Source organism: Corvus hawaiiensis, chromosome 13 (assembly GCF_020740725.1).
Source record: "Corvus hawaiiensis isolate bCorHaw1 chromosome 13, bCorHaw1.pri.cur, whole genome shotgun sequence".
NCBI classification, from domain to species: domain Eukaryota; kingdom Metazoa; phylum Chordata; class Aves; order Passeriformes; family Corvidae; genus Corvus; species Corvus hawaiiensis.
Genome location: NC_063225.1, coordinates 1 through 236,973, shown reverse-complemented (window position 1 = coordinate 236,973; position 236,973 = coordinate 1). Strand labels below are relative to the sequence as shown.

Genomic DNA, 236,973 nt, shown 5'->3' with positions numbered 1-236,973 from the left:
GGAGTTTGGGGGCATAAAAGAAATCAACTCTGTCATTCAGGCTCCCTAAAACAAAACTACAACCCTGTCATTACAAACTTCTTTCCTGGTTGCTGGACCACTGACACATTGTCAGACCATGTCTAGACATCCAAAACTTACCAAGGCCTGATTCTTCCATGTTCTGAACTCTAAAAACAGTATGAAAAAGCTGTAAGAGAATAATTTAAATTTCTACATCTCTTTTGTACTCTTCTGTGCTGGTATGGATAACTGTTTTGGTCCAAAGCAACAGGGAATTGTATCCACTTCATGCTTACGTCAGAAGACAAAGGTGACTTTCCAACCTGGACTCAGCTGTCACCTGTCAGCATATCTGTCAGTCATGTCCAGTTTACTGCATTTTGAACAAGTACTCTCTTACCCTGCACTGTGCAAATGGAACTTTATCTTTCCACAGACTCAAGGGATGTTACTTCCTCATTGAATGTGCCACTGATAGAGTTTCACTCCCCATAACCCTGTAGATGCCTTCATCAGGGAACAACTCCACAAGCTAAGCCAAAACCAGTGTGTTCACAGTCCTGGTTATCATCAGGTAAAGTGGGTGCACCCTTCAGATGAAAACATGGGGCACTCCAATTACTGACAGAGGCCAAGGTCACATTCTGCCTACAATAATATAATTTGAAAGACAATAGGAATCTGAGTTCAAGTAATTAAACCACCTGAAGATGAAAGGGTCTCCTATAGGTTTCAAAGCAGTGATCTTTGTCTGGTTGAACCAATTTCAAGACATTTTTCATCCACCCGTCCTTGATTGTCTCCCTATTTGTCGCTGAAGTTTCCCATTAGAAAACAGAATGAATTTCAGTCCTGAGATGAAAACACATTCTGAGACTGCAATTTCAGACTACAAATGCTTCGCTGTGAATGCTGTTGTGGAGTTCCTCATTGGGAAAAGAAGGGACTGTGTGATTGAGGAGAGAAAGTGCAAGCATCTTGCTTTCTATGAGCCACTCAGATCCATTCTGAGCCCATACAATTCAGTCTTGTCTTTTCATAACCAGTCCCATATCACTTCAGAACAGCCCTGAAATGCTGCACAATGCTTCTAGATTCAATCAGCCACCAGAAACTGAATGTGCAGTCACTGCCTTAGCTTCCTATCCTCAAACAGCCACTATTTCAGGAAAATTAGGACACATTTCTCTGCAGTGCACTAGAAACACTGTGCAGTTATAAACAAGGTAATAACGCAGAGATGATGGAGTCGGACATCATTGAGGAGATTAGCTGTAGTACTGATGACAAGAGTAATATACAGAAAACATTGCTGTGTTGCAATGTGAAGTCCCTACAAAAAGCAAGCTGTATTCTGGCACATCAGTGAAAAAGCATTCATGATCAGTGCTTAGGTTTGGGTTTTTATGATGCTGAACAATAACATAACGTGTTTCATTACCATTCATTGCTGTGTAATTGCCCTAATTTTCACCGAAAGTCTGGGGATGAGCAGCAGACATACTCATATCATCTGACTCTGTTTCCCCTCACTTTCTGATACAGTTCTCTCTTTTAAGCCCTAAAAAGCAGCTCCGGTCATTTACTGTACAGACAATTTGTTACTTACTTCTGTGACAATAAATAATCCTTATCCTCCACAGACCCAATTTGCTGTGGTAACAGAACATTCATTTGCAGAAGACGGATTTCTGAACGGCATCAGTCAGAGAATCTCCCCAGAAAAGACACCTGCAAGTCTTCCAAGGTTTGTGATTCTCCTTGATGAAACAGTGGCTCAGGAATATAGCAGGATGAGCTATCCTGTGCCTTTTGAGATTTCTCATTACAATGTTTTAGATCTCAAGGACGATCAAAACTTATGCAAGAAGTTTTATTGTGCATTTTCCAACTCTAAATAAGACAGCACAAACACGGGGGGAAAAAAGAAAATCAAACCCAAGAAAGCAAGAACTGAAATTTGGTAGATGCAGTCCCAAGGCCTGAACCTCTGAGTCAAGGCAAATAAAAGCCAGATTCAGCTGGATGCAGGAGTCTATTATTAAAGATTCCATCAACAAATTTGCTTTACAATTAGATCCTCCAGGGAAGTCGAAGATTAGGAGCTTAGGACTATCCTTCTGTTTGTACTTTATATCATTCAATTTATGATCTAACCAATTCTGACAAATATTTGTCATTAGAGGTTATATTAGTTGATCTAGATGTCCCATTAATAGAACCAGTTCTTAATTAGGCTCACTGCAACTTAAAAGTTTCACTATCATTTGATATTCTTTAAGTTTGCCCACAAAGAACAAGATTTTAAGCATCAGGTAATGCCACCTGCTTGGAAAAGACCCAGAACATGCAGTACCACTTTTTTTTCTTTTCTCCTTTCTTTCAATCTAATTTTACATGATTAATCAGATTCACGATGCCTGGCTTTCTGCAAACTGCAAAGCAAAGACATTGCTATCATAAAAGGTACTTTTGAATAATCAGATAAGATTTAGCATGTAATTCATCTTCATTATACAGCTGATAAGCAATTCCCAAGTTGCATGGTTTACTTCTCCTGCATGCTGATTGGCTGTTGTAAAAATAAACATGTTTTGGAGCATCCAAATATGATGATATAAACAAACATTTGTTGAAATATAAGAAGGGTGGTATATAACTATTAAAGTACAGTATATACCCTGGAAACATATCTATGTCAGAAGCAGAAGTTGTTTTCTTTTTTCCCCCAAAATATACCTTTTTTTGAACTTCCCCTCAACCTATACACAGTGCAGTTCATCTGACTAATGGGCATTTTAAAAGATGAAACATGACAGACAAACTTCACATACTTCCTGGAAAGATGGGGGGGGGGGGGGGGGGAATCACAGATTTCACCATAAATATCTATAGAAAAAGGCAACCTCAATATCCTGAAACATCTTGATCCCAACTCCTCTCCAAACTCTGTTTCAAAGGTAAAGAGGGAAGAATAAAACTAAGCATTTCTGATAAACAGAACTTTATATATTAATGATTATGCAATCTATTCAATTCAAAGTTACAATATCTGCTCTAGATACAGACAACATAAAGCTGGATATTGATAACTCAAGATAAACCACAGCAATATTCAGTGTAGCAACACTGAATGTAGCAGAGTTAGCAGAGTAGTAGAGTCAGACCCTGCAACAGTGTAGCAGAGGTAATCATTGCTGTTCATGTAACTTTGCACAAACTACCACACACAAAATTATTTCATTTTTTTCATACACATAAACTGTATAACAAGATAACTTATACTCAAACAAACAATATATAAATAGCACTTCCAAGACTATAATTTAAAAAAAAAACAACAACCCAAAGTACCACTAACAAGCAATTGCCTCTATCAGCTTCAGCAAATACTCCTTTATCAGATTGTGAAATATTTACTACTGATGGCTGCCTTTTCTGGGGCTCTCTGGAATCATCACCAAAATGATTGCTTAGGTGAAAGGAACTGTGCTGTGTTTAAAAAAACCCCGAAGTTCTGTTTTCAGCATATTAATACTGGTGAATTAATATTTTTCACTCAATTCACACAATACTGAATTACAAGATGCTCCTGGTCAAAACTCTTATCTCAAAGCACTTATGAACATTTATTTCATCTTCCCAGAGACCTGTTACCACCTTCCCAAGCTTTCCTTCCTGGGTTTTATTCTTCTGCAAACTTTGGAATTGAGCCTGAGAAACTAAACAAATTTGGATGCTTTCGCTCTTTTCTCAGTGGCTTTCTGCCTGTAAGTATGTGCTCCAGATAGAAGTTGTTTTTAAACCTCAATTAGTTTGCTGTATTAGCACAAACAAGGATGTGACATAAGGTTGAATGAGCAGAGAAGTGCAGGGAAAACTCATAAACTAGTATTGCTCAAAAGAAATGAAGAAAAAAGAAAAGAAGGGAGGTGTGTGTATATATACACACACACTTCATCCACTTATCCTGTCGTTCTCCTGCAATATCTTTCTTTCTTCCCAGGGTAATTATCTGATCCAGTCTCTGGCTCAGGGACTAACAAAAAGGATCATTGGGCTGCACAAGTACAGGTAAAGACAGAGCAGGATTTCCATGCACTTAAAACATCAGAACATGTTTTCATCCTTCACTGATACCTGTACTTCTTAACCAAGGGCTGTATTTATCTGTACTGTCAAGCCATATTGTATCTATGACCAATGAGGAAATTAAATTTGCTCGCTAGAACACTTATATTCTGTTGCTTATTTTTTATTTGCTTTCTTCCCTAATCGAAGTAGAGCCCATCAAATTTGCCAAACAGATCATCAGAATGAAACAACATACACAAGGTTATTGAAAAATATTTTTTCCTTGTTTCCCTTTCTTCCCACAGCAGCATTTATTCTGACACTGTCCTTCTGAATGATGGCAGATGTCTGTGGCCTTGCAAGTCAGCTTCCTAATGGGAGAGAATCCAGAGATGTCAAGTCCAGGTATAATTTAAGTTCTATTCATGCGGGATCTCGGTTCTAGACTTGACACAGAAATGACCAAATTGCCTCTGAGTGATCTCTTCCTTTAATAACAAGCCAAATAGCAGTGGGCAGTGCTCAAAGAGCAGCTCTGCCTCAAGAATTGAATTTAATCAGAACCCTGGTAAGAGAGTGAATTTTCCTGCTACTCCCATAGTTCCTCTCCAAAAGCCTTGTCACTACAGTGAGACTTGCATAATCAACTCTTACAGCAGCACAACACGTCTTCCCAAGACTGAACAGATGCTCGTGGGCTAAGGAAAAATCCTCCTTGAAGACTGCCTGTAACTACTGTCTGTTGACACCTACACAACCCTGCTCCTCAGCTCTGACTGAGACAGCACCGACGGGTCAAGTTGGAGGCTTTGTTGTGCTAGACTTGCTGCAAACACCACACACACATGATCGTCAACCTCTCTAAACATTCATCCGTATCACAGAAGTACCAGCAATTACTGACCAACCACCTGCAGTATAAGGGCACTTTTACAAGGTTTGCGTGGAGCAGCTCTTCAGATGTGTTTTTTCAAAGTGGGATTTTATGTTTTTAGATACCCAACACACAACATCCATGCTAAAATTTCAGATTTGTGTGAAGTAATAATTTCCCTCGTTTATTTCAAGCTTGTCTGAAGAGGGGGGGTATATTTATAGCCAAGATTACCAGCCAGTAGCTGAGCTGAAACCTTGGCAGGCATCCATTGAAGATGACAGTGCTCCACTGAGCTATGTTAACAACGACAGGACACAGGGGAAAGAAGTGACCAGAGAGGCCGAACAAATCTACTAGATTTTGCTAATCTGATTCTATCAAACAGCACATTGTAATGGTCTCTATTAAAAACTTTAAAATGCATAAAACTATTTCCTCATGATATGCCAAGTCTAGTCAAATAACTCTAGATCAAGTCCAGAAGGGAAAATCCAAGACATTTCTATCTCTCTACAACTTTATTAATTGGATTTCAGATTTTAAAAGCAATTCTATTTGGTACCTAAAATAATCTGTAGACTAAAATGGTCCCTGAAATGTGATCAGTGAATATATTCATGCTTTTAACTGTCCACATGTGTTAAATATTGTTTAACATCCTGCAGTATTATGGAACTAGTAGAGAAAGAGGGGAGCACTGAAAGGTGTAACAGCATGCTAACCTATACAGCTTTAAAAACATTATCAAGAAAGAGGTGGGGAAAACTATCTCCCCAGACATTCCACTGACAATTAGAACTGTGCACTAAAAACAGTAATGCTATAGAGCCAACAGAATCCAGAAATTTATTTTCTAAATTAATTCATTTTCATGTTCACATCCGTAAACATTTGTTATCAACTTGATTGTTATATGAGCCTCCAGTTCCCAGTGATCCTGTATTTCAGTGGAAATACACACACACAAATAACAAGGTCAAATGAGGAGATAGACTAGAATCATGTGCAGAATTCCTCATGAGTAAGTGATCCCTAGGTTTTCAGTTTTTCTAGACACATCTACATTAGAGTTCCCTTCATGGATAAAAAATCCCATATCTACAGAAATACCCAGTTAAAGTAAAACATAATTATTTAATCTGTTATTTTTCATACTTTGCTATAGAACACATAATCCCCACTACTGTTAAAATTATTAACTACTATTCCCAGCTGGTTTAGATTCAAAGCATTCAAATATGTAAAGCATGATCCATTGTCCTTTTACAGATTATTAAACAAAAAATATTTCAAGACCCCTGAAAAAAAAATCCAAACTCAAATTATATTTAGGATTTGACTTAGAACTATTAAAATCTAAATCACTAGGGCTAAAATTTGGAACATTAAAATAACAGCAACATGTTTAAGCATTTCACTCAGTTGTGTTCACTCAGTTTCTGTTTGAGACTCTTCCAAAGAAAACAACCATAGGTTTTACTGAACCAACCGTATGATAGAACCAGGGACAGATGGAGAACAAGACTGTGGCAGCGCACTCACAGATGGAGGAGATCGTAGACGATATAATAAAGATATTTTACACCTCTCTGTATTTTCAGTAAACAGTGAAATAAGATACCAAAAGGCAATCATTGTTGGTGGTAGAAGTGACAGTTCCTATTTGCAAAACCATGCTAAAATCTATACTTGAACCACTTCACTTTAAAGAAGTATTAATTTCTGAACTGCCTTCATTGCTGATTTCCAAGAGATGAGTTTTAGTAACTACTGGGTACAGTGGCTTAATCTAAACCAATACCAGATGAATTAGGGGTATATTCTCAGCAATTATCTAATCTGGTTGCTCTCAAATGTAGGAATGTCAGCAGTACTGGCCAAAAAGTCGGACATTCTCAAGAAGTTACATAAACAAAGAATTACTTCTTTAAATGAAGAGATCATGCGATGCCACGAGATGAATGAAAATGCTAAATTAGTTTGTCTCAGCTACGCAACAAAACTAAATACTTGAGTTGCATCAGTTGTATATTTTAATGTAATATTTTTTCTGCATTATATTCCTAGCCATACCCAAGATATTATTGGGAAAGTGTATGAAGAAGTTCTCTCACTAATCATAACGGAGAAAAAAATTAACAAAAGTGAATGTGGCTCAAATTATGTTAACAGTAATGATTCTTTCCAGAAAAAAAATTGTGATTATTAATTTATTTCTTCATAAAAGAAAGTAGAATATTCATATAAATATGAACACTTATTAGTCTGAGTGAAGCATTAACTTCAAGAAATTGTATTAGCATTCATTCTAGGCACCTCAGCAATCTTCAGATTATGCAGTACTTTTGTTTTAAGGAAAAAAATATCTGTTTTGCTTCCTAACTACAAATACAAAATGCTGTAACCTTGAACTAAGATTCACTAAGCATAATTAATTGAAGAATTGTAATCTACACGTTTACTATATTTAATTTAAAATTAAAACATTGTTACTCAGGTTAATTACATAAATATGTACTTATCAATAGTACAAATTCTGCTGTCCTCTTAATTTCGTCTCCTCTAAGAGAACAGAACCCTACCACCTCTATCACAGAATAGAACCTGCTGCAACAGTAGCAGCTTTTATGCTTCACCTTCCCCTAGAAGGGAATTGTTAATTTGCTGCAGTGTCTCTTGTCCAGCTTTTACCTTTACCAGGCTGCATTATTTAGTATTTAGTCTAATCCCTACCCTCTGTCCTTGATTGCATCAAGGATGAATGTTGGATTTTAAATATTTACAGATGTTTATACCAAGGGTCCAACTCTACTCAAAGAGAAGAGAAACATGAATCCTATGAACTCTGAACCACATTGGATTACATGAGGGATCACATATATTGAGCAAAACTCTGTTGACTATAACGGAAGAAAAAAAGTTATAGCATCTCACGTGGCTTCCAATGATTCTGCTGAAACCCACACATTCTATATATATGCTACATGAAAAGCACAAAGGAGCCAAAAGATACTTGTTTTTCCTCATGCAGTTGTCAAACATCCTTCCCCTTCCTCACAAAACCTGTTAACAGCCAATAGGTATCTACTCCATCTCCTGTGAAATATGGTATCTTAATAACGTTCTTCATTAATACAAGTTTTTCTGAGGAAGAGCATCTCTGGATGGCAACAGTGCTCATGGAACATCATGATTTCAGTTTGATATCAGATTTGATGAAACCTTAGCCCCAACCTTGGTTGTGCCTGCATGCCCAAGCAGCGAGGACCGATAGCAGCAAATTTGTAGAGTAAACCCAAAGCCACTAAGGTCCCAACATCCACAAAATATACTCTTCCTAGAATTTTACTTTGTAGTTGTGCTAGTTTTGACTGGGGTATAGTTAACTTTCTTCCCAGTGGCTGGTATGGGGCTGTGCTTTGGATTTGTGCTGAACACAGTGGTGATAATACAGAGATGTTTTTGTTATTTCTCAGCAGGGCTCACACAGAGCCAAGGCCTTTCCTGCTTTTCACAGGGCCACACTGGTGAGGGCTGAGGGTGCACGGGAGGTTATGAGCAGACACAGCCAGGACAGGTGACCCCAACTGACCACAGAGATGTTCCAGGCCATGTGACATCATGCCCAGTATATAAAATGGGGGGAAGAAGGAAGGAAGGGGTGGACATTTGGAGGGATGCTATTTGTCTTCCCAAGTCACCACTGCACGTGACAGGACTCTGCCCTCCTGGGGAGAGCTGAACACCTGCCTGCCCCTGAGAAGTAGTGAATTAATTCCCTGTGTGCACAGCTTTTCCTACTAAATAATCTCAACCCATGAGTTTTCTAACTTTTAGTCTTCAGTTCTCTCTCCCAATCCCACTGGTGGGGGAGTGAGTGATCAGTGCCTGGGGCTTAGCTGCCAGCTGGGGTAAAGCCACAACAGTAATTTAGACCCATGAACCATCATCCAAAATAATGGAAGTTTATTGTTCCACTTCATGATGTACAGCAAAGAATTGTAGTTTGAGATGATCAGGAGATTAATTTCAAAAGTATGACCCATCCAAATTAAAGGCATACCCTTTGAATTCTTATTCCAAAAAATCTAGGCTTCCCATTCTCTGCACTCTTGATATTTGCCTTCTGCAGAACTTGCATAATAAATATAATTTCAGATTGCCTTTCCTCTTCTTAAAACCCCTTGGCTAGCCAGAGGTCCTCAAGACCTGCTATAATAAATAGAGTGGAATATTTATTTCAATTGTTTCAGATGTGTTTTTTAAAACTCATTGCTTTGTTTTAGGGAACAAAATATAAATCCCTGTCAAAAGACACTCTGTATCTTTTAGTGCAATTGAGTCAAGGCAGTTAATTTTTGGTTCATGTATTGCAATGCTTAAAGTTCTCCAAAGATGCCCATTTTTTCATGAGATGAAATGACAATCTGATACCATGCAATTTTAACTTATTTGTGCTGCAGAGTTAAACAGAATCACCTTCAGTCAAGATTAGACATAAAAGAAACATTAAACAAGTAACTGCAGTGACCCTACCACTCTGACAACTGCTATAATCTCAAGGGACTCTGTTAAATGAGATTAATAACTATCACTGTTAGTAGTACAGTAGAACCATCTTTTGGGAAAGATTAATATTGCAAACTGAAAAAAAGTACCAGTGTGAGGCGGAGGTGCAGAAAAGAGCACAGAACATGGAAAGACTTGTTATTTCTCATTACATATTGAATAACCCGTAACAAAGAAAGCAATGTGAACAGCTGGATAAGTATGCCATTGTTTTGTCCTTTAACTCTAGCCTCAAATAAAGTTGACTCATTTATAAGCCTCCTTTCAGTATCATTTTTTTCAGAGATGTCTGCTCTGCCAGGCACTCTCTACAACAATCTCTTTAGTTCAACTAGTGTAACAGGCTTTACCTACAATTGCATATTCTGCCAGTGTAACGCAAATTAATTTTTATTATTTCTTATTCGAAAGACATAATCCCAGGAGACAGACAGACACTGTTTTTATCACCAATATAAATGGCAAGAATTAAGCTTTCAGTTTGTCTTTATAAAAATATTTGTCCTAGAAATCTTTAAAAATCAACTTTTATTTTAAAATAGGATGTTACTCCTTGATTTATATTATGAAAGCAGTAACTAATTTTGGTAACAATAAACAGACTTAGGTAACGTACAATATGGATCACTATAAGTAGCTAATAAAAATTCACAAATATTCATGAACCAAGTGAAATAGTAAAACCTTGATCAGCTATTCTGCTGAAACCTATACACAGTGATTCTAAAGCTAAACAGGTCATTTTCCAACAAGCAGTGTTGATGCCTATATGTTTTATAGAGACTTCATGGCTTTAAAACATTCTGTATCACATTTTCTGCAACAGAATTTGACTTTTTAGTCCTAGACATCATAAACTATGATTAATCAGCAGCTAAAATTATGGAAAATGCTATATCATTTAGTAAAGCTTCATGTCAGAGAAGGAACCAGTTCTGAAAATAAAAGATAAATGTAATAAACATAATATTAAAATTTACTAGCAATTAGCAATTGAAGGCAATAGACAATACAAGATTAGAGGTACTCCAAGTTCTCCAGCTGAAATGATGGAGCTTAAATAAAGGTAATAAAGGCTAAAAGCAAAACCATCCCAATTGACATTTTACCTTATACACTTGTTTGTGTTACTGTAGAATAATCAAATACCCAACTCTGAGCAGTCATGTTTCTATGTGACAAGTAAAGAGCTTACTCTCATCTTCAGTTTATTCCCCCTGTATAAAACAGCAGCTGTCTCCCAAGACTGAACTCAGTGCAGAACCATTTGCAAGCACTTGGAAGCTAAAACTGATAACATCACACACATCTAATTGTTTAGGGGAACCAAATGTATTTCTCATATTGCTGCATTTCAAATGGATCAATTACCTCACCTAATGTGCCTTTTCAAACTGAAAACTGATCTTGCGTCTTTCCAGGTCCCACATCCATTTGTTTGTGTCATATAATGTTCAGTACTTTGAATGATTTATAGGTAACAAGAGGGAAGCTGCACTATGTTTTGCCAGACTAAAAGAGGAGTTCAGAAAGCAGCAGCTGCTAAGCATTTTCCCATCCTTTTTACTGATGCACAGTAAATGAACTTCATCAAGACTTTAATGTAAAACTTCCAAATTAAACCAATTATTGAGTTCTATACACTTAGAGTTCCCAAATGGCCATCTTCTAAACAATAGCTTTGTAGGTCACATAATTTTGGTAGAAAAACTATTTATTATGGTACCATTCCCTTCTAGTGTGATGTAATTAACTGCAGATCAAATGTATTAACAATGCACCAGGAGTTAGCTACAATATTCATCTTATAATGCCACTCTATCGATAGAACAACTTTTCCTGCTACACTAAAAATTCCAATACTGCACTTAATGAACCTAGGTATAATGTTTAAAGTAAATAAGCCCTTTTACTCTAATAGGAGGGGAAGTATTTACATGTGGATGAGGTACAATAAAGCAACCTGCTCATAGGCTTTTGTGCAATTCCTCCATGCAATTACTTCAGCCTCAGAGCTACAATGTAAAACCCCCAAATTAAATACAATTAGTTCCATGGATTAACTTCACACCAATGACACTTTAGTACTCCCAGACGACTAAAGTCCCCTCTCTTGCTAGTGTTCACATGGTTTTATAAAGCCTTTGGACTAGATCATTCTGTCTTACTCTCCCGTGCTATACACATTTATTCTTGGCACGAGAATATTTCTCTCTATTTGTTTGAATTCTGGGACTCACCTGAGTAGCACTGGGGCTGTAAACTGGTTACTATTGGGTGCATGTAGGAAAGGACAGTGAGTAAATCACTCAGGACCAGACACTCTGTGGGTGTAAGGAGCTCATCTCCTGCTAGGACGACCATATCCCACAAACAGCTGAGAACTCCAAGGGTTAATCTTAAGTATTCAAGTCCCCTACCTCATCCAGTGCATACTCTCCTACCACTATGGGCACACAAAGAGAGGGATAGTATAAAACCACTACCTTATGTTTCTGATTCAGGATGTAAAACACTCCAGGGCATGTCTGAAAGCAGATGGACCTCTGAAGAGAGCCTCTAAATCCAGGGCACCCCCAGGGACCCTCCAAGGATGGCATTGTACCACAAGATATTATTTCCTTGAAAATGTATGGGGCAAAAGAACAAGAGATCTGACAAAGTATTTGCCATAGCGGATCAGGCTGCAATCAAATAAAATTCCATCATACAAATAGGAAAGTGGTCACTTATATATGTGATAAACTCTCAGCTGGATTTCAGATCTGGGGCTATAATAGTTAATTTCATGAAGCCATCAGATTACTATTCACTGGCAGCCAAAAAAGACTAAATTGAATCTCAGGCAGTGTTAAGAAAGAAACAAAGACCAAAACACCATTATGCACTTCATGGCAGACTCATCTTAAACACCATCAACTTTGGGTTTCCCTGCCCTCAAAAAGAATAGAATAGAACAATAGAAAGCACAGAGCAGGCTGACAAAAATGAACAAAGACATTAAACAGTTTCATATTAGACTCAAAGGCTCCTCAGTCAAGATTAAGGAAGAATTTTGATAGAAGTCTATAAAAATCGAGGGTGCCATGGAAAAAAAGCGTAACACATGACAGGCAGATGGCAGGTTACAAACAAAAAAAAATGTGGTCCTCCACAATATTTAGGAATTACACTTAGGATTTAAAAAAATGGACACTTTCTTCTTTTATAGGAATTTCTTTTTGTTCAACATCTTGAGCGAACCTCAGAGAAAACCAAATCAAGTAAAGCATGAGTGAGTTCAACAGGCAATCGTAAATCAGTAAAATGAGGATTCTTTTAAAAATAGGTCAGGATACATCACAATATTAATCCTTCTCTAAGTACAGGTTGCTTTATCTACATTCTTTTTTCTTAAATTGCAAATGCTTTCAAGCACCATATTAGTGTCTAAGCAGTTCAAACAGCACAGAACTCTTGTTCAGCATTGGAAGGTTTTCTCATATTTTCCTAAACAATGGGAAAGGAGATGTATATACACACTACATCAGGAGTTACCAATGAAGCAGAATAAATGGGTCACACAGTGTTTTTAAAAGTCTGTTACTGTGAAAATACATGTCCACTAATGGGATGTAAAACCAGGTTCTCAGTAAGTAGGTCATGCAGCATTTTTATAGACTATTAGAACATACACATGCATACTAATGGAATACAAAACTGGATTCTGTAAAAGTAAGAAGATTAGAGAGAGCAAAAAAATCCTGTGAGAGGGATGGGTCTGAGGAGGTTGCTCTATTAGACAGCTGTATATATTTGTCAGGGATAATCTGTTTCCTGAAATATTTCTGTCTCTTTTCTTACAAAATTGTTTGGAACAGCCTCTAGGGGAACTGTGCTTCTGTTAGCTCAGAGCAATAAAAATATAGCTCACTTCTAAAACTGGACATTAAAAAGTAATTCTGCCTCCAGAGAGCACTACCTTAAGCAGTGCAAAAGTTGAGGAAAGGAAGCTAGAAGATGACAGAAACAAAACCAAGCATAGTTATGTTTAAAGCTATCATTCATTCTCCTATAATTTTGTTGACAGACTAAGCTTACATACAAAAAATAAAAAACACATTGAACTGGCATGATGCATAACTATAAGAAAACTACAGCGGCATAATAGAATGGATTTAAAGCAACATGACTAAAATATAAACACCTGTCTACTTTTGTTTAGGAATACAAAATATTTATCCTTAATGCTCATTTGAGACCAACCAGACAAGTTCATAATTTCTACTCCTAAGAGTGATTTGTCACAGCAAAATCAAGATAGTTGAAGCAAAAGATTTCTGACAAGTGAAAATACAACATCAATTTAAGCAGCACATTATACATCTCAAAAGTGAAAATGCATTGATCTGACTAGTTATAACTTTATGTACCAGATAAAGTCAGCACTGAGCTCTAACTACTCCAGAACCTGAACACATTCACAGTTTAAGTGTGCATTCAATTGTTGAGTATCTTGGCCTTGCAGTAATAGTTAATTTTTTGTGAAAGTAGGCTGCCCTGAATGAAAAGCAAGAATTCATACAGCACATTCTTCATCCTTCAGCACAAGAGGTTTTCTGAGATCCCCTACCTCTCCCTAATTTGAGAAGCACAAGCTCCTTTAACAATGACATCACACCTGTCATTCATGTGATGTTAATGCCAGCAAGATAGCACATCTGTATCTTGCCAGATTCTTGGCAGCCCCACTTCTGATTTGAATCATGTGCCTTGCAAATGCACTCTGCAGAGACTCGAGGGTGTCTGCCTGACTGCGCCGACACGGCCAGGGCAGGACTTTTGATATAGTCAGAGCTGAATGCAAACAGATTTTTTGGAGTTGTCGCTTACAAAAAGCAATCAAATAAGAGCAGCTAAAGTTCCCATCACTGTTGTTCTGGGTTTCTGTTTTTCTTGGATTATTCTCTCATCCCAACACTCTTACACTACCACCAACCAAACAGCACAGCCAATGCAACTGCAGCCTAACAGAGGAATTACTATTCCAGTTACAAATCAGAGTGATGTCAATAAGGGGGACCATCTCAGAGGCAGCAAGAGTAGAAGATAATTAAGTTTTCAATCCCAGAAGCCACTACAGATTTCCAGGGAAAAAAAAAATATTTTAAAAATTAAAGATCAGTTAAAAGCTATGGGGTGATAATTTTTATCACAAGCAGAGAAGGCTGATTCTGTACCAACAGATCAAAACCTTCATTCATTCAGTACCCTTTCACTTCTTCCCTTGGCTAATGGAAACTACAGCTAAGATGCAGCACAAAGCTGACATGGACCCAGCACAAACTGTAACAAAGAAGTCCAATTAAGACCCTCACAGAAAGGATTCAGATGAAACAGGTTGAGAGGATAGAATCTAAGTTTTACTTCTTTTAGGGAAAGTTGAAAAGCGCTGGCACAACCAATTAATTTTATTAATCTATAATGTTTATTGATAAACATAGCCATTAAACTGAGCAGTGGCAGCTTTAGTTTTCCATTGAAATTAATAAATTAGCACACTATCTGAAATTAAGCTGGCAGTTACATTTTTACAGTTAGCTGTTTCAGCTTACAAAGTCACATCTCATTTAAATGGTTGTCCCATATTAAGTGCAATATTTAGACATTATAATGAACTGAAGATTTATTACTATCTTTACCAAACTTATTTCTAGATCAAAACTTAGACTAAAAAAGTTACTCTAACGAGTCTGGTGAGACTTCTGTTCCTGCTATCCCCCAGTTCACAAGAACTTATGGTATTTTATGTCACAAGCTAGGATAAAAGCTGGAAAATGTAGCTCTTTAAATAAATAATTCCATCAGTAAAGTATTGAATCTCAAACAATTCCCTCAATAGGTTTGATTTGTACAGAAACATAAAACTTTTGGTGGGTATGGGATTCATTTTGTTTCATGCCACCCTCTCTCTCTCTGAGGACAAAGGGCTCGGTCTCACCAGATTAACCCCGCAGAGGATGACTCCTACCACAATCCCATTTCCTCTCTCCTAAAACTCTCCTCTCCTACGTGGAAAATAGGAAGGAGGCCATCTGTGGCTTAGCAGAGCCCATGAGGTACAGACTGGGCAGGTGCCTCTTCTCCTCTGCCACCTCCCTCAGCTGCTCACCATCACCCCACAGGCAGCTCCTCCCCAATAGTTTTCCCCTTTTCAGGGCACATCCCAGTTCTACTGAACACATCCCTCTTTTAGGGGACACCCCAAACCAGACCAGGTATGGTGATGGGCCTGCCAACATCTCCTCCTACAGCAAGCCTGTCTTCTTGTTCTGATTTATAGTTTCTCCCTTGTCACATGAAAATCAGCTTTTCTAATTAGCAACATCAACTGGGGAGGTTGCTTTTGTTTTTTTAAGGAAACAAGTGCAAAGAAAGATAACACACTGAAATTGTACAAGCTCAGTGTGCAAAAACAAGCAGAAATCACTGAAAACAAAACAACCCTTAGACAAAACAGAAAGAATTATATGAGGAATAATATGTATACTCTCAAAACTCATCTTGTGATGTAGCTTGCAAGATAATAGTCTGTATATAATATTCTAGAATTAGAAAGCATAGCTTTTAAAAACAAATTTTTTTGGCACCTAGAAGCCCTAAAACAAGTTTTAAAAACCCAATGGACCATTCAGGCACCTGTATGATGGTCACTATAGGTAAGTAATTTCCTGTAATTTAATTTTTTCCCCCAGAAAATAATCCTTTAACAATCAAAGGCCCAGCAGTGTTCAGGCAATAGAGTAAGAACATTTATAGTCTACATTCAAAATGCAACTTGCATTGCCAGAATTTACTGACCTGCACCCAGATCTAAGTTAATTTCAGCTCTTACCACAACCCATGGGGAAGAATTGTAACATACCATCTTGTTAAAAGAAAGAAAAAATGCATTCTGTTCTGTATCTGGATGTTCAGGAGTTGGTTTCACTTACTTCTGGTCAGCTTATGACCCCTACATTTTCCCTGCAGGTTTGATTTCAATCAAATTCCCAAACTAAGCCACTTCACAAGGGTTCTTGACTTTCAGGAGCTATAAAAAAACCAAACACCAACTCCTAGTGTTTGCAGAAACAGAATATTTTCATTTAAAATAAACCTTCTCATTTCTGATGCTTTCACCCTGAGCAGCTTGCCTTAGGAATCAAAGGATACAAGTGTCCATTCAAATACCTCTTTTTATTTTATATTTTGGGTTTGGTCTGACACAAAGTTTTGACATGCCAAGAAACACAAATTTTCGTATTATCTCTAGTTTTTAAAAATCCAGAAATAAAAAGGAAAAAAAAGTTCAAAATTCACTGTAAGCCATCTGCATGGAACTCTTCCACACCACAGCTAAGGCAATAGTGAACAGCATGTCAAACAATGCTAACATTGTAGCAGCTGATCACAAATAGAATTAAGGTGTTCTGAGACCACCACCAAATGTTTTGCATAGTATTCTGCAGTAACATGCGGGTTCCCATTCACTCTGCCAAACTATCTTCCAGGGTGAGTGGTGCTGTAAAAGAGCAATCTGGAAGTGTTCTGGAAGTGTTCCAGATCCTGGATGTACAAATTTTTTTCATGCTAAAGGATTGGAGAAAACTCTTCTAGGAAATAATTTTTATTAAAATCACACTAGATTAATTTTATGGAGTCATATCAGCCATACTCTAGATTGTGTTTCTGAACAATTTAAAGTAGATCGTTATAAAGGGCTTTGTTCCTCCTTCTGAATTGTAGGGTTTCTATCCACCCTTACGCATGGACTGCGTGAAGGTGACCCTGAGGCTCATTGGCAACAGGTGAACAGCCCTTAATTCTCATGGGTGCACTTTGGAAGCAGAGCAGAAACATAGCACGTGTGGAAAACCTCTGTCAGACTCATTAGGCAATTAATGATTTCTCAGAGGAATACAGCAACCTCTCTTGCAGTAGCACCCTTAAAAAGAAGTACTCTGCTTAGAGATGTGCTGCATTGCTCTGAAATTCCCTATTTCATAAGCTGCCTCAAGGGAAGAGTTAACTTTCCACTATGCATTAACTTTTGATCAGGTTCTCTCAGCATCAAGTAGCATTTCCAAGATCTCACTGGGACTTACCATCTATCTCAAAGATCATTTCTTTAAAGACATTTTCATTTTAGCTTTATTTTGCTTTTTTTGGTCTGTCCTGAAAATAATCTTTTTTGGGCAAATACCCTTATTTAAACATACACAATGCTAAAAATGTTGCTAAGAGTAAGATATAAAGTAAACACAAAATAAAATTTCAGTCTGAAAGAAATGACCCTATACAAACACAAAGAGAAAAAAAGCAAGCATTCTCACCCCACACATTTTTTCCAAATTTGCATTCATTGAATAAATACAAACCAAACTTATAAATACTACCACACCAGCTTTGGGTACTGAAAGGGGAGGGGGTGATAGGAACTGGGTTTTGTTTTGAAGGAAGGAGTTGGGGTGTTAGTTGACTTTGACTGAATACCATATGAGAATTACGAAGTCAATTTGCAGGAAATACCCAGTGGGTCTCTGCTAACCTAGAACACTGACCTTGAGTTTTTGCAAAACATGAATTGCAGAAAGTCTCACTGTACCTGGAAAAACAGTCATTTCAACATTAAATCTCTGAAGTTCTTAGCCAAGAACGATTACATTGCTCTTAAACCCAGAATAATTGGTCATAAGAACGTAAAATCATGCAGAGGCCAGTTACTCTCAACAGAAAAATCTCACTGACCTCGCTAATTAAGCTAGCAAGAAATAGTATCCTACCCATGTTATTTTAGACAAAGAAGTATATTCTACTCTGGTGACCACCCATTGGGTTCCTCAGCATGAAAACACTTCCAAAGAGGTCAGCTCACAACAGCCACCCTGTCATAGGAAAATTCCACCCACATTTTGCGAAACAGAAAGATAAAAAGTTTGGAGTGTAACAACTCAAACTCACTTTAATAAGTGCGAATGCAGGGCACAAAACCATTGTACTAACAAAGCAGATTTCATGCTATGTGCAGCATCCAGAGAACATTGGATTTTACACAGAACACTAAGAAATGAATGAAAAAGAGAAGATACAGACTGACTGCGAAGGAATTTGGTCATGACGAGAGTCCTAATGCAGAACTGCATCACTTTTACTCAAATGAAGAATGGAAGTATTTTCTAGCTAACCTGCCTGTAATGAAAGATAATTATATGGAGAAAATTAGTAGGGATAATTGCTTTACTCTTCCAGCTCCTTTTAGCTGAAATGTTTACAGGTGTGTGTGATTAATGGCAATCTGTCTCCATCATTGCCTTTCAGAACAGAAGACCAATGTGCAGCTCTTCTACCAGCATATATTAGATTGTCAGAAGAAAACAGATCATCTAAAGCCAGCCCTACATCTTACAGAGTCAGAAGTGCCAAATACTTGGGCAACTGTCAGAGAGGGCCCAGAAGAAAAGCTGGCTGGTCAAGTGGAAAATACTAGCCAAAAGCAAAACACTTCCAGCAAAATGTGTCTAAACAAGAGTTTCTCTCATTCATTTTCTTATCAAGAATCATGAGGAAGGCAGAGCAGGAAGAAGGCAGAAGGAAAACTTCTCTGAGGACCAGATTGTACTTAAAAGTGTTTTAGTGGATATGTCAAAAACATTTATTTTACTAGGAATAAAAAAAAAAAAAGTAGATTATCTCAAAAATTTGCAAAAAAATTTCAGCATTATTACCATGTTTCCCTCTCCAAAGTGCACATGGGCAACCTCAGGACAGGGGGGTTTTCCCTGCTTTATTCACAAATATGCCAGATTACCTGTTGTTCAGTAAAGTGGAAATTTACTCTGAAAGCACAAGCTTCATTTTAATGTGGTTACTATGAACAATAGATTAAGGTCAATAATCATGCCACATGCAGGGGGGTTTAAGCAAAGAATATAACACTGTGAGATATTCAGATAGGTGATATAGTGCTCCTCACATTTAAATGTCAGTAAGATTGAAGTACAAATCAGTAAGGCCTTACAAGATGTAGTATAACAGCACAGCTCTTGCTGTTGACAGAGACAATCCCAGCAAACTGAATTCAGACACATGCAGCACATTTCTGGAGAACCAGAATTATCTGACACAGCCCTTAGTCACTATTTTTAAATCTAAATACAATTAAGTATAAAGGCATTTAAAGTTTCTGAGTCTTTGGCAGCTTGAATTCTAGGTCTAAAGCAGAATATGAAGAGAATGAGGAACTTAGATATCCTTTGTTGGTTTCCTTGACTCTAAATAAAGTATACAGATTTCAGAAACACAATTAAATCAAATCAAGAAAAATAATAAATTTCAGTATTTCCTCATCTGTGGAGTTTTCATCAGTAATATTTAAGATCCTAACCATTTAAATATAAATGGTTAGGAAGTGGGATGTGCCAAGAAATAGAGCTTTTACTGTTATGCTTTAAGGTCTGGTTAAAAATTAAATTGTAGCTCCTGGATGGATTTAACAGATGGGAGTCTCCAAAGATTTTTCTTCTCGCAGCACAAGGAAAATGTTGAAACAGTTTGTAGAGCTTCATATACTCTCCCAAATAGGCATGCGTATGTTGTTTCTTCTTTTCCACAGATTCAATGAAAATCTTGAAAAATATGTATCCAGAACCTGTTCTTCAGACTTTTTGTTGTTGTTTTCACCAGTTATCAGTAGAAACAGCTAAACCTTTTGTAAGTGTTATGTATTACCCCCTGCAAACACCCTTAAATAGCTTCAAGAATTTTTTCTCCATCTAGCCTGTTATTTTGGTACAGAGATCTGTAAGAGCAGACTCATGGTCTGTTAGTGACAAAACTATCCACTCTCATTCTAATAACCTCATTCTGGAAACTGAAGTATATCAATATATTCCGGACCATTTAGAACCCTTTCCACTTGGACATCTTATATGAATTTCCTTCCTGAGAAGCATGCAAACTCTTTGCAACAAAAAGATAATATAAAAACCACTCTTTGTATATGTTTTAGTTCAGGGAGAAAGTATGTGTTTTAGCTATATAGAAAGATTGTACTGGAAAAAGTCGGTAGTGATACATTCGTCCTTTACACTTCACTTTGTCTTAAAAATCAATCAAAAGAACAACTGTGAGTTATTCAATTTCTTTAAAGTAATTTGAAGAGAGTTAACCCTCAATATAAAAGAAAAAAAAATTTACTACATTGGACCAACGATTCCCACAGCTTAGTAAACCAGCTATATGACAGTTAACATTTATGCAAAAAAGAAATAATAGGCACACACATCTAGCTTAAATAATAAAAAAACTCACCAAAAATCAGATTGCAAAAAGAATAGCTCACTGGAGATAGGTTCCCCATAAACTGCAATGCACACCCCTGTTTTCACCCTTTTTAGCCTAATTCCTTCTCTCAACTTTTACTTAATAAAGCCCTTCAGCTGTGCTAACATGATGAGATTCTGCTGGGATGCAGTTAGAAACTCACAAGTACATCCAATTTACAATAACAAGCATCAGCAGGAGCTGAGGATGTGCTTAATTGTACCACCTGCTGTTTTGTCTTTCAGACCTTACCCTTAGACATTGCATCTTCCTCCTTTGTTTCTAATCTTATATATACACACATCTTAAAAATGTGGTTTGTCTATATTCCACTTTCTGTCTCACTCTTGAGTGTTACAAATAATTTCCAATTCATCTTCACCTTTCCTGTGGAAAGGTGGAGTCCTCATGTAAAAGGACACTTTTACATAAAAACAAGATTCTGCTCTAGTTGATACTTTGATTTGTTGTTTTAGGAGTCCACGAATTTACTCATCTTTACCTGAAGATTCCTGCATCTGTCCTCATTATAAATTTGGATACTTCATTTTACTTCTCCCCTAGTTCATTTTAACATAACAATCTTAACACTGTTGCAATGCTGCTCATTGCTAGGATATTTCCACTTCTTAATAAACAGCAATTAAAAAACCCAAGCAAAACAGAGAAAGGTAAAGAGAAAAGGTTATCTAATAGCTGTACTATCAAAAAATCCAAGTGCATTTCCAGAAGGTAGCCGGGCAGCATAGCAAATATCATTAACTAGAAAGCAAGAGAGAGGCAAGTGCAGTCTTACTAAACACAAATTAACCCCTGTTCCTCCTAAGCAGATTTAGGACTTAATCAAAACTCCCTGCACTGCCTTTCATCTAGGAGGCTGTCCAAAGACAGACTGGAAGGGTGTCTTGAACTTGAAAGCCTTGATATGAAAGATCACAAAATCAGGCCTTCCCTCTGAGCTAGGGAAGGTGATTGCTCCCTGGTGGGAAGAGGCCAGATCAACCAGGACAAGTCCCACTGACATTTCTGCAGAGCAGGAGACTGCATTCATTCAAAAAAATGAATGTAAAAGATTTCAAAAGTGAATTCAGTTCCCTTTTGCAAAGTATTGAAAGGAAAATTTAATCAGATCCTGCCAACTTGGATGTTTAACCCTGAAGTATCTCAAAATATTTGCTTTAGAAGTTTAGATCAATTTGACTATTTCCTTGTTAGCATGAACCCTCATAAATACTGAGGCACTAAAAATTTTTGTAGAAAAAGATATTGGACACTTTTTTCTTCCCTGAATCATAGAATTCATGCTTTTTCTGTTCAGCAGTGGAAATATACTTCCTTTCTTTCCTCCTAGTTCTAGTTCTGTTGCCTGTTACCTTGTGTATCCCTTCTTAATATAAATTCCTAACCAATTTTATCCATACAGATTCGTTCTATTCCTTTGCATTCACCCTTACATACACACTTTCCCCCCCATTTTGAATTAGTTCTATTTGATCTTCAAGTCAGTGACAAGCTCCTGACACAGCCATTATGGTCTGTTTCTATCATTTCTATTTCACCTCCACATTGTATAACGCACAAAAGCGAGCTATATTCTCCCTCAGGAACTGCAGGCTTTTATCCCTTGGCTTATCTTCCCAAGAAATCCTACATAAAAATTCTCTGGATTTGTGGAAGTCAGTTTCTCTGAAATGTGTTATTCTGTTTCTCCAATACATTTTCTCCTTTAAAAAGTGAGTTCTATCATACAAATTTTTTTTAATCTCGTGCTTTCAACTTAGTTTCTTGGTTCCTCCATTAACCAGAAGCCAATCTAAACCATCTGCCACAGTAACATTTCACAGTTTCTGGAACAAATTGCCCAGCCCATTTCAGGACCCTTTTATACTGGTAAAATCTTGCTATCATGTCCAGTTTTGCACAGAGTATTATTAATATATAATGGCAAATAATAATTGAAATTGAATATAAAATGTAATTACTTGTAGTTTAATATCCAACATGTATAATCTTATAATTTAATTTGTAATATACTTAACATTACTATTCAAAAATATGCTAATAGTATAAGTGAATTCATACAAGTGGTTATTAAAGCCACTCAGGAAACATTATTTAGAGTGCCTTCCTTGATTAACCCCACACCCAGTGCTCTCTCCTCTAGGGCAGAGACCACTGTGGCTCACAGTCTTCAGAAAAAGTATATCCAGAATATGAGAACAAAATATACTCGGAAAAATTTCTAAACTCAGTCTTTCCTCAGAGAAACAATTAGGACATTCTATCAAGACTCTAGGATAAAATCATTCTTCTCTAAAAATTGATGAATAATAAAAGTAAGAATTCTCGCTTCATAACAAAATCTTTGCAATTTTGGGAATGTTTCCAGTACTGTGCTTATATAACCATTTCATCAATTACTGTTATTTAAAACATTTATTTTCCTCTGTAATCTTTTTCTATAGCTATTACTTGCAGACGTAACCAAAACATGCTGTAATAAACAATGAAATTTATATTTTACTTCTTTCTAGACAGGGAATTCTAGGAGATGAATTATTTATGCATTATTTTAGATTCGGAACAACTCTATGCCTTCTCTTTATGCAGCTTCAAATACACCAGCTAGAGATTAACAGAAATGAGATAGATCTAGTCAACTCAGAGCTCTAATTCCACTAATCATGATGTGAAATATAAGACGCTCTTTTTATTTGCTACAGAAAACAAGTTGTGCTGATAATGTAGTAGAAGCTTCTCATAGTGTTTGTGGAAAAGAAATCAACATAACTTAATTTTAAAACACTGCTTTAGTTCTCCTGCTCAGGGAAACTTTAAAAGTTTGCTGATTTGGCATAAATGTGCATCTACTTCTCTTGTCACTCCTAGAAATAATGAGAACAGAACCCCAAATAATCCAGATATTTCTGCCCACAATAACCACTTTTCTAGAAGAAAAAAACCTCTCTGTAATACAAGTAACATGCCAATTAACAAAAAAGTACTCTGACAGCAGCCTTAGCAATACTGCTCAAGATTAATGTTGATTTGCAGCTTACAGCTATTTAACTATTACTCAAAATCTGTCCTGGTCTGCAGGTGGGAGATTGGTTTTCCTAAAAACACTATTTTTCATGACTTGAAACACTGCAGGGGGGTGGAAGTTATAGTTCAAAAATCCAGACATTTTAAATTACAGCAAAAATTGACATCACATATCAACATAGCCTCCAGTGAACATTCATTCTCTCAAATTAAAACTCTCCTCTTGAACATATCAGCCAGAAGTTTAGCTGCCTTCAGAACACTGAATTAGGCTAGCAGTGCACTGTCAATACTTTTCTAGAAAAAATTTCTCTCTTCCATTTCCATTACTTTAAAATGAAAAATTAAAACTTGGAATTTATCTGTTTTTTCACTATTTAATGGTACTATGAATTATTTGCTGGTAACTAATTGCAGTTTATGAGCCATTTGAGAAGAGATCACTCTGTGCTTGTGATTTTCTGCTCAGTCATATAGATGGCAATTTTTTATTCTCCAACTGAATAATGTTGGCTTAAAGCTAGGAATGTAATTCTAGACAACAAAAATGTGAAGGTAATATTTTTTTAATATTTAAAAATAATTTTCTCTTTCCTCATATACCTGGCTCTGCATGTTGACCTAATAAATAAGTACTATTAGTTATACTAAAAAAGGACATTACTTGCAATAAAGGAATTACAACACAAATATATAGCAAAATACCTAGGGTGGTACAGGAAAGGAAAGAGTTCTCAATGTAGAAGGGTTTGCTTAAAGTACCATAAACCCCTAAACATTGAGTTTTCCTGGAGAAAACTTGAAGCAAGATAATGTTACAGCTATTGAATTTGCTGTATCTTACTGAAAATTGAAGACTCTTCTCTGCAATCAATGAGGAAAGTAGAGGACAGTAGAATCAAAAAGCCACGTACAGCAGAGTTCTCTGGACATGTCTCTGGACGCAAAACAGTAAATCTTCATCCAGATTCAGACCTTCAGTCTGAAGTGAAAACACCCTCAGGAGATCTGTAAAACATTTTTTGCAGCCATTCCCATTAGCTAAGAAAACACCCCTCAAATCTTCCTACAGAAACATCTCAGTGAGACAAGTAAAGCAAACAAATAAACAGTGATGACGTTATTTTGGGTGAAAATCTCATACTTTGACAACATCATTATGACAAGGTATTTGGTTTGTATGTTTAAAAACATCACAGAGTTTTTTCCTCTTCCCTGAGGAACCGAAACACATAAACCCTGGGGTCAAATAGAATACAAACCTACCTGAACATCCCTCTTTTCTCCAAGTATGGCAAGTTCTGGCAGACTGAACAAGACCTGAAGACAGCCATGGAGAAAACCACATAGGATCAGAGAGAAGTTCAGCAAACAGTAGAGCCAGGTTACCTGGATAGCCTGAACTAACTCTTTTGAGGAGAGTTCTGCTTTGAACTTCTACTGAACTAACCCAGGGATATTTCCCCACAGTGAAAAGAAATTCTGGCCTCAGAGCAAAAATTGCTGTTTTCTCGAATGGGCTCATGACTAAACTCTTGCAGAGCCTGTCCTGTTTACAGTGAGTATGTTCATGCTTTTGCAGAGAATACAGTTCTTGGAAAACTTTTGGCTTAATATCTCACAAGCAGAATGAGCACAACCTCACAGGATGAGCCTGTATTTTGGGAGTTAATACTCAGGGATACTGGAAAATTCTATCACATTGCTGCTCACAACATTAACTGTAAGCAAAATTGAATTTAATCCAAATGTTGTGACCAATCATCCTCTTTAACATTTTACACCAAAGCTGACTTTTGACAACTAATCATGAAGCTTGTATATCCAAATGTTGACTGGAGCAGGGCTGCAGAGTTTGGAGCTTCCCTAGATGAGCAATAAAATCACTGAAGAGTCAGCTACAATGCCACTGCTGCTCATGCAGTCTAGAAAGCCATGCAGAAGAATTTGCAGGAATCTTGAGACAAGTACAATTATGGGACAAGTACAATTATCTCATCAGAAGTAAGTAAAAACAGTGACCCTGAGGTGCTCATGGCTTTGCAGGGCACCTGCCTGTAGCAAGCTCCAAAACCGATAGGGTTTTAAGCTCCAGAAAGACAAATTTCATTGGAATTAAACTAAAAGAGTTGCCATCTTAACCAGAAAAGGCAAAAAAGGGAAACTATAACAGAACACAATAAAAATTAAGTATACACAGTCCTTCCCAGCCTACTGTCCATGTAGGCACATCTTTCATTCTAGAATTGATTTTCCCCATCTTACAAATTTTCTGAGCTGCAAAAAGTCTACCCAGCCTCAGAGTAGGTCCTTCGTACCCCTCTAAGGCCAGGTTGGCTGGTCCCAATTTTAGCATTCTCACTTGTTACCACTGTAGTCTTCATAACCTCCTCTCCAGGCAGGCTTAGTTCCACCCAATTTTCTTAGAGAACTTGATGTCATTACAAGCAGAAAAAATTAAAAATTCAAATAAACAAATACTGCCCATAAGAGACAGAAACAGAAAAAGGTGAAATGGAAGAAACCACTTTGTGAGGTTTTATTTATTTTCACAAATTCAGAATAAACTGTTTTGCCTTCAGAATATTGCATAATTCAAGCACACATTCCCACAAGGGAATTTGTAGTTGAGAGAGAGAGTAAAAAATTGTGCTTTTTTAAGAGAAGGTACATCATCTTAGCTTCTAGAAGAGTTCCAGAGAAGAATAAACAACTGTTTTATTTTGAAGTCCTAGTAGAGGTATTTAACAAAAAAAAGGTATTTCAAGTATTATTTTTTAGAGAAAATAACTCTCTACCATCTCCTCTTTTCTAAGAGGATCATTTAACTATTAGTAACCACTAGAACCTCTAAATAGTAGCAAATAAGGATAGAAAAAAAATCACCAAAGTAGCTCACCTGATGACATCTCAATCAAAAGAAAGCTTATCTAGTAAGAAATATAGAAAATTTTAAAAGTCAGTTTTCTTTTTGACTTTCTTTCAACTCCTTCCTGAAAGGAGGAGTGAGTAAAGGAAGACAAAAAAAGCAAAAGCAAAAGTTGCTTTTTGCAACATCCTAAAAATAAAATAAATGAGTACATACACTGGAATAAACTTAAATGTGCAAAGTTGCAGAATTTGGTTCACTAGAGTTTGTGACTTTGGCTACAGCTTTACAAGAAAATGAATATGTCCAGCAAGATACTGAAAACCTTTTGGATCAAACTGCAAGTGTAAAGCAGATGACCAGAAAGTTTCTCATGTACAATCCTGCATTCTGACTCAGAGGCTCTCCTCCACTTGTCACCCTCACCACAAAAATTGCCACTGTCCAAGAACTGTAAAATCTCTTCTGACACTAGTTACAGCAATTCAAGGGTTGGCTATTTAAATCTGGCATATAATATCTTCTGTCAAAATAATTACAGTCTTTTGGGAAAGGTTTTCCTGTGCTGTCTGGACTTCTTTGTGTAAGGTTGTCCCCCTGCCATTTGCAACCACATCCATAACATTTTAATAGCAATTGCTGGACCTTCCACTCTGCTACTGAGCTGTCTCAAATAATTTCAACATATTTTATTCCCAAGACTAAGCTTGATGAACACTTTGGGCTGAAAAACCATACCAAACAGCCATATCTGTAATTACCAAAAGCAGCTCAATTGTAACTATTAAAGCCACTAAAATGTTTCAAATTCAGAAACTTATTATATAAGTTTCAGGAATCCAACTATATCTCTGAACAAAAACATTACAATTAAAAAAAGAAAAACCTACACAACCGTAAACAGGTATCCTCTTTGGCAGTGAATTTTCCAGTTCTCTTCCGTACTGTTGTTACATTGTTCTCTTCCTGCAACATCTTTGAGTTTTAGACTAAAAATGAGGTACAATAATCTAATGCATTATGAGATTAGACATCACTCTTTGCCTGCATTTATAGATCATCTAAACATCAGTAAATAAAGATAGAGAAAAATCACTAAAGTAGCTCACCTGGTGACATCTCACTCAATTAAAACATATCTAGTAAGGAATACATGTAATGACAAAAAAATCCGTTTTCCTTTTGACTTTCTTTTTACCGTACTTCAGACTACAAATATGGTATAACTGCATTCCAATTGAATTACAAGATACTAGGAGCTGAGTCTTCCCTGTGGTCAGTAAACCTGACTTCAAAGGTTGGATAGAATTTTCATAAAAACACAATTTTATTCTGATTTGGCATCTGTCTCTCTCCATTTTCAATTCATGAAACCAGAAATTCTGAGAAAACTTTGCCCTAAAAACACTAAGGTGCAGTATTCCTGAAACAGAAGATGCTGGGGTGAAGCACAGCAGGCCTTGAGAACTGGCAGAGCTTCTCCCATGCTGCTCCCTGGGCAGAGGGTGAGGCATGACCCAGGCTGGACCCTGAGACCACCAGGAGCCAGGGAGCTCAAACCCCAACCTTATCACAGGCTCACTCGGAGGTAAAGCAAGATTCAGAACAGGCTTGGTCACTTCGTGCCTTGAGGACTGAATTCAACACACTCAGGGCCCACACTCTGGGGCAAAGCTGTTATGGGAAACCGTTATGAGCTGTGACCTGTAACTTTTATTGTCCACAAATGTAACTGGCCCCATACTCTCATCCAGCAAAGGAAATGGCTGGCTTTCCTTATCTTATGGGGATTTTATTTCAGGAGAAAATGTTCTACCAGCTGCTGTTGCCAATTACTTCCTAAGCAAAAGGAAGACCCAAAGAGGAACAACTCAGTGACTGCAAGCAGCTGCAGCACTTCTCGTTAATGCAGAGCCTGTCCCAGCCAGGCACCATCCATTAACTGTGTCTGGGAGCTGCACAAAGGCTGACACAGCTGAAGACCATCCTGAGCCTGCCCCAGGCACAACATCGGGAGATTTCTCTGAGCATAGGATTTCTCTAATCAGCTTTTTGTCAGAAACCAGTGGTGCACCAGGCATGGAAATCAGTAACAGTTTCCTCTGTTGCCCACATGTTTACTATATTTGTATTTTAAATTAAATAGAGCTTTCTCAAAACTGCTGTCTATGACTATGTTTTGGTTATAAAAAGGTGGGGGGAAAGGCTGTTTGCACATAAAAGTTCCTGGTATATCAAACCATTATTTGCACTTTTTCTTGAATCAGGGGAGAACAAGTTGAACTTAATTATCCCTTTCCAAAGGGAGTCTTCAAGTACTTTTAATTAATTAGGAATAGTTTACCAAGATCTTTGCTTAGCCTTCTGCTTCTTGGTGTCTGACTACACAAAAGAGGAAGACAATTGGAATGTCACCAGGAAGAATTACTGAGCCCACTCCTCTTGGCCATTACACTGAGCTGGCAGAATAAAAAGGTTTTCTCTTCCTATCCTCTCATTGCAATTGGGATCAATTTGCATTTAGCACATAAGTCTATGAAAGGCAGATTGTACAAGAGATTGCCTAAGAATAAAAGCTCCTAAGGCATTTTAAAATTTAAAACTACATTTTAAAAGATGTATTTATCTTAAGCTGAAAGACACGCAACATTTGTTTCTGTTAGTCACTCCCATGAAAACACTGGATTTTTTATTTCTCTGGTCTGTGAACATTTCTAGCTAGCAGATTTCAGTTAAAATGGAAAAGGAGTTTTTCCCCAGATTATTTTCTTAGAGACTACTGAAGTATGTCTTCCACAGGTCATGTTTCAAAGGCCTGAATATTGACCCAAGAGACAGAGAGCGATACAAAGATTAATCTGAAGCACACACAGCTTCAGAAGATGTCTTTTTGGTCAAACATTTTAAAACTAACCAAGAATCAACCATTAGTAAGAAAGCATTTCTAACAATTGACAATAACTAGAAGGGGAACAGGTCTTTTGTATAAGATAAACAGCATACTACCACAAAATGCACGCCCTCTATGGCTGGACAGCATCATGTTTATACACAAAAACTGAAGGTAAAAAAGAAATTAACAGCAAGTCTCCCTGTACATCCCGTTCACTTTACCTTCTTTGCATCCATACTTATATACAAAAGCCAGTGGAATATCTGCAAACCAATAATTTATTGGTTTGGGGTCTTATCCACCAGATTAACATCCATGGGCACAAGTTTTACATCTACATTATAAAAATATTTTGAATTCTCAACCCTTCATACATGCATCAAAAATAATGACAGCAATTTTCAGTATCTAACACATACAAACATATTTATTTTATTCTACATTTTGTTTGCAGTGTATGTTCCAATACAATGCTTTCAACATCTTAATAGACTAACACTGATGGTCATAGAAATCTGGAATGAAGCAATAAATGCTCTACAGACTCACCAAAAAGATACAGATCATCAACATTTATGATACAGGTACACAGTAGGGTAGACAACTGAAAGTTGAAATATCTGAGGAAATTAAACTGAGATATAGAGGTAGGGTTTAGATAAGAAAATAATCAGGTGAAAGAATGATGAGAAATTTTCGAGGATTTTTTGTATAATAAAGCCTCTTGGACAATGAGATCATATCACCATCATTCCTATTTGAACGCTGACACATTGAATACTTCTCACTGCAATGCATTAAAAATGTCCGATGGGGAACATTTTTGCGCCAGAGGGAGAAGAGATGAGACAATTTTCCAGCTTGAATCTGTACTTTCAAAATGATGGACATGTTGTTAGTTTAATGTTGAAGACTAGAATTGCACTAAATTCCTCTTCAATTTTCTATATGTGAAGTATTTAGGTGGATCAGCTGAGAAAATACTGTTCTTGCTTTATGAAACACTGAGCTCTGTATGTACCCTCCCAGGCAGGATTATAGAGGATTTAACCACCACACATGTGCCCAGTGCTTTTTAAACTTAAATATCATTTCTCAATTTGGAGCTTCAGTATAGCAGTTAATCACATTTGCAAATTTTACACACAATTTTCTTAATGAAACTCGATACCTGTGTCCCTGTCCTACTGCCATGTGTAGCATAATTAGGAATATATCTATTCCCCATTTGATTGATGAAGAAAGATCTAAACTTTACACAACCATGAGATTAAAAAGGGCTTCATGTCCTTCAATTTTGTATTGTGTCATAAAACTACAGTGCATTTTCTGATATATGAAGTGGATATAAACCAGTCTTGCAGTCTCCCATGACACTCATTACAGAGCTATAGATACCATTCCCTTTCATTTACAGAACTTGAATAAAAGCGTCGTTTCTGCAGCTACAGAAAATATATGTATTTTAACATCTCATGCTTAACATTACAGAATTATACCTGAGCAACTACTAAATATTTCAAGTAAATCCAAAAAAATCTGAAGCGCTTTGCAAAAGAAGAAACATTCAGTAAGTTAGATTTTATTAAATCTCAATGTCCTACTCATTGCAGAACAGATTGTGGAATGATTAGACTGCAGCTGGCATATTCTTAAATGTGTGATATCCAGAAGAAAAGTACTTACTGTTACATTTTTCAGCCACTGACACAGTAAAGTAATTTGAGTTATTTAAAAGGAGACTTTTTAAAAGCACTTTGGGCATATTTAAGTCTTTGCATAAAAGAAATATATTGAAATGTTTTGAAATAAAACCCAAAGAACATTCAGGTTATATTGGTAGAGTTTTGAACAAGTATTTCCTCTATCAACTCACACATCCAAACAATTGTAGTCCTGATGCCATATGGCACATCTGCCACTGAAATTTGATGTCCAGACTGATTCGTATCTGGTCATTGTTTATTAGACATAATTACCATTGCTATTTGATCATTTGTATAGACAAAAACTGGTTGGAAAGATGGTGTTTCAAATGTCTGACAGCTAGGACATGCTAATATTAAGTAGAATAATACAGTAAGAACAATTATTTTAAACCATACAGGTGTCAGTAACTATTGTTATCTTGAAATGCAACTATCCTCAGAAAATCACATCAAATTGAGTCTTTTGTTAAAGTCTCACTCATGCCCTGATTTATATTATTCAACTAACACCTGGGTGCAGGATTTGACCCCCCCAAGAGAGGGGATTCTTTTTCTGAAAGGACAAGTCTCTGAAAGCATGGATATAAAACAAGAAAGAAAATAAAGTCATTTGAATGTGACACATTTGGAGCTACCCAGGCAAAGTTTGAACCAAGAACAATTTTAAATGCATCTATGTAGTAAATACAAGATAGTGTGTCTAATCTAGAGCTACTTCTCATAGAGAAAGTTACTCTGAATAAAACAGACTTAACATATCTAGGGATATCACAAACACTCCTCAATATGGAAAAGAACCTCTGAACACACACCTTTATTTTCCTTTTCAAATAGTACTTTTTTTCAAACAAACAGAAAACAAATAATATAGTACTTAAAGGCCATGATTAAATTTTCAGCTCACAATCACTATAGAAATGCTAAATCTATAATGAAATACACCCATTCTGATCAGTGTAATTGCTATGAAAATAATGAGTCTGATTTTTAAGATGCAACCTTACATGTCCCATCACATTAGGTTTTAAAGCTGAGTGGCTTAAACACCATCACAGTTTCCATTACAATTAATATAAATCCTTCATATTATGAAAGCAAATTTACTTTAGAGCAGAATAAGTAGTTAATAAACTTTTTCAACTAATTAAGACACACTGTGTAGGCAGATGGTAAATTACTGATTACATCGCAACTTAAAATGTTAAAAAATATCTTTCAAGGAATTGAATGTGAATATTTTGAACATGATCTGTTGCTCCTGGGCAGAGAAAAATACAATCATCAAGGGGCTTCATTACACAAACACTAAAGTATATATATATAACATTCTTACATTTAAAAAATGAAATTGCTCAGATATGGATCTATTGAATCATCAAATATTACAGTCATTTTTTCCCATGAAATTTGGTATTTTGCTACCAAATTCGAGCATGCAAACATTTGCAAAGTGAACACAAAAGAAGCATTAGCAGGACTTAAGGGAACTCACATCAAAAGTACAGCGTGTGCAGGTTCTTTCAGACACGGTATTACGCTGTTCACCGGAACCCAACGCTGGAGAGCACATGGACATTCTCCTCTGTGTGCAGAACAAAACCAGCCACTGTCCCAAACACTGCCAAAGCCCACACTAATACATTTACAGCTCTTCACAGGCCCAGGCTGAGTAGTTCACACCCATTGCAGCTTAACATAACTTAAAACAGGTTGTTTTCACCTGTGCCTTGTTGTGCTTTGCACCTGTAGGGGAGACACGGGTGAGAACTATTGAATAAAGAGTGAGATCCTGAATGAACAAAGGATCTGAATATCTGGTAGGACAGAGGGCAGGAACACACACCTCCAGTTTTGTTGCATCCCAAATTTTAATTGCAACATTATTGCTTAACCTGTGATCTTAATGCCAGTGTTGCTATCAGCCTGAATATGACTCTATGGGTAACGTTTCATTCACTAGAACGTATCTTTATGTAAAAAAAGACACATCAGATTAAAGTTCTGTATACAACAACAGTTGATCAAAGTTAATTACTGCTCTTTGAAACAAAATTCCACCAAGATACCCAAACAGAGATTTCTGGAAGCAGCCATATTATAAATGATACTCCAATCACAAAACCACACTATTTCCCATTTCAAGTTTTCTGTCATGGGGTGTAATTTGGGAGGACATTTTAAATCTTCAGCTCTAACATAAATATGTAAATAATAGACCCAGCATTTTGTCACTGTCTGCCACTTCAGAGTCCTTCTAGCTCAGACAGGTGAACTGCCCTGAAATACAATCTCCCTCTGCCACACTGATGGATTTTCATCAGATTTCATCTCCAAGACCATCTTTGTCATTTCCAGTTAAGTTTCAATTTCATTTCTCATCTTGACGGACTGCGGAAACAACATTTTGAGGGGAAGGAGTTGGGGATTGGTATTATGAAGACCAAATTAACAGTGCTTGGTGTGCCAGTTGGTGATTCTTCTGCTTTGTCTCTTGATGTAAATAGACATATAGCTCTTCTCAAATATCAATTTGAAATACAAGTAAAATCTCTTCAAAATTTTTATACTGAATCTATTCATGCAGACAGTGAAGCCATTTTGTAATAGGAGCCACAGAGACTTATCAACTGATTCACATCTTGTTTAGACAAATACATATAACATAAAGAGGCTTTAAAGGAAACAGTGTGAATCTATATCCAAAAGGTATCTAGGCAACAGAAGCAAAAACTGAAATACTCAAAACCCTCAGGTACCTCCAGGGGTACCTGAAGTTCATACATGGGTAACTTTTCAATGTAGAAATTCTGCATTACACAATTCTGCAGAATGCTTCCAGACTGGGCAGAGTGGTGCATACCTTTGCATGAGTCAGCCTCAGCCATCCTCTGGAGTGACAGAATTGTGTCTCTCTTATTGTGCCAACCCACAGGCAATCCAGAGGAGCTGGTTATTTCAGGGCTGAGAATTAGAAAACGTGTTCAGAAAAGTGAAGGGCTAGCACCGCTGTAAGGACCCGTCTCTCAAAAATAATAGGAAGCAACTCACCCCTACACTGCTGGGTGTGGAATTGCTCCCTGGCCTTATGGATCAGGCAGTCTTTCTTGCACCCTGACAAACATTACTAAGTTCCCTCTCCTTCCACTACCATCATGACACATACAAAGTTGCTGACAGACTATTTTACCCTCTATTCAGCTACAAATAATCTCTCTCCACTTTCAAACCTCAATCCTGTAACCCACTGGAGCTTGTGGTGCCTGCAATCAGCATTGGGAGTATACAGATTTTACATTAGATTGCAGTGATGCTTAATACTGACTTCAGAAAAACATTCTCTATAGATACTCTCTATTCCAAGGGATTTAAGGTAATTCTCTATAATCAATGTAGTCCCTGAAATTACAGGTTATACACAATAAACTATACAGAGTAAACTACTCAGAAAACATATTTCCCAATTATTAAGCTTAATCTTCAGAGGACAATTGTGTTGATGTACCTGGTAAATAACAAATATGAATAAGCCCATATGAAAGATATCATAATGGGCCAAATAAATAAAATAAAATAAAATAAAATAAAATAATAAATAAATAAAATAAATAAAATAAATAAAAGGTTAGTTATTCCGATTTTCAATGAACCTGAAAAACACCCACTATATCCCACACAGCAAATCACGAGGGATTTGACTTTGGAGACTCATAGAGAGAGGTAGGAAGTGAATTAAATGGACAATGTTATCCATCAGTGACAATAATAAAGCCTCATGAATATGTAAGCTACTGAGTTTTCAGACTAGTAAAGTTCATAGTTCATTTTGCTTTTTTACAGCCTGCAAGTTCCTAATTGGGTACATTGTGTTTGTATGGAAATGAAAACTAAATATTAAATAATTGCCATTTTCATTCAAAAGTGATTTTCCCAAATAAAAATCAAACACAATAAGAACTATGAGGTTTCAATTGTTACTGATTAATTGAGTCTGACTCTCCTAACGTCTCTGTGGAGTACTTGAATTATTTGCATAATTAACTTTTGATATCCATATTGTTAAGAGATTTTCTATGTAACTTGAGTTCAATTAGAAAGTAAAACTTTATTTTATTAGGAGTGTGGATAAAACAAAATAACAACCTAAAAAATGAAAGAAGAAAATCCGAGAAAATTACATCAGCTGAGAAGATAAAATTCTTGCACAAAACAAAGTATAATCTCTAATTTGTGAATACAGAAGATGTATCTCAAAACAAGGAAACCTTCCTTCTCCAATTCCAGAGCATGGGCAATTTGCATCTTTTGCAGTTATGAAAAATCCTATAAACCTGCTAATTGACATCAAATTAAGATACCATCATCCCAATTTACACACCAGAAAAAGCAAAGTTACATATTATTAACACCTTGAAACACAACTACAAGGCTAATCAAGTTTGCTCACTGAGTCAATGGCAGAGCTGCCTGGAGGGCCCATGCACCACAATACCCAAGGGAAGCCAGCCACCATGGAGTAGGGAATTCTGTGGTAGGTATGTCTTATACAATGTGTTCTTTATAGCTCGTTTCTCAGAAGAGAAATAAACTGACCAGCTGTATATGAAGCTTGTCCATATTCACAGAGATGTAATTGTCATTTTCTTTTGCTCCTTCCCAGAATGTGTTTTAACTTGCAGCTCTTCCTTACAGACACAGACTCCCACAGAACAACCTTACACAGAGAACAGTCTCCTTCCAAGAACTGTTCAAGCAGCACTTGTAGCCCTGAGACTTTAGGCAAGGGCTTCCATGTGTGTAGTTAATTAATAGGAAACACTACTTTTAATATGACAGGAACTCTATATGCTGCGTGAAGTGAGCCATATAAGTCATATATATGACCAAGCAGCAGAGTAAAACCAGATTGTCCTCTTCCTTCACATTTCCATTGCGTCCAATATAGTGCTTAGGAGTGAATGGAATACAAATTAAGTAACAGATTAAACAAACACAATGTAAATGCTAAATTTCATAAAGGACTTTACATAACATTCATAAAAACTAAAAAAAAAAACCAAACAAACAAAAAAAAAAGCCCAAAACTTTATACAATATTACGTTTGATATATTTTTCCACCGTTTTTCATTTTAATAAAAGCCAGTAAATGTCTTGAGCCAAAACAAAATCATAGAACAAGTAAAACCTCTCCTAGTTGCATGCATGGATATTAGGAGAGAAAAATACTTTACAGCATAATAACTAGATATACCCCTTATATAACATTAGTCCTACAGGCTCTAAAAACTCACTACTGAAATCCCAAGAGTTTGTACTAAAGTAGGTGATTTATGACCCTTGCTTTCAGACATGCTTAAACATTGATCTGTTTAGCACAAGCTTCACAGTGAAAAAAAAAATCAATTCTGGGTTTCAGTGAATGAAGCAGTTTGGTAAAGATTCATGAGCTTTATATATAATGATCTAAAAATCAAAGTTGTATGAATGAGGATCCACTCCCTTAACCATCCTTCATACATTGAATGATGCCATTTGATACCTATTTAGTGGTTTTAGCAGAAAAGAGCAGTTACATTGAAAGAATGGAGCTGTGGGAGCAGTGCCCTATAAACCAGCACATCCAGCTGCATTGCCATCCTGGCATGGACCGCACCGAGTCTGAGGGTTTCGTTTAAGGTCCCAGTGCCTCTCTGCACTTTTAGAGTGGAAAATGCATGTGGGTTGGCCAGTGACCTGACCTGCCTTCCCTCCACAGCCACCAAGTGTGCAAGACACTGCCTTGCTTTGAAGGACTTTCTTATGTTAACTATTCCCATTTGGAAATGTGAAAATTTTTTTGTATTCCAATAATAGCACTTTTATGGAAAAAAAACCCAAAACCAAAACCTTAAAAGAAAACCTTGGAATCCAAAAGTATAAATTCAGTATAACAGCTTTTAGATATTTGGTGATTTCCACAGTATTGCTGAAGATAAGAATAGTTTGTTTTATTCTTACTAGCTCACAGACCTCGAGCCACACAGAGTGACAGCCCATTTCTACCCTACTTGTCACATGCAATCAGTACCCAGGTTTGGTTTCCAGCACCTTTCAGTTATAATTTTCAGGCAAAATCTCAAGGCAGTGAGGCTGCACAGATGAAGTGCAAACTTTGCATCAAGACATTGGAGTCAAGGGCCATAACTTGGACTTAAAGATCATCCAGAGTGATTCAAGCCAGGAAGTAAACCAGATTTTTAACCATCTGACTGGTTTGTAATTTTTTTAAATGATTACTTTTGCCCAAAAGACAATAAAATATAGAGTGGGACTCCAGATCTATACAAATTATTCATACAATAACAGATACACCACTGTCAGCATACTAATTATAAAGAAAAATCTTTAAGATTTTTCCAGACTTGAATCTTCTAGGCAAACAACTTCAGTTAATTTTGTCTGTAAAACAGAGACAAGGTTTATCTTGCTATGAAAATGAATCTTCTGTAAACAGGCTTCAGTCTACCTTTCCTCTGACATATAAATGTATCTTTCACCTAAATATTTAGAGATTCATTCCAACCAGAAATGAAGAAAAAATCTTGAAAGTGTCTTTTGTGACGAAGATTTTGAATGAGAAAGATGTGTAAAAGAAAATACATCTCTAAAGCATCAGTATAGCCTGCAAGTATTCACTCTTTTGGTTCTTAATCACCCTACAGAACCTGTTTCACCTGAAGTAATTAGCTACTGCAATTGCTTTGCTGAAGCCTCCTTTAAATTCAGGCCTTCATTCTCCCATCTTTACTACCATTAGACAAGCTTGACTGGCAGTCTAAGCAGAAGGTCCTCTTCAATGGGTTCTGTCATTTGTAATATTTCCTCAATAAGTACTTGTGTTGCAACTGATGTCATCCTTTTGTCCCTTTACTTGGTAACAGAGAGATCTCCTCAGAATAGTTTGCTTTCGTGAGGCTCTTACTCTGCAATTTCTTTTGTTTGGTTTTTTTTCTACTTATAAAATGAAAAGCTCTGTGGAGATTTCACTGCCTAAATTTCCTGCCCAAACTCAGAATAAACTTGCTACACACCAAGAATCACAGACAGAAAAAAGCAATCACCAATCCATCATCACCTTTTTTATAAACTTGAACTTTGAACTGTAGTCCTAAATTAAAAATAAAAATTAAAAGCGCTTTTTTTGTCATCCAAATCAGAAGTAATCCTTAAAAAATTGTAGTGTTATTGTTTAATTCATTCACATCTTATATGGGGGGAGAACAGCTCAACAAGCAAGTCAGGGCAGTCTTCCTGTGATACCCTCTTGTAGCTCTTCCTGCGTTACAAAAATATGGTGTGAATATACCACTATACTTTGTTTAGAAATGCATTTCCAGAACAATCACGTTGTTCTCATTGCTTTCTGGAGGCCCACAGGTTATTAAAAAAGGGAATTGTATTCATGAGTGAAGCTGTTTGGGAGCATTTTCAACTGCCTATAAAATGCAATATTAAAAAAATCTCTGTTTTTTCTAACTGGCACTACCATGATATCTTGGGTCACTTAGAGTGCCTCTCTTTTAACATTATATTGTCCCTGTAATAACTCTGAAATTGTGGAAATACAAAAAATTAGTAACTGCTGTAATACCAGTAAATTTGCTGCTGCTCTGGTTATGTACCTAATTAGGCTTTAAGATGGAAATAGATGGTGCTTGATTTTGATCCAAATATGGATGTAAAATGCAGCATTGTTTTCCCCAGAATATGAATTATAACATTCTATTCCATGATGGACAAATGGGGTCTTTTTTTATGAAATCTTATTAAAATACAGTCTTCTTTTCACAAGCAGTTTCCTTACAGAGAGGCCAAAAGCACAACCACTTAAATGTGTCCCTCTGCTAAAGAGGCTTTCACATCTCCAATTATCATGTCTCTAATTATCTGGTTTGTATCATCAATTATAGTCAGACTTGAAGGGTCCAGCTCCACCACCCCACTGGAGCTCATTTACCCCAACATGCATAAGCAGGGTCAAGCACATAATCTTGCCATTTGTATCTCATTTACAGCACATCTGTTCTCAACAGTGATAGGTTCATGAAGTTTAGTCAGAAATTAATAAACAATGCTTAGATATTGATAATGGAAGAACTACTACATTCACCTACAAACATATGTGGAGGAGGAGGATTATCTTGTATAAACCCAAGGACTCAATATACTAAACATAAATGTACTTGAGACTGTACATAAGAGGGTAAATGTGTGTAAAAATGTCCTGGATATTGCTCTCTTATTGCTGATTTTCCAGGCAATAACATAATGAGTCAAACAGGTAATAAAAAGAAGACAACTATTTCTACTGCTAATTTTTAAAATTTTATTTATGAAAGTATTATACTCTGCTTTCAAACAGAACAAGTGAAATAAATAAATTAGTCAGAACCTTACTTAGAAAAAAATCAAATAGTTTTTAGGTTTGTTTTACCTCTTCTGTCCCTAATCCTATCTTAGAAGTGAAAATTTTTCTCCATGCAGTTTCCTAATATAGCTTGTAAAATTCAGAAATGTGAAATTTAGGCCATTTCAGCCATGAGAAATTTAAACCTGTCAATCAGAAACAATTAATGTCAAAAAACTACATTATTGTGATTTTGAGCTGATACATTACCAAGAATGCAGTACTTCTGAGAGACCTGAGACTGATCAATCAAGAGTATGAAAACCTAATCTTTCATAAGTGGAGTTCCATATAAATTAACTCCATGTAAAAGTTGGCAAAGAATGGGTCACTCTACCTGCAGCACAGGGGCACTGAAGAAAATGCATTGGAAGCTGTCCAGCATTGCACAACAATCTGCCTCCATCTGCAGTTTCCAGCAAAGCATTGTGAGCTGCTCTGGTGCACGGACAAGGTGCCTTTCATTTGTATCATCAAAATCTCCACAAACTTTCAACTGCTGAAGAAACAGAAAGTTTTATTCAAAAACAGACCTGCACAGGCTGGTCAGCTGAACAATGTTACCTTTTTTTTGCAGGCTCACCGCTTCGTCAAAACTCTGGGAGAAAATGATGTAAAATCCAAAGGCTATTTGAGTTTCAAGTTATTTAAATTTCAACACACAAAAGATAACTTTTAAAATGAGAACTCCCTGAATTTAGCAGAGAGTTAAGTTCGTAGCTCCTACAAACCTGAGGCCTGAATGACCAATCTCACACAGAGTTAATTAGACATTGCAGAGGTAAATACAGACCCAGGAATTTACTATTCAATGCAAGTATTCCAATAAGAAGAGGTCAACGTACTTGACAGCCAGCCCAGTAAGTTCACAGCGGGACATTTCTGGACGTACAGTAGATGCTACGTGACAAACATCACAAACATTTTGTAGGGGACAAATATGGGCCTAGAAAAGCTCCCCCCAGAGAGCTCCTATTCTGTGTATTTGATAGAGGCCACTCTGATAACACATATTCCTTGCTTTCTGCACGTGTGCTGATGGATGGGCACGAAAGGATGGAAAAGTGCAGTGTGAGCTAATATCCATCATTTCCACTGGATCCTTTAAGTGGACAGTAGAGATCCCCTAAGGTTGTACTGACAACTATTACAGTCACCAGTATCACTTAACTGCCATGGAGATTGAGTTTCTGCATAGCACCCAACATCTGTGAGATTTAGAGGCGAATCCATTGAGGGGCAACAGAAATTCAGTCTTTCCCTTGACAGAGCAGCGAGAAAAGAGCTCCATGGGGGAAAGGGAATTACCATGGACTTTTACTCTCTGAGTTTTTATAGTGCAATCTGAGAACAGTATTAATGACTTCCTTCCAGTTTCTAACTAAGCTGACAAGCCTCCTCAACATCCAGCTGGGATGGCCATTGTACAGAGGAGGACATTGAAGTGCAGGAAATTAAAAGTCATATTTCCAAAATGTCTCAAATTTCATTACTTGGTTTTCAGAGGGGTTCTTTTTCAAGCCAGATCTAGAGTTTACTTTTAGTAGTAATTAGTAGAAAAAGCAGGTGTTCAATCTTCTTGAATCCAGAAAAAGCAAATGGCTAATATTAGACAGCTGTAAAGCATGGGCAACTATAAATGAAGGTCACACTTGAAAACTTCACTCATTTCCCAGAGTCCAGTGTTAAATTAATGAGTGAGAACAGTTTTGTTTACTTCCCATATTTTCTGTGTGTACAGCTGAAACAGCTGTCAGTAGGGTAAATGGCAGAGAAGGATTAAGTAACACACTTTCCTGGGCACAAATGCATCTCCCAGGTAGGATGAGCAGAATTGGTTTGTTCTCTGTAGTTAAAATTTGTCGCTCGTTTCTGAGGGAGGCAGACACACATTCACCAGGCTAAGTTACAAGCCTTGCATGCTAAAATGATAACTATTTTCTAATCACTTCCAAACCATCCAGGCATTCCTTGTTCACAGCAGAGCAGAAAAGCTTTCCCACAGCTGGAGATGCTCAGTATGGTTATCAGGCTCTGTATCACCTCTTATACAGGTGATGTGACACAAATTCAGTTTGTACAGCTCGTGGTATATGTATTGCTGTCACAGTCAATATTTTGATATCTCCAGAGAAGAGTACAGGGTTCTTCAGGTGCCAAGAGAAACCCCAGGTATCTAAGGAACAGATCACTGAAAATCTGTGGGAGGTGTTACATTTACAGCCGTAGACACACATTTCCATCACAGGAGAGGCTGGGATGGTAGCTCAGCACCAGCTTTGCACTGCTAGGATTTTTGCATCAGATGAAGACCAGGAGCCATTAATGAAACAGGGGAGTTTTGTTCCTCTCACAAGGGAGAATTTTCTAGCTCTAACAAACCCTTCTGTTTGCCATGCTATTTGAAGTGATATCAGTGATATTCATTACACTGCTAAAGGTCAATAGGTTGTATTCTTTGATATTGTAATCATTTTAATGGCTGATTTTCATAGGTCAGATGGCATTCCTTATGATCTTATTTCTCAGAGATAATAGCTACTCCAATCAAAGAGACCAAGTTCTCCTTATTTCAGCCATCCTATAATATCTTTTAAAAAAATTTCTTGTCCTGAGTCTATTGAAAACATGCCATGCTATTTCTGAATTGCATGAAGTTTCTCAGAAATATTACTTCTGGAAAATTTCTAGCAAAAGGGATTATTTTCCTTTGAGAGTTTCTAAAAGTATTTTGAAATGGAAATTTCAGCACTGAAACACAGAAACTGCTATTTGCAATAGCAGAATGAGCAGTGTTTCCATCATACTGGAAACCTTTATGCAACTTAGTAATTGATGGTTTGCAGGTGATTTGTTTCCAAAATTAGGGGAAAAAAATAAACAACCAGAAGAACCAAGTATCCAGCTTTACATACTTTAAGAGTGAAGATGGAGGGTATTTTAGTCACAAAAAGTCACATTTTTCTTTTCCAGGACTATTCATAGCCTTTCCTATGGTATAATTCATTACTGTAAGACTGGTGCCACCACGTATTTTATAACTAGATATTTCATTTGTTTTTTATTAATTGCCTGAGGCTTTTTATACTACTTAGATGTGGGTCTAGTGGCCTTTTAGACCAAAACCAGCGAGCTGGATGAACTCTGGGTAGAAAAACCCAGTGCATTACCCATGCTGCTTTTCATTGCAGTGACCATATGGAGGGCTCCTATAAGGGTCAATTCTTTGAAAAGGAAGAATATGAGAAATTGCATCAGAATTAGGAAAAGAAAATAAATGATAAAAAGGAGGGGGAAAAAGAACCACCAGGACCAGAAAATTTTCCTATAAAAGATGAAAAAAAAAAGGAAATATGAAATTTATCATGAGGATTTCAATGTGTTTCCTGTCAGAACAGCGGAAAGGAGAATGACCAGTGTTAAAATCCAGAGAACACAATTTCAATTCTAGAAAGAGGCAACAGAAGGGAAGTATGGGGCAGAACATGAGGACAGACATTCTGATGCAGAGAGAGGTAAAAACATAGGAGGTTTATAGGGTGTGACTTGCCAAGGCAAGCCAAGTACCTTTCTTTACATGGTGCACAGCTAAGGTGTAAGCAAGTTTAAGTATGGCCAGGTACATTTTAGAGACATAAGACCAAAAGGAATAATTAAATACATGTGTAGGAAATGGGTCCATTAATTGCTTGTACATGCACTAGTCCATATACAACTGTCAACTCAGGAAGATCAAGTTGTTTTCCAGTAGCGTGGGTTACTGTTGGGAACAACAGACTGAGCTTCCAGTGTGAATAATAGATAGCTTGTGTTCTTCATATTGGTAAGTGTATGGTGTTGCCACACGGGCCTCACACATGCAATGAAACCTTGCTGATAGCACAGAATGTAATTCTAACTAAATCTGCTTTTTGTAAAACTTCATCTGATATTTCTGGTAAAAGTATTATTAAATATTTCTTCTCAATCTAAGTTAAGATATATAATTAGCAAGTCCTGCTCTCCACAGACCTTGAAACACAAGACAACAATCCATGTAATAAATCCACTCTGGTGAGCTCCCTATCAGGTGACATTGCCTTAAATGCCTCCAAGCTGAAGCAAAATGCCTTAAATAGAGCAAATAGTTTTAACATCAACTAGAACTTTTTCCAGTGTGAGTTCAGAAACTGAAAAATCCTATTTAATGAACTTGAAAGAGAGTCTATATCAAATAGTTCCTTGAATTCCCTCCTGATTCCAAGACGAGACATAATGTTTCACTTTCAAATTATTCAATTGCTTCACCTTTCCAACTGGATACCAGCAATGCAGTAAATTTGAAAACAAAGGCAAAAAACCAGAATGGCAGTTGTTAATTATTAATTATCAATAAAATGTATTAGCGCTAAAAAAAAGGTACAAAGCAAAAGGTTAATACCCATGTTACAATATTTATAATGCTGGTGGCTGCTAATAGACACTGAAGGAATCAATCAAACAGGCAATTGGGTCACAGATATCAAGAACATGCTCTTAAAAACAAATTGTGATCAAAAAGGAATAGTAAGCAAGGCATATGCCAGGTGCCTTACACAGGTAGTACAAATATCAATTTGTAAAATTAATACATGCCACTAAATTTTTAATGCTACATTTAAATCAGAAATAAAACATATCCATCTGTGAACAAAACAGAATTGCGTGGCCTGTAATGAAAGAAAATGTATGAGAGCACCTAGAAAAACTTAACAATTTCAAGTCAACCGGCACAGAAAATTGGAATACCATCAATTTTTTTACAAGCCCAAAAATCCAAGGAAACCTCAAGTACAAAATGTTCCCAGTGTTACTGCAGTGTTGCAAGCAGTAAAAGTGGTGGCTGGGGCATTGGAAACTGGTCGGCCTTCTGCAAAGCCTAGAACAGATAACTGTAGTGGACAATACAGATTCAAATATCATCAATGCCAGTCAGCAGTCAAAATATAATAATTGATGTTTTCCTAGGAAGTTGGTCCTGTTAAAAGTCAGTGCTCTTTCCAAAAAGTTGCACAGCAGTTTGATAAACACAGATGTGTCAGTGCAGACCACCTGGACTTCTCTGAGCTACCTGACTTAAAACAAAAAGCTTGCACGTGGAGGATTGAAAAGAGTCTATTTCTTAGTTTTTAAACTTTCTGTAGCAACCTCAGACATCAAACACTAATGTCAAGCTGCAAACATTAGGAGACAATCATTCTAAGAGAAATCATCTTACAAAAAGTGTTTGGAAATACACTGCACAAAATGTAGTAATGAAAGAAAGGCAATTGCAGAAGCTGCCTACATGCCCAGGAAATTACTTCTTCTTCAGAAAAAAAAATTTATTGTTTTTCCATTTAACTTGATGTCCTGTCTCATTAATAAAGGCACCCTAAATATTCATTTTCATGGAAACACTCTGCCTGCTGTTGAATATGCAACACACATCATTTTGCCTTGCTAGCTGGAACTGTCTCCATAAACCTCAACTTTCATCTGTTTTATTGACCTCCTTCTGTTATTCAAACACCAAGAGTAAAGATAGTTTAATACTGCCACATAATTTGTGGCATCAGTCTGCAAAAACTATGTTACTATTATAGAACAACCCAGGAACACAGCTATAATGGAAAAATAATAACCCACCAGGCTCAAGAAACAGACACATTCAGCAGATGCTAAGTAATATCATCAGCTTCTAAAAGTCAGCATCTGCATAGAAGCACCAAAAGATCCATGTCCTCTTTTCAATTTCTCAGAATAATATTTTAGGTGCCAGTGATTTATTTCCTTTCACATATTCCAGCTTTTTGCTCTCTCAAATGATATATTAACATTTCATTAAAAATATAATAAAAACTCAGAGGGTCTGAGCTTGATGAATGAGGATGTAAAGAAGGGTGAAAAAGTGAATGTAAATGTGCCTGTGTGCTAATCTGCTGCTGAACTACCAATTTAAAGCGGTATGGTTCAAAATTGTGAAAAGAATTGTATTTCAATATAACTAAGTACCTCTGACACTTTAGAAAATATATTCTTTCATGTGGGAAAAGCAGGTATTTCCTGTGCAATGTAACTGTCCAAAATACACCATTCATTAACACCAACAGAATACGACAGTGGCACATTGAATCTTTATTCAAATGAGATTTGGACGTCTTGTCTTTTTAAAAGTAAATATGTGTTTTGTGCTCTTACAAGCAGAATTTATTCCCAGACCACCAGTATGTTGGAAAATATATTTCCTTCCAGAATCTCTATCATTATTTTAACAGCTTTCAAAAACACTGAATCCATCTCAGACTTGCAGCCCAAGTTCTGCAGCCTTTTACTTTGAATGCATTGAAATTGCAATGATAATCATGTTATTGCTAAATGAAAAACATAGTTACATTGTATTGTTACTACTTTAGTATTCAGACTTTTTGCACTATTTAATGCTTTTAACTTTAGACTTATAATTAAGCAAGTTCAATCTAATTACTCCCTCACACAAAAAGCATAGTAGCATAAAAACTGATGCAAATATATTTAGCCTGAATAGGAAGTTATTCTATGACATCAATAGAACTGATATCTTCAGGTTACTGAAAATTATTGTAACATATATACAAAAATAAAAATGATTTTAACATAACACTGTTATTTTCTTCTGGTCTCTCAAGATGTAAATATGCAATTAACCCGCGCTTCATTTTTTTTTTTTTTAAAAAGATTCCTTCTGTTGGATAAGAGGGCATTTGGGGTCATGTTGGCAACCAGAAAGTGTAATGGAAGGTCTTTAATTCTGCTGCAGCTGCTGTGGACAGAAAGGTGATGCAGAAGAAATTGTCAATAACTGAGTGCTGGCTGTGCGTTTCCAGATTTATATTGATAGGAACAAAGGAACAAAAATATATCTTGACTCCTAATATATTTTTCTATCCCCCAAATTTGAGTCTTTATATATGTCTGTGGTTTAAATGGGATTTATATTGAACAAAGTAGACTGTGTAGAATATTCCAAAAAGACAATCCAAAGAGTTTACATAAAGCTTGAGAAACCAAAGACATCCACAAATCATGGAATTAAGAAACAATGGTTGAACATAGATAGAATGGGATCTGAAACAACAATAATAAGATTATATCAGTTTACTATGCATTTTATTAAATGCAAGTAATGTTAGGACTAACGTGGTATTTTTCTTCTAACTAGGTTTGCTTTGTAGATTTCCTCAGGGATCAGTAAAGCCTGAAGAAAATCAGTTTGCTAAATTTAAGTTAAAAACATTTAAAGCAGCAAATCCTGGGTCTAATGCATGTCACAGTGGATAAATTCAAAGCTAGAGGCTCCAAATCTTCCAGCATGGCTCTAGCTTTGGCTGATTCTAACAGTACACATACACAGAGTGAAAGGGTTGCAGCCTGAACACACTGAGTCATTTCTACTGTTTGGACATCTATTATTCAAAGTACAATATTTGTCAAAAAAGAAAAAGTTAATCTTTCACATAGATAGCTGTTACTTTTTAAAAATAGGTGAGTATTTAAAGCTGTCAAACAAGTCAAGTAGAAGGACAGACAGTAAAACTATATGGTAAAAAAAATAATCCCTGGCTCACACACTGATGATATTATCTTGCTTTCATTAAAAGCAATTATCAAATTAAAGCCAAACTTTTTTTCTCAGTCTAAGCAATACTAATAGTCCTCAGCCTGTCTATTTTTGCAATAGTTTTTCCCAGAAGAAAATGGGTTGGTGGTTTTTTTTTTTCCTAATGAGAAATATATTATTTCACCTCAAATTAATTTAGAATTGATCGATGGGAAAATTAAACCTTGGACAGAAAGAAATTGTGGAGGTTTTTTTAGCCAATAGGTGAACGTGCTACAAAATTATGGTGTGCAGAGACAGCTGTTGCTATGGAAACTGTTTTGCAACCTTAAATGTAACAGCAAGTACCAAGTGTCTGCTGAAATGAGGCTGCAAGGTAATTACGAATTGTAAATAAAGTTTGCTGCCAAACTGATGTAGCAAAAAGGGTAGATTTAAACCAGGTATGCTCTCGAGGCCTAAACGACAAACCTTCTCTGGAGAAGATGCTGGGGAGAAGGCGCAGTTTGCTGGTGGCAAACACAAAGCTCTCAAGCGCTTCCAGCACTGCTGGACAGGTCCCTTCTCCCTGCCCCAGTGCCCAGAGGAAGGATCCAAGCCAGGCTGCACGGCAGGAATTACAGAGCAGGAGTGCATGGCCAGCAAAGGACACACAAGAGCCACCTCCAGGGGAAGAAAGCTGTTGATTGGGGTTTGGTTGCTGGCTGGGGTTAAACCACGATACTGCAACACTGACTTTATCTCTGCCAAGGACATCCCACTCCAGGAAATGAGAATAAAGGGAAGCTCAATCCCACCTGTCTTCAGACACAGCAGCACAACTGGCCCCTGTAACCAGTCTAGGGACTACCTTAAGGGATGACTCATCACATGCCAGCAGTTACAATCTCCTGGGATTGCTCCTTGGCATTTCTAAGCCAACATAACATTAATGATTTGACATGGAAAGAGATCCTTTGTAAAAAACAAACCCACTTAAAACTTCTGCAAGAGAAAATTGTATTCTTCAATACAGATCTTCCCAGCATTCCCACTTGCTATAGGGAGTCTGGTTGCTGATGGAATTTGTTTCTCATTATAGTCACATGAACTCCAAACCCCTCAAATGATTGCATTTATTGAAGTGCACATGACTGCTTTTGGTCGGTTAGCGCATGTTGCTACGAGAAGCCCTGGAAGTCATGCCTTGTATTCCAGACACAACATCAATGAATTTCACTAGACTTTACAACACAGTATCAGAAAGTCAAGTAATGATAACCTTGACAAAGAGCCAACTCTAAAAAAAGCAAAAGCACATTCACATGTCACTTTAGTGCTGGGGGGTTGAAAGGAAGGGAGGAAGAGGTGCAGTGGAGCATAGTCATTTATCTCAATTATTGTCTGCTTTTCCTAAATCAGTTTTGACAAGAATTACATTTCATAATATCCATTATTCTCTTGGCCTTGTTGGGTTTTGTTCTCTCTCTCCATATTAACAAGTTCATTGATATCTCCCTAAAACACTTCTCCTTCTACCACTGCTGAAGAACAAACCCTGGGCTGGGTGGACCATCAACACCCATGGCCATGTTCTCACAAAAGAGCCACAAGCAGTGCCTTTGCCCTTGAACACCAGAGCGCCCCAAAGGGAAGGTGTTTGTTCTCCAGCCAGGAGACCTTATCTGCAAATGATTCATTTGATTTTTACACTGCATAAACGTGCCGCAATAGGAAAAAAAAAAAAGGAGGAATAGCACAGAGGTGATTTCTTCCTAGGGAATTTTCTTGAAAGCGGAAAAAATAGTTATCAAATTGTGCTGTAAGTTGTTAAAAATTTTATCTTACTTCAAATACCTGATGACCCTTTCTTGCTATCTTTGCTCTTAGTGGAGTTATAGGACTCATAAACTAATGCATATTTGATTGCTTTCATATACAAAGAAATAAAACATTTTATGTTTTCAATATTGGTAATTGACAGAGCTCTAACCAATAGAGAAATACATTAATTAGGCTACTTTGCTAAATGAGACAACATACCTTTCTACTGCAATACTGTCAGGAATGCAGCAATAGAGAAACTTTGATCTCACAATGGGGAAAATAGCATTTTAAAAAAAGGTTCTAATTATTTTTCTTTTCTTTTGCAAAAGTAGAAAGATATCCCAGCACACTGTGTATTACAGTACCACCATGAATACTAAACCCTTTGGTTTAATGCAGCTATTAGGTTTGTTCTCTTTCTCCGTCTTTCAATTTCTTACCTTGTGGAGGTCCATCCTGAAATAAAAATACCAACAACAACAATCATTCCACAAATTGTTTTGCATTTAACCTGATATTTTTGAAGACAGAAAAGCTGTATCCTTGTCTTAACATTTCTATACTTTAAATATTCAAGCATTACCATGATCAGAACATCTTCAATGACAAATCATTTTGTTTATTTATTTAACCCCTACAGGGAGGAGCCTTTTTCCTGCCATTGGGTTTTTCCTGTTCAGAGGCTAGAACAGGAGAAGAACATGCATAGCTTTATGTCCAGCTACTGGTAGAAACATCAGTTTCTCCTTAGAACTACATCAGGTATCAAGCTCCAATGGATGAGAGTGAAAAGACTTTTCACTTATTGGACAGTTTTCCATTTGTTTTGTTATCTATTGATATTTCAATAGATCTCCACTGTTTTACTTCCAAAGTATTGTCACTAAAGAAGAACAAATTATGGCTGCTCCTGCCTTTGTTTCAATGCCTTTCAGAGGGAGAAAGAGATTTTTAAATGTTATTTGGTGCATCAAGAGTTTTAGGAGAGAATTATATTGATCAAAATTATTTATATTTCATAATTAAGTTCAGCAATTGATCAAGAATGCACATCACTATTGTCTCTTTAGAATAACCAACATAAACAGTGAGATGGCCACCTGAGAGACCAAAACTGATAGCAAGTAACATATTGGAAGCATTAAATATCATGAAGTTGAAATACATCAGGAAGATTAAAAGGGCTCTACAGAAGGAAGATTATGACCTAATTTTTTTTCCTCTTCACTAGTGAAATGGTAAATATAACAATGAACTACAACAGAGAAGTACCAGAACCTCTGGAAAGAATCTGATGATGTTCTACCCAAAAAATTGCACTTACAAGGACAGAGGTCATCAGCCAGAAAAAGAAATTTTGAGGAGCATTAAGTACAACATTAAGGACAGAAATTTTCCTGGAGCAGAAAACAAACAAAACCATGAACTGTATCTGTGTTGAACATGAGTAACGTGACACCAAAAACATTTTCCTTTATCAGTGTATGAACAATGATACCAAGTAGTTCTGCAAAAGAAACAGCTTTCTTATTTAGAAGACGTCTTCTGTATAGTTCATAGGCCATATTTCAACATTTTCATAGTGCAAATTATACACTCAAAATTATCAAAATCATTGTAAATGGAGAGGACAAATTTCTAAGCTGCTTGCAATCACACTTTCCTATGTCCTCATTAGCTCTTATGAGCCTGTGCATACTTTTGGAAAGATCACATAGTTCAATATCTGATCTTTCCCTTGGGATATTTCTGCCACTTAGTTATGAGGCAATTCTTATACTTAATTAAATTCACCAGAAGACACTCAGATTTGTATGTCTCAACCCATATCAATTAAAAATATAAATAGGAAAACATTGCAGCATTCTGTGTCTCCTCCAGCATCTTATTCCTCTGTACTTCAGAGTTCTTTGCTAGTCTTAAAGGCTCCCACGTGGACTTCAGTTTTCCTCCTAAACATTCCAGCATCAACAAATGTCCTAGAAATTCCCTAGTTCATCAGATGCAGCTTGATTTCTATTTCATTTTAGTACTATATTTTGTAAAACAATTTCCTCAACAGGAACAATTTTTTTCCTATTATTTCCAACAGAGAAAGAAATGTCAGTTCCAGGGAAAACTTGAAAATCACAGTAAGCAAAATCTTTTCAAAATCAGAGCTTCATACAGAACTGCTTTTTGTAGACAACTATGAAACTAAAATCTAAGCCTAAATAAATCTATTCCAGCAGTACTGCACCCTTAACAAGAAACGCGGTATAAAGCATTTCACATATGCCCTTGCCATATTTCCTACCTTATTATGACACAGTACTTAGACTTGCTGAGTGTTGTTATAGAAGAAGAAGGTCCAAAAAGCATATGCATACAGCATCATGAATTTCTCTCACATGAACTATGGTTCTCATGATTATTATTCATGATTCCAGGCAGTCAAACACCAAGATGTGTGTAAAAATCTGTGTCCATATTCATCAATCACAGCAAAAACACCCCAGAAATTATCCTGAATTGGCTTTTACGGGTCAACCTGTTGGTAGCATTTCATGCAGCAGAAAATTCTGGTTCACAGGTTATTGGCACGAGGTTACTGAACTAGGAAGCTGGAAAGAGAATTAAGGGTTATCTGGAAACTCCAGATAAAGCAGACAAATACTTTCAAGTTATATGTTTAACTTCTGGTTTGCTTTCTGTCTCCAGAACTGGAAGCTAATGGATGAAATAGAAGGTGCCTTATATTATTCTACCTGCTAATCTAACACCATTGAAGCCAATTAGTTAAAATAACATGCATTTTCTCCAAGGCTTTTATCACTTCAGCCTTGTCTTTTTTAATAAATCAAACATTATTAAGAAGATAATTCAATAAACTACAGTGGGGTTATTTGGGATATATTAAAAATAAATTCATGTGATACCAACAGAAAAATCAAAGTTGGTCCTTTCACTTACAAAATGCATAACAGCCTCCAAACAATGGAATAAAGCAAAATAAAAATCAAGGAAGGACATTTGAATTTCTAGATTAGCTAAATCTATAAAAGAAGTTTTATGCACATAGTACTACACAGACTGAAAATTCTTGCATTACTTTAATTCACACACAAAAAAAATTTATAAGGTTATGACTCAAAAAAACTTTAAAGTATAACTGAAATACTATTAGCAATTTCTTCTGTTCAGTCAGTTAAAAACTAATCAGGAAGGTATAAACAAAACTATTATTCTCCCATGAATTTGAGAGGAAAATATATACATCTGGAAAAAATCCTAATGAAAAAGACACAGACATTCAAAGAGGTTGAATCTGCAGCAATTATGGCTATCCCAGCCTGTTGGCTGCTGGGCAGAGGTGGCTCCCCTGCAATTACTAATGGTCATGAAAAGATTAAATGCCTTCAACTGCTATTTCTGACTTTCAGTGATATTTCCCAGTTCATCTCTTTTTACCATTCTTAAACTCTAGGAGATCAATGGAAAAAGGAAAACTCAAACACTAGGTCTTTGACCCAAATTGCTTGCAGGTAGTTAGGATATCAGAAGTCTGCAATGATGGGTACAGTACTATTCCTTTCAACGAGCACCTGACAATGAAAGTTTGATGGCACTCACAGCTCTCACAAAATAGTTCTGTGTGAGGACCTCAACAATTCTGCTTTTAAAAGGGCCACAGTCAGCACTATCCCAGGGGCGGTCAGGGAGGGAGAACTTCAGTAAGCTTTGTGTTGTGATGAATAGCAATGAGTGTGGTACCTCCCCCAGACAGACACGCTCCTTAGTCAGAAAAGCTCAGCAAAGCAGCACTGTTTTAAAGTTCAGTGAGTGTGAGCAATGTCAAAACAGTGTGGAATTACCAGAATAAAAAAAAAAAAGATGACCTGATTCAAGCATGCCTAGACAACCTCTCCAAGTTCAGAACCTCCAGTAGCTCATGCCCCTGGACAAGGTAGTTGTTCTGCCAAGTGTCTGAACAGCAGCCAAGGGCAGCAGCCTTTCCTGCAGAGGGGCTGTACTGGGTCTCTGCAGGTCTGAGCATCTTTTCCCAAGCTTTCCTGATAGCTGTTTATCCTGTTTATAGCTGTTATGAGAACAACTGGAAGTTGGATTTGCTTTGCTCTTTAATGTAGAACTTCTAGTAATGCCTTCAATGAGTATCTTTCATTAATAATCATTGTAAGTTTCATTCCCTTAGCCCAGAGCATAAAACTGAGATTTCTTCAGTCATTTTCACTGCTGTATTTTCATTAACGACCTCCACTTGGAACATAGAGTTTTCAGTAATTCTGCTCTGCAAAGAGGGTACAGATCTGCAACACTTTCCTCCTACATATCCAAAACATTTTCATGAAAGACACGAAAAAATATTATTAGAAGCATAGTAATGTATTTATCTGGATACTTTCTATGTTTCCTACAGCTATTTTTTCTAGCTACAAAATGGTTTTCCCACTCCAATAATTTCACAAAGATCCAATTAACTCCATTTAGAAATTTCTATTTCCTTGACCTTTCTTTCTTGCATTAACTTCTCCTGGTTTAGTTTGCATTTTCATAAGCTGAAACACCTAGGAGGTATGCAGTAGTGGCTATAAATAGCCATTTCCAATTATTATTTCTCTGACCTTTTTGTCTCACATTCTTGCCAGTGTTCCCTCTCAGGGGAGCCAAATGACAATTTTGTCAGTTGTTTTTGGATACACTGTCTTTTCTCCTTTATAATCTTCTATTTTTCATGGACAAAAAAATCTCAATTAACTTTTCCAGTTAAATTATACATCCTCCTTTGTTAAGAACAAGTTCTCCCATGCAACTTCCAAATTATAGCTTATATGTATATATTTACTGTACACGACCTCATACAGTTCCCCCATCTTTGCCCTTTTTCCACCCTTCTGCAGTCTTTCTAGCCTTTCTGACCCTGCTTTGTACATACAGAAAGAAATGATAGACTCACCCGCATTACTTGAGTTTCTATTTATAATGACTATTAGTGTATGATGATTTTTTTTAAATGTCCCTTACTTTGTTTTCTAAGAAAAAACATTTTAGATTTCAACATACTAGTGCCTTGGACCTGAAGTGCACAGAGAAATTAGTGAAAATCACTATCCCTCAACTCTTGCAAGAGGATCTTACGTGAGAAAAAGACCTGGAAGCCGTATCTTGCAATTACAAGTTCACTGCTTTAAAAATACATAATATATATAAATCCTTGAAATAAACCAGTGTTTTCAGCTGCTAGCACTACCTAATTTTTCTGACTTCAGCACAATAAAATGTAACAATGCAATATTCTTGAATAAGAGCTTAAAATCAAAGGAGTAAAGTTATTCGCAACTGTTTATACACAGAGTTTTAGAGCATAACTCTTGCAAACTTAAGCATCAAAACATATCCCCACTATAAAACTCCACTACATGCAGTCATTTTTTTTAGTGGAAAGCTTATTCAACATTTGAGGCATAAAGGAGATGTCAGTGTTAAACCATTTAATATGTTTGGAACAGTCTGTGGAAGCAGCAGTCAGAAATAGGCACTGTAGGTGATACTGGGTGGAAATGAGAGAACTGAGGTGAGAATGAGGACACCTACAGGTTTAGCCTGAAAAATTTGAGTGAGAATTTACTTACCTATTCCCTTGTTCTTTTATGACTCCATTAATGCAGGACACACTCACACAAAGAGTTGTAAAACATTTCAGTCCAACCAAGAATGGCATCCATCCAACAGAGGTTTGTGTGTAAACCTGAGGGTTTAGTCTTGTGATCTGTGGACCCCTGGCAGGGGCTCTGCAATATTTATAAACGGTCTGTAATATGTAACTAAGAGTAGAAAGCCCGTTATCAATAGGTTTAAACTTGCAATACAAGAAACCAAATTCAATCAATACAAAACAAATTTAAGTCGTCCATAAGTGAAGAAAAGTTAAAAGTTACCAATACATCAGGCAAGGTTCCTGCAGTAGGTCACAATTGATCAAATACATTACCCTTTTTCCATTAATATCATGGCTGTAGTCTACGAGGAAATGATAGATCAGAATTTGCGTATAAAATTGTCCTGATTTTTGTCAATACGTACTGAGCAGTTCAAGTGACATCAGCTATATCCTAACCTCTATTACATTTATTTAAATTTATAAGCACTCTGCAGGATGAACACATGATGAAATTACCATATTTGCCATGCTGCTGGGGGGGGAAAAAAAAGGGTTAGAGAAAATAAGGTCTATAACATTTTCTTTAAAAGCTCTGCAGCTGACAGTTTAATCTTGACAAAAGTTACAACAAACGTTGGAGATGTTCTGCAGTTTAATTTTATGTCCTCAAACCTCTGATCTAAGTAAAAACCTACACAATTTGGAATTCTTTTCAAATTGCTTCTAGCACTCTTCAAAGAGCAAGTTTTCTTTTAGAACCACACAAACTATAGGATGATGGCCTTTTTTCAGTAAGACTGCACATCAAGTCTATTGATAGAAGATACTACAAGAAATTCAGATTTGACTTCCCACCTCAGCTGATCAACAAATATAGCAGGATGACAGTTTACCAATCCACATTCACTCTAGAGAACACCAGAAAGGATTTAAACTTTCTGCAAAATCAATTTAAGGATACTTTATAATGAAGGCAACTTCTATATTTCTTCAATTTTGCAAGGTTTCTAAATTCACATATATTTATTGTACTTTTTCTTTTTACATTTCTGATTTCAAATCCCATAGCAGTGAAATAATCTGAATGGGAACCTTCCACAAAACCAGAGATGTTGGATGGGTTTATGCTAGTGATTCATAGAAATGTTCCTTTTATTGAGGGAGCAAATAACCCAACAATATCTCCTGGAATACATCAAGAGATGACATTCTGCCTAAGGAGTAAAGTCTGAGTCTTTGACATTTTCTCATCATTAGGATTTCATAGAGCCATTTGTAAAATTCAGGGACACCAGTCCTTGCAGGCTGGCTCAAGTCCAATTTTTGCAATTACTGCCTGACAGCTTAAATTCCCCTATGACTTTGAAATATCTTCCTGTCTCTTGTATAAAATCCCTACCACATTTTTCTTTAAGAGTATCTCTGCTTTTTGTGGTTCAGACTTGTATACCATGACTTCTAGATGAAAAATAAACTTCACTGTTCTGTACCCTTCTCACTAGTGGAAAGGCCACAATGTCTCTTGATGCATAACATGCTCTGGTCTTTCTCTGAACTATGGTCCATGGAATGCCAGCAAAACCAGAACATGCCCTCAGTCAAAATTATTTCCATTAAAGAAATGGGTTAAATTTACTCCTAATAGTTCAGTCCAGGGAAGCAGGACATAAATTGCTGGTCAAAGAAGCCATAAGGAAAGCAAAGACTCTGAAACCTGTGAAGTTTATTTCCTAGAGTGGGAAGGCATAGGGGCAAGTCTGGGTTGTGGATGTGAACTGCAAATACAGTTGTTACAGACTAACTATTTTTTGTTTTTTCCTCAAGCCTTATGCTTTCCTGTTGTTGTTTTGAGATTTTTGTTTCCTCTGTCCATCCTTCCAGTCTCCTTCATACAGTTGCTTTAAAAATCCATGTACAGTGGCGGGCCTTGCCAGAGAACTTTGGAATCAAAACTCTGAATTCTCCCACCCTACAACAAAAACACATGCAAGCTTGGACATAATTATATTTATTAGACTTGTGGTTTTGTTTGGTTTTTAATACTGTACCTAATGAAAACAATACTTGTCACACAGAATTCTGCAAAAGGAAGAGAACCCCAGGAAATACTGTGAAATTCTACTTTACCCTTTGACCCCATCATAGATGAGGCCTGAAAAATCCCCACATGCTGCTGGATATCACTGTAAGATTTTAGTTTGCAGATAGTGAAACTGGAGTTGCTTAGATTTGATGCAAACCACTCTACTGAAATGCTTCTGCTGAGATCTCAAATTCACCTTCTCCACACAGCAGTAACCCACTTTGCTCAAGCAAGAGCCCTTTCACTTATGAGATGTTCAGCTAATCTCTAGCACCTCTGTGAAGGAAATAAATGATTAACGGAAAAAAAGTATGGTAAAAATATTAAAGACCACACTCTACTGTATCTCACAGCATGTGAAGTCTTCTCTGCAGTCATCAGAACTACTCCCAGCACAAGAAAGGGTCTGAGCTTGAGGCAATCCTATACAGCTGGCCAAGGTCATAGAGCACATCTGTGACCAAAATGGGCAGACAGCCCAAACCTCTTCCAACTCCTGCGTCCTATGCCTCCTCTCAAAATGACATTCAAAAACTTCAGAGCTCTTTAAAATATTGATACAGTACATTAATTTCTAAAATATTTGGGATAATGTGTATTGTCCAACGGTATGCATACAAAATAGAAGTCACAGCAAGGAGAAAGGACATTCATAGGGTGCAATGGAGTTAGAAGCAGTACCACTGCTTAGCTAAAAATGGCTCTGTGTCACAGTTGTCTTAATACCAGAGAGCTTGGCAAGGCCATTTGACCAAAAGAAATTAACTCAGAGAGGACAGCATGTACATGGCAGGGAACATGCAGCTCTCCTAGGAGTCTGGGAAACACACCCGCACCAACAGTGGTTGCAGGAGTCTCTCTACAGCCACACATTAAATTGTTCTCCTTGACTCACTATTTTCTCAGATCTATACAGCTACAAAGAGTTATAAAGAAAAATTCTTTTATAATTCTTATAATGCTCCTTCTTGGATGCACGCTTTGGAGCTATCTAATGCTAGAGCCATACTAACTTGTTCACCTTGAAAATGTCACTTTGTATCTATAGCAGTCTGATTTTTTGGCTGATGACCAGATGCTTCTTGCCAGCTGCATCCACTGTTTGCATCGTATTTTTCACCTTTTAACTTCACTTCTTCCTCTGCAACAATAACCTTAAACAATGTTTATCTATGGCATCCAGTGCTGAAGTAATATTGGGACTTCTTGCAACCTTCTCCCTGGTATAAATGTGTCCCACAGCCCCCTGCCTTTGGTGCTTTTAGACAGCCACATCAAGTGAAGAACACTGCAGGCAGAATTGTAACAGCCTAGACACCCTCTTCTGCTAACTGTAGGCAAGAGGGAAAGAGCTTATAAACAATGTGAGGCTGCTAAGCCAGAGTTATTGTGAAAAGGTTTTTATTCCCATTGCTGAAAGATAAGCAATTCTGGCATTCTCTTGAGAATGTTAACAGCTAAAGAGCAACACCAAGAAACATTTCAGAACAGCTGACTAAGACAATTTTTGCAAAACAAGTCCCCCCTATCCACAGTTCCTTGTGCTGGTAGCAAATACTAGGAAGTTTTCACATTTTTGAAAATTAAAGTTGTTACAAAGTAAAATATAAGGAAAATTACTCAACATTTCTCTAAAGGCTGCCATATGGAAGGGCATAGAGATGGCATCTTTCATGGGCTTTCTAGGAGCTTCCATCTTTAATAAGAGATTTGTGGGAGAGGGCATCCCCAGAAAGGAGCACCTGAGAGGACCCGTTACCTGCCAGTAACCTCAGCTGCTCTGAGCATGCTGCTCATGGGATTGTGAGTCCTGTTCCCCCTGCCAGCTCCAAAAGCTAAAGACCACACCATCCACCCCATGACCCAACACCCGCACCTAAGAATTTTTCATATTTTAAGACAGTCTCACTCAAGGACTTTGTTGCCAGAAGATATTTTCTTCTGCAGTTTTACACAGGTGATGAGTTTCTTTCTGAAACACTCTTAAAAGGTACAGTCTGCCCCAGAGATGAGTTTGTTTCTGTCTCTGACACTGCATTCTGCCATATAAACCAGAAAAAAAGACAATATTTCCATGGCATTAACCAGCAGTACTGATGGAATAATGGGTAACTTAAAGAACATTGGTATAGTCTTGTTAATTTGATTTATAAAGGTAATCACTACTAATTAATTATGTAGTGAATTAGATACCTCCACAACGAGGCTCAGTGAAGGCCCCTTTATTATCTTTGGCATTTGCAGCAAACGGCACCAGCACTACGTGTTCCTCTTTCCCATCAGTATAATTTTACATCCTCTTGGCTTTCATAAAAAAAAGCTATCATGTCAGCACCTTTGTGAACCTGTGAACAGCAAAGTGAGATGGCTTGCAGTGCCAGGAGTTAAGAGCAAATCTTCACAAAGACAGTGCAGGCAGAGCTCACATCAGCCACACAGCATCTCACCGGGTGTCTCCCTTGGTTACAGATGGTTTATTTCAGAAAATTGTCAATGGAGATAACCCAGATAACCTTACCTCATGTGTCAAAAGGAAGGGTATCCAAAAAAACCCCAACATAATACTCTTATCTAAGTATGAAACTGAAATAATTGTACCTGTCTTAGCATTATTCAGAACACAAAAGAATCAAAGGTTCACTAAATTAAAATTGAATCTGATTTCATTCTTTCATACGGAATAGCACATTTAGATTCTTAGCTATGTTAAACATCATAATTCAATACATTAATTATTAACTTAATAAATTCAGATTAGCAGTCTCAGAGCAGATAATGGTAAGTAATTTAGCAACTAAATCTGAGCAAAAATTAAGCAAAGAAATAAAATGCCACAGTTCAGACAAAAACTCTCAGTCACTGAACTGAGCTGCACTCCCCGGGCTGTGCCAGGCACTGCATTCTGGAAACGCTGTTATGTAACAATGCAGTTCCTCACCTGCCGGGCAAAAATGCACCAGAGGAAACCTTTGGGGAAAATTCCATCATGATGAATATGCGCAATCATTAATTAGATATTTTCTCTGTTGCGTATTTCTAGACCTTTGGAACATGGCCACTGTTTCTGCAGTACACCACAGCATATAGAAGTGTCAGATGTTGAAACTATTGTTCTAAAATAGGGCTGTTTATATTACTTTCATTTTGTTTTCGAATATTTATAACTATGCCACTAGTGCACTGTAGCGTGCATGAATTATCTGTATTTCATATTGATATTAAGCAACTCAGGAAAGGCCTTCTTTAATCTATAATTAAAAATTAAAACTTTTAGGGGAGCTATTCATCTGACAGTCAGTTTTCTTCTTGCTGCCCTCTGCCAGTAATTAAGTTCTGCTAGCACTTTCAATTTTTTTAAGGACTTGGTTTATGACAATTTTCTTTATATTTGTTGCCACAAAATACCAGAGGCTGATGTGACGCCAACAACTTCTATTTAAAAAAAACCTCCTCATAGTAACATGGAAAATGCATTTGAAGTGCTTGTATTACCAAGCTGTATTCTGTGAAAAACTGTGCTGCATATCTCCCTTCATTACTCTGTACCTATTACAAGTAACAGCTACAGGCTGCAGAATTAAGGATATGTATTTTGCTACGCTGAATTCTATTTTGTTTGTTTAAAACTGCCTGGTTTTACCTAGGAAATACAATCCACCTGATGGATAATCAGAAAGGATTGCTACCACAAAACACCAAGTTATCGCTCAGCAGTCAGAGATGTGCTGATCAAGTCTCAACAGGCTTTGTACAAGAGTATTCCTTCTATGCTGCCCCAGTGGGAGTAATACTGATACTTGTATTAACCACACCACTTCCACCCAAAGAGCTTAGAGCACTTCTCTAGGGTTGAGCACCATTTCCACTTCCCATATGGGCCAAGCACTCCATGACTAGCCTGAGACCCCAATTCTAAAGAAACAAATGTTTCTGTAGATTTTCACCAAACCTTTTCACATTAGACCAGTTAACATGCAGAAATGCCATCAGCAAAATGCCTCAGTAATGTCAAAATGCACGGTATTGAACTACCTTGCTGCCTAAAAAATATTTGACTTTCATCTCTGCTTGTCAAATCAGAAATCGTTAGTTTGCAATAGAGAAATCTGGCACTTGGCACTTTTCTTATTAGAATGGAGGCTTGGGAGGAAAACGTGACAAGAACAGCTCTGCAGCAGCACGCCCCTGTGATTAGGATAGAGGCATGTGGTGCTTGACACTGTGGGTCATGCTGGAGGGAAAACTACAAAGCAGCTACCAGCCTTCCCTAAGCCTGCCAGCAATTGTAACCATAGGACTTAGAACACCAGTAGCAAAGATAGGATCTGAATAGCCTCCTGCTGGGTTACACACTTTCTCCAAAAGGTTGTCGATCACTAGCCTGAAAAATGCTATAGGAGAAATAAAAATGATTTTAGTTAAACAGCCAGGGATCATAGCTAAAAGCAAGCAAATCACTGAGCTGCTGCATTTCAGGGAGCATTTAGAATTTCAGCCCGCACTACTATTTTTTTTCGTCAGTACAGATAAAGAAATATTAAAGAGTTTAGATTTTAACCAGATTTAGAGTGTCAGACCCTGGAACTAAAGTGTTCAATGTCATCAACATTCTTCCCACTTTTATAACATTTATTCAAATGCAAAGCAAAGCTAAAGGCTCTACACTCAAGCAAAATAAAGTCGGTATTTAGATAAAGTAATTGACGTACCTTTTCATGCCATACTAAGAGGTTAAATATAGGTGCACGTGCAGTATGATTGTCTAAACAATTCTGATATGGCGGAGATAAGTATATCTTTGGTATTAATCAGAAGAACATAGATGTTAATGTGTATTATCCAGGAGGAAAGGCTGCAAGTTTAGAATGTGAGTGCACAGAGGTAAAATTGAAATATATGGTGAATCTGATGTCACACTATCCCCAACAGTTACTTGGCTTATCAGTTCCAATTTAAAAACACAGAGCTGTGAAAGTAAATATTTTGAAAGACATTTTAATTTCTTATGAAATTGAATGAGAACATGAAAACAAAGGAGCCAAGTAATCTCAGCACAAACCCAAATCCCATGACATTGGCAGTGCCCTGAGGATCATAGCCATAGCTCAAAAAAAGTAGAATATTTTCTTCTGAGATAGTTTCTGTTTCAATTCATACCCTTGTGTATTTATGAAGCCCAAGAAGGAAGTGAGGAATTTACTTTGTAGGAGGGGAAACAGGATGCTGGGCCTGCTTATTTTACCCAGGATAGGAGGATTACAGGAGGATTTCTGTAATCTGACAGTCTGTGCTCACTGACTCTCTCAGTTACAGTGGTTAGACATATTTAACTTTCAAAATAGAAAATTACGTATGCCAAAACTCTGTTTCAATGATTTTTTCCATCTGCGATCTCTTGCATTGTGCTACTACCTATTTTTCTGAGCTGAAACAATACACTGTCCTAGATCCTCCCACCAGCCTATGCCAGAAAAACAAAATTTAAATGGTATTAGATATTTTGGCTGTTTGGACATTTTACCAGAGGCAGCTTTTCTTCCATTTCCTTCCTTTTTCAAGAGTGAGTTTCTAAATTGCTGGACATATTAGGATATGTATTCTTCTCCTCTGACTGCTATATATTACAAGACCTTACTTGGCCAGTATCTCAGAGCAGAAATCCTTCACCGTTTCAAAAGGCACCAAAGGTTTCCATTCTACAAAGCCAGATTTCATTAAAATGAAACATGTAGAAAACTACACCAAGGTAACCTTATAGGGCATGAAGGTGTAGACCTGCTGGAATGGACAGACAAAAATTAAATTACTTGCTTGCCCAACTGCCCTGCTGGAGCACAGCCTCCTCTCCCCACAGCCCTGCTCACCCTCAGCACATGGCCATAAGGAAGCTGGAAGGTTGCCTTCCCACCTCCACCCAGCCAAAGGCCTCTCTCCATGCTAAGATCCTGTAGATCTCTCTGGAGCTCTCACAGTGGTAGCCCAGGGAAGAGATCAGAGCTGCATGGCCACATGAAAACATGTCACACTGAAAAAGAAAGAATGCAGCATCCATTTCTATACAGGCCACATGTTCACAGAGCAATTAACACAAGCTGTATAAAAGGCATTTTTGCATGGAAAACAATACAGCACCCAGCCTCAATTGCAGCAAGCATCATTCTACTATGCCACTTTACATACATTTACTCATGAAAAATGCATGTTTCCATAAGCAAAAATATTTTCATAGCACTGCTGTTAATGCTGCTTTGTTTCACTGAACCTGACTAAACAGTTCTCATGGAGAGATTATACAGAAGAAGCAGAAGAGAATGTCTGTGTTGACTTTGTCAGAGGGAGGAAAATAAGTCCCTGTGGCTTTATTTTCCTTCTAGAGAACTTTTACATTCTGCTGTTTCAATGTCTCTTTGTATGACTCATGATCCTTAATACCCAAGGGACATATAGTTTGGCAATTTTATTTTCTTTTCCTTCTTTGTTTTCTATTAGCTGTTACTGTGAAGATGTTGGATTTTTTCTTTGATCCATCAGAAGAAAATCAATCTTTCTGGAGAAAAACAAGCAGAGAATTGTCTACTGACAATCACTGTTCATTTGACTTTTCTTATTATTTGAAAGACAGAAAATATGTCATTCTATTGTAACAGTACTTGTGCTAACCCCAAGTACTGTCTAAGGTTTTCCATTTTACTATTGAATCTAGAAAATTCCCTTTTCTGTTAGCTCAGGGTCTGTAGCAGTCACACCATATGTTAAAGCAAATTCTGCAGATTTCCTGTTCAGTGATTAAGACATGACTAAGTTATAAATCAAACCTCAGATGGACCAGAGCAGAAAATCTGTATTAGTGAAGAAGCTTTAAAAAATCATAAATGTCAGAATTGCCTCTCGTGTCCAAACTCAGCCATCTGCGTATTCCCCAGAACAGAACCTGCCCCAGGAACCTGCTGTGAATGCGTGGCACAGGTGATCTGTGCACGGGCAGTCAATCCAATGTCCCTGGCACTCGCTGTGTCTGCTGGCTGGGCCCACACGGATGAGCAGCCCCCTTTGGCATGGCACAACAAGCCTGGTGTGCTCTTCACCGCACAAATGGCTGAGAAATGTGCAGAGAAGACTCTTCTAAGACATCCCAGCCTTCTCCTGCTTTGTAGAAAGTTTAAAATCTTATTTCCTACATGCTAGTTTGGTGCTATTAGTTAGTAAGCATTACCAAATATGTTGAAAAAATTTTTTTTGTCTGGTTAATAACCCACATTTCAATTAGAAAAAATTGCATAATGTCTAAGGTGAAGTACACCATGACACAAAAAATAATTTGCACTGGAATACTTGCAGAAACCAGTATATTCTCCATAAGTTTCCTGACATAAATATACAAAGATCTTATTAAATTATGGAGGGAGAGACAAAATCAACAGGAAAATATATGAAGATTGATTATATTCAACCATTGTGGTATATATTGTGCTTTTCTCCCCGAGGTCAAACATAAAAACTGATTTTAAAATTCTGTTCATCTGCCTATATTAAAAGTGATCATCAGAAAATCTTGATCTCCCTCAAATACAATCCCCTTTGGAGTGTCTCTGAAGAGCAGAAGGAAAGACTTTATAACTGAAATGTCAACAATACTGTAAATGGCTTTTCATACTTCAGAGAAGGCAAGGGTGTAATCAAAATTCCATGCTTAAAAAGCAAGGCAAAGGAAGCAAGACACCTGCTATAACTAGATCTGTCAAAAATAAATATACAAATACACAAATAAATAGAGACAACTTTTCTGAGAAACAGACTGTAAGTCCCCGTACTTGGAGGGCAAGAGGTGGCTTAATTAATGGGTCAGTGCCACAGAGAGGAACAATAGATACCATTCCTCTTGAGTATCTGCAAAACAAAAACCAGGGTGGGTGTTTTTAGGGACCTTTCAGTGTGCATACAGCAGAAATCTTACTGGGTATTGCTAGATTGCAGTAAATTTTTTTTTTATTCCTTAAATATGCTCACATAAATCAGGCATGTTCAGAGTGAAATTAGAAAATATGAGCTCAACTAGTATGTCTTTAGTCTAGTCTAGCTAAGAACTGAGTGGGCACAACTGTAGATCTTATAGTCAGGAAATGCTGTGACTGTCTCAGTCTTCTGGAGTGGATTTCCAGGGTCTCAGCAGAGGGTACCAGGTGCCCTTTGGTGAGGAGTTCATGTCAGACCCCAACGTGCTGCCCCACTGAAAGAACCTGCCCTTGCCCTGCAGCCCTGTCCAAGAAACACAGAAAACAAGGTGACAAATCCAGACTGGCAGGGAAGGTGCTTGTTGTTCAAAAATAATACTGTTCCTCAACAGACATAGACAAAAATTTTCCACCAAAAAGTGCCAATCCAGCAAACTTTTTCAAGGGTAAGTCAGTTTAGTCAACTCTAATGACCGAACCTTACTGGCTCCCAGCCCACTTGCTTGCCTCCTTGCCATCCCATCTGTCCCAGCCCTTGATAGCATTTCCTGGTTTCCTGCAATAAAAGTGGCAGCCCTGATGTGCCACCCTGAGCGGAGATTCCCAGGGCGTCATCCCTGCATGGAGGGCAGACATCTCTTATTATTATTATTGTTGCTGTTACTATTTTGATAGAAACACACTTTCAGAAGAGCCAATGATGAGCATGCTGAGCATCCAGGTGCCTTCAGTAATACTTTTGTTTCCCGTCACATTAAAGCCCAGAGTTCCAATATAAGCATCAAGGGAAGGGCTCCTCTCAAAAGAATCATTCATTTCCTCACCAGACCTGGTAGAAGACATGTTTGTGGCCTAATTAGATGCTGTCAGGACTTCATTACTAATGTCTAAAGCAACCAGACAAAATTAGAAGTGCTGATGCTTTGTGCAGTGATTTCTAAATATTTTTATCTCATGGAAAAGAGATCATTTTCCAGTAAGATGAGAGGGAGAAGGACAAATGAGAGAAGAAGAAGAGAGAGGAGAGGTTTTCATTCAGAGAAAGAAATTACAGCTTTTCCCCCATAAATAAACATGGTTTATTGTTGTCACAAGACTTAATGAATGGTTTTCTGCACATACAACGCATATGTTAACTTCAGTCTACTTCATGTTAGTTTTGACTAGCCATAGGGAATTCAGAAATGCACTGTGTCACCTAAAGAGCAGTGACTAAGGATGCAATACAACCAGAAAAGAACACACAGGATGTCTGTGGCAGTGTACAGAATTCCTAAATCACTTACAGGCGTGTTTGGATGATTAAATGAAGAGCATTTTAAATGAGTAACAGGAAGGATTTTTCCTACACGAATGTACTATTAGATAAGATGCTGGATTGACAGCAAGTCTCTATTCCCCTGCTTTCATTGTTACTCGGTAGCACACAGGCACAAATATTTGCTTTCATTGGTTCTCCAGGCTCAGTAGATGCCTTTCTGCATGGATGAGATACCTTGAAAGCTGATATTTTGGCATCCTATACATATTGCAAAAAATCAAAACTGAAGATGATTTTAATGCCTCCCTACAAAACAGAAGCCTTAATAATATTTAATTCCTGTTAAATTCTGGCAGGGAAAACCTTAGGGAATCTGTGCTTTTTTGTCCTAGAAAAATGTTTTTGGGAAGGAAGCTCTATAGGTCTAGGTCAATTTCTTGTTAGAGCCGGGCTAACACTAATGCTTTTCTTTTTTTCTGATACTAACTTCCATTAAATCAAACTGCCACATATACAAAGGATAAAGTCCTAAAAATGTCAGGAACTCAGGGGAAAAATCAAAGAAAACCCATGCTCCATTATTCCAGCATGAACATCCATACTTTCATGCACATGAAATTATCCCAGTCTGCATAACTTGTTTTTTGAATACTATGTTTTTTCCTCACCCACACAGTTATGACTAGTTGCTTTCTCAGATGGACTTTTGCAGGAAAGGATGGTCTTATATCGGCATTCCTCCTGAAAATAAAACATCTCCATTTTATTAACTGTTCATTTTCCTATAGGTAGATAATTAGGGAGACTAAAGCATGCTTTCATACCCAACCTAATTAGATAACTACATTAACGGAGCCACTTATTGTCTCATTCATTTCTGAATGTGCTAACGTTTATAGCACTTCAGTGATTGCAGGAAATGGCAATTGTGCAGCTATTTATTTGCCTTGCTACAGGCTGCCCATGGCTTTGGGATATTGATTTATGCTGAAAGGCCTTTTTCCATTGTAAGAGCTGCAAACCCCTTGAGAGCAGCCAGGCTGTGTTCTGTGAATGAGGCGCTGACAGCCTCACCAAGATCAGCACCAAGATTTCTATTGGCTCTCTAGGAGTGAAAGCAGAGCCCAGATGATTTAATCAAGAACAGTGCTATTATAATAATGCAACAGAAACATTAATTTTAGTGATTTATAGAGCACCTATGCTGTCATCTTAGCTCTCAGGAAAGAGCCATCCCATCAATTACCTGATAGCAGTTTCATGACAATAACTCCTGGCTTAATTGCAAATACATGATAAACATTCTCTGAACCCAGCAAGTTGAAGTTTTATGCCATAAATTTTCCCTTAGTTTTTCATCTCATGTGAAATCAGTTTGCAAGGCTTACTATTTTCGCAATGCTCCTGGAAGTTAAGTTTCCCTATCAACTAAGACACAAATGCTACAAATTCATAAAGAATATCAGATGTAGCAACTGGAAGTAGTGAGATCTAACAGACATCACCTGATTAGACACCTGTTTGAGCCCACTGGAGCACTCTGGAGAAAAGGGCAGATAGGACCCAGGGAGAAGCACAGCAATGTGGTGGGCAGGGGAAGGAGGCAAAGGCCCAAGCAGAAATACAGAAAGAAACAGGGAAGAAAGAGCTGCTCAGGGTAGAATTTCCCAGGGACTCATGGGAACTGAGTGGAGTTTGCTGGTGCCAAAATTTATTGAGTTAGACGATACAAAGCTTTAGTCTATAGACTCACCTGCAAAGACTGAATAACTACATATAAGCTCCAACTCAGGCTCTGCCTGCACTGGACTTTACAGATTTTTTTGTTTTAAGCATGAAATCTTTGCATTTAATGCTAATAAAACATTTTAGGAGGGTACAGTTTAAAGCCTTTTGGGCATTCTGGGCATCTCACTCAGAAGACTGTTTGGGCATGTCCACTTCAAAGCTCTGTCTGCCCTGTAGCACCATCACACCTAAAAATAAATCAAGAAATTATCTTTTTTATCATTTGAACGTGCATCTCGTAGTAGATGTAAGCAAAAAGGGTCAGTTCTGTAAATATGTCAGTTTTTAATTGTTATTTGTTCCTCACGAAGTCCTTTCTTCTTGATCCTCACTCTCCCAAAATATAGCTTTTAGTGTGGCAGTTACAAACTGGTGAGAATGGTCTGCAGCCAGATAAAGAGCTGTATAGAAGATGACGGTCAGAACAACAAGGTTGTTGAAGAAATTGGCCTTGGTGCTGTAAGCTGATATTGATGAAAGTCAGAAAGCAAGGAAAATTACTGAAGGAGAACCCAGTGCTGCAGCAGGTCACAGAAGAGTACTGGATTTAAGTTAGGCTGGCCCAGAGCCACTCTGCTAATTGTTACCTGCTGTGAGCACCCACCTTTCTTCTATTACTGTTGTTTGGGAGTAGAAAACCGGGGATGTGTGAATTGCAATCACAGCAGCTGCTCTGAGCACGCAGAAATGACACTGAAATATTGACCGGGAACTGTCACAAACACTGACTCTTCCCTAAATTAGGTTTTATATCTACTTACAATTGTCAGCACTGAATCTTTATGCTTAGACAATAATAATGTCAGCTATACAGTATTTTTAAAATTACGACTTTCTTGAAAATTTCATTCAAAATTACCCCCCTCCAAAACTGAGTTTCACCTTCCTTATAGCACAAATGATACCACAGTACAGAGCATTAATACAGCCTGCATTATTTATAACTGTCACCAGCTATATTTTATCCCTTCTGGAGATAGTCATAAGCTTGAAAATTGCTGCAGAGCATTGTTTCACAATTTAAATCTGAAGTGTTTGGGGTGGGGAAAGCTCTCCCCTGCCTGTCATTCAATTAATCCAAAACTGAACCATATATCGTCTTCTTTGATTACATTTATTTTTATCTCCTCCTTCAACAGAAAAATAATTTTAAATTCCTGACCAATTTTTTTCTGTGCAGGTTTTGAAGTCCCATGAGATTAGTGAAAGTCAGATTATTTGTAACTGTAGTAATGTGGCAAAATTGCAAACAAATTGGTGCAATTTGTATTGGTACCGAGCATTAGAAGTTCCCTGGAGTGCAAACTAGGAGTATTTGTGATGCAATGCCTTTTTCAGAGTAGAAATTTTAATTTAACTGGCACTCAGAATAACTACAGAATAAAGGACACCTCACAAAAAAATCTCTATTTTCTGAGGGAATACATAAAACTTGTAGCCTTTGTAGCATAAAGTTTCCTCTCTTTTACAAAGGGGAGAAGGATTAAGAGGAAGAGATAGAGAAAGCTCAAGGTTTACGACTACAGCACTTAACAAAATGAGAACAAGCGTTTCACACACATTAAAATTATAGAAAGACAAACGGAAAAATTTTATAAATTGGTTTGAGTGTCTCTGTCTCCCTTCTTTAGTGAGACTGCTGGAGTGCCATAGCCATTAACAGAGAAGAGCACAGTAAATATGTGGTTAATACCTGCTATTACTATAACACTACATTGTTACTAACATAAAATAAGTGCAAAATACTTCATCACTGGGGATATTGATCCAAGCAGACTGATCTCACTTTCATGCATAAAATGCCAAGTTGGCAAAAAACACCTAAGAAAAATGAAGCATTAGTCAACCCTTAGTTCCAATGCTCCAGGAGCAAACCCTGATGAAGTGCCTGCCTGCCTTCCAGGCAGTATAAAACATGTCTGTCTGCAGCCATTGAGAAGCTCGAGGTGATACTATGGTTACTGCATCACAGCCCAAATCCTCATTTTTCGCAGACCAAATAAATTCCAGCACCAGTCTGGGTTCTCTTCAGCCATGACCTAGTACTTCAATCCATTACAGTAATAGTGGAATGAAGGCATTATTTAAAGAGGCAATGAAAGGTTTAGGTCGGAGAATGGAACAAAATTGAGAGAAAACAGGCCATTATAACCAAACTGCTTAAATAATCATTTTCTGATATTCTTTGTTGATACATGCAAATGACTAAGCCACTTAAAGATAGAATATTTTCTTCCTTTAATTCCCATTTATAACATATTGTTAATGTGTAAGTACCATTCCTGGAGGAGTTTGTTTATACATATAGGCCAAGATATTTAATGCATCATTGATCAGACTTTGTTTCAGTTTAGTCCCTAGAAACAATATAAATGGCTTAGAATAGTTTTATTATTTGAGATGATTTGCAATCTTCAAACTGAGGAACTTCCCTCAAAAAAGTGAAAAGGAGTAATTGAAATGTCAAATACTGCAGTTATAACTAAATTTATTCAATTGTCTTAATTTCAAGACGTGACTAGGACAAAAGATCTTAATAAAGTGCTTGCATTAAAAGAGTGACTAAAACCTATGGAAAATTAAGTAGGACTTGGTTCTATTTTTCTCATGGAAGATGAAGTTACAGTTCCTCCTAGTTCTGTCTTGATGGTCATAGCAGCACCATCCATGCCAACATCAGCCTACACACAGTTTTTTTAAAGCACATTCCAAATCATAGAATCCATGGAAGGTCTGAAAATGAAGCTGTCATCATACCAACTTGAAACTGCCATCATACAAACTTGAAACTGTTCAATAAATTAGATTGTGAATATTTTTGTTGAATTTGCCTTCACTATATGAAAATAAAGTTTCTTTCTATACTGTCCAGGTATGATTATCAAAACATTTGGAGTGACAGAAAAAGCAAAGACTAAGAGGGACTCAGAACTGTGCATTTAAAAATAAAGATTTCTAATTGGTAATTACAGCCTCAGGCAGGAATAAACGAGCCATACTCCAGGGAGATAAAACAATACTTAAAGCAATATTGTAACAAGCTCAATATTTTTCCTATTCCTAGAAGAAAATATGATCCTTAGTTACAGACTCAGCTGGTTGAGGGCAACCTGAGGATCCCAACAGAACACAGAAAGCAGTCTTAAAGAATTTAGGTTGCTCTGCACTTCTTTATGTCAGTTAGCAGAAAAGTAGCTGACAGACTACTGCATACACTTCTAATTTGGTGCCATGCTATTGATATTCCCAGCAGGTTTCTGTACAGTCTACTATTTCAGAGTCGCATTGAATTGTCACTAAGTGGGATTTACTATATTAAAAGACTTTCCAGTGAAATAATAATCACTGTTTGCTGAGACAGTCTCCCACATGAATCAGAAGAGACAAACGTTCACCTTCCTCTAATCTGCTTTAAATTGACATGTAGTCAGCTACGTAAATAAATACACCCAAACAGACAATAACTGGTTTTTACTTAAACATATACGTAGCATTGGATGCACAGTAGCTCCATTCCTACTTGACAGGAGCACTATTTGCAGTACTAGTTACTTATACGTCAGACAGTTCAGTAGACAAACCTATTTACAAGGGCTTATAATTGTCTTCAGGACATAACACAACACAAGAAGTTTCAGATGTGTTTTTTAGGGGCTTAACAAAATAAATGAAAAAGAAGTGGGGGAAATCATCTTGCTTCACAATTTTCATCTCAGATGCCAAACAGAGACAGCACAGGATGAGCTCAGAGTATTCTGATTCTACTGACTCCAGTATCTCTGACAAGATCAGCAATCCAGATGATTTGTGGTCATTACAGATTCCATGGCATATTTTATTATGGTTGAGAAGTGTTCATGACAGTGACATGCCCTAGTTCTGATCAAAGAGATTATATCCTGCTCATACGATCTTTCTGGACAGCTACATTTTGGCAGAAATTCTTCCTTGCTGTAATCCAATCTATAGTATTGTAGATTTTATTAATAAGCCACTGTGGAGCATTCCAGAGACAGATGCTCATTAGCAAGCTAAATTATTTTTCTATGTGATTATTTTTAGAAAGATCTATGGTAAACAGCTCTATCCTCTCCTGTTTCTACAGGCAGATAAAAACACAAAGGCTGTCCATACCACACAGAAGTTGACTGCCTGGTACCTGGAGACCTGCCTCAGGGAGGAGGTGGGCAGATCTGGCAGCACTGGCACAGCCTATCTATATGCCTGTTTATTTGGTGTAGGAAAGCTACTTTTCAAGAGAAGTTTTAGAAGAAATGCCAGTACTTTCCTTTCAAGTGAGTCTGATGCTCTAAAAACTGCATATGTGTCTCCACTTTACCCAGAGTGTGCATCCAGAATTCCCAGTTCAAGAGAAAGAATGTTCAAAAACGGGAGCACGCTTGAATCTTTTACTTGAGAGGTCCATGATCAGTAGAGTGTCCAGTAAATTTAATCTTTAATGTCTGTGCTGCCTTTGTCAGCCAGCACAGCAAACCCCATCTAACATCTGATAGATATTTTTTCCCACTCCCCACTCACCCCATTATGTGGATTGATGTGCTCTCCAGACTTTGCACAAGGCAAAACCAAATGCACATTACTGCCATTCAGTTCTCAAAGAATAATTCCTTTCAGGCAGTAGTCATTAGGGGTTTTCAAGAAAGGGGATTGAAAGCTCTGGGTCATCCTCAGACAGATCTGAACAAATCTACCTTCTCCAGGTGCTTTAGTATTGCTTTGCCGTCTGTGGGATGTGAAATAAATGTGCTCTTTTGCAGGGGAAATACAAAGCTCTGCAGATCTCTGCCACCATTCTGCAGAGCAGCTAATACCTCTCCCTTTCATGATGACTAGCAGGAGCTCAGAACCAAGGCAGGAATCAAGGAGACAGGTTCCACAGGAACAAAGACAGGATTTTTTGCATTTTCTTTGCTGTCATACCTGTTACTTCTAAAATGCCAAAAGGACTTTTGGTACTGTCAGGACTTTTAGCCTTTTCCTGACTTTACAGCTCACTCTGCTCTAACTTAATTCTACAAATCAAGATAAAGAGTTAACATTTTGCATCACAGGTAAAAATAGATTTTTCGTTTTTGAAAATCTGATTTTTGTGACAATTAACCCCTGTTCTGAGAGGTCTATCCATGGGTAGTAAGGAAATCATAAAGTCCCAATACAGGCCCCTGTGGGCATGGAATCAGGGAACCAAACTACAGCCTTGGTACTGAATCTCTTTTTTGTTCAGTAAAAGCATTCAGATACAGGTGGCTACCATCTCTCTGCCATACAAAGATTAACATGTTTTCTAATACAATTTTCAGGTGTCAGCTTGCAGGTCCAGGCAGAAAGCAAACTCCCCTTCACCAGGATGTGCCAGCCCAATGAACCTTAGAAGACTTGAACAGGAACAATCCTCTGCCAAATAAATTTCCTTGACAGCTGAATAATTCTCCTGTAAGAGAAGGGGAGAGAACAGGAGTCTGTTCACCTGTCTTAAGTCCCCTTGACAGAAATGCATAAAAGACAGTAGCGTTTTTTGAATGCTGAGTTGCAGGAAGGTCTGACCACATGGCAATTATCAACTTTTCTCCTTGCACACCAGGAGGGGTTGTCAGCTTGGGGCAAAGAAGCAAAGGATGAAAGCTTGGCCACAAGCCTGAAGAGTGAAGATCATTTACAACTCCTTCTAAAGCAAGATCTGAATCAATACTTGGTAGCTTTTCTCATTCTGCTATTTCCCCCCTACCCTTGGGTGCTACTTCTGCCCAATTTTACAGGAAGAAAAACTGCAGCACTGCAGTGGAAGTACTAGGTGATCAGGCACAGAGCCTCTGAAACATCTATCTCTCATTATCACACAATATCCCCCCAATTAAAGAACTAGAAGATAGATTGTTCAAACTACAAAAGAGCTGGAAGGCCCAAGATAAAGATCAAGGCATATTATCATCTGTATTTGTTACTGAGCCCTTCACAACCTGTGGAAGTCTTTGTCATAGTCCACCGCTCTCTGTAAAGCATCCCTTTGCAACAAGGGCAGATCTTGAGGCCTGTTCTGTAAATGTTGCATGAGAAGGGACCACAACTAGTTTAAGCATGCAATAATAACTAAAAGACATGACTGTATTTCAGAGACAAATCTACACATAAGTGAAAATAGAACTAGAAAGCAAATTCTATTATAATCATCTGTAGGGAAAAAAAAAAAAAGGCAGAATGTAGCAATTCCGGGGCACCAGCTAGCTCAGGGAAACCCCTAGTCTAAACAAAGATGTCAAGAAGACTTGAAGAAATAGACAGTAACTTGTGGACTGCATTTTAAAATCCCTAAACCTTAATTTAAATCCACAGCCAGCACACAGTAGAACACAACATTTTCATCACTTTTCTATAACCATGAAAAATGCTTTGTATAAAGGAAGTTGAGGAAATTGTAATCTCTGGAAGACCACAAACAGAAGTTTCCATTTGTGAATCACTTACTGCAGAAGAGCTGTATTGTACTCTCCTCCTGATAAGGGAGGAGAGCTCAGATCTGAAACCTGAGCCTTGCTTTAGACGGATGGAAGTAAATTTTGCACACTTTGTACTAATGTTTTTCAGATTGCCTGTTCTGACACATGGCAGGTTTAGAATTTACCCTATTAAGTTATGACATTCATTTCCCGAGTATTTGCACAGCTGAAATGTTCACACAAGCATGAGTGAAGGAAGGAAGATGAGGACAAGGATTGCATTGAAAACATGGTATGATAGTTCTGGATAATACCTTTTAATCTCAAAGATATAAGAAACAGAGATTGCAAATCTTATGTCCAACCTGTAACTCTGCTTATCATTACATACATGAAAAAAAAATTCTGACTGCAATTTTACAAAAATGCAGAAACCTAAAAAATCCTACATCCTCCTCAATTCTGGAGGGTCTGACTCATATGAAACAATACAGTGCCCTCTGCGGGTTCTCCTCTCATATTACAGTCCCAGGAAGTAGATGCCTTGGAGTACTGTAAAATTCTCTCTGCTAATCTTTGTAATTACATTGTAAGTACTGTGAGATAAAAGGAAGACATAAACTAAATATAAATAGTCTTTTTTAAAATTAATAATAATGTTGTTAATTGATCTAAAAAACTTGGAATTACAATAGATGTGCAGTTTTCAAAGTCTCCTTTGAAGACAGGCTGTCAGAGCTGGGGCTGTTCAGCCTGGAGAAGAGAAGGCTCCAGGGAGATTTTAAAGCCCCTTCCCGTACCTAAAGGGTCTCCTAAAGAGCTGGAGAGGGACTTTTGATCAGTGCATGTAGTGACAGGATGAGGGATAATGATTTTAAACTGAAAGAAGGTAGGTTTAGATATTAGTAAGAAATTCTTCACCATGAGGGTGGCTGGACACTGGCACAGGTTGCCCAGAGAAGCTGTGGTTCCCCATCCCAGGAGGTGTTCAAGGCCAGGCTAGATGGGGCTCTGAGCAACCTGGTCTGGTGGGAGGTGTCCCTGCCCATGGCAGTGAGTTGGAACAGGATGATCTTTAAAGTCCCTTCTAACACAAACCTTTCTGTGATTCTGTGAAATGAATCACTGCTTAGGTGATGGAATTACACAAAAGCAGAGAAAACACATATCTGCTACCTAAGAATGTGTTCTCAAGAAGAGTCTGCAAATATTTTTTACAAGAATTCCACTTGGTTTAATTATTAACTCTAGCAGGAGCAAGTACAATTGCAAACCTCGATCAGCACTTAAAAAATCAAAGGATTAAATTAAATCCCATCATACCAATTTGTACAAAGCTTTTGCTTCCCTAGCACCTGGACACATACAAGATAAACACTTCAAACCTTAGCTGATTTGGGCATGACACAAACACACAGCCGTAAACTCGGACGTGGTAACATGAGAAACATGACAAAACTTGTTCCTTGGCCTACTTTTTCATGTAATAGAGAAGACAGTGATATCAATTATTTCAGATTAGCTTCATTTTAAAAAATTAAGTATTCATGATAAATTAACTCAGCATTTTTAAGGGGTTTACCAAAGTACATGAAATTCTATTCAGGGCATGGTAACACTTACTTCAGTACTCATATGTGATTAAGCTGTGTTGCATTAATACATCACAGTAAGTTTTGCCAGCAAATAGATTGATGAATGACAGGAGTTAGTTTCTTTTTGAATGTGTGAAACCCAGATAGAAAAAAACAAAGGTTTTTTTTCTGAGGAAGCAAGGAAAAAGTTTCATAATGTTGTCATTTTCCTTCCTTTGTATACAATATGATTCTGTGGCATGAAAACCCCCTTTAAATATATCACTGACCAAGGGGAAATGTCATAGCAATAAAAGTCAGTTTCAAGACTGAAAAAAACATTTTTTATTGAAATAGTTCTGCCCTGTATCAGAAGCATGGCAAATAGATATATGGATCTTATACACATGTGCATGCATGTGTAATAAACAAATATGTGATGGCCAGTTTGCTTTATGGTAATTCTTTCTAAGGTACTGAAAAGGAAAGCTCTGGATAGATACCCAAACCATTTCAGTAGAATTTCACAACTCGGGAAGAGCACAGAAAACATCTGCTAGCTCATTAGATGTAACCACGAACAAAACAAAAACACCCTGACAAGTCACAGAGCAAAATGGAGTTCATAACCAAAGTGGCAGCGCTCCAAAATAAAACCTGGTGAATCTGTTTAGAACCTCCCAGGAATACCAGCAGACTCTGACTTTGCAGGAAAGATTAAAGGAAACACTCTACTTATTAATATGCAGCCTTTCAACAATTTCAACATTAATAGGAGCAACATTCCATTAATATTGTAGCCACCTAGATTTTTTTTCCTACTATGCAATAGCATTTTCTCCCAAGAGAAAATACCTGATTTGGCTATTTTGCCTTTACACAAAACGCTTAATGCTTCCAGCAATCCTAAGTTTCTAGCAATCCATTGTTTCTCCACAGTTCTCTTCTCTGCTAATGTGATGGGAAGAACAAGCCACAAATCTTAAAAGCAAGAGACTGGATACGTGTTGTTATCCCAGCAGGTCTCATCACCAGCTGGGTGCTGCAAAGTACTCTGAGCATGGAAGTCAATGCAGATGTCAATGCCCCAAGATGTCAAGATACACCTGAAAATTATTAATAATCCCTAGCTGGGAAGCTGCAATCTGACTATTGGTTGTCTTTTGAGGACTGACAACCATGCAAAACTGGGTTATGAGACCTGTAACACTGTTCTGATAGCTGTCCTCACACAGTCAGTGTCAGCTAAAGGACTAAAAATTAAATCAGAGAGGCAATAGCACTCAGCTGAGCGAAGCCAGGGAAAAAAAAGATTTGTTGGAAAAAACCCACTAGAATCAGCCTCATTGTCCCGTTGGATAAAATTATGTCAAGAAGTGAGGAATGAGAAGCACATCGTTAGCTCATGTGAGAGGATACACTGGTCTTGTGGTGTGTCCCATTGAGAATGAGCTGCAGCACAGAGTGGCTCCTTGACTGCAGCTCTAAGAGGATTCAGCTCCAACAGCAAAATAAACACAGGTTACAGTGCCATGCCTGCAGTGCGGCTGCTGAGGGGCCACTTACACATTGCACTACAGTAGAAAAGTGAGAGATGTTTCACCCAAAACCTCCTGGTATAAAATAGCATTTTCTGATTCCAGCTGTTCATTAAGCAGGAGGTTACCCATTGCATGAATGAAACACTGGCGCACCTCAGCCTTCCCTCTGCACTGCCATTGCCGCTTCTTGGCCTTGGAGCCTTCACCAGGTTGTTGCAGGGTAGTAGCTGTCTTCTGTGATTACAGTTTACTGCAGGGCTGAGATCCTCCAGGGGCTTTTGCCTTGTGACAAGAAGTAAGGATTCAAGAACTAAACAGCTGCTCTGATGGTCAGGTTGATATTTATAAGGAAGGCAGACTTTCCTGCGTTTCTTCAAAGCAGGCTTTCATTATTTTGTTAGCACAGCATGAATTGATCCATGTGACCTCAGGCCCCTGACTTTCACTTCGTAATTTAATGTTAAAGAAAACCCAGTATCTTACCCTCTAGCTTTCAAAATCTGGATGCAGCAATCCAGATATACCTCAGGGAATTTTATGATTATGTTCCCACAAGTGTGTTTATAATTAGGAGCACAGCCTGTAATTTACCAAGTGAACCGCTCAAAGTCGATTTCTCCATTGCAGCCAAGTAATATTCCCAGCCAAGTCCCTTGTCACAGGAGGAATTCCAAAATGGGTGCTCAGGCAGCAGCGAAAAAATTGCAATTATTTGGGTTCCAAGTAGGTAAGTTCATCAGGAATTAGCCATGGGTTGGAAAACAGACATAAATCTATATGGAAACTAAACGCATACTTTCACTCTTGATAATCAGTGAAATATCCAATATTCTGGTGGAATTATTTGGATTTTTTTGTACACATCTTTGAGGATCTCTGCATTGTTACCTGGGCACAGAGATGAACAGTGCAGCTGCTACAGATGCACCAGAGATGTGACATTAGCTGTGGCCTATACTCTCCACAGCCCCTGGGTGAAGCCAGGTGAGTTGCAGAGCACCTCGGTCTGCTCCATTTGTCTCAATGCTGGCTTTGAGGGCCTCCCCCAGAATGGCCCTTCTCCTTTTTTCCTCCTCATGATTGACAACTCCCAAAACAAGGAGGATCTGAGAGAGAGGAACACAACAGCCAGTGTTCACACAGCAAGGTCACACATGAACAGAAACTCTTTCATCACACTAAGGCCAGTTTAGATGGAGGCATCTTGACATTAAAAAAAAAAAAAAGAAACACTTCTGTCTCCTTGAGAGCAAGATATGTGCTTCATTCCCGTTTTACCCACAGGTAAAGAGAAGATGACTTCCCACCAGCACTTAGCACCCAGAGCAAGGCAGCATACCAGGAAGAGTTCCCAAGACTTGCTCTACAGTTGCTGAAAACGTTATGGGCATAGAGACAAATGGTCCTGTCCCTAATTCAGTCTGTTCACCACTCACAACACCACAACTCTGTTCAAAGCCTCCTTAGTGCTCTGTTTATTTTTTTTTTGGTTCTATTTTCAAGTTTTGTCCATTCCATTTACCTCCCCAATCCCCCCATGACTCTTAGCCAAACACACCAAATGGAAGCACCCAGATGATACTGTTTTCCTCCAGAATTCAGGATGAAAAAAGTGCACCTTAGAAAAGCCATATGGCCTGTTGCCATGATTCTGCAGTGTCCTACAGCATTAAGCATATAATAAGTCATGCCAAGAACAGGATTGCAAATTTAAGACTAGCTTTCAGAGAGAATGTAATGAGCTGATCACTTGTTCTGTGCAGATATACCCGATTACATTTTTTTTAAGCAAAATTAAGGAAGCAGATTAAAAAATACTTCAGTTACAGCTGTTGTACTCTCCTTACTGACTCTGTAATTTAAGCCAATTACACACCAGCTAGTTGCTGGAAGTCTTTTGTTTAGGGCACCATCCTTTGACTTTATAGGGACACAGACAGGATCCAGCTGTGCATCATGCAAAACTTGTTGTACCATAAACTAGATAAAGTCTTTAATGAACATGTTATACAGGACTGGAGAAACCAGTCATTACATCTTGATGATAATGAGACCCACATATCTAACTCATAATCAAGTTATTTTTTGCTCCAGTGTTGCTGTAACTCAATAAGCATCTCAAAGACTGAAAAGAAAAAAAAATCTCCACATTTTCACCTGGAAGTTTTGTGCAATCACAAGTATTTTTATAAAGCTTATTTTATCTTTTCTATGACATATTTAGTTATTTTCAGAGATGCTCTCCCCCATCACTACAAACAACTTCTCAAGTAAAAAACAGTGACATTGTAAAAAATGAAAGAGTCACAAAACTGGAAAATATGCAAAGTACCTGGAAATAAAAGACGATACTACAAAAAATTTTGTGGCTGACTTAAAACTATCAATTTCCTGATCCATTAACTGTCCTCTGAATACACATGAGGTGTCAGTGAAGTTATCAGGACTCCACTAGAGCTCAAATGTTTTTTCAAATGGCCCTGAGAAAAGTGAAGATACCAGGCTTTAATCCTCACCTAATCATAACAGCAAGGCTGCTTTTCAATGGATACTCTGGAACTTTCACAGCTATAAACATATTTTAACTCAGGAAAAAAGCTGATTTCAAACACACACAGAGATATATACACTGATACACATAGCACGGATGTACTGAAAGTATAGCTGACACAATTACAAATCCAAGTTTATGTGAGAGATGATTCTTGCCTAAGCAATACTCATATTATGACAATCCCACCTACTTAAATACCAGCATGGTTTGCACTAAAAAAAGAGGGGTGAAGAGGATTCTTGTAGTAAGTCAGCTAATAAGTGAAATCAGTATAATGCTGAAAAGAGCAAATATGGCCAGGTTGACTGAATAGAGTCAGGGGCCTGCCTGGAATGAGTAGTTATTGCAAGGAGAAGACACCAAGAAGAGAAAAGGAAATTATGACATCAGAGGGAAGGGAGTATGGAAACGCATCTGTAGGTTTTTAGAAATGTAGGTAAGGAGAGGGAGAAGCTTGAGCACAGTGAGCTTTGGTGAGCAGCCTCTCCAAGGAATGCAACAGGGATGCACAAATGACACCACAGTTAGTAAAAAACAGCAAAATAATGAGCACAAAGCTATATAGCAGCAAAGGATGTTCATTGCCTCTTATTCACTACTGAATATGGACATTATGGAATATTACTTAATCTCAATATTTACAGGAATAATGATCCTAAAATCTACACTACTCTAAGGCAGAGATGGAACTCAATTCTACAATCTCCCAAGTGAAGGAAAATCCACACTGAAGTCTGGAACTTTTGAAATTTTGCTGATATGCAGAACTGCTACCTTACCTGTGCCTGTTGAATCTGAATGTGGGTAGGGACAGCCATAAGCAGCTGGTCTCTGAAATTACACTTTTGGTAAGTTGAATCACAGTTTCTTCTCCATATCAGAATGCAACAGGCAGTCAGACAGCAGCTGACATGCAAATACCAAAAGCAAATCACAGTAACTCAGAAAACTGAGATGAAATAAAAGACAGCTTGCTTGTGTCTATGGCTCTAAGGAGACAGAAAATACATAACTCACTGCCAGAATCCTGTCCTGCCATTCTGGGCTCTCATATGCCACAATTATTCATAACACTTCTGTGCCTCAGTACTTGAAATACAGGAATCCCAGCATAAAGCAACTGCTGCATTTTCCAGCCAAACCAGTGGAATCCTCCTCAGTCTATGTTTCTGTTTTCCTTTGGGTCCTCTAAACAGCAGATTTCAAAACCTGACTTTTCAGTTGGATGCTGATGGCATCTACTGACTGGAAAGCAAATCCAAGTGCCCTCTTGAGAAGAACCATTTCTGTAGTTATTGTTGAAAATCTGTTTTGCCCTGCCACAAAGTACTATTTTGCATGTAGCCTTTGCCAGTAACAGTCTATGAGTCTAAATATGACTATTATTCAGGCTGATGCTTTGTCCACAAAATGAGTCACATTATTCTAAAGAAAGTGCCATTATTTTAAGCCAAGTTAATTATTTCTATATGGAAAGTTACAATGAGTTGAGTTCAACTCAGGTGCAATTTGATTTTATCAGTCAGTTAGGAATATGCTGACACTAAACTGAAAATGAGAGTATTGAACAAAGAAATTACAACCAAATGAAATACAGCAAGTTTATATATATGTAGGCCTACGAAGGCCATACTTTGAAAAATAATTTACTCGGATTATTCTAGTAAATGTAGCAATTTCACACTAACTATAGATTTAGAGATGCTTTAGGGGATCATGAATGGTTTATATTCAAATCTTATTTATCCTGCCTGAGGACTTGAGGTCTATAGAGTGGTTCGTGAGAAGCTTATTTAAATATCTTTTTTTCAGAAACTCATATTATTTTTCTCACATACAAACCTTAATTTAATCTAAAAATTCAGATTTCTTTCTACAGCTTTAATTTCAAATTAAACCCAAGTTGTAAGTAAAGGCAATTCTCTTTTTAAGGCTGAGATCACTAGCACATAGGAGAGCCACTTGCTTTTCTTCCCCAGGCAGTTAAACACAATTTATAATCTGCTTGCAAACAGTTATGACAGAAACCCTCAATTTTAGGTAGTGTGTATCAATTAACATAGACTCCTGATCTAATGAGAACAGCATTTAGAATTTCAATAAATCACTCTTTAGAGTATCATGGATGAAACTCTGCTGCAACACCAAAGAGAAAAAAGCAGCAAAACCAGAGCTCAGCCAGTATGCAGACTCCTAGCTCTTTGAATGAGAAGACACACACCAAATCAAATACCTAGGTCTACATCAAGACTTTACATCTAAGTAAATTAATTTTAATGCTTTTAATTTAATTTTTAATGCCACATCTAATCTTCAAGACTTTACAACAGATAGTAAGTTGGTATCTCACTGGTCACTGAAAAGAGCTAACGAAAATTGCACATTCCCCTTCCAAAATTAAAAAAAAAAAAAAGAAGAAAATATTTTATTCATGCAAATAATTTCCTCTGCAGAGTTCTAGTGTACTACCCAGCAAGAAGGGATAGACATATATTAATTGCTAATGGCTTCCATACAATAATAACTTCAAAATCTACATTTCACAAAATAGGAGATCGTAAATCTTGAAAAGCCAGTCTTGCATGATAATGTTGTCTCTTGTGATGTCAAGTCAGAATCTGATAGGCCTCTTACATGGTTTTTTTCAGCATTCTGTTGAAAAAGGCTGTAATTCCTGTGTTTTTCCTGTCACTTTAGCAGTTTCATATGTAATCATTTTCACAAGTTATTAAAAATTATCAGAAATTAAAGGAAACTTGAGTTTCTGGATGCCAACCTAAAGTAGGTAGCTTGATCTCTGCTATCCACTGAGCATTCAGTCAACATCAGCAAGAAATTTGTGGAGGACAAGAAACTCCTGATTTGACAAGAATACAAGTGAGAAAACTAAAATCTGCAGGAGAGAGACTTCATCAAATGATTAAACCCAGGAGTGACACAGGTGAGAAGAATTAGGTGCTAATCTGCAGTAGCCTCACATGCTTCATTTTATTGTTCAGCCATGAGAAAACTTCTGTATTCACTACATCATCAAAAAACATCATTACACTAAAACCACAAATTGTTGTTTCATGGTTACTTGTTAATTCCTTCTCTCTCTAGTACTGTGTTTATCCAGTCTGAGCTCACAAAAATTATGCTAAATAGTGTGCAAATGAAGTGCATGGGACGGGACTAAGGTGCTTCCTGATAGAGACTCAAACAACTTGCTACCAAGCCCATTTCAGATAATTTCTTAAAATAATTGCTCTTGAGCTCCTCTCTTGCTTCTGCCATAGGTATATTGTCCAAAAGTTTAATTCTTCGGACAGTTAAGAACTTGACTTCCAATCTAAATTTATTCATTGCCAATTCATGCCCATTACTTGTGCCAACATCTATCTTGCAAAACTTTCCCTGGAGTTTGTTCTTGAGGCATATTTCTAAGGTAACACATCCATTCTCAGGCTTTGCTTTCCTGAGCCAAATAAATCTTCCTCAGAATATGTATTGTCTGTTCCCTGACAAGCCCTGCAATTCCTCCTGCACCTGTTCCAGCCCAAAGAAGCTGTGCATATCTACCCTGTTAAGGGTTATCCAGGGCCTGAAGCAATGGCCCTCAGAGCCACTTGCCCTCAACTAGGGTGAGAGGAGCAGCAGCAGAGCAATGCCAGCCTGCAGGGTGCTTGGGCAGCACATGGGCAAGTGTCCCACCCTGGGGAGCCCAGAGCTCTGCACCCCCAGCAGGGCACAGCCCCAGGGCTCCCGTCAGCAGGGCTCTGCTGGCACTCTATGCTGTCAGAGCATCCCACCCACACAAACCGTCCAGCCAGCACCAGCTGGGCATGGAGCCAAACTGCATCCAGCAGGGCTGACACCAGGCATAAAGATAAATCACTCACATCTGACTGGTTCATTTAGCTCAAACCTGCCAGAACCACAGCTGGCAAATCCTGCCAGAGCCAAGCTGGAGCCATGCAGTGCCAAATCAGATCTTTCTGTCAGTGTGACCCCCATTCCCCTGCAGCTGAGGTTATGCACCCACAAATAAGAAAGAGTCAGCTGCCTGTCCCTCCTGAAACATCTCGGTATACATTTATTTTTCCTATTATTTGGAAGACAGAAAATGTCTCATTCTAGTTTAACAGTACTTGTACTAATACTACAATCCAATTCTGCTAGACCCTGAAAGTTTAATATGGTTATTTCAGTTATGTTCTAATGCTCTATGCATCACTGTCTGCCATTTGCTCTTTCACAAGTACAGATGATACATTACACTGCCTGCATGCAAGATTCTGAAATCCTTTAGCAGCTGTCCCCATGGACATTAATGCCATAACTCATCAGGGTCTTGAAACAGTGGTGAGTACCTTTGTGTCCCTCTGGCAACACCCATCTGGTGTGATATTTGCCTTCTATACCTTTCAGTCCAGGAGAAAAGTCATCCTCTCAGTCCTATCATGTCCCATAAAACACAGGGACTAAATCATGAGAGCCAAAAGGAAGAAGCTGAGATTAGCTGTTGCATATAGATAAAACCTGATAAAATGAAGGCCTTGTTGCCTTTGTAAAATCATGGCTCAGGCCTGTTACTTTGGCTAAGTAGAAAAGGACTGTGGGAAAGAGACACAGCTGAATTAGGGGTAGAAGAACATGCTGCGTGACTCTCACGTGCTCACATCGTGGTGTATGGTGGTTGGTTGAATTATGTTTGTTATGCCTTAAAACTATGTAAACTGATAACCATTTGACTGCTTAAAAAGGCTGGGTTTTTGTAATAAAGCAGCTCTCCTCTGCACCTGCCTGGGGAATCTGTGTCGTTCCTTATTGCAACAATTAGCTGCATGCCACATGTAGTTCCTGACCTTAACTGAAGTCACAAATAGAGTCTGCTACACTCCAGGGACAGGTCGGTCAACTATCCTGGATAGAGGAAGGAGATAGCACTCCGCTGACGCAGGAAAGAACAGGATAAATAGGAAAAGAATGCAGAAAGGAAACAGGAGAAGTGGGACTCATTACAGACAAATAATGGGGAAAAATGAGGGGGAGGAAAGCAATAGAAGAATATAAAAAAAAAAAAAACCACGGCAAGCAAGGATGGGGACCATTCCCATTCTGCCTGCCACTCATCCTTATCCCAGTCTCCCTCTCCTGGTCTTTTGGGACAGTGGTCAACAAAAGCCATGTTGTGAAACAGGTCTAGAACACAAGCTTGCCCTCAAAACCAAGACTTCTGTCAAAAAAAAAAATGGACGTACACTTCTGAATTCATTTCACAGCCAAAAATCATCCAAGAAAATTGTTAAAAGAGTTACTATGAAAATTGAGAATGTATTCCTTGATGCAGTGAGCAAAATGGCCTTGTGACTAAAACACTACTCAGTTCCCAGTTCTGTCAATGAATCCTCTGCAACTTTGTCACTCGCCTCTGTGCCTCAGTTCATCATCTGCACACAACAATATTTGCAAGAATCCATCCAAGACTGTTTGAGATATTCCCAATCTAATAATGGCAGTCAGAAACAAACACACCAAGCTTTCAAACAAAAGAAGGAAAAATTCTAGGAACAGAAAAATTCAACTGCCAAGCACACAGGAGAGATTTTTTATTTTGTTGGGGAGGAAAACCAAGACTGTGCTGAGAAAAGGGAGGAAAGAGAAGACAGAAGACTAAACAAATCAGAAGTGCTGAGTGTTCAATCACAGTAGGGAACACTCCAAAGAGGAATGAGAGCTGCATGCTCTGCGGAAGCAGTGCACACGTTTGGGAACAAGATTTTCCAGATCAGGACTCTTTGCTCTCTTATTGCACTGCTGGCTGAGAAGAATTTGCTAGTGTCAGCTGAGATACCAGACATGCAAGTTGGACTAACATATAATAACAAGGTTCAATAACAGAATGGTTGCCAGTGGGGCGGATAACATGGGAACATGGGAAACACCAGAGGTCATTTTCAAAAGAGAGGCAGATATTTTCACTCACTTGACAAAACAGTTCTTTTTTCTCCAAATTACTCTCTGCTAATAGCATAGATTACGAACCAATTAACGGATAACAGAGACAGTGGGACATATCTCTCTAGTGTCAATTCCTAGGGTTCCCTTTGTTTCAGATCCAGTTTACACCAGTTAACTCTTGCAAGTGACACCACCAAACATGTGCTTACAATAACACCAGGCATGTGATCCATCAAAGGGCTGGTGACAGACACACTAATCCATAATAACTGCTGAGAACTTGAAAAATAGGCAAATATGGAGAACATGCATCTTGTAGTAGTGTACATGAGACCCATGCAATGGTAGGAGTCTATAAGCATATACCGGAGACAGTGGAATTAAGTCTGATGCATTTTTTCCCTCCTGTTGGGGTGTCTGTGCAGGACTAGAGTGCAAATCCTCTAGGGATATCCAGGAATTGATTTGTGAAGTGAGATGTAAGTGCTTTACTGGAGGTTTTACCTGTCTGACTTTTTCTGTCACAAACAACTTGAGTGCAGACAAGAGTCTATCTCTGGCCATCAAGGCCAATCTTTTCATTCTTTCCTACTGCTGATATTTATCCCCTTGCTCTAACAAGCTTTGCAAATCAGAAAAAGAATTCTACTATAAAGTATCTTAACTTTAACCAAGGGAAATGCAAAACAAAATCATGTGATGAAGTATATATTTGCCTCAGCACAGCTGCATCAATGCACAAAAGATGCAAACATCTTCCTGAATATATCACAACACTAAGTTCTGATTACTCTGCAATCAAATTCACTTTAAAACCGTATTTTAGCTATACATGAGAATAAGACTATGTGAAAACTCTCACAGAACTGCAGCTTCCACCACTTTCAATCTCCTCTCCATGGAAATCATCGTTCCTCTCCATTTGTATTCTTCTGCTCATGCTTTTAATGTTACTCTTCCCTTCAACAAGATTATCAGCATCTTTTTCCAAGGCAAGATAAATGAGTATGATTGCTCTGTCCCAGACAAGGTCCACCAGCAATCACACTATCTTTTTAATCAAAATCACCAGTCAACCAAAATCTGTTTCCAATGAAATTGCACTTTTCTTTGATAAACCACTTTCTATTATTTTTATCAAGGTTTTCCCTGCTGATGATTTTGGCTGATATGTTTGTAATTGACAACTTGACACAAGTCAGTACCTTTCCTGAATATTAATGACACAGTCTACTCCCTAATCTTTAGAAATGTAATGCTAAAAGCATTATTTTTCCCCTCTCAGCACTCAGAGAGATAGTGTCAAGACTTTTAGACCTGATTTGCGGCTGCAGCAATATTAAAACTAAAGGAGCTTTGCTAAGCCTCACCTTAAGGTGGGCAAATCACACACAATGAGAGGATAATACTGGGCAGCTTTGGCCAGCAGGATCGAGCTCCCAAAGATTACTAACTCACATTTTCCATATTTACCATGAGGTTACATCAATATTCTCTTTCAAGACACAGGAGAAATTTCTTTTTTTCTCTAGTTCCTTGCCTCTTGCAAGCGAGATCACTCCCTACACGGACAGAATTCCTGGGGTCAATGGAAGATTTTACAGAGCATGCGAAACCAGGCGCCACTAAAGACAAAATATCAATATGAGTGGTATTTCTTTATTACCCATTCCCAGTTCTGATTTATCAGAGGACTGGTTATCTCTCCTCCTGTCCTCACTGCAATATACTTTCAGCTGTGTATTGTAAACAAGCAGCCAGGGCATTTTTTAGCTGTGTAATTAGAAGCCATTGTTTCTCTGTTTAATTTCTCTTTCTGTAACATAGCTCCCAGTCATTACCAGATGGTAGTTATTGCTCTTACTATTGACCTTGCTGTCTAGATACCTACTCACACTTGTTATCCACTCCTGTTTTTTCAAATAAGAACCTTAATGAGGACAAGAATAGTCATTATCCCTACAACTGTGTATTAAATATTTCAAATTTAAAATTCAAATTGTAAGTAGAGAGCGAGCATAGGTTCAGAATCTTTTTTTTTAAATACCTCCTTTGCCTGTGAAATAATTCAATAGTAATGATATTTTTGCAGTTACTAGAATGCTGATGTTTTATAACCTCTGACTTACTTATTGCAGAAGGTTTATTTCCTTGGCTTATCTCCAAAATGGCTTTTGGCTGTTCAACAAATTAAAAAGTTGTTGTTTAAAAAAAACAAAAAAAATCAGCCCTGATTTAGCACTAGAAATGTGTTCACAACTTTTTTTAAAGGTTGTTATTCCCCTCAGCTAAATATCATTACAATTATATAAAAACTGTATATTTTTTTCTCTGGTAAGCACCTCTTAATTATAAAGATTTCATTATCTTCTGTCTGTCACTATCATGGGGATACAGACAATCCCAAATAAACAAAAAAGTCACCTCACTACTCTCAGTGTTCATGACTTCCATCCCAGTTGTCCCTGCTGTGTCAGCCAGAAGAAATGCATCACTTCTCTCCACCCACCAGCACCATCCACCAGTGCCCTCTCTCCATGCTTGCTTTGTTTGCCTGTCCCTTTAGTAAACTTTTCAGCATTTTACCTTCTGAAGGAGGCTCTGTAGAGCTTGTACTGAACCAGCCTACCAGGCACCATGGCAGGAGGGCAGGTAGGAGCAACCCCACACTGGGAGGTCCTGGGAGGCAAGGCCAGCCCAGAAGCTACACACACACCTGATGCACAGAGGCATCTGATCTTCCAGAGAAAAAACAGTTTATTTAGTATGTTCATAGTCTGGATGAGTACGTTGAGCCAGCAATATTAATACTGGATAAATCTAGAGACAGGATTGAATATTTCTCTTCAGTTTTTAAATCAGATATTCCTGGCAAAGAAACCCTTCACCATATGCAGATCTTTTATATAGAGGGGACTGTAACAGTAATATGTTCAAATAACCCAGTTACATTTGTTATAGGTTTTGGACAGCAAATACTAACAAGCAGCATTTTCTGCTTTGCAGACAGCCCTCCAGTATTGGCCTGGGGAACTGAAGAGGTAATTGGATTTATTGTCCACCAGAGCCCACACTGAGAACGTTATAATTAGTTATGAAGATGCAAATGTCTAAATCAGAGTACCATCTTGCACAGGCGCCTGTACAAGAGAGCGAAATCTCCTGAAGGCAGCTCATTTAAAATTTATTCACATTAGCAACACAGATGAAAAGTGCAGGCAAAACTGTCAATGATACCTGGCATATTATCCCATAAATTTACCTCCTCATTTGTAGAAATGGTATAATTTATTTTGGCTACAAGTCACAATTCAATGGAATTACCACTTCGAGACACCATTAAATTCTCCTTTCCTGCCCTTATTTAACCTAAATTGTTCAAATTCTCCTCTATTTTTCCTTTTCCTTCAACAGCAAAGGTTTTTGCTAGAGTCAAACCAGGGCATGGCACAAATATTACCAAAAAAAATTATTAGCTTAAACAGGTACATTTATAGATTCATTTGTTTTTGTAAAAATGATTTGTACAATTCGTTCCAATTCCTAACCTGGACAGCTCTTTGCTGACTCAGAAGCTTGCATTTGCAATGCCTTTCCAACTGATCCCATGCTGAAAATATATCTGTCCTGTATCAAAAACAAACAAACAAAAGCTGCGAAACAATCAACCCGCCTAATTTTATTGAAATTTCTCCACTAAGCTGCCCTTGCAGCAGCCAGGAACAGTTCTCTCTCTGAGAATTAGAAAGTAAATTCCTATCTCAGTAACATTGCAAAGATGCCCTCAGTGCCATGCTAAACAACTCAGTAATAATCCAGGAATTTAAAGCACATTAAGCCTCACTCTGATGAGAAGGCTATAATCAAGCAAGATGAGACATCTGATGACTCAGCAAATTAAATTTCCATAAGGATTTGATTTCATTGACTATATTTACATCAACAGATGAGAAAATCTCAGAAGCCATAACACGGATTAGTGCAGTCTAATGAGGCCCACAACACAGGGGAAATCAAGTCAACAACTTACCTTCTATTTCCCTTATTTTAACCAGTTAATGCATTAATCAGCAAATCAACAGCATTCTTGGCAAAAACTTCTGGGGTTGAACATTTTGCATTGGGTGCACAGCAAGTCCCGCAATGTGGCACAGCAAGTCCCACAATGCAGAAATGCAGGGCTTTGAGGCCCTGCTATCCCCACATCTCCAGCAGCTGGCTCAGTGTGTGAGAAAACAGGCTTCTCCCTCCTCGCAGGACAGGCAGCACCCACCAGGCAGGCAGAGAGCACCCGTAGCCATCCCACAGGCCAGGCAGTGAAGAAAGTTAATTTACAGCTTCATTCAGTATCAGAGGTTGCAGAATGGTAGAACTGAGATGAAAAGAAAACAAAAACTCAGGCTTTCTCATCATTTCTTTCCATTATGTCAGGTAAAAGTGCCAGTTCTTTTACTGCGCGAAAGAAATCCCTGATTAAAAACACTCCAGTAAGCGTAGCCAGTACTGAAATTAAAAACATTAGCCAGGAGAGCTTAGGACTTGTGAAAGGCTCCAGCCCAGAAATGTAATCTCTTGCTGTAATGTACCCCAACTGAGTCATAGTCCTGCTTAACAAGGCAGAATCAGAACAATCCCTCTTCCCCAGCCCTCCATGCATGGTGGTGGGGATGTATCACATTCCTGCAATTATACAGCCCCTGCTCTTGTCCCAGTCCTCGGGTCCTGCAGCATTAGCAGCATTCTCAGAGGACCCAAACTCTGCGACAGCTTGCAGGCAGCCCTGTTGCCTGGAGATGGCATCCCCTCCTTCTTGTATCCTAAATAATTTCATTCTATGCCCTATCTACCCACAGTAATTCTAAGGGAACAATAAACCCTCATAGTCCATCTCCAGACTAGCCTTTAATTATGCAGTCACAATTCCTGCAGAGCTCTGCTCTTTAGTGCTGTTGTAGAAGTTTCTAATCCCTTTTTCCGTCCAAGTACACTCATCAAGGCATGGAAAGAATAAAGAAGAACAAGTTCCAATTAAAGCTTGGGGGATTTTTGACCTGACCAAACAGCAGACGTGCTTTGAGCTGCTGGGACTCTTCCCTCCTGTTTCCGTTGATGAAATGGAGATCCACATGTGGAGACTGGCCAAGGGAGCACCCAGCAACCTGCTGGTGCAAAATGGTCTGAAGATTGTGTGCATCTAAGATCTCTTCATCATAAGTTCCTTAGTGGCCTATTCTGAATACCAATCAATGGAAAATACGGGAAGGAGTTATTTATATGGGCCTTCTCAGGTATCAAACCAAGAAGCTATAGGTTCAGCACACGTTGGGACTTTTGACCCACCAGGCATCCATCAATCACAGCTTCCCCCCAAGAAGTCCACTTCCCTCAGCTCATCCCCAAAGAGCCGTTCCCTGTGTACAACATCAGCCACTCCTGGTAGGACTTCAGTGCTGTTAGCAGGCTGTTTGAGAGACACAACCCCTGTCCGAGCAATCACCACTCACTGTTCAGCCCCCCACCCCTCCCATCCTGTCTGCATAATTAAAAATCTGTCACCTCTCTGACTTGTCCAGCAACTGGCAGCTCTCTCAGGATAGTGCTCAGCAGACATAGGGCTTTAACAGATGGCAAGACAATGACGCAGTTCAAAATCTAAATGTGATACCACATGATCAGAGCAGTGAAGATTTGGTAACAAACTCAATGGAAAACATTACAACTGTGGAATCAATAAGGCATAGCTGAAAAAATAAATTAAACGCATCCTCATACAGTGGGGAATGGGTGTAGTTTGTTGAAGGACAAAAATAACAGGCTTACTTCTCCAGCATGTTGCAGTTCCTGTAGGACTACTTCACATGTTTCCCATTTCCCTGCTAATGATGCAGCAAAGCAATATTAATCAGTAAATAGCTCTGCATACAACATACCTAGCACTGAGAATTAAAAGATGTAGTAGATAGATTTCATTCAAGTAGTTATGCTTCACATACCATCAGCTGTTTCTTGCAGAGGTAATGTACCACAGCTAAAAAGAGGACTAAAACAGTCTTAAACACCCTCTCATTTTGCACCTTGATGCTTTGCTAAAAGTGAAAGCATGCATGAAAAGATTAAGTAATTGGATCATCCATCACTATCAATATCCAGAGAAGCCAGGCTGAAACAGAAGACCAGGCAACTTCTGAGATCAAATCAGGATAACTCAAAAGAAAAGCTCAAAAATTAATTTGAAAAATGCTATCAAGATTTCTTCTCTTATTTATATAAGAGTTTGTTAACTCAAAAGTGTTTAAAATACCAGCATATCACAAACACTGTGCTTCCTTCATATCGACCTACATGAAATTACGCCTTTGGTTCTTGAATTTTTTGATAACCAACCGGTATACCACATGATGGACAAGTACCTAAACACAGTGTGAGGGATTCCCATAGAAAACACTAAAAGTGCATTACCTATTTCAGCACTCACACCATTTATCACATCTCCCTGCCTGGAATTAGAAGCAAAGAGCACCATAGTGATTATTTCACATCCAGCTCTGGTGTTTGTTCTGCTGTCTGTCACCATCCGAGAGTGGCACTAAGTCATCCAGATCATGCAACTGCAGTAAGAAAGTTATCATCTAGGATTTATGACCTATGCTCCCATAAAATCTTCTGGGCTATACATGAGGTAACTGAGAAAGATGGCAAATGTAGAGATACAGACAAGTAGAGCACTGTGTCCTCGTCCCAAGGGAAAGCCACGTCATGCCATTTTAGATAATTTTAGTTTATTCAGGAAGTTAATATGTTTCCTTGGAATAAAAAATTCAGGTCGAGAGCCATGGACTTGTATTTCACTTGAACTCATTTTATATGGAGCTTTCAAAATGCAGCTGAAGTACTGATCCCATGTTACTCTTTCCCAAGATTTTTTATCACAATAGCACCTGTGGACTAGGAAAGGATCCGACTCCACCATGCAAGGAGACAGAGGGCAGGTCTGCAGCGACCTGCTGGGGAAACTGTGAAGGACAGGGGTGACGGATGGAGCAAACAGCTGCAGGGCAGCAGAAAGTACAAGGGAAACTTCTTATTTATTGAAAGCTGTTGCTCAAGCTGTTACGCAACTTGCACAAAAGCTGTTGCAGGCAAGGGCTCCCTTGAATGAAGGATGGCCTCAGATACAGTTTGCTTCTTTCTAGCCCAAGGCACAACTGATTCGAGACAGACTGGATGTTATCCTTGTGAAATATTTAGCTCTAATTTCAAGACAGAAAAATAGCAGCAACAAGGAACCCTCATTACACAGAAACCTTGCAGCTAAAGGTATCAAACAGTGTTTCCTCCCCACTCCTTCACACAGGCCCACTGGCTCCATCCAAGATTACTGCTGATCTTCTGGATCTTGAAATTAGTTTCTCAAAACTGATGGTGTCCCTAAAGTACTTTAGGGCCATGCACTCTGAAGGATTTGTCTCTTAACTGATCTCCCTGTCCACGTGTGCTCTGTGCTCCCAGGGCACTGGGGTAACATCAAAAAGCTGAAAGACTGAGGCAGGTGAAATAATCTCACTGAAGACCCACACAGAACAGATTACAAAATATTAGAGGGTTAAAAAAATTGTTTAGGTCTGTTTTGACAGAACTTCTTCCACCTCCCCATCACAAAAAATCTAGGACAGTTGAAGCTGTACCTTTCCAAGTTTATCAGGTATTGACTTTTACTTTCTAGAGCTCTTCATCCCTGCATCCACCCACACTACCCACAGAACTAAAATTTGTTCTGCAAACTCTAAATCCGTAGAATATGTCTTTTCAGGGCACTATTCCCAATGTATCATAAAGGTATTTTGCATCATCTCCCCAGCAGAAGCCTTAGAATACTATAGAGGAAAAACTACAGAAAAAGATAAATGTGCATGTGATTGAAAAAAGAGAATGGAGTTCTTCGTTAAGTCCCAAATTCAACAATGCACCTACATATGTGCCTAACCTCAGGAAAGGAGAAGGACTTGAGCAGCAAATTCAAGTCTTTGATGAGTTGAGTCCTACATAGACACAGATTTCTTCCCTTTTCCTTTCAGAGACGTGACTTTTCTGAAGTTCCATGAACATCTTCAAGTATTCAGCAGAAAAGGTTCAGATGACAAAAAAAGCTGAAATAACATCAGTAAGTTAAAACTTTTGATAATATTTACCTCTGTTTAATTTTCAATGTACGCAGAATGCCAAATCCCACTTGCTTTTCATATGCAATTAATCCTACCAAAATCCTCTGGGACTACTTCTGAAAGTAAAATGAGCAGGATTTAGTTTTTAATCCAACACCAACAGGAAAGGAAAATATGATACAGTGTTTTATCCCCAGCAAAGAACCCTGGCACTAAACCCTCCTGAGTGAGTAAAGCTTCAGTGTGCATTCTGCAGCTAAGCTGGCAACAGAGCAATTTTCTGTTTGTAATTTCTATTTTTGCCCAAATTACTATATAGAGACAGATGGCCACACCAAAGGAGGACAGTTCTGGAAAGAAATCTCCCTCCCTGAGGAATACTTCACAAGATCAGTCTGGGGACTGCCAAAGTAAGATCTTTTGCCAGGCAGCTGAATCACAGCACGCTAAACACCTTCAGGTTCTGGCTTCTGCATCACATTCTTACCTCCTAATAAATATAGCACTGAGGGGAAAAGAGCAAAAAGACATTTCTGTGACTGAATAGGTCTTTGAATGCTAATGACTGGATGTTAAGATTCATTTCATGTTTTTATTATCCAAGGAAAGCTTTTCTGACTGCATTTTCTGCATCGGTAGGAGTATGCCCTAGGTTACTGATTATCTGGGATCTCATCATCATGTTTTCAAAAAAGATACTTGTTTCTTTCAGGCTGCAACGGCTCAAGCAAATAAAGTTTCTAAAACACAGGTCATACAAATCTGATTTCAGCCAAGGGTTTTAATCCCCCTCATAATTTTCTACTGTGTTCTGACACCAATTAATAAGGCCTTCCTTCTTTAAAATGAAAAATGAGGAATTTTGAGAATTATGTATGAAAATATATGTGATAGTATTGCAACCCATATGTTTTTTATTTGAATGCTGAATTTTTCTTTCTCTGAATTTTCAGTATGCAAAAAATGTTTTGGATCAACAATAAATTCAGTTTGAAAACCTTCAGGGTTGTCAGATAGTAAGAGTAATTTTTCAACAGTGAGATGAAATCAAATGCTACTGTGATCAACAAGGTGAAGAGTTGACAGTTTTGATTAACTCAAGTTTCAGAATTAAAAATGGGTTTAGAATAGTGAGAGTCTTCTCACCTTTTCTTACCTTACTTGTTTTGCTTGTCTGCAGACTGAGTAAGACATCACTTCTTTCAGGCATTCATACTTGGCTGAGATGCATTCTTCATAATCTTGAGGGCTAAGGAAAAATGTTTTAATTTACATTTTAAAATACCAGATTACATTTCATCCTACAAATCATAAAATCTGCAAGCTTGGAATCCCAAAGTATCTGTGCTAGATCCTCACTGAATAGCTTGGGAACGTTTCATCTCTTTTGTCCTGTGTCCCTACTGATAATAAATAAAAGGTTTCCAGTGCTAAATTTGGTTGCTTACTAGACTTACACTGCTCTGTTAGGATTTCCAAATTACATAAACAGAGAGAGTTTCTGAAACAGGGCTTCAGGGAAAAATCATAGCTACAAAGTATTACTAGATTTAAGAACTGAAGTATTACCAGCTATTTAACCTCAGCAGAAGGAGCAGAAATAAGTAAGATGTCCAACACCCTTGGCAATCACTTGATGAAACAACAGTCAACTTCTTATTTGCATGGGAGCTGCTTTATTCCCAGTCAGGTACTTGGGGTCAGACCAACTTGTTGCAGTGGGGATACTGCAACACGCATATATCAAACCAGGAGTCCCATGGAAAGGAAATATATATGGACAGACAGATTCTTGCTAGCTGTTTCAGAGATGTTTATTTCCCCAGCCGCATGGCCGGAGCTCTGCTGAGGAACTGTTCCAGTCACGGGACCAAGGGTCCTTCTGCCCGCGCAGGGAACACAAACCAACCAATGGGAACGAGGCTGAGCAGGGGCAGGGAAGCCCCGTGTCTGTGCCCTCAGGGCCCCTCTCCCAGGGCTACACGGCAGGGGAGGGACCCCAACACCTCACCCGTTTTATTTTAATAAAAGGAGAATGAAAACAACTGGATAAACATAACAAGAACAGTTTCAAAACAAAACAAGCCACCCTCCTGAGCCTTTAAATGTCCAAACAGATTCTGTGGAACATCTTAGGGCTGACAGAAGGGAGACAGAACTCTCTGAGCATGCTTTGTGGGGAAACTGAGGCAGGAGAGGGTTTAACTTCTTCCCTCCCCCTTTTCATCCCCCACTCGGCATTGGAAAGGGATTTTTGGGGAAACAATTGGCAAAAGCATGGTTTTGTGAGGGAAACCATGGGTGAAAAAACAGATTAGGAATACACTGGGGGTAATAGGACATAGGGTAAAAGGGAAAGGTGGGATTAGGAAAGGGAGACTGTAGGGGGGGCTTACAGTGGAGATATTGTCTAACATGACTACGATTTTTTGCATATATACTGCCTTTCACAGAAACACCATCGGGCCCAGTGACCTGCGATGCTTGTAACCCTTTTCTCCCTAGTACAATTTTAAATTCCACCACCTCTCCATCTCCCAAGCTTGGGATCCATTTTTCAGGGTTATTCTTTTTAATAGCAGTTCTATGCACGAATATGTCTTGCTGGTTGTCACACCTTGTTATAAAACCATAATTTTGCTTAACATTATACCATTTTACTGTCCCTAAGATCTTAGTTACTATGATCTTTTCCTTTTTCCGAGTGGCTGTTTTCTGTCTCACTGCGTCTTTGCTGTCTCTTTCGGTCGCTCCCGTGTTGGAATTGTCGGGGCTGCTGGTGCCTGCGCGCTCTTCCCGGGGTCGCGTTCGGGGCTGCGCGGGCCGGGCCGGGCCGCGCCACTCAGTTCTCCGTGCGTCGCCTCCTCCGGTCGCAGCTTCGCTGCCGCTTCCAGGCGCTGTACCCACGTCTCGGCCGGGCCCCCGAGCGATGACCCCCCCGCGCCCTGCTCCAGCACGCGTCTCGGCTGGGCGCGGCTCCGCTCCACCGCCGCCGCCGCCAGCCGCCGCCCGCGCACCGCCCCTCTCGGTCGGGCGTTCACGGGGCTTGCTCCACCACGCGCTGCGCGCGGCCGGGCGGGCACCGCCGGGTCCCGCCGCTCCCGCCGTGCCTCGCTCCGGCACCGACACTGCGGCTCGCGTGGCTCCGCCCGCGCGCGGGAACTGCCTCGCTGCTGCTCGCAGAGCGCTCGGTGCACGTGGCCTGGGCCGCACGGTCCCTGCGCCAGGCTTCCCTTCGCCAGGACACAGCTGACATTGCTCAACAGTCTCGGTAACTAAATAATATTCACGAAAATATTCTTCCATCGGCATGTATTTTGACTCCAATATTAACTGTGTCCAAACGGTTTTCCAAAAGCCCTTGGTAAGAATTAAATCCCAAGAAACATAGAAAAAGTTCTTAAACAACCATGCCAGGAAGTGTTTCAGTTCTTTTTGAGCTTGAATCAAGCTAAAATTTACAAATCGTTGTTCAAGAATCATTTTAAGATAAATGTCCATATGCGGCTCTGAGAACCAAGAGTCTTCCCACGGTTCCTCCATAGTTTAGATATGGAATAGCAAAGCAAAACCAAGAAGAGGAATCCAAAGTTTCCAGGGTTTACTCACACAAATCAGTCGCTTAGGGATCACGGATCGTTCTGCTCACAATTCTCCACCATTATGTTGCAGTGGGGATACTGCAACACGCATATATCAAACCAGGCGTCCCGTGGAAAAGGAAATATATATGGACAGACAGATTCTTGCTAGCTGTTTCAGAGATGTTTATTTCTCCAGCCGCATGGCCGGAGCTCTGCCCAGGAACTGTTCCAGTCACGGGACCAGGGGTCCTTCTGCCCGCGCAGGGGAACACAAACCAACCAATGGGAACGAGGCTGAGCAGGGGCAGGGAAACCCCGTGTCTGTGCCCTCAGGGCCCCTCTCCCAGGGCTACTTGGCGGGGAGAGGAGACCCCAACACCAACTGAGTCAGCCATTGCTTCATAGCACAGAGTTGGACTGGTATCATACTGGTTTCTATTGGGAACTCACATGAACAATTCCCTCTGACTTACAGATCTACCAGGAGACTGTCTCATGACTGAACCTGGCCCTAAAGGCCTTAGTCAGTGACAAAAACCCTACCCAAAAAAAGTAATGGAAAGGATGAATGAAAGGAACTCTGTTTGTTCCAGAGCTGGGAAAGTAAGATTAAAATGACATTAAAAATGTCCTGTAGAATTCTAAGATAAAATTAATTGCTGCAGTAAGTCTCACTTCAGTGCCTTACTATGCATGGAAAAGTTGGAAGAGACAGATGGTAGTCCTTGTGATCAGGCAGACCATTTTACAGAGGACTCAGAAAAGCTGAGCAACTTGAGTAAAATTACCAAGGGAAACAGAGCCAGGAATAAAACTCAGGTCTGCTGACTTGTAGCTGTCTACTCACCACTTAGCTATTACATGTAATGTGTGGGAAAGGAAACGGCATATTGCATTTAGGATGTCGGAATGTACTCCTACAAAGGTAAATGATTCATAAAACTCCATACCAGTGAACACTTTCCTGCATCTACGATCAACTATGTTTAAACATTTAAGACAATGGCACTCACTTTCAAGTAACAGTTCTCAAGAATGAAAAGCATTCAAGGTGATTTTCTCTGCCTGCTAAGAGTAGCTGATGCCCATCTGTTGAGACCTGTTTTGACAGAATTTAATTCCTTTGCAGGGTTTTTTTGTGTGTTTATCCTTTTTATAATGCTGTATATTTCACTTCTCTTAAAAGCACAGTCCTAATCACGGTACATTCAGGTAGTCATGGACTTGTCTGTTCACTAAAAATTTAGAAAGAGAAAACATAGTGAATGAACTGGCAAATTCTAAATCTATATATATGTGAACAGTGAAGGTTATTTTCTTTCTGCAAAGCATGCAGGAAAAAGCTAAGGATATTGAAAAACACAGTTACAAAAGAAACCGAAAAAAAAGGAGAAACAGTGCAGACATAAAGGGTGCACCCATCCATACATTGAATAGTGCAGGAATTTGTCATTGTTTCAATCCCACAAACCAGACAAGAAGAACAGACGTAAGAAGGAGCAACAAAGATGCTCAGAGGCCTTCCTACAGAGCAGGGTAAGAGACCAGGACCCTTTGGTTTAGAAAATAGGTAACTAGAGGTTCACAACACTGCAAACACTGCAAAGAGAATTAGTAATTCAGCTTCTTGCAATACTAGAACTACAGAAAACCCAACAGTGCCAAATCCAAATCACAAAGTTCTTCCTCACAATAACCAATTAAACAGAAGTATTCATAACAGGATCATTGAGAAATGAAAGTATAGGGGGGTACAAAATTAGACTTGATACAGTCATAGAAGACTGGTTCACCGGAAGTTTCCAAAGAAATCCCTAAATTACTGACTGTTTGAATTTAGGAAGATAAACCATGGAAAAGGGCGCTCAGATGATGCTTTGTGATCCATCTCTGACAGGTTCTGCTCTACTGGCCATCACAGGTAGTACAATGTTAAAGGGACTTTAGATATAAACCAGCATAAAGGTTCCTCTATTTTTGGTCTAAAGGCATTAAGATTTTTAAAAGACATTTCCAGAACTGGAATTAACAGGATTGTCATGAAAAGTAAACAACTACTAACAGATTTTGGACAAGCAGATGAAACTCATGTAGTGAAGTAGATTTAAATGACTGCCAAAAAACCTACACAGTCTGGCAGAAGCAGTTTAACAAAAGTTGGCTTATCCTTAGAAAACTGGGAGAATACCTGGTCCTTATATGACCAGGTTCATGTAGATCACTACACACGATACAATAAGAAAATAAATTCAACTGTGCGCAGACCATAATGATCACTAGAAAAGCTTGCAATGTTGTTAATTCCTTTGTCTATCAACACAGGAAGCAGACAAATTTGTTATTAGAGGCCTACAGGTCTTTACCCTGCTCAACCACCTTTAGTTTGACCTAAGAATGCCTTCTGTGTTCACAGCTGGATGTTTTAAAGCAGAACCCGAGTTCTGAATATCTGCTGTAGAAATACTTCAAGAGCCAGTAAAAGCAATTTTCAGAAAGCCATCTCCTTCCTCTTCAAAACAATTGAATCTACAGAAGCTGTGAAAAGTGAAGAATGCTTCCTGTCACCTTTGTATCACAGCTTTCTGACAGCATCAGTAACAAAATCTGGCACACAATCTCCTTCCAAGTCAATATCAGACTTGGAAATAGACATCTGTGGAAAAAAAAGCACAAGTTCTTTAAATGCAGCATCACAGTATTCCCCAGATATCCTGGGGATAATCTGTATGAGGCATCCCAAGCAGTAGCAAGGCTATGCCCTAAAGAAATCTGGATTAAAGCATGCTTTGTGCATAGAACATTCTAAATGTATTCCTACCTCAAGGTTAAATACTGTTTCTTTCTAAATATCACCCATGAATTAGGATCGCATTATGATATCTGTATCTTCTATTTCAAAAGAAAGATTTTCCCCAGAGATCCCCAGAAGCTGGGTACAGCTAATCAAATTAACCTTGAATGACTTTCCATCTGTGCCCAGCACCACTAACCAAACAGAGGAAACAGGAGCAGCCCAGGGGAGCAGCCTAGCTGGTTCTTACAGACTTCTAAGCACATCAACAGTTTGTTTGGCTTGTTAGAAGAAAAAGCTGTCTGTACAGCCAATCCTGAAGACTGCCGGGTTCAGGTCTGCCACCTTTATGTATCAAACTAAACCTGTATGGCCTGTACCACTCTGTCCTCAAGTTTTGTGTCAGGGAGTACAAAAAGCTGGGAAACACAGGGATTTGAAAGGTAATCTCAATTTGCCCAGTGCTAGGAATGGCAGGCAATTGTCCTATGAGAAAACTATTTGGTTATTTCACTGCTCACCCCAAGCAGTTCTGCAGCGTCAATTTCTGCAGCAAGGTTAAATGAAAACACATCTTTCTGCTAGAGCTTGTGTAAACAGAGATACTGTAACCAACCTCACCTCAACACTAGGGAGAATTTCTGGCAACTTTTCATTTTATCAAGTAATAAGAAATCTTTCAAATTCTCTACTCAGGAATCACTTCAGTCAAATTAATTACCAAAGCAATTCTCTTAATTTTCAAGTTTAGTGCAGAGTGGAGCCTAAAGAAAACAGCTCAATTACCTGCAAACAACATTTTTTTTCATTAGGCAGAGGCGTCTGCCTTGATTCCCAGTGATAATTCGTGAATGCCCAATATTGTTGCCTTATAAATAACACATCTATTTCTATTCAGGAGTCTGTTCCCCACATTGAAACAATGTCACTAATAAATCTCACAGCTTGTAGAGCTAGAGCTGACATCCCCCCTTATTCAGTATATACCTTTATTGCCATACATGTGTATAAGACAAAATGTTATCCAAGTACTTTTTAAAGGTGAAGAGACAGCTATTTAAGAAACAAGAGTGGCTTCATCAAACTAAATATAATATGAAAAGTCTAAGGAGGGGAGGGAGAAGGAAGAGGATAACACAAAAAAACCCAAAACCAGCAAAGAATGCCTTCCAACGCAGCTACCTCCACAAATCCTTGTTCCTACCCAATCTCAAGTAATGCTGCTTGTTAACAGCAGCACACTGTTATTCAGAAGAGATCCTAGTTTAGTGCCATAAGTCCAAATCACCGGTCCTGTCTGTGCCGAGATTTAGTAGGAGCAGAGCACGAGGTGCCTGCGCAAACAGACTTACAAGACAAATGATGATGATGATGTGTGAATATCTAATCAGAAGAACTATTTATGAATAACTGGTAGTGCTAAATTCCATTATACAGTCTCTCTTCTTGGCATTTACCAGATCTAACAAACTATAGCCATTTTGTGTTTGTACTCTACGCCGTCAGGAGCCTTTCTTCAAAACAAACTCTGATGGACTTGGTCAGAACAAATGTGATAGTCAAAACCAATTTTTAACAAATGCTTTTTAGTTTCAATTGCTGTCATCTTTTCATATAAAACAAAACCAGATATATAGATGTTTGGGTTTTTTTTTTCAGACTACAAAAGTTGGAAATGTGGATTTTAATAGCGATTTAGTAATTGTCTTTTTCTCATATTTCCTCTTTTCCATTTTTAACCCTCTCTTAGTGATTTCAAGTTAAATGCTGGCTTTTCTTTGAGGAGGAGTTTAACCTCATGCTAACATGTTTTGGCTGCTCCCTCACTTCCAGCCTCAGTTCCTTGTGCCCAGAGCAGGGGTTCCAGCCCTGCCCTGAGTCCCCCAGAGTGCCCTTTATGTGTTTTATCCAGTGTCACCCTCGATGCGTGACTGTCATTGTAACTGTTCAAACCCCCGGCTGCTCAGGGAAGGTGCGTGGGGAACTGTCACCCTGGGAAGCTCCCTCCTAGTGGCCCCCTCCAAGTGACACCATCCTTAGAAACAGCATTCGTGCAGGCTCTGTGGGATGCCAAGTTCACGAGGGAAGGAAAGCCGTGTCTGTTTCTGTGCTTTGAGCTGTGGTTCAGATGTGGGTCCGCATGAGCGGAGGAGCAGCAATGGGGCAGCTCCTGGCAAGGCCCTGTCCCGCAGAGTGCAGTCCTGAAGTAAAGCCCCCAAGGCTGCCCCAAAATGCCCCGGTGCCTCCCGGAGAGCTGGGGAATCCCCTGCAGGCCTGTCCAGTTCCATGTCTTTATGCAGAGTAAGGCCTCAAGATACTTTTTTTTGCCTTTGGTCAGGGGTTGGTTTTACAATCCATACTTCTTACTTTGGTTGTCTATGGAGGTTTTCTTCTCAAAGTTTGATCCTGAAGGAATGACTGAAAAAATGGTGGGTTTTGGTTTTGCTTGTTCATTTTGCTTTTAAGAAAAAATGCAAATTCCTTCTTTCAGGCTTCACTTTCAGTCTTTCCAAGTGCTAATACAGTGTGGGAAAAGTGTAAAATATAACCTTCTGTATAATCAAATCATGCTGAGCGGGTGCAGACTTTCTTTGTAGGAAATTGGGCCTTCCCATAGTTTTGAGATTTTTCTAGTCAGAGATTTTCCTGAGATATTCTTACTTCAGAGTAACAGCATGGTGGAGCCCAGCATACGTACGAGATCTGTCTGTGTGCAACACAAAGAAACGTAAATCAGTTCCACATGTTGACGCGGTCATAGGTGTCCATGGCTGGAAAAGCAATAGACAATTGCTAATAGGTCCAAAGGCTTATATCCCAGGAGAAGATATTTCAACCTCCAGGCTGTTCAATTCCTCAATTATTGTTTTGGCCTCAAAAATTCAATCTTCTTTACCAGCCTAACTTATTTATGGGTTGCACTGAATTGCAACCAGAGAGAGCAGAAAGCTGAAATAAATCAACCACTGACAAAATTGTTTAAGCCTTCTTGTTGGTTGTCTGTCTATTTTTAAATGTCAATTTAAAGAGACCATATGCAGAGAAATTTATTTTGTTTTATTCTCTCCAACTTGCTCTTGGGGGAATGATGGCAGGTCCTGCCTTCCCAAGGACTGGGCACAGTTCAGCCCCACACACAGGAGACAGATAAGGGCTCCCCGTTTACCTATCCCCAAACTCCTCTGGAAAGCCACTATGTGATCTAGAGCTGTTCAAGTGGAAAGAGGAATGCGTTTCCTTTTTCATATTTGGCAGTATTTCCCCATGACCACCAGGATACTGCTCAGTTGCACATTTTCTCTCTAAGTCTTGTAAACAAAATGCAAAATCTAAGTTAATTTTCATCTTAAGCAAGCAAAGAAAGATCTTCACCAAAATGTCTCAAATAACAATTTCCATTAGAAACGTGGTTGGACAGCCACCCTTGTAAAAGAAAGAACCACCGCTCTTCTGCAGCTCAGCAGCTCCCCATAAAGATCTCTGCAGCAGTGGGTTATGCAGAGACGTGCAGAATGATCACCAGCCCCACATCATTCCTCAGCTGCAGCTCTTCCCCCCTCACCTTGTGCTCCAGTTGACAGACAAGAGAATGTGACGCCACAGCAATTAAATCTAAAAAAAAATTAAAATCACAAGAGCACCCTCTAAAAAGGTGCTGTAAGCATGTTACTCACGACAAATTTTGTAAACTCAACTACCTTCTACATACTACAAGGCATACACAGCAGGCTGCAAGTCTCTGCCTCCCAGAGAAATGGCTCATCTGGCAGAGTGTTCAGGATTTATGGTTGTAGTGTACTCCCCAAATGGCTCCTCTCAACTGCTGCACAATGACTACTTCACTTACAAACCTCCATAGGAAAGGGTTAATAATCCTACATATACACTTCCATAGAGCACACAAACCAGTTAATTATTGCAGTTCATTTACAAATAGAACAACTACAGATATTATGTAATATAAATTATTTAATGTTAAACTCATATGAAGTAAAATAATTTATATAAATACTAATTAACACTCAGTGGTGCTCATCACCTTTCTCTGCATTGCGCTATTTCCTTCACTATTTTTGGAGAAAGTTAAAACTCCGCGCTCGCTGAACATCCTATCTTTAAAATTTAGTAAATTGTCTTAGGTTACAATGTAAAATGTAACCAAAGTGTGTATTCTATCACTATCTGTTAAAACCAGGTGGGGCAGTGTTCTTTATCTCTTCCATGACACATCCCTGATAACTCCCTCCAGAGAAATATTTTTTCGGTTAATGGGCTATCAAGCCTCACCGCATGACTCATAAAATTACAACATCCCATTGTGAGATGCTCCGCCCAGGGGGAGGAACCAAGCATTCCTACCTGGATATAATCTGAGGTTTGGACCACCACTCAACCCTTACCTACTGGATTCCCAGAGGACAAGAGCTACATAACCATCAGTGGACCTTCAGAGGAAGACCAGACCCTTCTACAGGATCACCGCTTCAACAGAACCATATCTATCACTTCAGGAGGACTGCAGCCACCATTTAATTGGACTGCTACCACCACTCTGCCCAACAGGGTGTCAGGTCATATCCTGACCCTGTCAGTTTAAGCCAGTGTTTCTGTATTGTTGCCCTTATCTTAATTTTCCAATTAAATTTTAATTCTGATTTGGAATCTCTCACTGGTTTGCTTTCAAACTAGTACATAAGTTTTAAAAATTATACGTAATAAGATTTTTAGGTGAAGTATCCCACTTCAAGAATTAAGGACATCAAATACTATAATAAAAAAGGCCATCCAAAAAAATCACATTTCCTGAGCTGAAGTGTAATTAGTACATTTATGTGAGGCTATACAAATCAACATGCTGTGAGTATCTCCCTCCACAAGCCCAAGCATCTTGGTGTACATATAGTACATATACACTGTATTTACACGGTACCATCTTAGTGATTTCACCCCATTGATATACGTTTTCTGGCCAACTTACCATATGCTTTTCAGATGGCATTTACATTACAGTTTATAGGGGAAATACTAATATTGGACACCTAAAATGCTTCTCAGCCATCATCTTAACAGCAAATTTTAAATGATAGCAAAATTTTAATGTCATTAAAATAAGGAATTACATTTTTATTACCAGAATTCTCACTAAAATACATCATTGTCTAAGTGTCTGAACTCATAAATCAAGAGAGAAAAAATTGAGTACAATGCCTGTTCATGTCACACACTCCCCAAAGACCCTTACATAAGTTTAAATATAATTCTTCTCGGAACTACACAATACACATGTAGATGGTAGGTATGAGGGTTTCCAGTGATTGCTATAGTACATATCCAAGTCCAGAAAAGAACCACAAATTATTGTTTTTGAGGGTAACTAGCACGACAAGAAAGCAAATACTATAAACGCCTTTGAAAGTTTTCTTTGATCAGACTGTTGCAGACAGTTTTAAACTCCGACAGTTTAAAGCAGTATTTATATCAGTACTGACACACTGAATAAATACCACCACAATATGCAAAATACTTGTGATTTAGCAGCATCTTTTCCATCAAAATAATCCTGGGGGTCAGATAAACACAGTCTCAAGTGTGATTTATTGTCTCAATCTGCCTGATTAGACATTAGATTTGAATTTTGCTGGGTAAGGATGATGGCAGGGCCAACTCCAGAGTAGGTGATATCACCATTATTATTTTCCAAACCTAGGTCCTGCATCAATGTTAGCTTTGCCAGGTGTTAACTGCAATGGAATTCTGGGGTAGCTGACTTAAAAAGGAGATAAAACAAACACTATTCTTCAAATTGAAAAATTTTCCCCAGGACAAGAATGAAAATAAGTCTGGACCACACCGGATTGATGAAAATTAATACCTCGTGCCCCATCTTGTAATCATTAAGATAGATTTTTATCTGCTTTCACCACTTTGAAATAACAACAGATAAAGTAAGAAAAGCTCAGGGCCAGCATCTTTTATTATTTATTATTTAAATTACCGTGGAAAAGTTATCCGGAAGAAGTGTAACTTTCCAAGGAACACATTATCTTAAACAATAATTCTTCATTCTCCATCCTGCTGACAAGGTTTTCTCAAACTACAGAATTTTAAGTACTGCCTAAACTAGTATCCAACCTATTACTTTTCATTAAAAATATAATTCAAATTGTAAATGACTGCTATTCATTAAAATGTACTTTTCTTCAACTGTAAGCACATTTCTGAATGATGTCAGGTGAGGCAGTAAGGAACTGTTAACCGCTGAAGAGATATAAATAGCAAATAAAAGCACTTTAAGAGTCTTCTTCCATAGGTATATCCTCTTGTAGCTTCTGCACCATTTTGTCCTCCAGCTGTTTTGGTGTACCTTCAAAAAAAAAAAAAAAAATCAAATTCAACATGTTTCTCTAAACCCAAATAACTGTTTTTTCTTGAACAATGTATGTGTCTACTCCAGATGAAACAGCCTAAATACATTGCTTGAAGAGTTGTTATGAGCAAACCCATCAAGCTCAAAGGTATTCACTGTTAACCTCCATCACCTCCTAAAACCTGTTTTAGCAGAAAAACTGATGCTGTTTATATGCAAAATCTAAAATGCAGTCAAACCTGTGTTTTCACCTGCTATGACAAACCGATACAGCTGCCAGTACCTGGCAGAACCTTGCAAAGGACTATAAAAATTCATTACTTACTACAGATCAATGGCCTTCTCACATTAGTTTTTACATGAAGATTTAAGCCCTCCTGAATGCTGTGTTGGATAGCAAAAACATTAACTCTCAATAAGACGACCAAAAGAAAAACAAAGAGAAAGAAAAATCCAAGATCTAGATTTGATTTTGCTCTCTGCCGAGTCAGAATTGCAGAGTACCAAAAAGGCAGCTGGCGTTTGACCAACAGATGTACCACACACTACTGTGCATCATTCATTTAACACAAGCAAAGCCAAACACAGAAAAGAAACACTTGAGTTTATTCTTTTGAATTCAGATCTTTTTTCTTTCCTCAAAAAAAGAAGGGGGGACAGATTAAACCAAAGTTTATATATATCCAGACAAAAATCTAAGAAAAACCACAGAACAGACTTTTAATTAATGCCTAATAATGAAGGTAATTTTTATAAAACAAGAGCTAATGGAAACGTTTTTAACTTGTCTTCATTACTTCGTTAAGTGTATTTTTCAAAGTAAGTAGTTTATTTGAAATGTGACTTTTCTGAAAGAACAGTATTTTCATGTAAGTTCTGTTACACTCAGTGAAGTACAAAAAAAGCTGCTCTCACAATTAACTGACAAATTCAAGCAGCAAAGTTAAACTTCTCTGTTTTATATCATTCAGTGGTAGAGCCTGTTGAGTTCAACTAACCAGTTCAAAGGGAAGACTTAGATAAATGTACTGGTTAACAAACATGCAGCTCATGGAGCACCACATCTTTAGTGCAATTTAAAACACACAAAATAAGGATGAATGCAGGACTAGATAAATTAATTGTAAGACAAGTGTACAGGATTATTGATCTGTAGAATGAGTCATTCATCCTAAACTGTGTAAGCAAACCAGTAAAGCAAATTCTTACCTGCATGGGGAGCACGAAGAAGGTGGATGTTCTGTTTGACTTCTTTGATGTCTTCTGCCTTCTGCAACTCTTTGCTCTTCTTTAATCTGGGAAAGGGGAAAACTAGATTTAATTACCTTCAAAGAGGAGATGTATGCTTTCATTTTAATGCATGGTATCTCTTGCTAAAGGTATGTATAGGCTGTAAATAACTATGATTATGAGGAAACAAAGATAAAAAGTATTTGAAAACCAATTCAAGAAAATACTGGATACAAAATCACAAAAAAATGCAGCACTGTACCAACTCCTATCAGAAATTTGTTTAAACTTAATACTCTGTACAACAAACAAGTACTACATTGCAGTTATTATAATTGAGTGTCCAAAAGCTACATTTCCTTAGACAGACAGTAACGCAGAGTAGAGCCCACCAAAAGTATTTTACCCCATCCCTTTGTGTATACACAAAGAAAATAACTCTTTAAAATTTGATCATCCCATTTCTGAAAAGATTGTCTTAACAAAGAAATAATTCTCACCTGTTCATAATAAATCTGGCTTGGCGTTTTTGCTTTATTTCCTCCACTCTCTTCATTGCATCCACTGAAATAAAGCAGAAGTTGTTTTAAATGTGTTTAAATCCCTGCAGCAGAAAATCCATGCTATTTTTGCAAAGCAGCTCTACCAGTACTCCCATAATATGTAAATACCACAGGCAACTCTCACACTATATAGAGGAAGCTATTCTTTCTTCAAAGACCAGGAAGATAAGGGAATATTCTGTGTAGCAACTATGATTACTTGTATTTTACAACTTATTTATGCTTCCACTTTTGTGCCTACACATAATTTCTATTGTTAACCATCACTGCAAAAGACTACTTGAAAACAGATGGAAGTTACCACCTTCTCCTTTGTGGCAGTTCTCCCATTTTATAGCAATTGATTCTATGAAACAAACTGAAGTGGAATTAGCACAAACATAGAAACAACCACATCAGTGTAAAAGGCTTGCACTGGGAGCCTCTTCAAAAGCTGGAAAACCACTAAGGGGTTTTGCAGACAGTAATTCAAAACAAAGGACTTCAGGTCCTCTTTTTCTAACCAGTTTCTGAAAAAAAACAATCAAATGAAACTCCACACCTGTTTACAACTCAAACCTCCTCCACACATTAAGAATTTGGACACGATTTCAGTAACTTCAAGCACAATCACTACAAGCTGTCAATACTCAACGTCATCTTTTGAAAACACATTCATGATGAGTAAAAAATCCATCTTTTGGTTTTTTCCTAAAATGACTCACCAGTCTTGTTCCACAACTCTCTCTGGTATTTCACAGGTTCATTCCTACGTTTTTCAAATTCAAATGAATTATCCTGTATCAAGAAAAAGTAAATATAGACTATATGCAGAAGCATATTTAGATCAATACATTCTTATTATAGCACTCACTCATTTAACTTCATATTTTATGGGATTTTTTCCCCCCTTTTCAGAAGCTCTGTCCTTAGACTTGAACAATCATTAGAGATAAATATGAGAAGGAAACCGAGTGGAGTGTTTGACTTCAAAGTGTCAGGAGCCACAGGGATTTGTCTGAAAAGAACTATTTACCGCAACATGTCCCTCAGCTATTTTCTATTTAGCAAGACAAAAGGAACAGAGAAAATCCATGCAGAATAGGAAATACAGAGTAGATTAGACAAGTGGAAGGCAAAATTGAAAACCTGTAGAGTTGAAAGCATTTATTGCTGGACAACTAAGTTCTACTCAACAGCTTCTAATTTTGAAATGGTAAAAAAAAAACCAACCCAACCACTATTTCATTTTAAGAATATTGAAACAGTATGATTTGAAATTGTGAAATATTTCAATTGATGACTCTGGCATTTGGGACAGCTGCCATCCCCCAACTATGTCCCCTCATCCCCACGAGCTGAAGATGAAAAAACAGTTTCCTGACCTCTTTCATGCCAGGCACATTTAGCTTTATATCAGCTTTATCTGAGGACTTCTCCCTGCCCAGAGGCTGGTTTTTGTTGAGGTAAAGCAGAGTTACACAGCACTAAGTTCATGTATTGGCTTTATTCTTAAAATACATTATGTGTCTCAAAACTAGAACATGCTGTCACCTATTTAGACATGTATAAAGTAATTCTAAATTCAGTTATTTTCAAAGAGGTAATTCAACATAGCCAGAAACAACTCAAAAGCAAGAAACACCATTACTGAAGATGCTAATTAGCCACGGCTTTTCAGAGTCACCTCAAAAAATAAAACCACATTCTTTCCCTTGAAAGATCCACAGAAGGCACTGTGTCAAAATGCTTACTAAATTTTTAATATTCTGTAAAAAAAAATAGGTAATTAGGCCACAGTAATTCTTAAATTATTTAAGGACTGTCCCACAAAAAGTGAATGTTTAATATTTTCACCACTGAAGCAATTTTGTTTTGAAATTGCATTTGAGGTCTCACGATGTTTTTCAAACATTCCTATCTATGCAAAGACTGTTCCTACAAATTGTAAGCTTTTAAAGAGACTTCACAGATAACTATTTCAGGGGTCTACATAGAGGTACTTGCTGAGGTACCTGGTAACTCCGATTATTTGTGCAGAAATACGACTGTATGTCCAGAGAGTAGAAGATTTATTGGTAGGAAAAAATGCCTTGGAGTTGGGAGCCACCACGTGTTACCAACAGACACCGGATACACTGGCTTCCATCCCGAAGTGGGAAGATCCAGGTTTTAATCAAGCTGAATGAATAGCTCACTCACAAGAACTCTCACATTCTCTTCCACAATCCCTCTTTTCTCAAGCTCATTTCATTAAATGACAATGCTTTAAGCCACCTAGCCCAGCCTGTCTGCCATGGGAAGAGCCATTTTAGTGTGCTAATGTAAAGCATGAGCCAGTTCAGCTTCTTACCACTGTCAGTTCTTTGCCAGCTGCTTTACGGAACGCTTTAGTCCATCTCATCTTTCTGGGATTTCGCTTCTTTTTGAAGTTTCTGTGGCATTTTGATTTGCAGAATCTAAATATCTTAAATAAGAAGGGGGTGATAATAAAGAAAAATCTTAAGTCAAATCACGTTATTCATGCCCCACTGCAAGTGTGATATCAAACACTAAAGTTACTCTAGCAATACTGCTTATTAGAAATTATATTCATCTTTCAAATGCCAGTATTTTTATAGAAAATACAGCTATTAACAAAAATAATTTCAAGCACTAATATTGTTTTGTCATTATAAAGTCATTTTCACAGCTGCCAGGGATAAGCATGAGTACTTACAATTAAGCTGATTGTAAATAAAATATACCTGAGTTGTGAGACTTATCATCCACAAAAATAACCATAAAAACAAACCTCTAGTATGAATAAACAATTTTCTATAGCTGCCAGCACTTTTTAGATACAGTACCATCCTGAGAACAACAAAAAATCCTCACATGTCTCATACTGAATGCAACACACACAAAAAACCATCTCTTTTCTGGGATGCAGCCTTAGGCCCCAAAGATTATCATGCAGGAGTCCTAAACACATTAGTTAAGTCCTGGACTGAATTTACTGAAAGCAGTTAAAGCATATGCCAGAAAGTTTTAATTGGTCTTTTTCTTTTTTTCCCCATTTTTCTACACATTCTACAGAATGCTAGACTCTTCACTTAAGAGTGGTCAGAATTACATGTTGTTCATGAGGTTTTGAATACCCTATTTTTCTACAGCCATACTCTCCTTCCCATCTAAGTCAATTCTAAAGAAAATTAATAGAAACTTTTAATTAAGGCAATCATCTTCGAATAACTTTTTTTTTTTTACACTTTTCTACCACGTTTTTTCACCTCAATTTAGGCACACCTGCCATTGTATTTTGCCCTTTCATAGATTATCTGTTCACGACTAAGCTGCCACTGTGCTACCTTATCTAAAAACACATCCCTTGTGGCCTTTCAGAGCTCAAAGACCCGTGTCAGTGCGCATCCACCCCCAAGCTCCCCGGAGCTGTGACTCATGCGAGCAGCACGGCCCGGCCGGGATCTGTTCTGACGTCTGGGCACGGGAAGGAAGCGATTTGCGCAAGCTGCGCTTCACCCTGGGGGCTCCAAGGCCCCGCAGCACCAATGAGGAGCACGGCAGAGGCTGGAAAACTATACACAACATTTAGAATACAAACTTGTCAGCCCGGTGCAGAGCCCAGAGTGCCATGCTCCTGCTGTTCTGACAGCCTCAGCTGGGTGAGTCACATCAGATCCCGGAGTCACAGCTTTTCCCAGAGCCCCACGAGGGACATGCCGGCCCTCCGCGCCTGCCTGCGGTGTCTGCTCAGAGCCGAGCACCCACCTGCTGCCACCTGAAAATTAAACGATGAGGATTCTGTGTTCTGCGAAATGTATTATTTCTTACTAAAAACTGAAAGCAAATAATTCAGCCCCCACTCTTGTCGACGGCCACACCAACTGCCAAATTACTGCGTCGCTCCAGGTCCTTATATTTAAATATCAGTAAGACATGAATTTCACAGATTCAGAGAATAGTCAGAGTTGGAACGGACTCACAAGGATTACCGAGTCCAGCTCTTAAGTAAGTGGCCCGTGCAGGGATCGAACCCAAAATCTCGGTGTTCTCAGCACCGTGCTCTGATCAACTACACTCATTTTGGGCTCCCGTCCCCCACCCCATGGACTGCAGCACGGCCCCGTGCCGACCGCCAACGGCGACCCCGGCCCGGGACAGAGGCTCCGGCTATGAGCGCTCCGCGTGGGGCGCGGCCGGTGACAGCGATCCCCGCCGCACAGGCCGGGCCGGCACAGGGAGCAGCCGTGAGCGCTGCGGGCAGAGCGGCGCCGGTGCCGGTCGGGCGGTACCTTGCAGTCGTTGCGCACAAACATGACGCCGTGTCCCGGGTAGATGGGCCCCGAGCAGAAGTAGCATTTCTCGATGCGCATGGCGGCGGCGCCGCGGGCGGAAGCGCGGCCCCGCTGACCGGAGGCGGCGGCGCGGGGCGGGCCCGGCTCCCGCAGCGCCCCCTGCCGACCCCGCCGCGCACCGCGCCCGCCCCCCACCGGCCCTGAGCGGGCCCGCACGGGCACAAGGCCCTGGTGTATGTTTGTAAAGGAAAAACTGTGTTCCAAGGGCGAGAAATTAACGAATCGGTACTAACATATGGATAGACACAGTAACCCAAGGAAAAGAAAGGGAGTTAGACATAGATTTTTAAGTCTACAGTTGATTTGCTGTAAAATTCAGGCAACAGTTTTTGTGCTGTTTTCCTATCTGTAAAATCCAAAATCTAAGCAAAATTTGAAGTCCTGTCTAAAACCAATGGCTCTGCACACCATACAGGTACCTATTACTCCTTCTGTTCCCTCTCCTAGAGTTACTTGTTTATTGTGAAAGGTCCTAAATCCTAGGCCCTGTACCTTCCTGAAGTGTTTGGAATTGGAGGTCTTCTCCATATTCAATTGTAGGATGCTGTCCCAGCTCTGAGTCTGAAATCTTCCTCACCACATAAGTCTTTACCACCACAATCCCTGCTTCTCCACTTAAAAGAAATTAACTACCTGAGTATCTGGTGAAAAATCCATGTGCTGAATTGCATGTGCCTCTAAAGCAGTTTTTGCTTTCTGGTTTCTAGAACAACAAAAGAAATGCATTCAGCTTGGTGCTGTATTAAGAAATACTGGAGGAAGAAACTAAAACTGCTTTAGCACAGTGGAGTCACCTTATCAGCACTAAGGCTGTCTCCAATCTTTCTGAAAACCAGACCTCAGTCACATCTACTGCAGGAGATCCAGGCTGGAGCACAGGACTGTACAGGATGTTAATGACTCTCACTGCAGGCCAGGCTCTGTGGCAGTGACAGAGGATGGCAGCCCAGGTGATAACAGGAAATACTAAACACACACACAAAATCCAATTTTATGAGGGAAGCTATGAAGACAAGTTTACAGCTAGAGGTAAAACCAAATAGTAAACAAGTTTGCTTAGGTCCAGGGCTGTTCTCCTTTTTCAGTTTGATTACTTTGAGTTTCCTGCCTATGCAATTTACTTTCCCCATGGGCTGTATTTCACTTTTCCTGGCAGCGTCCTGTATTGTGAAGTCTTTGGTGGCTTCTACAATTTAAACACTTTGAATTACAGACTGCCACCAATATGTCCAACAGACAGGATGTAAGTGCACAGTGATAATAAAAGCATTTACCATCACACTTTCACCCACATCTCCTTTTTTCACATCAAAGCACTAATCTCCTCTACAAGCCATTATGTTGTAGATTTGAAGTGCTTGTTCCTGACTAAAAGGTAATATAGATTGAAGGTTGCTGGTGACAGAATCCAGATTAATTATTAAAAAAACAGTAGGTACTTCTAACTCCATTAATAGTTATTCACAGACAAAATTAGGTATCCAGATGAAAAACAGCCTCAGTGGAAGAGGAGATTTTGCAGCAAACCAAGTGGCTCATTTGTTTTTGACACAGATTACTACAGCAAGAATTGTTTCACCAAACATCTCAACTCAATACCTTAAACTCATACACGTCACAAAACAACACAGCAAAGCTCTGATCAGCAAGTATTTATGGATTTGTACAAGTTTCCTAATAGAAGTAAAAGAACTGTCATACATAGTCATATGAAGGAATGAACTGTCAGGAAAATGCAGTTGTAGGATCAGGTTCAGAGACATATGATCCCATTAGGTGGAAGACACTTCTGGAGGTCATCTAGAGTAAAGCACTGCTCAAAGCAGAACAAATTAATACCAGGCTCAGCGCCACATCCAAGTTTAGTTTTTAGTGTCTTCAAAGATGGAGATTTCATAACCTTACTCAGCTCCTGTTCCAATTTACCACTTGTATGGTGACAATCTTTTCCTACTATTTAATCTTAATTTTCCAGAGAACTTTTTCTATCTTGCCTCTTTCCTATCCCTATGCCCTCTGAGATAGGTCTGGCTCCACCTTCTGTGTATCCTCCCATGAGAGTTCAAGATAGCAGAAAGGTCTCCCTAAGCTTAAAGCTAAGCAACCTCTGTTCTGTCTCTTCCTACCCCTTGTGCTCCAGCCCTCTGATCCTGATGGCAGCTGCTGGACTCACTCCACTGTGTCAATGTCTTTCTTCTACTGAGGTGTCCAAAACAGGACACAGAACTCTAGGCAGTCTTACAATTACTGAAGATAAGGAAAGACCAACTTTCCCAATCTGCTGCCTTCATTTTACCAGTGCAGCCCTGGATACAGCTGGCCTTCTCTGCCACAGCAGCACTTTTGGCTTCTGGTCAGCCTGCTTTGGAACAGGATGCTCATCCCCTTTTCTGAAAAATATTTTTTCAGCTAGCGCTACTACATAGGGTTATTGCAGCCCAGATGTAATACCCAGTGACACTTGACACTTGCCCTTTTTAAACTTAATGAGGTTTAGTTCAGCTCATTTTCTTGCCTGTCAAGGAACCTCTGAATAGCAGCAATGTCCTCCAGCACATTATAACCTACCTGGTAATAGACACTACTCTTGATGGAAGCAGTTAGTCTGAAAAATCAGGCTACTTACCTTTGTAGAAGCAATAAAGTTGACAAAATGTATAGTTTGATTCCCTTTGCTCTGAACATGTGACATGTCCAGATGAGCAGCGTCCTGAATGTCTTAGGAACATAGAACTGATGCCTCCATCAGTTTGGGCTTGGGCTCCTCCTGGCATCACCCAGCATTCACCAGGCCCCATCTGACTGGTTTGGTCAGTGCAAGAGAGGGTCACCAAGAAGTATCTTGGCCACAACACAGATCTCGGACACGTTTGAACAAAGAAACCTCACAACAAAAAGGGACAGTGCAGGGCACAGACTGACATGGAACTGAGACAACAGGAAATGTTACAGTTCAGTTCAACAGTGCTGGCAAGGTTCATATCAGGAATGTTTAACTATTTTATATTATAATAAGAAATCCTGGGACAATCCATCTTAATGGAAATCCTTTCCAAAACTCTGTTCAATTACAGATCAGTGTCTCCATCTGACACTGAATGGAAACAACTTTTCTTGAAATAACAGTTTCTCGTCACATAAGAATTCTTGTTTCTTTGTTTTTTAAAACCAGTACTAGTCTAGTAAGAACAGTGTAGTTTACTGTCAAGAACTATTAACTGTGATTTCTCATGAGAGTTTAAAAGGGAACAAAAGTTTTGTCACACGATAATTAAAACAGATAAATCCTATGGCACATTTCAAAGGCTGACATCAAAGCAATTTTATGCAGATCCTCTTTGTAAATAGTTACAAATAACAGGCATGACAAATATGGCAGTTTCAGTATTTTAATATTTAATATCCAATTTAAACATAAGTATTCAAAAGGAACTATTTTTACACTATTTCAGTAGTGACTTAGCTCAACAGCTGGTTGCAATAATCCTTAAAGTTTTCAGGAACTGAATGGAGCTATCAGCATGAAAACTCCCATTTTAAGTTAATGCATGACAAAGTTCCACTGCAACCCTCTGAAAAGCAAAGGGTTACATTAAAAAAAATTCAGACACTGAAGTACATTGAAATGTATTGTGTCTTACAGTACAGCTTCTTACTCTACTGGTCAGAGATGTGATGGTAACTTCAAAAGGCACTCTGAATTAAACTACAGTAAGTCCGGTCTACAAGCATTTTAGAAGTGGAGTAGAAAAAACCAACACCCCATACTCATATAAATTGCTTTTATTTCTGTCCTAGCCCCAGAGCAGTCAAATTATATTGCACTTTAAAAATATTCTGTGTAGGCTGTGATAAAAATCTAATATTTACACATGGTGTTTGTTAAAGAACAATGCATTACTGTGGTAAAATATTTTAAGAACCAAATTTTAACACTTATTCTTGGATTAATTAATATAACCAGAAGCTACATCAATATTTTTGTTCTTAGATTCTATTCTAGAAACATTTTTGGTCCTTCCTTCAAAAAATTTGTTATGCTGCAATTCATGTTCATAATTGGTATCAATACTTGCCTGAAATTGCAGTAGTTAGAATATTTAAATAAATAAATACATAATTTCTAAAGAAGCAATAGCTTTGGCGTTCTGTAAACAAGCTGCTGTGGAAGGTCTGTAACAAGACTCAATTTGGCATTTTATGACTTTAATTGGCAATACCTTACATTATACAGCCTCTGCCAGGGTAGAAAACAATTTGGTAGGCACATCTTATAAATCAGTCTGGGCAAAACCCCCAAAAATACTGATTGTTTCCTAGGTCATATGAATAAATAGAAATGGTTAGACTAGCATGATCCACTGAAACCAAAAATTACATTTATGTGATTCTTTGAGGGGGGGAGAGGGGGGAAGAAAAGTAACTCTATACTTTTTAAAATACAATCTAAAGGAAATGAGCAAGCCATAAATGACTATATGATAACCAAGATGTACAGGACACAAAGGTTGGCAAAACAAAATGAGCATTATAAATTCATAGAAATACTGATTGCAGGACTAGTATCTTAGCTGCATCTCACCAGAAGACAACAATCATTCATTTCTCAATCCAAATTTGAAGAAATATTCTCAATCTGTGTTTGGTAGAACAAATTCAGTGCAAAGCACCAACTCTGATGAAATTTTGCTGACATCTAGGTTGCCCTACATTCCTGTTAAAACATGAGTAGCAATATAAAAGAAACATAACAGATGCACAGTTATGCCATTTACATATAAATTTATGTATACGCATGTTCTAGAAATTCAAATGTCAGGAGGTCTCATCAGCTGCGTTGGATATATTTGATATAGTACAGTTGTAGTTTACATGTTCAATTACATGACATGCCCCAAGTGCTCTGTGCGCACACCCCTGTGCTTCTCTGGAGCTTTTTATTCTGTACTGAATAGCTTCCCTTTGGTTTTCATCACTGAAAGCTGATGGTTTAGGAGAGTAAGGAAAAGCTACCCACAGGCTTTTGTAGAAAACACATGATGTGCTCTTTAAGATTGTTGTTAATTGGTGAAATGATTAAATATTTCTGTTTAAAACCAGGAACCAAGTTGGTAATCTTGCTGTTAGGAGACACCAAGAGCTGTCACAATAGCTAATCTAAATGCCTACTCTGTGTAGTTAACGGAGACTTCCAAGTGCAACTGAAAACCCTTCAATTCAGAAGCCTACCCTTTCTGGCTGCCCATAGAGATATGTTTCTGAATTTGGTAATGAAAATTCCTTTCCTCCCCTTTCTTCCCAAGGAGAGAATTAGAGGAACATCCAGTGCTAAACCAAATTAAACTTCTGTCCCACCACTAATAAACTGCATACCTTGCAAGCGAAGGTCAATGTTGTTTGAGAGAAGCAAATAAAAATTAGTATCAAGAATTAATATAGCTCATTAAATAACTACACAAAGTGATTCGTCCCGAAGTTAAACAGGTAAGCTGCGACTGTACTGTATCATACACATTAAACTTAATTGTAACTGGGCTAACAGCCACATCTGCCTTTTTCTTGCTCCTCATTCAGTTGTTCTGTAGAGCTGTGCCCATTGGAGCGCACCACCCCTTCAGGGATCCAGGATTTATCCACACATCGTTCCATGCGCTTCATAATGAGGTCAAGCAGAGTTTCAATGGCTTTGCTTACATTACTCCCATTTGCTGCACTGGTTTCAAAATACGGTATTCTGCAGAAGACGAAAAATATAAACTTACATCACACAGTTGTCACTCACGGGAGAAAAAAAACAATGCAGGATTACTGCCACATACTTAGAAATCACACTAAGACTGTCACTGCTACTCCAGAGAAGAGAGACACTGAGTGCTCAGTGGTCTGAAATGAAAAAGAAATTAATGAAGAGGCTGACTGAAGGCAGGGCAGAAGGGCAAGTGTTAAAGGAGTCCACAATTTACAGAGGCACTTGTCAGTATGAGTTCCCAATGTTGTGCTCCTGAGCTTTGTTTTTTTAAACTCCGTTCCATGCAAGAGATGCAGTTAGTCCAGAGCTGATGTGAATAGAAATCAGTAAGGAGAACACTTGTGCACAGAAGGACAAAGTAATTGCAAGAGAAGGAATGCTGCATTTCTTTGCAAGCAAGGCAGTAAAGACTCACAGTGTGGTACTCTTATCACTACAGAAGGTGACTTTCTTCTATTGACACCACAACTCTAAACTTTCTTACATAAAAAAAGAAATCTCAGTGCTCAGATCACTTTTTCTTTGTCAAAAGTTTCTGGCACCTTGGTTGCTAAAGTACATTGCTTGTTTTCTTTATTGTTGTGGATCAGGATGTTCCACTGTGGGTCCACAGGCTGTGGCCGTCTTGGTTTTGTGCTCCCCACAGCATGATGCTACAGCTGCATTTGTGTTACTGCCCAGGAAACTGATACTGTCACTTCAGAATTTTAAGTATTTCTTACTTAACTTGCAAGACCTAATGAGTGGCCAAAAGTATCTTACTGTCTCTGTGCAGGTCTCTTGCAATCTGTTTCAAATACACCACATATCAGTACGAGTCCCTTCCACAGAAGGGGATGTTCACTATCTCACACTTCTGTTAATAGAAGACTGTTAACTGCTGCAGGATTTATCTTGCCTCCCCTCAGGAGAAAGTGACTCCCAGCAGCTATCCTGTCTCACCTCTACAGGGCAGAGAACTTTGTAACTGCCTACAGATAGGATGTGATCCACAACCTTGACTTGTAGCTCACTATTCCTAAATTAAGTTGCATTTTCAGACACAAAGATAAATACTTCATAAATTATTTTCAGAAGTCACATGCAAAGAAACTTAAGATATGGTCACATGCCACCTGCTGCTGTTTAAAACTTACTGCTCCTTCACAAGCAGCTGGTTAAAGTACCAAATGCACTTGCTGTTGTCTATGTGACATGGACTTCAAACAAGCATTTTCACAAGAGATGGAAAAAGTGAGAAGGTATTACTGCACCATTTCTATCTCATAGACAGATTTTTTCTGATTTGCCTCCAATGATTTTTAAAGGTCAAGGCAAGCTAATTTGTGCCTAGCAAATGTCATGACACAGCGGAAGACCTGCAGAACAAGGCAGTTTCACTGAGGAGCCAGTGTTCACACTATGCCTGTCTTGTGGGATTTACTTTGGAGTAGCTCTACTCTATCCCTCCAGACTGAAGGTGGATTACTGGTTGGAGCACATCATTTAACTTTTTAAGTTTTCAGTTGAGAAGGAATCCAGTTCATGAACTAGAAAATTGTTCCACTACATGAGTTAAAACACCACAAATGCACCAGATGATTTCCTTCAGAAGTGCCTTTCTGATTCTCAGTGAAATGCAAATGTAATTCAAAGATGAGCACCATGAAAGAGTTAAGGGAGTATAAAAGTACAAATTAATATCTGACTGGAACAAAGATTTCACATACTTCTTTCAGAGACACATGACCTGTGCTTAACCAGGAAGGGGAAGGGCAAGGCTGCCCTGTCTTCCTACTGGTCTGGCTCAGTTTTCAGACTCGCTGGGAGCCTGTGAGAGTGCAGATGCCTCAGCACAGGTAAGAGCAAAGAAGTGACCCCATTATTCACCTGCCTCTCTAGCTAAATTCTCTCTCTTTTCCAGAATGTTTGTGAAAATTTACTCTGTTTACTGCCAAGCAAAGACGACTAGCCAATCTCCAGTGCCAGGATTATTGCAATACTAAGTATTTACTTTTAAGCAGCGCAGAAAATATTAATCTCAGACAGAAAAAAAGATATCATACCAGCCAGTTAAGCATTCTAAAATGCTTATTCTCACAATAACCTTTCAGTATACAGAAAAAAAGCATTACAGAAGATCTCTCATTCTGCTCTAAACAGCAATAATTGGAAGAAAGTTACTTACCCATATTTTTCTGCAAGTTCCTTAGCCTCCTCTTCCTTCACCATCCTTTGGTCTTCCAGGTCACTCTTGTTTCCACATAACACAATGTCTGGGTTTTCACAATATGCATGCATTTGTAGCTGACCTGGCAGCACCAACATAAATAGGGGTCACAACTTACTGCCACACATACAGCTCCCTAGGAACACTACCACAAACCAAGCATGTTCCCTCTTAGCTCACAGGACTTCTGCAGTTCCACTGAGGGGCCAGAGAACAGGTGGGTTTCCACTGTCACACACCCAGTGAAAAACCCAGAGAAACAGAAGCCTAACACAGTTAGCACAGAAACTCATGTATTTGCAGCTTAAGGAGTTACACTCACTAAGCATCTACAGTGAGCTGCCAGGAAAGGATCTGCTCCCCTCTCCAGATGGATGATGCAGTTTGGGAGCACCTTTGCTGAGATATACCAGCCAAGTAACATTTGCCTTCCATTAAGTTTTGCTGACAAAGCTTCAGGTGAGTCAAAATACTTTTGCATAGGCTCCCCACACACTTAAATTACTGAACAGCACCAGAGCCAGGGATAGGATATTGTCTCAGCTTGCTTTTATATAGGTTAAGATTCAAGTTCAGTAGGCAAAGCTGAATTTCAGGTGAGCCCTAGAAGCCATCACTAGCAGCTATTACAATTATGAATACAAAACTTATATTTTTTTACTGAGAAAGCCATAAAACCCAGTATTTTAAGTTCTATTTCTCAGTGAGACTCCATATTTAGAAACATAACCCCCACTCCCCATTCCACCCACGTAAAGAAAGGAAGGAAAAAAAAAAAGCCATACTTATCCAGTTCCTGACATTCAGAAAGCTTTGCTCATTTGTCAGATCAAAGAGTAGAAGAAACCCCATGGCATCTCTGAAGAAAGCAGTTGTCAAGCTACGAAACCTAGACCAGCAAACTGAAATTAATTTGCTCATCTGACAAGTTACTTTGAAAACATAATTGCATACAGTCACAGAAGAACTGAGGTAACTTAAGACTGAATTAACCAGAAGGAAATATTCATAGTTGTTTTGCTGAGGCGGGGACTGTGTAAGAAAAATTGCTAACATTACTGTGGCCTAATCGAGGCCTAAGGAGTCAAGGAGACTTGAGTGTGAGAGCTTTAAACAGTCTTCTACTATAAAGCACGCCTTGATCAAGATTCAGAAATTAGAACAATAATGAAATTCTAACTTAGAACAAAAATGTATCCCCTATACACATCAGTCCTTGAATTTAAAACTAAGAACCACAAGAATGCTAGTCTTTTGAGAGGCCAATAGAAAAGAATCCTTTCAGATGCTTTTACGTCTGACTGTCCCAAGGCCTCAACATATCTACAGAAACTTAAGGAGAACCTTAAAAAGAAAAGCTTTAAAAGTATCTATATGTGTTGGCTATGAAAAAAAAAAAGACTAAAAAGCAAGAATTACAGTTTTTGTGTTCTACAGTTGTAAATTAGAGTTTAATGGGTATTCATATGAAACTTTCCATCACTGTTTAAGTAAGTTCATGTTGCCATCTTGAGTCATACCTTTCCTGCCCTGCAGTGTCCCAGAGCTGAAGATGGATCCTCTGTCCTCTGCCACCAACACCATCCGGCCCATTGGGTCTATACACCTGTAAAAGGTAAATTTGCAAGACTGTTACCAGTCCAGCTGCTACAGAACACAGAATAACTGACATTTAAAGTCATTAAATGCAGCAAAAGTAGCACTGCTGATACACAGACCCCAGTTACAACTCAATCCTCTGCTTTGTAAGACAAAAGTAGTATGAGATGCATTTTAATATTGCATCCAATTAAATATTTAAAAATAAGGGTAAGAGTGAAACTGCAAAACCAGTACCCAATAGACTATGGACTCCAGACAGATATTAGAGCCATGAGACAAGATTAATTTTAGTATTTTGATTTTCTGGGTTTCTTACTACCTTACATCATATTCAAAATTAAATATGAGAAAGCAACAATGCAATCTGGCAATGTATTTGTAGTACTAGCAGAACCTCATTTGCAAACAGAATATACTCAGAGATAATGACTCCGCTACTTAGCTGCCAAAATACTGCTGAAAAATTGCTGAGGGTAGATCTTATCAGATAACAGCTTATAGAGCAGAAATTGGATGATAAAAATAAAAGCTGAAGAGCTTGCTCAGCATGAAAATATAAATAAGGGCATCTATTAGTCTTGGAAGGATCAGATAAAAATAGATTAATTTCTTCGTGTTAGGTCATCTTCTTTACCTTCAAGTGTCATTGTACCTAAGATTACAAGAGTTACAAACATATCTTTAGAGATCCACAAATTCAGCAAGTTTATGTATTATAAGATTCAGGCTCTGAAACCTAAACTTTATTCTGAGTTATCAACTATGTTGATCAAGTAAACCACTATGTTTACAATCCCACAAAAGGAACAATGACTTATTCAAGAGACCAGTTTGGCATTTAACTAAGATATCTAGTCCTTGAACTATTGTGGTGCATATCATGCACCAAAAACCAGTCTGCACAATGCCCATTACACCACCCAGATTTCTGGACACAAGAAATCTCCAGGCTACAACGAAAGACATTTAATACTTGCACACAGCAATAAAAAGCTTGTACCAACTCCATTTCTCAGAGCAGTAAGGACCAGCACCCAATTGGTTATCATACTCTTAATGCTCAGCTTCATATCAGAAGTACATTTGCTTAATTTAATAACAATTCAGGGGTTGAAAAAAAGCAACCTTATATTTCATAATTCTTCTCTGCTAGTGGTGACTGCTTAGGAAGCCAGACCAGCTGCATGTACCATTTCATCCACATGTTTTAAAAAACTGCATCTTTGTTTAGTTGCCATTTCAGTTCATACCCAGCAAAAACATTTTACTACAGTTCAGTCCTTCCTTGTGAAAGGAGTTCAACAATAAAAGTGCCACTCCAGGTACTGTATGCACAACTCACGGAGTAGACACACTCATCAACACCTGCTGAGCAGAAAGAAGTGGTTTCTTAGAATCAGCTCTTTAACTTTTGGGGAAATGTGTCTGTAGGCAGCAATGACAAAAATAGCCATGTCAAACGAGGCCTTTCCCATCACAAAATTAAGCCCACAGTAACACTGACTGCTGGCCTAGAGACACCATTTTCAAGTAGCACACTCTTTATACGAACTCACCACTCTCTTTTCCCGAAAGTCAATGCCCACCGTTGTGATGAATTTGGAATTAAATTTGCCATCTGTATACTGGTAAAGAAGGCTGGTCTTTCCTACTCCAGAATCACCGAGTGCTAGGAATTTTATGAGGTAATCGTAGTCCCCATCAGACATAGTGAGAATTCAGGAGGCACCCTGAAAAGCAAAGCAAAGAGGAATAGTCAGTCAAGAGGTCTGCCAGGACTACTTCTGACAAATGTTTAAAATACAAATCACTACCTGAACTACATAGCAGTGAGTGGTGGGGCCAGTTCTGTGCTCCTTTACACCGACTTCACGTTAAACTCTCAATTACACAAATTACCAATAGCAAATTCAGCTGTGACTGGAAAAGGGCATCTTTAGTTTTATTACATTCCTCTTACTGGAAAGGGAAGGCAACACAATTTTAACTTTGTCAGGCAAGACTGAAAATCAAGGTCAAAGTATTCAAGATATCTGGAACATGAACTGCAGAACTGTTTTTAATCCGTATGGAAGCTTGCAAAAGCTACATAATTGTACTAGCAATGCAATACTGGCCACACATTCATTATGGCATTAGTAACATATGAAAAAACCTGATTTTTTTTCCAGACTGTCCACTATATTTAACAAAAATTACAATAATTTTCTATTAATAGCTATTTTTCAGTCTTGAAAAAGCTTTTTCTTGGTGTTGGGTTTTTTGTTTTGAGGAACAATTTTCAGTTTTTAAAGTTTTTATTGTAATGCTTGTTCACCATCCAAACTAAATCTTGATCCTGAATTGACATTAAACACACACACACATTTTTTCCATGGCTTATAGACATTTAAGAAATTTCCCTCTATTTTTTAAAACATAATCATATTCTCTATAGTCTGATCGAAGTGCAGGAACAGCTAAAATGTGTAACAAAAATCACTGGGAAATTTCACATGTACTAGAAAAGCTGATGTTAATGCACCAGCACTTTCCCATTGAGTAGCTACTGAGCCTCTCCTCCCCCAAAACAAACAGTAGAGAGCTGCCTTGTGCTGTGTTCAAAGACATGAACATGAAAAGATAAGCCTAAAATAACCACTCTAAAAGCAACAGAAAACTGGCATAAAATTGCCTCTTCTGAAGGACAGAAACAGATGCCAAAATCACAAAAAAAAAATCAGATGATGAAATAAAATTTTAAAAGAGTAAAATCTGCTGTTTCAACTGTAAGTATTTTTGGAACTACTTGTAACTTGAACTAGATAAAGTTATTAATTTCAAGTCAAACACTTCCGTAGTTTGCATCAATGGCAAAACACCAATTCATTTCTTGAATATCAACTCACAACTTGAGGTCTGGAACAAACTGTATTTCCAGTGTGTGGGCATCAATTGCCACCATTCAGCTAAAACCATAACTATCTTTAAAGCTTCACCTTTGTCCTGCTCTTGGTTACAAGTCAGAACTGTGACTAGTTGATGTGGCCATAAGTGGCTTACTAAAAAGCAGACACTGGTCAGATTTACCCCAGATATTCTCCAGCTGAAGAGTCAGTGGAAAGCAGCTGACACTTTTTTTTCCTTTTTGAAAAGTGCTGAAATCTCCCTTTCCCAGCCAAGGCATATTTCACATTATGCCATCAATGCCAGTAAAAGCTCACAGGAAAGGGGGTTTAGGTGACAGAGTTCACACTCACTACTACACCACAGCCAGCTAATTTACTTCCTACTGTTGTGTTCTAACCAAAGTTTTGCAGGAGAGTAGAAGACTGAAAGGGAGAACCCTGCAGCAAGAGTTATCAGTGAGCTGATTACAGAATTGCACCACAACTGCAGGACTGCATCCACCACGCAGTTCTGAAGGAGCAGCATATTCAACAGGAAGCCCAAACATTGACATAAGAACATTTTCAGAAGAAACTAAGAACCCTGATCCGTTAGACACATTCACATGTATCAGCAAAAAGAATTTGGGGGGGGGTGTTTCATTTTTTAAATCCTCTCCCCTTTTGGGGAAGGAAAAAAAAGTAAAACCAGATCACCTACCTTGTAGCTCTACAAAGTCTTTCCATTGAAATGTACCAGAAGAAAGGGAAAAATATTTTAAAAAACAGAGCTGGATTTTTCTAAACACTGCATTTGATTTAGACTTCCATCTCATACATGGTGTTTCCTTTGCCCTCAGGTGCTCCCCAGGGGCAAAGAGCTGTGTAAGCTCATCCTCTACTCAAGCACATGTTCTTTCAGTCCCAATATCCCAAAATTAATTGTTGCTTTAAAAGACTTAGATGTAAATCTTAGGGCCAGTATATTACACAAAGACAAGCTTGCTTCACACCTTTTACTATGCTGTCCCACCCGCACAGAGGTATTTGACTCGTCAGTTTTCTGTTGGATCGCTATAGTTGTATAGAACATACTTTTAATAACAAGTACAAATGATGGCACACCTGATCACTGCTGATTTATCATGCATCCTGTGCAAGACCACACAGAGGAAGGAAGGGCATTGCAGCTCTTCCATGGAGCTGTAGGGAACTGTAACAGTTCAGCTGCACCTTCCACTAGGCAGGGCTGCATGAAAGCTCTGGCCAAAACAGAAAGGTCAAGATTAGGCCTCGGGGAAGTAAAACCTAAAGGTATTCCTAGTGTCATGTCTGATTTGTAGAGTGTCTGTCGGGACAAAAACGCCACATCATTTGGCCCACTGAAACCTCAATTCTCCCTGTGGCTGGTAAGAAATACAATTTCCAAAGGACTGACAGAGGACGAGGAACCCTTCACAGGAAGGGCTTCTAAAAATGCCTTCCAAAGGATTTACTAGAGAAGGAAATTTTCTCCTTCGGTTTTGAAATGCACACACCTCTCACTGCACCCCATAATGTCAATCTATTATTCAAATATCTCGAGGGAGTGGTTCTTGTGAAACCCTGCACAGTTAACCTATCCTTGGAGACACGTAAAGAGCTATTTTCATAGCAGTTTCAAGCTTTGTCCTCCTCCCTGTACAAATATTTAAAAAGTGATCTCCACCCTCCACTTCTGAGATCTGCAGTCCTAGTGTCCAGACACATCCAGCTTCACATAACAGAAAAAAAAATATATTTGTTGCAAAGTATATTCAAGCAAAAACTGCCGCTTAATTTTTAAAAATCATGGCCCTGTTACTAAAACCCCATCCCGTTTTTTCCTTCCAATTTTGCTTTTTTTTTTTAATTAGGTTTTAGAGCTTCATACTTTCCAGTCTTTCCTTCCACATTTCTATACCTTGTATATTAGAAGAGTAGGAGGTAGAAAAGGAAGATTCAGAGAAAATTAATTATACAATTAGAATTCACCAGGTCACCAAAAGTAAATTATTCCCAAATCTTGCTTCTAAGAGTAAGAACTCCTTGGTTTAAAAAAAATTCACTGATGGACGCAGTTTTGATCTCCACTTCAAGCCCTCCACAGTTTTGCCTGTTGTAAATCCCTCCTGAAATCCCATTCAGCTCTGGCTTTGCACTTTGCCTGGTATGCAGATGGACAGGAGCCATGAGCAAGTGCTGGAAAAGCTCCAGTGGCCTCTTCCACGGCTGACAGGACCCCCACAGCCATCATCTGAGCTGTGCTTGTACAGCTGCTGCTCTGAAGTCTCCACACACACACACACAGATCGTGCCTTGTCAAGAAGGGATTCTCTGCAAATCAAGTGCTCCTCTTGTTCCCTGCATTTCCTAGTCTGAGGTACTTTCACATTACAGACATCAATGTTAACAGGTTCATATTTTTGCCTCTGGGACACAAATATCACGGCACTATTGTGTGACAAAACATTCCAGACTATGGCAGATTTGCTCCTGTATAAATTAAGGAAATTGGCTTGGCATGCAGGATTTCCCCCATGTAGTATGGGAATAGGGAATATGCTTCCTGAACTGGCCCTACACAAAACATGCAAATCCTGTGCTGCTACTGATGGAGAGAAGGATAAAGGAAGAAGGCAACAGAGATGAATAAATAAAAACTCAAGCCAAAAAACCAAAAGCATTGATCTGCAAATAAAAACATGTATACATACACACAGTGTAAAATTCAGGAAATCTGAACATGCCCCTAATCAGACAGTCCTCAAGCACACCAGTTTAAAGTAAGGTATACCACTTACCCCAGACTCTGCAAAAGAAATAGCTAGGGCACACTGGAGATAGTACTTCCAGTAGGAGTACTTTTCCAGCACCACCTCCTCAGCACACAGCCAAGAGGCTTACGTGTCACCTGTTTGCAACCATGTTGATGGGTGCTCAGAGATAAAGAGGTGTGCCCACATCTGTGTCTAAGGAGGGTGCTGCCTCACTGCATGGCTGGAAAGCAATTATACAGCTCACATGTCCCTTTTATTCCTAGAGGAAAACAGCATTTCAAAAGAGATTTGTGCAAGACCTACGTTGGAGCAGATCTAAAGTTGCTGCAAAATCACCCACACACCTTAAAACAATTCAATTGTTCCTAACAGGGGTTTTCATTCAAACATGCATTAATGATGGAGTATATGGATCATAGCTGTTCAGTTCCATTCATAGCTTTACATCCTTTACCTCAGGTTTGAGGAGAATACAGCAGTCTTTAATGTAAACTGTTTCCTTTCTGTTGAGGCTGCATGCTTGTGATTAGAGTTGACATGGGCATCGGGGGAAAATGAGTCCAAATCCCCCACATACAGAAAAAGAAGATACTGCAGGTCTCTCAGTGGGCAATAATGCATTTCCACAGATTTGATCATTCTGCAAGTGCACATCAGTTCATACTAAAATTTTTTTTCACCCAGGCACTACACAAATTTAAGCTTCAAGAGTGTTTTATGTGCCACTCCATCTGTTCCAGCAGAAAAACTGAGAAAGTGATCCACAGAGAAATAAGCTCAGTAATCCTGTCACACCAGCATTGCCACCACACTACAGCAAGGCAATAACCACATTCCTGCTCAGTGTGGGCAGAGCACAGTGAATGGCCTCACCCTGCTCTGAGGCTCCAGCAGCACCTGAAGGCTTGAAGAACTGGTCAATCAGACACGTGTCAGCTCTGTCCAAACAAGTGACAGAGACTTAAATAATGCTCCTGCTTAGTCAGCACTTTGTTAGAAGTGCTTTGTTAAAAGCTGCCAGATCCGTACAAATGTAACAAACGTATCATTTATATTTCATAAACTCAAGTAACTGCTGCATTGGGGGAAGAGAAATAATGAATAAGCACTTCACCAAAATGTTCTGAGCTGCACTATTGTTTTTCTTAGGGAAATACATGACCCGGCTTGCTTTAGTTTTGGCCAAAATGACACTTTCTGTGACTTCTGGGGCTTTTCTGTAGCATGAATAAGAAGAAAATACCCCTTGGTTACTTTCAATTGCTTTACCTGACATTGTACTATTATGATGTTTTTAGTTTCCGCTGCAGAGAAACTTTAAGGAATTGCAGGATCAATGTCTAAGGAGTGCCTCTTTCTTGGAAAGATCTAACTAATTTTAAGGGTGCTCAAGATATAGAAGAATCTGCAAAATTAGGTACAAAAACACAGGCTGGGAGGTTTTAGCCTCCACTGATGTCACTTTCGTTTGGCTGAAGGTGCTCTACAACCATTTTTCAGTATCGCTACAACTGCAGCATTTTGAGAGCACGAACTGATGGGCACACAAAGCACTGTGAGAATGAACTATAATGGGAGATGCCAGGCATGAAATTATAATCCCACCCAGAAAGGGGGCACAAAAGGGAAGCAACAGGCCTGAAGATGTGGTGAGAACCTTGCACAACAGGCCAGGCAAGGGAGCAGCAGATTCTGGACTTTGTTTCCAGAAAACCAGGAGAAACTAGGAATGGAGAAGCCAGGAAATGAAACAACAGTTAGTTTTGCAACTGCTTTTGCATTTCAGCATCACCAAACCAACAAATAGGCAGCTGAATTTCAAAGGTTGGCTCAGTTACATAAATGAATGAAAGGCAGCATGGAACTGGAAAAAAATGAAGAATAAAAGCAGGAATGTTGCAGATGGTTGTCCAATAGTCCCCATACGGGAGGATTTTTGTGCAGTTTCAACTTCTGTGCAAAAAGCACAGCACCATCTCTATTCCCTCATCAGTTCCTAACATTTTCATGCTCCATGGTAAGGAAATACTGTAGATAAATAGAGATTTGCAACGCTATGTGATAAAAACAGTTGAACTCTCTCAGAGGACCTGTCACTCTCCTGGGAACAAGAGCTTTTGCCTCTCAAGTTACCTCTTTGCACTCTCATCAGAAGCTGCTTTCAAGTTAGAGCAGTGAAGTAAACATTGGTATAAACTGAATAAACTCCAGAGTAAACTGGGGAAAATAAAGCAAGCATTTTTAATTCCTTTAAGCAGTTCCATACTACTTACTCCATCTTCAACCATTCCCCTCTTCCTCTAATAAATACATTAAGACACAGTGGCTTCCAAGTTAACTGCCATGCTTTTTCACTAACTTACACATAGGAAATGCAGAGCATCCTCCCTAACATGACAATTCTGACCACTTCGGGACCCACCTCCTTCCTCGCAGCCTAACCTTAACATCTGGAACACATCGCTGTACTGTACCTACTCTTCCCAGGATCAAGGAATTATGAATGACAGTCCTACACAGATATACACATTTTCCAACTGTTTCAGAAAAACAGGAGCCACAGGGATTTCACCCACAAAGTTGGTTATATTCACAGATGGGAAATATCCAGGAGTTTGACCACCCCCTCATTCAGCAACACTTTCAAAATTCAGAAGGGCGAGAAAAAAGAGCACACTTCTATTTCTGACCCCAGAAATAGCCACTGAAGGGTAAAGGAGAAGATAATAAGAATCACATAGGATAATAAGAATTGAGTATTTCTTTAAGGAAGGGTTTGGTTTTCCAGGAGATAAAAATCTCCAGCAGATAAGCAAACACATGAAAATGCAGAATAAGAGGAATAATTAAAAAAAAAAAAGTTAAAAATCTGAAAACTGAAAAAGGAAGCAGTTTCATATGTGCAGGTAAAATATGAACGAAATGGCATCTCAAGGAAAACAAGTGCACGTATTCATGCTAAAGAAAGTGTAAGTTATGCTCTACCTATAGGGGTGATTCAGTAGGCTGCAATACATATTAATCAGGCCAGGTTCTTTGTTTAAGCCCATTAAAGCACACACTGTAAATGGCCAGAGGAAAATACCTGCAGCTTCTTTAGAAAAAATATAACAATATGGATATAGATATATTTCTCTTTCAGAAGAGGAAAGTTCTCAGCTATCTTCTACCTTATTTCATAGGCCAGATACCTGGAACACAGAAAATAATTCTCCAAGAGGTCACACTGCCAAGCTTATGAAGGATACCAGATACATCCTGCATTAGAGAGGAATAATCTGGCAAAATAAATTATCCTGATTAGGTCAATTAGAAGTCAATGGAAAAGGTCAGCTACCAGACACCTGAAGATACCTCCTAATCATTGTTAGATAAAAGTGAAGACCACATAAATGTGATACAGACTATAAAACTACATCTTTTATCTAACATGATGTGGGCAAGCATACAAAGGGGTGAGGCAGGAAAGAACTGCAGTACAGAATTTAATCCACCTTTTCATTATTTGAATTGGAAAATACATGGGTTGTTGTTTTTGTTCGTTTGTTGTTTTTTTTTTTTGTAGGGGGTAAACACTTTTCCTTGCTAAGCTGGTTGTTGATTGGAAGATACAACAAAAGTTACCCTTTTTTTCAGCAGCCACTGCCATTCTTTAGCATTATGGCTTTTCTGTAATATTGAGATCTGTTCTAACTACAACAAAACTAACAGGGGTCACAGTATAGAGGATTTCTAACATTCTGTTCTTCTGGTTATTTCTTAGGAAGTTAAATGCTTTCTCATTATTTAGGTGCCATTGAAATATCAAAAAAATTTTAACTCCATCAGAAGTTTTTTTGAAAGCAGCTAATCACAAGGCATCCTGGCCTTTTGGAGCAGGACTAATGTGTCAGATCATAGTTCCAGCAACCAGTGAAAACATCCTGTTCCCCAGAAAATTCACTGGTTATCAAAGCTACTGACTGAACAAATAAGCCATATCCATTTCTAGTGAGCTGAAAAACTCTACTATCTATGGATATCAGGCATGACATTAGGAGTCATAAAAAGTTGCTTGTGAAAATGTTTAATCAGAGGGATTTCTTAAATGAATCTAGCAAAAAGGACAAAATAAGTTTGTAGTTATCTGTGGGAAAGCAAGGGAAACTGTCATTTAGAACCCTGTCCAGCAACTAGAAAAGGTTATTTCTTCTATTCCTCAAATCCAGCATCCCGGGACAGTCAGAGATGCTAAGCAAGGAAGTGTACAAATGGACAGAGATGGAAGGATGGATCTAGATGGATAAAACTGAGACTCACAGCTAGCACTCACTTCCCCCAAACTTTTAAATACCATACAGTCTTGACAGAAGCATCCTTGCAGGTGCAGAGCTCACTGGACCTACCTGACATTGTGCTGCCATGGGAAGCCAGTCAGAGCAGTGCAGGCTGGCAGGAAGACACTTGAGCAGGACACTCAGGAGTTTGAGAGGTGGGTGTCAGCTGTGAATAATCTGCTCCTAAGAGGTCTCAAAAAGAAACTGAGCCTTTCATTTCAGAGTCTGTAATAGCTACAGTCTGAGAAAGAGATTTTCAGCCAGTACTGTCTGAGAGAGAGATTTTCAACCAGTACTGAGCAGGACTTGTTTAATAAACATGTTTGGAGATAGTGAGCATATGTGACGTGTTTTATAGATGCTATGCAAAGGTTAGAAATAACTTGCTGAGAATACTCTGGCCATAACTTAACAAGTCCATTAGATAATAAAACACCACGTCTGCCTGAAGTAGGCTGTATACAATAGGCCACAACCTGTTCTCTTCAGGAAGTTACTAACGTGCGACAGTAAAACAGGAATCTTCATGGAAATCTTCGTGTGACAGCAAGACACAGCCGCCTTGGAGCATGCTTGTGTCTCAAAAGTATCACTCAAACTCTTCTAACAAAGCAAAGTTAAATGATGGTTTTTGAGTGGGGTTTTCTTTCAAGAATTGAAAGCCATGCCCCTACTTCCACCCTATCCTCCATTTGAACATCTCTGGAACTGCAGCACGAATTAACACTGCCCAAGCCTCCTACTGAGGCCCTGCAGTCTGCCAAAATACTCAGACAGTGCTTTGGCAAAATGTTGGCTTCAATTCGTATCCCAGCACAGCTTTCTAGAGCCTCAGGGAAGGCATAATTCAAAAGAAGCACTGATTAAGCAGGCTGAACTGCTCAACACAAAGCTTCCATTCAAAAAGCCTGCTGTTTTTCAGCCTGAGTTGCCAACAATATTTATCTCACCGCTCAGATCACAATCCCATATTACAGCATGAATTATAGTTAAATCCTGATACACAGCAAAGACTTCTGAGATAAACAGCGCAGCAAACCAGAATTTCTTACACTAATCGGTGTTATGTAGGAATATATGAGCAAGGAAAGCAAAAAGCAGCACAAGTGTAATGCCACAGTTTGCCCATACCTTTCTTTTTAGTTATTCCCAGACAGAGGCAGTGCCCCAAGATGGCTGTAGAGTAAAACCCCACCTGAAACCTGGCAGCTGTTGCCAGCTTTTCCTACTGCAGATGCCTTCCTAAAGAATTCTTTCATAACATTTCATGCACACAAAGCATCCTCAATTTCACTTGAGCTGACCTACAGTAACAGGCAATTCTCTACCTCTGCCCTCAGAAGTCTTCAATTAAAATTCAGAATGGTTCTGTTTATAGCTAATAAACGGCTTAGCAGCAGTGAGCTTACGGAACAACCACCTCTATAATCCAAGTTCCAGAAAAAATACACAAAACTTTTCTATGAAAATAAATTGCCAGTCAGAATGCTCTAATTGACCCAAGCAGTGCAAGTTTCCTGTCAAAAACTGTGTCAGGGAAACACATATGCAGTTATCACACCACAGTGCATACAGACTGTGCTGTCTTGGCTTAACACCAAATAGAAACATTGCCTGCTCATGAAGAACTCAAAAATCTCACACAAACTGGCAAACCAATTTCATGGAACAATTCTACACCATAATTGAGAAAGGCATCAAACCTCTGAAATGAAGAATGGAATATAATGGGTAAGCAATATGAAAATCTATTCAGCTATACCCTTCTGAGCATAAGTCACAAGAAACAGACATATGTAATGGTATTGCCCCCCAAGAGTTTCTATATGAAAAGACTCATTAAAGTAGGTGCTGGTGTCTCATCATCTACTAAAAGACTGGCTTTGGCTTGCAGCATTTGGTTTGATTTTAAATCGATGCATGTGATTTACTATAGAAGGAACTAAGAATCCAGTAATGAGATTGCAATAAAACAAATAAAGTATGTGAAAAAAGAAAATCTCAGTTAGCACTAATCAGTACAGCTGCAGTGCCTATAGAGGAGCTATGCTAACTAACCCACTCACTCCCAGAGAATTTCCTCACCAAGATCCCAGTTCTTCTGTTTATACCAACAGTTGCATCACAATGTATCAAAACTGATTTTTTTAAAAGAAATTGTATCCCTATAACACAGTGTTTAAACAAAATTCAGAAGCAGGAACTACACCGTTTCCTAGTTACGAAGTAAAACATTTTAGAACTAATAAAAGTTGCTCCTTTTTCTCCTTCCCATTGTCTAGAGCTTATTTCTCTTCTACTAGGGTACCTTCCAGATCTTTTTCCATTAACTGGTTTTAAGATTCTCTGAGGTCATTCTAAGTTTTCTACAGTTTCAGAATTTTTGTTGGTCTTTTTTTCTAGTTTTTTTTCTTAAGAAAAAAAATTACAATTTCTCTTTAATGCCATCATTAGTGACATGCTTAAAGAAGCCCAGCTGAATTAGACTCCCAGTGTGTCTTTACCAGGCTTAATTACCACGGATATTTGGTTTAAGATGGTGTTGTAAATGAAAGACATGCTGGAAACACGCAAATATACTGAAATTCAATGGGAGTATGGTGAGGAAAAGGGTGGCAGCACCAGATGCTAGCATATTGTTTTGCAGTGTACAAAAGAATCCCAATATTATCAAAATTTAATCATCAGATAACTCAGGCTATTAGAAATCACTACACTAAAAGGTGCTAGAAATAGTTTCTGTAACAAACATTCAAAATGCACATGTAATGCAATAAATGAAATTATTATATAACAGTAAATTACAGTGAAGCAGCTACAACAACCAATCCGTCCACACACCACAGGAAAAACAAAACCAGTAAGCCAAGCATCAATGTTTACAAAACCCTTTTCACCAGTTATTTTATATAAACTTTTAATACACTGGGGATGTCTATAAGGGAACAGCAAGAAAAGAGACTTGTTGAACTACATTTATGAATTTCTCACTTCTCTCTCATAAACACAAGTCAGCTGGTGATGACCTGGAGGAGAAAAATCATCTTAAGACATTCTAGGCTAGACATCAAATAAAACCCTGGGAAAGCCTCGTGACCTTCCCACAGAAGTGGAGGAGAATACTGTTTTCTGTTCTCCGAACAACTCCTCCTTGGTTATTTACAGTCTACAAAAACTGGACTTTTGGTCCATGATTAAAAAAATGCTGGCAAACACGTGGCTAGAAAGGATGCCCAAACAAAAGCATGCTTGGGGTGGCATGGCACAACTCAGTCAGATGTGTCAGCCATATATTCTGAGTTTCTTCCAAAGGAGATACAAAAGACAGTAATAACAGCCCATTTTCATATTGCTTTTACCGTAATTAAAGATTCAAGTCATTACTATATGACTGAACAAGGAATGTGAACTAGATGAGCTCACAGGGTTCCTTGCTATTCAATTTCTTTTGATAATTAAAAATAACAGACTGTGCAGCACACCATTTTCATTCCTTTTATCATCCCTTTAGCGAACACAATAACAAACATGTTGGTGCACAATGCAGTTAAAAAACCCCACCATTCTAAAGGACTACTTTATTCAGTGTAGTTTATCTTTAAATGCTAACAGGAACACATGAAGAAATAGAGGGGAAGAAAGTTCAAGCACTGCAACATTTAAAAATACTGAGTTACTTTGTTCAGTATTCTGAACCTTATTTGCACAGCACGCTTTACTATCAGGGGTCCAACTCCTCCTTCCAACTGCAGAACAAGCTTGACTTAACACAGAAGAAAATGTAAGCTGATGACTTGGGACCAGAACAGGCATCTTATGGCTACTGGATCCGGTCACTGGTCACTGCAGTCATTCTATTTTATTAATAAACTTACCCTGGTTTGTCTTTAAATCTGACTGATTTATTTGTGAAAAGCAATTACTTAATACATACCACAAGAGCTGCAATTTTGTCATTTAACCCCAAAGCCTATGTGTTACATGAGCCAAGTGTACACCCCAGCTTTACTTTTCCCTCTAGAACGTGAGGATGCTGTGCTGAACTCTCTCTCAAAATCAGAGTATTCCAGGCAGCTTGTTAAAGTCCAGCAACATTGTTTCAAAGCTCTTAACAGAGGAACAGCTGGCACACGACAGTCAGCTCAAGGAAAACAATGTAATAAATCTCATGAAAATAAATGGAAAAGAAAAAGGGTTTACATACCTATGTTTGACAGCTGTGAATGGATCTGTAGTTTTCCAATTGTGCTTCAGTGACGAGTTTCCTGACCCAGCTCAGATCTCTTGAATACCATAGTCAGGCACAAAGAGCCATTTCTCATCTACAGGAAGCATCAGCAAAGAGAGAAAATAAAACCAAAACAGCGTAGTTCAGACCAATAGCTCTAACATTCACAGGACATGGGAAGCTGCCAACCCCACACAACCACCCTCCCCACCTAATTACATTCAGCTGCTTGTCATGTGGTCTTGCTGACAGATCAACTGATCTCTTTTCCCCCTTTTAAAAGTAAGCAAAGTAGCTAACTATATCTCCCTAAACCAGGTAACACACCTTGAGCTTTTGCATAAACTACTGACCCTCCTCCTTGTCATAGGGAGAGGAAGTTGCAGTGTGTGAGTGCAACTTTTTCTAAGTATACAAAAAAATAAAATACAGCAAACACAATAGCCTACTCTACTGAAACACAGCAAGCACCGAAGTTCCCCAGAGTGGTTTTATTTCCCACCTTTACGGACAGCAGAAAAGGTTAGTGATAACAAAATCGCCACAGATACCAGAGAGAGACCGTGTGAGAGGGAGCTGGAAGGATTTGGGAGGACAGTGGCAGCTGTACTGTAGGACCTTGTAGGCATCTGTGTCCAGTCCTCTCTGCTGAACCACTTCTGATGGCAACAAGCTCCAAGAAGAGATCGGAGTGATGATATTGCCAGAAACTTTCTGAAACACTGATGCTAAACCTGCAAGCTCCTGTCCCTGCACAATCTTAAGAGACACATGCAGACATTTTAAACGACTCCAAGGAAATAAAACTACTGATTGAACATGTAAACCAACTCTTCAATGAGTCAGTTTCCAAGGGCCTGTTAACACAGGCCCCTAAGATGCAGAATTCACACGTCTGCCCTGATTTCAACACCGGTGTCTGCACTGAGGCACTCACTGGATGGAGGGTCCTGCACTGGATCCAAGGGCTGAGACAGGATCTTCACAGCCCCCTGCAGTCCCACGAGACCTCTTCCCCTCTCAGACACCCCTGACATTACAGATGCTCACAGGAGAGGACTGAAAGGTGTGGACAAAGCAAGTTTTGCACTCACTATGTAAGATTTAGCAGATGTGAGCTTTTGCAGACAAGTGTCCTTGCACAATCCTTTCTTGCCTCAGTTTCTTTCCTCAAGCTGCTTCAAGAGCAGCAAAGAAAGAAAATTAAGGTGGTGTCTAAAACTAGTCTCCGATCTTATAATTTAAGAAGTGCTGCAGACAGGCTGCTACAAACTTTTCACGTATGGATTCATCTACCAATAACAAAGACAGCTCCACATGCTTCTTAACTCACTTGTTTCAGTGTTCAACTATCTCGCCTCCTCTCGTGAATCGAGGCAATTTTTATTTTCCTTGCCCTGGTGAACATCTAAGTTCTGTTATACAGAGCTGGAACACTTTTTATGCCCTGCCTTAGCTTTTCCCCAGAATTAACTAAGATATATTTCTTTGACGTTTAGTTACAGGTTGTAATTTTTAAAACTCTACCTCTTCTTGGTTCAATCCAATCTTCTATAAATTTCACCAGTTTTAGAGGAATATAAAGGACTCTTTTTTGCTCCTACATGCAATTAAAAAACAGAATTGCACTCAATTTTCAGCAACATGCACATTTTTAATCTTTAACTGCTTGCTTCCCTGATCAATACTGGTACATTTGCTTAACTGTGAAGAAATATTCAGACCACAAGCACCCTAGAATTTCTGGTAACTGCTCCAGAGTGCAGAAGGAGGAACAGGATAAGAAGTGTTGACAGACAAAGCAGCAACTTGTCTGCCATGTTGCAAACAGCCCTGGGGGGTGACTACACACACTGAGCACAAACTGTCTGTCTGGAAGTCTCAACCAGCAAAGTAAATGGAGTTCAAACTCCTCCACACAGTCACATGTTTGCCATCTTTAATGGAAAAACAATTCATAAATAATCCCCAGACTTCAGCGTTTTATTTCAGGATGAAATGAGGCTGCTCAACTTGCCTCTTACCAACTTGGTGTGAGGAACACCAACTAATTTTTCCTTCCCTCCTCCCAGACAAGGGTTTTATCCAAAACAGTAAGACTTTGCCAGAAAGGTACAGCTGAAATAAAGAGGTTTTCTTGAGGGTGAAGTTATGTTGATTTCAAACTGGAGATTTATAAACTGGGAAGACATCAATGTTTGGTTATTTATAGTCTCTGTTTTTAAACAAACACGTCTGCAGCCTCTCAGCAAATGCTGCACAGGCAGCTGAGCCAGCCCTGCTGTGGTGGCAGGAAACAAAAGCAAACCAAGCAGCAGCAGCTGGAACAGGAACCACTGCAGGCAGCCCAAGGTGAGCCTTCCTCCCTCTGCTACCCCAATCCGAGGGGGTTATAAGAGCTTGGACATCTTCTCAGTTTATGTAGGGGATCAAAATTACACCAGTAAAGTTCTGAAACTGTGAAAAGCAGTTTTGAAGCTCCAGCTCTACAAAGGAATAACCATCTATTTAGTTATTCAATATTCCTGATGTTTTTACAAGTTCTATGAACAGGTTGTATGAACAAAGTTATCTGAATGCATGGAATTTATGGTCTACTTGTAAAAATTTTGTATGCTTTGCAGGCCCAGGAATTTAAGAGGAAATTTGAGGAGTTAAACACAGTGAACAGTGTGGAGCATTCTTCATTACAAGCATCAGAATATTTGCCTTCATACATTCCATGCCCCTGAGAAAATTTGCAGGTGTCCAAACTGTCCTGTAGCAGATGTTTCTTCTGTAAGAAAAATGCTGATTGCTACCTGCCCACAGAAATAAAGACATCTGCCACTGGAGAGAGGAATAGGAGAAGAAGTGGATCTAGTAACAGCCCATTTCAGATAATGCTACAGAACACATCCCTGTTTCCAAAGCCAAGAGCTGTGCCTAACATCAATGTCATCTGCCCCTGCTCTGCAGTAACATATCAATACCTCAGGACAGAACTCAAAAGACCTGAAAGGAGGAGATAAATTCCATATAAAGGATTTTTTCTTTTGCTTTCCTCTCACCAGTATCCTTTCAGGGAAGAAAAGAAAAAGAAAAAAAAAAAAAAAAAGAAGAGACGACAACCCACACTCACAAAATCAGCTTTCACACCAGAGCTCCAGAACTGTAACAGCTGAACTTTGCCAGGACCAAATCATGAAATAACCCCTCAGTGATTAAAATAAAAGTAGGTCAGGCAGGCCTTTCTGCTACCCAAAGGCACACCTGCTAAATATTTAGTAATATTCAGATTAAAGTAAAACTTTCATTATGTTCTTTCAACTGTAAGCCAATCTAGGCAATTTTAGTAATGGTGACAGAGCTTTCTTTCAGCATTGCAAGAGATAAAATATCGGTATATTTAAGGTCTGTAGATTTCACCTGGAAAAGAGGTTCTTTAAAATAATCTGCTCCAAGAGAGGCTCTAGATAACTACCTTTCAAGAATTACCAGGGTCTCTTCAACAATAAAAAGTTAACAGTAAAATAATCAACAAATGAAAAGCATCAGCTTTGCTTTCACAGAACATCACACTGCCTAAAGACAGGAATCCTTTGCAGCAGCTGGGCACTCAAGATCAGCACTTTGAGAAACTTCAGACCAAACTCTTGTCATCAGAAAAAACATCAAAAGATTGCTTCCCAAAACAAGATTTATATATGGTTATATTTGGCCTCAGAAAAGATTAGTAAAATTATCCCAAACAAGCGACTTTAATTGATCTGTCAATTCTGTTCAACCGCAGAATTTCTGCCTCTACATCACTTTCTGTTAATGCCCACGTAGGCACAGTCTATCCCCAAGGCAAAGCCAAGCGTAGATACCTACTCCAGATCTGAATTAGAAGGGGAAGGAAAGAACCCTTTAATACCTGAACCAGGTTCTCTCTTATTACAGGTCTGAAATATCAGAAAGAAAATTGTATTAAAAAATACTATTGTACATGTCCTTGTATAAGATGTTAAAACACCAAGAAATGGTGAAAACAAGTTTATTTAAAATGGCAATAAAATGTGTATGAATAAACATGAGTATTTGTTCTGACTGAAATGAGCAAATGTCATCATTTTGCATGTAGGAAATGGTATTTTGGCAACATTTGCAGTACTCAAATTATATAATCTGTACTCAAAAGAACATTTAATCTAAAGACGGATGGATTATTTGACATGCTACAGCTCTTCTGTGAGACTATGTTGGTTCACATTTGGTAAGACTTATGAAGTGTGTGCCTGACTGCATGAGGAGAGCACCTAGAGCAGTACTGCATGAGACACCAGTGGCCCTGCATTGGGTGAGAAGCTGTAAAAGCACACCAATAATCTGATGTCTCTATCTTCAGCCCGAAGAGCTACAGATCTCATTTTAGATCAGTGATCTTTGTCTACTTTAAAGGGTTGATGACTAAGTGAACTTTTTAAATTAAAAAACATAGTAGCTTTGCAGGAAGCTTCTGTCCCAATTTAAAGGAACATGTGCACTACAGCTACTTAAGAAAGGATTTTCAAGGTTTTACAATCCTATATTAATACAGCTTTGAAAGTGTCTGTCATATTTTTATCCACACTAAAGATTGATTGATATGTGTTTATTCTTAGCACTACCTAATCCAACATGTTATTTGAAAACCAATTTCAGCAGAGCTGGGTTCTCTTTCCAGCAAAAGAAGACCTTGTTCACATCTTTTCTGAATCTACTTAATAGGGCAAGTGGTTCTTCATTCTCCTCACAAGCTGACAACAGTGCCTTTTACACTTTAAATCTGCCCTCAGGAGGAAAAATGGAAAGGTTAGTTATGTGAAATATGTGACAGACAGAGAAGTCTGCTGCTTCTGAGCTACAGCAGAGTAATGCTTCTGCAGTGTATTGTTCTTTGATCTTCCATGCAATGAAGCACATGAAACCAAATTAAACACCTGTGATGCCTATTTTTTTCTACCATTTCTTAAAGCATGAACACCATTAACATTACAGCTCCTTCATATTCCCATTTATTCAGTGACTCCCCGGGTTAACTAACCTGACTGGTCGATCTGCCTTCCTTCAGGGTGTGCAGGAGGAATGAGTGGGCTTGGAAAGGTGGTGATTCTGCAGTACATTACCAAAGTAGGCCTTCAGTTCCATTGGCCCCATTCCAGTCCCTGTGTGACTCCCAGTTACTAAAAACGTTACTGCTCCCATTCTTCATGCTCCCACAAGATGCTAGGCTGAAGAAAAATTCCCTAGGGCTCAACACACCACACTGGAGATTATAAATGCAATAATGACTTCTTGGAACAAAGCTCCAAATTTGCAATGCAAAAAACAAAGCTGAAATGAGGACATGCCTCTTAGCCTGGTTTCCTAAGGAAACAAAGCTCATTAGAGAAGGGCAGAGACACTGAATTTCTGTTATTTCTGCCTTCTCCCCCAACATTTGAATCTGCTGATCAGCTTTAACATTCCTTTACAGAGGGGAAGAAGCCACATAGATCTGAACTTTCTCTATACTTTGTGAAAAAATGGCAAGCTGGGTAAAGGGATGTGTGGGATGCTGCCTCCCCTGAAAGCTAGCAGTTACAGTTTCCAGTTCTGCAAGGGAAACCCACCAGCTGCCCAGGTCGTACCTGCCGCAGCACATACTGTGACCGTCATTCAATATTACATTTGCTTTCAAGTTGAATTTAAAAGACACCATGTATTTTAAAAGCAAATCTACTATTAAAAAGTAAATGGAATAAAACCAGTGGAGTTTTGCTGAATTAGCAGTCCAGATTTGGGGGGGGGGGGGGAATGGGGGACTGGGGGGTGCTGTCTCATGTTTTAAAACCTACTAAAAAGCATGATTCTACTTTTGCAGCACGTTCTTTTCACAGGCCTTCCAAAGCCTGCTCTGCAGCTCCTCATGACACACAGCAGAATCTCAGGCCCTGTGGGCTATATCCAAACAGACAATTCTAGAAAACTATCAAATAGAGATTTATAGTCACCTCTTCCATTTCACAGATAAAGAACATTTTAAAAACTACTACTTTAACAGCTCCAACTTGAGTCTACATTTATCCAAACTAAAATTATGAGAATTTTGCTATTAAATTCAGAAGAAACACAATCAAATCAGACAGTACTATCTCCAAACTCTGTTAACACCATCTCTGTACAGAGATGTCTATCCTGACACTGTTCCAAGAAAAAAATATGGAAAAAAATAAGTATTAGTCAGACAGTTCACGCTCTGACAGAAAAGACCTGTCAAGTTGAATCAATGTTAGAGGAGAAAGTCAGTGGAGCATGTGCAGTTACATGCACAGGATCTGATAGTGCTGCATGAGAAAGACTCTGTTGGAAACGGATGATACCAGCAGGGCTAGAACTAAGCTGATACCTGTATTTTGGGTCATATTCTGTCACGTATAAAGTTTGGTTTAGAACAAAACTAGTGGGGATGGGGGAGGAGGAATTATGATTAGCCTCTGCAATTAAAAAAAAAAAAAAAACAAGCCACCATAAAAAGACCCCAATTATCCTGCTTTTTGCTATAATTCACATTCCGAATGTTATTAGGCTTCCAAGCAGACTTGGAAAGCACCAGCCATTGGCAATAACTGTAGCAGCAATTCATCTCATACAAACCTTGCATAAAACAGCTTCACAGCACAAGCAATCCCACAACTGTGAGCCTTGAGTGATTCCCTGAAATTCTCAAAATGCACCACCACTCCATGACAGTCACAAAATCACCAGCAGGGATCTCCAGGAGGAAGCTAATTTCCCTCAGCAACTACCAATATAAAATACTGTACTAGCAAGACTGGTGGATACACAAGAGAAAAAACAGAAAACTTGCATTTTTTATTCATAGAAATGAATAAAGTTTTCTTTTCCCCCTACCCAACATATATGCTTTATTGGTCCTTATCACTACTAGCAGCCTTCAGTCCAGTCCAAGTATTTCCTCTCCCCAGTGGTGTTACTGGAAAGAATTGTTTTCTTCCTTTCAGTTCACAGAGCAACCGTTTTCCTTACCGTCTTTGGGCGATAAGAGAACCAAATGAAATATCCCACAGTTAGGAAGATAATGAGCCAGACCTTAAGACAGACTGGGCTGACTTTGGACAACAGCACTTCTCCAGAGAACCTTCATCACCTTTTAATGACACATGCTTAACAGAAGTATTATAAAAATTGTGCAACAGTTGTTTTCAATTTTGCTTTGCATTCTGCTGTTTCTAATTCAAACCTGAAAGGGGCTTACATACTTGAAAGCCTATCCTTTCCAACAAAATAAACTGCTCTTATAAGAGGCATTGCTTCTACTCTTGGAGCTCAACTTACCTGAAAGTATTACTCCAGATTCAGAGTTTTTATCCACTTTGCTATTTATTCCTTTATCCTGTTATCACCTTTCAAACCAATAGCTCTGCACAGCTGCAAAACTGGAATCACAAACTCCAAAGTTAATTTGGAATCAGCTACTTGATTTATTTGATGGGTGTAGCAGTGTCCTTACACCCATCCAGTGCTTTATTTGCATATAAAATATCATAAAATATTTCAGCAAGGTGTACTCCTTAAAGTCCTTTCATTCACATATCACATTGACACAAAGAATTATTGCAGAAGTGCAGATTAATTTTCAAAATACCCTTCACAAGTAAATTTTTTTTCAAAATACCCTTCACATAAATTTGACTTTCAATTTAAAAACATTGCTCACATATATACCAACTTCTTTTGTCTACTGCAAACCACAGACTTCTGGAAAATTTTTACTCCTGCTAAATTTGTATCTTCACTGGTGTTTTCTGCCCCTTTGCTACCTTATTACCAGTCTTCACATTGTCTTCCGGAAGTGCCTTTTCCTGACACGCTTTATTCTTACCCATTTCTCATCAGTAAAAGTATCAGACATAGGGAAAGAAAATAGTATGAGAAATGGGTTTGCAAACTCAGGAAAATATCACTGCACTGGTTTACATTTTGATATCATCCTCAGGGCCATAGAAGCAAGGACATTTGCCTGGAAGAACTTGTTAGGTCTGCTCCAGAGTGCTGAAATGTGCCAAAATGTCAAAAAGATTCCACCACCCAGTATATGCAAAACTGTCACACACACCCCAAAGCATCCTCAGCCCTTTGAAGCCACACCAACACCAGAGGAAAAAAGTATGCTAGTTATATGCCATATTTTAATCTATATGTCATAAGGCTTATTAGACTGTAAAATAAATCACAGGCACTGAGACTACTTATTACTATAAATCAAAAGTAAATTCTGCTGTTTTATTTATGAAAATACAACAACGTAAGGCTGTTCCAGGAAAGAAAGTTAGGGCTAGGACTTATTCACAAAGCTCCACCGGAGATAAAAGGATCATTAAATCATTAAGTGATCTCAGCTGATTTAACATGGTTCGAGTTAGTCCTGCCTCCTGACAGGTATGCAGTTCTGACTAAGAAAAGAATAAAAGAAATGAGGAAAAGAAATCTCATAACCAGATGCTATACCCAGAGGAAGACTGATTTGGAATATATTTGTATGAATAGAAAAAAAATGTGTTTCTGCTATAGAAAGCTGCCTTTTAAGTAAGAATTTATCAAACCATGCTGTACTTAGACAACTTTTTTGCCATGTTTGAAGCCAGTGTTGTAAACTCAGATTGTATTTGCAGCACTGGGTGGTATCTACAAAACAGGAGCAAAAGCAAGCTCCAGAGCACTACATATGCCAAGCCCAGAAACTGTTTATCTATAAATACCTAAGTAACCCTTTGCAGGACCAATCACAAGCGCAGAGTACAACAATGCTGCCTTAATATAGAAGGGAATATTTGATGATTAATTATTTAAATCATGAGTTTAAAACATTTTAAATGCAACTTAATTATTTGCTGGGACATCAACAGGGGAAAAAGAGTTGTCATTCTTTATATTCCACCTCTAGTGCCAATTTTGCCTGTTCCTTAAAATTAAATTAATTTCTAACTACCTCTGTTGACTGTGACAGACTGATCTTAGTAATGGTGTTGATCTGCTAGATTATGCTGAAAGCTGACAGACCTATCACTGGTCACTTAGCAGCACAGTAGATATCCGGCAGTATCAGCACAACCAAGAATTCAAAGGCACACAGGGGTTACTGCACGTAATACTTGTTTCTGTAAATGTCAGAAGCTATTTAAGAATTCTTTTATCATATCTTCTCTTTGAAAGAAAAGGAAATGTGTAACCAAGTGATAAAATAATGTGCTCCCATGTTTAACAATAGTGATAAAACAAACTTACAGTCTGGTTTTAGACATCTGGTCGCTGATGAGAAACTTTGTTAACTGTGAAAATAAACCAGTGTAAGTTGTAGAACACCCTCTCTCCCCAACTCCTTTGTGCAAGAGATGTTAAATTAGAACCCTGAACATGCTGTTCTTTTTTCCATCTTTTTAACTTATGCTTTTAAGACATCCATTTAGCATCACAAATTCTATTCCTACATTTACCTAACATCTAAAATGCATATGGTAGTATATGCTTTTCCCTTGCTGGAAAATACTTGGAACACCCACAAAATTAGTAAAAAGTTTGTGACAAGAAAGAACGGCTGAGAGAAGATGTCTGTGTAAGATTAAGTTTCCAAGAAACCGCAGGCAGAATAGATTTCGTAGAGTTTCAAAGAAAAACCTGTTAGTAATACATCACCTTGCAGAACTAACTCCAAACACGTATGTGTTATCCTGATGAAAATCTCCTAAGCACCGTCCATGAGGGAAGGAAGCGTTAGAGGAGTCATACAATCAGAAAGCTCAAAATATTCCTGATGCACCTCTAAGAGATAAAAATTGAGTGACTTTGACAGTTCTAAGCATGTCCTTTATACTTTGCTAGCACCATTAAAAATACCACTTATATATCAATATACTCTAGTTACTTACAGAGAGCTAGGAAAATCAATAGGTGTTTCTGATAGATTTAGCTTTCTTTAGAGCCAAGGTCATCTAAGTGTAAATTCAACCCAAGCACTGCAAATCAGGCTGAAGGGCCCTTCTGAGCCTTCTTAGCAAGAAGCCTCCCTCAGACAAACATGCACTGTTCAGAAAGGAGCAACAGGTCTGTGGATACTCACATATAAGATTTAAGTCCTGGCTAAGCAGATATAACATTATTATAGTGCTTTCACAATAATTTACCATTTTTAAAGCCTTTTTAAAAAATTTAAACCAGACATGCAATCCCTTTCTCCTCTGTAAAAAGAAACGCACGCTTAAAGCGGTGGGAAACTTGCAGGTGCTACAGCTGCTGCGCAGGAAGGCCCGAGTGGGGTTATTTGTTCGCATTCAGGGCAGCAGCTGTGAAGGGAAGCACATGAGGGGCAGTTCAAAGGCCGAGGCTCCGAACGTCTCGCTTCGATCTCCCGAGTGAGGCCCCTTTGTTAAAGCCCGGGTCGCTGTTTTGGAGGCGCGGGCCGAGTGATAGGGCGGCAGCACCCCGAATTCCCTGCCCGAAACACCGTCCTGGAGCTCTGATCAAGCCCTCTGCCGGCCCGGCCCGGCCAGACCAGGCCGAGCCGAGCCGAGCCGAGCCGAGCCGAGCCGAGCCGAGCCACCCCGGCTCGCTGCCCTGCTCGCCTCCCCTGCCGCTTTACCTGCTCGCCTCCCGGCCGCCGGAGCTCCCTAAGCCGCGTCCCGCCGCACCTGCCCTTTTTTGGTCTCCGACGTGTCTTTTCCGTCAAGGCAACATCACTTCCCGTAAAGCCCGAGGTGGGGGCGGGTTGGGCGGCGCCGCCCCGGCGTGTCCCGGCCCCGCCGCGGCCACCTGGGCGGGGTGAGCGCAGCCCAAGGGCAGCACCGCGCGGTGCTCAGCGGCATTAACCGGGCTGGCTCTTCAGCCCTTCCCTCCTCACCTCTCTGAAAGATCCTGTGCCATTTAGTAAGAATTCATGAGAGGCGAAACAGGTTTTACTGCGAAAATGTGCCGTGCCTGGTTAATGCGCACCACTGTGGGTTTAATGAGTTCTTCCTGCCGCCTGCTGGCTGCCTGCCCTCCCCCGCAAGGGAAGAGTCCTCTTCACTCTCAGCAACTGCCCAATAAACGCTTTCAATCAAGCAGTTTCAAGAATTCAGCAAGCTGTCTTAAGCTCAGTTGCGTCAATAACCCTTTCCACCTGCATCACTTCAGACATCCTCTTTCTTTAGACTTTTCTAATTCAACTGCCATCTTTATGGACAATTCCAGTAGTTACATTTACAAAGGAAGTGCCTACTAGACCTGAACTACACCTCTTCAAAATAAGCTTTTCAATACATAGTGGTATTGTAAAGGACGCTGTTGGAGTCATTGCAGTAGTTCAGTATTTGCACTGAACTTTTGCGGCAATTTGTGGCATTTCCTCATAGAATCATGGAATAGTTTGGGTTGGAAGGGACCTTAAAGACCATCTAGTTCCAACCCCCTGTCATAGGCAGGGACACCTTCCACTAGACCAGGCTGCTCCAAGCCCCATCCAGCCTGGCCTTGGACACTTCCAGGGATGGGGCATCCACAGCTTCTTTGGGCAACCTGTACCAGAGCCTACCACCCTCACTGTAAAAAATTCCTTCCTAATATCTAATCTAAACCTGCCCTCTTTCAGTTTAAAGCCACTGCCCATGTAATATTATGTCCAAACAGCATTTACTGCACTCTGCACCTCCCAGTCCACCTTCTATTGCTATCCTCCCATCTCAGCTTCCATACCACTGCCTCCAGCTATCACATTGTTGGCTTAAATTATAAAGACACCCAGACAATAGGTTTCTTCCCGCATTCTGTCCAAACAAGATTCTGTGTTAAAACCAAAACCTGACATAAGTTTGTCCCAAGATCTCCTGGGTTTGGCTTCTTTTTAGATTTACTGAAGTCTTGACATATCTACTGATCTGGTTTCCCCAAGTCTCAGATGCTGTTCTGTTGGACTAATCCACACCTATTCCAAGAGCCATGCTGTCTTCCTGAGTTACGCACCGAGGCTCTTCTCCAAGTACAACCCATTTTTCAGGCAGACTTATTTATTAAATATCCACTGTAACCTCACTCTGTCAGGAATGAAAGCTGTGTGTATGCACATGTGGTACGTGTGTGTATGTACCTATGGCCAGGTCTGACTGTAAGCTAAGGGTGAAAAAGCTGGGTGCAGTTCCTCTCTCAACCATTTGCACAACTGCTTTCCCAACTGAGCTGATATATTAAGAACTGAAACCGTGAGAAGCAGAGAAAAATTGTATTTATCACTTGGAGGATCAGATCAGAGGCAATCCAAGAAAACCGATGGAGCACAACCACGCAGGAGCAGCTTTCTTCTTCGAGTTTCCTGATGTTATATAAATTAAGATGTGAAACAGACTTTCAAACATTCAGAATGTCATACATAATTCAACATTCACGTCCCAAAGTCTGGTACCAAACACACAGGCACGCAGCTGCAGCTCCAGCAGGCGAGTGGCTCCAGCCCGTGGCCGGGCTGCAGAGGCGGCTTGGGAGGGACGGTCCCGGCGAGGGACGGTCCCGGCAGGTGACGGTCGCGCCGGCTCCGAGCGGCTCCATCGCTCCCGACGGACGGGGTGTGCGAGGGCCGGGCTGCGAGGCGGTGCCTTGGAACGACTCCCTCAGGGCCTCTTGTCGGGCGCGGCGTCCGGCGGCGGCGCGGCGGGGTCGGCGGAGCCGTGCGGGGCCACGGGCGGCTGGAAGAGCGGCCCGTAGATGTAGAGCCCGCTGGCCACGCCGAGCGCCACGGCCACGGCCACGTGCTGCAGCGGCAGCCGCCCCCTCATGCCGGAAGGCAGCGCCGCCGTGCTCACGGACACGCGTGGGGCGCGGAGAGCACGGGGCGAGCGCGCACTGACGGCGCGGACCCGGCACGGCTTAGGACCGCGGCCCAGGCCTCCGGCTCGCTACAGGGACCGGACGGAAGTGCCGGCGCTGTCCCGCCCCCCGCGGTCGCGCATGCCCCGGCGGGTGGAGGCGGCCGCGGCACTGCGGGAGCGGATGCCGGGGGTGGTGCGCCTCCGCAAGCGGCGGTCGGTGCTGTACAGCTCGGCCGGCAGGGCCGCCGCGCAGCGAGGCGCCGGTAAGCGGGGGAGGGGAGGGTCGGGTCGGGTCGGGTCGGGTCGGGGGGCAGCCGAGGGACCCGTGACGGACCAGTCTCGCCCCTGCAGGTGCGGCCGCGCCAGCGCCGCTGCTGGCGCTCGCCCTGGCGCTGCGGACGTTCAATTGCTTCCTCGTTCAGACCAGCTTCGTCCCGGACGAGTACTGGCAATCGCTGGAGGTGGCGCATCGCATGGTCTTCAAATATCCTTCGCCTGCCGCGGCCCCCGCGCCCTCTTATCGCTGCCCGCGGGCCGGAGGGGACGCGGCCCCCGCGGTGCCATGGGCGGGGGAGCGCTCGGGGACGGCTTTCCATGTAAGGTGTTGGCTTGACCAGCAACAAACACCCCACCGTTCTGGCCCAAGCGGGCAGAAGGTCTCGACCGAGATGTCTCGGGTGAAACTTTTCGTTTCAGTTGATCATGATCTGTCCTTAATATTCATAATTATGGTTACCTGACTTGGGAATGGACAAGTAGCCTAAGGGGCTACTCGTACCCACTGATCTTTGCAAGCATGTACAAAGCATTACAGCTGCTGGCTAAGGATAATGTTCAGCTGCTGGTGAGTATAATCAAAAAATGCGCATCTGCTACTAAAATTCAATTTTAAAGCCTTGTATTTAAATACAGTGTATTTTTATTTTTGTCCAGGTAAAATGCAAAGCCTTGAGTCTGGCAATTAGAGATACGTGAGCACAGAGACCCCACTGACTTTGCATGGGGGCAGAACTCATTCATAGATCTCCAGTCACAGCGCTGATGCCTGTGACTGCAGAGGATTGATTATTCTTGGCCTCCATCAATGTCTTGGAGTTTCATACTGATTGTGTTTGCAGCTACATCATAATTGCCCAGTGGTTCAGTTTTCCAAAGTGTTTAGCAATGTATATTTGTACTAAACTCACAACAAATAACTAACAACAGCTCCTTTTGATTTCTATTGGAGATGAATGGCAGATAATTCTACTTGCCATCTCTGAACACTTTCAGTTGAACTTTAGACATTTTTTTTTTGGCAGAAATACTATCCTTACCCAAGGACCTTACTATTTCATTTGTTAAATCATAGAAGGCTATAAAGAATATTCACTAATTCACTATTTTCTTACCTGAACAGTCATTCAGTAATTCAGTAGTGATCTCCTAAAACTTGGAATTTAACTTGGTTTGTTCCAATTTTCTCTCTGCTTACACAGATCTGGGTCCCTAGGCTTGCACAGGCAATGCTGGCTGCTTTTGCTGATGTGAAGCTTTACTCACTAGTGCAGCACCTTGAAAATTCAGAAACAGCAAAGTTTGTGGTGAGTCACAGCCTTTATAAAATTATGCATGTTAATAAACAGTGGTTTTGCAGTGTAAATAAGAACAAAATTTTAAGTCACACCTTGATGAATTACCACCTTCATTTAGGAACTTGTTTTAATGTGTTGTTCATAATTATTTTCAGTTCTTCTGCCAGCTCTGTTCCTGGTTTACATGGTACTCCTGTACCAGAACTCTAACAAACACCATGGAGACTATTCTTACAATTTTTGCTCTTTCCTACTATCCGATAAAAGGTTCCAAGATGGGGAACAGGTGAGAAACTTCTTCCTAGCAGTACTGATGATTTTTGGTTTGGGATGACACCAATCTACTGATACTGTTTAAAATGATAACTTTTTTTCTTAACATGTAAGGCAACCAAAGCCCCCTCATTCATGTAGCAAGAGTTCTGTCTCATGGAAGGAACACTCTGGTATTTCCTCTAAATATTTTTTTAAGGTTATGTTATAGCTGGTATGTAAAATTAACTATTCCCCAGTTTTCTCATGCAGAGTGTGACTTTGTGGGAAGCTTTATTTTAAACTTTAAAGGACTAGAATATGTAGTAACTTGCGAAAAGATAATAAAAGCTTTTTTGGGGTCAGATATCGGTGAATTTGTGGTCACAGTTTTCTTTACCACTCACTATTTTAAAGTACGTACCTCTAGTGAGCAACTCCATTGCTAACAAAGCAATTCTAGAGTTGCAGCCTTCCAAGCAAAACAGGGTTTCTGCACCCAGAGAATAAAAGTTACTTCCAGTATGAAAAAGTTTTGGCCAGAGACATGACAGTTGTTGAAATGTGACTGTCTGCAAAAGAATTGACCAGACCTTTTGATAAGCTTCTGGGTTTTTTATGTTTCTTCCTTCTAGCTGTAAATATTTAGCTTTGGTAGCACTTGCAGTTGTTGTTCGTCCCACTGCTGTTATCCCGTGGATGCCTCTGGTCTTCAGTCATTTTTTGCAAGAACAGAGAAAAGCAGACCTTATCCTACAGAAGTGTATTCCAGTTGGGTAAGTTCTTTCTGAATTTAACTGGGACTGTGCACAGCTACATCTTAAGATTGGTTTTACCACTGCAAAGACAGACAAGCCAAAAAAGCTGGTATCATGTAAATAAAAAAGAGAACAAATAGAGTCCTTTTGCAGAAGTTTAAGGAAGTGGCATGTTTTTTTTAAACTGTTATATATGCTGCAAAAAAGCACTAGGAAAGATTTCATGATGGTGAGATATGAGCAGCATTCCAGTTTAATCTGGGATTGTGTCAAGGATACCAGGTGATGGCAAGTAGCCACTGTACAAGGGCCATGAGTATGGATAATCTTAAAAATACTAGGAATAGGAGTTTTGGCAGCTATCTGGAGAAGATACAAAAGCAATTCAGGCAATATCAGTGCAACGAACTTTCCATTTTTGCAGATTGGTCACAGTAGGAACCTCTTTAATAATTGACCGTGTGTTTTTTGGTGAGGTAAGCTGTTTTAAACTTGACTTACTAGAAGAAGGTTGGGGTTTAGTATTTTAGCATTGATGGATGTTTCAGACTTGTCTGACTTTTCTTGTTTCTGTGACAGTGTCTGGGCTGTGATCTCTAACTATATCCTAAGCCACAAACCTTTCAACACTGACTTCTCAGTTATTTCAAATGATGGACTGCTACATCAATCAGTCTGCTCAGTCCTCAACAGTTATCAACAAACTACAAATCTACACACTTCTGTGATAATTGCTGAATACAGGAAATCCATGATGAGTCTTAGTGGAAAAAAAAAACCCTGAAGTAGGAGTAAAAATGTATCATTTAAGGCCAGCGATGACTGTAGTTCAGTGCAGCTGTTGGTTCTGACTTTGGATTTGTGTTTAACTTCCCCCTCCCCCCCCCCCCCCCCCCCCAATCTCCCAGTGGGTACTGGTTCAGCTGAACTTCTTGAAATTCAACGTGCTGCAGAATTTGGCAACGTTTTACGGCTCTCATCCTTGGCATTGGTACTTCACTCAGGGACTCCCAGTCATCTTGGGTCCCCATCTGCCTTTCTTTATTCATGGCTGTGTGCTGGCACCAAGAAGGTACTGCATCTTTCTACTGGCAGTGATTTGGACAGTGCTGGTGTACAGGTAATCCCTCCTAAGTAGAACTACTGCCTCTCACTGGTTGTGTTCTTTGCAAAGCTCATGTCCCCTCCAGAACAAAGCAGCATAGTATTCAGGTTAAGTGATAGAAAACTTGAAACTATTCAAATGCTCCAAGAAATGCAGTCAGTTACAAAACTGTTTCTAGAATTTTGTGTAATACTGCTTCTTGTATTGGCACCAATATGTATCGTTAGAACTGATTAGACCTTTAAAGAATAAAATAATTCATCGTGAAATGCAGTGGAAATTGAAAGAAAAAAAATCCCCAAACCAACACTCAAGCAGATGTTTAAGCAAAACCAAAACTAGTCAGAAAACTGTATTCACTAGAAGCCTGTTAATGAAAACACCATTTCATTTGGTTCTTTAATGCATATCCAGTAAGGTGAGAGGTTCTTAGACCTCTAAAACTTACTCCATTCACAAGTTTACACACAGCTCTTAACTATCACAAGGCTGTATGTCTCATTTTAAGCTCAGAAGTCTAAGAAAAGGTAAGATTTTTCTAAAGCATCAGAATTAACTGTAGATTAAACAGGAGAGACACTTTCAGACAAGAAAAAATACGGCAAATAAATAAATACAAAGCAGTAAATACTATTATACTCAAGTAGTAATAGACTACAGCAAAACAGTAGCAAGACCAGAAATGCCATTTCTTCTTACACTCCAGCTCAAAATTGGAAGTTGGCTTTAGGATTTTTTTACCTTCCTTAGTCATTTGATTCCCAGGACATGAGTGTTGCAATAATCCCCAAAAAAGCCCCAAAAGTTGGCATGGGAAATTGTGTAATGTTGTATTAGCAGGGGCGACTGTTAATTTGCTAGATACAAATGGGCACTTGAATTTTAGCTTTTCATCCACACTATTTATTGTGTCTTATTACAGAAAACAGATTGGTGAAGTACTGGCTAAATTACATCTAGTTGTCAAAGAACCAGACCACTTAATTGTAGTAGCCAGGAATTTTTTCCAGTACTTGGTTTAAACTGACCAAATAATCTTAAATCTAGTATACTTACTATGTTCTTAAAAAGCGACAACTTGGATTTTTATTCTTAACTGCTTCAATACCAAAAGCTTCTTAACACATGCACCTGCTCTTCGAGTCCTCTGTGCTCCTAAACACATTTTGTCAACAGAACTGAAGCACTTAAGTTTTGTGATGTAGCATTGTATGTTTTATTACAGCACACTGAGCCATAAGGAATTCAGGTTCATCTACCCAGTACTGCCATTCTGCATGATTTTTTGTGGTAAGCATTGGTTTCAAATGTCTTGCAACCTTATCTGGATATAACTTTTACCCAGAGAGAGACTGTTAATGGTTAGTGTAGGTATTTGACAAAGGATTCTTAGAATTAGCCTAGCCTTTTCTTACAGCTAGTTAAAAAGAGAAAGAAAAAACATGAGAAGGAGCGAGTGACCATAGCACAGATAGAGAATCCTTAGCAAAAACATGACAACTGTGTCAGTGACTCCTAACTTTTCAGCATTGCCCCCTTAGAATGAATCTTTTTCCTTGCTCCTTTGTAGTATTCCTCCACACAGTACTTTCAAATATGCCTGACAAATGCCTTTAATTATGCAAGAAAAAAATTAAACTACTCTTTTCAGATGTTACAAAGATTCAGATGTTATAAATAAAGATTAAAACTTCTGGAACATGAAGCTGTATAGCTTCAGTTTAAATACAAGTTCAAAACTGATGAATCACTGAACACTGTAGTTTTCTTTAACCTATTTTGCTAGTCTAAACAAAAGTACATCTTATTTCAATAATTTTGCTCTCTGCTAAAATCAAATACATAATAAGCCTTGGCATAGTTCACTAGCAGCAGGATGAACCCGTTCTACCTTACATGCAGAAATATTCCAATCAAACAACAAAAAATACTGAATATCCCTCAGCTTTCGTGTCTGTAAGGGAATGAGGTCATCTATACAATTATCAATTCATTATCATCCAGTTGGACACTTAAAAAACTACAGAAGTTACTTCTGATCACTCCATGGTTACGAAGAGGCCTCAATTGCTCAAAACATTATAAAATAAAAGCAGAAAAAAAAACCCCACATAAATTTCAAAGTAATTTCCAAGCACACAAACATAAGCCAAGTGTGTTTCTCAAAAGCAGTAAAAAAAAAAATGCCCATAATAGAATGTTACCAATTTTATTTAAACCACAAACTGATTTGTGGACTTCATCCAAGATACGATTTGGCAGAACTGACCAACTGAAGACTAATTTAATTTGCTTTTACTGATTTCTGGAACATGCCTTGTAGCTTGTTTTCTGTGATTCAGTACAGGTGTCACAAAGCTACATAAAATATTTTTCTCATGATACTGACAAGCACATGACTTGAAAAGGGTTTTCAGACTGGCTGCAACATGAAGCTGGTGTCTGTGCCATGTTCATTGTCTGTGCCATCTTCATCTAAGGGGCTTCTGCAACGATCTCCCCCCAGAAGAAATGCCTTTTCCCATTATTAGCTCCTTCAAGAAAAGTGGGGGAAAGCGGCGGTGATTGGAGATGGGAAAAAAGTGGAGGAATACGCTCTTTCAAGGCCAGAAGCTCAAACTTTAATAACAGTAAAGGAATGCTGTAGTTTTCAGCATTTTGGAGAAAAAGAATACCACAGCCATGCATGTGTAGTTACCATTTATTCTGGCTCTACCTGGACTTGCATGAATCAGAACACATCAGTAAATTGCCATATATCATTCGTCCAAACTATTAAATGGACTGTTTTTCACTAGAAGAAATTAAAGAGACAAAGCACTTCATATTTCTGTACTTGAGGAGACAGATGGGGGCTTAAGATTTACCTTGTTAAATCCAAAAATTAAAAGGGCCAAGTCTAACCTTTGAATTTCCATTCAAAGAGTAAAAACTCAACACTGTAGTAAAGCATCTCAAAGCAAAGTATTGTTATTGACTGAGTAATGGTTTCCACTATATTAGGGTACTTTCAAAAATCTGTGAATTGTTTATCTCCCAAACTTACTGAAATGTTTTTATAGGATATTCTTTGAAACACCTGAAAGCATGGAAGAAATCTGCAGCAAGTTTCCTGCTCTTATCCAATTTACTTCTAGCCCTGTACACAGGCTTGGTTCACCAGCGAGGCACTCTGGATGTTATGAGTCACATCCAGCAGCTCTGCAATAACCCTCACCAGTCAAAAGCTTTTGTCTTCATCCTGATGCCGTGCCATTCTACTCCATTTTACAGGTATTAATAGAGTTAATAGTGCACTACATTAAAATCCAAACACTTAATCAGAAATCAAGATTTCTTTTTTCCGAGGCTTAATAAATTGAGGTAGATAAATTTTTGTTTTGATTTTTCATACAGTTCATATAAAGTGAATAGGGGACATAAGCCAAATGCTTATAGCACAGAATAAAATTCAGTATCTAAGCTTTATTCATTTTTGTAAAGTAGCTTTGTATGAGGATATGCAGTAAGTCTAACAACTTCAAGTATGTCACACTGCTTCATTATGGTAACATTTGTAGCAGAACTAAACACTAATTGTTACAATCAAAATGAATTAATTTTACCTTTACTTCTGCTGCTAGGCAGTAAAGAAATGTAATTACGACATAGAGTGACTGAGGTCACTGCAAAAGGTTAGCAGTAGATCCTGGCAACTAAACAAAACGTTAAAGCAGATACAAATAGTGAAGCTGATATGGAAAAGTACCTTTTTAAGAAACCGATGTTCTGTAGATGGTATTTTTATTAAGATAAATGTATTTTCTGTTAACTGCTAACAACAGCGTCCCAGCAGTTTGGAGCTGAATCTGCTTGTTCTACATTGCTTTCATATGAAGTACTGAAGGGAAGAAACTACTACTGTGAGGGAAAAAATTTAATCTTTTGGTTTTGACTGAGGTATCTTTTAAAGTGATGAGTCATTTCAAATCTCTGATACTGGTCAGTTTATCACAAAATGTGTGGTTTTGGTTTTCTCCCTAGTCATGTTCACTGTCCTCTAAAAATGAGATTCCTTCAGTGTCCCCCAAACCTAACTGGCAACGAGAGCTACGTTGATGAAGCAGATGTGTTTTATTCTAACCCACTTGGCTGGCTGCATAAGGAGTTTGACAATGACACGTTATTACCCAGTCACTTGATTCTCTTCAGTGTGCTAGAACAGGTATGGTAACTGCAAGCTGAAACAAACTACTTCTGAGGATAAGTTACAAAATAAATTAGGGAAGAGTGATAGTTAAAATCTTTGAAAATTGTTGTCCACAACTTTTTAAAACACAGCTTATATTAAAATTGAACCCTCTACTCTGTAATAAGAGTATTGATATGTTACAGTGGGGATAACATTGATATCGTTCCAGTAATATATATTTAATGTTTACATATGCCCTCTCCTCTGTGCGAATTCTATGCACCACAAAGTAATGTTTTATGGCATTCTTCTCAATCCGTATTAAAACAAATGTGCCATTTGTTCCCAGGAATTGCACTTTCAAGTAAGGAACAATAAAAAGCAAAACCACCTGCAGTCACAGTACCTTTTAACCCCTCAAATCTTTAATGAAGATCCATGCACTCAAACAACGGTGGCTGGTGAATATCCACACCGGACAGAATCAAACAGGATAGGTACTTCTTTTTCTAGCAGGCTTTCCTAAAATAAAGGATAAAGCTTCCCAGGGACAGTTGAATTGATAGTTTTCAGGAGACTTTGGAACACTATTGTTATGCTTCCAGCTGTATTTTCTTACTGTGGAAATTAATTTATGTTCATTTACAGGAAATATCACCATTTCTAGCTTTAAGGGGCTATGAGAAAACAGCCACTGTCTTTCATACTCATGTACCTCAAGGACGAGTTGGAAGCCACATCTACATCTACAGGAGAAAAACTGAAATGAATCATCCCTGAAGATCAGTGTCTAGACCTCAGACCTAATGAGATCAGTTTTGCATAGCAGTAGCTATGCTTAGAAGACCTCGTACTGCAGAAAGGAGAGAGCAGTGAGCCTGAAGCTGGGGAAGTCAAATCGGAAGTCCCATTAGGCAGCCAGTGGCTGCCTGGAAACACATAACCCTCCTCCTGAAGGCAACTTGAGTAGCAGTAGGGCAGGGTGGGGTTGCTGATCTTCCTTACAACACTAGAAAACATTGGGAAGACCAAAGTTACCATATGAATACTTAAGCAATAAAATACAGACAAGGGTGGACCATTTTTATGGAACTGTACAGCTGTGCTGAGTTTGTTTTATAAATAAAGACTTTTACCCACAATGTCTCTTTATTTTTCTTCTACAATATGCAGATATGCAAGACATTTCAAGTGTTTAAATCAGCACACTGATTAGAATGTAGCACAGCAAATTCTTCACAATTCAACAGGCTCTTGAACCCCCCCCCAAAGACAGGAAGCAAATATAAGGTTACAAAACACTAGCAAATACATTACCACGATGTAGACCTATTTTTTGAAGGATGAGATGAAGTTAGTATATCAAACATTGGAGTTAGTAGTTGGTACATTATGCATGGCTCAAGCTTTAACTACTCTAATGGAATGCAATTAAGCATATTTTTCATACACAGGTCATTGCATGCCTAGTTTCTGCAACAATACTGCTGGCACCCAAACTATCTTCACTTCCAAAGAACAGTTAAAGCAACAGTACAGAATATGCAAATTAGAAAGCCTGACTTCTGCCTGTTAACAAAAATGTGTAAAAATCAAATTATTCAGAAAAAACCTTGCATCTCACTGCTTTGTTGAAAAACTATCAGTTTCCAGAGAGTATGTGAATTTTAATCTTATTTTTAAAATAAATTACTCAATATTTTGGATCAAAGGGTAGTTGCCCCAATTCTATTTCAAGATTTGCCATGTATCTTCCATTAGTGCGACCATGTTTATGCCATTTACCTTCTCTTTTATTACGGTGTTGGTACTTCTGAGCTTGTTTTTCGTGTCTGGAATTTTCAGTTTGTGTAAAAGGTCTTTTAGGTCGACTGCAAGGAGTAAACAAAAGCTTATTACTACTCAAAGCATTTTGAAACACAATTACATTTTCAAGTACAGCTTTTAGCATGCTGAGGTTCAGGGAAAACAAAATTAGTATTAAGTAGTCCTTTAGCTTGTAAGAAAAATAGAGGAGGCATTTGTTTGTTTAAATCATCAATAAGATGGTGTATATAAAAGAAATGCTTTCTAAAAATAAAAAATGCAGCTGCTGTCACAAACTTCTGTATAACACTATCAGTAAAAGAATTTGAAATGGTTTTTCTGCAAACTGAAATTCTCACAAATTAGGTATTTAAAAATAAAGTTCACTTAACAGTAAATTAGGAAGATGGACTATAAATAAAATCATAAACCTTATGTGTTTGCCAAAACCATATTAAAAAGGCTACTGGGTAGCTGTTAATAGGACTGTCACCCTCATGGTTCAGTTTTCAATAAGAGAAAGTGCTACCTCACGTAATATTTAGTAACCCCAAAGTAGTTAATAATTCAGACTTCCAGCTGCAGTAAAAGGTATGAAATAATAAATAATTCAAGTGTAAATCTGTAAAGACCTGAGAACACCTTTAGATCCAGGAAAGGAACATAGGAAACAATCCACACCAAGGGCCATTGTAAGCAAGTCTGAACAAAATTTAGGCAGGGTCAGGATCTGAACTAAAGCCTGCTGTGTGATGAGCTCTGCTCTGGGCATACAGACTGACCCAATATTACACTGATCTACAGGAGAGTAGTGAAATGTATCTGCCAGAACAGGACTCGGAGACACCTCAAATATACTAAAAACCTCATTCAGCAAAGAACAACAAGGAAGTCCTAGTTAATTCTCCAAGAGAGTTGTTCATTCCATCAGATGGGCAATCAGAGCTGTTCAGTCTAAGGAAATCCTACTGGCAGTTACAGTTTTCTAAAGAACCCAGCAGAAACATCAGATTGTGCTATGTACACACACAAAATTTATGTAAAACGTACTACAGATCCACTTTATATAACACAATCTAATATTGCCATTAAGTCCTTCAGAAATTCTTTTAGCATATGTGTGTGTATATATATCTACACACACACATACATACGCATACCTGCTCTAAGACCATCCATTACAACAAGGACATTAGTTGTCTTTATGAAAACCACTTCTTTGTGTTACCAAGTTCAGGAAACATGGAAACAAACCTGGGTCCATACTGGGGTGAATTATCGTGACGGAAGTAGTATCCGTAGACGTATTTGTCCAAATCCTCAAAAACCTTTTCATTATTACTTTGGTATTCCTTCATATCTTCCAGGTAATCCTTGACATCATTAACAAAATCAGTGAACAGCATCTGGTCGTGTATAAATAATCCATTATGAAAAAACTTATTGATGAAATTTTCTAGTTCTCTCCAATGATGAAAGTTATGTACAACTTGCTGCAAATACTTTCTCATTAGCCGATTAAATTCATCCACCCTGATGGGATCCGAAACTCTATTAAAGAGACTAATGAATTCTTGATGAGCGCATTCAAAAATACCAGAGCAGCCCTTTAGGGCAAACTGATGTTTTCTATTACACAAATGATCATTGAGACATTTCTGGGAATTCGAATCTTTTTCAAATGCTGTAAAATGATGTTTTCTTCCATTTCTGGATTCTTTTGGCATGTGAGGTCCCCTGTAATGCATGTGCTTCAGATTCTCGTAGGAGTTATGGTCTCGGTAAAAAGTTCGAGCTTTCTTGCTTGCCTCATATCTTTTATCACTCGATGACTTCTCCTTTTCATCAAAGATGTTTTTTGTGGTATCTTTGAAGTGTCTGAACGTAGACTTTACAGAATCAGAGAATTTTTTCAAGTTTTCTTTCACTGCTTCTTTAGCCTGCTTAATCTTTTCTTTATGGTGTCTTACAAACTCTTTTGTGGAATTTTTCATAGCATCAAAAGTTTCTTTAACTGAACCAAAAAACGTCTCCTTTGATTTCTTTCTACTCTTACTTTGCCCTTTAGCACCTTTCTTTTGTCCATTTTCATTAATTTCTTCTTTTTCAGTTTGGTCTTTTGCTTCAACATACAGCTTCTCCCATAAGTCAGAGCGTTGTTGCTCAAAGTTTAGCTTTTTTTCCAGTTCTACCAGTCTTCCTCGCAGAGTTTCTATTTCTTGATTTTCTCTTAATGTCTCATCATCATCAGTAGCACTGTCAGGTGTTTGACGAGAACTTAACTGTTCTAGTTCTTTTTTCAGAGCTTCTGTAACATGACGTTCTTTGTCCAGTTCTCGCCTTAACATCTGTGCCTCTGCAAAGAGTGTTTCCTTTTGCCTGAGAAAATTGCTGTTTCTTTGCTTTTCTTCTTCCAAATGCTCCCTTAGTTTCTGATTTTCTATTACAATAGATTCAGTGCTACTACCTTTATCTTCTAAGTTTCTAATTTGTTGTCTTAGCTTCCTTAATTCTTCCTGAAGTGAGGCCAAAGCTTTTTCTTCCTTCTCTAGAGATTCTCTTAAGTGCTGATTTTCTGCAGCAAGATTTTTTTTTTGAGAATCAAAGGATTTCTTCTCCACCTCAGTAAAGGTCAAGCATGTGGCAAGATCTCCCTTGAGTGACTAAAAGAAACAAAAAGAAAATAAGCAAAAATACTACAATGAGAATTGTAATACTAGCTAGAAAGATGAAAAACCAAGGTAGTTCAAACCGAGCTTACTTGTCATTTTGGATGCAGTGAAACATGCACAGCAAGATGCAAAAATAGAGCTGGTTTGTTTATCTCAGTTCAGTTTGTTTATCACACACTTTGTTGGCAACAAAGACCATGTGAGAAACTCCCCCTTCCAGCCAGAGGTCATCACCCCTCACTTGTATTGATTTAACTAGCTAAAGGATAGTCAGTTGGGTACATGAACTGCAACATCTTAAAAGGAAATCAAAATGTGCATGTTTGCTGTTGATTTATGTTCAGCAAACTGGATTTACAGATCACAAAAATAAATTAGCAGAAGCAAAGGCATTTAGCAGTTGGGGCAGAAATTCACACACTGATTTTGAACCAAATTCGTTGCTGAAAATACATGTTCATGTAACTATATACTAACAAAAAAGGAGCTCCCCAGTCTGTTGGCATCATTGACAAGCTCTAGAGCATACTGAATTAATACTGAATTACGTACAAATGCTGCTAACAGCCACATAAAAGAAAACCTAAAAAAAAAAAGAAGACGCACAAAGCACTCCCTAATCTTCTCTCTGGATGATGTAACAGTAAAAAACGAGAAGTACAGGTTAAGTATTTAAAAAATTAATAACCACTGATAATTTAGAAAGCAAATTCACAAAACCTGTAGGTTCAACATGTTTTTACAAGCATTTTCTATTTCAGCTGTCTTCATCCATGACAACCCAGCACTATATCACAGGGAAACAGTCTCCATGTCCAGATAACTCCTAGACTACAGACATAAACCCCAGTATGTTTAAACACCTTCCAAGAGCAAATTCAATCAACATAAATCTTTGTCAAGAATTCAGGGGAAAGTTCTCTGAAAGAACTTACTAAAGACAAAAATTTCATGGGTTTGTGTGAGAAATTAATTTCACTTTGTGTAAAGTACACACATAATGACAGAATTATGCAATGACTTCCAGCTAAGCTCACCTACCCCCACTTTGTGGTGCACTTGATCTCCACGCTCTTGTTGGCACTGGTAAAGGTCATCTTTCATATCTTTTAATTCACGTGTCTTTGTCACCAGCTGCTGCCGTTTCTGGATCTGCACTGTACCTACAAAGATAAAAATGTTTCTTTCGATAGACTAACTTAGAGTAAGCAGTTAGAAGAACAGAGGAATCTAAACATCATCTTAATTCTCTCTGCAAATTCAAAAGCCTTCCTACCTTGCCATTTCTGCCTAGTCCTTACCAGTAACAATTTAGCTGTAGCAAAATTGTTTCTTCCAATGATAAACAATTTCCCAGATGCAAAAATTTGCTGCTATACTGTTTTTTCACTACTAACAAATAAAGCAATTTTGTAACACTACATAGAAATAAGTTAGATCCAAACCAACAAAAGTTATGCAAGAAAGAATATGTGTGACTTCTTTGTAATCTTTTTAGTAACATGCAAGTCAACCAGGATAAAAGGGAGGCTGTTGGTCCATGCTTTATCCACTTCAGAACTACAACCTTGGCTGTTAATTGAAGTTACATGAATAAGAGGGTTTTAGCACAGTATTTAAATTTTCATGCAGAAATACAATCATTACGCACTGCTCGCAAAGCAGCAAGTACTGCTGGCCCTGTCTTGTCCTTCTTATCCATAAGCAAAGGCTGCAGAGTAAGCAAATATCCTGTTTTTCAATTGTCAGACAAAGGCTGAGACACCCTGGTTTTCAGAAAAAGTATCTTCGCTGCACTAGACACCGATTCTTTTTGTCAAGAACAGCTTCTTGACTGGTACTTCCTTAACTATACACCTGGTCTCTAAATTCTAACGCTGATGTAGTTTTTATATATTTGCTTTTAAGATTCCCTTGAATCGACTCTAGAGAAGAAGGCAACAGCAATTTTTAGGTATTTCTTTCAAGACCAATGGAGCATATTCAGAGTTCTATTCCTGTATTTAAAGGCAGGAGGAGATGTATTGTTAAACAGAAGAAATACTATAAATACACTTACAGTGATGAATGTTTTGTGCTTTCTTAATTTTTATTTAATCTATTGTCAAGTGCGACCTTAAAAAAAGACAGTTGTATATTTCACCAATTGAACTTCAATAGTTCAATTCACCTAAGGGATGGCAATGTTTTTACAGCAACAATTTTAAGTCTGCGGAGTCCTAGTAAACACTTACTGGAAGCACAGATCCCTTCATAAATGAAGTATACTGACAGTAAACTTGGTTTTAGTATTTATCTTTTATAGATACTTTTGAGGAAGCCCATCGATCCTAACAATCTAAAGCCTGCATCTGAAAAATCATCATTCAGTGTTAAGGGTTCATGTTAGGTAGAACCTGAATTACAGAAAAACACTTAAAGCTCTCTTTCTCTTCTTATTAAAAATCATAATTTAGGTAGAGTAAGCAAAAATGACATTTAGCAACACTGAAGATGAACATACTGAGGTGCCCTTCCTCAGTAATTGGTTTGTGTTTCCAGCTGGTACTCTAAGTCACAGTATCCTTCAGATTCTTTAAGTAACCAATCCAAATCCCTAGCATTATAGCCATAGTTCCCCTTTCAGTTTCTGGTTAAAGAAAAAAATTAAATATCTTAATGTCCATAAGGAGACATTTTTCTGGCAAGGACTTTCTACCCTAATTTAAGCTTTACTTGTTAACCTGAAAAGTTTGCCCTCTTTCATTTCTCCTTCCTAGAGCATCATAGAGCCAGTTAACTCAGTTTAATACTGACTAGGATACACTTACTGATTCAAATCTAATCCTAGTTGCTTTCTACATCTCTAAAAGGCTTAAGGGGGTCCTGAAACTCTAGTTAAAAGAAAAACACTATTCTGATATTGACCCAAAGAAAGTAATTTTATAAAAAGTAACCCTTTCCAATCCTCTTACATGACAATTAGCCTAACATTAGAAGATTGCTGTGGGAAACATTCATTCCAGGCGGAATCACAAAAATACAAAGTAGTCCTCTAGGAAGATGAACTTTTCTCTGCAAGTTTGTGTTTAAAAAAAAAAAACCAAACAAATTTAAGGAAGACAGAAAGCAGGACTTGATTTCCTTTCTAGTGGTAGAAAGGTAAGTGATCACATAACCATAAAGAACTTTCACCTGAAGAAGCAAAAACTAAAGCTACACAGAGTTGCCTTCTTTCTGCTGAAAATGCTGCAGTGATGACAATTTTTATTTAGAAGTACAGATTCAATGAATGAACAAGTGAAATCCTTAATAAAGGTATTATCCTTGGTCCATGTTCAGAGTGTATTTTTCATCCACAGATCTCCAAGTTCTTTAAAAGGATTGTATTATCATTAAAACCAGTCTAAACACAGTGAAGTGACTAACAACTGAAATCTCAAGTTCCCACAACAAGCACACAGACTGGTCTAGTCATTGTGTTCCTCTATGCCTCCAGCATGCCAATGTTCACCAACCAGTTTCCACACCAATTACTACTACCTGCTGTAGCTGCTACATAAAAAGTGTTTGCGTGACTGGACTAGTCGTTCCTATAATCCCACATACATCAGCAATTCTTGAGACTTGATTTATTATTTTATTTTCATAATGTAAGTATGCATACATATATGGATGTGTGTGTACAGATACACACACGTGATTTAAAAAGTAAATCTGAATGCAAGCACAGTACATCACTCACAGCTCTTACCTTCAGGTTTACCTAAGAATAAAAAAAAAAATTGGGATCAAGTGAAAATTAATATAAATCTCAAAAGAAGTGCCAAAATTTAAATCCCTAACAATTAGTCAACACCAAATCCAAAGGGAATGATACTCCCCATCTCCAACTAAATCACATTTTATAAAGGCATATTTTCATATAAAACTAGAGCTACTCAGGAAAAATTACTATTTACCACATTACTATAAGAAGCAGTGTATATTAAATACAGTTGCACTGCTGAAGGACCTCCCTCTATTACCAATACAGCAGCAGTTGCTTTCTCTCATTTTTAGGTTTAGGTAGTTAGCAGAGAACAAGGAAAAATATTGGACTCACAATAGAACAGCATTTGTTAAGCAAGATGTGGACTCTGTGTGTTCTGCTTTCTCTGAACTCACCATAGAAGTGTCCAAAGCCCATGCTGATGGCAATCACCAGTGCCAGGATGATGCACCTGTTCAGGCCACTGCTGAACTGGCGCTTTTGCTGCTCCTCCCTGGGCGGCTCCGGCTCGGGCTCCGCTGGCAGCCCCGCCTCGGGCTCGGAGATTGACACCCCGTGCTTCCTCGGGTGCCGTTTACGCACTGTGAGGCTGCACTGGCTGCTGGTTTCATCACTGCTGGACTCATCAGGGCTGGCCTGAGATGAGAAAACTGAAAAGCAACATACACCAGTGCTTAAAATGCATTAATTATTGTGTTAAAGAGCAAATTGAATATCAAAATCCGTAGTATTTATGTAAAATAGATTTGGCGTTTATCTTGGAGAACATTAATAAAACGAAACTAAAATTCTCAATGTTATCGTTTATGCTGGAAATTATGAGGAATATGTGATCTCCAAAGTTAAAAATCAATTTTTTAAAAGTAAATGATAGAAAATTAAGAAATCATCACCAAAAAACTGTATAGCACTTCCCCATACCTTATCATTCACACATTACAAAGTGTTTCAGTCAATCCTGCCTCCTAAAGCATCTACATGTACTGCCTCTGCAAATTCTTGTGAAGTAGAAAGATTAAGAATTCAGTTTTCCTTCTCTTGCAGCTATTAGAACTGAAATATTTAATAACAAAAGAGCAACATAAAGGCTTGCTAAAAGAAGGCCTCCTAGAAGACAGGCATGGTTTTGTTATATACTCTCAAAAAACTTCACTCTGTGACCTACATGCAGCTTCAGACAAAATTCCACTGAAGTTACATTAATGTAGCTATTAGAAATAGTCAAAATCAAGATACAAATTTGTTTAAATATGCAATTTTGTTTCCTTTTAATATCTACCCTATACTATCTATTAACATCTTTACCCACCTTTCAAAAAAAGCCATTTTCAACCACTACTGCACAGGAAAAGAACCACTGAAGTGCTTCTCCGTTCTTTCCCAACACTCTTCTATTACCTGACTGAAGTTTAGGTAAATTGAATTGGACAAGATTTGAGATAAGAACAAATTCTAACCTTAAGGAAATACCTTTCACAGAATTTTTGCAAAATGGTATTTATTATACCATTTGTATGCTCATGTTCCAATGGCCTAAGAGCTACATATTCTAATCAGGAACATAACAACAGAGCTGTAATTGCTTGTTTCTATTTGTACAAATGTTTGCTGCACATTCTGTAAATAAAGTTATATAATCCAGTATATAAGTAATTATTATTTAATCTCCCTCCTTTAAAAGCATAATTTTCAAGTGCAAGGTAAATATCAAGCGGAAGCAGCAGTAGGGTGGAAAAGTAGCTTTCAAGTATCTACATTCTCCACCTAATTCACATGTCTGGAATAGATTCAATGTGATCAGCAAAGCCCCCAGACACGACAAAGTGCTCCTGCTTGGACACTAAATTTGCTGCTCACAATCACAAAATGCTAGTGCCCCTCCTAGAAATACAGTTGCCCATTCTCATATCAGACATCATTACTCAAAATGTAAAAATATAGAGTGACTGTCCTTGAACAGTTCACAACTGAAAAATCATTTGTTTGAGCAAAGCCATGCACGCATCACTGAACAGACAAGAATGCCTAGCAGTGCTAGGTATTACCTATAAAATGCATCACCACTTAAGATGCTTCACTTAAAATAAATTACAACTTGATAGAAGTGATTGCATCAAGCCCAGAAAAGATTATCAATTAGTATGTGGAACACATCTAATTTCTAACTCCATGGACAAGCAGCATGTCAGATTATGAAAGACAACTTCCTCCCTTAATAAAAAACTCCCTTTTAGTCAATTGGTCAAATCAGACCAACCGAGCAGACTTTGCAATAAAGACAAATCACTTAAACAGCGACTTAGACATGCAGACATTTAAATGAATTGATACAGCTTAGTAGAGAAGGACACTATTTTAAGCATTTAAGCAGATGCATGCTTCCCCAATCTCGGAAAACAAAGGCAAGCTTTCAGAATGCATTCCTAAAATGCAGAGGTCAGACATTATAGAGAAATATATACGACAAACTTAGTAAGAGGTGCTACTCTTGCTCATCTGCAAGAGTTTTTTTAGGGTTTTTCAACAACCAAAGAAGCTAACAGACATGGAATACAAAAGTGGTTAAGGAACAAGCTGCTTCCAGCCAAATGGGAAAATTCCTTGATATACACTGGACAACAAAGAATAGGAAAGGAGAAAAAAAGACAATCAAAAAGAAAAATGCTGTAAGACACTTAGAGCCATTCATAAGCACTTACTGGCAAGCTGTCAACAATTACAGCAATTACACTTTCAGGCAAGAATGACACTACCTTACAGCTGCTGTAAGAATTCAGTACAAAGCTGTGCTCTAACAGTACCAGGATGGAAAGGACTATAAAGGAAACAAAGTGTGACCACAATAGCAGTCCAAAATTCTAGCTTCTGCTGCGATTTTGTAGCGTCAGAGCTACACTAGAAACCAGATGAAGCCAGTTAAGAACATGATTTTCCTTGACATTTCTGCACAGACACAGCTCAGATACAGTTCACTGCAGCATATGGGCACTTCTGCTGGCTGAACGTCATTCATGAAAGCAGTACTAAAACATCTCTGTTTGCATGATGAAGACTGCCTAAATAGGAACTGGTTTGCAAATCAAAGTGGCAGAAAATCCTTGTAGAACATTTTAGTATCTAAATTAGGAAGAATCTGAGGCTCATCGTTTTCCAACACAAAAGAAAACTCAACAGGAAGTGGATGGCAAAGATTTCTGTTGCCACATTTTGCCACCGCTAAAACTTTGGCATTTAAAATAATTGCAAAAGTACTCCCGACATTTTCTGCAATACTTGATCAACTGAATGAATGCACAGTACTAAGAGCCATGCTGAAATCAGCTTAAGTTAGAAGGAAGAAATTCTTTTTGCCAGTCACACATAGGCTTGGAATCCAACAAGAACCATCCATTTAAACAATCAAGCGCACACATTAAAATGTATTACAAACCTTACTGATGTCTGTTCCAAATCTACATGCAAGGTTAACATCTTTTTAAAGAAGCACATAAGACACTGACAGCTTAGCCAAGTTCTTCAGTGAGGATTGGCTTTCATCATCTGTCGAGAATATGACTACTACAAGATCAAGTCAGATTGCTACTAAAAATTGTAAGAACACTCCATGCAAGCCATAAGCAATCAGCTTTGCACAAGCTGATCAAATTTAATCACACCACCTTGGAAAGGAAGACTGTGAGACACATGCTCTTTCACCTCATTTCCCCATCCCCTTACACAACCAGGAATCTTCCACAGCTTCTCCAGCCAACTGACTTTTGTGCACAAAAACATAGAGGGGAAAAAAAGGCACTTTTAGAACTCATCCCTACAAGAAAAAAAAGTCAAGTCAACTAAATCTTAACTTAAAAATTAAGTCAGATCCCTCAGAAGACTTAAAGAAGGTAACATGTTTGTTACAAATCTTCACTGGTTATAATTAGATGTTAAGCTGTCACTTTCTGTTTCCAATGGATACTATACAGACACATGAACATTTAACGATGCTGTATGCTACTTCTAAGATAAATCAGTATTTTAGGTAAAATCCTGCTTGCGTAATAAACTTAATTTGAAAGGTAAAAATCAGCAATACAAAGGTGTCACAGAGAATAAAGAGAACAGAAAAGATTACAAAAAAGCAGCAAAAAACAATTATAGAGGAGGACTAGAGAACTAGAGAAGAGCAACAAAACAGGAAGTTTTTTGTTTGGATTTGTTGGGGTTTTGTTTATTGCTTTTCATTGGACAAATATTTATATCTTTCCTCCTGAATATGATGCATTGCTTATTTCAGCCAAGTACTGGGCGTATCTTAAATATATAAATACATACTACATAGCTATGAGGGTGGTACAAACTTTTTGTAGTCATACTGCTTAGTCCTCAAGGTGCCAAAGATCAATTGTCTCCCACTTGCTAATCATTTTTGCCAACTCTATATAAAGCCCAAAAAATGCCAAGAGAAAACCTACAATTATTCTATGAACTAAGAGTAATTTTAATTCTCCAAGATATGCTACAAATTAACTTCCCAATTAAAATAGTGAACACTTAATGTGAGAGATTGTTTTCAAATTAAAAAATTGCAGACATATATTTGGACAAAATTGTGGAGTTAGGGCACCTAGATTTTTCTAGAGACTGCAAATACTTGGATATGTACTCAACAAGACCATTATTTTTTTTCCTCTCTCCACAAAAAGAAGGTTCCCTAACCAAAGATTGGTTTGGGTTTTTTTCCTGGTGACATTTTTGCACACAGTTGCTTACGAATTTATTGCTATTACCAGTTTCCACATGGGAAAACGCATATTGACTGCTAGAGGAGGAACCCATGTTAAAATCCTCTGGACTCTGAGCTTCTTCACCATCAGCTGGAGCTTCCTCCTGACTCTGAGTTTCTTCTGGTTTTGGAGCTTCAAGTGTAACAATGTCAGAATCATCGCTAATAGTTCCAATGCAGGACCCATCATCAGGAATTTTTTCTTTATTTCCCTAAGGAAAGGGACAATATGAGAATTATTCAGACACATAAAACATAAAGTAATTAAAACAAACAAACAAAACCCCAAGAATTGTTAGAACTTTAAGAAAGGAGAAAATTGTGCCGTTATTTTAATGCCTTCAAAACATTTCTTGCCATTGATGGATGGGGCTTATGGAAGCTTCTGAATAATGTAATCTGTAATGCAATTTACCTCTGCAACTGTCTGAGTTTGCTCAAAATCAGATAGAGTATTATCTACTGCTGGGATCTCTTCATCATTGTTGCACTGAGCTAAATGAATAAAAAGATGAAAAAAACAAGCAAAAAAACATGGGATTAAAACCAGTAACCACAAATTATGCCCATGCCCATATAATATTAAAATACAGTGTCACAATGTTACTTTTTAGGAGTTCAAGCATTGATGGTTCCTTCCAAATTACTCTTACTTGATCTATGACATTACTAGGGAATACTTCTTTTATCAATAACACTTCTATAAACTATCTTCCAGCAACACCAGTGCACACCGTTCTATAACACATCTAAAGTATGGACAAAATGAAAGATATTCTACTAATTTCACATATTTCAGGAAAAAATACTCTTATAAAGTTGATGATTGAATATTTTCCGTAACACTGATGAAGCAAATACTCCGACAGAGGTCCACAAAATATATGAAATACTAATTTTGTGCCAATGCCATAACAAATATTTACTTGTTTCATGAAACTGCTCCTCTTTTAATATCTTACCTTGCAAATCAATTGCTTGCTCCTCTTCTTGCAAAGAAACATATTCTTCTGAAACAAACTCATGGTTATCATTTGTGTTTCCATTTTCTGAAGTCACTGTCTCTATGTCAGAACCCTGAAGGTGAAGAGTTTAAATGGACATTACAGTTATTGGGGTTTCCAACAGTAAAGCAGGAAGAAAGGGTTACAAAGTTAACAATATTAGTATAATAAAACCAGAATCTTTAAAACTGAAGACAACTTCGATCAAAGAAAAGCAAGTGAAACACCAAGTAATTAACTAGAGTGAAACGAGTGTTAGTGTGGAATACTCATGATGGAGGCTAAAAAAAGTCAGAGGAGGACAATTCTAGTGGGAAGAAATGATGGCAATTTAGGCATTAATTAAAAACTACACCAAGTATTTTAAATAACTCTTTATTATCTTTGTTAGACCTGTTTATTAAATGGTATTTAGAGAAACAGAGGAGGTTTTGAATATGGGATCTAATTCTTGCTCCCAGGTCCATCTATTGTATGCAAATACACACACCCTCCCAAAAATATAATTTTCAAGCATACCAACATGAGTTCTAATAAATACTATTCCCAGGAAAAACTATATATAACTTTTCTCCATATCGGCTCCTGCCAGAAAATTTGCAAGGCTGTTTATATAGTACATCTCTGACATCTCAAAAACAAATCTTTGAACAAACTCTACATTGGATTTCTGTCCTTAATTCAGAAGGGACCCCCAGGTATTAGTCAGCTGCCAGTCAGCAACAACACCAGAGCACAACAGGAACTGCAGATAAACAATGCCAGGAGACTGCAGGGTACTAAAGGCAAGCAATATGCTTGACAATTCTAAATATTTAATATTTATATTGTAATTTTTGTTTAAAATAACTGATTGGGCATCATTAAGGCTATTAGCAAACTATAAACACACATAACTGAAAAATACTAAGTGACTCTGATCCATAAATAGCTTGAGCTGTTTTTGTAAACAGAGATAGTTATTTTTGCAACAGCAGGTGTGAAATTACAGTAGCAGCAGTACTTCCAGATCAGTTTCCCTGGATGTCTCATTGCAGGACTCAAGCAAACATGTATGCTTTTGTTTTTAAGAGGAGACTGTACTTCAGGTAGATGCCTCAAAAAGAATTGCGTAAGATACATTCTATAATCATGCCACAAAGTTGTGTTTCTTTTCAAAAGGCTTCAAAAATTAACTGGTTTGGTAAGCTGTTAAATACTTTGTATCTTTTTCTCTTTTTAAACACTTTGTATCTTTTTTCCTTTGACTACAAAAGTATCACACGTTTAATTTCAAGTGTTTAGCAGAAGTTCACCTTTCATTTATAAGTAACTTATTAAAATCTGAGTGGAATCTCAGGAAAGAAAATATGAAGTTATTTGGGGGTTTTGGCTTGACTGGGTTTTATAGATAGGTATACAGATTTATTATATGACAATTGTTCTCTGGTGTGATAGAGCCACTACTGTAGTTTCTTAAATTGCTAAGAAGAAAAAGAATAACAAAATTTCAGTTTGCCCAAGCTCCACAGGAAAAAAAATTCAGGAGCATGGCTTAAAACAAGCTTACAGTTTTAGCTAAAATCCCAAGAAAACGGGCTAGCTGAGTGTGGGGTATGCCCAGCCCCTGGCCTGGAGGGATCTCTGCTGAGATAAGAGATTTCGCAATCGTCCAGCAGGACTCCCTCTAAAAGCAACCACTTCTTTGGTCACTGCGAGAAAAGACAGACCCACAATCCTTTACGAGACCCTGTGCAGATCCTTTGTAACCCATTGGTCTTCATCCATCCCCTGTATCCCTATAAAAGCTAAGGCCTCTGCCCCTGTTCAGGCGCCAGTTATTACAGCTGGCAATGGGGTCAGTAGCTCTGACCCAGGAAGAGGTGACCGGTCCGGGGAGATGGTCCCGAAAGGAATCGCCTTCCCGAGGCCCGGTGTCTTCCCTCAGCTGCTGGCAGGAGGGTCCTTGCAGAGACTGTCAGCTCTTTAGTGATTATCAGCTCGTGATGCCAGCTCAGCTCTGCAGGGCAGCCTCCAGGCCAAGTCAGACCAGAGAGAGAGACGAGAGGCTCGTGTGGCTGGTTCCGCACTGAAGGTAGCTTTTTTGTTGGTCCCCTCCGGTGAAGGGGAAAGCCAGGGACGAGAACTCTCTCTGACAGGGGCAGAGGCCTTAGCTTTTATAGGGATACAGGGGATGGGTGAAGACCAATGGGTTACAAAGGATCTGCATAGGGTCTCCTAAAGGATTGTGGGTCTGTCTTTTCTCGCAGTGACCAAAGAAGCGGCTGCCTTTCCAGGGAGTCCTGCTGGACGATTGCGAAATCTCTTATCTCAGCAGAGATCCCTCCAGGGCAGGGGCTGGGCATACCCCACAGCTGAGCACGTAGTAAGCCATCCTTTTCTCAAAAACACACAGTCAGGTGTGAATGCATGAAGTCTCTGATTCACTTCATCAGATGCTGGACCTCCCTCACTATTCCATTTCAGCAATAGCAAGAGGTCAAGAAAAGATATTATCACCTCCCTACCTTCCTACAAAAAATTAGCAAGTCCTTTCTTAGTAGTCCAACAACGCACAGCACTGCTTCTCTGTCCACAGCACACACTGAGTCCAGCACACACAGCTGCCAGCTCCCTGCAGTCACAGCCTGGACAAAAGCCACTTCTTTCCCCTCTTAACTCACTGGAAAACAAATGCAGAAACGGATTCCACTGTGTCATCATCCATACAGTCACAACAATATGTGAGAAAATAGTACTGCAGTACTCCAAATTTGTCTAACCCCTAGTTCTACCCCTTTCCTGAACACCCAAATCAATTCACTGAAGTATACAGAAGTCCATGTCCCCCCTCCTGGGGTTACAGCTGTGTGAAGGTTACCTGGCCATCCCATCCATTCTACTTTCTTCATGCTCAGATTCAAAGCTGTCCTGCCAGAAGAATGCTAACAATGGCAGCTCTTAAACACCAGTGTTTCTCCCTTTTTATTTCACTGAATCAGGGATGAATAACTGGGAACACAGAGTCTCTGTGTCATCGAAATCTGTTCTGCTTTGGCTAGACAAATCCCAGCCACCCTATAATCTTGTGTTATGGTAACTTATTTAGACTACATAATTCATTTGCAGTTACAGTGTAAAATAACCATCCCAAGAATGAAAATAAAGTCTGTACTTCACAGCTGAATAACTCAGCTGCTGAACTCAACTTCTAAATCCTTTCACTTTTATCTGAACTCCATGAATCCAGCACCCTGTACACTCTTGTAGCCCACTTGGCCTTGAGGAATGGAGTGCATGAGTCTTCTGTTTCTTTTGGTGACAAGACTCTCAACTTATCATCCAGCCAAAAACATGGAAAAGAAGTTTGAATCATCTCTTAAATACCACCTTGCAGCCAAGAGAAATGAAAGCATGGCCCAATATTTATAAACATGAAACTGTATCTCTTGCACTTGTGACACGGAACTATCGAAACATGAGTACAATCGCAAGTTTGTAATAATTTGGTTCTGAGTTACCCATTTTAATTACAATCTGCAAAACAAGGGAGTGTGCAGTGAAGGACAACTGATCACTATGCATGATCTTTAGCCATTTTTTCCTCCTTTCCTCCTCTGAAAGAAACATGTCAACTACTGTTCCTTGAAATTTTTTCTGGGGCAGGCAACAAGTAGATGCAGGCAATACCTAAGTGTCATTCCAGGAAAACTGTCAACCTGTCTGTCCTGAGGATTCTGGCTCAATAGCCTCCTCAGTTTACAAGACAATGCTAAATACTTAAGAACCAAACCAAACGAGCAGACCAACTCAACCATCCTACACTCACACATCAGCCAAGATCTGAAGAGATAGAAAAATCCTCAAGACTAAAGGAGGAAAGGATACTGGACACCCGCTCTACCAGGTAGGGCCTCGCAGAAGTTCTGAGGAACTCAGGCCCACCTTGTTCACTGTGGCGAGGGGAAGATAAAACATTCACCTTATCTAGATTAATGTGTCTACACCTGAGCAGGTTGTTGAAGGCACCTTTACAATCACCACAGTCAGTGGAGTCATTTGATCAAACCTAAGTGCTGACCTTGACATAAGACTCCTGCTCTCCAGACTCCACTGACTGCATTGATTTCATCCATACAATGCAAACTTTGAAACCAACATCAGATCCAGACACCTATCCTGTTATAGTCATGGAATATACACTTGTCCCTTTCCTAGTTTTCTACAAGGAAGACTATTTAAGGACAGAGGGCTGTTCCTGAACAGCTGCTGCTGAAACTAGGATCAGATACCTCAGTGGTAGAAAAAACTTGGGGAAATCATGGAATCATTCCCTTCTGCACAAGATATTTTTCCTGCCCATTATTGCAAACTTTGTTTGTTTTGGTGAGGGTACAGATTTTTAAGGAAAAGAAGAAATATATTAGCAACAGCAGTTACAGAATGTTAATGTTTTCAGTCAGGATGGAACAGAGGAATGCATGCCACTAAAATTCTACCAATTCTTCAAAGTAAAACCTTTGCAGAAAAAGAAATTCTTTTAAATATCAAAATTTATACCAACTATAGTAAAAGTATACATTTCTTAAAATAGTAGTTTTATGATTTACTTATAAGTTTCTCTTCTATATTCTCTGTTGGTATGCAAGATCCACACAAAACAAGAATTACTAAGCTGAAATAATATTTTATTGCATATAGATAGCCTTAAACTGACAGAATTTTACTAATGTGAAACTGGGTACCTCATGATTGATGACAGTCCAGCCGCAAGATGAATCACTGTCACTGGAATTTTCAGACATTTTCAAAGCACACTGCAAGTAAAAGCAGACTCTTTCAATATGCAAGACACACAATTTCACCACTCTATTGAAAAGAAAAATAAACAGAAGAATGCAAATCATGATGCTACAGAACAATACACTAACACACAAACTGTTAATCTGGAATTGAGAAAAAAAAACCAGAATAAAAGTTGAGAAAGAAAATATATTCTTTTGTACTTATTTCCTATTATCTTTTTTTGTACTTGGAACAAATATAGCTTTGCTAGGTACATACCTATTTCAGCCAGCCAAAAAGCTCTTAGACTAGCTAGACACACACACACGCGAGGTAAGTCAATAAATCAATTATCAAAGTTAAACAATGATGCTATAGACAAATTTTAAGATGATTCACAATTCGGTACATGAAATAATTTCTGTTTTGTTGTATGCATAGAAACCACAGTTTATTCGAGAAAAACACTGTGGGCAAAAACAATGTTTCCTGCTTCTTTTGCTCCTTTCAAATACATCGATTCTGAGGAAAATTGAGAGAGTACCTGGCAACTACAAAAACAGAATGAAAATAACCCAAAGTATAAATTTTATTTGTTACAATACTACCAGCTGACTGGTAGCCACTTTCAGAAGAGAACTATCCAGCTGCAGTTGCCTGTTTATCTTTTCTCCTTTTTATCAGGAATTTACCAGGAATACAGAGTATTCATTATCACTGCATATTCAGATCAATTTTTCAAGTCCTTAACTAGCAGAAAGACTTTATAGAGAAGTTTAATATATTTCTTGTTCCTTGAAATAAAAATATACCAAGTTGCTATATAACTAAATTTATTATGGATTCACCTTGGTGGAAAAAATCGTCCCAAAACGGAACAATTTCCAATCGATTGCCTGCTATATTATGCATCAACGTAATAAAACAGCCAAAGAAATCATGGTTCAATAAAGCTTTTATCATAGAATTTCAGACACCTGCTTTATTTCCCACTTAGTTAATTCCAGTAAGAACACAGACGAAAGCACCTATGCATTTAAATTTATTAACTCTCTACTTAATCCTGTCTTTACTCCCCATTTCTTAACACAGAAAGTATACGTAAAACTTTGAAAGAGAACATCTAAATACACCAGTGTGGCTAGAAATTGGCACAACAAAATATAAAACTTCCATTTCCATTTAGCTTTCTCATAAAACACAGTAAACATGTGTCTCATATCTCTGCATTATGGTAGTTATCACATGCTTTTCTAAAATAAAACTTTTTTCTCATCAACTTCAACTAATATACTTACAGTTCCACTGTAAAAAAAAAGGCAATGGTGACAATCACAACAACAGTTTAAGCACAAATATTCACTAACAATCAACTTGGGTATCAAACTTAGAGAGAAACTGAACTTCTGTTTTTTTATAAAGCCCTACTTTGAATATAGTTGTCATTTTCCTGTAGATATTTTTCTTCCTTCATTACTGCTTTTCCTGGAATCTCAACCAGGGAATGTCAGGTTGGGATGGGGTGGGAAGAAGTCTATTTTGGTTTGATTTGTTTGGGTTTTTTAAATCACACTGCATACAAGGATCAATTTATTTTTTAATCTTGATTTATTTTTAAATTATACTTCTTCATTCATCAAAACAACAAATGCCCAAATGGCAAAGACTAAGTTCCAGAGTTTACATGTGACAATGACATCTGCTTACTGTCATTAATTATTCTGACTTTGACCAGGCATCCAGCAGCAGCAGCAGCATTCCTTTCACAGGAAGGTAACTACCAGCACCAGAACTCATCACCTGTGAGAAACATCACTGGCTACATTGCAAAATCTGAAATGAATTCCTAAAAGACAACTTCAGGGCACCAGTACAGTTTGATACAAGTGCACCTACAGATTTTGAAAGCCCAAATTGTAACAGCAGACTCTGTGCTGGACATTGCAACATCTCTCTTCCTCCAGCTAACTCAGCATTTCACCCTGGGCTCCGGCTAACTCAACAGAAACACCATCCCTCTCTCCCTTTCCAGCCACCCAACAGACTGAGAGGTAACTGAGCACTCCATTCCGAACATACAGCCATGGGTTTGGGTTGCACATAAACATCTGTCTTCCCTTCCCAAACAAAAGTTTCAGGACCTATGTGGGTACCAACATCATCAAAACACATTAAAAAACCAGAGAAACAAGCAGACAATCAATCATCATTTTCTATTACTTGCTTGTCTTGATAAATGGCCTGGAGTTAAAAGTTATTTATTTTTTATTCAACCAGACTATTACACTAATAATGAATATTTAGCTGCATTCAGGTGACAAATCACAGAAATAAAAAAAAATTTCAATATTAAAAAAAATAATGGAAAAAAAAAATTACAAGAACACTAAGGTTTATGGTTAGAACTGCTAAATTTAGCCAAATTGTGACTGATACATAGATAGTTTGGCATCAGACTGAAGGGCATCTCTAGGGTAAATGTATTCCTCTAGGTACATTCAGCAAACACACATGTGTAAAAGAGTTATCAAAATTAAAGCATTTTATAACTTATTTAGATCTCAAAGATCAAAAAAGACCTAAAAAGTTTTAATTTAAAAATTACCTAGGTACAACATTCCTAAACTTCAATCGTCAGCTAAACAGCTTATTTTTGTAAAAGATTAATAGAACGCACATAATCATAACGAAACCCGAGGTCAAACTCAATCCCTTAAGTACACTGAAATACAGTCAACTAATTTGAACCCAGTGGCTAAACTGACCCACTCACAAAATCTTCTCCACTAAGAACCAGCAGGCTTTTCCAATCAGCCTAAAGGAGCTGGAAATGTTGGCACTGTCTTCCTGAATATAACTTTTTTTAAAAAATTGTTTTCAGCAGGAATTAAAAAGTCATAAAGCCTTCAAACTTCCTAACAAATCGAGATGACATGAATGGGTTCTAGTTCAATAACAGCAGGGATAACTGGAGGACACGCTAGAGTGTTACACATCTCCTGCACGTCAGGCCAAGCCAGAAGGAAGGACTGGGGAAAAAAACCCAATCAAAACCACACCCCGTGGTGCACTGGTTCTGTATGCTCACTACGTATCTTCATTGCCACTACTGACATCACCTTTTTAATTTCTGTCTAGACAAAATAAATATCCATTATGTTCAGAGTTTGATTTTGTATGTATTTGGGGAAGGGAGGCAGGAATTCAAAAGCATGAACTGTTTTCCTATCCTTAGTGAAATGTGAAGCAGAAGCATAAGGTGTAAAAGCTTACAGACATATGTATTGTTGATAACATAATACCAAGTTATCCCAGATATGTATATAAAAATACATCGGAGATACCACATCCTATTTATCCACAGTGAAGCAGAATAAATACCAGTCTCAAAAAGAACCACTCCAGTCTAAACAAACCCTTAACTTCTATCATCTAAAAAGAGGATTTCCTAGACTAAAAAAAAAATAACCTTCAATAAGCATTAACAAAGATGAGTAACAGGCGCCAACAGGAATATGAATGTGTTCTACAGAGTTTGCTGTGCTGTCATTCCAAGTAAAAACTCTCAGTTCTCTTCTACAGTCGATTCTTTGTCGCACAACAGAAATAAAAACAGGTTCAGTGCTATTACACTTCAGGATTCTCATGGACGTTTATTATTTCTACTAAGTGGTAATTTCTTCCTCTAAGTAACATTCTTCCCTAAGAATATATTTAGCAACCCAAATTGAATACAGAACATTTCCTTGTTATGAAGGAAAGACAAACGTGGCTTCTAAAAGCCAGACTCTCCCAAGGCTGGGCATTCCCTGCTCAGTCCCTACTCCTTGTCTCGCGCAGGTGTTCCTGGAGCGTACCTGAACCAGAGCGCGGCTCGGCGCCAGCGCAGTTGAAGCGTCAGGACACTGTTTATGAAACAGAACACCTTGCATCAGCCGGCGAGGCAGCGGTAGATAATGACAGAGAAGGAAGTTGGCAAACGCCAGCGCCCAGAGCCGGGGCCGGCACGGCGGTGACCACCGCCCGGAGCCCGCTCGCCCCCCCCCCAGAGCAGCACTGCCGCCCCGCGCGGCCCCGCTCACCCGCTCCGTGCACCAGGAGCGTCCACCCCGGCCCCGGCGCCTCGGGCTCTGCCCCGCTCCGGGCGGCACCCTCCCCGCGGCGGCCGCCGCGCCCCCCGGAGCTCCCTGCGGCCGGGCCGGGGCAGGGCGGCCACCCCCGTGAGCCGGTCCCGCCGCCTACCTGAGCGTGGCCCTCGCGGGGACCGGCACGGACGAGGGGCCGCGGCCGCAGCCGCCGGTGACGCCGTCACAAACAACCCGGCCCGGCGCCTGCGCGCGGGGCGGCGCCCGCAGCACCCTGGCGAGCGTAGTCCGCGGCCCGGCGGCCACAGAGCCTAGAGCGGCCCGAGAACCGCAGCGCCCGGGGGACCACAACGCCCGGCCCACCCAGCGGCCCGCCCGCCCCGGGCACCGCCATGGCAACGCCGCGCTGCCGAGCTCGGGCCGAGCGGCCCCGCGGCCCTGGCGCTGTTTGTGCCAGGCGGAGGCTGCTCAGAGGCCCCTTCAGCGCGGGGTTGTGCTGGTGTAATCAGGGGAGAGCCGGGCACAGGGGCAGCCAGCTCTGAGGAGACGCGCTCCGTTACATGCCAGTAACGCTTGTACTAAGGGAAAGGAAAAAACAAACAACCACCACCCACACCTTCACCCCCCCAAAAGCCAACCAACCAAACAAAAAGCCCCACCAAAGAACACTCCAGAACACGCCCCTCTCCCCCAAAAAACCCCAAAGGTGCTGTATATGGAGGACAAATCTTTGATTCTTCTAGTCTCAGGTGGAAAAACTCTGATGACTGGGAATTAACTAGTTTGGAAAGTCTCCCCAAAGCACAGGCCATGCTGCTTCAGGAGAAACTGTCCCAACAGCCACTCGGACTGGGGGTAAGGCAGCTCCTACCCCCACCCACGCTCCTAGACCACATCTCATCAACAGGCATTGTACAAACAGAGCAGGTCCAAAATCCCAGAGATTTAGACCCCAACAGTGCTCTGATACTGGATCAAAAAATAAATGGGAGATGACAACAACAGGCCTCAATTAATAAAGTCAATGTCTTACTCAAATTTTATCTAAGGTAGCAACTTAAATGTCGGCTTCATGCCTTACATGACTGAGAAACAAAAAAGCCCTCACTGCACCTCTGAAGAACAGCAGGTTGTAACTGGCTCACTCAGCAGCACTAAGGGAGGTACAGAACAAGAAGTATTTGTCATATGATAACTCACTCCCTGCAGAAGAATAAAAATAGAAATAAAAATAAAAATAAAAATGCATGTGAACATGAGTGAGGAAGCACAGTCACCTGGACACTTCTTTAGGGCTCTATTTTTTATATTCCTGTATCTTAAAAAAAAAGGTCAAAACTAAATCAAATCACCCAGTCTCACTCTATTCTTACTCTCATTCATATTTTTATTATCCATACTAATTATTTCTGCCACACATATTAAGGTATTTTCTATGCTCAAGATTATCACTAGTGTAGAAATTGATGTAAATCTCAAATTTTACCATCCTTCATAGTCATTATGAGTCAAATTATCACTGTCCACAGTTTATTAAATAAGGTCAAAGTGTTAAGTTCCTCACTCTCCACCCTGCATGTATTTCAATACACATCTTGAGCAATATTTGCTCTGACCACAAACAGTTAAACTTGAAATCCTTTTCCCTGTTAGTTGAAAGGTGACTAAAATGGGTTGAATAAGAGGTACTTTTCTCCTATTGGCAGTGCCTCTCGTCCTTAGCCCTCACTTCCGCTCCGTAATTATATAAAAGAAAACAGCAATATCTGTACGTATAGCATTACACTCAGCTGAGGCACTCAAACTGCTGCACTGCCCTCCTTCCAGCTGCTATAAAAAAGGTATTTTCAGCCCCCTCCAGTGCAATGCAGTAGTTATCTGTAGGAAAGCAGGGCAGCAGCTACCCCAGACATTTCTGACTCACCTCAGCACTCCTCTCAAGGCTCAAAGTAAAACAGCTGGAAGCAATGCCTGCCACCTTCTCCCTGTTCCAACACTATAAAATTCACACATAATAACACATATCTGCATAATAAATACTTTATTATAAAGACAGAAATCAGTCATAAATGGTATTCAGGAAAGAGACTGATGTAGAAAATTCAGAAGTCTGCTAAAACTGCTATTGAAAGAAGTGTAGTTGAAATGGTCCCACTTTGGAAAGAACACTTAACGAAAAGGAACTGCTTCAAGTCAAGGGTTTCAGATTGTCAGAGTAATACAGATGCTTAAAAAAAAAAAAAAGACAATTTTGTATCAAAACTATGTAAAATATACCTAATCATGTTTATAATACTATACTTTCCAATAATAGTAATTACTATATCCAATCTTTTACCAATTTTGTAAGTGTTCCAAGTGAAGCAGAAAAATGTCTAGGTAACACACACTGAAGAGAAGTAAGATTCCTTCTGGTGTCCTCAAAGGCATCAAAGAGTTTCTTCATGTTTTTTTCTTTAATTAAGAACTTTGCATTGTTTCTTGAATTAGATGTCGAATCTTCTCAGCATCTTTTTCTATATTTTTATTTTTAGGATCAATCTTGAGAGCTGCTTCATAATCCCGGAGACCTAATATAGATACATTAATAAGAATATCAATCAATAATGCAAGAGCATCCTCTTTAGCAACTAACTGGAAATAACTACTCCCCAGTCATATGCATAAAGTATTGATCTTGAAGTTTGTTCTTGAGTAAGATGGAATAAGAATGACGTAAGTTTAACTTTGTCAGTAAATAATTTATATTTTGTTTATCTTATTTCACAAAACATTTCAGTGGAAACACTCTACTACATAAACATTTTCAGGTTTTGAAACATGAAAACAGAGCCTCTTCACTCACATACATATACTCCGATATATATGTGTGTGCATGAGGGGACTGTTCTAAAGTGTTCTACAGAAGAGAGAAAATGATACTGTGTGAAAATAAGAAAAAAAAAAAAGACGTGAACTGTGAGAACAAGAGTTTGGGGGGAAAATAACAGATCATGAGTACAGGAAGTAAAATCATGCTTAAGTTTAAGTCTTTTTTATCAGGTTTCGAAGTGCAAATGAAGCCTAAAGGGATGACCAAGTGATGCCTAAGTAGAAAAAGGTAAGCAATGGCCAAAGCTTAGTATTTCAACACTGACACTTTGAATATTCTGCAATTTCTATTATCAGCTTTCACTTGGAAATTTGCTTTACAAAACTCATCTGATGCTCTTGAGGAACTTAACAGGGACACTGTAAATTCAGGTATTTTCGCACAAAGGACATGTACTTGATGAATCGTATCGCTCAGCAGTATGGGTTTCTTACCTCATTTTACAAAGATGTTACAAAGCACTTCACAAGTATTTTAGAAATATTTCAGGTTTTTTTCATTTCTTCAATGGAAAAACTCCTTAAATTAGGAGTGCAGTCAATTTTCTCCAACTTGTAAAGATTTTTCAAGTGGAATTACAATTATCGAGTAAATTAAAAAAAAAAAAAAACCTGCTAAAGAATGTGGTGTAAGGTTCATAACAAACAGACACAGATTGTATAGGCCTTCTTCAAAGTCACTCCTGAAAACATAAAGGTGTGAACAGCCTCATTGAGCTAAACAGAGTTACGTGTATGTCACTATAAATTCCTGTGCATGTTTTCATAGAACAAAGGCCTCACCTTCAGTGTATAATTCCAGCTGACAAAACGCTGTTCCACGTCTCACATGGGCTTTCATTCGAGCGTTCTCGTTATCAGGAACAGGTGGTGTCAACAGTTCTAGTGCCTTTACAAAGGAGAACATCCAAAAGTATTTGTAAGTAGATTTTCAATAATTTGGGTTTTTTTTCTAATTTATAAACACTTCTCTCACCTAATTACTGTTATTATACAGTAACATAGTAACTATTCAAACAGAAAAAGAAAATAGCTATTCAAATTAATTATAATGACTTGTGAATCCAGGCATTAAGATTTGTATCTATCACCCCGGTTTGCCAACTACAGTTACATTGCCATGGCTAAAAAGTGACAAATACCATGCTAAATGTTTATTGCAGTCAAATAACGTATTCTGTTTTCATATATCATATTACATACCATGCTATCAAAAAAAAAAAAAAAAAGGTAGTACTAAAAAAGTACATGTGTTTTAGTAGTAGTTACTAGAAAAAACAGAAACAAAACCAAAAAAAACCCCAAATTTCAAGACTCAAGTACGTATTAGTTCAAAAGAAGATAAATATTGGAAAAATTTTCCAGACTATTCAGGTGCCATTTGAGATCATTCCTCTCCTTGCACAATAACAGCTGCTAAAACATCAGGACAATACAGCCCTTCTTTAAAAATGTTTGGTTTGTTGGAAGTTTTTTAAGGTAATCCTGCTCATCACCACCACTTTTTTTTTCCTTCCAACCAAATGAAGCACACCACAACCTAATAGAAAACGTATGTGTATACTTTGGTTTTGTTTTTCTCTGCTCCAAGTTGTGGGTTTTTTCAAGTGTACATACTGCCACAATATTGTTATCTTTAAAGAAACATACTAGCCAACATATGGCCATTTGTCACAAACGTGTGGAAGCCTGGTTTAGGTTTTATTTTATTGCCATTTTGTTTTAAATTTCTGAAAGTTCATTAATCACCATCAAATTTTAATATTTCACCATGGCTTCATTATATCAAGTTTGAATTTTAAAATTTTTAATTGCACTAGTATGTATTTACAGATCTGCTTAAAACAGAACCATCACAGTAATAAATCACATTAATGTATAAGGTGACAGCCTGAGGTCCTGGATTTTTATACCTTAGAGGAATCTTCGATAGCTTTGTGTAAATTTCTCAGTTTAAGGTGGCAAGCGGCACGGTTCAGGTACAGCAGGGGAAGTTTATTGTTCAGCCTCACTGCGAGGTTATACGCGTTTACAGCCCCAAGGTAGTTTCCCATTGCAAACATTTTGCTAAGTATTAAACGAGAAGTGAAACATGCACTTTAAAGAAGGGCATAAATACAAAATAAACACCTACTTATTGTTAACTCATTTTCAAAAATTTGAATTTTTAGCATATTTTCCTTTGAAATGCCCCTTTATAGCCTTTTCTGAGAACGACATAGCTGAAGTTCAGTGCACCTTGACGCTGACAATATAGCTGAGATACACAACAAAAATAGTCACTGCTTACAAGCAATGAAGAACTGTAGGAGTGGACACATTTATTTAGACACAGGATTAATTTTGAAAGCTTTGTATATCTGATTATGATTGCCTAATCAAACCTTTCTGTATAGCACAGCTCTATAAATAAACCAATATTTGTATCAAATTCCTAAAGTTTGTTTTAGACAGATGTTTAACCTCTCACTAAAACAGTACAAATGAAATTAAATCCACCTAGGTATGATAGTGCATTGCCTTAACTGTCTTCAAAGATGAATATGCATAGTGTGTTTACAATGATTTTGTTCATCAAGAGCTTCAACAATTGCATCTCATGATTTATCAGATTCTGACCCCATAAGTTGTCAATAAAATCTCTAGTACGACTGCCATGACTACTCTAGACGGTCACCATCTGCGTCTAGGATAAACAGAATATACCAAAACTAAACAGCAGACAAACACCATATAACTAATTAATTTTTAATACATCTTCAAGCAGAATGCAACTTACTTTCCTTTGTCCTTTAACCAATCTGTATTCTTCTCCTCTTCTTTTAAATCTTCCAGCTCAGATAAATCAGAATTTATTCTTCTTCGAGCTTCTGCTTGTTTATGTAGCCACTGTAAATAGAAAACGTGCAAGTATTACTTCTGAAGCAAAAATGCAAATCCAGAAAAGGATTTTATTTTCATGTCTTCACTCATATTTATCCAAAGAATTCTATTGACCACATATTTTGGACAGAGGGAAATATTTAATAGTATCCAATATGAAAAACTTCAAAGTTTCCCCGAATATTTTATTACCAAGAGAAGTTAGGTTACCACATCCCTAATACATTTTTGTTTACTTATTTGTTTTTGATCTTTCAAAATTACTTTGTGTTCATTGAATTGAGCTCAAAAGAGCTCACTGTGAGCTTCTTTTAAGACAGAACTTAAAGAATCTTAAATATAAGAGTTAAGATATTTCAAATTTTTTACTTCAAGGAATTAAATAAATATTGCTGCCTCTTCTCCCCCTCCCAAAAAAGCAACAAGTTATTTATTAATCTGCACAACCACATGGTGAAAATAATTTTTATATAAAATTGTTTCTTTATATCTTATTTTAAATAAAACAGTCTTCCTTGAAAAATAAGGATATTGCACAGGTAACATTCCTTGGCACAGATACAATTTTTTTCAACCTTCTGAATACACAATAAATAATTCCCCACCTTACCTCCTCCTCTTCTGCAACACGAGATTCTCGCAGAGCTGTGGGAAAAACTCGTGGTGTAAAGCTGACTTTAATTGTAGCTGCAGCTCGGGGAGCTGGTAACTGTTCTTCCTCTAAATTCTGTGAAAATATACTACAGGAACCATGACCTATGAAGAGAGTTAGAGCACTGGAAATGAAAAATGAAGCAAAAGATTTTTCTGATTTTCTACCAAAGTCCAAAGTACATCCGATTTAGAAATGTGGCATATTAGAATTAAACCTTTAATAGCTTGAGAAAAGTTTAGACTTGTTCTTTTGAAGGGAAGGTTCAAACAATGCTTCTTCTTAGTGTAGCCAGTAAATAAATGGAATGATTCAGCATCTGTCACAAATTAAGTTAAGCTCCTCTTACACCTCTCTGTTGCTTGTGTGATGCTGTGATGGGGCAACAATGAGAGCTAAAACTAGCCTATCAAAGCAAACAAACAAAAAATTAAATGTCTTCTGTTGATTTAGTTGCCTGAATTGCCATGGAGCCAAGACATAGGACAGAGAGAGCAAAAGGAGATTGAATATTTCTATGAAATCTAGCAGTTAGGTAACTGGGTAACAGGAACCCCACTCCCAGAAAGCCCACATTACACTATCAGAAAGGCTCTCTGATTTACTTTTCTAAAGCTTAGAACAAAAACCCACCCTTGTATTTCCAAAGACTTAATCAAGAGCTAAGAACTCATGTGCTTTAGCTCAATAAATTGCCTGAAAATAACCATTTTTAAATAACTGCAAACTACAAGAACCGGTGCAGTAAGGTGGAGACAAAGATAAATGATGCATTAGAAACATCTAGGAATAAAGTTATACCTACACTTTAAAGAATTATAAAGTACAGTTCAATTATACAACCTTTTGTGGATTTGAGTCTGATATTAGAAGCTCCTTCATTGGGAATCCTACTTTTGTTCATTTTTTCATTTGTCCTCTCCTTTAACGGCTTTATTTCTTGATGTAATTCCTCTTTTTTTCGTACGCTCTTGTATTTATCAGCATATTTTTGTTGGTTTTTCCAGAACTCCAACTCTTTAGCGACCTTCTGCCGTTCCTTTTCTTTCAGATCTTCAATTCTTTTCCTTTCTGCTTCCTCTAGCTATTTGAACAAAAAAGCCCTATGAGATACATAACATCTGATAATACTAACATGACTAAGTTCAAGTTACCATTATTTTCCCAGTTTCATATCCCAAGCATGGTGTAACCGATAATGTGACCATACAAGCTGAGTTAATTAAGATGTTTAAAAATTACCGTGAGAGTAAAGATTTCTGATTAGCTTTTAGAAATCTCATTTTTTAAACTATTTTACTAACAACCCTAAGGTACAATCCAGGAACACTCAGAAATAAGTTTCACTTCTAAACAGTGAAAATCCTAGCCATGTTCCAATGTACATCTCTGGAGTATACAGACATGCAAAATAAATGCGATCATTTTAATACACTGTTTCTTATTTATCCTCTTCTCTTTGAGATTATTACACATGCAGAATAGGTACAACATTGCAACTAAGACAGTCACTAACTGTAGCTCATTTTGGTCCATATTGCATATACAATCCTAAAATTTTATTGCACACTTCAGAGAAATACTTCGAACACAAGTGAAGTGACCAGACTTTTAACATACATAAAAATTTTGAGAACGTATCTTAAAATATACATAAAAAGCAGAATAACAGAGATACAAACACACAAAACACGAAAAACAGCAAGTCTGATGTAAAATACAACAACAAATAAATATTTTTTTTTTAAATCAGTATTTTTCACATTGCTAAAGGTCTAAACACCTGCAAAGGCCACAAAAGACCTTTATTTGGTAATAAATATGTTTTAAGTGCAAAGAAATAACAAGGGTCACCACCACTATATTAAAAATTGGTAGTTCTTGTATTTTTTAAGGTACATTTAACAAAGCATCTGCCAGATTAGTTGGTAGTTGTTTACATGTATGTCTTGTAGAGCTCTTTCTAAACCTACCTTCATTGTGGCCTCCAAAGCATACTTTTTGTGTTCCTGTTTTGTAATTTTTTTTGCTTCTGTCTCCTCTTTTGCCTTTTCTTGGGCTTTTAGAACAGCATTCTCTCTCAGATATTGTAGTTTTTCCTTGCCAGCTTAAAAGAATAAACTGTTTTAGTCACTTAGGCCTGGAGTTCTACTGGTATGTATCATGTTAATGAAAACACGATTTCTTCTGCTATTTTGGCAAAATGCAACACGGTTAAAATTCCACAAAGCAGTGTCTACCAAGCCCATGTCTAGAAGAGAAAAATTAGGATTTGCTTACACACAAAATGTTTTACAAGAAATACTGTTTAATTTCATACATGCTAGAACCAGTAGGTGTTCTTTGTTCTCACATACTTTGTATTTTGAATAATGAACAACGAGGTTGAACCAAGCAGATATCTACCAGCAGAAGTTTCACTGTATGGGTTCCTTACATGCAGGCTTATTTTTAGAGTAGAGAGCTTACCGTCTGCTAGAGTTAGGGAATCCCACATGGCCGGTTCTTTTTTATACAAGGTGAAGAAAATGTTTCCATTTCCAATCTTTGCTGTGCTATTTGTGTCATCAATGGGAGCATATAAAATGGCTTCAAATAAAAAGGGAGGGATGCTTACCTATAAAAATATAATTTGTACTAATATTTACTATTTTAAATTAAGTCTCACATATTCAAAACACTCAGCACAAGCATATGGTAAACCTCAAGAAACAGATACTATTGACAGAACTAATCTGCCTTGTATCCACTGTGGAGGTTTGCAGAGGCCCAGAAAAGGTGCTTCCTTCCCGTTAACGGTGGGGCATCACAAAGTAATATATTTTATTAACGAGATCAAAAAAGTTGGTTCTTCAGCACTGCAACAGAAGCCATGGATTTCAAATTTAGAAATATTATTCACAGTATAAGCAAAGGTATTAATTCAGTCCATTTATGAGAGTAAAGGCAGCTGGCACCTCTTGAGTAGCAAGAGCATTAGTAGGGAATGAGCAGTGGTAAAGCCATTATCTGCCGCAGGACGGGCGTTTAACAGCCTGCAGCACAGAGAGGGAGATTATAAAAGATAAAGGGTTATGAACTTCAAGAGTTGCCACGGTGTACGGCGCGCGTGCTTTTGAGCAGGGTTACGCAGTAACCCCGCGGCCGCGGCCCTGCACGGCAGGAGGCCCATGAGGCGAGTGGGGCGCGGTCGCCCACCTTCAGGTACTGCTCGCTGCAGAAGATGTTGGCGGGGGTGGCCCGGGCGCCGCGCAAGGGCAGCGAGAGGTACACGGCGGTGAGGGTCTGGCGCCAGCTGTGCTCCCGCAGCCACACCGGCATCGCCGCGACCGCAGGAGCTCCCCGGGGCCGCTGCCCGGCCTCAGCCGCCGCGGCCCCGCGGCGCACGCCGGGAGCTGTAGTCCCGAAGTGCCTGAAGGCCGCGGGCCCGGCTCTGGCTGTCAGCACACACAGCTCAGCACAGCAGGAAGGAATGCAGCTCGTATCATCCACATACTTTTCTATAGAAAGACAAAGTGCTGGCAATGTAGGATTTCTGGCAAAAAACTATCAAAAGTTGAGGACGGATTTGATTGATACACAGAACCATAGAATGGCTCAGGTTGGAAGGAACCACAGCGGGTCCATCCAGTCCAGCGTCCCTGTTCAAGTAGGGTCATCCGAGAGCACATGGCAAAGGATTGTGTCCAGATGGTTCTGGAATATTTCCAGTGAGGAAGACTCCACAGCCTCTCTGGGCAGCCTGTACCCACACAGAAGTTCTTCCTCAGTCCAGGTGGAACTTCCTGAGCATCAGTTTCTGCCTGTTGCCTCTTGTTCTATTTCTCAGAACCACTGAGAAGAGCCTGGCTCCATCCTCTGGCACCTCCCTTCAGACATTTATACACATTGGTGAGGTTCCCTCCCAGTCACCTCTTTTTGAGGCTAAACAGGCCCAGCTCCTTCAGCCTGTCCTTGTAAGAGAGATTCTCCAGACCCTTGATCAATTTGGTAGCTCTCTGCTGGACCTGCTCCAGGAGCTCCATGTCTCCTGTCCTGAGGGGCCCGGAACTGCACACAATACTCCACGGGTGGCCTCACCATGGCTCAGCAGAGGGGCAGGATCACCTTCCTTAACCTACTCAGGCAATGCTGGCACTGAAACTTCCACACGTCCCGTAAAAATAACTGGGTCATACTGGCAGCCCCATGCTATTGCTAAGCAATACTGTCTGTTGTACTGTCTCTGCCAAAAACTCAGGAGGTAATTTGCACATTACCACTCCACGTTTCTCAAACAAACTGTGACACTGTATCTGCCAAAATAAAGTCTAGCATATTGAAAGCAACCGCTTCTGGAGAATATGGCCTGAAAGACGAGCCAAACACAGCTGGATAAAAATGCATGTATGTTTGAGTTCCTCAAAAGTACACAATTACCTAGAACTATTAGGAAAAATCTAGAACCAGAAAGTCTAGTTTTCCCTCTTTCTTTTAAAATAAGACCAAGAATAATGGAGTTTAACATGGCACACATTAGCTAGGATTTCTGATGTGCATCACTGAAGATTTAATTTCTATGTTAAGATTTAATTTTTATGTTCTATTACTTATAACACACAGCAATATTCAAATAGTAGAGATTACTTTTAAGTACTGTATATATATATACAACTGGGCATCACAGAGATTTAAAATCTTTTCAGAGCAAGAAATCCATCACAACTCGTATGATTTCTGGGTTATTCTTCACCCTCGCTCACCCACATCAGTATCATCTGGAAGAATCCTTGCACAGACTAGAATATGAGAATTGAATGAAATTCTTCTTTCCAAGAACATTCAAAGTACATAGCAGCAGCACCTGGAATGCTTATAATGTAATAGTAACTCAAAATCTCTTACCACTCCAGAATGAAGCTCTAGTGAGCCAGAACGCATCCTTCAGTTATGGAGAGTTCATTCACAGATGGTAAAGCGCAGGTCTTCTGCCTTGGTCACCCAGGTGTAATTTTTAGTTTAATCACAGAGAATACACTGAAATGAAGCAGCTTAGTATTTATTCCTGCTAGAAGGACTATACCTTGCATACATGCTTTACAAAACGGGGCACAGTTATGGTTACCAGTATTTGTCTTCTCAAATTACACAAAAGAGCTCCAATACATCAACCATACAGTCTATTTACTTAAAAGCTACATCTGCAATGCAAAGCTTGTAGGAGACAGTAAATATCACTGACACATTTTTATGTCAAAGTAGCAGATTTAGCTGCTAGAGGACACAAAAGGGACTCAGCAAGGTCTTGGATCAACCTTAAAAGTTTTGAATTGATGTGTAGGTTCAGAAACACCACCTCTGTCCCACATACTCCACACCACAGCCTTACCTGTGAGTAAGCACTCTCACTGTGACACACTTGCAAAATAAACAAGAGACACCCATGCATAATGGTTCTTCTGCTGGCACTAACTTTATCGGTCAAAAGTTTGCAGTGCAAGAAGATAAATTTTTCCATTGAAAATCTGATTCCTAAATTCCCATCTCCTATGATATGAAGGATGCAGATTTATGTTCCAGACAAACCTTAATAATATTAATATTCTGGACCTTCCAGCTGCCTATATACACATATATCTGTTCTGGGGTTATTTCACTTCTAATGCCTTCAGAAGTTTGAATATATGGGAGAAAAAAAAAAATCCGTTAAATAGCTTACATTTTCTTATCTTTAATTATTAACCTTTTTTTCTCCCATCCCTTCTAAATTCTCTCTCATTTCTCTCACCCCTCCATATCTTTTACAAATAGCAGAAACATTTTATGAGACTCTGTTTATTCCAACTGTTTCACGTACGTGGCTTGGGACCATCTATATTAGTTACTTTTAAAAATTATTGGTAAGGCAGTGATGTGGTATGTGTTTGTTCTGGTATTTTAACTAACAGGAAGAGCTTAGTAATAATTTTATAAATTGGAATAAATAATTCTTTGTATAATCATTTCCCAAGTACAGAAAGTTATTAAAAAAACATCTATTCAGGAAAAATGGTGCTTGAGCCTTCCCTCCCATCCTACAAGGAAAGAAATGGGGCTGAAGGCACAAGACCTCTTCCCATCTGCTTTGAAGTTACTGCCGATTAACACCTTTACAGAACAGCAGAGCTCTCCAAGAGAGGCAGGAGCTGTATTTTCTGATCCATATGACCTCATGCTGCTCCTTGCAGGATTACACCTAATCCAAATGCATTCTCGCAGACGGAACATTAGAAGAGTCCGTCTAGGCATTACATCATCTTCATAAAGTCAACAGGCAACTTCCCCTCAAAAACTATCTTTATTTTAAAGGAAACTGAAACCAGACAACAGAAAGCAACAAAGTTACATACAGTGCTGGACAAAGTCTACCATATACATGTTTCAAGAACACTTGAATCAGATTCTGATGTATGTTCTTCTAAAAGGTAAAAATATCATATCATTATTAACAAAAAAAAAATTAAATGTCAACAATCTTAATCAGCTTATATTTTGCATTGTTTGGATGGCAGTAGATTGGTAACTTGTCTTTTTCTACTCACTTTTAACTCTAAAAGGAGAATGTGGACAAAAATTTCCAAGTTAGAAGGCCCACAGCGCCTGCTCTAAAGGCCACAAACAAAAACTTGGAGGAAAGACCACGTTTTAAATAAAAATCCCTAATAACTTTGTATTATTTCACATTTCAGAAAAAAAAAAATAACAAGAAAGAAAAAAAAAAAAGGAAAGAAAGAAGAAGTATATTAAGAGCTTGCCCTCCTTATATGGAAGTCCAGATTCAGGCCATTCTGTAGAGGAAAACATGAGTGTCTAGGAACAGACAGGACATCTCTAATAACTCCAATCCCAAACTGTCTTCAGTACAGCAATTCCTGAAATACAGTACACAAATCTCCAAGTAAAAAGGTGGGGTTGGATCAAAAAATTATTTTGAGACCATTTGTTTGAACGTGAAAAGGAAAATTAATCACGTATGGTAAACAATGCAGAAATAGGTATTCTCTGTGGTGTTGGGATAAGCCATTTCTAAACCAGGAGACTAATAAGGGTGCCACTGAAAACTTTAAGCTAGAGGCAGCACCTCTAAAGGCCTGAACACCACTCAGAACTAATTACCTCAGAACTGATGACACACAGCACTAGGCCATTAAAGGGACCTTTCTTTTCTTCTACATAAAGCGTAAGTTATCACCTCCATATAAAGAAGTGAATGTGCATAACTCAAGATGTAGTGTAGGACAGTTATATTGCCTTGAAGAGTTCTGCTAAGTACACTTAGTTTCCAATTTTAGGGAAGAGTTTATTCTAACATAGAAAGCTTCTGACAAAACTTAGCAACTGCAGAACAACTTTAAAATACATCCAGTTCTACATCCTCCTGTATATATCTAATCACATCCAACAGACAAAAAAATTATATGACTTCTAAACAGAACAAAAAAATCATATGTTCTGTAAAACAAGTAAAGAGCGTTAGAATAGAATTTTCACGCCCAAGAGCTGATTACCAAATGTTCACCCATTTATCAGTGGATAATATTAAGAAATTCACATTAAGTAAGGGCAACAAGATGATAATGCATATCAGTGCTGTGTGTTCTGAAAGGTACTCAGTTTTAATTATCATGAATTGCTACCATCTATCATACCTCATTCTACGCAAGATACCACACCAGCTACCAATCCGTAAACAATAATATTTCACATACTTCATAGAGTAGCTTAAAACACATCATGGCATGAAATAATTTGTATTACATAGTAATTTAATCCCTGGCCACAGGGTTAATGTTGGACAAAGTCTGGAAACTTTTCCAATTTGAATTACATACATTAACTTTGTCACACACCACAGCACTAATGCATGTATTACTTCAGACATGCTCTAATTTAAAATCAAAACAGAAAAGTTGTTGCAAAAATACATGTCACCAATGTGGAACACATTCAAGATTGTATAAAAAGTACTGAACTGATATCCCAAAACAGGTATATTTAAGCAGTACATAAGGAAAGATTAGTTTTAATATGAAACAGTCATTTAAGTCACATACAACATGATAAGAAGCATGACTTCCTTTTTTAAAAATGCTACACCAATACTTTTACTGACAGGCAATGCTTATTTATAAAATGAAAGGGATATATTTAATGCAGATGCGTTACTGTATTAAGTTGGAATAAAGACAAATGTTAAAAAGGTGCTACATTTTAACACCATCAATTTTGTAAAAATCTCAAACCATAAAAGCACTTCACTTGCAAATATCACAGGCCCCAAACTGCAAACACTTTAAAACATTCTTGACTGTGTGCATGCAGTTTCACTGACTTCATTAATTCTCCCATGCTTGAAATGAAGCCTGAAAAATGTTATTACAAAACTGGTTCTTAGATTAAAAACTTCAGAGGTCACAAAGTATAATCTTCTTTGAGCAGCCCCCAAAATTATATTTTTGTTTTAAGTAGAGCAAACTTCATACTTTGCTCTAGCTTCTTTCATCTGAAGATCTCAAATAATAACTAGGCCTCTAAACAACCTTTGGAAGTAAGCATCAGGTCCATCTTCTGAAAGAAGAGACAGGCACAAAGAGTCAACCTGCTTGTTTCAAGTTGCAGAAGGAATGACTAAACCAGCAAGAAACAGGATTTTTGCTACCTGCCCTCTAGTCTGTATACAGCACTGTCACTTACATGTTTTCTGATTTAAAATTGGTCACTAGCAGAGAAGTACACAGTACCAGTACCAAAGGACAGTAAAATCCAAGTTATACCTATTTATTTCAGCCTAGGGGGAAAAAAAATTTGGGAGCAATAAAAGGCTGCATTTCTGTCCATGACCAGAAACTATTTGAAAAGGACACAGGCATTTCCCATAAAAATGTTAAGGTTTGCAAGATTTACAAAATCTTTGCAATATTTTTGGTGTGCAGCACCAGTACAGTCTAAATCACCAGTAATGAAAGAAGCGCATGAGAGTTCAATACAAATTGTTTCATAGAGAGTATTACAAAAAACCTCACCTACTCTAGTAAGCCCTCCCACCCATCCTCCCTCCCACCCATCATTCTAGAACTAACTTCTAATGCTACTCAGCTGACATTTTCCTAGTACCTTACTAATCAAACATGACTGCTGTTTTTCCTGTGCATACTTGAACTACTACTAGTCAATACATGCAGAGAAAACCAAAATATAACTGCTCTCTAGATAAAAAGTTCAAGTATGCCAAGAGCATATCAGTAGGGCAAGCATATTGGCTGGATGACTTCTGGAGATCCTTGTCAGTCATATCTCTAGGATCAGTGCACTAACAAGTGTGGGGTGGGTTTTTAATTTGTTTTTATTTGATATAATTGACATTTGCTAATGCCTTGAGCTTACAGGTTAATAAATGCAGAAAATTTACCGGGTTACAAACCCAGTATAGTATCAGTTTAGAAAAACCTAAAATCAATTGTTAGAATAAGTTTCACAAATACACAATTTAAGGCTTTATAAAATGATATTCCAGTTGATTTTAAGTTTATAAGAACACCCTATTTAAATACTAATATCCTGACTAACTTCATGTTGGGTCGAGGAAGAGATTAAGAAATACATGGCTATTTTAAATACAATGTCCGTTCCAAAATGTTAAAACATTAATTGGACTTCGGAGAACAAATGCCCCAAAAATCTTCTCACAAGAGGCATGGGATGTGGGAGTGGGAAAGGTAACAATATCATCATTGGAGCTTTTGCTGAATTTTCACTGAGCAAGATTTTTATTTCATTTACATTACTGTAGGTGTGAACCAGCTCCATTACATTCACAGTGCAAATTGTTGCAGAGATTAAACCGATTCCCAGAGGAACTAATCTATCTAAACAAGGTTTGGCTTAATTGCTACTTCAGGTACCAAAAGCAAATTCAAACAGTCTGTCAGTTATTAGGAAAACTACTGAAGAATAAATCTCCTGTAACAGAGGTTGTTGCTTGTTTGTTTTTTTGTTGTCGGTTTTAAAATCACACCTCTAACACAACAAGATTAAGTCTAGTTAATGTAATAAATTAAAGCTACTAGTGATTAAAACAGAAGCTCTGGATCTATCTTACACTTTACATCTCCATACAGGGAAATTCCCAAGATATGAAATATGTCACTTACACTTTAGACATCATTTTCTTTTTCCTGAAGAGAGGCAAGCCAAAAAAAAAAAAAAAAAAAAAAAAAAAAAAAAAAAAAAGGCAATACTGCACTTACACAGCAAAACTTTTCACTTTTAAAATAAAAGTGAAAAGTGTGCGTAGATCCGCACAGTATCTTCCAGGAATGTACCACAGTAGAGCCCATTTAAAATCAAACATGACGGTGAACTATCAAACAGGCCTTACTTTCACTCATTAGCATGGCTTACCATAAAAACTACCTCTTTATTAGATGACTGTATTCTCTATAAACTCCTATATCCCTCATCATCACAGACCTGAAAAATTTATCACATTAAGGAACTATGACTAGTACCTGTGAGCTTGACATATGATTTAATTGCTGTTTAAAGACTGTTTCCAGAGCAGTGGTACATATTACAAGCAGAATCTGTTATTACAGTGCCTCTTTTTATTAATTCAAACCAATATTTCTCTCTAAAGAAACTTTTTCAGTTGCGCATGCAACTTTATTGCACTGCTAAGGCTGAACTGTTCAAGGCTAGATGCTTCCCAACACTCAAAAAAGAAGGGGAGTTATTTTTGAGATCAAGAATAAGATCAAATTAGCCTTATTAAAATAGAATTTCTTAGCATCACACAAGAAGCTCTAGTGCCATTCGTACTTGTCAGTAGGATATAAGGTTTAGCAAAGGAGCTAAACTTCTGACTACTTAGTTCTGATGTGAGCAAAACTCACCTGATATCGCAGCTGTATTTCTTTTCTTCAGCTTAGATTTCCCACCCCCTCACTGAAAGACTGGCAGAGGCAGTGGTGGGAATTTAGTTTTAAGACTTTGCTAGCCAAATTATAATGCAATTCAGAGCCTGTGCAGAGCACACTCCATTGCCTTGCCCCCTCCTTCACGCCAAGTGGACTGTGTAAGCTCAGGGTGACTGAGTAGGCTGTAGCTGACAGCCCTAGAAGCTGGCCAGGATTTTCCGTGCACTAGTTCATTCACAGTTCTCAGGCAGCACTGAGGCAGGAGACTGGAACCATCAGCGAGAAAGAATGAGAGAGAGGTGCATGACTGCACAACCGTGACAGATGCAAAGACTGTATCCCAAGGTATGCCCTCAAGATAAAAGATTTAAGGTTATATGTGCAACCCTAGTTTTGGCATTCTCTAGATTTAAAGCAGTGGACTTCATAAACTTGATGTGTTCTTTTTCCAATTTAATCCTATTTTGCAACAATTTCCAAATAATGCAAGACCTAGCAAGAGCCTTCAGCAAGTAATTGCTGAGAAGTCAAAAGAGATTATTGCCTTTTCAAGGAAACAGAAATGTGTAATAGTTAGCGGGTTTCATTGTGTTACTAAGCAGGAATTCATGATTTTTGAATAGCACAGTAATGCTTTCCTTCAAAAGTAGGAAAAAGCATATACAAAATTCTCTTTATCTACCCTAAAGTAACAACTATTAGTACTGCACATTCCTCCATGTCATCTCCACTATATTCAGAGAAAGGCTAGCAAGAACATCAATAACAGACATTCACGCCAAAAGAAAAAAAGAAAGTAATGAGTACTTGCAAATATAGTACCATTAAAACCAAGCACTAGATGCTAGTGTTAGTTAACACATTAATACACACTAGCAAATTAGGGCTATTCATTCAGGCACATTTTTCCTTCAATAATATTGTCAACGCTCACCCTACTTCCGATCAGTTGTCAGTTACAGTTTAATCAGAAATAAAAAATATTCCATCCTGTAAAACATTTGGACACATAAAACTAAGAGTACAAAAGCTGAGATGAAAGTTTATGAATGAAAACAATTACGGAAAAATAGATGACAGCAATCAAACACAACTGATTGTCTGCAGAAAGTGAAGTACCCAATTTGTAACTGAATTTTCGTAGCAAGTATTTCCTCCACCAGCACCCATTCAGGCTGTCAGCCTTCTGTGTTCAGCGCAGGCGGTCCCGCAGTCTCTCTCGTGCGCATTAACTGCACGTCCTTGTCAGCCATGCAGGTGTCACAGCCCCACACTGCCGATGCCTCTGCTGTGAGAAGGCCATAGGCTGACTCTGTCATGCCTGTACAGATCCGATGGAACCATTTTTGACAAGAGGCTTCACACAGGATGGCGTCCTGGTCATCATTGACCTCGTGTGTACAAATTCCACACGGATAGACGGGTTCAGAGGACGAGTGCCCATGACGACTGGGATGGAGGGGTGTTTTGCTGCTCTTTTCAGAGTTGCATCCTTCAGCAGTACCTCGGGGCTGGCGGGACTTGGTTTGAGTCCCATTTGAGTGGCCAGCATTGGTGTTATCAGCACTATTAGAATGGCTGTTATCCTGATCTACCACACTGTTTCGAGTAACATTCTTCAGGTCACTGTTACCTTGACTTACAATGTCCTCTGTCCTGTGATGATGCTGATGAGCAGCAGTGTTCTGGCTGGATGCTTTGCTTGCACCTTGACTAAAGTCTTGCTTTTGTGCCGATGATTTTGTCTGGTTGTATGCGTTTGGTGGAGGAACAAAAGAATGGTTTGACTCTAGCTGAGAATTTGAAAAATTTGGATTGTTTCCAGGACCAAAGTTAGTTGGCACATCCGGGTGAGGTATCTGACCGGAATGGCCAAAGTTCTCCCCAGGATTTGGCCTGAAATGCTGAGCAGGCATATTGACATTTTGATTTATCTGACCACTGCTATAAGGTGGTTGATTCCCAAAACCCGGGTTCTCGTGTGGACCAAAGCTGAAAGAATGGGGTCGACTAAAACCCATGCCAACAGGGTTTTGAGGAAGAGGATGTGGTTGGTTTCTGAGGGAGTAAGAAGCACCATACGGTGAGGACACTCTGGGCAGCACATGAGGTGGCATTCTGAAAGTATTATAGCCTCCAAAGCCAGGATAACCGGGATTACTGAAATATGGATTTCCTGAAGGAAGTGGTTTATAAGACACAGTATTATAGTTGTCATCAAATGGATTTGCAGCTACAAGGTGGTCAGAGCTTGGGTTCGGTGGTGGAGCGTATTCAGATGGAGGAGGAAATGATGACCCCTACAAATATTTTAAATACAACATTTTAATTAGTTTTAGTATTTCCCTGCAAGACAGACCAACCACAAAGGTCCTGGATTAGCAATACAACCGCTGAAAGAACTGTTCGGCTGTTGCGTAAAATTCACCCAATGTACCCTGCCAGGCTGTCTGAAATTTCAGTACAGAGGCAGGAGAGGAGCTTGGGCTCCAGATAATGTTGTGATTTGTAGTAGTCTCAGTGTTCTAAAAAAATTGCAGTTGAAAATACAACTTGATCTGTGACTTCTATTTCATAATCTTTTACAAAAGACGAGCAACAATACAGAAATCCAGTCATCACAAACCCATACACAAAGTATTTCCAAACATCGAAGAGCAGATTTGAAGCATTTCCCTAACTTCATTTTGGGTTCACGTTACTGAACATACATGTCTCAAGACACCCCACTTCTATGAGGATATACAAACCTAATGGTACTCTAACTCTAAAAAAGGCATACAGAATATAGGAGTCAGCAGACTGGTATTTTCTGTAGTCTGTGGAATACTCTATGCTGTACATTTCTATACCAAACAGAGGTATCCCTTACGAGCATTCAGCGATTGTGGACAGTCTGCAAAGCACAGTCAGTAGGTACGAAATACAAGGATTATGCTCAGGTTACAGAGCATAATCGAGTGTTTAATGGAGCCCAGAGTCGGTTTAAATGTCACCACTGAAGTTATACAATTGAAATTCATTCTAGGCTAGCCTGTAGGGCACATCTGCTGGGTTCACCCTCACGCTAACTGTGCTCACAGAAAGCATTTCCTCCTAAGTGCTAGTAAACTAAGACTTAAAATTTATTAAAAAAAGAAAAAAAATTGCTGCAGTGCAAATTTTGAACCTGGTCAGAAGGAATGGAAGCTAATCTGCATGTCCTCTAGAGTTATTACCATTCTAGAACACAAGGAAACTCCACCAAGAAAGACGTGTGAAACCTTGTAAAGTAACTGAGTATTTCTCAGAGCAGGTTTCCCCGTGACTACTTTAAAACAAAACAAAAATGAAGAAAACAGTTCCACATCCCAATGGACTCTGCATAGGCCTAAGAGAAAGTGATTGTTATGCCTACATAAATAAAATTATTCCCACTGGGCAGTACCAAATTAACAGATACTCTCACTCAAAGCTGAATGAACACACAAAGGAAAACTCTGCACTACAGATATCCAATTGCTTAAGATGTTTTGTATCGAGGCTTTCTTTTCTGGAAAGAAAAACTGCACAGAAATGTCAAATTGCAGGGATTCACTGCAAAGGAGCTCTACCTGCCTTACAGCTTTTGCTTGAAAATCACTTGGGCAGTATGCCAAGAGTTTGGTCAAACATTAACAAACTGTACTGATTCATTAGCCCACAAACCTACACATACAGGAATGCAAGTAGGGAGAGAAGCAGTCTCATGGCAACTACTCCTGCTGTACAGATTTCTACCAATGGCTACAAAGTCATTAAAAAAAAGTCTGTCTCAGAATCAAATCCATATGGTAAAAATACAAGTTGTTGCAGTCTCACTGTGCTCTTCTCTGTATACATCTTTGGCAACTTACGGAGATTAAAATAACTTTGGTGCAAATAACTAGCATTAGGAAGATTTCAACTTCCCAGTAAAACCAAAATATTCGGTATGTAGCTGCTATTTGTGACAACCAACCGATATTCTGAACAATGAGAGATAGTCACGCCAGCAAACAACATTTGAGTGCGCTACTTATCGAGAATTCAAAAGAAGTAAGGGGAATTTACCTGTGTATTTGCTTTGCGCTTTTTCTTATCGGGGCTTCCAAGCTGAACTCCTGGTCCTCCTAACCCATCCAATCCACTGTCACCACCTACAAGATGTCAATCAGTGCAATAGTGCATTAGTTTTCTTACAGACTGTATTGTAAGTTTGCCAGTAACTGCCATAGCAACAGATATCTGTTACAAATACTGAACTCTGATTGACTCTGGTGCCTTATGTTGCAAGTGCTTAAGGAGCACACATGTGGAGATAAGCTAACAATCTCTCCTATACCGCTGTCTGCTATCACTTCAGTGTCCCATTCTGCTCATTTCCATTGAAATAAACATTTCCATTTATTTTATTTTCATCTGTTCCTTGGTTCTTAACATCTCCACGTCACCAGTTAGAAGTATTTCTTCTTTTTATAACTCATTAAACTTTCAAAAGAACTGCATAAGGCCGTGCCTAAGACTCCCCTCTTATTGAACTTACACAGACACAGCGTTTATCAAACTCAGTGTAGCAATACACAACAGAGTGTTACAATCCCCCGTGAAGGAAAAGCAAACAGTAGTAGATCCGTGAATAAAAACCACTGAGAACCTGCCACGTTGTTTAGACGAACCTCCAGTGTACCAGATCTAAATTTCACTAAATCCAAGACTTGATCAAACAAAAAGACACCTGCCGAAAATAAGAGGGGCTCTAAGTGAACCAGCCCACCTCTGCAGAAACCTCGTAGAATGACTGAGCAAGGCTGTTTTGGCACAAAAAGAAGTAAGGAATGTTCATTTCACTGGTTATTCAATCAGACTTGACCCTGAGCAATACAAAGAGATATCTGTACTTCACCTGGGATTCCTCTTCACCCCTCACAACAGTGGGACAAGCTCTCAAAGTTGTATAAACTGCGGCTTTCATTTTTAAAACCCTAGTTAGACCATAGATGAAGAACAAATCTAGCACACTCATTATTATCCCAGTCAGTCCATCTTCATGGGGCTCAAGCGAAATTTCCGTGATAGGGGAATGCAAAGAAATCCCTGAGCTGAAGTATGTAGAAGCATTTTCAGGTTGACAAGAGCAACACACACTGAAGTACTAACACCATTACATTAAGAAACTATATTAATTCCTTTTTTTCTCAGGGCCATTAAGATATTGCTCTTTTATGTAACTATATAGTAACAGCATAGAACTGTAAGCAGACAATCCAACCAAAAAATTGTACTGTTGTTTGTTTAAAATTCATATTCAGAATATGAGTCAAACTTTATCAAGATGCAAGCATCCAGCTGAACGCACAGGTCTTCATCACCAAAGACAACCTGGCGATAACTGTGAATTATCAACAGTATTATGTAAAGCGGCACAACGTATGACATGATACTGCTCTGTGTTAGATAAGTGTTCCCAGCAGATAGGTAAACTGGCTTTAGGACTGTTCAGCAACACTGTCTCTTCTCACAGGGAAGCAGCAGACCTACTGTACACAGACCAAAATACCCAAGCTATTTCAAATACTCCTGATCCAAGGAGGCCTGACAAATTTTCACTCCTAGCACTTCCTCCCTGCCTCCTTTTTTTTGGAGGTTTCGGGGAATTTACTGGTCCTACTTCAAGTAAGAATCCAGTTCTGCCTGTCCTTCAATAAGTTCCCTTTGGCTTCAGCTGTCACTGTTGAAATTTGATTTCATTTTTCATTGCACATAAGGAAGATACATGGATATCCCAGATCAACACCCATCAAATTTTAAGTCAGAATTTCAAAGACAAGGGCACGATTTCACAATCAAGTTCTTGAAATAAACTCATGCTTGCACACAGCATATTGTGGTCTAAGTTACCATCAGAGAAACTAGGGAAAAGTCTCTTTAAAAAAAGAGAATTTTTGCCTTGATTTAGAATATAAAATCCTGCATATACTTAGTGTGCTATGAAGCATTGCCACTGCATTACCTGTAGATACTAAATGATCACGGCCTAAAGTTTTACATAAAGAATGATGGCAAATTTCCCTTAAATTTCAACTCTATAAATCACCTTCTTGATAATCTATTTTCTCAAAACTGTTCCTGCACTTTCTATCAGGTTTTTCTCCAGCGTTCCTAAATTCAGTGTAAGATTGGACTGCGAACGCTAATCTTCACAACCGCATAAAACACGCTCCTCTTTGTGTCCTTGTACTCTTAAAACATAAATGACGTTAATTGCTGATGGCAAAATATTACAAATATCCAGATTTCTTTTAATAAATTCAACAACTAGCAGCACAGACATCAGTAAATTTGTGATCAAGTAGAATACTGAAGGTCATACACAAGTGCTGGTTTACAGTCGCTGAAGTTAAAACTTTATAAAGCTACGTATAAATTCTCTCTCTGGGATATCAGTCTTCAAAAGCATAAGCATATAAACATTAGAATTCCAGTGACAAGTTCCAGCAATTTCTACCTGAATTATTTTCGTGGGCAAAGCCATTCACATGCCTCAGTTTACAGAAGGGAGTCCTGTGTCTGGAAAGGCACATAGCTTTTGTATTTTCAGTTCCCACTGTGTGAGGCCAATGATTAAATTCAGCCCTAAGAATTTATATTTTCCCTGTGGGTTCTATAATGATTTAATTTATACATGAAAGGAAACAGAACGTTAGTCCTAGCATACCTCCAAAAAAGAGTGAATAAGGCTCATTTTCATGCAGCCAAAAGAAACTTTCCACAAAGTCACTTTTGGTACCTACCACACAGACTTTCATTAAAGGGGCACCGAGCATTTTGGAACACTGCACTAATGAAAAATTATTCATTGTCCGAGACTAATTTTTCAGGCAAAAATACAATCCTTTTGACTGGGACATCATCTATCTCACGGACCTAAATATAAAAATATTTATCTGATAACTATTCCCCCATTAAACTACAGCTAAAATTAATTTCAGCCATTCACATTTGGGCAAAGGAGAAGAGATAAGCCTCATATTCTCTATTACTTCATACATACACAAGACGGACATTTTCAGCGTGAGTCAGGAGAACTGCAAGTTGTAGTTTTGTTTACGCATTATGGGATTTTGACTTAGCACCTAATTTATGCCATACTTAACATAGTGCAAATACAGTATAGAATATTTTCATATTCACTAACAAATCTCTGTCTAGGTTTTTAGAGGGTGGATGCCAGAGTCTTTTTAAACGGTGCTTTATCTCAGTAAGAATGCTTTCCCAACAAACACAAATGGCTGAATAAACTTTTCATTATAGACAGAGAACTAAAAATAGTCTCATTTCAACCGGGTTTGGTGACCCTGTTCTGAGGCCCTGAGACTGTAAACAGTTTTGATACTAAGCTGTAATCAGGTGGAACTCGGCGCGTAACTCCGGCACGCGAAGCCATATATGCTTAAATATTTGCAGAATCGGGGCTTGAGAGTGGAGGAGTCTAATGAATCCCAGTCTCCTCTGTAACAGTGCTGTGTGTTTTCATTCTCTCATTTTCAAGGTTGCAATCCAGCTGTTACTATAACAGTTTCTGAAAAGCAACCTGTAAATCAACGACAACGCGCACCGTGGAATCCACACCTTTTCCCACTTATCCAACCAGAAAAAAAGCTTAAAACGTCAAGAACAATAGAATTTCAGGGGCAAAACAGGAGGCAAAAAACCGAGAAGCACTAAATTGCAAATTTTATAATTTTGCCCCGATTTTCACCCAACTCAGTCACCCATCCTGCTGTCTTTGATTATTTCATTCAGAAAGGCATTTCTGTGTCTAAGGACCATAACGACACAACTATCGCTACGCAGGCTGATGTGCCACTGCCATTAAAGTCAGCTGCACTGCCGAAGTCGACGGAGACACTGCATTTCTACCCTTCTCCCTACACCTTTCAAAGAAACACATACTTCGAACCTTACCAGAGCCAAACACCAGTGTTATTAGTAAAGAATAATATTTCGATTTTTTTTTTTTTTTTTTTCCCGGAAAGGGAAAGACAAAACCCCAACTAGACTCAAGCACACAGCCAGGACTGGGGGCAGAAAAGCGAACACTCAAGTGTAATTTATGGGCTCTGCATCAGCACGAACTCGGACATGTGGCAGTGCCGCCGTATTCCCTTGCACCAGCAGTATGCTCGCTGCATACTAATGCGCTGCACATCCCCAGACACACAAGAGACAGGACCGCACACCGCCCTCCCCTGCGGGGCACACCTGCGCGCACAGCGAGCCCCGGGGCTGCTTTTCAAGGCCCGGAGGCTGCGGGAGCCCGCGGGGCCCGGCCGGGCCCCACCAAGCAAACTTCGAGGGGCCCCCGCGCCGTCGGCCCCGCCGCAGCCGCAGGGAGGGACGGCAGCGGAGGCGGCCCGGCCCGCGCTGCGCGGCGAGGGGAGCCCGGCGGGAAGCGGCGGCGAGGGCGGTGCGCGCATCCCGCGGCTCGGCCAGCGCTCCGCACGGGAGCCAGGCCCCAGCGGCGGCCGCCCCCGGGCCCGGCCCGGCCCTTGCCGTACCTCGGGATCTCTTCAGCGCGATGGGGTCCTTCTCCTGTTCCGCTGACATTACAGACAGCAGCGCATGGCTCCCAGGGCGCCAGGAATCGGGGCTCTTTGATGCTGCTGCCGCCGCCGCCGGCCCGCACCCCGCCCCCTCCGCCCCCGCCTCCTCCGCCACCGCCCCCGCCCGCTGCTGCCGTAGCCGCCGCCGCCGCCCCAGCAGCGGAGCTACGAGACTTTGCAAAGTTTGGGCGCGGGAGGGCTCCGCTGCAGCACGCGGCGGGGGCCAGGCCAGGCGGGGTCCGGCGAGCGGAGCGCCGCTGCCTGGGGGCCGCCCTGGGATCCGCGGAGCGCCGAGCCGCGCCGGGCAGGGCCCCCGCAGGCTGCGGGCACCCGCCTCGCCCGGCCCCCGCCGCCGGGGCTGCCGGGCCCCGCGCAGCGCCCCCGCCGGACACGGCGCCGCTCAGTGCGCCGAGCACCCCTTGCCCGCCGGCTCCCGGGCGCGCAGGAGCGGCAGCGTCCGCGGGGCGCTCCGCGGCGCTCCCCCTGCTCCCGCCATGAGCGCGGCGGGACTGCCGCGGCCCCGGCCGCGCCGCCGCTCGGAACAAAGGCGCCGCGCTGGGGCGGCTCCGCCGGCGCCACCACCCTCCGCTCGGCCACCGCCGGGGCTCGGTCCGGCCGCGGGACGGCTCCGGGGCTGGCCGGGGCCGACAGTGCCCCTGAGCGCAGGGACCGCGGCGGGAGCGGGGCTGGGGGCAGCCTCGGCCGCCGTGCGGGAGTCGCTGGCCGGGACCGGCTCTCGGCCGCCAGTGGTTCCACGGCGCGGCTCCGGTGCGGCACGTGTCTCACGCCTGCTTCCCGCCTCCGGGCTGCGACTCCCGTTCTCCAAGCCCACGCGGGCGGGTGTCTGAATGGCTGGAGTACCACGCTCCGGCGGCTGCCGGGCAGGCCGGAGGACCTTCCTCAGGGAGGGTCTCCCCGCACAAAGGCGTCACCCGCCAGCCGGGTCTCTGGCCTGGGGGTACCGCACAAACCACTGGGCCGAGCTGGTGCCCTCGCAGCGTCGGTTAACCCTGCGGAACCCTTGAAAACACACGGCGATAGATGAATCGGTGCCGGTGTCGCTGTAATTTTGCGCAAACGCATTCTGCCTCAGTTTCCCGTCGTCTGAAGTGGCTGCGTTTTAGAGGTGTTACATATGGAGTTCTTGATCTAGATCAAAATTGTTAATCAACTGCATTAAAAGTACCATTTGAATAAAGATTTATTGTCCCGTAAGCGGGATAAAAAAACGCCCAGCTGTACAGCATGCACACCTGACTTCACAATACCTGGCAGTGCTATGTACCTTCTTGTTAGATGGATAGTTGGTACTCTTGGTACTCTTTGGAAGACTTTTTCTGAGGGGAAAAAGTTACATTCGTGTAAAGGTTAAGATATTGGTATGACTCTTACTTAGTTAGACATGCAAAATGCAAAAGTAAAGTGGAGAAAGTAACTCATGTCGTTTTCTGCCCTTCCCTAGACATCATTTTTATTTGTCCACAGTCTCTTACTTTGCAGCGATCCCAGATACGAGTGCCTCGAAGTACAGTGCACCGCCAGTATTCTCATGGGACGTGCTGCTTGATTTTGTGTAATCTTACTGAGGAGAAGTAGAGCCTGTTATTGGCGAGGTAGGTGTGAGCTTGTCTATATTTGGAGGAAGATGCGCCTCATCTGTGAAGAGATTTGCCTTTTTTGTGACAGAGCTTGCTGCAGGCCCAACTGATTCTCCCAGGGCTGCACGAGCTTTGTGCACTGCTGCCGTGTAATGGCATGTAGACTGTAATTACGAATGCGCAGATTGATGTCACTGAGCCTATAAAGGTTCCTGCGGGGAGATTGTCTGCATCAGAAATGTGAGCTGGGAATTCAGATTTAACCCAGTGCTCTAGTTGCAAAAAACTATGTCTGTTGCGCTGTTCATCCAAATTCAGCTTTTAACTGGCTCAGGTCGTTCGTGAGCAATCTGTGAGAATCCTGTTGGACTAACTTTACACTTCTAAACTCTCACTGGAAATAGCTGATGTGGTGTGTGAAAGGAACTAATTCACTGGCTCAGGTGCCTGCTACACCAGCATCCCAAATATTCCCCAAAAATCTACAGAAGTTCTCATTATGACACACTATTCACCGCCTGATAAGCCTCACTGCTCATTGGTTGTCCTTAAAGTTACTCCAACATTTCTTCCTCCCAAAATCTGGCATTAATTAAGAAGGCTTAGGGGTAGCCAGTTCGCAACCTTCCAACACCTAAGTGGAAGTTACCAGGAAAAGAGAGACAAAGCCCTTCACAGTGGAATGTGACAGAAAAATGAGACCCGTAATTTGAAATGAGCTTCCAGCTGGGCAAAACCCAGAATAGCCTGGCCCAAGTTCAGCATTAAACTTGCTTTGTGCAAAAGGCTGGACTCAAAGTCAAGACCTCCAAAGTCCTTTTGAACTGTAAGGATTCTGTCATTCTGAAATAATTTTCTTCTTTTTAACAGTAACCAACCACACAGAAAGCTCTCCCTCCCTGCCAGAGTACTCAGCTGTGAACAAATACTGTCATTCAGTATAACTCATCCTGACTGTTAAAAGGGTGGCTTTGGTGAGATAACAATAACTTCAACCATGTGACTGATCAGACCTAAAAATGTTATTAAGTATAGAGGAGCTGGTTTGATAACTTCTAAGTTCTTTTCCTTCTGAATTCCGATTAAAAAGAAGGCTACTAAAAGAGTATTTCTGTACAAAATACCAGAAGGCAAAGGAAGTTTTTTACTAATTGTTGTAGTAACGTCCGAACATTCAACACCGCTTAACAGTTTTAGGAGAGAAATATCAGTGAGTCTTGGAACCATAACAGATTTTTATAACATTTTTTCCACACGTATTTACTGCATATCTCAGGAGCAGGGAGTAGCAGAGCATAGAAGCCCATTTTGATAACATACAAATGTATGCAAATATGCTAGCAGTAAAAAAACCACCTTAGAGAACTCTACTGATGTTTAAGGAATTCAGAAAAGGAAAAAGTGAAAATTTCATTCTGTTTGATTTTACAGGGGCCAAGATACTATCTCAGAGGAATAAAATCAGTAAAGAAAAAAGAAAGCATGACATCAGAAGAAAAAAAGCCAGAAACTGGCTGAACTATGTAACTCTGCCACTTCCAGTACCAGGGGAAAATACAGATGTTTTTCTCTCATGTAAGCTATGTATGTTCGAAAATACAGAAAGTTCTCAGATACACACAGAGCTTTACTCTGATGTACCAGCTCGTTGCAGAAGATTTACAATTTTCCACACAGACAGAAATCAGCCCCTGCGCAATTGACACGGACCTGGGAGACCAGCAGGCTCCTGCAGAAGGGCAGTGCCAAAGTACAGCATCTCGGAGCACCTGGGCAGATTTTCTGGCACATGGACACACAAGTCAAGCAGCCAGTAGTCTCTTCCACCCGGATAGAAAGTGCTGAGCTAGAAAAAAGGGACACATTTAAGGAAATTTGGATTGCAATAGTCTTAACTTGTAACACTATTCCAGCATCAGTAGATTTGATTCCTCCACTTGCTATGAGGGGAAATAAAACAATAATTCATTTTTCTAAAAGGCCTTTCTTCATGTTCTACAAATTTAAGTGCTAATTCTACAACCTCATACATGTTTCACAGCACCACTGTTTATCAAGGCTGGAGGGAGTTTGTGTCAGGCCTGAGACAACACTAAAAATCTGGGTTTGTTGTTCTGCTGGAGTTACACCTCTCCTCCAGGCTCATTTGTTCTCCTCCTCTACACCTCCCTTTGTTGGTAGTAAACTGAACACACGTGCGTGTTTACAAGTTACACTGAGATGTGCTTTTCACGCCTTTTTAACCTGGCTGGTTATGCAGCTGATAGTACTCTGGGAAAGTGTGTCAAACGGGTCTCTTCTGGGTCTGTCAGATGGAGAGCATAGAGCATCTCCCCCGATCTGAGGGGTTGTAACTCTAACTGAAACAGTTTGAGCACAAGTCATTGAAGCCATTCCAGTGCAAACTGCTCTGCCTGCCGGTGAACGCTACATCTGTTCTGGTGACATAAACCAGGCCTCACCAGCCCGCATCGGTTTCGTTTCTGCTTTTAATCAGCAAAAATTAGGACTGTCTAAACTTCTGCACTAGCCACTCAGCCACATAATATAAACTACAAAACAATCTAATTAATCATTTATTCATGTTTCAACTTCAATCTGAAATGAATACAAAACTGTTTGTAGGAAAAAAGTGCAAAATATATTGGTTTATGACTTGATGCATGAAAGAATGTAAGATTTTTTTTTCTGTAGCCCATTGCATTAGTTTTCTTCCGTATGACAGAAGTCTGAGAATGATCATGCCTTTGTCTAATCACATTGCAAATCATTGGCTGATTAAACACATTTTTCTAAGCTTTGCAAGACATGTTATTAGTGAACTGATCAAAAAAGGTCTCAGATGTACAAAGGGCACTCTAGTGTCATATCTATACTGGAACAAAATTTTTTAAGTTCAAAGCAAGCTCTTAGTTATGAAACCTAGTGAGAATAATTGATTTAGGGTGGGTTTTTTTGTGCTCATTAATTTTTTCAGCTTGCATCTAAAACGTGTATGCTCAAGTATCTCAGAAAAAAAGCAGCTTCAATGCACGCAGACACTCTTGCCAACAACACACAACTTATAAAGTGTTAAAACCTACAATTTTCCAATAGTTTTAAACTATAAAATTCTATATCCAATATATAAAAATTAATTAGTACCTAAACAATTAAAATATAAAGATGATATTGATTACCCAGGAACTTAAGTTTAGTTATTGTATTTACATCTACATATACACCAAGGAACAAATATTTTCACAAGAAATCCAGTGCGTGTGTGTGTATATATATGCATTAAAAAACCTCATTTGATCTTCAAGTCACCACAATAGATACAACCTCTGTGATAAGTAAAAGGAAACTTTCTGTTTGCCGTGTTAACTGCAATAGAATACATTTTAGAAAGGGACAAATACACTTTTAAGAAACCTTTGTAGGCTTCTATGCAAACTGGACTTCTGCCTACTCAGAGGTGGTCTCCTGTTGAGCAACGAATGGTGAAATGGGGACACTTTGTGGGGAAAGGAAAGAAATGCAATTTCTTGCTCTTTCTGGATCATCATCTTGAATCCTTTGAATTTCCCTTTTATCATGGTCTGATGAAAAGAGAGGGAAGCATTTAATTTCTGCACTTTGCTTTCAAAATGCACAATGAAAGAAAACATATCACAAACACTGTTAGAAAATGCAGCAAAAAAACTCCACTATGAAATTTCTTCTCTCATCCTTTGAGAGGAGATAAATCCAACTTAGTTCTCTCTTTCATTTATTGTGCCACTAAAGTAGGGAAGAACACAAGAACAGATAACTAAATATGCCTAAGTACACTGTGACCTAGTTACATAGATGCTGCGCTCATCCATTACATCTGAGAGGAGCTTCCCTAATCCCCAGGCTAAAATTCACATGAAATCCAGGATTTCAAGAAAAGGATGTAGAATTATTTTAAATACTTGCACTATCTGCCTGCAAACATCAAACTGGATTAAATTACTTGGCATGTATTATGTCTGGTGGGGACAACTCCAAATCTGAAATTTTGAGGCAGAGGTTTTAGGACGCTATATGGCTGCTCCTCTGAGGATCCTGTCATTTACTTATCTGCTGCTGCAGGGCTGCGCTCTAAGTTTTGGCCCAGCTGAGCTATGAAAAAGAAACATCATCATAAACTCTTAAAACCTTGTTGAATGCTAAATTGAGTTGCAGAGTGCTCCTATTAAAAGGCTGTTTCCAGCCATCCTAACTATAAATGACAATCTTCTCCCTTGGGCTGAGACCACTAAACCCCAGGCTATGGCAACACCCAGCAGTGCTGGGTACCGGGGTCCCATCCCTGGCCGGTGCTCAACAGCCCAGCATGGAGGTGACCTCTGAGCCTTTCCCAGCACAGGTTCAGTCCTGGGGACTGACTGGGACTGTCAGCTGTGCTACAATGGCTGTCCCTCAATGATTTTATCTTACCCTGGGTACATCACAAGGAAGCAGTTTAGAAAAAAAATGAGGGCGCTTTCCTCTTTAATATAGCCATTTTCCTGTAAAGTGTTTTAAAAGGCAGAATTTTTCCTACTATGAACTAGAGGTTGTCTTGGTTTTGATTTAGCAGAAGAATTGTAACTGAAATACTTAGAGCTCAGGCCTGGAGTTTACTTATCCTTTGAAGCTGGAAATGTTGATCTCAGGGGATTCATTCTGCCTTGACTGCGAGTTTTGTGTAAAGCAAAGCCAGATTGTTTTATTTGGTAGAGACTGAGCAAGCTGTTACTGACTTTTAAATATTCAAGATCTATTCTAAAGCGGGACAGTTGCTAACATTAATAATTTTAAAGGAATTCTTTCTTTAGTATTATTATTATTTTACAGTCTGTGCTGTAAACTACCTGACTTCCAACTTCAGTTACATAACCTGTCATAAAGAAGGCTATACGGAAGTAGTTCAGTGGCATTGTTTTGGGCTATTGCATCTGTAAACTGCAAAAAGTGAGGACGCAGCATAGATTGACCTCTGTCACTCAACCCCTGGTGATAGCTTTCAGCAAACCAGAGGGGTTAATCTCCTAGAGCAGCACACCAAAATGCAACTTGTTAGAAGGCTCTGGTGAGGTGCAGTGCATGCGACACTTTCCCTGCTCTCATGTGGCACAATCGCCTGGCAGCCTAGCCAGAAATCTGCTGCTTTACTAATGAAAATCTTTTTTTCCCAGTGTACTGCCATGCAGATAAAAGGAAATTCAAAACCATTTTATTAGCATGAGCTCTGGGGCGTCCAGCTAAGTCCTAGTTTCAATAGACCGAGTTCAGAAATACCAAAGTAACTCAGCTTCAAAATAGGAGAATACCAAGTCCCAAATTACCAAAGTAATCCAGTTTTACAATACCAGAAAACCGTTTCAAAATAGCAAAGTAACCCAGCTACAAAATATCAGCATACCAAGTTCCAAAATACCAAAATAATTCCATTTCAAAATACCAGAATATTAAGTTCCAAAATATCAAAATGTCCCAATTTCAAAATATCAAATTCCAAAATACCAATTTTCAGATGTCTTATATGGGCAGGATTCCCAGAAAGATTCCCAAAAGAATGCATTATTATCAAAATGGGATCTGTGTTACCACAAAGGATATTTTCTGTTCTAAAAAGCTTTCCCCCAATGACCAGCAATACTTGTATTTATTTTGATCGCTTAGCCAGATGTAATAAGAATTTTACTTTTAAAAGCAAACACTTGTAGTAGTTTTCTGCTTAGTTCTTGTCTGTGAGAACCGGCATTTGGGCAGGAGAGCTGCGGTCAGGAGCAAAGGATGGAGTAATCTGCTCCCTGGATGGACAGGGAAAGACTGAGTAGCAGGCAAAGGCAGTATTTATAAACTATATCAATATTTCACTGAAATTCAGGGAAGACCGGCGATGGGGTGCTCAGGTTCGGTCCAGGCCTGTCAGGATTAGCCATAAGAAAGCCGGCCAAAGCCCCGGCCTCTCAAGGGATGCGTCAAACACTTCAACAGAAACACAATTCAGTAATGATTGCGGAGGAAAAATTACCAGTAATCGCTTATGATCTGTGGGGAATTTCCTCGGTAATTACAAAGCTAGGACATAGGGAATTTTGGAGGCAGAATCCCAATTTTGGCCACGGGCACCCGGGCAAGAAGGCTGGTCCTTTTCCACGGCAAGGAAAGCCCGGCACCCCGGTGTTTCAGGGACAGACAACGGCCCACGTAGGGGAGGGAACGACCGGCAGGACCTTTCTCCACCTCGCCCCCCGCTCCAAGGTGCGGCAGCTCCAGGTGTGACCGGCTGCTTTCAGAGGGTTACCCGGGCGCACCCGCTTGTTCAGAGGGGCCAGTGAAGGTATCCCGAGTGCCCCTCCAGGAACGACGGTTGGAGCATCCTATCAGGAGCTAGGGAGCAGCCGGATGCACCCGGGCACCTGAGCACGCCGGGCAGCATGTGGGGTGCCAGGGAGAAACTTTCACCTTTCCCGTTTTATCTTGTCGGTCTCTCCCCAGAGCACCCAGTCCCTCTGCAGGGGCCCCAGAAAAGAGAGGGGTTATTAGGAGAGAAGGGGTTTAAATTGAGGGAAAAAACTACCTTTCCCATAATTGTCTGTGTTCAAATTGAGGGGGAATCCCCTCCCCCTGCAATTTTAACAGTATCATATCTTTGTTAAGGCACATAAGATTAGTGCACGAGATACAAAGAAACAAAGTATTTATTGTCAAAAGCTTTTCTACGAATCACTCGGCATCATACAATGGATATGGTGGCTGCAGAGTAGAGGGAGTGGTTCTCTCCCTTCCCCCCATTCTTTATACACGTATTTGCTCACTCTCACAAACCCACTGTTGTAATTTTTAAATGGAGTTCCTCTTTTCAGTAAGTTTGGTAAAGATGTTCACAATACAGGATCTGGCAGAACAGATACATCCTATTAAACAACAGAGCAGTTACAGAAAGGAGACCGCTTTCTTTAGTAAAAAAGAGCCTTCTTTCCCTCCTTATCTCTTTGCATTGCCATAAAAGGGTTCTCCACACAAAACCAGACCAACAATCCCCAAACATCCGATTAGCATTTTGGCAAAATTAGGAGCCCTAGGATATGCACCAATATTGATTTATACACTAATATTTTCATTCGGCTTCCACAGGATAAGTTCTAAACAATGTGGTGTAAAAAACTTGCCAGCCGAGAGGATGTCTGCATTACGACTACAAACCCTGCTATGTCGAACAACCGAATCCCTGCTGGTAACAGTGAAAATGCTTTGACAGTGCATCTCAAAGTTACTGGCAAAACTTTTGGTTCTGTCCTTGCCCCCGACTTCCCAAGCTACGCAGCGACTGAGACTGTAGAGACGGTGCTCTCTTTACGTCCACATGCACACAGAATGCACAGACTCACATGGGCTGTGCTATTTCCAAGAGTACTTTGCACATTATCTTGTGCTGTGTCTTACTGGCGCTTCAGTGGCACTCTGCTCCATTTTTAAATTTCCTTTCCTACTGTTGTATTCTTCTCTTTATTCCATAACCGAACATTTGTTTCCCCTTCAATCTCTAAGAAACATTTGATCTGATTCCTGTCTCAGGGCCAACAACCCAGAAGACTAAAAAAACTGTTTCTAATCTGCCATGTCAACACTTCTGCTCCAAGATACATTTCCCTCCTACTGGTACTCCAAAATTCTTTTGAACCCTTTCCTAGTTGGATGCTATATTTTCTAACAATCTATATTATCCTCTATACATTAATTACTTCTATGCAGAGAATGTTTTTTTGCAGTACACATAGATTTGTATTGTACTGTAGCAACTGAAGACGCTGAAACATCTTCTTGTCATCTTTTATACACACAAAAAGACAACCATCCTGAACTCAAAATAAATTTCTCATTCACAGTCTGCTATAATCACCTGCCCGTTCAGTGCCACTACCCTTAATTTTCAATGGTCAAGCAACACTTGGTCTAGTTGCTTCCAGTATTTCTCCATTATTTCTCTTCAAATAAAATTTCTCTTTGTTTTGCAAACAAGAAAGCTCTTAGCTGCACTTGTGGAACAGAGGACAGTATTTTTCTCTGTCTTCACTAAAAGGCCCAAACAGCTCCTGAACAGCTCCAGGAAAAAGGCATCAAAATCTCAAACTCCAGTTTAACCAAAGGAAAGATACCTGACTCCTGATTCCTAAGACTCACTGGTGGTAACCAGTCTTTTCTTATAGACAGTGGGATATAAGAATTTAGATTCTGGACTGCCATCTCCAGTGCCTGATTCATGCACACACACATTTCAGTGCAACACTGCTGCTTAACAGAGCTTCAGCTTTCAGTGATGCAGTTGTGAACACTGGCACCAACACCACATTAGTTTTGTTAATTTGCTCTGAGCGAGCCTTGGAATCAGATCCATCCAATTAATTCTACAGAGGCTTTAAAACCAGGCTGGACTCCAGTATGTTGCCAGCTGTGGCAAATGACTGATATTTCTTGCAAATATTTGCCGCTTCAGCGGGAAGGCTCTCAAACCCCAGAATTCCCTGGCAGACATTCTGCAGGCATGTATCTCAGTCCAGTGGCCTTCTCACATCCTTGCATATCTTCCTCTGCATTTCTTATTCCTGCAGACTGAACAAAGCCCCTGAATGTAGCTGCTCTGTTTGCTACATACAGACAAGAGTTTCATACATCGAGCAGCACGCACACAACGGACACAGCAGCATAACAAATATGGAAGCACAGTAGCAGATGACCCCCACTGTTTTCTCTTCATAATGCTTGCTTGTAGTCCAATTAGTGGAGTCCTAAATTAAGTAACATTTCAAGTCAATCACTGTGGCAGCCTCACAGCCCCTCAGTATAACCAGTTTAAGACTGCAGGATTTCACATTTTACTGTGAAAAGAGGTTTTAACACAAAAGGGGAAAATTCCAAATCAAGCCATTCCCAGTAAAAGGCCTCAGGTAATGACGTACTGCCATACTTTTTCTCACACCAACAGGTTTTGTGTGAGAGTACCGCCATCACGTAAATGCAATCAAAAGCAAATTTTCCAAGACATCTCTGAACACAACGGATGGAGTAAAAGCTATGGCACTATTAATGTGAAAACAAAGATATTAAACAAAGGTGTAAAGAGAAGACTATCTCTTCTGTGACTGAACAGAAGAAACTTTTAAGTTAAACTAAGAGAGAAATTGGCAAAGACAGCAGAAAACACGGTACTAGAGAAAAAAATGCATTTATTCAGAAAAGCTGCCTTCCTTCCATACCACATGTGAATTTGATTCTCTTTCCAAGGAAGTGAAAGGAGGTGAAAAGGAGTAACCTGGAAGAGCATTTTTAGTGCCATATGAAACAGACAAGAGTTATACTTCGGCAGCTGCTTTTTGGACTAGAAATCATGTTGGGCCTTTAATTACAACTCATCTGTGCACTACAAAAAATGAGGAGGGGAAGGATTTAAGGAAGATGTCCCTGCTTCCAAGTAATTGTTCTATAAATTCCCATAGTCTGAATCTGTCGTATATTTACAAAGAAGATGATTTCCAAGGGATATGTTCTCTGTGCTATTTAAGGCTGATAGTGCTTTATAACTCAAGAGCATCCAAAATAACCAGCATGTATCATGCATGGGAGAGCTAAATAATTAATAGTAAGAGGCAGTTCACCTATGATCAAAATCTGAGACCAATCCAGGGCCTCTGCTAACATCTTGAAGTAAAGAAAAAACTACCGTGTTACATGAAATTAAGCTTCTTGAATTCTGCACCAAGAATTAGGAAGTTCTTTTCAGTGATGAACCCTACAGGCACACAGAGAAACATTTAAGTGATCTGGTATTTTACATGCATACATATTGTTAATATCTGCTGTGTTAAAGGCAGGCATCAGCAAAGCACCATTACGTTATTTCCATTTTCTCAGAATGCCTCATTTGTTGCTAATACCACTGATATTAGGGATGCATAAGAAGGTTTTATCCCAGGGATGAGTCTCTTTCTGTTAGTCCTGACTATATGTCTTTCTTCCAGACAGGCTCTGCATTCCGGGATGAAAATCCTCCTAGTTAGTTCTTTCAGATGGGGAGATAGCTTCTTGCATTGGTCCGGCTGGAATAAAAACTCTATTCAAGAATATAAAGCATTCCACAGCTATAAGAAAGACTATCTTGTCTAATTCCAGATAAGTTACTGTTTGAGATTCTTAGGTACCATAGGATAAGAACTGCATTTATTTCTCTAAATCTGTGGTCTCCTAGAACACCTATCTCGACCTCCCCCATCAGTGCCACCCATGATTCTAAGCATAGCCCATTAGGATTTGCTGTGTAGTGTCTAACTTTCCACTAAAATTTAATGATGTGCGTTGATGAGTGAATCTTTAGTCTTCTTTCACACTGGCACTTGTATGGTGCTGTCTCTGGCTTGGAATGGTTTGAGGCACCCATCTTGGGCAAGATTTTCAAGGGTCACTCTAAAGCTGGTGTTCTAACTGGTGTGTTGACGGTATGTTCTCATCCAGTCAGGAAGCAGGTCCATGTGTAACAGTGAGCTAAGTAACACTGAAAAGTCCACTGTTTTGGTGGTCATGATGCCAATGGAATCTTGTGAGCAGTACTTATGTGTTATGCACTCCCAAAGATTGTTCCGATTCCTGTCGGCGCTGCTGGATCTGAAAGAAAAAGACACACTGTACAGTTTAGCAGATTAAATTGCTCAGTGGCAGGAGATGCATTTTTAAGTCAGCAGTGTGGATATTTCTTTCATACCTTGCAGTAGAAATATCTGCTCACAGCTTCTTGAGACCATGGCACGTGATAAAATTCGGCTCAGCATTCTTCCTCCGGGTTTCCAACCACATCAGTCATCACCTGTGACAAAAATAAAGCCATTTTTCACCATAGCTCTTCTACCACACAGAGAAACTTTCAGAGTTACCCAGAGTGAAAATCTATCTACATTACACATAAAAATGGTCAGAACTGTTCTCAAAGCCCAAAGCAAATGGACAATGTGTGCTTTCTGCCAAAGCAGGATCACAGAATGATCAAATGGTTTGTGTTGGAAGGGACCTTTAAGCTCATCTCGTTCCACCCCCTGCCAAGGGCAGGGACACCTTCCACTAGATCAGGTGCTCTGAGCCCTGTCCAATCTGCCTCCAGGGATAGAGCAGCAAGGGGGTTGGAACCATTCTATAAAAAAATAGAATTCTGATGACTATATCTCCAGCGTCAGAATCAAAGGTAAATATTGGTATATTTTGCAAAAGCAGTGTTGTGGAATCACACCTTTGATGCTAGCAGGGCAGAACATTATAGAAAAGGCTCTTCTGGGACTTGTTGTCAGTCAGGGAAAATTCTGAACAACTATTCCATGTATATAGCTAGAGAAGCTCCACAACAGCTTTGTTTGTAAGTTCCTCAAGTCAAAGTCTGCTTTATTTAAACATTCTTTCAGATGCCTGTCCCCTTTGAATACAATATAAATTATAATAACCATAACCTTAACAGTAGATTTTTGGAAGACTATTCACTTAACAATAGGCATTTACATAAGAAAGACACAATGATTTTATTAAAATAATTTAATGGATTCGTTAATACAACTGATTTTGAGGCATCTCAGTTAAAGACAGAAAATGTGAAACCTTATGAGGAACAAATGATTAATTTTTGCTGGCAAACAACTGAACTTCTTTGCATTCCATTTCTTGCACTTTTCTTCCATTTCTTCTTCCACTTCTTCATTCTCAAATATAAGCTCAAGGACAGCTGATAGATTAAATTATGAACCAACAAAACACCCAAATTGTGTTCTTGTACTATAGGATGCTCCTGCTGAGTTTTACATAGCTTTCAATCTACAGAATACATCAACAAAGCCCTGCATTTTGAGCTTACTGTCTGGCCACAAACTGACCTACCACTCCCATGAAGCACCACTGTTCTACTGGAACCAGAATACGACCTAAACTGTCTTTCCTGCATACTGTCTACTCAGGGATTGCAGTAGTCCACTCATTGTCTGTCTTACACCAATTATCCATCCTAGATGTTTGGCTATACACTCTATGTACATTTAGATAAAATTCTTTCTTTCTGGTTCCACTATTCATTCTTTTTCAAACCTTAGCTCACCTTAAGATCCCTACTTTGGGACCGGAGAAGGTCTTGGATGTATCCTTTAGAATCCTTGGAGAAACTCAGCATAAAATCACGTTGTATTTTTAGCTGATTTATGGACTCAATTGTCTCATGAATCTGACAGAAAAAAACCAAAGCAGATATTCTTTAATTTCTCCCATGCTCCAGTGACCATCAGGTCAGCTCTGTTACTATCTTTGCATTCCTGGTAATGTACAAAGGTGACAATTCTACCCCGGCTGCCCCCTCCTGTCAGGGAGTTGTGCAGACCCACAAGGTCCCCCGTGAGCCTCCTTTGCTCCAGGCTGTGCCCCTTTCCCAGCTCCCTCAGGAACTCTCCAGCCCCTTCCCAGCTCCGTTCCCTTCCCTGGACTCGCTCCAGCCCCTCCGTGTCCCTCTTGTCCCAGAGCTGCCCCCAGCACTGCAGGTGCCCCAGCAGTGCCAGCACAGGGACGGGCACTGCCCTGGCCCTGCTGTCACCCCAAGCTGGCACAGCCCAGGTGCCCTTGGCTTTGTCCACCTGGGCACACCCAGCTCGTGTCCAGCTGCTGTCCCCAGCACCCCCAGGGTCTTTCCCAGTTTTCCAGCCCCTCTTCCCCCAGCCTGGAGTGTTCCACGGTGGCCCAGGTGAAGGAGGCGGCACCATCTCACTCCATGGTGGGATTTTTACATTCTTTTCATTTTGCCACTCCGAACGCTTATGCAGCTGCCTCTGGGCTGGAAAAGTCACTTTTTTACTGGTGTAGCTACTCAGGAGATCTCTGATAACTCTGTTACCCAAGAACAGGGAAGGATGTGTGATGTCCAAGGCCCTGTGCCAGCAAATCCCAGTTTTTGTGGTGCTTGTTCTCCCCCAGCACAGTTTGATGAGATTTGTCCAAAACAGCTTTCCTGGGGCACTTTGCTTCCCTTGGAGCTCTGTGCCAGCATGGGAGGCTGAAGTCCTGCCTCAGCAAACAGTGCAGGGCTGACCTCAGGAACACTCCCTCGTGAAAAAACCTGGGAAATGGGTTTATACTTGAGAGTTTTGCTGACTTTAATATCACTGAGCTGCACAGTTCTGCTGAAAGTGGGATCAGTGCCAGCAAAAGGAGCCTTTGGACAGCTGGCAATTGGGCTGAGATTCCCACAAAAGCACTGAGGTCACCCCCATGAAATTGTGTGGGCTGCTCCTGATAGCTGTTAATATGGAGATATTCCATGGTCATTAATTATGACTTCTGCTGATAGTCATAATTAAAATATACATGAATGTGATAAGACTGTCATCAATCCTTTCCAAAGGCTTTCTCTGTTACAGGCCAGAGTGTACCTAGAGAGGACAAATCTCCTTTTTCAGAGTATTTTTGGGACAAGACGCGGCGCTGAGGAATCCCACCCGAACGTGTCGGGATCCCGTGACTGGAACAGTTCCTCGGGCAGAGCCCTGGCCATGCGGCTGGAGAAATAAACATCTCTCTGAAACAGCTATCAAGAATCTGTCTGTCCATATATATTTCCTTTCCACGGGACTCCTGGTTTGATATATGCGTGTTGCAGGATCCCCACTGCAACATAATGGTGGAGAATTGTGGGCAGAACGATCCCCGATCCCTAAGCGACTGATTTGTGTGAGTAAACCCTGGAAACTTTGGATTCCTCTTCTTGGTTTTGCTTTGCTATTCTGTATCTAAACTATGGACGAACGGTGGGAAGACTCTTGGCTCTCAGAGCCGCATATGGGCATTTATCTTAAACTTAAAATGATTCTTGAACAACGATTTGTAAATTTTAGCTTGATTCAAGCTCAAAAAGAACTGAAACACTTCCTGGCATGGTTGTTTAAGAACTTTTTCTATGTTTCTTGGGATTTAATTCTTACCAAGGGCTTTTGGAAAACCGTTTGGACACAGTTAATACTGGAGTCAAAATATATGCCGATGGAAGAATATTTTCGTGAATATTATTTAGTTACCGAGACTGTTGAGCAATGTCAGCTGTGTCTTGGAGAAGGGAAGCCTGGCGCAGGGACCGTGCGCCGAGTGCTCTGCGAGCAGCAGCGAGGCAGTTCCCGCGTGCGGGCGGAGCCACGCGAGCCGCAGTGTCCATGGCGGAGCGAGGCGTGGCGGGACCCGGCGGTGCCCGCCCGGCCCTGCGCAGCGCGTGGTGGAGCAAGCCCCGTGAACGCCAGGCCGAGAGGGGCGGCGCGCGGGCGGCGGCTGGCGGCGGTGCCGGTGGAACGGAGCCGCGCCCAGCCGAAACGTGCGCTGGAGCAGGGCGTGGGGGGGTCGTCGCTCGGGGGCCCGGCCGAGATGTGGGTGCAGCGCCTGGCATCGGCAGCGAAGCTGCGACTGGAGGAGGCGACGCATGGAGAACTGAGTGGCGCGGCCCGGCCCGGCCCGCGCAGCCCCGAACGCGACCCCGGGAAGAGCGCGCAGGCACCAGCAGCCCCGACAATTCCAACACGGGAGCGACCGAAAGAGACAGCAAAGACGCAGAGAGACAGAAAACAGCAGCCACTCGGAAAAAGGAAAAGATCATAGTAACTAAGATCTTAGGGATAGTAAAATGGTATAATGTTAAGCAAAATTATGGTTTTATAACAAGGTGTGACAACCAGCAAGACATATTCGTGCATAGAACTGCTATTAAAAAGAATAACCCTGAAAAATGCATCCCAAACTTGGGAGATGGAGAGGTGGTGGAATTTAAAATTGTACTAGGGAGAAAAGGGTTACAAGCATCGCAGGTCACTGGGCCCAATGGTGTTTCTGTGAAAGGCAGTATATATGCAAAAAATCGTAGTCATGTTAGACAATATCTCCATTGTAAGCCCCCCGCTACAGTCTCCCTTTCCTAATCCCACCTTTCCCTTTTACCCTATGTCCTATTACCCCCAGTGTATTCCTAATCTGTTTTTTCACCCATGGTTTCCCTCACAAAACCATGCTTTTGCCAATTGTTTCCCCAAAAATCCCTTTCCAATGCCGAGTGGGGGATGAAAAGGGGGAGGGAAGAAGTTAAACCCTCTCCTGCCTCAGTTTCCCCACAAAGCATGCTCAGAGAGTTCTGTCTCCCTTCTGTCAGCCCTAAGATGTTCCACAGAATCTGTTTGGACATTTAAAGGCTCAGGAGGGTGGCTTGTTTTGTTTTGAAACTGTTCTTGTTATGTTTATCCAGTTGTTTTCATTCTCCTTTTATTAAAATAAAACGGGTGAGGTGTTGGGGTCCCTCCCCTGCCGTGTAGCCCTGGGAGAGGGGCCCTGAGGGCACAGACACGGGGCTTCCCTGCCCCTGCTCAGCCTCCTTCCCATTGGTTGGTTTGTGTTCCCTGCGCAGGCAGAAGGACCCTTGGTCCCGTGACTGGAACAGTTCCTGGGCAGAGCTCCGGCCATGCGGCTGGAGAAATAAACATCTCTGAAACAGCTAGCAAGAATCTGTCTGTCCATATATATTTCCTTTCCACGCGACTCCTGGTTCGGTATATGCGTGTTGCAGTATCCCCACTGCAACACTTCCCCCTCCCCTGGAAGCCATCTCAGAAGCCCGAGTGGCTTCTCCTTTCCTGCCTTCTCCTTGTCCTGCTCCTTGTCTCTGCTCCCTCTGGTGTTCCCAGGCAGCTGCTGGCTCTCCTGAGCCAGTTCTGAATTTTGGATTTCTTTTCCCTGCATTTCCCACTGCGAATGCCATCTGCTGCCTCGGGAGAGGAACCAGTGCAAGCTCCACCTCCCCTCCTCGTGTCACCCTTGCGCCAGCACCTGAGGCCAACTCCGAACCCCTTTGACTTCCAGCCCCCATGCTTTGCCCTTCCTGGTGATTTCCAAGTCATTAACTCATTCTCAGGTCGTGGTTTGGGGATTTCTTTTCCATCCATTAAAGCTCCTTTCTAGTTCCGGGAGCTGGAAGTTTGGGAGGATGTGACACCTGGGATCAGAGCCCCCATTCCAGCAGCATCCATTGCACCTGAACGTTGTGCTCGAGTCCACTTTAGACTCAGCCCAGCTTTGATTAAGTCTACCAAGGCTTTTGAGGCCATGAGATGTTGCCTGGAAATCAGAAAATGCCAAAGGGGACTGGAGATCCGTGTTGGAATCATGGGATCGCTGCTGCAGAGGGGAGGTGGAATTCAAAACCCCTCATGAAGAGATTATGTGCAGAGTTTTGACTGAAATGTAACTGTTTAACGAGCTCCAAATTGTGTGCTTTATAATATAAACATTCCATTTGCAGGAGAATATCTGGAAAAGACCTTTGGGATCGCCAAGTCCAACCCTCAACCCATCCCCACCAGCACGCTCCCCAGCCACCCTGTCCTCCAGAGCCACATCCACAGTTTTTGAAGCCTTGCAGGGATGGTGTCTCCACGCCTGGCCCAGCCTTGGTCATCCAGGGACAAGGATTCCTCTGCTTTTGCAGGAAGAGGGAAGGGGAAGTGTTTCTCTCGCAGATGGGACAGGAACGTGTTCCACAGGCTCCAGGAGTGGGTGAGTGACAGCTGAAGGCTGAGCCATGGTGAGCAGCAGAGCTAATTACCACCTTCCCCCAGTGCTCTAATTAGCACCTCCCTCAGCTCACCCTTCCACCCAGCCACTTCCCCAAGCCTGTTTTTCAGGGGTTTTGTCACCCAGCATTCGGCTGCAGCACAGCTTTGTCCTCCAGGTGCTCCTCCTGCCCGGAATTGGACCCAAGGGGATGGAAAACACCGTGGTTCCAGTGGGATTTGGGTCTCCAGCACATCCCGCCCGCTGTGCCCTCAGCCTGGTGCCCCCAGCCTCAGGGAAAGGGAGCAGGTGGTGTAATCCCCCACCTAATCTTAAAGATTTCTCTCCAGGAATGCCGGGGCCTCCCAGCTCAGTAGAACATTCCCTGGTGGCAGACGCTTCCTCACACGCAGGGAAAAGGTGGAAACCCAACGCTTTTCCCAAAAGCCCAAAATATTCCCCCATCTGGCAGCCGGGAGCTGAGGGAACGGGCACCTTCCCCTTCTGTCTGGGTGCCTGTGGCAGCTCTGAGGTGTTGCTCGGGGATTTTCAGTGCTGGGGCTCCTGCAGGGCCAGGGAAGTGCTTTGAGCCCCGTCATCCGTGCAGGGAAAAGCAGATATTCCGTTAACCCCTTAGAGACCATTGCAGGAGCTTCCTGGGAGAACTGGGAATGGGGATCCGTAGGGGGATTTACTCCCAATTAATGCTGTCAGAAACCCTTCAGCCACCCCAAACCTTCCACAAACAAACTTGGAGGAGAACCCAAGGCCTCCTTGTGCCCTGGCCGTGTCACACCCTGGCAGTGCCACTCTGTGCTTCCCCTTCTTTGGGCCAGAATTGTTCCCAGAATGATAAACCTGGAGGGAAGTGCCTCCACCTGGGAAAGTGAGGCTGTTCCCACACCACCCTCCTATTTATTTCATGAGTAATTTTGAAATTTTGGTTTTCTGCTCCAGCCAGGGACAGAAGAAAGTTTGGGCAGCAAAAAAAATCTGAAGCTGAATCAGATCTTAAGCCTGGATTTAAAATGGATCACAGTAAAAGAACCAAAAAAATCCAGAAAAGAATGAAAGAATTCCTAATTCTCCTCCTGATCTCCCTCTGCTGCATCCCTGTCCTCCCATCCACTCTTCCCATCTCCAATTATAGATCCCTCCAGGCAGAGCCCTGCCAGTGTTTCTGTCAGGGAAGTGCCAAGCCTATCCACCATGCTTTACAAATAATCACAGGGAACACAGATTTTGTGAAGTATTGAAGCTTTTGCTGTTAAAAAAAATGAAGTCTCTCTGCCATATCAGCCACAATGAAATGTCAGTGTGCCACCCTTACCCAATGAACATCCTTCCCTCTGTCACTCTCGCTCTGGCACATGGCAGGCCGGGATCATCTCCTCCTTCCCACAGGGAAGGAGTTGGGTTTAAATTCGAGACACAAACTTGGACAAAATTGAATGTCTGAGGTGTGTAAGAATAAGGGAAAATCGTCTCAGATCTTCTTCAGCTGCCTTTGTTTCCTGCCCTGTAACTCTTCACTCCCTGAAATGACTCAGAACACCTGGGGATGAAGGCACCGTGTTGAAGGCTGCAGAATTCTCCCTGTTCTCCCTCAACTTTTCCAGGACCTGAGCATGTCAGGAGCCTTGCAGCCCATTCCAACGCTTGACAGCCCTTTCCATGAAGGATTTTTTCCCAATGTCCACCGTGCCCCTCCCCTGGCCCAGCCTGAGGCCATTCCCTCTCTTCCTGTCCCTGTTCCCTGGGAGCAGAGCCCAACCCCCCCCAGCTGCCCCCTCCTGTCAGGGAATTCCAGAGAGGGAAAAGGTCTCTCTGGAGCCCTTGGGAGAGCAGGTATTGAGCAGGTGTGGTGGCTGAGGTGCTCCAGCTTTAAGGTCTCACTCTGAGAGCACTCCGAGTTCGTTTCCAGGCTGGAAATGGTGCCTGGAATTTGGGTGGCCAACGGGGATCTCGAGGATTTGAGGTGGCAGCTGGGAGAGAAACCTGCTGCTCAAATGGCACTGGAGGTTATTTCCCTCTCTCTGGAATCTCTGTCAATTAAGAGCCCAGCCTTCTCCGGGGCTGCAGTTGAATTATTTGCTTTCACCTCCGATCTGCCCGAGGTGGAGCGAACTCCTCTGGAGCTGGCAAACGCCAACAGATCCCATCTCCACAGGGTTAAGGGATGGAATTGTATTTCTCTTAACCTCTTTTGACCGGGAAGTTGGGATTTTCCCCCTCTGCCTGATCCCTGTTTCTCCTTTCTCGAGTCTTGAGTTGTTTTGGGGAGCAGAAGGTTCAGGGCTGTGCCCCCAAAGCAGCTCTGGCTGTGTGAACACAGCAACTTTCTGCAAGTTAAATCTGCTGCTATTTCTGTATTTGAAAAGGAGCTGAAATGCCAGTGGTGATGTAATGTTCATTTACATTTAGGGTCTATTTCTATTTATTTTTGCTCCTATTAACTTCATCTTGATTCCAACAGTTTGGGGTTTGTTTTTTTTTTACCCGCTGAGGCTCTCTTTGCTGTGAACAGCTCGTTTTTTACTTCAAGCCTGCCAGATTTCCTGCCTTATCGAGTCCATGAATGAAGAAGAATGACAGGTAGAAGGGGAAATGGATGTCTCCTCCCCAAGGGAAGGCTCCTAAATTGGATAGGAGCCGTTTCTCTAGGAACTGCTGCCTCTGATTGCTGCTGGAATGGCTCTGGAAGGAGCTTGGAGGGGATCATTCACCTTGGCTTTGTCCTGGGTGTGCAGAGCTGGGGAGATGCTTTGGGGCTGAGAGATTTCCTGTGCCATCTTCCATGAACATGAAGAGAGGTGGATTAAAAGTGCCTGCAGAGCTCTGATGTGCAGCCTGTGGCTCCCTGCTCCCACTGCTGCTCTGCTCAAGGAGTTTCTCAGCCCCAGAGCAGGAGAAAAAGGCAGAAAATCATGGAATCCTGGGGTTGTTGAGGCTGGCAAAGGCCTTTAGCATCATCAAGTCCAAACATCAACCACCACCATGGTCACATCAACCCATGACCTCAAGTGCCATGTATTTATCCATACGTATTTATCTCTATATTTATCCATATATTTATCCATGTATTTACCCATGTATTTATCCCTATATTTCCCCATGTATTTCCCCATGTATTTTATGAACACTCAAGTACCATATCCATGTATTTTATGAGCACTTCCAGGGTTGGTGACTCCACCACTGCCCTGGGCAGCTGTTCCAGCGCTGAACAACCCTTCCCATGCTGGGCCAGGAGATGGATTCTGGAAATCCAGACTCTGAGGAGCAGGGGATTAAGGCAGCATTGGATTCCTTTATTCTCCCAGAAGGATAAAGGAGATTTATCCCCAGACGAACCAGAGGTGATCACACTGAGGTCATCAGTGGGATTTCTTCCTTACTCCCACAAATACCCACTGGGGTGACAGAGTTCCCTACAAGGGTGGTGTTGGAAGGAGCTGCTGGAATGTTTTGCTGTTTATTGGGATCCACAGGATGTTTGGTGTCTCTCAGAGCTGTTCCAGGCTCTCCACAGACCCAAACACTCCTCACACTTCTCCTCAGAGTAGAGAGGTTTCCCAGAGTGCTGGTTTTTAATTTCAGATGCTGGGATAACGACATGGCTTCAGGAGGCAGGAGACTCATTGTGCTGTGCCTCAGTCCAGGCAGGGACAACCCCCAGCTAATAAAAACCTCTTTAAAGCACAAAAAGTCCCATTAAACTGATATTATAAAGGCTGCAAATTGAAGCAGGCCTCAATCAGAAAGCAGCAGAATTTAATTCCCCCCCTTGCCCATGTGCATGATGATCTCCTTCCTAATTGCCCATCCACGCTTTTCCCACAGAAGTGCTGTCCCGAGGTTGGAGATGGCTCCAGCTTTATGGAGCTTTGATCTTTATCTGGTTTTACTTTTTACAGAGCACAGAACCCGAGAGTGGCAACTGCTTTCCTCCTGTTCCTCCTGTGGCAGTGAACTGCTTTTCCCAAGGACGGCTGCAGGAATTCTCAGGCAGCAGAACGTATGGAATGCCAGGCACGCTACAGAATTCCAGTGGGAGCGGCAGGAACTTCTGTTCTTTACTGGCAGGGCTGTGCCATGAAAGGGAGCTCGGAGATATTGGTCAGCTCAGGGAATGGGCCTGGCTCATGGTAAGGAAATTTGCTGTGCAGTTACTTTGGGCCCTTTCTCTCCTTCTTCTCCTTCTCCTTCTCCTTCTCCTTCTCCTTCTCCTTCTCCTTCTCCTTCTCCTTCTCCTTCTCCTTCTCCCTCTCTTCCCAACACCAGTTCCAGACCTCAGTATAATCCATGTTCCCACAGCCTGACCTTGCAGTTTTCCCAGTTTAGCAGCCCCAGCAACACTTGCAGCCTCTTTGTCTGGACTTTATCTTGCTGAAGTCTCCCTTTGTTGATCCTTTGCTGCCTCACCTTTTATCCAGCAATAACGTGCAGTGGGTGGAAGCTTCTCAGAATTCCCTCGCTGTTCCACTGGAAACATTCCCGAGTGGAAGCAGCTGCACTGCCCATCAGCACTTCCCTGCTTTTAGGGGTGGTTGAGGCATGAAGGATGCAACAAATGGAGTTGGCTCCAAGGGGATGAAATGCTCCCCGTGAGGCTGCTCAGAGAGCTGGAGCTGAGGAATCCGGGTGGGAATCACTGCAGGAAAAAGGAAGGAAAAGAGAGCAGAGGAACAGGGATGCAATTCCAACCTCTCCAAAGACTGGGATGGGCACATTCTCCATCACCATTTAATCTAGACACGATTTCTTCTTTGCCTCTGGCTGCCAGGAGCAGGATGAGCAGTTTAATGAGTTTAAATAGTGAATAGTTTAATTAGCTGGAAGAGACTGGATCAATAGCTGCTTAAACAAACAACTGGCTCCCTGTTTCCAAGCTTGGATGTAGTTTTGGAAGGTTCCTGGCAATTTGGCAGGGATTAGTGATGCTGAGAATGTGCTTTTTTGTGGGTTTGGGGCTTTTACTCCTCTTCACGTGGCTGCTTTTTGTTGTTGAGTGGAAAACAGGAGGGAAAGAGCAACCACGGGAGGAATTCCACTCTTGCTGCTTCAAGGGGTGGATCAGGAAGGGAACAGGCTGCAGGGAATTTGGAGTGCAAACTGAGATCTCTCCGATATTTTAGGCTCAGTCAGTCCATCGGTGCTTGGTGGCTGTTTAGGCCACGTGCAAGGTGAATGATGGTGCACATCGCAGAGCTGCTGGTGGCTCCTTCCCCTGCCCGGCTGTCAGTCACCCTGCAGGGTGCTGGAGCAGCGTGCCAGAGGCCACGGATCCTATGGATCCCATGGATCCCAGGGGCGTGATCAGGAGCCTGAGCCTGCTGGCCACTCCTTGCTCTCTCTTATCCTGATTTTTCAGCTCTGCAGTGAATCCAGCTCGAGCTTTTCAACCCTTAGAAACCCAGGGAACTTTCATGTCTGTTCTCAGATCTGGGATTTAAATCCAGCCCTTATCAAAGCACCCCGTGACCAGGCAGGCCCTGAATCCCAGCAGGGATCTGATAAAGAGGGACCTGACATCCTAAAGAAACCCTTTGAAATCCTGCTGGGATTGATTTGTATCCATAATGGAGCCCAGAGCTCTCTGCCAGGGAGAGATGAAGCTGCTCCTTTGCTTTATCATCCTCAGGCCCTTCCCAGCTTCGAGGGAAATTCACTCCCTCTTCAAGCCCCAAAATCATGGAAAAGTTCCTTTGTATCCTTCTCTCCATAGCCCCTACGTGGATTAATCAACTTTTCCGAGCTGATTAATGGTTTGACAGAAGAACTGCCTGGAGAGCAGCTGAATTCCCACAGCAAAATTCCTGATTGAGGGAAACGACCTTGGGTTCTTCCCCTTCCCGTAAAGCCTGGGAAATCTGGGAAAATCACAGCTCCAAAGGAGCTGCTCCCCTCGCCCCCAGATTCAAAGAGAAATGGAGAAACACTTGAGGAAGTTTTGAGATAAAACCACTGCAGATAAAATTGAAATGAGCCCTTTGGCCCTTTTTTTGTGTGGTATTTAGGATGCAAGGGAAAGAAGGGCTGGGTAATCCCTGGGATTAGGGAACAGCATGGCTGAGGTCCCAGATTTCGAGGCCAGGTAATGGCTGGAACAAAACATTAATATGGACTTTGTCTTTAAAAGCAAAAGCTTTGAAAATTAGGAATAGAACAGAAACTCTCATTAATTCAGGACTGTACAGAGCCTAAAGCCTCCTTAGGTTTTCAGATCAAAGCAACTTTCTTTTTCATGGGGTCATAAACAGATTTTTTCTGGCTTTTTAAAGCTGTTTCCTCTACTAAAATCCATTCAGCTGTCAATCCATCCTCCCTCAGAAGGTGTCAGTGCAATCTACCTTAAATTTAAAAAAAAGCCCAGGGAAGAAGATCTTATCTCCCAGATGGAGAATGGGACAGGAGAAATAATAAAAGTGAAAGTGATTCACCAGGACTGGTGATGAAAAAATCCGTGATGGAATCAAGATTAGGATCTTAATCTGCTCCCTTCTTTCCACCTTGCCCCAGATCTGGGGCAGCTCTTGCTGGGCTGGATCCAGGATCACTGAAAGCAAAGTGCCAAAGGCTGCCAGGAACTTCAAACTCAGCAAAAACCCCCCCAGCTCTGCCTGAAATAGGAATATTGGGTTTAAAATGGGCCTTTTGTTACAGGGCTGGAATTAGGGAGTCGCCTAGCAGGGACTGAAAACACATCTGAGGATCAGCAGAGGAAAAAGCAGCTTTTTCCTGCTGTCTGCAGGTCAGAGCTCTTTAAATTGGGGCTGTTAAATGTCCCTGGCCACAGGAGATTGGGGAAGCAGAGGTGAAGGGAAAAAATCCTCTTTATTCCCTGATTGATCCCTGAGCTTTGGCTGCTCCAAAATGCAGCTCCAGAAAAAGAAGAAGCAGAGAGAGGGAATTTGTGCCTGCAGGGAGGGGCCTAAAGCCTCCTTAGGTTTTCAGCTCAAAGCAACTTTCTTTTTCATGGGGCCATAAACAGATTTTGAACTACCTTTTTCACCTTCCTTCCTTTGTTCATTTTTACCTTTCTACCTTTGTTTGTTTCTGTAGCAGCTTGGAAAAAAACAAACAGAGACCACTGTTTCTTCAGGCAGGATCTCTCTTTATTACACAAGCCCCAGTATTTCTGTGTTTCTATTTTGGGAAAGTTTTAAGAGAGTTTTGGGAATGGGCACAGGGAAAGACAAAACAGATCCATGCCCACACACTTGTCAGGGCAGACTTTCTGCCCCTTCTAGGCCACTGACTCAAACATGAAACCCCCCAGTTTTCTGGGAGGTGAAGGAAAAACAGTCACACCTGGTGCTTCTACCTGTAGTCATTTGCCTGCTCTGCATCTTTCCCAAGAGAGCAGAAGGCCCTTAGCAAAGTGAAGATCAATGGAACAAGTTGCTCTCCCACTCAGGGCTCTCGTTAAGGCTGGAATGGCTGCTGCCAGCCTCTTCACTTTCTGCCTCTCCAACTTCCTACCTTTGTTCATTTCTACCTTTTTAACTTTCTACTTTTGTTTGGTTCTGAGTCTCTACCTTTCTATTTTTCTACCTTTGTTGCTTTCTACCTTTCTAAATTTCTAACTTGACATGTTTGTTTGTTTCTACCATTTGAACTTTCTATCTTTCCATCTTTCTTCATTTCTAACTTTCTACATTTCTACCTTTGTTCATTTCTACCTTTCTACCTTTCTACATTTGTTCATTTCTACCCTTCTGACCTTCTGCCTTTCTACCTTTTTTGTTTCTACTTTTATGACTTTGTACCACCTTTCTAAGTTTTCTCTCTCTTTACCTTTGTTCATTTTTACCTTTGGTAGTTTGTAACTTTCTACATCTCTGACTTCCTATCTTTGTTTCTACTTTTCTGACTTTCTACATTTCTAACTCTCTACTTTTGCTTGTTTCTACCTTTCTACATTCCTACCATTTTTGTTGCTACCTTTCTAACTTTCTACCTTTATTTGGTTCTTTCTGCCTTTGTTTGTAACTTTGAAACTTTAAACCTTTGTTTTTCTCCCCATTTTTACCTTTCTAGCTTTGTTTGTTTCTAACACTCTACATTTCTAACTTTGTGCCTTTCTAAATTTGTTTTTTACTTTCTAACTTTTACCTTTCTAACTTTGTTTCTAACCTTCTTGTTAGAGAAGTTCCCTCAGGCCCAGAGGGAAGCCAAAGCATTAGGTGTGAATTAAAACCTTTGGACAAGCTGACATCCATGAAGCCACACCAAAATGAAATAGAAATACAGATTTTTAACTTTTAGTAGAAATATATGCTAAGTGCCTTAAACATGAAAAAGCTGTAGCAGAGATCTTAAACACAGCTCTTGCTGCAGCAGTGTTACCTTTTCACAGAATTCTTTACTTTAGACAAAATCTAGATAGAATTACACTGTTCACATTTTTTAGATGGAGTGTTCACATAAACAGTAAGAGCTGATAGAAACTGTATGTGCAAATCTGTGTAATACCGATGTAACACTTGTGTGAGGCTTACGAGTGTTAGAATTAGACCAGGATGGGTTAAGAAAAAGAAAACTAGAATCGTGTGTTAATCTTACTGGTCAATAGAATCCACACTTCTGTAAGAAAAAATATAGTGTATGGAGCATATAGAAGAAGCTGGTTTTGCCTGCTGCTGCTTGGCTTTATCATGTAACCCCATTCGAACTCTGCCTTCAAGACAGCTGTGAGACCGTGAAATAAAGAACTCAGCAGAACAGCAGCCTCCTCTGCTCTTTCACCCTGGTCCGAGAAGGAAGGGTACCCTGTCAAAGGCTCAACACTTGCCTTTCTGACTTTGTTTCTAAATTTCTACCTTTCTAATTTTGTTTGTTTCTAATTTTTTTTTTGTTTTTAACTTTCTACCTTTAGAAATTTGTTTGTTTCTTGTATTTTACCTCTTTGTTTGTTTCTAAATTTCTGCCATTGTAACTTTGTTTCTAACTTTCTACTTTTAAAATTTCATTTGTTTTTAACTTTTTACCATTCCTCCCAGGGAGGGACGTGTGCAGAATACTAAAACCTGTTAAGTTCTTCACTTTTACATCTAGAGGCAAATGCTACTGATTTAGATGTAAATTCATTTTGAAATGCGCCAGCCCTCTCTCTCTACTCTGTCGCATACAGGAATATAAGAAGCTGGGAATAGAGATCAGCAAGTTTTGAGAATAACGAGCCGGCGTTTTTCTGTAGGAAGGAAAGAAGCAAGTGCCTGGCCCCAGGAGCCGAGACGCTCGGGCTGCAGGAGCTGCAGAGCGCCCAGAGGCGGCTTTTCCCTCTGCTCTGTCCCTGCCTCCGGGCTGAGCTGGGCGGCGCTGCTGCCGCCTGGTGGCGAGAGCGCGGCACTGCCGCCCCCGACACGGCGCCCCGGCGCTGCTGCCGCCCGGTGCCGGCTGAGCCGAGAGGGCGGCGGCCTCGGTGGCTGCCGAGCGTGGCAAGGGCAAGGAGCGGGAGCGAGCGGGGCGGCGTCTGTCAGCGGAGGGAAGGGGCGAAGGGCGGTTCGGAGCGCCGAGGGACACGGCCGTGCATGAGTGGGGCCACAGCTATGGAAAGGAGCGGGCGCCGTGCGGGGCGGTGACGGGGCCGGTTTTGCCGGGCAGCAGAGGCGCGGTCGCAGCGCGACCCGGGCGGGGGGCACCGGGCGGGCACGGTCGGAATCGAGCCGCCCGCGTGCCGCTCTCAAAGGGGCGGCTTGGAAAGGAAGGCGCAGTTAGGCGCTCTCGGGACGGCGTTAAGTGACGCTTTATTAGCACCTGCCAGGACCTTGCAGAGAGTGGTTTACACTTCCGCCACACTCAAGATGGCAGACGCAATAGGCCCCTGCGAGAGGTGTCCCTGCCGATGCCTGCCGCCGGTCGCGGAGCAGTCGCCCGCCTCCGGCGCCGCTGACCCCACCAGCCGTGTCCTCGCACCGGGAAGCACCGCGGAAAATCGCGCGGAAAGCGCGGGGCCGGCGTCGGAGTCCGGGCCGGATTCAGGCAGCCGAATAGACAAAAGCCCGTGTGAGGGGCGGGGGCCTTAAGTGTACCACACTAAAGATGGCGGCTGGACCGGAAGTGGCTTCTGCCAGCATCCAAGATGGCGACGAAGGGAGGAAGTTACGTCACCACCACACTAAAGATGGCGGCTGGACCGGAAGTGGCTTCTGCCAGCACCCAAGATGGCGACGAAGGGAGGAAGTTACGTCACCACCACACTAAAGATGGCGGCTGGACCGGAAGTGGCTTCTGCCAGCACCCAAGATGGCGGCAAAGGGCGGAAGTTACGTCACCGCCACACTAAAGATGGCGGTCGTTTACGCTGTTTTCTGACCTTCTCAATATGGCGGCAGTGAAGCCCCCCCCCCCCAAGCTGCGTCTATTCGGATGCCTGAACGCGACGCCGACGCCAACGCCAGCCCAGCGCTTGCACGCAATTTTCTGAGGCGTTTCCCGCTATGCGGACACCGACTGTGGGGTCAGCGGCGCCTGGGGCAGGCGGGAGCATTCAGGCAGTCGAATAGACGGAGCGGGGTCCTTCCGGCCACCATCTTGAGAAGGTCGAATAGCCACTGACCCGATCGCCACATTGGTGCGGTACCGGTGATTTCCGCCCTTCTTCGCCAGGAGCGGCAATGGCGGGGAGCCCGGGGAGCAGCGCGGCCGGGCCGGGGGCACCGGGGCGGGTGCTCCGGGCTCGGAGGTGAGCGGGGAACGGGGACAGCCCCGAGCGGACGGTGGGGGCCGCGGGGGATCGGTATTCCGGCCCAGGGATGGGTGTCCCGGCACAGGGATGGGTTCCTGGACTATCTAATAATATTATATAACGATCGTACAAGGAGATCTATCTAAAAAATCCTCCATGGTCATCCTTCTCCCAGCCCCTCTGTGTTTTCAGGATCTTGGGGGAAGAGTTTGGGTCTAGACAAGGCTCTCGGGCACAGGGTGGGATTCTTGGGGTGCAGGGCCAGGATTTGGACTCGATGCTCCCTGTGGGTCCCTTCCAGCCCAGGAAATGCTGCGATCCTGTGCCTCTGAGGGTGAAATAAAGGGGATCGGTGGGGTTTGTGCCCGCTGTGTTCACGGCCCCGCCGGCTCAGGGCGGGTTAAAGGCGCAGCTGCCCCGAGCCAGCGGGACCGGCCGGGGCTGCTCGCTCCCGGTGCTGCCGCCTTGTGGGGAGAGCCCGGCACTGCAGCCCGCACAGGCGCTGGACCACGGGATCGGCGTGGAACAGCAGCGCAGAGAATGCTGAGGCACCCCAGGGAATGCTGCGGTCCCAGGGAAGGCTGAGGCGTCCCCTGCCCGGGGCACTCGGCAGCAAATCCCTGATGTTGAGCAGAAAAAGGAAAGTTCTGGGTTAGTGGGAGGAGGTTTCTGGAATGGAGCTGGGACAGGTGCTGATCCGCGCATGGAATCACGGGCTGGTTTGGCTTGGAAGGGACCACCAAGATCAATACACTCTGTTTGTTGTCTGATTCCACAGCAAAGAACATCCAGAACTGCCACCTCACCCTCACGGACAGCAGGAATGTCTTCCATAGCTCTTGTTTCGGAATGGGAATGGCTGTTGGGAGCTCTGGCAGGACCAGGTAAGAACAGAAATGGGATCGTTCTGGCTGCTGCTGGAGGTGGTTTTCTGCTTTCAGGCTGTTCTTCTCATTGATCCTTTCACAGCAGTGTTCTAGGGCATATTTGAGGGTAATTCCAGGAATTTCAAACCAGATAAAAACTGGTGGGGAAAAAATGTGAACCTGATCCATTTCTGGTAATTCCAAGCTTCTCCCACAACACCGTTCCAGGGGAAACCTGATAAAAGGGTAAAGATGCAGAGGAACAAGTGCTGTAAACCCCCCATGCGCTCTGACAGAGCAAACCTTCCAGTACTCCCAGCAGATCTCTTGGAGAAAGTGTGGGATCGCAAGGTTTTCCAGGAAAGCAAAACAAGGGCGGAGATGAGGGAATAGGCTTCCAGTTATTCCTTTAGCTGAAAGCCTGGGGGAATTGAGAGGGGCCACAAGAACTGTTTGTGTAGGAAAATGGGAGTTTGGGGGCTGAATCTGAGTTTCTCTCTGGGGCATTTTTGAGGGAAAAGCCGAGGTGCTGTTTAAGGGAGAGAGTGCACATTTTTGGGGTGGAAAAGGTTTAATCAATATTGTAGAGGAAGTAAAATGTTGGGGGTAAAAATGGATGCAATCTGGAGGAGACAGAAGGAATATTTTGGAGGCAAAATGGGGAGCTCAGTAGTGGACAGATGGGGAACATTTTGGAGGCAACACTTGACAAACTCTCTGGGGTGGAGAACGAGCACATTGAGGGAAAAATGAGGTGATGAGCAGTGGGCACGTAGGGAAGGTTGTGGGGGTAAATGTTGAGAAAAGCCCCGTGGTATTCAAGAAATCCTTGGAAGCAGGACTGAGGAATTCAGTGGTGGAAAAATAGGGGAATTTTGCGGGGGTAAAACTTCCAAAG

General features: G+C 39.9%; 6 protein-coding genes and 2 long non-coding RNA genes across 16 annotated transcripts; 1 reads left to right on the top strand and 7 right to left on the bottom strand.

Moving 5' to 3' along the window:
- Positions 1 to 105,674: 105,674 nt before the first annotated feature.
- Positions 105,675 to 113,142, bottom strand: RSL24D1 (ribosomal L24 domain containing 1). The gene is made up of 6 exons (XM_048318106.1): positions 113,011 to 113,142; positions 111,069 to 111,182; positions 109,441 to 109,513; positions 108,674 to 108,737; positions 108,153 to 108,238; positions 105,675 to 106,940 (listed from the first exon to the last, which is right to left on the bottom strand). The coding sequence occupies exons 1-6, from the start codon at positions 113,089 to 113,091 to the stop codon at positions 106,867 to 106,869; spliced, it is 492 nt and encodes a 163-aa protein (XP_048174063.1). The 5' UTR covers positions 113,092 to 113,142; the 3' UTR covers positions 105,675 to 106,866.
- Positions 113,143 to 116,448: 3,306 nt separating this feature from the next.
- Positions 116,449 to 147,630, bottom strand: RAB27A (RAB27A, member RAS oncogene family). Of its 2 annotated transcripts, XM_048317766.1 has the most exons (8): positions 147,485 to 147,630; positions 146,542 to 146,590; positions 136,819 to 136,936; positions 124,190 to 124,363; positions 122,552 to 122,637; positions 121,817 to 121,920; positions 120,990 to 121,113; positions 116,449 to 118,807 (listed from the first exon to the last, which is right to left on the bottom strand). In XM_048317766.1, exons 4-8 carry the CDS (start codon positions 124,340 to 124,342, stop codon positions 118,609 to 118,611), a joined length of 666 nt encoding a protein of 221 aa, XP_048173723.1. In that variant the 5' UTR covers positions 124,343 to 124,363; positions 136,819 to 136,936; positions 146,542 to 146,590; positions 147,485 to 147,630; the 3' UTR covers positions 116,449 to 118,608. The 2 variants fall into 2 exon arrangements, with proteins under 2 accessions (XP_048173723.1, XP_048173722.1); XM_048317765.1 differs by lacking the exon at positions 146,542 to 146,590.
- A 2,016-nt stretch (positions 147,631 to 149,646) lies between these two features.
- Positions 149,647 to 158,683, top strand: PIGB (phosphatidylinositol glycan anchor biosynthesis class B). The gene is made up of 12 exons (XM_048318347.1): positions 149,647 to 149,944; positions 150,033 to 150,165; positions 150,408 to 150,525; positions 151,160 to 151,264; positions 151,411 to 151,541; positions 152,143 to 152,283; positions 152,690 to 152,741; positions 153,174 to 153,385; positions 154,596 to 154,660; positions 156,433 to 156,643; positions 157,394 to 157,574; positions 158,190 to 158,683. The coding sequence occupies exons 1-12, from the start codon at positions 149,647 to 149,649 to the stop codon at positions 158,319 to 158,321; spliced, it is 1,779 nt and encodes a 592-aa protein (XP_048174304.1). The 3' UTR covers positions 158,322 to 158,683.
- CCPG1 (cell cycle progression 1) lies at positions 157,945 to 180,654 on the bottom strand. 6 transcript variants are annotated; one of them, XM_048318345.1, is made up of 11 exons: positions 180,546 to 180,654; positions 176,264 to 176,335; positions 171,498 to 171,612; positions 170,951 to 171,030; positions 170,540 to 170,747; positions 166,166 to 166,420; positions 165,753 to 165,764; positions 163,061 to 163,182; positions 160,602 to 162,010; positions 159,327 to 159,412; positions 157,945 to 158,063 (listed from the first exon to the last, which is right to left on the bottom strand). In XM_048318345.1, the coding sequence occupies exons 2-11, from the start codon at positions 176,321 to 176,323 to the stop codon at positions 158,026 to 158,028; spliced, it is 2,385 nt and encodes a 794-aa protein (XP_048174302.1). In that variant the 5' UTR covers positions 176,324 to 176,335; positions 180,546 to 180,654; the 3' UTR covers positions 157,945 to 158,025. The 6 variants fall into 6 exon arrangements, with proteins under 6 accessions (XP_048174302.1, XP_048174303.1, XP_048174299.1 ...); XM_048318346.1 differs by lacking the exon at positions 157,945 to 158,063 and adding an exon at positions 158,424 to 158,550 and having other exon boundaries at positions 180,546 to 180,653; XM_048318342.1 differs by lacking the exon at positions 157,945 to 158,063 and adding an exon at positions 180,161 to 180,208 and having other exon boundaries at positions 158,672 to 159,412; positions 180,546 to 180,650.
- Positions 180,655 to 182,412: 1,758 nt separating this feature from the next.
- DNAAF4 (dynein axonemal assembly factor 4) lies at positions 182,413 to 191,804 on the bottom strand. Of its 3 annotated transcripts, XR_007206557.1 has the most exons (10): positions 189,993 to 190,547; positions 189,264 to 189,411; positions 188,768 to 188,901; positions 187,638 to 187,878; positions 186,753 to 186,898; positions 186,039 to 186,148; positions 185,173 to 185,326; positions 184,043 to 184,148; positions 182,727 to 182,958; positions 182,413 to 182,615 (listed from the first exon to the last, which is right to left on the bottom strand). XR_007206557.1 is itself a non-coding variant. In XM_048317668.1 (9 exons), exons 1-9 carry the CDS (start codon positions 191,712 to 191,714, stop codon positions 182,849 to 182,851), a joined length of 1,185 nt encoding a protein of 394 aa, XP_048173625.1. In that variant the 5' UTR covers positions 191,715 to 191,804; the 3' UTR covers positions 182,413 to 182,848. The 3 variants fall into 3 exon arrangements, 2 of the variants coding, with proteins under 2 accessions (XP_048173625.1, XP_048173624.1); XM_048317668.1 differs by lacking the exon at positions 189,993 to 190,547 and adding an exon at positions 191,679 to 191,804 and having other exon boundaries at positions 182,413 to 182,958; XM_048317667.1 differs by having other exon boundaries at positions 182,413 to 182,958.
- Positions 191,805 to 193,091: 1,287 nt separating this feature from the next.
- PYGO1 (pygopus family PHD finger 1) lies at positions 193,092 to 206,413 on the bottom strand. Its single transcript, XM_048317669.1, has 3 exons — positions 206,287 to 206,413; positions 201,800 to 201,885; positions 193,092 to 200,028 (listed from the first exon to the last, which is right to left on the bottom strand). The coding sequence occupies exons 1-3, from the start codon at positions 206,333 to 206,335 to the stop codon at positions 198,907 to 198,909; spliced, it is 1,257 nt and encodes a 418-aa protein (XP_048173626.1). The 5' UTR covers positions 206,336 to 206,413; the 3' UTR covers positions 193,092 to 198,906.
- Positions 206,414 to 217,548: 11,135 nt separating this feature from the next.
- LOC125332653 lies at positions 217,549 to 218,756 on the bottom strand. The gene is made up of 3 exons (XR_007206572.1): positions 218,683 to 218,756; positions 218,547 to 218,585; positions 217,549 to 218,023 (listed from the first exon to the last, which is right to left on the bottom strand). It is a non-coding gene; the product is annotated as an uncharacterized LOC125332653 (long non-coding RNA).
- Positions 218,757 to 220,370: 1,614 nt separating this feature from the next.
- Positions 220,371 to 231,367, bottom strand: LOC125332658. Its single transcript, XR_007206573.1, has 3 exons — positions 231,126 to 231,367; positions 225,421 to 225,427; positions 220,371 to 220,401 (listed from the first exon to the last, which is right to left on the bottom strand). It is a non-coding gene; the product is annotated as an uncharacterized LOC125332658 (long non-coding RNA).
- Positions 231,368 to 236,973: the final 5,606 nt, after the last annotated feature.

Coding starts and splice junctions, on each gene's coding strand:
- RSL24D1 (XM_048318106.1), bottom strand. CDS start 113,091: ATGCGCATCGAGAAATGCTACTTCTGCTCGGGGCCCATCTACCCGGGA. Junction 108,239..108,673: donor GCCAGATTTATTATGAACAG/GTGAGAATTATT, acceptor CCCCTTTCCCAG/ATTAAAGAAGAGCAAAGAGT. Junction 106,941..108,152: donor TCTTCGTGCTCCCCATGCAG/GTAAGAATTTGC, acceptor TTTTTTTTGAAG/GTACACCAAAACAGCTGGAG.
- RAB27A (XM_048317766.1), bottom strand. CDS start 124,342: ATGTCTGATGGGGACTACGATTACCTCATAAAATTCCTAGCACTCGGT. Junction 122,638..124,189: donor ACTTTCGGGAAAAGAGAGTG/GTGAGTTCGTAT, acceptor TACCTTTTACAG/GTGTATAGACCCAATGGGCC. Junction 118,808..120,989: donor GAACTTGCAGAAAAATATGG/GTAAGTAACTTT, acceptor CGTCTTCTGCAG/AATACCGTATTTTGAAACCA.
- PIGB (XM_048318347.1), top strand. CDS start 149,647: ATGCCGGAAGGCAGCGCCGCCGTGCTCACGGACACGCGTGGGGCGCGG. Junction 151,265..151,410: donor CAGAAACAGCAAAGTTTGTG/GTGAGTCACAGC, acceptor AATTATTTTCAG/TTCTTCTGCCAGCTCTGTTC. Junction 157,575..158,189: donor TCTTCAGTGTGCTAGAACAG/GTATGGTAACTG, acceptor GTTCATTTACAG/GAAATATCACCATTTCTAGC.
- CCPG1 (XM_048318340.1), bottom strand. CDS start 176,323: ATGTCTGAAAATTCCAGTGACAGTGATTCATCTTGCGGCTGGACTGTC. Junction 162,011..163,060: donor AAGTGCACCACAAAGTGGGG/GTAGGTGAGCTT, acceptor TGTTTCTTTTAG/TCACTCAAGGGAGATCTTGC. Junction 159,413..160,601: donor TCACCCCAGTATGGACCCAG/GTTTGTTTCCAT, acceptor TACTCCTTGCAG/TCGACCTAAAAGACCTTTTA.
- DNAAF4 (XM_048317667.1), bottom strand. CDS start 190,115: ATGCCGGTGTGGCTGCGGGAGCACAGCTGGCGCCAGACCCTCACCGCC. Junction 187,879..188,767: donor CTTTGGAGGCCACAATGAAG/GTAGGTTTAGAA, acceptor TTGTTCAAATAG/CTAGAGGAAGCAGAAAGGAA. Junction 184,149..185,172: donor CTATCGAAGATTCCTCTAAG/GTATAAAAATCC, acceptor TCCTTTGTAAAG/GCACTAGAACTGTTGACACC.
- PYGO1 (XM_048317669.1), bottom strand. CDS start 206,335: ATGTCAGCGGAACAGGAGAAGGACCCCATCGCGCTGAAGAGATCCCGA. Junction 201,886..206,286: donor CGCGCTGAAGAGATCCCGAG/GTACGGCAAGGG, acceptor GACATCTTGTAG/GTGGTGACAGTGGATTGGAT. Junction 200,029..201,799: donor AGCGCAAAGCAAATACACAG/GTAAATTCCCCT, acceptor AAATATTTGTAG/GGGTCATCATTTCCTCCTCC.